The 243,793-nt window shown below is 45.5% G+C and overlaps 6 protein-coding genes across 23 annotated transcripts in view; 3 read left to right on the plus strand and 3 right to left on the minus strand.

The window, feature by feature from the left end:
* ETV5 (ETS variant transcription factor 5) overlaps positions 1-7,443 on the plus strand; it is a 13,736-nt gene extending 6,293 nt beyond the window's left edge. The window contains exons 6-13 of the mRNA XM_056358962.1: positions 126-255; positions 397-654; positions 2,429-2,688; positions 3,428-3,487; positions 3,966-4,034; positions 4,413-4,582; positions 5,391-5,492; positions 5,676-7,443. Of these exons, the coding sequence (XP_056214937.1) occupies positions 126-255; positions 397-654; positions 2,429-2,688; positions 3,428-3,487; positions 3,966-4,034; positions 4,413-4,582; positions 5,391-5,492; positions 5,676-5,897 (1,271 nt within the window). The 3' untranslated portion in view covers positions 5,898-7,443. The remainder of the gene's footprint in view (positions 1-125; positions 256-396; positions 655-2,428; positions 2,689-3,427; positions 3,488-3,965; positions 4,035-4,412; positions 4,583-5,390; positions 5,493-5,675) is intronic.
* Positions 7,444-29,692: 22,249 nt separating this feature from the next.
* On the minus strand, positions 29,693-49,709 carry BOK (BCL2 family apoptosis regulator BOK). 2 transcript variants are annotated; one of them, XM_056358763.1, is made up of 5 exons: positions 49,024-49,701; positions 47,765-48,139; positions 43,697-43,825; positions 35,908-36,071; positions 29,693-30,845 (listed from the first exon to the last, which is right to left on the minus strand). In XM_056358763.1, exons 2-5 carry the CDS (start codon positions 47,985-47,987, stop codon positions 30,720-30,722), a joined length of 642 nt encoding a protein of 213 aa, XP_056214738.1. In that variant the 5' UTR covers positions 47,988-48,139; positions 49,024-49,701; the 3' UTR covers positions 29,693-30,719. The 2 variants fall into 2 exon arrangements, with proteins under 2 accessions (XP_056214738.1, XP_056214739.1); XM_056358764.1 differs by having other exon boundaries at positions 30,703-30,841; positions 49,024-49,709.
* Positions 49,710-65,247: 15,538 nt separating this feature from the next.
* On the plus strand, positions 65,248-86,435 carry STK25 (serine/threonine kinase 25). Of its 3 annotated transcripts, XM_056358589.1 has the most exons (12): positions 65,251-65,565; positions 66,479-66,604; positions 72,860-73,090; positions 74,300-74,356; positions 75,459-75,567; positions 76,731-76,888; positions 77,159-77,344; positions 77,559-77,704; positions 78,590-78,704; positions 78,968-79,039; positions 82,548-82,684; positions 84,282-86,435. In XM_056358589.1, the coding sequence occupies exons 2-12, from the start codon at positions 66,554-66,556 to the stop codon at positions 84,319-84,321; spliced, it is 1,302 nt and encodes a 433-aa protein (XP_056214564.1). In that variant the 5' UTR covers positions 65,251-65,565; positions 66,479-66,553; the 3' UTR covers positions 84,322-86,435. The 3 variants fall into 3 exon arrangements, 2 of the variants coding, with proteins under 2 accessions (XP_056214564.1, XP_056214565.1); XR_008825179.1 differs by lacking the exon at positions 84,282-86,435 and having other exon boundaries at positions 65,248-65,565; positions 78,968-80,357; positions 82,548-82,686; XM_056358590.1 differs by lacking the exons at positions 65,251-65,565; positions 66,479-66,604 and adding an exon at positions 68,805-68,986.
* Positions 86,436-90,997: 4,562 nt separating this feature from the next.
* Positions 90,998-172,307, minus strand: FARP2 (FERM, ARH/RhoGEF and pleckstrin domain protein 2). 11 transcript variants are annotated; one of them, XM_056357875.1, is made up of 28 exons: positions 172,233-172,307; positions 167,672-167,905; positions 149,890-149,994; positions 148,467-148,509; positions 143,550-143,628; positions 141,501-141,598; positions 139,235-139,349; positions 130,913-131,060; positions 129,440-129,535; positions 127,885-128,048; positions 127,676-127,744; positions 126,479-126,536; positions 125,526-125,766; positions 112,031-112,206; positions 106,429-106,518; positions 105,069-105,202; positions 104,249-104,330; positions 102,910-103,147; positions 101,731-101,861; positions 100,849-100,917; positions 100,371-100,460; positions 99,947-99,967; positions 99,578-99,660; positions 97,621-97,739; positions 96,754-96,917; positions 94,316-94,423; positions 93,325-93,476; positions 90,998-92,143 (listed from the first exon to the last, which is right to left on the minus strand). In XM_056357875.1, the coding sequence occupies exons 2-28, from the start codon at positions 167,873-167,875 to the stop codon at positions 92,053-92,055; spliced, it is 3,168 nt and encodes a 1,055-aa protein (XP_056213850.1). In that variant the 5' UTR covers positions 167,876-167,905; positions 172,233-172,307; the 3' UTR covers positions 90,998-92,052. The 11 variants fall into 11 exon arrangements, 10 of the variants coding, with proteins under 10 accessions (XP_056213850.1, XP_056213851.1, XP_056213855.1 ...); XM_056357876.1 differs by lacking the exon at positions 172,233-172,307 and adding an exon at positions 171,716-172,226 and having other exon boundaries at positions 129,446-129,535; XM_056357880.1 differs by lacking the exons at positions 96,754-96,917; positions 172,233-172,307 and adding exons at positions 95,295-95,407; positions 171,716-172,226.
* A 10,775-nt stretch (positions 172,308-183,082) lies between these two features.
* On the minus strand, positions 183,083-203,302 carry SEPTIN2 (septin 2). Of its 3 annotated transcripts, XM_056359200.1 has the most exons (14): positions 203,174-203,199; positions 201,524-201,615; positions 200,591-200,623; positions 199,362-199,482; positions 196,091-196,177; positions 195,097-195,220; positions 192,262-192,396; positions 191,915-192,032; positions 190,534-190,635; positions 190,078-190,223; positions 189,346-189,429; positions 187,480-187,537; positions 186,526-186,638; positions 183,083-186,105 (listed from the first exon to the last, which is right to left on the minus strand). In XM_056359200.1, the coding sequence occupies exons 3-13, from the start codon at positions 200,597-200,599 to the stop codon at positions 186,534-186,536; spliced, it is 1,089 nt and encodes a 362-aa protein (XP_056215175.1). In that variant the 5' UTR covers positions 200,600-200,623; positions 201,524-201,615; positions 203,174-203,199; the 3' UTR covers positions 183,083-186,105; positions 186,526-186,533. The 3 variants fall into 3 exon arrangements, with proteins under 3 accessions (XP_056215175.1, XP_056215173.1, XP_056215176.1); XM_056359198.1 differs by lacking the exon at positions 201,524-201,615 and having other exon boundaries at positions 203,174-203,302; XM_056359201.1 differs by lacking the exons at positions 201,524-201,615; positions 203,174-203,199 and adding an exon at positions 202,650-202,863.
* Positions 203,303-203,417: 115 nt separating this feature from the next.
* On the plus strand, positions 203,418-243,560 carry HDLBP (high density lipoprotein binding protein). 3 transcript variants are annotated; one of them, XM_056359197.1, is made up of 28 exons: positions 203,418-203,436; positions 222,260-222,327; positions 222,870-222,982; positions 223,909-224,063; positions 224,615-224,830; positions 226,484-226,690; positions 227,164-227,379; positions 227,849-228,055; positions 228,270-228,377; positions 228,937-229,041; positions 229,499-229,577; positions 230,247-230,386; positions 230,692-230,796; positions 231,054-231,167; positions 231,498-231,584; positions 231,751-231,882; positions 232,185-232,403; positions 233,224-233,445; positions 233,676-233,894; positions 234,593-234,731; positions 235,448-235,602; positions 236,233-236,337; positions 237,045-237,179; positions 237,769-237,912; positions 238,105-238,290; positions 239,679-239,795; positions 240,265-240,393; positions 241,124-243,560. In XM_056359197.1, exons 3-28 carry the CDS (start codon positions 222,907-222,909, stop codon positions 241,208-241,210), a joined length of 3,804 nt encoding a protein of 1,267 aa, XP_056215172.1. In that variant the 5' UTR covers positions 203,418-203,436; positions 222,260-222,327; positions 222,870-222,906; the 3' UTR covers positions 241,211-243,560. The 3 variants fall into 3 exon arrangements, with proteins under 3 accessions (XP_056215172.1, XP_056215171.1, XP_056215170.1); XM_056359196.1 differs by lacking the exon at positions 203,418-203,436 and adding an exon at positions 203,577-203,745; XM_056359195.1 differs by lacking the exon at positions 203,418-203,436 and adding an exon at positions 218,141-218,294.
* Positions 243,561-243,793: the final 233 nt, after the last annotated feature.

The following is a 243,793-nucleotide window of genomic DNA, read 5'->3' on the forward strand; positions in this document are numbered from 1 at the left end:
GGGTAATTCAGCACCTGATTCCGAAGCCAAGAGCACCCAAGCACACCAAGCTCCCCAGGGGTCAGCACCCCCCCACACACACCTCCTGTGTGGGTGAGCCTGTATGCTCCTCTGTCTTGTTGCAGTGGTCCTGCATGCTCCACCTCCGGCAAAGATCAAGCGGGAGCTGCACAGCCCTTCCTCGGAGCTGTCGTCCTGCAGCCACGAGCAGGCCCTCTGTGCTGGCTATGGGGACAAGTGCCTCTACAACTGCTGGTAGGTAGCATGGGAGTGGCTGCTGCCTTCAGACCCCTTGGGTTGCAGTGTGGGGACTAGTCTTGCTTGTCTGTCGCTCTGCCACACAGAGATGTCCTTGGTAGCGTCACCATCAGCCCCCGGCCCCTTTTCCCTCCACAGTGCCTATGACAGGAAGCCCCCTGCCGGGTTCAAGCCATTAACACCGCCCGCCACGCCAGTGTCTCCTGCGCACCAGGGATCGGCCCTGCCGCCGCCGGCCTCAGCTGTGCAGGCAGCTGCCCATGGGGTGGCGGCGGCCCCTGCCCCGCACCCGCTGCAGGAGCAGAGGCAGCAGACCTTCGCCGTGCCACGGCCGCCTCACCCACCCATGCACATGCCAAAGATGATGTCTGAAAACCAATACCCCACCGAGCACAGGTAAGGCTTCCCCTGCCCAAGCGAGCACTGGTGACTTGCGGGTGTTTATGGAGACTTTCGCCCTCTTGAAATGGATAGGTGGCCTCAGCATGGGGAAGGAGGAGGGATGTCCGTCCCTTTGTCCCCATGCTGCGGTTGCAGACTTTGGGCCAGGCATTGCTGCCTGGGATCCCCTGTAAACCAGTGTGGCAAAATTTCTGCTTCCCACTGAGATCTCATGGCTTTTTCCCCCCATAAGGCGGCTGCCTCCTAATGCGGACCCGTTCTTCCCAGCCCCAGGGACACCAGGCAGAACCTTTGCCTCCACCTTGAGAAAGGCGAGGGAGGCAGAGGCTGCCGCCTGCATCCATCCCTGTGGCAACGGGTGATGGTGCTGAGTCAGGTCTCCTGCTCTTTTCTCTTCCACCTGCTGCAGCTCTGCCATCCAAGCTGAGCCCTGCTGGGCTGGGGAGCTGCAAGCATCCCTGTCCTGCCCCCGAGCACCCTTGGGCTGAGGGTTGCTCCTTGGCTCCTCTGTGCATCACATGACATCCCTGTGATTTTTGGGGCTGTGGAGGGAGAGACCCTGCTCCCTGCTTCCTCTCAAAGTTGTGGTTTCATCTCCCATCACCCCTGTGTCCCTAGAGGCTTTGCCGGTCCTCTCCCTCACCCCAGGCTTGCCCATGTTATCCGTAGGTGGCATGGCACAGGTTGCAGTCGACCTCCAGCTTTGCTTGTGGCCTCCTGGATTCCCTTTGTGGTGACGGCTGCCTGTGTGTCCCCTATGGGCACGGGGCCGGACGTGGCAGCCCAACAAAGCCATACAGCTGGGCCGTGGAATCTCTTGTGATGTGCCCGCAGTGGGCAAGCATCCCTCCCCAGCAAAGCAGGGCACTGCTCCAGGCAACCTTCAAGCTATGTGGGGGGCTGGCCGTGACCCCTTGGGAAGCGCCATGCCAGCGTGGGGCTTGGGTTTCACTCAGGAAGGGCAGAGGGACACGGCTCGGAAATGGAGTAATCCCAGCCCGGCAGCTGGGAGGGCTCCAGTTACAAAGCCAAATGGTGTATGGCTCGCTGAGAGGAGCCAGGTGCGGAGATCAGAGATCGCCTTTCAAGGTGCTGGAGGACGAGGGGATGCGGCAGCACCCCCTCGAGATAGTCCTTTGTCCACTGCCACCAGCAGAGACCATGCTGGGACTCAAGCCGGTGGTGGCAGCACCCCAGAGCCAAAAATAGTGCTCCCTGCCACAGAGTTCAAGGTTTAATCCCAGCTGCACAGGCGGATTAGTGGCCGGCTGGAGCTGCGGAGCAGATTTGGTTTGCGTAAGCGCCTGCCTGGGTGCATCATTCCCCAGGCCCCACAGCTCTGCCCACCACACCGGGGGGAGATTTTACAGGTTTACAGAGATATTACTGTCGTGGGCTGGGGTTTGTATCCTGTTCCCACTCCTATCCAGATATCCCCACTGCAGCACCACGCTGCCATCACCTGAGGTGCACAGCACTTTACCGTGGTGACCCACGTGCTGTCCTGCTTCTCTGGCAGGGGGTCTCCAGTGCTTGGAGGGGGCCAGGGCTCTCTTGCAGCCCACTCGGTCCCCATGGGACAACTCCTCGTGGTGGTCATGCTCCTGAGGAACTGTCCTAGCCTGCTGCGGGTGGGACACAATGCCACCCAAAACCACCCTGGGCTGAGGGCACCGAATGAGCATCAGGGTCCTGGTCTGGGGTGGCAGCATGCTGGCAGGGCTGACCTCACCACCCCTTGCTCATGCTGTGTCCCTCTTCCCTCCAGGTTTCAGAGGCAGCTGTCTGAGCCCTGCCACCCCTTCCCACCACAGTCTGGGGTCCCAGGGGACAGCCGCCCCGTCTACCACCGGCAGCTGTCAGAGCCCCTTGGCCCTGCTGCCCCCTGCCCCCCTCAGGGATTCAAGCAGGAGTACCATGATCCGCTCTATGAGCACGGTGGCCCCGGCCTGCCTGGCCCCCCTGGCCACGGCTTCCAGCCCCCTGTGGGCATCAAGCAGGAGCCCCGGGACTACTGCATTGACTCAGGTGGGTACGAGCTGGGGGGCAGCTGGATGCCCGGGGGCGGTGCGGGTTACATCAGCAGCAGCCGGGGTAGCAGGGCCATCTCTGCCATCTGCAGCTCACAGACAGCGTGGCAGGCACAGGGTTGAGCCTCGGGCAGCAGGTGCCGCATCACCCCAGGGCTTCTGCAGCGCCAGGCTGCTGCTTCTCCTGGTTTCACTGCCCCCCTTCCTTTTTCAAAGCAGGAGGGATAGAGCAGGCATTCACCAGATGCTGCGTGGCGTGGTCTGTGCCATAGCCGCAGGCTGGGGTGCCCTGCAGTACCCGGCGGGTCCCCCTGGAGCCCTGGCCTGGAACCAGCTGTGATTTCTGGCTGCTGGACCCCACCAGCATCACGGAAAAATCCTCTAATCGCCTTAGGACCTAAAAATACCCTGACCTCGGGATGGAGGGTGGCACAGCTGAGCAGATGGCAGGGGAGGCGCAGCGATGCCTCCCTTTCTGGAGGGCCAGAATAACATAGTGAAAACCTGAGCTGACTTACACCTTTCTGCCAGTGCTCATTCCAGTGCTTCTGCCCTCCCAAATTTGTACTGGTTTTCCCCAAAACTTAGGGGGTAGGGGCTGGGGGTGGGTGTGGTAGTTCAGGGGGAGATGCCTGGACTTGGCTGTAGGATGTGCTGAGGGATGGGAAGATGCTGCTGAGTGCTTGTTGGGACCCACAGGATGCATGTCCTTAATGCCACCTTCATGTCCCTCACAGAAGTGCCTAACTGTCAGTCCTCGTACCTGCGAGGGGGTGTCTTCCCCAGCAGCCATGACGGTGAGTGTGCCCCAGCCTCCTCCCGCTCATGGGCATCCCTGGTGTGTCCCATCCCATCCCTCTCTCAGGGTAGGCAGACCCCCCTCGTGGCTGGCAGAGCTGCTGGGCACCCTGAAAACGTCTGTGAGGGCCCACACGCGAGCAGCACCCGCGCTGCTGCTAAAAATAGGGCCTGTGCCATGCAGCCACCGGCCCCCGCGAGTGTGCAGCACTGCGTTGCATAAGCTGGGACAACATGGCCAATGTAGCTGCTGAGAGTTTTGGTTCCCCCATCTCCCCAGGGTGAGAGGGTGCCAGAGCTGCATGGCATTCACCTGGCAAGCCAGTGCAATGCCACTGAGATAGCTGGGGATGAGTCTGCTCATGGCACTGGGGGATGGGGTCCTGGTGCTGGACTGGGCCGAGCCAGGGTTTTTCTGGGGTCTGGCTGGGGTGGTGGAGGGGCCCTGTGCTCACAAAAAATCTTCTTCCTCCCTAGGATTTTCATATGAAAAGGACACACGATTGTATTTTGATGACACATGCGTGGTACCAGAGAGGCTGGAGGGTAAGAATTCACCCCCAGAGGAGGCCTGGGGGGTGACCAGGGCTCATGGAAGGGAGGTCTGGGGCCAGGCTCTGCAGCAGTTGGCTTTTAAGGCCATGCTGTGCTGGCATGCTGCTCTTGAGAGCTGCAGGGCATTGTCCCATGTAGCTGCTTGGCATCACTCTCCAGCCCTGTCCCTGCCACCCACCCTGTGCCTTGCCTGCATGCAGCACCATCCCTACCACCCCTCCACTCTCCAGCCCTGTGGCCTGATTCTGCACGGGGGCGTCCCACACAGGGGTGAACCCAATATTGCCGTCCATGTCCCCTGATGGATGGCACAGCCTGGGAGAGGGGCAGAGCCAGGGCGATTAGTCAGCTGTGTCTCGGTGCGGGCAGGTAAAGTGAAGCAGGAGCCCACCCTGTACCGCGAGGGCCCTCCATACCAGCGGCGTGGATCCTTGCAACTCTGGCAGTTTCTGGTCACCCTCCTGGACGACCCCGCCAATGCCCACTTCATCGCCTGGACTGGCCGGGGCATGGAGTTCAAGCTGATCGAGCCTGAAGAGGTACAGGGGCATCTGGCGTGCTGGGGCTGGGGCTGCAGCCCTGGAGTGGCTGGGGGTGAGCCTGGGGCGCAGGGTGCGGGAAGACCCTTCCCACACAACACAGCAGCTCATGCTCATTTGAAGTGAGACACAGGGGCAGCTTTTGAAGGCAAAAGGGAAAAGCCAGCCACTCATCCACGCTCAGCAGCTGTATAAATTTGCCTTTAATCTCCTCTGCTGCCTCTTGGCACGACACGTGCTTTGCTTCTGGAGGTGTCGGGGGCCACCGGCCTCTGTATGCCTCGGATGTCTTGCTGAGACCTGCTGCTCAGCCGTGGCTGTGTCCCTCCCAGACGGCTCCGATCCTTTGCCCTGGGTCCCTGGTGGCAGCTCTGTGCCGGCGCGGTGCTGTGCCCGAGCCCTGCAGCTCTGCAGGAGGCTGACACAGAGGAAGGAGCTGTTTGGGCAGTAATTGAAAGCAGCTGTAGTGCTGAGCTGCGCATTGTGGGTAATTACCCATAATATCTCTTATGCAGTGCATGGAAATTGTGGTTTTTTGAAGTGTCTTTTTTGGCAGGCTCCCCTAATCAAATGTCTTTTGATTCATCCCCCGGTTTGGCAGCGGCAGCATTGTGGCAGCCAGCGCTTGGAGCTGGAGCTTTGTCACAGCAGGCGGGGAACTGCTCTGGGACTGTGGTGACATTTTCACCTCTGTCTGCTCCAGCCCCCAGAAACAAGCCCCTACCCCATGTTTCAGTTGTGATTTCCCTCAAGGATCCAGGTCCAAGCCCTGGCTGGAGCCTTTATGGTGCTGCCTCTCTCCCCACAGGTAGCACGGCGCTGGGGCATCCAGAAGAACCGACCAGCCATGAACTACGACAAGCTCAGCCGCTCCCTGCGCTACTACTATGAGAAGGGCATCATGCAGAAGGCGAGTGACCCCATTGCCATGGGGAAGGGGAGCCGAGGGTGTCACCATCCTCTGCTGTCACCCCAACATTCTGGGGCACAGGAGGAGTGGGGGCTAGGTCCAGTGTCAGTCACGCTGTGTGTGTTATTCCCTGGGCAGGGGGGAAGGTGCAAGGCACCTCTCATGCCCTCCTCCTCCTCGCAGGTGGCTGGTGAGCGGTACGTCTATAAGTTTGTCTGCGACCCTGATGCCCTCTTTTCCATGGCCTACCCCGACAACCAGCGCCCTTTCCTGAAGACGGAGCCAGACTGCCCGGTGCCCGAGGAGGAGACAGTGCCACTGACGCACTTCGAGGACAGCCCAGCATACCTCCTGGAGATGGATCCCTGCAGCAGCCTTCCCTACGCGGAGGGCTTCGCTTACTGACTCGGCCAGCTGGCAGAGCCACGAGCACTAGCGCATCTATGTTGGGCAAATACGGTTTTCTAAAAAAATACTTGTTGCTGTTCACGAGGAAAAAAAACAAAACAAACCAACAAACCACATGCGCGTGCACACAAATTGGAGGAATCTAAAATGCCCCGTGTGTGCCACTGCTGAATTCCCACCCTTACTGTCCAAGGGCTAGTGCGTAGAACTGTCTGTCGCTGGCACCTCCTGCCAAGCATCAGCATGATGTTTTGGGGTGACGGGAGCTAAAGACGCAGTCTCTGACCTAGGCCCCGTTCCTCGCAAGCACCGCGGGGACTGATGGCTCCAGCAGCGCCCCGGGACTGGGCTGAGCCAGCATGGCTGCCTAGCCAGTTGTCACGACAATCTGCTTTGCATCAAGCACAATCCGCGTAGCTGCCTTGTGTGGTGGAAAGGGCTTTGATTTGCACAGAGGAGGGATGCAGGGGAGCCACCTGGGCCAGCACCCCGGGGCTGATGTGCGCAGCACCCTACCCCAACCCCGAGGAGCCTTCTGCCTTCTTCCTGACCCTCTCCTCCCTGCCCCACTCTCGTGATATAACCTGAAATAATGCTTTCCTAGCCCCTCAAGGTCCTCTCTGTGCCCCTCTTACTCCTCAGCTCTGGCTGTGGGCCATGGGTTGCATTTCAAGGGAGGGGAGACCCTGACACTATCTCCCTCCTTTTTTTTTTCTTTTTTTTTTTTTTTGATGTTTTAGCAGGAGAAAAAAAAAAGTTTCTAAACTGATTTTTGTAGATTTTTTGTATTTTAAGGTAAAGCTATTTTTTGCAGACTGGCTGCTGTTCCCAGAGCCCCTGAGGATGCCCCCCTCCGGCTCTCCTCCTAGCATGCTTGTGGGGGGAGCCCTTGGTGCCTGCAGCTCCCTGGGATGGTTGCTGAAGTATCTGGTCCACTCCATTTCACTGCTTGAGTCCTCTTTCCTGGGGGAGCTGGGGCTGAATACCGGTGCCAGCTCAGCTGCGCTCTCCCCTTGCTTGGCACGGCCTCGGAGCTGGGCTGTAAGGCTGTGGTGGGCAGGGAGGGTGGGGTCCCTCACCCCTCTCCTGGGTACCCTGCTGCACCTCTTACCACTCCTTCACCACTCGTATATCCATATCTGCCTATCCCCCTACTTCCACTGGCTACATGTTTTTGTTGTAAATGCTGTATAGGAATTTTTTTTTTTCTCTTAGTTAGCTTTGGTTGAATCTTTTTTTTTTTTTTTTTGACTGATTAATTCTTTTTTTTGGGGAAGTATGAAGATTAACTCTGGGTAGACTCGGTTGCTTTTGCCATGGTGGCTGCCGTGGCCTGTACCTGTGGGGAGCGTTTGGTTGCGGGAGCCCAGCCCTGGGGACAGGGTTTTAACCATTTGCTCAGTGTGGCAGGTCTACAGTGCAGAAGGGGTTAATCTGAGGACTGATTCGAAATAACCTTTACTCGAGCAGGGCTATGTATCTCCTGCAAAGCTGCATTACATTCTGTACTGTGTACAATAAAGGATCTTGCTTTCTGTTCCTCCCTGGGCCTCTGCTTTGCCTGCGCCAGGGGCCGTGGCCTGGGCTGGGAGGCAGCCATGTGTCCTTTGTAGGAGCTGGGACCAGGTAGGGGTCTGGGTCACCAGGGCAGGGCTGCCCTCTCCCCAGGCTTGGGGCTGTTGCTCCTGCATCTGGATGCTGCTATGGCTTTCACAAAGCCAATCTGGTGAGACGATCCGTTTGAAATGGTGCCATGATTTAATATTGCCTCTTCCCGAGGGTTTCTCAGCTAGCGGATCTGGCTGCCTTTTGTCTGCTTTGCTCTCCCCTGGAAACCCAAGCTCCTGCCATCAAGCAGGGCTAAAGCTGGTGGGGACCCCTCAGTGTTGTCACCCAGAGAGGAAAGCCCCTTCAGGAACACCTGGCAGTAGTCCTCCAGCATTCACTGGCCCCATTTCTAGGCTGGGAAATATCTCCATGGGGCAGCAAGGTCTGCGAAAGACTGAAGGAGGTGGGTATAGGGCAAGGGCTGCTCCACAAGGACTTGACTGCTGAAGGGTCTGTGTTTCCCCTCACAGGCTGCAGAAATTAGAATTGCCTGGTCACGATGGCCTCTATTTTAGTTAGTCAAAGCAGGTTGAGCTGGGTGGCCATGGGCTCCCAGCCCCATCCCTCTGCTGGGTGGTGGCATGATGCTGCTGGAGACACTGGCAGCTCTTCTCTTGCAGGCTGTTTTCACAGCCCAGGCAAACTCCCTCCCTAGACATGACAGTGGAGAGATGGAAGGTTCTTATGTGCTGTGATGCTCTTTATATACTGCACCTCACCTCAACCCACACCTGGCCACCAGCCATGTTGCTAATAGGTCCTTAAGCTGCTCTTCTTTCATCATGCCTGAAGTGTTAGGCTGAGCAGAGAAGCATGGCTATCTCTTATCCTAAGCAGGGCAAAGCAGTCCCCCGAACACTTAGCAAAACCAATTCACCTGGCATGAAGCCTTCTAGGAGTTAAATCAGCTACTCGGCCCCTGAAGACACCTTGCACTCCCTTAGGAGCTCCATGGCACCAAGCCTTGGTGTTTTGGCAAGCAAGTCCCTGACTGGTGCTCGGGTAGGTTCTCCAGTGTGGGCAACCTGTGGCTATCTAGCAGCAGGGAGACACTTGGGTGGGGAGCAGCCCTCACTGTGCTGGGGCCAGGGGCTGCAGCAGGACTGCTGGGCACCACAGCAGCAGCACTGCCCTCACCCTGCACCCACACAGGGCTCTCAGTACAGTGAAACCCCCCAGCCCAGGCACACAGCCATAGCCCATGCCATCCTCCCAACCCCATCCCACTTTTGTTGTCTACAAAGCTTTGTTCTCTGCCTAACGTCACAAAAATCAAGTTAAACAAGAGGGGAGGCAAAAAACCTTGCTAGCAATCTGAGCCCCAGACAGTGCCCAGTTAATCCCACCTCGATGGGGATTTCAGCAGGCTGAGTCCCAGTGCTCAGGACGGAGCACAGGGAAATGGGGCCACCGGCAGCGCTGCCGGCAGGCAGATGGCCTGGGGCGGCAGGACCTCAACTGAGTGGCACAACAAGTGTGTGGGACCAGTTATGGATGGCAAGGATGAGCAGATAAGGCAAAGCCTTTCAAAGCCTCATTGAGCAGTTTGTCACGCCACAACCCAACTGGCCCTGCAAATCCTGCTGTGGGCAGGGCTGGGGGGCCCCAAGAACAGCCCATAGGCTGCTCTTGCTGAAAGGTGAGGATAGGAAAAGAGGCATTTGGTTTTTTTCTATTCCAGCCTGTCAGTGTGGGACAAAAGGGTTTAGACCCCAGAGGGTTTGATACCACACTGGCTTGTAAGTATTCAGGACATCAAGAATTTGCTCTTCATTTGATCGTGCTGCACATCTCACCTCCCTCTGCTGCACACAAGAAGCTTTTGCTCCGTGCAGAGAGGATGGAGCTGCCTTGGGTGCATGGTCCCATTCATACCCCCTCCCGGAGGGTGAGGGACAAGCCACAGCTGCTCAACATCCTGCCCGCAGTCCCCCAGGAACAAGGCCAAGAGCTCCCAGGCAGCCCAGAGACTGGGGTAGCATTTGCCAGGAGTTGGGGAGATGGAAGGGGAAGCAGGTGGAAAAACTTCCCTGCCCCCTGCACACCTCCTGCCTCATCAACTGCTGCTCCAAAGCATGGGGATGAGCCCTCCCTGGCCACACTCTGGCATGCAGTGGGATGGGGAGCCAGGCCAGGGAGCACTGCCGTGGCCGCTGCCACTTCCCTCCAGGACCACAAATGGCCAGGGCCACCACTGCTCCATCCCCAAGACTGGCTACCTTGGTCCCCTCCTTGCACACCCCAGCACTGTCTGCCTTCCTCCCACTCCTCCCCGGCTGCTGGGGAGGATGAAGAATGAGCAGAAAGGATGGGAAGGATAAAGCAGGATTCTGGGGAAGATTCAGCCATCCAGGCCAGGCAAAACCATGGTGCTGGCATTGGCCTCTCCAACCCTCCAGATCACAGCTTCCACCTCCTACTCAGGACATGTGGTAACAAGGCCATTGTTGATTCAGGGTGAACAGAATCTGCGATACTGTGTGAGCAGATAATAAAATGGAAGCTGGTATTAAATGGGGATAGATATTATTTTCCTATTTTCTTCTCTTTATAGTCTGAAAATGTGCACCAAGTTATTCCCTCCCTGGAATAAGAGCTCAGTTTTGCTAGATAGTCCAAAAGCTGTTCAAATGAGAGGTGCATGTTAAAAACCACTGGGAAAAGAGGAGCCCGTAAAAGGGAGAACATCATTACAGCCTTTTACACATCCATAATTCACCGAGTGTGTTTCTACTTTCCCCATCTCAGAAGGATATAGCTGGATTGGAAAATGTTCAAAAAGCAATAGAGATAGCCAAAGGTCTACCATGGCTCTTATAAAAGAGCGTATAAATAGTCTAGCACTTCCGTCTAGGGCTGGATTTGTGGCTCAGGGACTTCAAATTTAATAGTCCGTGATGGAGTTTTCCAGCCCTGACTGGAAGAGCATTTGTGGGAAGAATTACTGCCCACGCAACTTGCTCTTATGGCAGCAGGCAGGACCAGCAAGCCTGGTGCAACTGCCGAGGCCAGAGGTGCTGTGTGGTCAGTGATGGCTCCACACAGGCAGCAAGATGCAGCTCCCTTTGCCCCTCATGGTGGCCTCATACCTGGGCTTTGCAGCTTGTGCATGCAGCTGCTGGCTGCCCTGGCCAGGGAGGTAGGTCACATCACAGCAACTCCTCTCTTCCCTAGCTCTTCAAACACTTGATTTTTTCAGTAAGTGGGTTAATTTGGTTTTTAAATACCTGGAGCAACATGAGTGGCTGCATGTGTGAAGCCAACATCAATATGGGTGAGCTCCAGGGGGAAAAAAAAAAAAAAAAAGCACACATTTGGGCTGGTGAGTAATGAAGTAATGAAAAGGTGAGGCCCACCCACCCAGCAGGTATTGGACTATCACACCAGGCGTGCAGGGCACGAAGCTCCCTTTGCATCAGCCTGGCACCACTTCCTGGATATCCACCTGCTGCTCCTGGCCACCATGGTGTTTTGTGGCCCTGTAGCACAACAGGAAAATCTTTAGCATCCAAAACGTGACTGTGTTTATACCTGCAGGCTGGAGCACTCATGTGGCAGGAAGGCCTTCAGCTCCAGCCTTTGTCCTGGGGCTTTATTCTGCTTTAGGCTGACTTTCATGGGAGGTGTGGGTCCGGATCATTGACTACAAGTCTCCCACTCCTGGGCAGGTTCTAGGTAGAGGGAGACTGCCGCAACCACCTTCTCCTGTGCTCTCATGAAAAAGAAAACAGAGGCTGCACAAATACCTTGGAGTGTCTGAGTCCTCCAGCGCTGAATTTACAGCCACTCACAAGGCAATAATACTGTAATAAGCCACTAAGTGGCTTCTGAAACCATTAGCCAATTGCTGCATTAAATGCTCTCAGTGCCATGGGGGAGGCTCTGTCATTTCTCTGCCCCTTTTCGGAAAGGCAATCGACAAAAAGCTTCCCAGAGGCTCAAGTGGGGAGGAGGAGTGTGCTCCCACCTCGTTGCAGCATGAGCAAGCTGGGGTGAGGGCCCTCCTGCACTGGAGGGCTGGGTGCTCACCCTGCTGGGTGCACAGCCCTCTGGCTAGGATGGGGTCCTAGACGGGGGAGACGCACAGCATGGGCAAACCAGCAAGCAGGAGGTTTTGTTTCAGCTGGCCGTGGAGTCAGGGCAAGGGACCAGAGGAGGAAGCTGCGGACTTTTCTAGCATACAAGTAATCAGTTGTAGCATCTTATTTTGAAGGCTTTTTAGTTTAATATAAATAAAACCATCCTGGACAGAGCAGGCAGCAACTGAGTCCAGAAACCATGGACTCCCACAATACTGGGCCAGCACAGCTGTTAACCTTGCAAGGGATAGCCAACCTAGTCAACTATCTTCCAGCCATAAATGCCGCTAGGAGTCGTGAAGGGGTTCAGTGAAAAAGGGTTTTCAAACAGTGGGGCCAGGCCAACCCTGGCACCAGCCTGGGCAGCAACCTTGGGTCCGGCACCCTGCGAGGGCAGTTCACTGCCTGCGCCCCAACACTTAGGCTTGCAAGGCTGCAAGAGGACATGGGGAGAGTGACCTGACCCCCAGGCCTGCAGCATTCTCTTTTAAAAAATCACCTCTTGTCTTCTTGGCTGTCTTGGACCCAGGAGAGGGCAGCAGCAGCCCAGGCTGCAGCCTCAGCTATCCTTTCTGAAGCTTCTCTTCATCACCTTAGCTGCTCAGAGAAAGCTGAGAAAGAAAAGCAATGTACAGGGGGAGCAAGGAAAAAGCAAAACCCCAGTGGCAGGCTAGCTAGAGGTACTCTCCTGGATCTCAACACTGTCTGCTTTCAAAGTGGAAGTGGAAAGAAAATGGTCTGTCTTTGAAAACAGCCTAGACTGCCAGAGGTTTCCATGGTATCTTTCATTTTTTTGATATCACCGATCACTGTACGGATGCTTTTTACAGCACCAGAAAATAAGGTGGTGATGCTGAGGATATCCCCAATAGACGTGGAAGGTAAGCACAGGCAATGACATGCAGTGCGTGCACTTCACACTGTTGCAGAGATGATAAAGCCCATGAGATCCAGCTCTAGAGCTCTTGAGGCTTCACTTAGAGCACTTCAGGTTAGTGAAACGTGATTGCCAGTGCTTCACAGACATGCCAGCTGCCTTTCCCTTGCTGAGACTTAAAGGGAAGGTTGGAAACAAGAAGTTTCTGCTTCTCCGCCTTGGTACCCTGAACATGGGCTCCCTCCCAGCTCAGTCTAAGGTTCACAACTGAATGCTGTGAAACGCTTACTGCGCATTTTCCCTCACAGCATCACCTATTTAGGTCAGCATCTCCCTGTGCAGCTGTGGCCCTGCCTTTTAGTCCATCCAGAATGGTAGCACCCGCCTGGTTTTACTGAATGAGATCACCAGGATGAGTCATGTAGCTAATGAGTGGGAGGAAGACATCCTTACAGCTACACTGAAATCCTAACCACTGCTTTAAGAACACCTTACTTCCATTTTTGTGTGTGTTGGTCTTCCTTGTGACACATCGGTGACAGCATGTCCCTCTCCTGGCTTGCAGCCTAAGGCTGAGCCTGCAGCCATGTGGCCTTCATTCTCAGTTGGGCTCAACTGATTCTGATGATTTTTTTTTTTTTTAATTTTTTTTTTTAGTTCACACCCTCTGCAATCACAGCAAAGTGCAAAATTGTTGCTTACTAAAGCAGTTCTGAAATGAGTCATGAAAGGAATCTTGTCACTCTGCCAGCCTGCAGCCTGCTTGCTTCTCTAAAGGTAACGACACAGGAGAACAGCTTGCTGCTCTGTTTGGGCTTCAACCTGCCTGCACCTCTGCCTGTTACCTAACCTCCGTTCAGAGCCCGAACAGAGTAACTCCTGTATTATTCCCACCACTTTGGATGATCAGTCCTTTTCACTCCATTTTTGCGTGAAGGCCCCACATGTCTGTAAGCTGGCTCTGATGATGTTGCTTTAATTGTGTGCAGCCAGGAGCTCTTGCATGTCTGTATGGATTGGAGCATGGAGGGTGTTCATCCAGGGGTCTTGTAAAGAGATCCACATGTCCCATTGTGTGTGCACTAGGAAAGCCTCTGTGAGCTACTGAACTTGAAGCTGTCAGGCTGATGAATACAACAGCCCACAATGCTTGTAGGTGTTGTAACACTTTGGTGATGCCTTGCTTTGTACCAGGCTAGCAGCTTGTTTGGGGAGCTACCACTGTGTCCAGAACTCTTGCAAAATGTATCTTTTACTCTTTTATTCAGAAAAAAACATTCAGCCAAACTCAATATTGCCTCTTCAATCCATCACTCTCTCACCAGTAGCACCAGAGCAGAGGAGAGGCTGTGGAAGGAAGAAGCATCAATAACATCTTCACATCCAAAGCCACGTCCACACCAGCTCTTGGGAGACATTACAAAATGCACAGCCAAACTTTTGAACCTGTGAGGGCCACCAGATTTATGCACTAACATAACAGCCCAACTTTCTTTTTCTTCTGAGATGTTGTCTCATGTCCTAAGTCTGCAAAGCCAATGGGAATCATGTATTCTTGGTGCTTGAGAAAAGGCAACCCACAGTATTAGAAACCTTACTGCAATTTGGAGTTTGTTTCCTTACCTTGAAGTTTTGGACTTCTCCTTCCCAGCATGCAAGGTTTTGGTATTCTTAAATCAGTACCAGAGACAGGATTCCAATACAGGTCTTTTGGAAGCTTGTCTCATGTCTCCTGAGAGACCAAGAGCATGTATGAAGCTAGACCTACTTTCCATGGCTGCTTTTAGTTCCTTTTGTAGTCTGGAGTGACACAGACTCAAAAAAGCATTGCTTAGGTGCCTCTTGCTCACGTCCAGGTCACTGTAGGCAGCTCACAGCAAGCTGCAGAACACAGACCCCTGAATTTTCTTTCTTCATTCTTTTCTCTCCTCTGCAAGAGACTTCCCATGCAAACCGTCTGATGGAGCCCCTGGCCTGAACACCGGGCACCTGGCTCTGAGACCCTACAACAAAGCCTTTCCAGGATCTAGAAGTGTGTATTTCTGACACGGGGCAGCCCACGCTCAACTTCTCCTAAGTCTAGAGGTGTGTTTGCAGCAGCTTTTGGATCAGAGCAGGTATGGCTCCGGTGAGATTTTTTGGCTTCATTTTTTTTTTTGGTTTTTTTTTTAAAGCAATAAATTAAACAGATTTCATACACCAGATGAGAGCATTTGTCAAGACCTGGCCTGATAATTTAATTTTTCTTTAAAGTTGCTGATTGTTTGCAGCACGGTTGAAACATGTCCAGGCTGCACACCTGCAGTCAGCAAAGGCTCACTAGCCTAAAAGCATGCCCACATATCTGAGCATTTCACAATGAATTCATACCTTTGTCATGGAAGAGACATCCATGGACAGAATCAGCAAGGTGATCATAATTTGAAACCTGGGGTGTTGGTGAAAAGTAGCACGAGACAAGCAACAGAGGCATGGGAAGGGAGCTGTGAAGTGAAGCTCTGTGGGCACCACATGTACCTTACAGCAGGCCCAAAGCTGCCAGGATGGGATCGCCACCAAGAACGGCATCACCTGGACTATCTTAATGCAAAAACCAGGAGCAAAGTGTCAGAGCATAACCTTGGCTATTGCTTGAGCGAATACAGTCAGTAACAATCTTTGAAAGATCAGTGATTCTTCAGCTGAAATCTGGTGTGCACTGTTGAATGGATTAGCCAAAAGACAGGCTGCGAAGGAGATGCCCTGCATTACTGCGGCGGCTGCTTGTTGTGGCAGAGCTGTCAGCCCAGAATAGGATATTTTTAGCCTAGTTTCCAAAGGCAACAAAGCTCCAGAAACCATGCTCTGTCTGTCAATTCCCCCCTGCAACTTTTGAATGGGGGCTACTTTTAAAGACCCTTTTTTATCTGCTGGGGAGATACAGCTCCAAAACATCAAATAACATGAGCGACTGGGTGGAGGTAGAAACTCCTCCCCTCCCAAAGTCATGGAGATGCTGCCACCTGACTGCCTGGCACTGCCTCCCTCAAATACCCCACATGCTGAAGGAGCCTTATGGATGGATGTTCACCCTGAGTTGGACTCAGGATAGTGCCACCACGATGCAGGATGCCTGGCTTCAGCAGCCGCAGAGCTCACAGGTGGTGATGGACACTCCCCAGCACGGCTGCCATCCTGCACTGCCGCCATGGCTCCTTCCCCTCCTTTGATACAACCAGGTAGCCATGGTTAGGAGGAGACGTCTTTCATGTATGGGCAAAGCCAAACAGGAGGGAATAACTTGGGTATTTGCCCCCAGGGGGGGCCTGCAGAGCTTGCAGCAGCTGCAGGCATCCAAATTCCTCCTTAACAGCACATATTCACTGTGCTCCCCACTCACCTTGCTTCCAATTTCCCAAGCACACAAATTGCTTGCAGAGGCCTCTGTGCCAGGCCTGAGCTGTCAGCCTTTAAGAGACATTGTTTTTGCAGGATGATTATAACTTAGTTCAAATAAGAAACATATTCTTTCCACTTTTCAGCTCTGAAAGTTTCAGTAACGGAAAATTTCACCCAGTTTGCCACATGGCAGTGCCTGAACAAGTCCCTTGGTCAAGCTGTTCTTGGGTCTGTTGTACATTTATCCCATTAACATTGGGCTGGCAGCTGATGGTATGGCGCATCCCTGGTCGAAGGGCAGGTTACAGTGGCCAATGGCACTCGTGTCAGCCCTTGCCAGCAGGTACATCTCATTTGCAAGAAAGAGGCAGATGTAGAAACTGATACTGCATGAGCGAGTCCTGGGCCCAGATTTAGCAGCAGCTGCTCCAAAGTTGCCTCTGTCTCCTTCCACTCAGGACATCGAGATGGAAATGCTAAGAGGAGTGAGACGAAATGTAAAAAGATTCTGGAATAAGCAAATAATAATGATGGAGTAGTGAAGTCAGTGTAAGCTACTATGTTATGGAGGCATCCAGCCCCCATCAACGCATCTAAGCTTTGCCTTTCTTATCAGTGGAGGCCTGTGCAGACTCAGCAGTGCTGTACCACTATAACGTCAATTTTACACATGTGCAACCTATATTAGCCATGGTATGGGTGACCAAAAACCCAGACGTAAGGGCTGGTTGCGGAGTGGTCATCTATTTGAGCCAAAAGCCTTTGTTTTTGAAGGGAAACAAATCTGTTCTGCTATTGCCTACAGAAAGTGACAGATGAAAAAGGCCAGCTTTGCCACTAAAAAAAAAATAAGGCATCGAGAAAAGAGAGTATTTAGGACAGAGTGCAGGCCCAGCTCCAGTGGAAGGCCAGGCTGCCCAAGGAAGTAGGGCTTACAGAGCACCTCAGGCCTGAACATAAACAACTGGGCCTCGCTGCAATCATCAGATCTGCCAAAAAAATGTCTTCTTTTTTTGCATGTTTATGTCTTCCAACCCTGAAAGATTATTCTCCTGCTCCCTAAAGCACTGGTGTATCCAGACATGGTGAATTTTCTTTTAATCCTGCATTCATCACAATACTGTGAATAATCATGTGTTTAAATAATGTCGCATTTCTGCTCTGAAAAGCCCAGGCTAGGCACTGTGGTGGTTTTGCAGCATTACAGCATTTTTTTTAAGAACTCATTAAATGAACACCGCCAGAGAAAAGAAAAAAATATGCACCGAAAGTGTAGATTCATCCACCCGAAACTGGACACAAGTAAGATGGCTATGATGAGAGCACAGTGCCCAGAGAGCAGTCCAGTGCTGTCCGGAGGACTCAGAGCAGAGAGCTCGCCCAGGGAGGGTGGGGGTGGCCAGCAGCAGCTCTCCCGGGGACACCCTCACCTCGCCTGTCCCTGTGCCAGCAGCTTTAGCTGCTCTGTGGGCAGGACACCCGGCCTTGCCTGGGTCAGGTGTCGCTCTCTTCCACCGCAGCCTCCAGGCCCTGCCGCTTCTGCTCTGCAAACAAGTCCTGCCACTTCATACACAACTCCTTGGGATTATTGCTGTCGTTTTGGAAGAAATGGTGCCTCTGGAAAAATGAAAACAGCGACATTCCCTGCGGGTGGCTTTCCTGGAGGACACAGGGGAGCCACACAAGGCCAAGAACAAGCTCTGTCTCCTGGTCTGAGCTGATAGCTACAGGAATGTAGTCACACTTTCATGGGCGCGTAGTTTATTTCTTACCGGTTTGTGTGGAATTGTTAGGTTTGGTGGGCTTTTGACAGGACTTGGGATCTCGCCTTCCCAGGTGAGCACAGCCGTTGCCAAAAACCTCTGGCAGACCTTAAAAAAAAAAAAAGGCAAAAAGTCCAGAACTTCAGAGATTCTCCACCCTTTCTTGCAGTCTCCCATAGTTTATCAGAGGGATTACCTTGTCCTTCCCTCCTGCTCACTGCCCTCACACAGAGATCCCTGAGCCCTGGAAAGCTCTGGGAGCTGCTTGACTTTCCAGGCCATTCGCACGGTGCTCCTGGCCCTAGTGCCACTGGTGGCAGCTGGTCCAGGCTGGCAGCTCTCGTCTTGCCGCCAGCTCTGACCCACGCTGACCGTCCCTGTTCTTTCTTCTTAAGCAACAGCAGCTCGGGGGGTCACAGCAAAGCCCGTCTGGGGGCACTGCAGACACTTCTTGGCCTCAAGCTGTCTGTGCGCCTGAAGAAAGGCCTGGTGAAGAAGGGGTGGCAGAGCCAGCCTGCTAAGATCAGCAGCCCCTGGAGGCTCATCCCTCTCTCTCGGGTGGGTTCAGCGTGCCCTTTCTGGCACTAACCACCTCATGTCCAAAGCCCCACATTTCCAGGGCTGGCTGCGTGCCTTTGCCCAGAGCATTCCGCTCAGTAGCACGCTGATCACAATCAATCCCAATACCACCCGCGGGACACACGAGGTGGGTCTCCTCTCCTGCAAGGACAGGTTCCTATTTCCAGAAATAGTTGGCAAACCAAAGGAACACTCAGTGCGTGGCAGGGATCGCAATCACATAGAGGCGGGAGCCTTGGAGACAGCAGGCGGCGGGTGACATGCACATCGCCTTCCTTGTGCCCTACTCTGCTGTCCTGGGAGCCACACGCACAGAGAGAGCGCTGCATCTTCCCACTGCTGCTGTCAGCTGGCCACAGGTGACCGTGTCTGTGGCAGAGCCAGAGAGGCGCGGGCCTCGGCTCATGAACTCCCCTCTCTGGAGTCCTCCTCCTGTCGCTGGTGTCTTCCTTAGGCAGCCGCTTCTTCCAAGCCGGGTCAGATTTAACATCCCACTAAGCCGCTGTCAACACGCACCACATCTGATTCTGCGGTGCACGGCAGAGCCCAAAACACTGTCCTGGGCCTTGAAAGACAAGTCCTGTGGCAACACAGCACCCCAGGAAGAAATGAATCTGACAACGGAGCTCATTTCAAAACAATCTCACCGACACTTGGGCCAAAGAGCATGGCATCGAGTGAGTAGATCACATTCCCTACCATGCAGCAGCCTCTGGGAAAACGCAACGGTGCAATGGGCTGTTAAAGACTCCACTGAAAGCAATGGGGGCGGAGGGGCGCTTTCAAACATCAGGCTGCACATTTAGCAAAGGCTGCCAGGTTAGTCAACACCAGAGGATCTGCCAGCCCAGCTGACCCTGCCCAATCAAAGCTTTCACGTCCTGCAGAAGGGGATAAAGTTCCTGTAGTGCACCTGCAATATGTGCTTGGGAAAACAGGCTGGGTCATTCCTGCTTCAGGCAAAGGTGACCCCATTTGTGGCATTGCTTTTGCTCAGGGACCTGGGAGCCCTTGGTGGGTGATGCAGGAGGATGGGCAAGTTCCATGTGTGCCTCGAGGGCATTTGGTGTTGGGTGAAAACAGCCAGAGAACGGAGTTGTGTGAGGTTAATGGTTGTCACCATCGTGCTCCTACCAAAAAGGAATTTGGGATGGCCGTGTTTTCGGCGAGCTGTAACATGGCAAGTAAGAGCCGTTCCCTGGGCCCAAGACGTTAACCTGGGTTGAGAAATATTATAATCTGGTCAGTGACAAAGGCAATAGAACGAGGTATGTTTTTTGATTATAGGGTTTTGGTTATTTTCAAATGGAGCAGTTTTAAAAAATATGCTGTTTGGGTTTTTTATGTACCAAAGTGCTGTGGAGAAGGTTTCTCTGGGTTGCACTGTTGGTTTTAAATGAATTGCACTACAAAGCTTCACTAAGGGCCTTCAAGGTCTCTAGTCTCTGGTCACACTGCCAGCTGCCCATCTCCCTGGGGAAGGCAGCCCCAGGTCTTGCTGCTGGTGGCTTCTCTCATGTTTAGACACAGCTGCCCAGGGGTTTGCTGGAAAGGCGTGAGGAAAAGCCCTCCTATGGCTTTCTTAACTGTGCACAGCAGGAGTAAACCTGCCCTCAGGATTCCTCTCCCTTGCTCATCAAATCACCAGGATGAGTCATATCAAGCTTCTTTGGAGCAAGAGCTGCATGTTGCCATAGCCTGTAGCCTGTTCACTCATTTGTCCAACAGCAAGGGTCAGAGGTGGGGTTCCCAAGAGCTCTAGTCTTCCACAGACTGGCCATGCTTCCCCTCCACAGTTATGTTCCAGGGAATTTTACAAAAAGACTAAGGAAGAGTAAGACAAGCATTTCTGGACACATTTTTTTCAGGGCAGCATGGAGTCTTACCTACCGAAGTCATACTGTATCTGGATACCAACTGTAATGGGTTTTATTCCTTTTCCCTAACTATAATGGTGCCTATGCAGAACAGCTTGCGACATCTCAGCTGCTTGTGGCAAGCAGATGTCTGCCATCAGGCCGGCACCAGGAGAGCTGGCTGCCACCGCAACACCATTGCCAGCATCTCTTGGTGGGCAGAGGGCACAGCTGGAGGACCAGCGGCTGGGCTTGAGGTTGTGCTGGCCAAGCGGCAGTGGAGAAAAGCAGGAAGAAAAGATGGAGAGGCATTATGAAAAGCAGACATGAGTCTGTTCTTGCATCTGCTTCACTTTCTCAAGTATCATGTGTGCTGGGAAAGCAGGGTGGCTGCCATCAGAAGGGCACAAACTCCAGATTTAATTGAGGGTTTGAGTTTGTGTGGATAATGTCAGGGTGGTAACTTCCATTCCACGGCTTCAGCTGAGTTCACAAATGCATGCCCAGAAATGTTTGCATCTGCAGAAGCAGCATCTCAATCCTGGAAAGGCAGCCCAAACTCTGCTTCCTCTTGGTGCACAGGTTTTTTGCTGGTTTGTTTTGTTTTTCAAGAGCAGTGATGGTTGCTTCCATTATTTAACGGATTTATTTTTAATGCTTTATAGAACACACATCACCAGGGAACCAGAGCTCTTAATTACAAATGTTTTAGAAGAAAATGACCATCTCGCTGTGGGTGGGTTTACTCATCATCACTACTACTGCCTGGGAGGTGAAGACACAACTGCCTGCTTTCCTGCCTGTGGGCTTTAGGACTGGCTTGGAGAGACTGGAGCTGCAATGTTTAGGTTCCCAGACTACTTTTGAAGACAAACAACATATTTTAGGCAGGTTGAACTGTTATTAAAGGAAGAGAGGAAGGTGTCAGGGTTTTTTTCCAAACACTCTGTTTATGTTCTACCAGGAGTGCCTGGAGAACAGGCACATTTTCAAATGTTGTTCTTAGTCTTCTGCGCACTCTCCATACTCCTGCTCCTGGAAAGTAAGGCCAGGAAGCTGGCACCTGTAAATCCCATCTGTCTGCGTCATGTATATACACATCTGTCAGGGTCCCAGCATTTCCCCAAATGGCACCATTTGCAAAAGGTCTGCAGGGACACAGCCCCCGGCTCTGGCTGTGGGCAGTGGTAAGGGAGGCTGCCCACAACCTCCCCAGGAGAGACTGCTGCTCTATCACACCAGGCTTTTGGGACAGGCAGGTGGCATTGCCCCAGTAAACCTGCCCATTTTAAGTGAGCAGGTTAAACCCTGCAGTGCTCTCTGTGCCCTTCGTGCTCTGTCAAGCCAGGAGTTGTCAGCCAGGCAAAATGAGATGAAAGACTTCTCCCATCACAGGAGGAGCTGCTTGGTTTCATCCCATCCAAAACCAGATACCTATTTGGCTGGTTTAACAGCACAGATGATTATACCCAGAGCACTCACCCCTGGCCAGAGAGCCCTTTGCTTGCCTTTGATTTTGAGGTACTTGGCAGACGCGGTGCATGGTGCTGGGCAGCAGGAAGAGAGAAGAACTGGTTTTTCAGCATCACCCAGAGGCTTAACACAGCTGTGTCCCAGCAGCATGTCCAATCTTCTCAGGAGCTCTGTGCGTCCTCTGCATGACAATAGGTGGTGGAGCAAGCAGGTCCCTCCAAGCACTCAGGGGAGAGAGTTTTCTGCAGAGGGCAGGGACAGTAAATCAGTGTGGAAAAGCCAACACAGACTTAGACTCAGGATTAATCTGAGGCTGTTTCATGCTGTCATTGTACAGGATTGCTGCACCGGTGTCTTGTGCCGTGCTCCCCTGCATTTTATGTCTCGTGTGCTGCAGCGTTGCAGAATCCCGAGTCCTTCACACAGCTGTGGGGCTGCCAGTAGTAATGGGTCAGGGCAGGCCATGCAGAAACTACAGCACCATGAAATAGTTTCAGCATGAGAGTTTAAAGTGTATTTTGTGTTCTTTATAACCTGCTTTTCCCTGCATAGCTAGATCACCACTAGTGATTGAAAAAGCCAGGAAATGCTGCAGAAAACAGCATTTACGTGCAGTCCTGCTCCTCCTGCTGCTCCCGCAGCACTCCACATGCCCACACGGCCTTGGCTGCTTGGGTGCAGGCTGGCATGCTGGCAGTCCTACAGCTACCAGCAACACGATCAGCAATCAGCGCTGCCCCACAGCCCCGCGGAGACACAGGCCGGAGGTCAGCTGCAGCTGGGGGAGGCTGGGGAAAAAAATGCAAGCACAGGAAGACTCTTCCCATTCTCCAGCTGACCACAGCTACCTCCTCGAGACAAGCTGCCCAATATTTCACTCCTTCAAAGCCTGAGGACATCACTGTCTTTGGAGAAGTTGCTGAAGTAAATTGGAGGCACTTTTCTAAATCTTTTAAGTGAAAGATAGCTGGATTAAATTCCACTTTTGATATAATCCTCAAGCCCATCTTCAAGGGAAGTGCAATGCTGCCTCCAGCCCCAGCTGGTGCCTCCACGCTGAATCACTCTGATCCCAAAGTAAATAAAGCTCTTTGAAAAAGGGCAAATGTTTTCTCAGCTGCTCTTCTTCCCTTCAAAAGAGGGGATGATTGAAATTTTTATGTCTGCAGACATAAATATATGCAGTCAACAAGTGCTTCTTACTAAGAAGCTATCTTCACAAGATAACTGGTTTTTGGAAAGTACATTGTGAATCCATGGGACATTCCTGGACCACTCTGCTCTCCTTACAGCTTTTCCTTCTCCTTTCCTTCAGTGTATTACATTTTATGAGCTCCTAAATGGGCTGATTTAAGTCACTGCAAATTAATCTTAGCATTTTGTCAGTTTAGGCTCCTGGTGTCCCCAAGGCTTTGTTTCTGCTCAGCCCTGGAACTGTGTTCACCCTGGGAGGCAGCAAATATAAACGGCCCTTTGACATGAGACATAGCAATGATCCGAAGGGCCAAAGCCCTGAGATGGGTGCCAAGTTGCCTTCTCCCAGCAGCAGCTGCTCAGGGAGCTATTGTGCCTTTACCCATCCCCTGGAGGGCTGTACACTCCTTCTCCAGCTCCACTTCTTAAACTAGAGCTGAAGACTAAATCTAACAGGGCAACCTTTCCACCAAATGATGGCAGGCTAAGGGCAGACTTACAGCATGTGCTAAGCTCAGGACTGAATGCTGTGAAACCCAGCCCAGCCCTCCTCCACTGTGGCAACTTGGTAACTAGAGCTTTCACTCACACAGGTACAGCATTTTCCACCCTAAGAGGGCAAGTTCTTACTGCCCTGAACCCTCACACAGCGCAGACTCGCAGCCTGGCTGCACGGAGGGATGCAGACCATGTTGCCCATTGAGGTCTCTCAATGGACCACAGCGCTCTTCCCTCTCACCCCAGGGCTGAACCTCCCCCGGCTGCTGGCACAACCTCAGGCTCAAGCCCACTCTTGCCAGATGCTCTTACCACAACACCTTATCCTGGTGCTTGGTAGCTTGCAGAGAGCCTGGCTGGTTTTGAAGGCTGCCTTGAAAATGTCACCTAGTACAGAACATCCCCCTGCATCTCCAGCCAGCCCTGAGCTGGTCCCCTTGGAGACCAGGCTGTCCTGTCCAGCTTGGACACTGGCCCACTGTCTGCAGCAGCAATATTACCCTGACTTTTACCTCCCCTTACAGAGTCTTCACAGCACCAGGCATGTAACTATTTCAAGCAGCTCATTGTACCAGATATTAATATGTTTAACATAGAAACATCTCGCTCAGCTTCCCCATGCATCCTCATTCCATCCAGTCATCAAACCCACAGAAAGCCTCAAGGCTGTAAATGCAACATCAAAATAACACAGGGCATTCTACTAATGTTTTATTTATTTATTTTTTAAATTAAACTGCTTAAATTTAAGCAAAGCTGCTGTGCAGTTTTTCCAGACTTCCCACTGACGTGCTGCAGGGTTTGGGAAGCATGTCTCATAATTTCGATCTAGCTAGTTACAGACTCCAGTAGGTTTATTGCTTGTAATAATACACAGCCTTGGCTCAACTTTGTGAATCCATTGCTCTCCCTCAGAGATGAAATGTTACATTGAACATGTAAGTATTTTTAGCAGTGCTGTTCTCCTCCAATTAAGCTATAAAACCCAAGGGCACAGATATTCAAAGCATCTTTTCCCACCGTCAAGTAATCTGCCATTAGCCACAAATTACAGACTTACAGCAGGTATCAGCCCAGTGAGTACCAACGGGAACCAGCGGTGTGTACCCGCACCCTGATGGCAGCAAGCTTCCAGCGGGCAGGAGAGGCTTTGAACACAACACAACCACAACCACAACGCTTTTGGGGTTGTTTGCTCCCTTTCAGATGTCAGTCATGCTTTCTCCTTTTCCACCCTGTATAAATGCATGCTGTCAGGCCTAATACAAGGTAAAACACAGCAGGCAACGGGGCCATCGCTGCGGGTACAATGCTGTTCAGGACAGCACACAACTCTGCCATAGCACCAGATGTTTGGCAAAGGGTTGCCTTCTCTGGCATAGAAAACAACCTGCTGGGTCAGATGGACATGGGGTCAGACACCTTTCTCCAGGAGCTGTGGCAGCAAACCTACACTTCAAGTCTTGGGACAGAAAGCCTGACAACACAGGCAAGGGATTTTGCCAGCAAAAGCTTGCCAGGCTTAAAAACGGCAGTCTGGACATCTCCTGGCTGAGGAACTGAGAGCCAAGTATGTTCTAGCAGCTTACCAGTGATTTAATTTTTCTTTTGAAGTGCCAAGGAGATCAAAATAAAAGGCTGTTTGGTGGTTTTTTTTTTTAAATGCCCTTCTTAGATTACCAGAAAATCCAGGCTTAGTTCTGGTGGGAAACAGGAACAAACTGTCCCTGTGGCAGCCACTGCCCAGTCCCTGACCCAAGCCTCTACATTAGGAGTAAAAAGGTGACACTGTGACGCTGAGAGGGCTTCAACTTCAACTTTTGGGTAGCTTTACATTACTTGGGCAGTGTCACAGAACATCAGGAGAATGGATCCGCGTTGCAGGGAGCTGCTCTGGGAACTCCGGCTCCTGCCTAATGAAAGTCAGGCTAGATAGTGCAAGGGTACCTTGTGGCAGGACAGAAAGCGTTATTGCAGGGTCTGATCCTGCCAAGTGGCCAAGTCCTTTCAGCTCCCATCAGATTAGTGACAATGAAGGTCCTTGGTACTGCCCATAGTCCTCCAAAGTCCAAAGCAGTTGCCCTTCAGTCGACTGAAAGGGATCTCAAGATCAAGCCCAGTGCAAGTCATGTTCCAGCAAGGGATGAGGGTGTTCTGGAAGTAGAAAACACATCTTATCTTGCTTAAACACGGAGCTTAAAAAAAGTATGAGTGAAGGTCATGAGCCAGGGCCAGAACTGGAAGTTTTAAACAACAGGGGATTGATCTCTTCAGTGTTTTTTTTCCTGAGCTTAGCTACACAATTCAGTATTTGACATAAGTGGAGAGAAAACAGTGATGGAGGAGACAAGCTGTAGTGCTCTCTGTTGGTATATGGGCAGAGAAATGAGAAGTTTCTACTGAGCTAAAGCTCTTAAATATGCTTGTAAGGAAGCCGGAAATTCCCTTCCCAACACTTCTTTTTTTTTTTTTTTTTTCTTCTGTGAGAGGGGAAGCTTTTTTTCATATGGCCTTGCCTGGACATGGGCTGCATGTCGTGTGACTGACCCAGGAACACACTATTTCCCACAGACTCTGCTTGAACATGCAATGCACTTCCAGGTTCTGGGAGACGGTGTAAAGTTCAACCAAGGATCACTCTGTTTAGCTGTGCTAGGGGCTTTTAATCCCAGTGGGTCAAAATGTTTAGAGTTAAAGAGGTTACAGGCTTTTCTGAGGGAGTATTAAAACTCCATCTGTCAAATCACTTGCATAGAAGAAATTTATAGAGTCTGCCAGCAGTACATTAAATTACTGTTTTCTTGTCTTGAATTTAGTAGCATGCATTGTTTTCATGTTGCCCTAGGAGAATAATTAATCTGTGGCAAATCCATGCCTATAAAAATTATAACAACACTAGTAAAGAAATTCAAGGAGACACACGTTGATGGGAGCCACATCAAGAAGGCTCTTGGCAAAGCCGTCAGAATGCCTTAGGGGCCTGATCTTTTCAGAAAGCCGTCTAAAGGACATGAAACCTCCTTCATATTCAGCTTAACGGTGTGCAAAAAAACCACTTGCAAGCTTTGCACATTAGAAGGAGAACAAAAAAACCAAACCAAAACAAAAAAAACCTACAGAGCTTTTTCTCAGGTTCTAAACAAGTTTGAAAATGAGGAAGTTTGGTAATGCAGTTTTCCAGGAAACCTCAATGTCACTCCCTGACGCTATTGTTCCATACTTCAGTATATAATACAGATGCAAGTCTGATAAATTAAGGGCCCCACAGATTGTTTTCGTTCCATTTACAGGAGAAAAAGCAGTGCAGGAACACAAGTGACATCTGCTGTGAGACAGACCACTTCAGCTGCTTCAGTTGCTTTGAAGAAGGTGAACCTAATGCCAGTGTTTGACAAGGGAGAGGTGTAAGGCTGACGTTGAAGCAATATCATGTCTAGGACATGATAAGCATTGCTCAAATGCTCGTTATTGAAATACCTGAGCCGAGACAGCTTTCTGCTCCCTACGTTTTTGATAAAGCAGGTATTTCTGTTGACTTGCACCAACAAGTGCTGGGCGGGGGGGTGGGACAATCTTCACTGGAGCAAGTTCTGTGAACAAAGGAGTGCTGAAACTCAGGTTCCTCCAGGCTCAACTCTCTGACCTTGACGTTCCCTGCTGTACTAACACACAGGCCGCTCTCAATCTACAAAATACTCCATATCCACTAAAATACTTAAGATGCCATTTCCTCATCTCCAACCCTTTTTCCCTCCTGTGACTACCTCGGCTTCTCCCACACATCCATCTGGCCCCCACTGCAACACCTTCCTCACATGCCCCCATCCTGTCCCAGTGTGACAGCAAGGCAGGAGGCAGCAAAACTTGGGTGGATTTTATGTGTGCTGAGTGACTGCTGCCTAACAGGGTGAAAGCAGCCACGTTTCCCAGTGCTAAAAGGAGGTCTGTCCCCTGCCATTGTTACCACCACTGTCCTTTAGCAAAAGGGCATGAAATTGGGCAGTGGACTGAAAGGTGACTGGGGACAGGGAGCAAACCCCCTCAAAACAGTTTGTGCATAAGAACATTCAATGTGATCAAAACATCTTGAAAAAATTAAGGCAACTTTCACTACAAGCTATTTTCTCGAGCAGATAATTGGAAACACTAGGGAAAAAATGTGAGATAGCTAGTTTGGGGAGTTTCAGTCTTTGATGCTGGAAGAGGAACAACAGACAGGCTTGCAGTATGAAGCAGCATAATAGTACTAACCTTTGTACTCACATTTTTGGTTTTCTTTAATAGCTCAATAAATTAGAAGCACTCCTAGGAACTTCACCAATCATATAAAAGGAAAATGTTTATTGGGGTGATAAACAATGAACCCTGATGTCTCCCAGCAGGCAGGACTGGCCAAAAGAGAAAAGGGAAAAGAAACATCAGAGAACCACAGAACTGCTGAGATTGTAAAGGATCTCTGGAAGTACTCTGAAAAGCCTAAATATTACAACTGAAACTGAATGCAACACAAATACTTGACTGAATCAGGCCCAAGACTGTTGCTTCCCAAATGCACAGTGGTGTGCACAATTCTGCTGTTTATTTTGGTAGCAGGACTGGTGCTGATATGGTTATTGCAGGGGGAGAGAGAAGGGTAAAATATCAACCTCGTTTAACACTAAGTGCAAGATGGGCAGTAGAATTCTGCTCAGCTCCGGTACACATGTTGCAGGGACTAGCAAATGCAAAAAGAAAGGGAGAGAAGTCTGAAACCTATTTGTGAGGAGCTCCACCACTTCTTCCTTATCAGTAGTTTTCAGACGGAGTCTTTGTCTTCGTGCCTCTGTAACCCCCTCTCCACCCACACACATTCCTTTCCAGCAATGCTGCTTTATTTGGCTTATCATTGTCTTTTTGTTAAATCCACTTAATTGGTGCATTTAACTCTTTATGTTCCTTAATAGCCCCTCTGATATCACTTGTTTACTGAAAAAGCAGTCATAGCCTTAAGCATAACATTTCAAAACAATATCTAGATTGAGAAAAGTCTTGACAGTCCCAGTGTTCAACTGTGCTAGCTCCATTAACTCACATACACTTCATAAACCACTAGGCATGATACGGCAAGCTGGACTTTATGAGCTGCAAACCTGTCCAAGTCAAAGTCTGCACACAACCAGGGTATTTCCAGAAATACAAAGCCTACTTTTTCATAAGCTCCTTTAAAACAACAAAGCTGCATCCCTCTGCAACGAACTATACTGCTTTTACTGCATCTGTTGCAGATCAGAGGGGATCCTCTCTGTGCTGCTCAAAGTGTGATTAGTTTACCATGTATGCCAGATCTATCAGGAATCTAAGGAAGAAAATCCCAAGTGGGAGAGATGCCAGCAAAAAACCCTAACGCCAATATAATTATCTCAGGAAGTAAAAAACCCAAACATATTCCTTTGGCAATTTGGTTTTATTTGGAGAACTGCTGCAAGCTTTACACACACAAAAATGCGCCAAACTCAAGGCACCATCAGCTGCATCTACACTGGGAACTTTCTCAGTGTAATCCCCACCCAACTTTTAATAGTGCAGCCAAAGTCTGCTCAGACACTGCCAAAAGAAGCACACAGCTTCAATACAGAACAGGAGGCTTCTCCTTGGTGAGTCTTTTTGTTGGGGGCCTGGGGGACAGGGGGAGGTTGTCTTTTATGAGTTTTTCTCCACAAGAATTACTGTACTACTGCAAAAGTACTAGTATACTGAGACGTTAAAGCACCTTTCACTGCAGGTGTAATAGTACAGGTAAAGCCGGGCCCAGAACCCACATGTCAAGGCACCAGCAGAAATGCAAAAGGCTAGACCAGTCAAAAGCAGGACTCTGCAAGGGTACAACCACCTACATATCCCTAAAATATCCCTCTGCCAGTGGTTCTGTTGGTCAGAGCACAGCACTACTAACACTAGCAGAAACCTGTCTTACAGATATAACTGGGGAAAAAAAGGCTTTCTTTTATTTATATATTTATATATATATATATTTATAGATATTCTCAAACCTGTTTGTAACTTCTGGATGGAAACAGTAAAGCCCCTTTAAACACAGGACATGAGAGGGAAATCGGGAAAAAAGCCAAAACCAACTGCAAAATCTCATATAATGCCACGTGTTCTTAATCCAGAACAGTGTTCTTGTGTGACACCATGTTCTTGCTCGGAAGCAAGGTACTGAGCAGGGTGTCTCCCATGAGGCTTTGGCAGAGAAGAGGCTCCATGGCCCTCCCCTGCTGAAGGCTGCAGGCCCCACTTTTGCTGGTGAAAGCAGCATCTTTCTGACATGGTAACAACATGGGTTAAATTCCTAGCATGAACCAGGCGAGTTGTAGATTTAACACATTAACATGTTCTACCAGGGGAAAAGCTGAAGTATTTTTAGCATGGCCTGAGTGTTTGTCTCTGCAATGTTCTGGCCTTTTTTGGAATTTTTAACTCTGGAAACAAATACAATACCCTTTGCAATAGTGAAACACCACCTATTGTCTTTTATTGTTTGCCACAAAGACAACTGCGAGTTGTACTTCTGGATACATTAAAGGAGAAACATAAATCAGCTACTTTTGACGCAGCTTTCCCCCTTCACACCAACCACCAGACAGTTCACTTACTGTTTCCTGAATTCCTACCCATGCCCCCCAGCCTTTCCTACTTACATGCTTAACTCTGACAAAATCCCAGTGGAATAAACATTTTTCTTCATTATGAAATTCAGTCCCGAATTGTTGCTTGAAGGCATTGCCCCTCGCTCTCCTGTTTGAAACAGCATGCAAGCGCAGTAAGAGGGGTCAACAAAACACACTTGCAAACTGCATCCCATGCAACTGCTCTCTAGTCCTGCCCCCTCACACAGTCACTCTGTCTGATTTCCATGGTATGTCAGAGAGAGGTATCTGATGTCAGTACATTTGTTTTTGTCACATTAAAAACCCACAGCTGACAATCCCCTCCACCACGCCGGGCTGGGGCAGAGCCCAGCAAGTCAAAAGTTATGTATAAAGGAGGAGATGGAGTTTAAGCACAAATGTAACAAGAAGAATCAATGCGAGTCTGAGGACTGAAAGCAGAATCACATTGAGTGAAGGAAGGACTCTTCCCCTCTATTTTCTATCCCATTTCAAATAATATCCCCTTCCTCCTCCCTTCTGCCTGTCACTAGTATAAGCATGCAACACAGCTGTGAGTAAAAGATGTATGACAGTCCACACTGCACACAGCTGCAATCAGTGTGCTCAGGGACTGGCAATGTCCACGCCACACACACAAGTCACCCAGCAAAACAAGACTCTTGAAAGGATTAATGGCAAGAGGCTCCTGTGGCTGCAAAAAGGAGACTGTGGTCGATCATCTGCTCCCAGCTGAAGGGAGAGGTGAACAAGCCTTTTGTTTGTCCCAGTTCTTCTCTTCCTCCTCTTCAGAGATTGCCATTACCACTGCTTCTGGAGTGGGGGAGGAGATGGGGTAGGAGGGTTGCACTTGGTGACTTGGATTCATCTCTCAGGCAGCAGGACAAAGAAGATAGCCTTGAGGAAGTGACCAAAGCTGCAAACAGCAGCCACGAGCCAGTGGGAGCGAAGGCTGGGGTCAGTATTCACCACACATTTTGTGATGTCTGCCTAATGAGGAGGGAAGAGAGATCATCAGAGAGATGCCTAGAACCACATCAGCCGCCGCAGCAGGCTCTCCCGACCCCACAAGCTGCAGCACTGCCCCACCACTGCTGCAGCACTACTTTGCCACACCATCAAGGCTCAAGAGCTCTGCAAAATACATTTTCTTCATTCTGCATCAACAAGGCAAAGTATCCTCCTTTTCAGCCACCCCTGGGGAAATAATGCTACAAGATTGTCAAGCATTTTCCATATTGAATAGTTGAATAAAAGAAACTTTCTTCCCCTGGACTAGGAAACCTTGGCAATGTCAGCATTCTCATCCTTTTCTGTTAAGCAAGATGCTTCCTAGAGTTTGTCCTGCTTAATATCAGCTCAAGTTGCTTGCACTTTTTGTCTTGCCTTAATGTTTTATTTGGAATTCATTCAAGCAATTTAAATCTAAAGCAATGCAAGCTTTGTTTGTGGAAATACGTATGCTGCCAGAGATGCCTCCCAGACGCGTGGGCCAGATTTAAAGATTGCTTGGGCAGCTGGTTTCAAGTATTAACAAGAATAGAAGCTGGCCTGCAATGTATAAAAAAATAACAACAGTCCAGCAAATTCATGAAGACAAGATCTCGGCTGGCATTGGGAGGAGAAAGTGGAAAATATCTGGAGGATACAGTGAACAGGTCAGAGGTGGAGAGAAAATTGCATCTTCTGGTGGGGGGAAGAAAGTTCTGCCAGCAACATAATTGAGTTTGTGGTAAACCTCAGCCTAGCACAAGGAGATACAGACTGTAGTTCTGTGACAGAGGGTGCACCATTAGCATATCAACTTGATGTGATTTTCAGAAACAGCTTTTGGGTGGCAAATGTGAGCAAGAATTGGGTCACAAGGAAGGCAAGTATTCATCAGCCCCAAAAGCTTTTTCTTTACAAGCTTAGTTCAGCAATCTTCCAAGCTTGTCTTCTGACACAAATCTCACTGCCCAGGCAGAGGGAAGTCAGACTTTCAACCCTGAGATGTTCCTCCTGTAAAATGAGACATAAGAGCTGCTAAATACTCCAATAATCTTTTCCAGTATTGTGTTCAAGACATGGGTGAGCCTCACTTGACCGACCTTGGCAATAATTAGAAGAAAACAAAAGGAGGATTGAAGGGACAAATCCCCATATCTGGTTAGCGAGTACAGCTGCACTAATGAACTCCATCATCACCTACAGACCAAAGGTCTGTTGACAGCAGCCTCAATAGCCTCCCACACAGTTCCAACAGTTCCTCCCTCAGAAGGAAGTCTGAAAGGCTAGCACGCTGAATCACAATGAACTGCTGTTCTCTCAGGAGCATTAGGAGATGCTGAGCCCATGAATAATTGACAAGTAAAGATTGAAGGAGGAATGAATACAGGCACGCAAGGATGGGAAGAAACAGGATGACAGGAGGAAGCTGAATCAGCATATGGAGTGTCCTGAGGCTGAACACCAAGGTATGGAAATGTTGTTGCCTATAGCTACAAAAGCACAAGCAAACGTAGCAAGCAGCCAAGATAGCACGTAACAGAAGATGCTGCAATGTAGTACCTGTGGTACCTTTATTTGTATTATGGAGGAAAGTAAAATGGGTGATGGTTTAGTAAACTCACCCTGTTTGCATTTGAATAAAGCCTGAACTGATCCAGCCTGTCCAATTTTAGGGGCCTGCATGGTGTCATATTTAAAACACAGTTGTGTCGAGCTGTCTTTAGGCCAGAGAAGTCATGATGTGTAGGTACTTGTTTGAACATGTATTCAGATGTTAGGGTAGCTAATCAATAAAAAACCTAAACTCTGAAGGCCTCGTGAAACAGCACAAGGCCCAAAGATACACAACATGTTGATTATAGCTGCAGAGGGTTAACTTCCAGATGAGAAAGTGTGAACTCCTTAAAGCTGTGCTATGCTTTACCAAGGGCAATGACTTCACTGTGGCTAATCAAAGAGGAGCTGCCGACAGAAGCACTCACACATTTGTACTTGCTTGTTTAGATAAACAAAATCATTCTGCTGTTTAACAATTGCCTTAGCGGTTATCATCCAAATAAGCACAACTGATAAGGCACTGGAATTGAAAATTTCAAAGCTACTTAATAAAACAGGTCTTTGAGTCTTATGAGGCACTGATAAACTGTTGCAATGGCAGTTTGATCTTTGCTTGTTAATTATTCAAACAAGTTCAAGTCACATGCTCTTCTTTGTAGCAAATGTATTTAACAGCTGCTAAAAAAAAATCATAAATCTTCTATTCTACTGTAGAGCCACTACTGAGGCTGCAAACTCTCCCCAGGGAGAGAAGATGTCTCAAAGGGTTAAATGTTTCTTGTTTCTTCTAAGAGGTTTGTTTTGGGTTGGGCTTTGGGGGGTAGGGTCTTTCTCCACCCTATGAAGGCATTATGGGAATCTACTGCCAAGTGGAGAATTTCAAATGCCTTTCCAAGGTCTCCACGGTGGCTTTTCCAAAACAGCTCAGAGCATGGTGGTTCCTCTTGGCAGCCTCAACCTGAGCCGATGCGTAAGAGACTGGGGCCATGTGCACAGGGGAAACAAGGACTCCATGCCAAGACAAACCAACAGCCAGCCAAGTCAGGCAGCAGATGGAAAGGTCCCCACTACAGAGCTGTTTCGTCTGGCCCATTTGTGAACAAGGCTGGGAAATTTCACAGTACAGTACCCAGATCGAGAGGAAGAACGTTCAGGGAAGCACAGCACAAGATGCCAATAGGATTTGCAGCCCTTCCCCAGACTCACTTCTAGAGGAAAAATATCTCCTTGTTCCAGCCCAAAATTGCTGATAAGGGTACTGGAGACAGGCTATAATCAGGACAACCCAGCAGCTTTTACTGGCTTCCCTTTCTTAGGGCCAGATCCCAAGAGCAAGCAGCATAGGTTCAGCATCTCCAATAGAAATGTGCTGGCCATCCAAAGAGGGAGGATCCGCAGAAGGAGCTAGCAATGGACAGGACTTATCTCTTCAGCTGCAAAGAACCACTTCTGGTCTGGGAGTGGGTTCTGCGTGTTTGCTATGCAACAAACTTTCCAAAAATATCCGCTTGGAACTATCAAAACACCCTGTTTTGAACTCCAAGAATGCAATACAAAAATTAAACCAAGATGCTAACTTATCAGAACACGCATGTTTTACCAAAACAAAAAAAAAAACAGTTGGAAACTAGCAGGAGGCATGCTCCCATGCAACATTTCAATTTTAATGAAACTGGATTTTTTCCAAAGGAAAAATTGTTTCAGAGAATACATTTCAATCCACTCTACAGGTACCCAATTAAAGTAAGCCTCAGATGATACTGAGCCAGGAATTTCACAGGCAGGAACAGTGCTACTTAAACAGTCGCTTTCCCAGGATGTCCTCTTCACCTACCTCAGCACAATTATTTGTGTGGATGCAAAATTAAATAGATCAGGGCATTCAAATCAAAGGTTACTTTTCAGCCCAACTAAACAGTTCCCTGACTAGCTGGCCTCAAGATCACAGTTTTAGAGAAGGCAGGGATGATTTAAGCTGGCAATGACACTTCATAAATGCAAGAGATCCAAAATCAGAACAATGCTACTTTTCTAGTTGCCCTTCATCAAAAAGGTGCCTTCGCTCCTGGAGAAAACAGGTGACTGAATCAGCTACAGGCGCACCTGGGAAGCCTCAGTACAGAAAAGCAATGCTCAGTTTGGAAAAAGACATTCCCCTCTCCCCAGGTCTGTGCAGGGCAGGGAGCCTAACCATTTCCTGATGGCTCATGAATAAATACTGCCTTTTGGAAAGGAGGGAATGTGCTCCTGTGCCTTAGTCTGGAAAGAGTGCATGCCTTGGGAACAAGATGTCCCATGAGCTCAGTGGTGTCATATGGCAATATTTAGCTCCAGGCAGCATCTGCCAGGCAGTACACCAAAGTGCTTTTGGTTGTATCACTCAAAGGAGTGTCTATATGCTTGCCAGAAAGTCACAGAGATCCTGGTACATACGTGTACCACCCAGCTGCTAACTGCTAACATAGCCAAGCGGTCCTCTCAGTCTTCTGGGAAGGTCACTAGAAAAGTGTCAGCTGACCTAATGCATACAGGTCATCAAGTGCCTCAGTATGAAGTGTTCTGGGAAATACATACATTGTAGATGTGGCGTTGAGGGACATGGGTTAGTGGTGGACTTGGTAGTGTTAGGTTAACAGTTGGACTTGATGATCTTAAGGGTCTTTTCCAGCCTAAATAATCTGTGATTCTGTGTCTGGCTATTCCACAGCACCAAAGCCCTTGCTCTGAACCATCCTCCAGAGAAGTATTTCCCATTGGGTATCGAGAGAACCAAAGAAATCAGATGCTTAAAGCCATATGATATGGAGCACACTCCAACGCAGAGCAGCACTGTGTCTTACCCACAGCCTCAGAACAGGCCAGTGACAGAGCCACAAGCCCTCCTACTGTTGATGGGTGTTATGAGTGCCCTTCAGAGCATGTGTGCTACAATTTGAGCTATATCAGAAGTTATTCCTGGAGCATCATCAGGGTAAGGTCAGGGAATGGCACAAACTAATGGGTTTTAATATCCCTCCAATATTCCTGACGGTGGTAAGTCACCATAAATATAATAAGCTTTGTCTTGGAGAACAGGGGGGGCAGGTGAAAGGTAAATTAAGTTGGCAGGCCTGATTTTTTTCAGTTTCTAGAAAACAGCTGATGCAGAGAATGACCCCTGTTTCAGTCTCACACTATGACCAGCTGGCAGCTCTAGAGATGTTCAGGTCAGGAACAGAATAGGCCCTGGTGGGTCAAGATTGAATTAGTCTTGCACAGTTACACAGGAAGCTGAGGACCAGAATAGCTGCTGTTGTTCAAGAACAGGACCACGAGGCAGTAACAGAGCTAAATGGAGTCTAGCACAAGTGCAAGTAGGACAGTGGTGGCCATAAGGCTGTGGAAGAGAATCTCATTCAATGGTTTTCCGCATAAAGCTGCAGTGGGGGCACTCTCACTTTCATTAACTGGGATGTTTTCTGGTCTGCATATGTTGAAGCAAGCTTCATCAGATATCATCTCTTACCCAGCCTCCTCTTCTTTTCAGCCATGTCACCAAGGTCTTGCGGACAAACTCTCCCAGGCAGTCTACGATGGTGTGAACCATGGCTGGCTGTGCATGCCGTACACAGTCCACTGCCAGCCCAGCTGCCACAGCATAAAGGGACACTACCTTGCCCCATGTTATGCCTATGAAAAGAAGAAAGGTCATTCAGATTTACACACGCACACATAGCTCAGTTCTGAATAATCAAAGGAAACAGCTCTCCTTCATTACATGTGCCCATGCTGCATGTGCGCAGCTCTGAGTTCAGGTGCAGCCACAGTTCTGCATGCTCTCCACCATGGGGGAAAAGAAATACTAGGGGACCAGGACTGGAGAAAATTATCCATCCGGAAAAGCAGAATTAAATGATCTGAGCTGGGCATAGTTTGACCCCCTCTCAGCACTGGGTGCATAGCTTTGGAGAAAGCAGTCCAAAGGCATCATCAGAATAGGGAGGATGTGCACCACTACGTTTTATATTGCCATTAACTCTCAGCCATGCACAAGCTGCACAGAAGGCAATTCAATTCAGAGTTTGAGCAACCTGGGTTTTTTGTCACCAGCACAACTCTTGTATACTCTTTAGACAAAGCATTCCTGTTTTTTCTAGATCAGACTGTTCCAATGTGACATGGAAAGCACACATGAGGTAAGCATCTTCAGTCAGTTCTACCATGACAGAACAGCAAAAAAGGGAGGCAAAGCTACAGGGCCAAGAGGGTTGGCATCCTCCTTGATGTAAGGAGTATGCCTTAATCTCCACCTGAAAACCGGGTAGCTTCATTGGCCACCCTGGCTACAATACTTAACATTGCATATCCTATCCCACTGAAGGCAGTGCAGAGACAGAGTGTAAGTCAGTTATCTAATCTCCCAGAAAACAGCCTTCCTGCTAAGCTGACCTGCCAGTAGTGAAGGTTCTATGGAAGTTGTCCCGGCAGCAGTCATCTTCCTGTTAGTGCTAGTGATAAGCACTCAAGCTTAGTTCTGGGTACCAGCCAGACTCCCTGGGTCTCCCCAGCACTTTGACAACACCACTGAGCATAAATCCTCCATGCTTAAACATTGCAGCCAGTGTCCCTCATTGGGCTTTTATGGGGACCAGTGACTTGGAAATGCAACCCTTCTGCAGCCTACCACAACACAATGGTGCATGGATTTCCTTTGGATCCTCTAGGAAGTTGATTTTCCCCCCTTACTTTATTATCTGGAATAGCGGTATTTGACAAGCATGCCGTGAAGTATTTTACAGTGTTAGGTCTCTATGGAATCTGCCCAAGGTCTCTCCTAAATGTAGCCAGAAGCCAAGTGAAGTTGCAGTATTTAAAAACCACACAAAGCCGTTCTTGCTGGGTTGCAGCAAGAAAGAAAACACGTGAGAGGGGAGACTAGTTCAGTCACCAGATCTAAGGACCAGAAGAGGTTAAACACGCAATCAGAAAAACTGGAAGTGCTCAGCAATCTATCAGCTAAGAAAGCAAACCCTTAAATACTATTTAAACAAAGTGAAGAGTCTCCCTCTTCCCTTCATTGCACTCCCAGATCTCCAGGCACCCTGACCCATCTCTCTGGGATGGAGTTCCAGACTGCTCACACCTGTTCATAGTGCAGCGGAGCTCCTCACATTCCTTTAAAATACGTGCAGGTTCCAAAATCCTTCCACTTAGTGCCTCAAAAGGGACACTCACAGTAACAGTTTTAGGAATTGCTGGCTTTTTTTTTTTTTTTTAAAATAAAAAAATACTAAACTTTAGAGAAACTGTTCATATATCAGTCACAGGAATGGCTTGTTAGACTGAAAAAAATCCATTCAGTGTTCCACTTTTCCATTTTTCACTCATGAGTGATATAAGATCAAAATCTACAGATGATCCCTTTTGTGAGGCTCTGTAGCAACAGTAACATCAGTAGCTCGAGTTTCCTTTGATATCCTGTCCTTCATCAGCACTATGTCCAAAATCAGAGGAATTTATTAATATAGGCAAAACAGCAGTTATTCTTACACTGATTGTATTTTCTGAGTAGGCCCTGTGATGTCCATTCCCCAGAGCTGTCACTCAGGAAGTTCACTGCCTATGCAGTATTCACACTATTTATCTGCCTTTCTTACATTGTGTGTCACCATGACAGCCAGCAGAACGAGGCAGGAAAAGGCTATGAAACCAAATGAGAAAATACTAGACAGAGGGCTTCTCCCGGCAAGAAAGAAGCTGTCCTGTTGCAGGTCAATATGCCTCCACCCAGTGAAAGAGGCTTTAAGGGGTTACCTCTTGCTGATCACAATCTCCTGGACCAGAGCCTCAGCTGGCTTATACCCAGCTTTCATGTAAGTTGGTTTTTACAGTTCTCCATCCCTGAAAAAATGTGGCTCCTTACATCTCAAGTTACATGAACCAAAGTTATCCAAAATTCCAGGGAAGAGTTCACTGGCTTATTGCCAAACTTTTGCTGACAGCAGTCTTTCTTAAGTATCTGAAGCAAGTCCATCAGCTTTGAAATATTTACATGGCAGTAACTAAGACTGACTCAGGGCTGAAGCCACCCTGGTAGAGAAAAACAGCTGCAGTCTAGATCGACTTTGTTTTAAACCCAAGTTTCCCTTTCCAACAGAAGAAAAATTTATCCACAACCTATGAAAAATAAAGGATCAATAAACCCCTGATTTCCCTAATACACAGGAAAGTAGTTTGCTCTCCAGACATGCCAGTCCAGGCAGGGAGGATGGAAAGAAAGCCTTTCAGCTCTGGCTTCCCTGCCAAGGTTGCTGTGTAGTGGTGCTTGCTGCAGGACTCGCATGAGGCGAATGCTTCCCCAGCACAGGACCTCTCCCTTTCACAGGGACAGCAGAAAGAAGGCAAGCTGTTGACAGGTGCTTATCGTGGTGATGGATGTGAAGGGCTCAGCGGTCACTTCCCATTATGCTCCTCTCTACAGAGCATGCCTATAAGGGTCAAATCAATCTTTCAGTCTGCTTTTCCTGCTAGCAGCAGAGCTGGGCCATGGATGTGGGAGAAGAGGAAATATCCTCCTGATTTCTTTGCATGGTAACTCCTGTTGCCACTGCTAGAGGCAGAAGATGGACACAGCTGGCTGGGCTCCTCACCCGAGACAGCAGGTACAGCTGATGCTCTTGTTCACACAAGATGTTGTAGGGGAGGCCTGAAGCAACGGGAGAGCAGACACTCTCTAGACAGCTGCTCTAGACCAAAGCTGGGCCATGCCTGTGGCCAGTACCCCTTCCCCAGAGGGGGTCCAGCAGCTGCCCAACTCCAGGCAGGGCAGGACAGGGGAATAAGCCACAGCAGTCCCTACCTGCACTTTCCTAGGACACCAGCCCCAGTAACTTTTCTCTCTCAAGGACTCCCTCAGCAGGAGCAGAGGAGCACAATCTATTGAGAGGGCAGTGCTTCTGACCCCTGCGATGGCCAGGCCAGGGTCAGGATGACTCTAGCCTGATGCATCCCTAGGCATAAGCTGGAATTGCATCTGGCTAGCGCACATGAGCAGAGAAGACACATCATCTTGCATCAAATTCCTCAGAATGTCTGTCTGCCATCCACATTGGGTGAAACGGGCACTCATCGCTAAGCCAGGCAACCTACTCACAGCTTCCCACTGCACAGACTAGCGTGCACAGGGGCTAACAAGAGGAAATGGGAAACTGGTCCAGAAAGGAGTGACCAAAACACAGAAAGCTCTGAAACTTCTGCTCACAGAGATGAAACAAAAGGACACGGAAAAAGTGAAAAGCTGCTTAGAGTGCTTTTTAAAAAATAAGAAATACAACTTGCAGATTCAAGGCCAGTCATGGAACTGAAGGTATGTAAACACTGGCAAACACAGGGGAAAACAAATTAGCAGGAGAGGACTCAAAAGTGTTCCTGGCGCTTATCAGCTTGGCTGGCCCAGGGGAGAGCTCAAGAAGCTGTACAGAGCTCACATGACTGTACAGTCTCTGAGCACCACACTATCCAAGGTTACTAAAATAAATTTCCCTTTGCTCCACTCAGCATCAAAGCCTAACTTGCAAATCAGACCTGGTTCTCCCAAAGAGAAACATGATCAAGCGCTACATTTCAACAGCTGGCAGAATACAGCCAGTCACAATATAGTTTCCTTTGATGGAGAGAAAAAAGCCAAGAAGGATATGCATAAGGCATGAAGCTCAATTCATAAGGCCTAAGGGATGAGGAAGCAGTGGGATGCATTTCTAACAGCATTTGCTCCTGCAGGGGAAAGTATTTTCACCTGAGAACCCATTAGTCATGCATCCCTGTTCTGCAGGGTTCACTTCGGCCCAAGCACTCTTGGTTAAAAACTGTTGAGAGCCCAAACTGATACAAAACCAAGAAGAAAGCTTTTGGAGACCCCTCATGCCTAGCAGCTCTTACCAACTGGAGGAAACTGTTTCCTTTAGGAAAGGAAAATGCATCTCCCTTTTTTTTTTTTTTTCCCCACCAAATGACCCTTTCCTTCTGAGATTTATTTAAACAGCTAATGTAAATGCCAGCTCAGCCAGGCCCCAATCCAAAGCCTGTTAAAGTCACTGGAAAGTCTCCTGCTGGCTGCAGAGCAGCTTTGGGCCACACACCAGAACCAGTGGTATTGTCACAGAGGTGAGGCTGCTGCAGATCCTTCAACATCCAAAGTAGGTCAGGGCTCTGGGATGCCAGTCTCCACAACTCCACAGAAGGGCTCTCCTCACCCTGAATAACCAACAGGTTGTATGGGAAGAGTGAAGCAAAATACATCTTGAGCCTTGCCGTGCTCTGTGACCTGCTCACTTTCTCCCTATATTTCTCCCTACATAGGGTCAAAACCTGTAAATCTTGCTGTAATTTGGATTCAAGTTGTCCTTGCTACACCACAGAGAAAAGCCAAACCTGAGACAACTGGAACAGACAATGCTCTGAAGTCAAATATGGTACAAGGTATGTACTCATGCACTGGGACCAACAAGGATGCCAGATGTCGTTGGTCTTGCCTTCTTGAGAGCTCCATCTAGGGCCTGTTCTTAGTTAAGACTTGACAGTGTGGCCAGGAAGTGAACGCAGCCAGAGCTACAGTGTGAAGACTCAAAGCCATACCAGTGTGTGAAAGAAGCCCATGTAAAAGATTAAGAAGAAAACCTCTCCAGGGAAATAGGGTCAAAATCCCCCACTCCCTTGCTGGAACGGCATTGCGAGTGACTAGTGGGGCTCCCCAGACTATCTAGGCACTGCAGTGTCAGACTGTAGCTGTTTTCTTAATAAAGTGGATGGTGAAAAACAGGCTGAGATGCTTTAGCCATTGGTAATTGGCATGAAAACTCAGACTGCACTTGAGTCCCTGGTTTCCTTTGCTCAGTAAGAGCCTCTTTCCTTCGCACTATGAAAAAAAAATAGGAATGAATGTCTGGCTGCCACAGCCAGCTCCAATTTACTGGATTTATCATTAAATGCTGAGTCTTGAGACTGCAGTTGGGATCCAGGAATGTTCAAAATCAGCAGACTCCCCCGCCTCTGCCACACAGCAGCCTTCCAGCAAGAGAAATTACAATAAATGAATTGATCAAAGCAATTGAACACATGGCCCCAGCTTCATACTCACAGGTCATCCTGTTAGTTGCTTGGAGGCAGAGCTGAGAAAGCAGGAAAAAAAGGAGCATGCAGAGCACCGGAAAGTTCTGAATCCACCCCATTTGCAGCCAACCAACTGCCAGCCATTTATGCAGCATGGTATCCCCAGATACAGGGCAGCACCAGCAACAGAGCTTGAGCCTGGGCTTCTATCATGTTCCCAAAGTCTCCAGTATCGTCAGCCTTAAAGGGCTGAATCCAGATCCCATTCATACCACACTGAAAACCCGAAGTTTAGAACCAAGAGTTACAATTTCTAGCTTTACTTTCAACAAAAACATTTTAAGCCATCCATGCTTTTCACTTGACTCCTGAGCTGAGAAGCTGGAGAACACCAAAAAAATGCAGGTCTCAATGAATCTGTCAGTATACAATGGTGAGAGCAGGACTCCCAGAAGCCAGCAGGGCTTTCTCCCCAACATCATGCTTATGCAGCATAGCAGCAACAAAGTCTGCTCCACCTGCAGCTATCCACCTTTCTGGCTTAATTCCCTGTGTCACTTCAGCTTTGGAGGTGGGGCCATTCTGATGTAGTCAGCTATAGTCGTCTAAGAAGGTAAACTACTTACCTGCAATGCAAATACCGGAGCCTGCAAACTTGACCATTTTTCTGTAAGTCTTGATGCAAGTAAAGCTCAGCACTAAATGACAAGACAGGGCACCTGCACTTTGAAGACAGCCACACTCAGATATTCCTGCCACACTTGCCCAGCTCTCTTGCTCAGAGAGCCCATATGGTCTCCTCCCAAGCCAGCGCAGTGCAACGGCAATCTGCATTCCAGGTATACTCTGAAGGATGCTGAGGGCTGCAGTGCTAGCCACAGAATCCAGTTCCATCCATCTCCTATCACACTGCATCAATCTCCCTGATCCAGGGAGTAAATCTGCCCTGCTCAATCTGCCAGTAGCCCTACTTGAGGAGTCCTTCTCAGAGATCTGTTTTGTCATCTGTTGTGATCCTGGAGAGGATCTGTGATCTGTACGACAACACACCAAATCTGAAGTCCAGGATGTCAGCACAGGGCTTCTCCAGGGTGTCAGTGGTTCCCGTGCAGTTCATATGCATAAAAAGCACAGCTGATTGTGAAGATAAAAAAAGTTTTGAGTGAGGAACCCTATCTGAAAGAAAAACAGAAACCTGGACTTCTATCCTGTAGCAGCTACTCCCAAAGTAACAAGCATCACTGTCTTCTGCGACACTTCCTACGTCGATGTCACTGGATCCAGCGCTTTCACACTACTATGCCACTAGCAAGTAGTTGTCTGGTTTTTCTCCTTTTTTTTTTTTGTTTTGTTTCCAGTCTCTAACATCTACTGCCCCTTCCACAGACAACACAAGACGTTGCAGAAAATGTATGACTGTGTCACATGTCAGGACTTGCCTCACATAAATCACTACGTAAAATGTTTCTCTTTCCTTGATTCCCACAGACTGCATTCCCAATTGGACAGGGACTGTTTTCAGAGGAGGCTGAGGTTCCCTTGCAGGAACACAGCACAGAGCATATCTTTGCTTTTGACAGTCATCTCTGGGATCAGTCAAACAGAAAGGAACATTCATGTCTAAGCAGTGAGAAAGCTCAAAGCACCTGCTTGTCCGGAACAGCTAGCCTTGAGGGCCAAGACTCTCAGAGTATGAGAAAGGAGAAGCAGCAACTGGAAGCAGCAGGCTCCATGGCAGTTCTGGCTACTGCTATGGGAAAGGAAGCCAGAAAGAGAGGAACTCCCTTGTGATGAGTTGGTTCTGGCTCCTAGCATCAGCAGCATGAGCTGGAACAAGGCAGACTCCCATGTAATGAATCTTCTCCAGTTGCCAATGGTGAGCAAAGGAGCTTGGAATGAGTGACCTCCCTGTGCAATGAGGTAACACCACCTCCTAATGAGGAAGGGCAGGAGATGCCTTCTAGAATGAGTGAGAACCTGCTGGGAGGATATAATAAAACAAGGCATTTCCCTGCCAGAACAACAGAGTATAGAGGAGCTCTCATTAAATCATTAAAGCAGGGCACACTGCCAAACTGCTCACAGCCCTTACAGAAACAAGGCCCCACCTTGCAGGCAATCCCAGAAGCATCCCTTCTCTGAGAGAGGTGGTTCCATCCTGTTCCTTTCTGCCCAGCCCCATCTACATACCTGTCACGGCACAGTACCTGCAGTGAAAATCTGCGCAGCTACTGCCAGGAAGGCATCCATCACCACCGTCTCTGAGTGCAGTGAGATGTTCAATTGGCGGGCAATATTCCGGTAGACGTTGGGGCGAATATATTCCAGCTCATCCCCTGGAAACAAACAGTCAGGAGTCAGCAAACAGAACACCGAGTCCTGCTCTCACTGTGTAGCCATTACAGCTGGAGCCACCCCATGCATCCCTTCAGCCAAAAAGACCTAGCCCCAGGTCCACCTTAGTTTAAAGAGGCAGCAGAGTGCTTCGGGTCATTTAGATGCAACCCCCTGCCCCCTGCATCCTGCTCTCCTAACATCATGTGCCTGGGACTTCTAAAGGGAGTGGGGACAGGTAGTGGCCCTGTATCAGTGGTGTGGCTGCAGTAATCCCCAATATGAATGATGTTTCCAGGCTGGCTGCCTGCCTTTCCTCCAAAACAGGAGACAGGTCTCATAAGCAAAGCCATCTCATTTTTCCTCAGAAGTGAAAAGGAGGCATGTACATCTATGTAAGCTTTTGAGAGATACATCCTTTCTCAACATCCCATCAGACTTGTACAAAAAAGCCTCAGGATGAGAGCGACTCAAGAATGCTGGAGGCTGTTGAAAGCCAAGGATCCACCCAGAGCTGCACAACATTAGTTGAGCAAAGAGATTATCAGCCCAGCTGTTTTAATGCTCACACAGGCACTGAGTGATGCTCTGGAGTTCTTTCTCTCCTCCAGATGGTCAAAGTGATACTCGTTTGCCTGGCTGAGCCCTCAGCAACAAGGTTCCTGACACACACACAGATACGTGCTTTCACCTCCAGGTTGTTTTCTCCCCAGCTGGAAAATGGTTGAAGGTGTTAGGCTAGCTTGAAGACCAAGATGGAAACACCAGGGACAAGGAAAGAACGCCTCCCACAGGTTTGAGCTATGGAGCTTGGGTCACAGCAGTAAAGCTTTTCCTCTGGAGCAAAACCATTTTTGAAGAGCAGAATTAATAAAGCCTAGTTCTCCAATGGATTTATCTCTCTGTAGGGGTTCACAGATATTTAATGAGGGTTGCACAGCTGCTGTAGGAGCACGACATGATGCAAACATTGTATGGGACCAAGGCCCTTTGTGCATTGAGAGTCCTATTTGGTTTAGATTTAGGACACACTGTGTCCTTTTCCTGAACAGGGATGCTCTGAAGCACCCAGGGGAAGAGGTGAGCTGTCACAACAGTTTTACATCCCACTGCAAGACCCAGATGACTTGTCCCAGTCAGAGGGCAACTGATCCTACTGAAAATTTCATTTGTATGAGAGCTAAAAAGGAAGATGCCACCCCAATCAGGAGCTTGTTGCAGAGTCATCAGCTACTGATCTTTAATTCATTTAACTGGAGCTTAGCACAGCACAGGCAAAGCCCTGCTCTACAGAATTCTGCAGACCATCTCTCTACGCCCTTTGTGCGTGTGGGATTGTGGCAAGAGGAAACCCTGCCAACACATGGTCAGCTCTGATAAGAGGAAACCTTACTTGCATTACTCAACAGCTGCTTTCTCCTGCAGGGAGCACACAAGCTTCCGGCTAAATGCAAGGAAATGGGGATAGCCCTGCCTGTGGTTAGCCAAGAGGGAGGCACGGGAAGTTGGGACAGCACTTGGTAGCCTGCCACTGTTACTGCTTTTAACAAGCAGTGCCTGGAGGCCCCAGATGAGATCAGGTTTTGGTTGGAGGCACACATGCTGTTAAAGAGATCCCTGCCCTGCAGCAACGCACAGGGAAACAAGAGGATTCTTGGTGTGGAAGAAAAGCACAGGAAAGCAGTCCTGGGCTCAGGGAGACTCCCTACCCTGGCAGCCTCAGGACCTCTCCTGCAGTACGTTACATTGGTGGCAGTCATCAGTGTCCACATTCAGATGCCTAGATGTGCCCTTTGCAACATTTAGAGCAATTCCCGTGCTTCTCCTTTTTCTTCTAGTAGTCACAGAAGAACAAGCAGGGCAGCAGTGACCGTTCCCACATGCAGCAGCTCAGCGCGACAGTGAAAGGGCACTTGCCTGGGCCTTGGCCAGAGGATAGACAAATTCAGATAAAAGAAACATCCGACACATATGGTAGGTTGGTCTGGGGTGTCTCATTTGGCCATACCATTAGTTTTTACCACCTCTGACTCACTAATTAGCTGCTAAGCCTCACTGAGCTGATGGGCTTTTGCTCCCCAAGACTGCATCTGCCTCTGTCCAGCATCTCTGGTGGCTCATCAGAATTTCTACATGAAGAGGGCTAGGAAATACTCCAACTTCTCATCTCCACAGGTTTGTCAGCACTATCATGGAGCAAAAACTGGTCTGGCTTGTTGCACTGCTTAGAAAGCAACTAAGGACTACCTTTCCTGGCAGGTGGCTGGATACCACTCAGCCTTGTACTGGTTACAGCAGCAAAAGGGAAGAGAAAGGGACAGGCCATGTAGCAGGCAGAGCTCCTGGACAAACAGGATGGAAACAACTCTTCATCTTAATAAGGAAGATTGCTCATCCCTCTTGTTGCATGGGTACCACATGGTGCACTCCAGATTTGCTCAGAGAAGGCACCAAGTTTCTGGGACTATCAGCCAAATCTTTCCATCTGGACACAAATATATAAGAGGAGAGTCACCCAGAAGACTTATCCAATCTGCCACCTGCTTGCTCTTTAACACACTCCTGGCCACCCACAGAAGATCTGGCTGAAAGAAAACAAACCCCAACCCCCAACACAGGCAGAGAAGAAATGGAGGACAAAGAGGCAATTAGACTGACAGAAGAACAAAAGAAACCCCAAGACCAAACAACCACTGGAAACAAACATAGAAGTCAGCATAGGAGAGAAAAGGTGAAAAAGAATGAATGAGAAAAAAAAAAGTCAGTTAAAAGAAACGCAGCTATGCCTTTAAAAGAAATTTGGGATAATATCAAACAAAAGTAGAAAGAAAGGGAAGAGGGTGGGGAAACCAGCCTGGTCCTGATTTTGGTAAGGCCTAACTAAAGGTCACTTCAACAGACTTATTTGAACTTCAGTGTAATTAAGTCAGATGTAAATGCTAGTGGTAGTTTCCAAGTCAGATGTGAACTAATATACCAGCCTGCAGCCAAAGAGGGAAGTTGGAAGCAACTTCCAGGAATGAGGGTGTTGGAATTCCAAAAGACAAACAGCTAGACTTGAGCATGCAGGAGGCTAAAACCTAAAGCAAAAGGCCAGGCAACTGCCAGCATTTAGAGGGTGCTCTGGTACAAGCACAACTCCAGAGCATGTCTTCATGTAGCAGCCTACAGGCATAACCTTCAAATTGCTCTGCGATTTGGCAGTCACCTGGCCATGATGGGGACTGACTAGTTTGGGCACTGAATGGCAGTGTATGCCAGGCAACATCAGCCAACTCTTCCTTGTTCCAACAAAAAGCAAGAAAACTCAATTCTTGCTGAATGGTTAAAGTAGGCAAAGGAAAATTAAACACACTGTCAATACACTGTCACTGAAAACTGGCTTTTATAAAAACTCAATGCACATGACCTAAGCAACTACCCTCAAATTAAACATCCTTGTGGCTCGGTGAGCAACTGACAAAGCCCAAGTCTAGAGATAGCAGTACTCTACTAGACGCCAGCATGGGTTGCATCGCGGCAGCCAAGTCACCTGTGTCTGGAGAAAACACTGCAAGACCTGTTAAAATGCCAAGTTGAGAAAGACTGCTGAAACTCCTGTGAAAACTGTTACACAGCTGGAGTCTTATGCAGGTAAAATTAGTTTGCTGTTGGGCTTTCAGGGACTGCATCATGCTTTTAAGTTGTTGCACGTGCTCAGAAAAAAAGTAGCTCTGCAAAAACACTGTGCTGAGCATTGTTCCAAGTGACTGAGGAAATGCAAGTAAAGGAGCTGTTTAGGGGAGATCAGCAAAACCAAATCTAAATGCCCAAAGCAGAGAAGGAAAAACTCTATATCGTCACATGAAAAGTCCCTTGGCACTCATCTGTTCCAGAAACCTTAGTCTGGTCTGATTTGCTCCACATAGTTTCAGTTCCCACTCATACCTGCAGGGACTTACCTAGTCGCAGCAGTATGGTGGACACCTCGGCCAGCTTACCGCCAGGTACTGGTGCATTGTATTCGGGTTTGCTCCAGCTGACACCTGCTCGAATTAGCCTTGAATTTATGTAGTCTCTGCAGAGAGCCTTGGCTTGGGACACAAGCTCCTTGTCAGTGGGAGACCTGTCAAAAACCTCCATCACCTCTGCAGCAAAGACTGAGGAACGGCGTAGCACTTCCATCCTTGGCTGCTGAACCCACACCTCAGCACACACTTGGAAGGCTGAGCCTGTTCCTTAGATGAAAATCTGCAGGAGCTGTGTAGTAATCCTCTGGTCTCTTGGTCTGTCACAGCTCCAGCAGCTATACTCAAAAGGCCAGTTTTTCATTTTACCTGGTGAATAAAAGCATCTGTAAGTCCTCTATCATTGCAAAGATGTGAAACAAAAGCACAAGTATTATATCTTACAATTATGCTAAAGTCAATAGTACTGTATTTGCAAAACATCTGTCTCTGTGCAGCTTACAGACAAGGGGTAAAGTCTTGTTTTTCAGCTACTCTGACTTCCACTGGCAGTGTGACCCACAGAAGGCAGTTTTGAACTATCAAGGTGTTTCCTCTTTTCCCATTCAGATTCAGCAACCCTAGAATTAGTCCTCAGAGAAACTAGATGGTCAGACCAGGGAAACAACTCATAGAATGTATAGACAATCTCAGCTTGTTTCAATTAAACTGGAAAAAAACCCTGAATTCCAAATACTAGCTACAGTAACCTCAACCAGATGTCAACAGACATCCTAGCTCCGTAGGTCATGGATCTCTCTGAAGAAATGGCACTGTTGAAAGAGCAGGGGTACAGGAGCATTTGAAATGTCTCAATGGAGACAGTTTACCACATTCTCAGTTTAGGTTTTGGTTCTGCCACTCCTTTTCTCTTTTTCTTCCTCCCCCCGCCCCCCCAAGCAACATGCATACTACTTCTTGAGAATCTTCAGCAATAGCAGAGAAAGCAAAACAAAAACCCCCAGATTTTAAAAAAGTTTTCAGGTGTGAATGTCTAAAAAGAAAACTCAAAATTTCTTCAGAGGCACCTGAATTAATCTGTTGATCTGACTTCTTAACCTAGTGGTGCTTTTGAAGTCAGTCAGACCAGTCTTTATTCAGATGTTAGTATATGTATTTTTCAGTCCCCAGTTTTAGACATCTACTTACAATAAGGACTTCAAAACAAAATAAAGCCGGTTATTTTTGTTTGTCCTGAAGAAAAATATATTTACCTCTTACGTTGCACTTTTCCCCCCTCAGTGATTTCTTTTGGGGTTTGATTTCATGTTTCTTTGGAAGATCTGCATCAATGAACACCTGGTTAAGGATTCATAGGATACTGTCACACTTCTCTGGAGAGCACCATCCTCTGGCACGCTCTCCACAGGGCTCTCGCGCGGTGCCTCCTTCCCCAGCTCTGCCAGCCTCACATCCCGACTGCACTCCACCGGGATCCTAGGGGCTTGCTCAGCGGCTTTTAAGGGATCCAGGCGGCAGAGGAAAGCTTCTAGCTTTAGCCTTGTAAGGAAGATGAAATAACCGGGAGGTGGGGTTGCAACGCTTTCTCCTCCCCTTCTCTCTTAAGGAGGTTCTCCGTTGTTCCGCTGTCAGCGCGCAGAGGCTTCATTCAAGGACTCTTCGGGGTGGCGGTAGGAGCGTAACTGCTGGACGAGGTTACCTCATGTACCAGTCAGCGATGAATGCACTGCTGAAACAGGAATAGCTCCTGGTGAATTTCCATGTCGGCTTTTACAGAGTTGATGTTGGCCAGTCATTTTCATATAGTAGCCGAGCTGGAGAACTGCAGGTTGTCATATTTCAGTGGTCAGCTAGTCATACCAATTCCGTGCAAAAAGATGGAGGCGATTAACAGACAGGCACAGCTCGGGGCTAAAGCAAGTGGTGCTTGCATCCTCACCAACTACAAGCAGTCTCGTTAAAAAAAAAAAAAAACAAACAAAAAACCCAAACAAAAAACAAAACCAAAAAAACACCCAGTGGGTTTGTTGATAGGAAATAGTTTTACCAGAATGAAGTGTTCTTCAGGAACATGTCAATTTTGTCCAGTGTGGTGAGAAAACTAACACAAAATTTAAAGAAAACACTTCAATTGGTTCCTACATACTTAGAAATTAATTCCCTATCAACTTCTTGTTGCAACATTATCATATTAACGCCACAATGCTGAATAATACTGTTTCAACTCAACAGACCACATACAAACATTGCCTTTTTGTGTTATGATTTGAAACAAAAGAAGTTTTAGAATTAGACATTTCCTGCAGACAAGACATTCTACCAGCTCAAACACAAATCCCGCCCCCCCCCCCCAACACATAACTATTTGTAGGTTAATGACTGGGTACGTAGCATGTTCAAAATACAGCCCTTCCAAAAGGAGGTCAGAAGCAAGAAGAAACTGTTGCCACCTCTTGCTTGTCACCTGAGAGAAAAGAGAGGCAAGTATACTTCTCTAAGGTGATCACAAAAAAACCCAAGCACAGCCTGCACCACTGTCAGTCTCAAAACTGAGGGATAAAAAAGAACAAGTGAACTGCATGAAAATGCCTTATTATATGATGTGTCAAATGCCCTGGCCAGCATCCAACACACACACATGCACAGGCTTAACACAGAGCATATGTTTTCATCTGCCATTAAATGGATTGCTGGAGACTGCTTTGCTGTGTTGGGAAGAGGGCTGTGGTAAAGTCTCTTCTCCCTCCGGTGACAGATCCTCTTTCTGACCTGTTTGTTTTCTGTGAAAGGAGCAGGGTTAAGGAGAGGTAGGTGTATGCAGCAGTAGTCCACTGTTACCCCAGCATAGCTAGATATGATCATGTTAAGATGACAATAGTGACTGTGCATCTCCAGCACCAGAAGTATTTGCTCAAAGATTCTCTCAGAAATTTGTTTTTATCCACTAGCCTTCCTCAAATTTAAATACAGTCACTATAGACAGAGGACCATCCCATAGAAGCTCCAGAGATCCTGTGCTACTTCCCATCCCTAACTCACCCCTTCTCTGCAGGGTGTGCCTGATGGTCTCTTGGAAAATCATATTTTTGTCTTTCCAACTTTGATGGCTGAAAAATCATTAAAAATTATGTCTTAGCTTCCTGCAGCAGCTGACAGCTTGATAGTCCTGTTTAAACTGTCCCTATTCAGTCAAGCTAAGAAACAAAGATGAATGCTTAAATATCAGTATTGCTTAACTAATAATAATGTTTCCCAGAATTCTGGCAAATATGCAAGTGCCACAGTGCCTCCCAGCTCTCTGCAGGTGCCAAACCCATCCCACGTGTTTCCTGCCCGACTGTCACAGCATACAGCACCCCCTCAACTTCCAACCTACAGCAAAGATACAAAGACTAGAAACATGAAGGCTGTGTATAACAAACTAAACATTGTCTAAAAAACCCCTAAACAGTTCATGGTATTCTACCTATATTATTTATACACTAGAAGTGTAGCTTCACACTGAAAGGCAAGTAAAGTATCACCTCTGTAAGTAAAAATAGATGAAACCAAAGCATAGAGTGCTGTGCTGATGACAAAAGAACAGGGTGTTAAAATCCAAGGAGCTCTCAGTGTAATTTGAGCCCTTTTCCCCATAGTATATTTAGGCTACAACACTAGGAGGCTACATCTATACTGGAAAAACCCTTGTGGCAAAGGAGAATCAGGAAACAGTGCCGAAACAGCTTATATCACCAAAAACCACTGTTCACAGTGTAGCTGTTACTGGCATGACAGTGTTCAGGCTGGAATATCAGGATCCAGACCACAGCTCCTGCCTATCTCTGATGGGGTGAACAAAACAGCTTGGAGCATTTATTTAGTAAAACCAGAGGACCACAGAGATATGACTACATTTATAAGTATGTAAAGTGGAAACAAACCCTGGAGAAACCACATCAGCAAGAACACAGCAACAGTCTAAATGTGGACAGCTTATGCTCCGTATTAAATAGTTTAACCATTAGAGAGGTAAGCCTCTTGGAAGGGCCTTTCAACAGTTGCAGTGGAAGCAAAATAGCTAGCTACATGTGAGCACACTAAGCTTATGAAAGGGCCTGCATGGTATGGTTTCTTGCAATAGTATGAGAATAACCCTGAGTTCCCTATGAGGTCGTTTCCAGCCTTGTGTTCACACAGCCTGGTTTGTCGCAGGTATTGTGGCACCACACAGTGCCAATCCCAATCACTTCACACAGCCTCCAATTCCAGCAGAAACTACATCCTGTAACACATAGATCCAATGTTCTAACACACCTGCAGAGCAAGGACTTAAGAGAAGCACAGGGATGCCAGAGACACACAGTTAATAGCCAAAGAGCCTGGCTTTTAACCCTGCTAGCCCCTGCCTACTACAAAAGGTTCCCCTTCAGCCAGAAGATGCTCTGGCACTGCAACCAGATCAAAGCCTTCTACCAAACCACCCCTGGACCTTATTCTGCATTATCTCACCCAGTTTTAACGTACCGTCTTCCTCCCCACTGCCTCTTCCTGTCTGATTTTTGCAGCAATACTTCAAGTCTGTGTTCGTGAAGTTACCACTTACCCCTGCAAAAACACTACAATGTCAGGTTGCATAGCCATACAGGAGGAACAGGGAGGCTTTTATACAGAAATATTTTATACAGAAATATTCTGCCAGATGCAACAGGAAAACAATACATGGAAGTAGCAGCTTAATGGGACCCAGGCAAAATACTGAGGCTTTTTGAACTTTTCTCTTGTTTCTGAAGGGGTTGATTCAAAGCCTCCTGAAAGCCAAGCAGTTCTTTTTATCAGCTGCATGATGGGATCACCCTGGAGCACCTTTCCTGGAGCAGGTTTTGTAGTGCCAAGTGTCACATGCCAGACCAAAGAAGCTGTGTCGCAGTTAACTTTTATTCCACAGCCTTTAGACAGTTCTCCTTTATGAGAATATGGGTCTAGTGACTTAAACAGAACAAGTTTAGCAAACGATCCATTAGTTTCTGACATAGATTAGCTCTTACAGCCAATGTTTTCTTCTCTTAACCCACTGCCATGCTCACCATCACTACAGACACAGCTTCCTTGTTACATGTGTATGTCTACAAAGGCAGAACAAAGACACGGTGTACTCCAGAACTGATGTACAAATACAGTGAAGGGGAAACTGTAGCATGAATTTAATGTTAGCAGGTAGTGCTATGAGTTGAATCGTAGAACATCTCTACCTGTACTCCTGAATCTTATTCTGGAAATGTTGCCTGAGAAGAATTTAACCAACCATTGCTGCTCAGGTATTAAGCCAGCAGCTGCACACTGTAAAAAAACAGCTTCTAGCTAAATCTAGGACTTTGATGAGGCTTCATCACCAACTTAAGAACCTAACTGAATAGATGTAACTGTTTTGTTGTTTCCTATCCGCTAATTTGCTTTAAAATGACACATTTTACTGAATGGATCATGTCATAGGCCAAGAAGACAGCAGACAAAAAGAAGAAATAAGAGTTTTTAAGTTGTTCAACAGCTACAGCTTTGTTTTGAAACACAGACAAAATATTTACATACTGTACCACCCAAACAGAAAAGGCAGAAAACACCTAATGAGGTCACTGTCCCCAAGAGAGCAAAGAGGACTCTTCCCTTTCAAGCTCTAACCCACAAAGACAGGATAAGCCTTGTATCATTCTAGCGATTGATCACCCACAAGGTTTGGGAATCAGTTCGCACTTACACACCAGATACACATACGTGGACAGGTGCAGACAGGCAGGTGCTTCTGCCTGCAATGATCCCGAAACCTCAAGGGCCTGAAGTGGGTGCAGGCACTTCTGCACTAGTTCAGCGGCATTTATCAGCTCTGATGCATTTATCTGCTGCTTGGAGACATGTGCTGGTGCACGGACGTGTCCTACACAGGCAAATGGATTGCTGGATCTGATAAACACAAGGTAGGACTCTTTACCAGAAGAATACTCTTCCTCAGAAAGGCTCTTCAGTCTTAGCTTCTAGTACTAGGCAGGCCAGCAGCTACGCTTTTAAAAAATCTGTCTTTTCAAGTTGTCAGGCAAGGAAGGTAGATTGATGTCTCTAGCCTGCACAGATCAAATTTGGAGTGCATGATTGCTTCATACACAGTTGATTATATCGTACAGCATCTTGGCCATTAGGACACAGCTCCACCCTGATCGCCAGCAAAGCATTTCTACATACTCAATACACCTCAAGACCTTGTGGAACTCCATGTTGACAAAAATTTTCTTCAAAACTGCTTCAGTTAACAAGGTTTACCCCTCTTACTTGGTGGGGCAGTATAGGACGGGTTTTTTCAGCAGCAGCAGCAACTAAAGCAACCTTCATGTCCAGCAGCTCATACCCATTCCTAAATTGCCTTTCCTAATTGTAATGCTAGAATTTTGTGTTTGCTGGTGCTGTGGACTTGTTCAGGGAGCTGGCTGGTTATTTTTCATCCAGATGTGATAAACCTTCCATCCAAAGCACACATGCAGACAGAGCTGTATTAGTATAACCAAGGTAGCAGAAGGAAACAATTTCAGCTTTGCCATCAAGACAAATGTCCATGAAACTATAGCACTAGTATTGTTTTTGCATATAAAAATGCAGCTCTGGTGATCTGGAGCTTCCTAGTCCACTGTAGAAGACAGAGAAATGCTGACAAAAAGTAAACAGGTCCTTCCGCAAGAGCAAAAATTGCTCAGCGTGTCTGGGTTCCCCAGCACTTTTAAGGTAACAGCTTCATGGCTGCTGATGGAAGACTTAACTAAAAGAGAAAAAAAAAAAAAAAAAAAGATGGCAATTTTTTTTTTACCTGACCGTGAGATATGTAAATCAGATATGTACAATAGCCAGGAAAAAAGAAAATCCTTATTTCTGGCTGCAACATGAGCTTGATCATGTAGGTGTCCATATTTGTTGACTTTGAATTCCATCCTCTTCCTTACTTCAACTGGAAGCCTTTGGGCCACAGTCTTCATATGACTCTGAAAGGCAGCTGGGTGCAGTAGCTACTCTAAATGTTTAGAGATGAGGTGATACAAACACTCACCCCTGCTCAGGGAAGAAGGAAAACCCCACCATCACCATTAGTGGGCCCTTCCCAGGCTCCACAGCACATCCCAGTTATTTTTTCAGGCTCTCAGGAAAGATATGCTACAGGTCTTGGACAGCTCAGCAAGAGCTGGAGTCTAGCACTGTGCATTGGCATGACAACTGCAAAGATCTGGCCAGATGTTAAAAGATACTACCAAAGATGCTCAGAGTGGACCCACTTCAGTCAAAGCAATTCAAGTCAATTTTAGTCATATTTAATCAGAAAGCAGGAAATCTTGTCTGAGGCCACTGATTTCAAATTTGGTGAAAGGGTGAGTCTCAGACTTGCAGGAATTAAGACCTATTTATTTGCATCTGAACACAGCACAATGTTGGTTTTTTTCTCAGCTATAAAGAAGGAAAGTGTTGTGTATGTAAGCAATTTTACAGCTGATACAAATCAGAAATCTGAATGTGTTCAGGGTGTTTTCTACTTAGCAGGCTATTTTACTTCATGTTGTTAGTGTATGCCCCCTTGAACATTCATACAAATGCAATTTAAAAAGTAGAAATAAAATGATGTTTTTATGTGCTAAATTAAACTAGCAAACATGAAGTTGAAAAGGTTTTTAGAATGCAGAAAAGCACCCAAGACAAAAAAAAACCAAACCACTCAACCCACACAACAAGACAGAACATTTCTTATTCAGCTGCTGAACTGAGTCAACTGTTGAAATGAATAAGCAACTTGAGACCAATAGATTTTTCTGGTGAAGAAGTCAAAAATTCAGAGAAGTTGCAATCTCAGAGAAGTCTTCCTTGTTGAGCTAGTTCAGTTTGTGATTTGATTATGAGGACCAGAAAGGTAAGCAAAAAAATAATAAATCTACTACATATTGGGCAAGATGAATTACTTTTCACAAAAAGCCTGACAAACAACTTCAACATAAGCAATGCTGGTTGCTTATATTTTGCAAGACACTCACATATCACTCTGCTGTGCTTTACATCACCTCAGAATTTCAACAGATGCGCACAGCTCTAATATTTTTGTTTTACAGCAAAGGGCTTAAATTGGACTTGATGATCTTAAGTGTCTAAATGATTCTATGAAATAGTTACTTACCTACATGAATAAACTTTAAGTGAAAACTTGCCCTAAAACTTCCCTACAACATTCCAGAAATTTCACCCAAGGAAGACACACATGAACTGGCAATGAGTGCAGTATCCCACAGCTCAAACACCAGCAATACTCTAGCCAGCTTAAATCTGAAGTCTCTCAGCAGCAGGACAGAGGTTAATCAGTGAAACCAGAATTAGGGAAAGTTTTTTCAAAAAACAAAGTAGCAATACATGAAACTACAGTTCTGGGGAAGAGAGGTGTCTCATTCAAGTGACTAGTTTCAGCTGAAGTGTGTAGTAGTTACTTGAGTAGTTGCAAGCAAAGGGGTTAGTGGTTGTAAAGGAGGGAGTCAGTGTTGTTTAGCATCATTCTGTGTGGCAAAGACAGCGAGAAACAACATGTACACAATCAGATCACACATTTAAGAACAGCTGCATTGGAGAGAAGCAAGCAGTGTGAGAAACCCTCCGAGGTAGTGAGCTTTCCACTACCACCAAGACACTGGAACCAGCTAAGTATATCTCCCTTCTACAGCTCTCTGTGAGGAAGACAGGCAGCTGCTGTACTGTCTTGTATGCTTCCTGCCAAATGTCTGTTGCTTAAGAGAAAGCGGTGCCCCTCTAGCAGAAGTTGCAATGTAGATGTACAGCATGAGTCATTTAACAGACATTGCTTCTTGATTTAAAAGAAGTAGATGATGCTCTTCATGAGTTACCAGAGCAAAACAAGCTTCATACAGACCTGCACAGGTTCTATGCCCTGCTTCTCTTGCATACTCACAAAGCATATTTTCCCTTAAGGTCTGATTTCCCATTTCCTGGTAACCACAGGCCAGTTTCTCTGGATAGAAGCCAAAGCAGCACAAGAAAAAGGCCTTGCTGGCACTAACTAACATATAGCTTTTTGTTAGGAGAAATACAATCTTTATAATTTAAGAACATAGAACCATTTGGGTTGGAAAAGGCCTTTGAGATCACCAAGTCCAACTGTTAACCCAGCACTGCCAAATCCATGTCCCTAAGCACTGCATCTACATGTTTTTTTTAAACACCTCCAGGGATGGTGATTCCACCACATCCCTGGGCAGCTTGTTCCAATGCTTAACCACCCTTTCAGTGAAGAAACTTTTCCTAATATCCAATTTAAACCTTCCCTGGTGCAACTTGAAGCCATTCCCTCTTGTTCTGTTGCTTGTCACCTGGGAGAAGAGACCAACCCCACCTGCCTACATCCTCCTTTCAGGTAGTTGTACAGAGCAATAAAGTTCCCCCCCTGAGCCTCCTCTCCTCCAGACTAAACAGCCCCAATTCTCTTAACTGCTCCACATAAGACTTGTGCTCCAGACCCTTCCCCAGCTCTGTTGCCCATCTCTGAACATGCTCCAGCACTTCTATATCCCTCTTGGAATAAGGGATCCAAAACTGAACACAGTATTCGAGGTGCGGCCTCACCAGTGCCGAGTACAGCTGGACGATCACCTCCCTAGTCCTGCTGGCCACACTGTTTCGGAAACAAGCCAGGGTGCTATTGGCCTTCCTGCCCACCTGGGGATACTGCTGGCTCACGTTCAACTGGCTGTCAACCAGCACCCCCAGGTCCTTTTCTGCCGAGCAGCTTTCCAGCCACTCCTCTCCAGGCCAGTAGCTCTGTGTGGGTTGTTGTGACCCAAGTGCAGGACCCAGCACTGAGTTGAACTTCATAGAATTGGTCTCAGCCCATCGGCCCAGCCTGTCCAGATCCCTCTGCAGAGCCTTCCTGCCCTCAAGCGCATCAACACTCCCCCCCACAACTTGGTGGTGTCTGCAAACTTACTGAGGGTGTCATCCAGATCACTGATAAAGATATTAAACAGAACCGGCCCCAATTCTGGGGAACACCACCTGTGACTGGCCACCAGGTGGATGTAATGACCACTGATCACCACTCTTTGGGCTTGGCTGTCCAGCCAGCTTTTTAACTGGTATAGAGTACACACATCCAAGTCACAAGCAGCCAGTTCCCCCAGGAGAATGCTGTGGGAGGTGGCGTCAAAGTCTTTACTAAGGTCCAAACAGACAACATCCACAGCCTTTCCCTCTCCCACAAGGCAGGTCATCTGGTTGTAGAAGGAGATCAGGTTCATCAAGCAGGACCTGCCTTTCATAAAACCATGCTGGCTGTGCCTGATCTTCCAGTTGTCCTGCCCATGCCGTGGGATGGCACTCAGGATGATCTGCTCCATAACCTTCCCCAGCACTGAGGTCAGGCTGACAGGCCTGTAGTTCCCTAGATCCTCCTTCCTGCCCTTCTTGTAGATGGGCATCACACTGGTTAACCTCCAGTCTCCTGAGACCTCCTCAATTAGCCAGGACTGTTGATAAATGATGGGGAGTGGCTGGGCAAGCTCCTCTACGAGCTCCCTCGGTTCCCTTGGGTGGATCCCATCTGGCCCCATAGACCTGTGCATGTCTAAGTGGAGCAGAAGGTCACTAACCATTTCCTCCTGGACTGTGGGGACTTCATTCTTCTCCTCATCCCCGTCTTCCAGCTTAGGGGGCTGAGTACCCAGAGGGTAACAGTTCTTACTATTAAAGACTGAGGCAAAGAAAGCATTAAGTACCTCAACCTTTCCCTCATCTTTCTTGGCAATGTTCCCCTCCCCATCCCCCCCCAATAAAGAATGTAGATTATCCTTGGGTCACATTCTGTGGGCTGCTTTTGTACATGTAGGGGTTTGGCTGCCTTCACTCCTGGCCCTGCCCATGCTGAGCCAGAGCTGCCGCTCAGCTGGGCCTCAACATGTCCCACTCAGGGTGGAGGGGCTGGGGCATCCTCTCTTTCTCCCCTCCTCTGCCCTCACTTCTCGGTTTTGCCATCTCACAGAAAGCCCCCCGTGGTCTCTCGGCACAATCCTCCACTCTGGAGAATGCCTGTGAATTTCTGAAGGAGAACTTCAGTTCTAGAAGCAGCCATGAGATCAGGCCACTGCCATGTGAGACTGATGAAGTGATTTACATAAATTATCACTGAACATTGCAGAAACTCATGTGATAGAGCTGTTAATGGTAGCTGTGGTCCCAACAGCAGAGGCCAAGGAAGTGTTCATTAATAAACAGAAGTTTGATTGCTAGCACTAAGCTCTTTGTCAGAAAGAGGCATAAAACCACAGGTAGCTTTGTACCTTCTTGTTTCACAAGAGGACAGAAAGAGCTTTTCAGAATCTTAATTCAAGAAACTGCGCACTCAAATCAGGTAACTGCATCTTCCCATTTAAAGATGTTCCTGGACAAATATAAGCAAAGAGGAGCTTTTACTTAACAAAACACAGATTGCTAGTTTTCCCTTCCACAAGGCATCTGTGATGCACAGCATAGGAGTTCTTTTCTCTGAAGCACATGCATTCAAGTAACTGGTTTTATTTAGTGTTATATCTTAGTTCAATGGCATGAAAAATGTACTCATAAGAAAAAAAAAATCCATCAGCAAGGAGAATAACAGCTATCAAGTCACCTGTGGAGAGAAAGAAGGGGTTTTTCTCTCCCTAAGACCTTGCACACTGAACTCGGACTCAGGGATCAGCACTACGATGGGTTTGTTTACTCCACTGTTTCACAACACACAAATGAAACCATGAGTTTCCTTTCCAAGGAGTGTCCAAATAGCTCCCACACACTGGAGCTGTCCTCACAAAGCAGGTCAGCTCAGACAATAAAAACTTCAGAAAGACACAGTGGCAGTTTCACGGAGGGAGTCAAAAGCATCTCAGAAGAATTAGTTAGAATTTTTAATTGCAGAGACCTTTGTAAGCACAAGTGTGACCACACTGTGTTTTTATCAGAATTGTAGCTGAGTACTCCTGTTCCTAGTCTGGATATGGGTGAGAAAGTAGGTGTCTGGCAAACCTGCACACACAATAGGCAGGCAATTGAAACAAGCTTCTCTTCTCCAGCAGTTCTGGATAGCACCATCTTTTTCTCATTTTCCTGGATGGATAACTCCAAGTGGATTCAACAATATTTAGCAGCTCCAGTTCAAAAGCAGGTAGGTGACTGAAACACAAAGTCATGCTATCAGTTCCATCAGAGCATATTGTTCTCTGTTTCGAGGAGCATTGACACTAATTTCCATAGGGACTCCGTGGTTCCAGACAGGAGTAGCTCTTAAAGTGCTCAGTGAGTGCCCGGCCCATCCCTCAGATAAACTGTGTGCCAGCACCTATCCTTTATTGCTCAGTGAAACAGGGGTCTACTCACTGACCTGCATACAACTTCCAGGGTAGTCAGAAGAGACTAGCAAGAAAGCAAAAATTTCTTCAGGAATTACATTGGCCACATCCATTCCTGCCTCAGTACAGCACAGAGGCCTGCAAAAGCCCAGGATTCAGCTTCATCATCTTAAACTTACTTCTGTCACTAGACATGAACATGGCTTGGAAGAACAACTACTTCAAGCTCTTTGCTTGGCAGAACCCTAGTTTAATTTAGGCATTAGTTAATGTGGGAAGCAAAGGGATGCTGAGCCAACAGGAGAATCAGCTGCACTCTGAGCTTTACCAGCTGTAAACGTCACTCTTGCTTATTCTACTTTGCCAGCAGAACTGGGAGATAAAGGCTCTGTTTTTTGCTGAACACTCAAGACAGCCTTAAGAACCACAATATCAGCAGAAAGCCCCATGCAGTCAATATTGCAAGATTTGTAGAGATAAAGTGTAAAAGCAGGAATGAGACTACTATAGCTTTAACAGTCTGCTGCAGACTCCATACAAGCAGGGATCTCACAAAGAGTTATCATCAAAGCAAGTGGATTTCTACAGTACCAGCTCAGTCAGATCTATCTTGTAAGGATATGAATTCCTCTTCAAATCCGCCCTTGCATTCCTACAAGGAGCAAGGTTTAAGTACACTACTGCCAAAACAAAACAATCGCTCTATGCTTACCAGTAGCTGTGATGCACCTAGGTAGAGCAGAACTAATTAGCCCTATGCCTCATACCAAAGGGAGGAGCAATTTAGATTTAGAGTGCTCTCTGCTACCCCTTTGCTTTGCTAAATTCAGATAAGATACTCACTGTTGCATTTCAAAACCTTCACCAAAAATAAAGGTGAGTGGGGAGAACACCCCCATTTAAAATTGTCAACTTAGCTTGCAAGCTCAGGCAGAGACTGTTTTGGCAGGAGCTTGAGTAGCATCTGGTATATGGAAGCTCAGTGGCCAAGTTCAGGCACAAACTGTAGACCATAGTGACGAGGAAAACTGCTAGTGAAGTCCAGCTCTTGCTTCTCTCTATAAAAGCGCATTCTTCTCTAGGACTTGAAAGCTCTGCTTTGCACTGGGCAAAAGCATATACCTTGGGAAGGTGACAAAAACTTTCCTTCCGTTCTTGTAGTTACTGCTGAACTGCATAGTGCAGCAATAGTGTGCTTCTGTATCACTGATCTCCAGAAGTACAATACAGAAAACCACTTCAGCCTCTTGGCATACTAGTGGAGCTAGAAATAGCTCCTCTCCAAACAAGCGCTGCAGCACTGAGAGAGTTGTTCTGTTGGACTTTTTACAGCAAAGTTTTAACCCATCTATCCTGCTAAGTAACTCTACCTTCAGGGAAGCATGTAACACTTAATACACCCTCTAAGGCTAACCGCTGGGCTCCAAAGCTCAGCTTACGCCAGAGCTCTCCAGGCTCAAGGTCCCTGAGCCACTGCTGCAAATAACATCCTATAATAACTCCATGGACCAGTACAGAGGAAGCTGCAGTGCCAGACCTGATGTCATCCAGCCACCATACAATCCTGTTGCAGCTGCTTCCATCTCTATGCACAGTCATTGACACCCTCTGTGACACACACTACTCCCCTGTTTTTACCCTCACTGTGCCTGAATTGCTGGTATCTTTCCCAGGGTAGACATGAGGAATTGAACCAGACTTAGCCTTGGCCACACAGCAGGAAACTTCAGAGTTCCAGGGTCAAGATCTAGCCACCAGCCACCACCTCCCCTGCTCCCCAGCCAGCTTCTCCCTTCTCCTTTGCAAGCAAGAGATGTGTGCTTTAACGCTGAGCAAACAGTACTGAGTTACTGGCTTTGAGCACGACTTCACGCACTGGCAGGAAGGGCCGCGGGAGGCAGATGGTGTAACCCATGCAGGAAAGGAACGAGCAGCGACAGAGTAATAGGGATTTGGCAGGCGTAGGTGCTGCTGGGTGCTGCAAGGAGCCTGAAGCTGCGATGCGCTGTTGCCTCCTGGTGGCACCAACAAAGAGCAAAGCAGGCTGGCTTCTAAAACAGCTTACCAGCCCCCAGAGCCACGGGACATCACGGTCAGTCTGGCGAGGGTGCTAGAAGGACTCTCCTGACCCACTGCATGCATGAGAGGAGAACAGGATGGAAAGGCCTGAGCTGCTGCAGGCTGAGCCAGCCCCAGGACTCGGACAACAGCACCAGGCTTGTGTTCTCATCTGAAACACGGACTAGCTGCCGCACACCCCAGGGACTGGAGAACATCTCACTGCAGGGTGTACCATACCGTTCTGTGCAGCAATCTGAGGGATGCCTACATGGCCTCTCTGACAGCAATGTCGCAACCAGTTCTTCAAGAGGTACAGAATAACGTAAATCTGGGTGTTTTGAATAATTCATACAGAAAAACCTATCAGTGCTTGAACCATCCACAGACACTTTTTTGGCAGTTTCACAATGCAGAGCAGGTAAGATATAGAGCAATAGTTTGAGGTCCTTTCCTCATAGTTTGTTTTGGCCATAGTTACAGCTCGACAAGCCTGCAGAGGCACTAGATACTGTCCACTCACCAGCATTCTTTGCTTTATCAGTAGACTAGGCTCCAGGCTGACTCTCCTTTAAAGATACTTTATCACACTTTTTAACATCCCCCCCATTTCTGTCTGACCCAAGTAAGTATGCAACAGGTGGGGATACGGTAATACAACTGCAGCACTCTTACCTTCAAGTGGGGAAGCAATTTTGAGATGTCTCACTGAAAAGTTTGATGTTCTCAAAAGCATCTGGTGAAGGGCAGCAAACAGCAGGAGAGCAGGCTACAAGACCGCTTGTGATTCACTCAACACTTCCTAGGAAAAAATAACAGCTGTATTACTTTAGTGGGCATTTAACGCCACACCAGCCAAGTTTCTTGTAACAACTATTCATGCTTTTCTCTGGACTTCACAGAAACAGAGCCAGGTGTATCAGCTTATTGGGCAGAAGTTGTAAATGCCTGCGTCAGGATTTCTCTATTACGAGAGAATTGGGTTAGCTCAAGCAGCGTTCATGCCACACTGTCAGCAGAGTACGATGGTTTTTTGAAATAATTACTTTTTTAATAGAGAGAGCATTAAGCAATCTTGACCCCCTCATCTCTGAGAAAGGCTGCAGTTCCATGAGCAGGAGCAGAGCTGGCTTTGCAGTTGGGAAAAACTTGACTTGGGAATGGGGACTGCAGAACAGCTTATTTCTAAGCAGCTTTCAGGATTAAGGTGGGGTTTGGGGGCAGAGGCAGTTGTTGAGCAGAAGGCTTGTTTAAATACTTTTTTTTTTTGTCACCAGCTTTTAGCCTAATTTCTTTATTCTGAATGTTTATCACTCTGCTTTAACAAAAAGAACTAGAAAGGGAGAAGAAAAAAAGGAACTAAACCAGCTTATCCCCTTGAAAATAATACAATAGAGAACAAATAACTTTTTGAACGTTAAAAGAAACCCCAACAACATACACAGACGTCTTTGGGTTTTAGCCTTATTTCCCCACAGCGTACAAGCTTGGGCAGCCACACAGCACAGATAGGAAATGCACATGCATACATGCATATGTATTTGACTCTCCTGTGCAGTTTTTGACCAATTTTAATCAGCTTAGGAAAAGGAGTAGGACCTTAGGGTGAGGTTAGCAAGACACGTTTATGCCATATGTTCAGACTGGGTGTGTTAATTAGCATGAACATTTTTGGTGAGACTTTTGCCCTCTTGCCTGATGCCAATGAATGAAACTACATGGGAAAATTATTGAGTCTCCATGACAGGAGGGGCAGACAGCCGAGCTGTGGGGATAAAGTGATTCCTAAGTAACGTACACAGGGAGTCACAACTTAAACCGCTATGGGGCGATTCGTGTGTGTGCAAACAGGCAATGGTTGATCCCTTGGTCCTTGCTGCAGCAGAACTCTATCTCCTTCCTTTCCTACTTCACAAGGAAGCGTTGATTCCTCTGTCTGTTCCTAGATCTCCCAAGTCAAGGAGTTGTACTGGAATAGGGATATTTATGAGACAAAGCAATTGTATTTTGTGGGGCTGCAGTATAAACTCAAAACTCAAGCAATCCAGGTACCTGGCAGGCAAGACCTTTGTTGAAAACCTTCCAGCCCAGATACAGCTCATTTAAATACAAAGATACTATCTCATTACAGGCATGATATTGATACTGGTCCTCTATCTAATTGATGTTTTCCCTCAAGTACCTCTAAGTGCTGGATGGTTTGACCAGAGGCCGGCAGACAGAGGGCTGCTGGCTGCGGCCCAGACCCGTTTGTCCACACAGTGACTTGTCAAGAGCTTGCTCCCCTCGCGACAGCTCTTGACAAAACCAGCACAAATTCATGGTCAGAAGAAATACCTGTTGAGGAACGCTCTGGGCGCTGGTTAAGAAGCTGCGCCCGTTTTGTTAACTGTGGGGAAGAAAGCTGAAGTCTGGTTTTAAACCTGACTGGCAACAGAGGTCGCGAGACTTATTTTTTCCTTTGAAAACGTGATTCAGCCGCTGACAACCCCAGAGAGGCTGCGGGGTTGCCCGGGGCGAAGGGCCACGGAACAGCCCCGTCCGTCGCGCCTCAGCCCGCTCCGCTCCGCCAGCTCCCAGCCCGCCGGCCCGGCGGGGCCTGGCTCCCCGCAGCGGGGCGGGGGCACTGGCAGTCCCTCGGGGGTCCGCGGCTCCTCGCCCTCACGGAGGACCCAGCGGCACTGCGGACCGCGCAAGGGGCAGCCCAGCCGCGGCCCGGGACCCCTAAGGGCCGGTGGCAGGTGCCGCCAGCCTGAGGGGAGGCGCCATGCCGCGCGAAGCAGGGCCGGGAGGACAAAGGCTGCCTCCTCCCGCCCCCGTCCCCACCGCAGGGCGGAACGGGCCGGCCCCGCGCGGCCCCCCGCCGCCGCCCCCGCCTCGCCGGGAAGGCCCAGGCCGGAGCGCCGCTCCGCGGGGCCCCTGGGACGGGTAGTCCCCGCTGCCCGCGCTGCCTGCGCCGTCCGCGCCGACGGACTCTCCGTCCCAGCAGCCCCTGCGCCGTCTCCCTGCCCTCCCCGCCCGCCGCGCCCCCGCCGCTGCCCGCTGCCTGCCGGGCCCGGTAGTGCCGTGAGGCGCCACGGCGGCCGGCCGGCCCGGCGCAGGAACTGCACCTCCCGGCAGGCAGCGCGGCTCCGCGCCCCTGCCCCGCGCCCCCCGCCGCGCCGTGTTGTTGCGCCCGGCGCGGCCCGGCCTGGCCCGGCCCTTCCCACCCCTCTCCCGGCGCCCCTGCCGCCGCGGACGGGCTCGGTGTCCCAGGGCAGCCCGGGGCGACGGCAGCTCTGTGTGCCGGGGCCCGGCATGGCACCGCGCCGCCCTCCGCGCGGGGAGCGTTGGCCGTAGGCGCGGCGGGCTGCCCGGGTAGGTGCGGCGGCGCCCGGGGCCGGGAGGGCGGCCGTGGGCCGTGCCGGATGGGGATCCGCAACGGAGGGGCCCTGGGGGGGCCGGGCGGGGTGGGGGGCTCCGAGGAGGCCGTGATGGGGTGGGGGTTCTCTGGGGGTACTGGGAGGAGGTGGTGGCCCTGAGGCGTGAGATGGGGGCAAGGGTCCCTGAGCGGGGCTGGAGGGCCACCATGACAGGGGAGCACTGAAGGGGTCTGTGGGACGCTGAGGGTGCCGTACTGGGGAGCACTGGGGTAGGGGCCCCTGAGGGGGCTGGGCCCGGGGGCCCTGCTGCGTTGGGGCTCTTCTGTGGTCGGTGGAGAGGGTTGCTTGAGGAGTGCAGGTTCTGGGGGTAGAACTGGGGAGCAGTGGGGGGGGAGTGCCAAGGGATGGCATATGGTTGGTGGTCCCCGAGGGTTAAGGGGTGCACTACGGAGCTGAGCTTTGCAAGTAGGTGAACTGGGGAGAACGGGAGTGGAGGGGTACCCCCAGTGACAGGATTACTAGGGAGCAGTAGTAGGAGAGGGAGGGTATCTGAGGATAACTCTGTGGCTGTGCTCAGGAAGGCGCTGGGACTTGTGATGAAGGGATGGTGCTGTAGGGGCAGCTGTCATACTAGGGAGCGTGCTGAGGTGATGGTGGGGAAAATGGTGCCTGAGGCTTTGTCACTGTATATCATTACAGTGAGGTTCCTTGATACATGTGGAAGGCATGCCTGGAAAGAATTCAGAAATGGGGTTTGCAAGGAGGGGCTGGCATACTTAGGATGGGCTGGTAGGTTCAAGGAGAACTGCAAATCAAAGGGGAAAAAAAAGAGGCAGGTAGCTCTTTTGGGGAATAAGCCAGGCTCTGAGAACCTCAAGGTAGAGCTGTTATATTCTTGCTTGTTGCAGTTGACCAGTGGATGAGAAAGTACCACTTTCCCGCTGTGCTACAACGTCCCAACCTCCCTGGTTTTGCAAAAGCGGATGTCTGAGCATCCTGTAGGCATGGCTCATTTAAGAGAATTTGCCAGCCAGGTAAGTGGCAGTTAAAAATTTGTTTTAAACTCTTGTATCAAGAACAAACGTTGTTATGTTTGCTCTTGAAATGAGTTTAAACAAATCGCTAGAAAATCACTTTTTGCCACTCTCAGTCCCTCTTGCACATGTCGTGGCTTAGTCCTGTCAGCACATTGATTTGTGTCTTCTCCATGGTGGTTTTGGACTGATAGTGTTAGGTTGCTAGCCATATGGAAAGGGAATTCTTCACCCAGTGTGGTGCCTTTCTCTGACGTTAACTTTGCTCTTCTTAGGGAAACAGGAATCATTGGCACTCTTGAGTATTTTTGGGAGGAGAGGTCTATAGAAATGGGAACAGAAAAGCTGTGTGTGCAGGCTGTGCCAGACTTACGTTGCTGAAGGGTTCATAACAGCAGCCTGAGAAGAACAGTGTTTGTAATCTTAATGCATAAGAGGTAGTGATACTTGATACTGAGCATTTAATTCTTCTGAGAGAGAGGTGAGCCTCAGTGGATGTGGTTAAACCCTGTTGCTGTGATGACATTTTCATAAGAGGAATGTGGAAGGATGATGTCATGACTTGGGACTGAAAACTAAACCACAATAGTGTTGGCTTAAGTCTTCTTTCTTCTGAATCTGGTTGTGGGGTGTGTTTGATTATTGGCAGATGTCAATACTGAATGTAGGTCTTGTTAAACCATGATATGTGAGAATTTTTGGTATTTTTCTGTTCTGCTTCTAAGTGTATAACTGTAATACTAAAGGCTTTAGTGGTTTGAGACTATGCTTTCTCCAAGCCTTTTCTGATTTGAAATTGATTTGCAGTGCATCTTAGTTTGCATGCAGTCTTTCACATAAATGGTTTCCCCAAAGTGTGTGTGGAATTAAATGCAAATATAGTGCCTGAGTGAGTCATAGTACAGGGAGAGAAATGAAAGGAATAGGAAAGGATACTGTCTGGTTAGGGCTGAGAACTGAGGCCTGTAGCTACAGAGGAGGTTGCTCTGAGGCTTTTTTGTACATTCGTTCACTAATGAAGCTTATCAGAGTTCCAGTGGTCTCATCTCTGAATTTGTTATGCAAATGTAAGACATTCTCAGATTCTGTCATCCCATGACTCTCTGTCTGGTCCTGGAAATAGGAAAGCAGTCTGTGTTGTCCATTCCTCAGATCTCTTTAGGAATCCTTGATGGGACCTCGTAAGCTATGTAACTGAGCCTTGCTGGAAGGGCAGTAGGAATTGGCCTGAAGTTCTGTTCACTAGTTTAGGGAGTGGTAGGAAGTTCTGTGAAATTTGAGAGACTAAGACTTGGACTGGGATGTCAGAGGCTTGACTTGTCTTTGTTTCCTGGTTCTGTTGCTGATGTGGAGGGTTACCGTAGGCAAATCCCCAGGCTGCTTTACCTCTGTGCATCTGTTCCCCTGCCTCAGCTAGTTGGCTGTCTGTTGTTTCTTGGCTGCCCTTTGCTGTGTACATACAGCACAGTGGGCCTCCAGTCTTTGTTGGGAGCTCTATCTGCTAGATGATGTATTTGCATTACTGTGTTTAAAGCTCTAATCTGAGCTCTGTTTCTAGTATTGTTGTTCCTTATGTGACGTTGAAGAAGCTGTTCAAGTTCTCTGGCTAAGTAATGCCGCACTCCCTTGAAGCAAAGGGATACTAGCTGTGAAGCAAGTTGGGAGCCTCAGAAAAGTTTGTGTATTTCAAAGTGCTGAACACAAACTTTCCTCTTGTCTATACTCCAAAAGTTCAAAACGGTCTCAGGCTCGGCAGCTGAAAAGAGCTGTGCACAAATATCGTGTAGACAGGGAAGCTCTCGGATGTTTCCAGATGCCAAGCTGATTTCCCCAAAGAGAACAAACATAGTGCCTGTTGCCATAGTGCAACGACCAATCTGTTGGTGGCCAGAGGTTAGGGTGTAGCATGCAATGTGGGTGAATGCTGGATGGGAAGTTGGGGAGGAGAGGAGGCAATGAAGGAAGGGTCAGTACCTGAGGTCTGTTAAAACTTCCTCCTTCTGCTGTGTTTGGCAGGGGAAAATGACGTTTGTTTGTTTGGCTGGTTGAAAAGTGCTCTAGTCAGAAGTAACACTAAATGCTGCTGTAGTTCCATGTAAACCTTTGGAGGCTGCCAAACTCCCAAGCAGCTTCAGCTCTTAAAGTATTGTGGCCCTGACAATCTTTTTCTGTTACAGACTTCTGCCATATGTAACAGTGATTGTGATCCTGACCTGCCTCAGACCATGGAACTCTCACTTCCAAAAGGGTTTCAGCACCTCTCAAGTGGTTTATGCAGCAGATGCAAGTCTGACTCTTGCTTGCAATGCTGAATGTGGCTCTTTTGAGAGTGAGATCCAGCTGGACACAGCCCAGAGAGAAGACCTTGAGCTGGTCCAAAGGGTATTTGCTTCTGTTCCTAATATGCAGCTTATCTTTCCGGGTAGTAGCTTTGAAATGAGGGTAGATATTTACCCTTTTTCTCTATTCTCCCCTCAAAGGCTGTGGATATCATGTCTCTGCAGCTGGTGTTACTGCCAGGCTTGCCTCATAATGCACTACATTTCTTAATTCCTGATGTCTGATGGTAAACACCCCCACACCTGTCATGACAGAGCATCCTTCTTTCCTGGGCTGTGAGAACCTGGAGGGCAGAAGAGGAGCACATTACTGACAGATTGTCCTCATCCCGCTCATACTTAATTCCCTCCCCTTCCTGCACGTACAACCAAGATAGCTTTGTGTGCTCTCCCCCCAATGCCTGTTCATGCCTGACTGAGCCGTCTCTGGTGTCTGACTGCTTTCAATGGGGAGAAGCAGCATGAAGCTTTTTGCTCCAGACCTGCTGTGTAATTGACATTCAGTCAAGCAAAAAGGTACGATGAGGTGACCATCCCTAAAAGCTTTGTGCATTGTAGTAGAACAAGGAACAGCAGCTGGCCAGCTGGCTCTTCAGACTCTGGCCTGGTTTTGCAGCCCTGGTGGGTTCTGTGAACGTGGAAGAAAATGGAAAGATCCCAAGGTGGTGAGTGGCTGCAAAACTGACAGGTGCTAATAAGCTTCTTTGGGTTATCTGTGCTCATTTATGCCAGGTGTAAAGGATTTAATCTGGATTTTATTACTTTGTACTAATGATGTTTCTCAGGTGTGTTTGTAGCTGTGCACAGTTCTAGAACATGGATTTGCAGCCAGGGTGATTCTCTGACAAGACACCGAGATCAATTCGTATTTAGAAGGGAACGGATCGTGCTTGTAACACCCCTTATTGCAGTGCTCTGCAGGTACAAATTTACTGGGCTAGAGGAGAGTCAGGCTACACAGAATGTGTTCTGCTTCCCTCTGCCTGCCCCACTTGATCCCCCAAGTGTGGTAGTGTGCTTCTCTTCTGATGGGGCGATGCACTTGCATAGTGCTCTGTTCCTGGCATAGCTGCATTTGTTCTGTCTGGTGAGTGCCAGGGCTCGTATGCCCATCGGTCTGAATGTTTGCTCGTCGGCAGCGAATTACCATGTGGCAGCTCAAACAGGAACTTTTTAATGGGCGAGAGCTTTTGAGCAGATGTCCTGCAGACTAGCATAATTCTGTCTTAGTTTGTCATGGGAATTCAGGATTGCTTCCACAAAGATGCCATCTGGCAATGTCTTCTGTGGTGTCCACCATGGTAGCTCACAGGGTGTTCCACTGGGCAGACCTGCTTGAATTGGTGATGGGCTCGTTTCTTCCTCCCTGTTTACAGAAAGTGAAGAAATTTGTTAGCGGACTCTGGTTCTGCAGCAGGCATCTGGGAGACTGTTAACCATGGCTGGAAGGACTCTCTACCACTTTGTGCCATACTCGCTCACTAGGTTCTGGTTGTTGATGGGTATGGGTTGTGTGATTTGGACAACTCCGTCAGGGGATGCTCTTCCTCAGGCCCTCCACAGAAGACTCATATTCTTGCCCTGTCACCTGAGAGCTCTGAAGCATTTCCAGATCAGTTTTGAAGTGACAGGTACTGGGGAGGTAAATTCACTATCTGCAAAGTTTCCTGTTCCAACCTAATGTGGTGGGCCTGTCTCTTCTGCCCATCAGTGTTGTATCATTTTCCTGAGCCCTTGAGCAAAATCTCCACATGCTTGTCATGAAGGTTTGTCTCCTTCACCGCCCCTACCTGAACTGCTTCGTTCCACAGAAAATGGGATAAACCGACATCAGAGCATGGGAGTTTGTTTACGAAGCTGTCTGTGATTACAGAGCCCGATACATAAAATGGTGGTTGTCCCAAAAGCTGCCTGCAGTAGCTGGTGCTCTTACGTTTGATGTCCTGTTCTTGAAGAATCAGTCCTGATTCTTTGATACGCCATGCCAGGCTGAGGAGAGGAGCAGTAACTCACATCTTGCAATTTCTTTTCTCTTGGAAAAATTACTGACCTGGGAGGGGAGGAAGGTTTTCTTGCAGGGTTGCTTCCTTGCAGGATTCATGTGGATAGCGTTTCCCTTACCAGCTGAGCCAGGTGCTTCTAAGAGATGATCCTCTTTCTCTCCCTTCTCCCTGACGTGTGAGAGTAGCTGATGTGGCAGGTGGCATTGCAGCAGGTGACTGTGCAAGGTGACGTCTGGGCCACGTTGCTGCCCCTTCCTGTGAGTTGGTCAAGAGGTGGAAGCTGCTCCTGGCCTCTTGTGAGCCTGGACTAGCCAGACTGTTCTCTCTGCGCTGCAGTCATCATTCTCATGTTGCCTCCTGGCATTTCTCAAACTCAAATCCTCTTCCTTTCCCCCGCCTCCTTCTCTTCAGTCCCTGTTACATATCTCCAGTTCCTTTTATCTCTGCATATCCCCTCCAGTCTGTTTCCAGTGCATTTGTTCAAAGTACAGCCTGTTTGGGTGTTGCCATGGATGCGCAAGGATATTTGGTTATCCTTCTGTATCTTGGACTGGAATGCACGTGGAAATCCTGTTGAGTAAGCTGACTGTAAAGCTCATTCTGGGCCTGGCTTACTCCATATAGCAAAGCACTGGGCACAGAAGGCAAACAACCTGTAATGACTGGCTGGCTTAATCATTAAGCAGCATCTAGGGCTGCTCAGTGGTCGTCTGCTGCTGGAACCTGGTGTTAGATGGAAAAATGCAGCTGCTCTGTCCTCAGATAAAATCTCTGCCAGCTCAAGGCCTTTGCAAGGGAGCAGTCCCTCTGGGTGACGTGTTGGAGGTGATACAGAGAAGTTCTGGGTGTGGAAAACTTGCTCTAATGGCTTGGATGCTTCCTGTAGATCAGGCCATATTTTACAGATATTTTTTAAAAACTAGACTAATTTTTTTAAAAAGGCAGAAAACCTATTCACAAAGGGCCTGTTAATAGTATGAAGAAGAGCAGGACCTCCTGGTCTGCAGCTGGACAGAATGAAATAGCTGATTTCTTCACTTTCTTGTGTGTACTTGTCCTAATAAAGAATTAACTTTGAAGCTGCTGTTAAAAGAGTCTGTATTTCTCCAGCCAGTGCTATTAGTAGCTTCCCAGTTGATGTGCTTATCTAATGAGGGAAATGCTATTTGCTTTTGTATCTGGGTGTGCCAGCCAGAGGACAGGGTGTTCCAGAAAAGCAGGTCTGCAGATGGAGTGTCCATTCAGCTCTCCTGTCTCCTCTGGTATAGGCAGGTGTCTGGCCTCCTTGCTGCTGACCTAAAAGATGCAAGGCTCCCCCTGTAAATATCTGGAGAGAGCTGGGATGGGTGCTGCCTGGAAATCAGGCTGCAGCAGAGAAGACAGCTAGTGTGAACTGGTATTTATATTATTAGAGTATTTCACCCTCCAAATAAGTAGGGAAAGGTGCAAATTGTATAAATCATTCCAGGCTTTGAGTGCCAGAAAGCAGACTAGGGAAACATCCATGCGAACTTCCTGTGGCCTCTTGCTTGCGCCCATTTTCTCATCCAGATCTTCAAAGGAAGGGCTGGTTCTGGTACACCGTGTCTGTCTTTATCCAAGCATGAACAAGTATTTGCTCATGGAGCTGCTTTGGCGCCAATTTAGTGCCTGCAGTTGAGCAGTCCTGTCCCAAAGGACCCAACACCTTCCGTAGAGATGCTTGCTGGCGTTCTCCTTCTGGGCTTCTTTCCCCTTCCTCCTCCCAGTGACTACAGTCTGAAGGGGCAGAAAGCCCATGTAAAAGGTTTCCTTGGTTTTTCTAATCCTGGATATATTGTATATATATACATAGGGATGTGAGCTGTAGGGGTATACGTGGCACTCTGCAGGCTGCCGTGGGAGTTAATGGACTTTTCCCATCTTTGCTTTAGCACTCCAGGGTGGATCCTGAGGAGCTGTTCACCAAGCTGGAGCGGATTGGCAAAGGATCGTTTGGTGAAGTGTATAAAGGGATTGACAACCGCACCAAGGAGGTGGTTGCTATCAAGATCATTGATCTGGAGGAGGCTGAGGATGAAATTGAGGACATTCAGCAGGAGATTACAGTGCTCAGCCAGTGTGATAGTCCCTACATCACCCGGTACTATGGGTCTTACTTGAAGGTAGGACAAAGCCATGGCAGTTCGCTTGCCAGCAGTTTGGGAATGGCGTGGGCTTCTCGATGGGTGCTGTAGCTGCTGGTGGCGTACAGCACTGGAAAGTGTCCAGTCTGTGAGTGTCAGTGTGGCAGCAGGAACAGCAGTAGCTCTGCCCATTGCATTCATGTGGTCTTAATAGGAGGCTGGGCTTTAAGACACTTGCAAAGCATATGGAAATGAGGTCCTCGGTACAGTGTGGTCCCAAGAGCAGGACGTTTCCCTGGAGAGAAAAATACTCGTTGAAGAGGCTGCCCTCTCCCCCGTTTGGCCATTCTTGAAAGGAAGTTTGTGGAATACTTTTCCAAAGTATCACAGTTTTAAGGTAGTACCACTGAGGGCTTTATGTGTCTGAAAAGAAGAGCAGTTTGAAACTGTATTTGTGTTCTTGTGATCATCATTTGATCAGAAATGATGAAAAGAACAGGAACTGAGTTTTTGGAGGAATGCTGGTACCACTTCCATTGAAAACAGGTTTAGGAATCCCCAGTGGAAACTACTAGTAGTGATGACCAGAAGTGGCCTCTGCATGCCAGCTGCTGGAGGTATATGTAACGTTGGGTCTGTAGCAAACAGTTTCTGGGCTCTTTGGATCCTGATATTCCTTACGTATTTTTCAAAGGCTATAATGCATTTTCTCAGCCTTCTACTGCAAACACCAAGCAAGCTGTAGTTCCATGGATCTGATGCTTACCTCCTACCAGGACCCTGTGAACCTCAGTCTGGAAATCTCTGAGGAGTAAGAGATTGTCTTACTGATTGTACTCTTCAAGCTGGCAGTCCTGTTACTGAGATCAAAGGCTGCAAAGGTCCCCTGTCATTGTCAAGAAGGAGATGTGCTACATCTGTTGGAGTGATGTTAAATGGCTACAGCCTGCAAATATGCTTATCTCTGTGGGCTGTATAGTCTGGTGCCTGTAGGGACACTAAGCTTGCTCAGGTAAAACTGCAGACTGAGAGAAAGAAATGTACTGGAGGCTGGTCCACTGCTGTAATGCTGTGTCAGTGGGAAAGAGGGAGCTGGGAGCAACCTCCTTAGGCCTCTGAGAGCTGCAGTGTGCAGCATCTCTTGGATTGTGTACAGGACTACACATGTGTCTTGCTGCCTCTGGGGTGTTTCACTTTTCTGCCTGCTTTTATTACTGTCTTTACTCTTGATTTGTGCTCTTGTTGCAGGGCACTAAGCTGTGGATAATTATGGAGTACCTAGGAGGAGGTTCAGCCTTGGATTTGGTAAGCTATGGACCATGGAAAGCGCTGGCTGGAGACCTGGTTTGTGAAATGCCTGTAACTGGACACTCACTTGCCACATACCATCTTTTTGACAGCCCTGTGCCTGAAGGGTAGGCAGTGCAGGACAGATGTACTGGTTATGCATATCCCAGAACAGAGGAAATGTTTGCATGAAGCTCAGCATTCAGAGCACTGTTCCAGAGTGTGCTCTGCTGCTTTACAATGGAAGGAGCCAGTGACCTTAAAAGTGACAGCAGCCAATTGATTTGAGCGGTGCAAATCCATACTTCACCTAACACGAGTTCATGGTATTGTTCAGTGCTTGCATGGCATCAAGCTCAGCAGGGACCTGGTCCACAATCAGCGTTGCCAGGTGTTTGATAATACAAATGACATCTAATAAGTTACCCCAGATTTTAAAGGAATACAAATGCAGAATAAACACATGGCCAAAGTTCTGCTGTGCAGTATTCCATCACAGGATTTTGCTTTTCTCCTTAGGACAATATAAAGCCTGTTTTTCCAGAGCAGTAACTAAGGTCATGTAATGAAAACTGCTAAGCCTGCCTGCACTGAACTGACTTGGAGGAAGGGTGCAGGGGTGGGGGCTGTTACCAGCAGAAGTCACGTTAGTGTCAGAACCTCAGTTATTGCACTGAAAAGGCAGGACTTCTTTAGAAGAGAACTGATGAAAAGGAGAAGAGCTTTGATACAATACTGTACAGCCAGAAGGTAGAAGTTGTCTCTGGCTGGTGTAGTGGCTGAAGTTCAGTGTTTGCGTGCTAGTAGAGGGACTTGAACAAGAGAAACTGTTAAGATGTTCTGTTCAGCAATGTATTTCCAGGCCAAAGCAAAAGATGAGCATCCTGCTGTTTCTCTGGGAAGCCTTTAGTAGACTAACAGCAAATCCTCCAAAGATTTTCCTTTTAATGTTGCCAGGTACAAAGTCCAGCACTCTGCTTACAGAATGTGCACCGGGCACACAGTAGGTGCTTCCTGCTGAATGTGACCTTGGCTGAGGTTTCCAAGTAGCAAACTGAGAGGCTGGAAAATCCAAGGCATCAGTCACCCTCCTTTAAGTCATTTTTCTGCCCTTTATCAGCTGAAGCCAGGACCCCTGGAGGAGACTTACATAGCTACTATCCTGAGAGAAATCCTAAAGGGTTTGGATTATCTGCACTCTGAGAGGAAGATCCACAGGGACATCAAAGGTGAGAGTGGAGAGCTTAGCTTCCTGTTAGGTTGCTTCTTTCTGAATTTGATGCTTGTCATTTTATTGCAACTCATGACTTATATGTCTTTAGCGTTTAGAGTACCGGTAAGGATCTGTAGCTCTTCTCTGGCATTTGTAGTCTGGACAGGCAGGGGGCTAAAGCAAAGGAGTCCATGAAAGGCATGCTTAGATGTTAGCTGACTCCGTTATGTCTGGACATTTGCTTTACTGCTGGACTCCAAGGCGTGTGTATGCTTGTTATCATGGTTATAACATACTGCAAAGGTAAGCTGTCCTCATGCAGGGTTCACAGCCCTAGAAAATCAGGGCAGCTTGTGTCAGCTTATCCTGTTACTGATTTTTATAGTCATTGGCTGTATGCAGTGTAGAGAGACCTGGCATCTGCCTCCCGAAGAGCAGTCTCACACTGAGCACAGAGCATCAGAGGACAGCAGGAGGACGAGAGGACAGTGCTGTGGAGATGTGGCCAGTGTTGGATGCTAACTGCTCTGACCCTCTGCAGGAGGGGATGTGAACAAGCAGAGCAGAGAAACCTCATGCAGGGAGATATGTAGAAAAGATTCTGTTGTGTAAGTGAAACTACACATTTCTAGCACTGCAAGCTGTGCAGGACTGTTGGTTGCCAGCAGAGTTGGGAAATACAAGTTTGTAGGTAGGGTGTCACAAGTCCTCCCAGAAAACCCCCGTCCCAAAACATGTGCAATATCACTGTCTTAAGCTGAGTGGGAAGCAGTACAAGACCAGGACTTGTGAGCTCTTTAAAAGGATCTGCTATTTAACCTTTGCTGAGAGCTACTAGGAAAAAAATCAAGACCATTTGAAGTATCCTGGGCCATGTTGTCCTCTTCTTTGTGTGGCAAGGAATCACATCTCGTTGATTGTGTGGCCCTTCACACCTGCTCCTTGCTACTGCCCTAGAAATATCCCCCTTCTGATCCAGCCAAGCTTATGAACTTGGTCCGTGTTAGCTGGCAGAGGTCAGAGCTTGAGAACGGTGTGAGGCTGGGAATGGGAATCTGAGCTGTGGGTTTCCACTGGGCAAAGGAGGATGTCACAGGAGGTCTGTTCTCAGTATTCAGTTCTGTCTGGGCTGGAGATGATTCAGAAACTAGTGGACTTGATGCTTCTTTGTGTGAACAGCTGCCAACGTGCTACTTTCGGAACAAGGAGATGTGAAACTGGCCGACTTTGGGGTGGCTGGACAGTTGACAGACACACAAATCAAGAGAAACACTTTTGTTGGGACACCGTTCTGGATGGCACCAGAGGTCATCAAACAGTCTGCTTATGACTTCAAGGTGAGCTGGGAGCAGGAGGTTTGCTGCCTGGTGCTACTGTATGTGAGATGATGCCAGGGTTAATACAGGGATTGGAAGTGCTGCTTACTGCACAAATGATACTTTCCTGTTATGGTTCAAGGTCTGTTGGAGAAGTTTGTCTGTTACACATGAAACACCCTGTCTGATTTTATGTGATCAGCCCTTCAGCTGTGCTAAAGTTGCACGCTTCCATGTTGCAGAATTGATCCTTGCTGTTCCATGCTGTCACTGTTCTTGCTCTTCTTTCAGGCAGATATCTGGTCCCTTGGAATTACAGCCATTGAACTAGCAAAGGGAGAGCCTCCAAATTCCGATTTGCATCCTATGAGAGTTCTCTTCCTGATCCCCAAAAATAACCCTCCGACACTTGAGGGTCACCACAGCAAGCCCTTCAAGGAGTTTGTGGAAGCCTGCCTCAATAAGGATCCTAGATTTGTGAGTATTGCTGTCCACCTGTGAATTTGGGTGAAGTATTGCAGACGTCAAAGATTTATTTAGCAGGAAGACCTTTTGGTGCAAGGTTTCTGGAGAGAAAGAAGTACTGAGCTTGCCGGATGGACAGGCAAGCCTGGCAGGAGTTGAAGTCGTGCACTTGCATGTTTAGTGTACAGAAATGGTTAGATGTAGCATGCTTTCCTTTTTGCTCTAGAGGCCAACAGCTAAAGAATTGCTAAAGCACAAGTTCATCACACGCTACACCAAGAAAACCTCATTCCTAATGGAGCTGATAGATCGGTTCAAGCGCTGGAAGTCGGAGGGCCATGGAGAAGATTCCAGTTCTGGTGATTCTGATATGTACGTACATGCTCTGCATGGAGGGGTGCCCCTGCCGTACCCTGCATGCCCCAGGGTAGCCTGCAAACAGCTCAGATCCTTTTCCCCACCTGGGCTGGAGATCTTACGGTAGTTCAGGGAGGCCTGTGAGCATCTGCTTGTGGGAGCAGGTGACTGCTGCCTGAAGAAACAGGCTGTTACCTCCTGTTCAGTGGGACCCAGTGCTCTATTCTAGTCTTAACCTGTGGAGCCTCTTTGCTGAGCGTAAGGGATCAGAAGTACTAACAAGATGCACTAACTAACTAGTTTGTGCATAACTAGTAAATCAAGGCTGTGTTTTATGCACATCCAGTTAAATAAAAGAGCTGCAGGCTCTAGGAAGTGTGGCAACAGCTGCATATGTGTGCGTATTCATGGGCAGACAGCTTTGCTACCAGTGTGGAGGATAATGAGGCTGTAATCCTTGGGTGAGGAAAGGGCGCTGTTGCCAGGCAGAGCTTCTCGTCACCTGTTGTGGCCAATGATTTAAGTGATCAGTTACTCTGGGAGTTTGGCTTGTAACACCTAAGTCTGGGCCCTCAAACTGTGCACTTGGATTGTCTTGAAATTCTTCTAAATTTGACTAGCACTTCAAACTGTCTTCAAGCTGGCTAGAGCAGAAAGGTGGTCTTTGGGATTTGAAAACATGATGTAGTACTTTGCTCAGGTCTCTGTAGTGCTGTATATGGGCTGTAGAGACTGAAGTGTTCCTCTTCAGGTTTTTCTCTGGAATAGGGAAATGCCTGGGGCCGTGTGGTGATATGACAATCTGGTGTGGGGGAGCTTTTGCCTGTGGGAGTGCATGGGTAAAACACCTGTTGTATGAAGCTGAAGCTTTTGTCTTGACCTTCCCTTTTTCATTTGCAGTGATGGAGACACAGAGGATGGAGACCAGGGTCCAATCTGGACATTCCCACCAACTATTCGCCCCAACTCCTTGAGCAAGCTGCACAAAGGAATGGCTCTTCATGGTTCTCAGAAGGTACGTTTGCTGTCTGGTCTTTCCAAAGTGGACTGAACTAACCCAAGCTTTTGAGGGTCTTGGGGAAGTTACCAGGCACTCGTGTTCTGTCTAAAATTTGCTTTCATCTGGTATTAAGGGCTAGTGCCACAGAGCTGCCTCTTCCACATGGTCAGGGTACTGCAGTCTGTGGCTTTCCTGAGACCTGGTGAGGGGACTGGCATCAAGGTGGTGTGAATTTACCAAAGGCTTTTTTTATAACTTCTTTTCATGTTGCTTTCTAGCCTACTGAGCCCATCAAGAGGCAGCCACGGTCACAGTGTCTCTCAACGCTTGTTCACCCAGTTTTTGGGGAGGCGAGTACAACCTCTTGGTGTCTGTGGTGATTGGAGATGAAGAGATGCCTGACACGGATAAGTAACTGGGGAAGGATTTGGAGAAGGGAGGCGTGATGAGGTTCCTAGTAGTGTTAAGGGACTATGAAGCATTTGTGCCTCTGTTCAGGGATTTATACCGTATGTTAGGAAAGTGAATATGTCCCTGGAGTGTCCTCTCTGATACGCTTGTGTTCCTGTAAGTACAGCATTACTGTGTTGTCTTCTGGTGAGGACAAGGTAGAGGAGTACCTGTTTCTGATTTGTGTCTTAGGCTTGCTAATGCCTAGGCAGCTTTGGACTCTGATGTCCCTGGCCTCCGTGGTTGAAGTGCGGCTCCTGTTAGGGCAGGCAGGTATTTAAGCTTGCCTGCTGCCATGCATGTTCCCTGCCCTCGTGCTATGTGCTGCTGTCCATGGCAGAGTCACTGAGAGGAATGTGGCTGGATCAGAGCAGGAGCTGGCTTTGCCAGTTACTAGGCCATCTTCTTGGTTTATACATGTCTGCTATTGGTAGCATGCTGAGGCCGAGGAGTTACCTATGGCCTGTGGAAGGCAGACAGAGGAAATGTGTTTGGAAAATCCACCCTGTTTCCCTGCCTTGTGTTCTGGGTGGGGATGTGGGTTTGCAGTAAAAGCTACCATTAATGATGGGATAGTGTCTGTATCAGCAGAGAGTGGAGTTGTCTTTCCAGCTGGTGATTTAAGAAAGGAGAAGAGTATGATAATTATAAGGGGGCTTCAGTTGCTGTTTGCAGCAGGACTGTAGGAAAGGAGGTTCTACTTCAGAAGAAAACATTTATACAGGCACTGCCTGTTGGGGTTCTTTTCTTGGGGTGCTGGGTCACAGAGACCCATTCTCTGGTCCCAGTGACTTGCTCTTTTCTGGATCCTGATTCTGTTCCAGGGGTGGCCCAGCAGAGTGCTGTGCTTTTTGAGGTTTAGTTTCTGGACTTGATCACTTCTCGCAGGTCGAGTGCTATGTGGAAAGAGGGTTTGCTGCAGGGCAGGAAGCAGAGGTCATTCTAAAAAGCAGGCTCTTGAGCACTGCTTCGGAAATTGAGAGTTCAGCTAACTGGACTCTTCTGTACTCTGCTGGGCTCGGCCTCCAGAGGTCGGAGCATGAGGCAGATGGTCTGGGTCTCGTAGGCCTAGACATGAGATAAAAATGAAAAAAAAAAAAGTTGTTTTCTGATGCAGGCAGTCTGTGCAGCATAATCACTGACCTCTGGTTCTCAGTCCTTCCTGTTTAGGAGTCTTCTGCATGAGGGTGTGTTCAGAGCTGTGAGTTCTCCGAACCAGTGAGTGCATCTTCATGCTTCCCTTTACCAGCCTTGCTGCACCGGTTCCAGGTGGAAAGTGGCTTCTTGGACCTTTAATTTCTGCTAGTTTGACTCCTGTGCCCCAGATTTGCTGATGCTCCTTTCCTTTGATTAGACATCCCTGCCATCTCTGCTGATCCCACTCAGCAAACTCATGTGTAGGGAAGGTTCTGGGCAGTCTCTGGAAAAAACTGGCTTCTGCGTGCAGTAGCAGGGGGGTGAAAGAAAACTTGTCTCCAAATAGGAAATCTACTTCACTGCTGGTTCCACCTGCTCTGTTCAGTTCTGGTTTCCTGCCAACAGCAGGTCTTTCTCCTTCTCACCATTGTATTATTGCCTCTTATACCTGCTAGGTTTTGATCACCACTTTCCATAAAAGGGCTGAAGCTGGGCTTTGTGAATGGAAATCTTGCTGAGATGCTGTTCATAGTCTTCTGCGTGTGTATTATTGGATGTTAATACTGAAGATGACCCGTGGTGGGTCATCAACACAGGTGTGGGCAACTGCAGGTCTGAAAACCTGTCTGCCCTTTCTGGGCCAGGGAGGAAAGGTAAGGTATTTGGGCCTGGAGGGCCAAGCAGTAAATAAAGGCCAACCTGTAAGGCTTTGCGCAGTACAGCTCCGTAACCCCCCTGCTAACCTCCAGAAAGCTCTTCTGCAGTGGAAAGTGACAGGGTAACATCACAGGCTGCTGGGCAAACTAAAAGGTCAGGGGCTTGGCATCAAAGGCTGGTGATAAGCTGGCAGTTTACCTGCAGGACAGACCCCATGTTTCATTTTGCTCTGAGGCGGTTAGTCTTTGATCAGGTAGATGTCAAATCAAATCCTTGGCTTTAGCGTCACAACTATTTTTGGCCGAAGAAATCTGTATCCTTGATGTTTAATTGAGTTGCCCTCCGTGCCCCTTGCCACTTCTGAATGAGCAGAGGTGTACGCGAGTTGCTTCCACAGCCGAGGCTTTGTGTTGGTGAGTGATTGCCTTGCTGAAGAGGCAGCAGCTCTTCTTAGCTAGGAACTGTTTCCTGCAAGGGACTTGGAGCACAGGGACGGCTGCAGCTGGTGATTACCATTCACATTGTCCTGCTTTCTGCACCATGGAGAAAAGGCGAACACCAACAACAGGAAAGGCTGATCCTAGAACTGCAGGCAAAGAACTGTGAGGCTTATGTATAGCCCTTTAATCAGCATAGCCTAACAGGAGCTTAATTGACCAGGTCAGCAGTTAGCTGGCAGACATTGCTTGTTCAACAAAAAGGTTTGATATTTGTTCAGCATGGTGCATAACTGTGCATACTAAGGAAGGGGCTGTTGCGTGAGCTGCTTGTGTGAAGGAGGTGGTGAAACACTGCAGAGGATGTGACTGGGTTTTCCAGCGACAGCCTCCTTCAGGCTCAGTGTCGGTGACCTGTCAGGAGTTCCTTCATGACAGAGGTTTAGCTATTTCAAATTAACAGCTGAAATCGTGTGCAAGTAACCTTGTGACTGGTGAGGCCTAGTCGGAGTGCACTAACCGTGATAGATGTGAACTGAGGCTTTTCATCTAGGTCTATGGAGATCTTGGAGTGTGGGCATCATTCCCCTGTACCCCTGGGGAAAGCTGTCTCGGGAAAGAGTGTCGGAGGCCAAGTGGCTCAGGACCCATAGCATGGCCATAATCCGCCTTGGCCTCCCAGTCCGCTAGAAGCAACTCGGACTTTTTTGTGGCTGTTAAAAGTGATGGTGACTAACTCCTGGTGTTACAATATTTTCTGCCTTACCTGTCTACAAACCTTTGTGTGCGTCTGGGAGCTAAGCTGTCATTAGCAGCAAAGTGACTGTACTGGTTTGGGTAGAGCTGGAGTTCTTTGTTCTGTTACTTTATGGGTTTTCAGGGCTGTTGATGCATTTCTAATATAACTGAGTTTGTTTAAGAGTATATCGGGGCCTATTTGTTAAGGACATCAATTGCTGTTATTACGTGGAAGTAAGTCTGAACTCCAGACATTGGACTTCCATCTTCCTAACCTACAAAAAGAGCCCCTTTTTATTTTTTTAAAGAAAGTGGATGCCCTCCTGCACCCTTGTGTAGTCATACTAAAAGGGAAAGGGACTTACTGCGTGTACTGCACTGCTTAAACAGTGCTTTCTGCAGTGAGACAAGGAACTAACACACGGTTTCTGGGTTGCAGCTTAAAGACAAGCACAAGCAGACTGGAGGCAATGTGGGAGCTATGGAGGAGCTGGAGAACGCCTTTAGCTTGGCTGAGGAGTCCTGCCCAGGCATCTCTGACAAACTGATAGCACACATGGTGGAGCGGGTACAAAGGTGAGTATTCTCTAGCATGTGAGCTGGGGTGTGGCTGGCAGTGACCCAAACCATTGTCATACTCCATAGCTATGGGAAAGGTTGGTGCTGACCAGCTGAGACACCCAAAACCTGAATATTGGTGACAGCTGACCTCATAGTCCCAAGGTCTCTTCCTTTATCTGCTTTTATGTAATGGAAGCAGTTCTTCCTGCCTCAGAAGTCCTTTCTCACACCGAACAGGTTTCTGTAGTTCAGATGAATGTTGTAGAGCACAGAAAGATGCTGCTATTCACCTTCATCTTGCATACATATGTATATACATATACATAAGACATCCTGCTGGCCCCATTACCCAGGTAGTGAGGACTATGCAAAATGTCACCAGGAACGCTTCTGGAATAGTGAGAATTTAGAGCGCTTGTGCAGCCAGTCACTCTGCTTGCCCAGCTTCAGGTAGTAGGAAGATGTTTTTCCTGAAGTGAATTACTTATTAAACCAGTGAAGGAGTATAGTCTGTTAGAATTAAGTTCTTCGCTGCTCATCAGGTGCTGCAGACAGCTTGCCTCCACTGCTGGCACCGAGTTCAGTCACATCCATGTATTGCAGGCAAGTGTCAGATCCTGATCACAGGTTTATCAGGCTTTATTTAACATTAATTTGGCTTTTGTCCCTTTCACAGCAGGCTGTCCTAAATCTTGCCCTTTCTTCAGCAGCTGAGAAACTTAACAATTGGCCCCTCACGGGTTAGAAGGCTGGAAGTAAAAGTGTTTTGCTGTACATGTGACCAAAGGAGCCGTTCTGTGCTCTGGTTGCTAATGTAAATACAACCCAAGCTTTACAGTCTTTACACTCTTGAACTTGGGCTTTCTAAGCATTTGTTTCTGATGGGTTAAGCTGCTGTCATTTGTGCCTTATACCTCAAGCATCCCTTGGATGCTGTCAAGCAAAGAACAACCTTGGATAATAAGGACTGAAAATACTGGCTGTCCTTGAGAGCTTCTGTTACTAAGTTGCTCAAACTTTCAAGCAGACATGGTGTGGGTCTGTTTAGATCACTCGCCTAACAATCACTTTACATTGGGAAGAGAACACTTGTCTCTTCTGGCTGGCCTGTAGAAGACACATCACAGAAAGTGTCCTGTGATACCTGCAAAAACTTTAGCCTCTAGTTGAGCAGGAGGTGCTCACAGATGTGTGTTCGATGCCTGCAGTGCAGTTGTTTCAGTATCGTTCACTTCTATCAGCCTAGAAATAGCACTACCGGACAGTGTGTAAGCACAAGATACTGGTTGGTTGGAGGTTTGCAAAACATCAAAGACCCTGTTGGTTTCTTACTGTAAAACACTAGTGCTCAAAATTTCCTCCTAGCCTAAAAGCGAGTCTTAAAAGCCTGAAAAAAGTGCCACCTTGGCTTTTTGTTAATTTGCTTTTTTTTTCCTTCAAGACTTCCTTATCTAGAAAACTGACAGTAGCAATGGGAGTGGGGGCAAATACATGCAGACTCACCTCCTTGTCTGCAGACACACTGGCTGGTGCAGTGCGTGTGGGCCACCTTCCAGGTGAGGGCTTGACATGGACAGTAGTGACCAGCTCCACCCACTGTTCTTTCTTGTAGGTTTTCACACAGTCGGAACCACCTGACCTCTGCTCGCTGACACCTACGTTCCCTGCTGTTGTTGTGAGGGGGGAAGGATTTTTTCCAGCTTCATGAGAACTACATCTCTAATCCAGACCACCATCTGCTATTGGACGTAACGTTGTGTTACGGACTTCAGGACATTTCAGAGCCTTCATATTACACGTGTTTCCATGATAACCCAGGGTGGGGTTTGCAATGCAAGTACAATTTAGACCTTTTGCAGAACCCAAGATGGGTGGTCTAATTGTTTTTACAGTTTTAATCAATGCAGTTTTTAATTGTTTCCCTATGGATGTATCCATTTCGGCTTGGTTTGATTCACAGCTTGTTACTGGTGTAAATGCCTGGCTGCTGGAAAAGAGGGCAATTCTCCTCCACTGAGATGTTTCGAAGGCAAGTCTGCCCTTCCTAAAGAAGTGTGTCAGCAGTAATGTGCGAGTGCAGGTATGTTTGGAAGCTCTCCATGCATTACGACCTCTGGGAAAGTTTGAGCAGCTCTCCAGTTCTTCTGGAGAACTGCTTCAACTCATTCGCAGACTAGTAATGAAAAGCTTTCAAGTAGAGCAGCAGCTGAGCTAATATGCTGCCGCTCTTTCCCAGCTTGTTGTTTCACAGGAGGATGAGTTTGCTGACTGTACTTTTTTTGGCTCTGGGACATCATTTTGTATTAGGCCTTGGTTCACCTAATTCAGGCAAAGAAGAACTTGCCTTGGGTCTCCAGGGGCTGGAAGGCAAATTGGTTACATTTGGTTTGGGAGCTGGTAGAGTTCCTTTCCTTGGTGCTTTCTGCAACTGAAGCAACTAGATGGACAGGTTTGGCGGTCCTAGTCTATAAGCTGAGTGGGCACCTACTGTGTGCGCCCAAATGTTGCAGAAAAAAAAAGGGGATGGGGGTGCTGACAGGGCTGCAGTACAAAAGGCAGACAGATGTTGTGTAGCAGTTCTTGAGGCAAGAAACCTGTCCTTAACAGGAAGGTATAAACTGGATGGCTGGCAGCCACAGTGTCAGTGTGGTGTGGCTGGGGTTTGCAAAGCCACTCTAGGCCTCCATCCCCTTCTTCACAGCTTTCACTTTCTGGCTCTTCTTTCAGTCTGGGATCTAAACTCGCTGAAGCCAGCACTCTGCTCCAATTGACAGACTGCGGTGGTGGTTGCTGGCAGAGAAATTAAAGCATCTACTGCTGCTTAAGGTATTCCAGTGGAGCCATCCCCCAACTAGCTTTGCTTTCTGTGTAATACTAGTTTATAAAGCGAACCTTTAATTCAGGTAAAGGCAGAGATCTTAAATCTATAGTTTAAAGGTCTAGAAAAATAGACTTAGGAAAATAACTTCTGATAGCTGGTTGCTTAGAGATCTGTTCTCTAATTGTAAAGATATATCCATTAAGTCAGCAAGACCTTAGATACCCAGATCTTTCTGTCTGGATGTTTTTGTGTGAATGATCTGGTTCACCCCAAAGCCACTGAGAAAAAAAGCTGTAGCTGTTCAGCATTTTTTTTAAAAGATAGGCCACTTTGTTAGTAACAGGGCTTGATTTTTGGTACTTTGATTCAGACCTGGAGATTGTAAGTGCTGCGCTCAAAGTAGCTCAAAAGGACCATATGTTCCCTCCTCCTGGTGTGCGTTGTTCACTTTAGCTTATGACTATCCTTTACTCTTCCTCTCTGATGGATAAATACAGGCTCAGCAAATACTATGAACTTGTCCAGCAGAGGAGAGGTGCTGCTGTTTGATCTTGCTGTAGATCTGCTGCAGAGTTGTGTTTCTCCGTGGTGCAAGCCACCTCAAAGCCTGCATTTACGGAGAACACAACAAACCCATTTTTCCCGCAGGAAAAGGCGTTAATGTGTAGACAGGAAGCTTACTGAGGTGGAAGGCAGAGACTGCAGTCCAGCAGAAAGGCAGCTGAAGGGCTCCTGCTGCTTTTAAAGTCACTGTTGCTGATGGTAGCAAATCGTGTCAATAAGGTACCTTGTATTATTACTCACATACACTACAGTGTAATGAGTAAACTTTTTAAAGGAAACAATCCCCACAAACCTCATCCAGTATTCAAAGCAACAATGGTTTTAGTTTTTAAAAACGTTGAAAGGGATCTGCCACTTTCAATAAAGTAACGAAACAAATGAGGCTGGTGTAACTTTGTCTTTTTAGGGGAAAAGTATTTGTTCAAGCTGCTTTGCTTTGCCACCACCTTGGTCTTCCCCTGCATCTTTCTGCCTCATGTAGATCTGACAGAGAGCTGTGAGACAGACCTATTTAAGTGCTTTCTGTGTGCAGAGTGAATGCAGCAAACGGCATGTTACATTGGTCCTTCCTGCTGATCAGCACTGGGGTTAAGGGAAGCACACTGCAAAAGTCCAGCTGGGCCCTGGAGAAGGCTTCATTGCAGGTTTTGTTGGAGTCTGTTTATTGCTCGGCAGTATTTAGACTGGGGTTCGGCTGTAAAAGCTGTCAACGGGCTATCTCTGCCTTCGTCCTTCTCCCTTTGCAGCTGTGAGGGTCACTGAGCAGTGGCACGGGCTGCCCAGAGAGGTTGTGGTGGTCTCCAGCCTCGGAGATAATAGGGAGGGGTCCGGGCACAGCCCTGGGCAAGCAGCCCTGCTTAAGCAAGGGGCTTGGACCAGCTGAGCTCCCAAGGCCTCAGCCACGCTGTGAGCACGTGTCTCCATTACAGCATAAACACTCTGGAGACTCCGCTTCAAGCATATTTAAAACCTTGTGTATGATTGTCCTTCCCTTAGCAGAAGGCGTAGAGGTGAAGGTTACAGTTCAGGAACAGTGAAGTTTCTGACTTCCAGAGCCTGCGCTCTTGCATTTTAACTGCAGAGACGCTGTGCAGTGCTGTCTCAGCTATTTTCTCCTTGGAGCCAAAAAGAGAGACTGACAAATGTACTCCTGGCTGTGCTTTTTTGGGAATCTTGTTAAATGCCATGTGCTTGCACTTGCTGCTGCTCAACAGACTGGCACCAGGACAGTGGGGATGGTGCCACCCATGTCATCTGAGGTGGGGAAGTTCCCTGTGGGGACAAGCCGGAAGGTGATGAGGCTGGCAGAGCTAGGCAGGTGGGTGCAGCTAGTGTTGCATGTGGGTGAAAAGAAAGAGGGAGGGGACGTAGCTGGTGTAACGGGAGTGATTCTGGTAACCAGGGGACAATAAGGGAGGAGGCACCAGAACAGCTCCACTGTGTTGCATTAAACACTTGGTAGGAACTACTGCAAAAACTTGTTCTTTTTTCTTAGGCCATGACGCAGGGCTCTGTTACACTGAACGAAGGGCAGCCAGCCAGTCCTGCGGGCAGCAGGGAAGACCAGTAGCGTTTACCAGAAAGAGCGCGCCCTCAGCAAGGTTGTGGATGACACCAAGCTGTCTTGTGTGGTCATTGCACGGGAGGGAAGGGACGCCATCCATGGGGACGTTGACAGGCTGGAGAGGTGGGCCCGTCTGAACCTCATGGAGTCCAACAAGGCCAAGTGCAAGGTCCTGCACAGGGGTCGGGGCAATCCCAAACACAAATACAGGCTGGGTGGAGAATGGATTGGGAGCAGCCCTGAGAAGGGCTGGGGGTGCTGGTGGACAAGCAGCTCAGCATCACCCAGCCGTGTGCATTTGCATCCCCGAAAGCCAGCCGTGCCCTGGGCTGCATCCTCAGCAGCGTGGCCGGCGATTCTCCCCCTCTGCTCCGCTCCGGTGAGACCCCCCTGCAGCGCTGCGTCCAGCCCTGGGGCCCCCAGCACAGGAAGGGCACGGACCTGTTAGAGCAGGGCCAGAGGCTGTGGAGGGGATGAGGAGCCTGGAGCACCTCTCCTGCGGAGACAGGCTGGGAGAGCTGGGGCTGTTCAGCCTGGCGAAGAGGAGGCTGGGGCAGACGTGCTGGCAGCCATCCAGTACCTAAAGGGGCCTGCAAGAAAGCTGGGAGGGACACGCAATGACAGGACAAGGGGGAGCAGTTTGAAGCTGAAAGAGGGGAGATTCAGCGTAGCTATTAGGAAGAAATTCTTTGCTGAGAGGGCGGCGAGGCGCCGGCACAGGCTGCCCCGAGCAGCTGTGGGTGCCCCATCCCTGGCAGCGCCCAGGGCCAGGCTGGACGGGGCTGGGAGCAGCCTGGGCTGCTGGAAGGTGCCTGTGGCAGAGGGGCAGAACTAGGTGATCATTAAGGTCCCTTCCAACCCAAACCATTCCATGATTCTATGATATGAAGCTTTTTTGAAATGGAATGAGACCATGGACTCCATGAGTTCCTCTCTCCCTTAACGTAGATCTTGCTAGCAAGAAACTTAGGAGGAAGAACCAGTTGCACTCTGTTCTTTCCTAGTGCTCTTGTTAAGGAAACTGCTAGTGACGGTAGCAAAGAGAAAAACAAACACTCCTGCAGAGTTCTGATAAAGTAAAACCACTACATAGTATTTCACAGAAGAACTGATATGCCACTGAAATTCTCATCATTTGGAAAGCTCACCAAGGTGGGAGGTAAGCAGTTTTGCCAGGAATAGTGAAGTTTCTGACTTTCACAGCCTGCGCCCTTGCATTTTAACTGCAGAGACATTTGAGATTTGTATTCTCCAGCCAAGAAGGGACTTCTGCTGCCTGCTGTCCTGCTCTGTTTCTGCCAGCTGGTACCCGAGGCTCCTGTTGCAGGGATGGCACCTCAGTCACTGTGACAGCGCAACCATCCTCAAGACAGGGACTACTGAAGCAACTAAAGGATCATCCACTCTCAACTTCTCAAAAATCTTAAGGAAGAACTGTTGCTCTCTGCATCTCCCCTGTAACAGGAGTTTTAACTACTCTTCCGGTACACATCGGTGGCAGGAGGATAAGTAGGGCATAGATGTTCAAACCGTGGATTAGCCATGTACCTACCAGTCAGGTACTCACAGCACTGGGATGTGTCTTTCCACTGTGTTCTTTGATCATTTTTTTAAATGTCAGAAGTTGTTTCCTTGTGTTACAGGCAAAAGCAGTGTTGCCAATGATAAAAGACAGAAAAATAAGCTGGGGGGGTGGGGTGTGGAAGGCCTGCAAAGGAGCACAAAACCCCAGCCTCCGCACCACCGGGTGTGGGCGAGGCTGGCTCAAACAGTTCCTTCCGCCTCCCGTTAATACCCGATACGTGTCAGTCTGATCTTTAACACGTGTTGCTACAGAGACCGACAGCTGATTTGTGGAGGTAACTAAGGCAAAGTGTAGCTGATGTTAAACAAGTATCTCTGTCAAACAGTTAAAAAAATAAAACCACCAGGGCCAAATACCAGGCTATTTCCCCCTTAGGCAGAAAACACTGCACCCTCTCACACAGCGCTTGCAGAAACACGTTTCTCCTGCTCTCCTGTCCTCCTCTTCTGGCAGTCGGCCAGGCCTAGCTTCCGTAATGTGCACGCAAGAGCACACGCACTGCCCTTCAACAACCACACCTTGCTTTTGGGGACCCCAGGGCCTCGGCCCCAAGCCCGCACAGTCCCCAGCATGTGCTGCAGAGGATGGGTACTTTGTCCCCCCTGCATGACTCTGCATTTATCCTTGCTGAATTTCAGGTGGTGTTTGTCAGTCCCTGCCCCTTGCTCCCCAAGCCCGGTGGCACTCAGGCTCCTCAAAGGTGGCTCCACCACCCCCTCCACTTCACTGACGTGGTGCTGGATCTCTGCTGTGGATGGAGCAGAGCTTGATGCTGCAGCAGCCAAGAACCAGTCTTGAAGAACTACTTGAACACTATAAAAATATTTCGATTATTTTCAAATGGCACTAGAAAGCCCTGCTACAGCCGGTGAGTGCAAATAAAGGTTGGAGTTAAGTGCCAAGATCCCCAGCTGCTGACAGACACCCTGCTCCCCGCCTCTGCAGCTTGCTCCTGCAGAGCCTCCCTGCCAAGACCAACAAAGGGCAGCAACTGCACGGGAGAGTTCTTGTGAGAGAGGAAGGCTCCTGCTGAGAGCCTCCAGTGTGCGACCATGACAAAGGAATAGTCGATATCATCCAGGAAAACTACTGAATGCAAAGACTCATTAATCAACAGTGCGAAACCTCTTCTCTCCGTCCAAGGAAAAGCAACGCTTCTGTGCAGCGATGCCCATCTTCCCACGAGCGTGGCCAGTGACAGGGATGGTAGACTCAGAAATAAGAGGCTGAGAAGAGTTTTATACAAAGATGCTATTTACTTTCAACAGTCATATTCAGCTGTGTTATAACATAACTAGTCAATTCACATGTATACACCTACAGTAGTTACTTAAAAAATATGAATACACTAATAAATTAAATACATTAACTTAGATGGGACAATGGTCAGTTAACAGTGGTAGCGAAGGCTGGATCTGCAGTCACTTGTCTTTCTCCACAATGCAAATGCCAAGTGAGCAGTCTGGAAAATCCTTCTGGAACCCCCTCCCCGTCGCCCTCATCCTGCACGTGTTTTGGACCATAACCTGAAACAGCCTTGGAGAATGCACAAGCTGGCCTCTGTACTTCCCACTTCGCACTCCTTCATCCTCACAACACGCAACACCTTCCTTGATCTTTCACTACACCACTTCATTGTTCCTTCTTCTAGTACACAAATACTTTTCTATCTAGTATAAATGCAGAGTCCCTAGAGCCAATCAAAGCCTCGTCCGACAGCATTTTGTGGCACTTAGCTTATTTCAGTCCTTCCATGGAGGCAACCAAAGGAGACAGCTTTACAAAAACAGAACAAACTGCAAACATTTCAGATTTAATATAGTGATTTAATACAGTCCACAGACACTAATGCTCCATCTGGAATCCAGTGACTTTTACACCTTCATGAGAAATGGAAGATGGATCCCACCCCAAATGTAAAAGGTAAGAACAGGGATTTTCAGAAGTTTTTGCATGACAAGCACAAGCAACAGTGACTTTCAGAGAAGCTTGTTCTGCGTTGCTTAAACGCCTTGAAAAGGTCACCCACATCAGAGTGTTTGCCATCCCATGCCTTAGGTAATGCCTGCTACAGGATAAAGAAACTCGGGAGCTGTAATAGGAGACGAGCGATTAACCCTCTCAGCATGCGCCACAGCAGAGTTCAGCGGAAAAACCCACGCGCCCTACCTGTACCGACCCACACCACACTGGAACAGCTTTGCAGAGGTTCAGTCCTCCTGCTTCCCCTGGAAAACTGCTGCTGGGGCGGCTTCCAAAGAGCAGAGTTGCTCTACGAGAGCTGCAGTTTCTGTTCAAAATGAACTGTGTTTAAGCCAATGTATCGGTGGATTCCCTGTTAGTCCGAGACGACTGCCAGCGGGGTGATGTTAACAGCAGCAAGACCACAGCTGTACAGCCAGCCGTGCGCAGCATCAGGGGAAGGGAACTTCTGGGAGCCAGTAAACCCTGGCACCAGCAGCTGCCAGCCAGTTGCACCACTGACGGCTGCTGTTTTTTTTCCCATGTATGCTGACCAGCCAGTCAAAATGCAAAACGAAGGTGGAATTTGCCTTCAGGGCAGGCAAGGGTGTTACTGTACAGGTACTGGAACAATAAACCTTCCACAATGCGTGCACACCGGCGCTCTGCGGTTGTTAGGTTCTCGCTAAGTAGGTTCAACTGGAACAGACCTGCACTTCCATACCATTGGGAATGGATGTGATCCCCATCTGCAACTCCCTCAATCCCACTTTCCATACTGGGTGGAAATGAGCCTCCCAGTTCTTTGCTCTATCAACTCCAGACACTCCTGTTTCCGTCTGCCTCTTTTGTTGATGTTTACAGCAGAGATCCAGCTCTGCCCTGCTTCAGTCTGTGTGACTGTCCTTCTCATCCTTTGGCATCAGCAGGCTCGACCTGGCTGGAGAGCTGGTGGCTCTCTTGATCACCTCCATCCACCTGGCAAGAAAGGACACGAGAAATGCTCAGCCTCTCACTCACAGATGCACAATCTGGCCCTTTGGTTACGAGCTGTACCCCTTTCACCAAACCTCATAAAACTTCTATTTTCTACCTTTCTTTTACAGTTCTTTTAGGAAAATAACTCTTCAAACGAACAGCTTGGGATGTGGCAAAATACACTGCAGAGTGTGGCTGCCTGTCCAGGTAACAGCACTCTGGGCTCAGAGAGCTCTTGTGAAAGCACGCTGTCTTCTCTGGTAAGTATACAGAAAGCATTTACCAAGAAGGACAGGCTGACAAAAATTTTCCCTAGTCAACGGATTGCTTTTCTTACAATACATTATGTAACAGACTTGCTCATATGGAAGAAAGTAAAGCAACAGTGAAAAAAGGAAGACGAATATCCATTGTGAATTAGACATTTTTTCCTTGAAATCACTACATGAGACCAGTGGATTAAAAAGCACAGCTCTGCTGTCTCGGGTAGCTGACAGCTATGTTGCTCACAAGTGTGCGATACTCTCCCAAGGAAGGGGGAAGTACGTGACACCTTCTCAATAAAACCACACTCCAAAACAGCCAATACCGCCCTGCATAGCAGAACACAAAGTGAGGGTTTTCAAAACCTAAAGTAACAGCAGAGTCTTCTAGATGATGCATTTTAAACATGGTTCACTGGACCATGTGTGGAAGGCCCTACCAACACTGCTAAAAATAATTATTGCGAAAGCAGTAAAGTGAAAAGCAGCACTGCACATGTTGCTCTCAGCCTTGTGTTATAACTCCTGCTCCCAGAGGTCGGGGCAGGGGGGCAGTATTCTTCCCAGAACTCTCATTAACCTAGAAATCTGGCTCCCAAGACTAGTGGGGCTGAGCGCCTCACAGCCCTTCTGCCCACACTGCTCCCCAGCTCCCAGGGAGACCCCGACTCCTGAGACACAGCACAGCCTACAGCAGCTGCAGGAGTAACCACCAGCTACGTCCTACCATGAGGACGGTGCTGGCAGAGAAGGGATCCCCACATGTCATCGGTAGGAAGAGGAAAGGAACTTTTTATTACTGAGAATGTGCTGTAAGGACTAGGAGGTAGTCAGGAGGAAAGACCGGGCTCTGGATGATCAACCAGGGAGTTAACTGCATGTTATATACCAAGACAGACAAAGAAAACAGAAAATTACCTCTCAAAGGTGTATTTGCTCTCAGCCCTGAAGAAATACACATGGGACTTGAACTGCAGCTTGAAGACATAATCCTTCTGAATACCGTCTGCCTCCACAGGGGAGCTGACTGCGTAGCCAAGCAGCGGGAGACTGGCCAAGGGATAATCATCCTGGAAGAGCCCAACAGCCCAGCCCTTAGTGCAAGGCATCCCCTCCAGCACAACCCGTCCCACTGCGCACTCGCACTTTTGTACTGTACAGGTACGGTTGTTGCATTTTTGTTTAGGAGAGAACAGAGGAGGAGCAGCCTTTATCTTTTGCAAGGCCTCCAACAGCTGATAATGAAACCTTCCCCCCACTCCTTTCACTGCTTTATTATTATTTTATATATAAATATATAAATTATTATTCACTTGCTGCTATTCCCCTGCCCGTCACTGCCTCCCGGGCTCCCCGCTTCCCGCTCTGCACCCTGTCTCTGGAACTCCAGAGAGACCCCCAGATCCAACACGGGAGCTAAAATATCCCTCCCAAAAGAAATGCGCCCTCAAGGCAAGATGCCCGAGTAAAAAAAAAAAAAGTTTATTGGCTTAGTAAGATGCAAAGGCACAGGTTCCACTGCAGCACAGTGCGTTACCAAGCAGGCGCTGAATGCACCACAGGCAGAGAAACCCCCGATGCCTGCTTAACCCTCCTGAAGCCCAGCGAGGAGCAGGACAGAGACTGACCAGAGGCTGCCAATTCCCTCACCTCCGTAAGTCACTGCGTGAGGAGACGTTTTCCCCCTCGCTCACAGAAAGTCAGTACCATCAACAGACTTGGAAATCCTGATTAAATTCTGCAAGAAGGGCCCATGGCCTTACAGCAACCGGCCTCATTACAAACTACCTCCTCTTCCACTTGTTACCCTCCTTCAAACAGCAGTGAGCTGCACCTGGAGCAGAAACCCGGGGACCTCCAGCTTCCCCCCGACACCCCGGACACGGTCCCCTCAGCTACACTTGCTCACCTGGTGCGTTTTGTAGAAGAACAAGCAGAAGTTGGTGAAGACAACCCACAGTTTCTGCCAGCCATTGCTGTTCTTGAACTTCCTCAGCAAGTATCCAGAGAGCTGGTTCTAGCACAGAATGAAAACTACCATGAAACCACAGGAAAACAACCTTCAGGAAAAGACAACAGCTGCCGCAGATAAAAAGCTGGAAGCTGCCTGCTGTAACCGCCCCTGCGCCTGCTCCCCTGTTGGAAAAGGTTTCCCGGACCTTTCACATGGTGACTGAGTGACTTTGTAGCTTCAGTTCACTAATTCACGACTGTCGTCTTATGAACAAATTAGCGATTCCTCTCCACTAATAGCAAGTTCCCCTTAAGGTTTAAGTGCTTGCTGCATCTCAGTGTGGTGTCTGGCAGCACAGAGGAGGGTGCTGCATCGACTTGTCCCTCCAGCAACCGCTCTCCTTTGCAGCCTAGGTCAGGGGAACAGGGACAGCCACAAGGGTGCCCATCCCTTTAGCCACCCTTATCCACACGCAGAGAAACATCAAGCAGAACACACTGTGTGAAAAAGAAAATAAAGCAGAAGAAGAAACGGAGAGTGCCGGAGTTGTGGACAAGCTACATGTGGCAGCTACACAAAGCCAAGCTCAGCACGGCAGCTGGGCTGCAGGGAAGTTGAACATTCCCAGGCCTTGGGAATCACAGTCACCCAGCGCCTTCGCAGGAGGATAAGGAAACCTACAGCATGGAATGATGGGCAAATGAGTTTTTTAGTTAGAGAAAAAGACAGCAGATTTATGTAGAGAACTGTTTCAGGAAACATAAACAGGAGGAAATCCCGTGTCAACAAGGCAACGTTAAACGCTGCCGCTGGCTGGGGCATCCTGACGCAGCGCACGTGGCTCGCTGAGCAGTTACGAAGAGAGCAGCAGTACATTTTCCTTGGCATCCCACGGCTCCTCCCCACCAGCTCAGAACTTGAGAGGCATTTTTACCTGAATCATGCACAGGTAATCAGACAGGGATAGGCTCTGGTTCCGGTACCAACAAACATGGGTGATTGTGTTGGGCCGTTGGGCCTGGCCCAGCAAATAGCGAGGAGGAAGCTCTGGAGAAACAGCAAGAGAGCAGAAAACTAAGCAGAGAAAAGGGGGAGAGAAAGATAAAAACAGAACATTAGGATAAGAGAAGTGATGCAAGAAAGGCGTCTGTTAAAAGAACATGGATTGTGGAAAAAAAATGATGGCATTAGTCCATGGAACAGAACAAAGCGAGAGGGAGCTGCAAGAACTCACACGTTTAATCCCAGAGCCTGTATCAGGGGTGGTCTCATTATCTGGGTACAGAACAGCGAGATTGTGCCTTTCACAAGGTTATCAGCTGGGAAAGGAAGGCTTGTCCCCTCCAATAGAAAATACTTTCTTTGCCAGCTAAAGTGCCCAACTTCTGGATCCTAAGGCAAGGCCACAGCTATAGGATGTCCTTTACTGAGCTGACTGATACCGTCTCCACATCACGAGAACCTCAGAGCTTCAGTGCCCCAATTGTAACTCCTTCCATTAAACAAAAAGTGCCTTAACCGCAGGGCAGGGAAAGCAGGGAGGTACAAATGGATGCAGCACCCTGCCTCATTGCTCTTTGTCTAGTTAGCGATCTACTTTTTCTCTTCACGGTTTTTAGCGTCCTTCCCACTTCTGGAAGTCTTCCAAGCACGCCAGCCTCCAGGAGGGTGACCTACCCAACTGACCTTGCCAAACTGCCACTTAAAGTGAAAACGTAGCACTGGCACAAGCAGCATTCTGTGTAAGGAGTGCTGAACAGACATCTGTCTTGAAATCTGCAGGATTCAGTACCAAAACGTGCTACCAGTTACCAGTGCTGCCTCCAGCCATGCTGAGTGGAAAGACCCAAGGTAATGGCAGCTCACACAGTGCGTCTACGTCCACCACAACACAACACAATGCCGTAAAATGGCACTTTCTAATGCTTGCTGCTCACCCCTGCCAGTGAGGGAAGGGCAGAGACGCCGTATTCCCACTGAACTTGAAGCACTCTTCTTAATTCTGGGTACAATACAGCAGCTAACCAGGCCTCGCTCATAGCAGAGTCAGAGTCTCTAAAGGAAAATACCACGGGCAGGTAACTTACCCTCCAGCAAGGCTAATGAAACCCAAAGGAATGCCGTAGCCCTAGGATATCCCGGGTTTGCTCTAAAATTTCCCTCCTTCAGTGCCTTTGCCAGAGCAAAGCCCTCTGCAAGGAGAGCAGAGCGTGTGTGTGCAGACACGCAGACATGCACAGAGCGGGGCAAACGCGCAGCAGCCTTTTAATGGCCCACGCTCTCCCACGGACGCAGACGTTGCCAAGGCAAAACGGGAGATGGAGTGGAGGACGAGTGGCGGCCGAGCGAGCCAGGACAGACAGAGTGAGATGAGCGCTGCGCCCTGCGGGTACCTCAACAGCCACACTGTGGTCAGTCATGGAGACGCTTGTGTTGCGGTACCAGCACACGTGCATGGTTGTGTTGGCACGGTGGTGGCTCTGCCTGTCCAAGGAGCTACGAGAAGAGTGTATGTCATCTTCGGACTCCTGTTCTAGAGAGACCTCATCAGAGGATCCTGGGGGAGGAGAATTTGGCAGTGGTTTAAGAAAACTGTGCAATACAAAGAGCAAGAGAAGCAGGGATTCCTGAGAAAAACCGTTTTTTCTTGCAATGGTCCAGTTTTAAAATACGCCAACTTGAATTGTTTGTACAGCTCCTCAAGGGCCACTCTGAGCAGATCATTCTGGCTTTCATTACTCAGCTCTGCTTGGGGCAGCTGACTCAGTACTGTGTAAAACACACAAATAAACAAAAATCCCCACACTTCATCTTCAGTTGATTCTCAGTGAGGAACAGGAAGAAGTGGTCCAAGAAGGGATACTACATGTTTCAGCACATCCGTAACACCACCAGAGACAGGCACAGGAATGCTGGGCTATAAAAGCTGATCTCCAAAGACACTGCATTTCTGGACATGAAAATACACTACATGGTTAAGTTGAGAAAAATCTATGTAAGAGACAAGTAAGAACCTTACAAAATTAGCAATTCTGCAACCGGAACATCTCTGCAGTCTTTAAAGCTACCAGGAATGTCAGTCTAGGAAGTCTACGAAGACAAGCACGTTTCTTTTGATTAAATCAACACAAAACCACAATTAACTGCCTATTATCATATAAGTTATAAAAATACTCCATTTATGTCATCAAATTCACAACAGAAAAATTAGAAGGACGTGAGAACTGATGCTTTTCAAGGAGGCAGGAAACACCACTTACTGTTGGAGCGATTGCATACTGAGTTCTCCAGAAGCATGTCAGATTTCTCAGTAGATTTCTTGGCCATTTCAATTGCCATGTTTAGGTCTTCCATCCACTTCCCCATCTCCAGGCGGGTACTGCAAGACAAACAGTGCAACCAAGAGACCACCCCAACCTGGAGACGTGACGGTGTACAAGTCACTGGCCAATACAAGGAGCAGTCCCTTTCCACTAAATAAAAATAAAAATTCCTCCAAAGTCAGATAAGAAGCTGACCTCATACAGCCTTCACCTCTATTTTCAAGCCTTGAAAACAAGACTAAAATAACCATCAAAAATTTGGGCTTTACAGCAAAGAGTGCCACAGAGTATTTCCCTCTGGAGCTATAAGACTCAGAAGAGGAATCATGTGGTCGAGGCCATCACTATTCTTCATACAGAAAGCTTCAGAACTGATAGGTTATTTCAAACATGAAATCATGTCTTCACTCCAAAAAGCATTTTGGAGATGGGTGGTATGACCATACTGGAAACAATTTTTTCAAAGGATAAAAGGCAACCTGACAGACAGCACATCCTTTAGAAGGGATATAGGATTTACCTTACATCTCAAATCAGTAAAACAGTGTAGGAAGATGAGGACTTCTTTCACTCCACCTGGTTTCCAATCACATGGCTCGCACAATGATTACAGGGAAAGAGCTTTGCAGCTCATAAACGTGTATCTGTATCTTATCAGTATGCAACAGCGAAAGGTTTTCCTTTAGACATAGCCACAGCATTTCTTTTTTACCCCTGGCTACATACCCGGTGTGCGCAATTGTATGAACTGCTATATACAGTCACAGGCTCTTGTGTTTACTTCAGAGGGTCTGTGAGACTTTTTTTTAGTAACCATCTCTTTTTTTCTGAAAGTTTTTAATTCAGACTGAAAATTCCACACACTGTCTAAGCCCAGCAGCAATTTGTTGGTTTGTTTTTTTTTTTTACAGGTAGGGAGATGTAACATAAGAAAAACAACCACCTTTGAGCTATTTCTAAGTTATGACAAGGTAAAAATTATATTTATTTTTCCAAATTTGTGAACTTTCAAGCGCTTTCTGATTCGCAGCTGCTGAGAAACAGTTTATCTTAAAAATAACCAACATTTTCAGATGTTAGGCTGGAATTAAAAAAAAAATTTGCCTGCTGAATACATCTGCATACCAAAAGTACTGGCTGCTGCACCACTACATACCCGACTGATAAATATTTGGTAATGACTGTTTTTCAATAACAGGTTATCAAGCAGTAAAAAAACCCTACAAATTTAAGGTTGAGATTTAGTGCTCCCATCCTGCATTCCTCGCAGCTCCAGCTGCTTTTTAAAGGACCTGCAGAGGGACAAAACCTCCTAAAGCTGATCCCAAGAGAGCAGGTGTAGTAGATATCCTAAGTATATTTCAGATATAAAGTAAAAAAAGCCAAACTGGCTGCATGGGGACAAGTTACGCTGAAAAGGGATTGGTTTTCTCTCCAAGTCAGCCTTTAATTCTTCTCCTCCCTTTCCAGCTTCCTTCATGAAATCCACACAGGAACGCTCCCTTCCTTACATGCATTTGCATGTTCTGGATTTTAATTCTTTTTGGGGTGTCTGAAATATTTGCACACTTAGATAGGACACATTTTGTGTCCTGCTTTATAGCAGTTGTTTAAAGGAAGACACTAGCAATTCAACTAACCAGAAAACAATAAAATGTCGACGTTATTGCTGCTCCTGTGTGTTTAATAACACACCGTTCAGCAGAATAAACTACTCCTTCCCAGAACACAACACTGATAAAGGAGTTGTGAAGTGCCCTGTGTTCATTTTGAAGGCATGCTTTCCAGAGGATGCGTGAAACGCCCGCTCGGGTCTGCCCCAAACAACTGAACAGTGACCCTTTGAAGAAGGTCTCCGTCAAACCTTCAGGCAACTGAGGAAAATAAATGTTACCTTGCTGCCACCACTATGGTTTTTTGTGCTGAATAGATGGTGAAGCAGTGTGGGACAGCCCATTCATTCTCACTCTCCTCCACCTGCAGAAAAAGAAATAGTTTTTTCTCATCACTACTCAAGTGACTGAAAAACACCGAAATTGTCCTCCTTGGCTGATAGAAATTTGAGGCAAATAGGATTACAACCCAGCTGCAGTAAGTGCAGTACAGCTACTCTTTTTTTGAATACCACCTACTTCGAGTCTATTTTGGCTCTATGTGAAAATCTATATTGTGCATTTCTACTGCCGCATCTCTAGCAGCACAGCACCACATCCAACACGGCAAGAAAAGGAGGGTTCTGAGCAGGATTCAGCTTATTACTTACCGGTGGGTCGAGCACTATCAGCTGCAAATCAAACACAGAAAGAACACTCCCATTAGAATAGGGGGGTGGGGAGGCAGGAGGACTGATTATACGCCTAGGTGTGTGCACAGGGGAAAAATGCCAGGACAAACCCCTATTTCCACATTAGCCTCTCACAGCTGCATGAAAATGAACAGTCAAAAGGGTGCACTCCAGCTGTTTTGCTAATGCCATGGAAGGAACAAGCTTATCGCCTGCAGACAAGTCTGTGATACGCAGGCTGGGGCACACGAAGGTCCAGCTCACCGCCAGCAGCACCACAGGCTGATGTCACTGGCCTGGAGACAGGTGGCAGCTTTGGTCCCTGTGCCCTGAAGGAATGCCTCAACCTGTCTTAAGGCAAAATCCTTTCCTTAATGCCGTGATGCAACTTGAAACCACTTACCAACATGCCATGCAGTGGAAGATGTCCATGAATTTTGAACTGATTTGTCCCTGTAACCCCTTTGCTTGTGTAGAGTAACATATCTGAGAACTAAAAGAGACAGAAAGAATACAATCAATATTCTAAAGACAGCAGGCAAGTATTTTTTGACATCTTGTTAAAAATCTGTTGCTTAAAGGCCACTGTAGACGCATAAAAAAACACAACTGCTCAATCAGTCTGAGGAAAGTCACTTTCCCTAAAACCACTTGTTCGTTTACTTACAGCAAAGGCAATTAAGTTCCAAAATTCTATTTAAAAGCTATGTGCCATTACAGATATAAGCCGAACTGTCACAGTTACGCTCTCTCAAAAAATCCCTCAGAGTGAATTTTCAGTTAGGATTGCTGATTTTCATCACAAGCGCATGACGACACACTTTCACAACAGCTTTACCTTGAAGACTTTGGATTTATGAAAAAACAGAAGCAACACCCACCAGAAAGAACATCCGCTGCTGTAAACCCTTCTTAGTGAGCTTGTACAAGCAGCCTTCCCGGATAAACTCCTGCAGTGGAAAATAAGAAGTTAGACAAAGCTTGATCTTTCCCAAACAGAGAGTTTTAATGTGGGTTTTTTTCGTCCCAGAGTACAGAGATGCTGATTGGTTCCCAGCAATAATCACCAACAGTTTGTTAAACGCCAGATGACACCTCTCCTTTTGTTTTGTACATGAATCAGCTCCTTGATGCAGCCAGCATTTAAATCAATGAAGCAAGAGAAGGAAAAGGAGCAAGAGTTCCTGTTGGACACCAGCAGTTCACCTGTTACACTTACATCCCACCGCAGTGGTTGCCATAGCATCCCAAAAGCATACGTGATGCTCCTGTATTAATGCTCAGTACATCTATCAAAAACAAAAACAAAAAACCAAGGAGGAACTAAATAAAACTCCTGGAAAAACAGAGTCACTGATACCAGTTCCGCCCAAGGATGTGGTTCTCGCCATCGCAACGTTCTCCATGCAGGCTCAGTCCACAGAGGCTGCATCAGACAGACACAAGGAGACCTGGCAGTGGATTTCCCATCAAGTACATGACACCACTTCCCACTCAAACACAGAGCACCGTACCCCAGCGTACCCAGTATCTGTTGTACTGGAAACATGAAACTGTAGCCACAACCTAAGCAGAAGCATTTTTTATGTATTCCCTAGGACATCACCAAGACCTCCATGGGACCTGCTATGAAGACAACTACACAAAGTCTTTACAGCTGTTCTGTAAAACAAGAGAGGCATTGATGGCAAATACATGGTTCAAAGGCACTTCTTCGGCAATAAAAACAATGAACATCCTAAAAACTAAGCAAAGGTACTTACCCTATCAGGCGCTGTAAGATTGTCTATACCAATCAAGTCATGCTGCAGCTCTGTCAGCTTCTGGAAATTCTCCAGGCGGATGAGACTCTGCTGCAGCTGAGATGTCATTTCTGTGACTTCCTTCAGCGCATCTGTAAGGGAAACGGCAGCGAGGGGTCAGAACAGAGCAGACAAACCCAGGCCGCCAATTTTATCCATGGAAAATTGAATCCCAGATTTAGAATAGGACAAAATACTTCCGCTGGAAGGGACCTACAATGATCATCCAGCCCAACTGCCAACTTCAAGTGTATTTCATAGCTACCTAGGAGCAAAACGGAGACTAGCACGCAACTTCAGAGTGCTTCCCACGCTTCTGGAGATTACTGTGTGTCTCAGATTTTGTGCATATAAGAAGTATTTACCGTGTAGCCAAAAGTAAATTAAAAAAGGAAATCCAACTATTTCTGCCAAAGATTACTTTATAAACAAATGGAATTTACTGCGCAAGCTTTTGACACTACAAAGCAATTGGGTTTTGTCACATTTTTTACTTACAGATGAAACAAAGTTTCTAAAACTCCTACTTTTTTCCCTGCTAAAAAAGGGGACAAGAAAAGGACTAATTTCCAGCTTTGGTTGAAACACAAAGAACCATCAAAATTACCATGAGAAAAACACTTTCTGGAATGCCAGAAAAAGCATTCCCTCTATGTAAAGAGAACAGTCCACATCTAAGTTATCTTTTGTGGTTTTCCAAACAGGCAGTTAAGGCAATTTTCTATCTATTGCAAAAAGCTTTGGAGTCCCGCTCTAGAGCACAGCAGGAGAGTAGTGAAACCCGGTACTGAAAACTTTAAAGATAAACAAAGTTAATTTTAAAATGCAAGCTGAAGTGTTTTTTTTTTTATTAATCTGCTTCTTGCCTGTTTTCTGCTGTTTTACTTGGTATATTCTGGGTTTTATTCAGGATATTTAAATTGCAGTATTCACCAAACAGCTGTGTTTTCAGCAATCTAAATCAAAGTTGCTGTCTATTTCACAGAGCTGCAGGCAAGAGTCAGAGAGGTCCTAAATGGAGAAAAAGTGTTTACACTGAATTTGTAGATGTATCACTTGTCCCCCCCCAGGGTACAGGCAAAACTTTGTACATGGGAAGGGGTTTCTGCCTAGCACATATACAGCTGAGTGCTTGCTCACTCCGGCAATCTGCAAAGTCCCGGTGCTCTGCTGTGTAGTGCTTGCAAAGTCTCGCCAGGATCAACTTGTAGTGCATCAGTCTCTGGATTGGTTTGAGCAGGAACGTGTTGAGGGGCAGGTAGCAAACCTTCTGCAGCTCAAAATCCTTATATACCGTTTCTAGCTTCTTTAGGCGCTTAGTTGCTTTCTCCAGTTCAGTCAAGACCTCATCATGCTTCTGCAGATAACTGGTAAACTCCTATTGAGTCGTACAAAAAAAATTACTTGGATCAAAGGAAAACCATTTTTAATAGATTTCACAGCGAGTAAGAAAAAACTTTTGTTTCTGACCATGATTATACCAGCCAAGACTGCATATGCCATCATAAATGCTGACAAAAAGAGCACTAACAATGGCTTCGTGTGGAAAAAAAAAAGAAAACAGTATTAAAAATAAAAATATTTGTTTGGTTGTCCTCTGTTCACAATTCACTGCAGCTGTGCTTCCATGGGCCTCCGATGGGAGCAGCCAGCAGCACCACCCATTAACACTTGGCCATTCTAAGATTATTCTTGTCGATTACTGACTTTGTATTTCATAGCTACCTAGGAGCAAAATGGAGATTAGCACGCAACTTCAGAGTGCTTCCCATGCTTCTGGGGATTACTGCGTGTCTCAGATTTTGTGCACATAAGACAGGTCACTTCTGCCTGAGAGCGCTGTCTCATCTTATCTGTTAAAGAAACTGCCAGGCAGCTCCCAGTCAGGGTCAAAATAAGTGTTTGTGCAGCACTATGCCTATGCCTGCTGGGAATATCAAATGCAGAGAGCACTGCGAGTCAGAATAGCAGCCACATGCTTCTGCACTCCCATTCAAGTCACTGGTTTTAACAGAATAATTACTCCACTACTACAGCACAAGCGTAACTGTCCCATGAAGGTGCTCTACTCCAAATACAGGTGACTTCATTTCAGAAGAAACTACTCAGCAATTAAAAAACATTTATATTTTGGAATTAATCAACCTTATAAAACAGTGTCTATAGGGGAGAGCTCTGAGTTGTGCAAATACAGGAGAAACTGTGAAGCTAATTAGATTTCTCTTTGTCTTCTGATGAATAACCAATAAACAAACAACCTTTTCTCAAGGTAAATGTAGCTGGTTAAATAAGCAACAGTGGTATAAAGCTTTGCTGTAAACATTTTATTATGTTTTCTTTTTAATTTATTTATCAACAATAATTGTTTGCAAATCACTTCAAGTTTAGCAGAAATACTAAACCTTGAACTCTCATCCCTGGAAAAAGGAAAAAATGACTCAACAATCCTGACATTCCACTATTTTAATCCTGTATCTACCTTTAGAGTACGCATATTCCTGAGCATGACATCTCCAATGCGCTGATAATCTCCTTTCACATGAGCATTGGTTTTTCCTTCCCTGCAACACACGTAAGGAGATGAAATAAGAAGGCGCGGTACATGGGAGAGAAAGAAATCTCAATTTGCTCCCCCCACCTTCCCCTTATACTTCAAGACGTAATCTTTAAGAAACACTTCCCAGGCATCTATGTATTTTAAGGACAGCTTTAGGAAAATTAAGTGAAGCAGTACTAACGTTAAGGCCTCCTCTATCCATTTTTAGCCACCTGACATTCCCATTTCACTGTTTGGGTTGAAAACTTGGTACGCTAAGTATGGAAGCTGCATACAAGACCATAAAGCCATGCTTAGACAACTGAGAGAGGAACAGAAATGAATTCGTGTGAGAATCCGTTTAGGACTTTAACATCTCACACTTCTGAATAAATTTCATAACGTGATCCCACCTGAATTTATGAATTTGGTTTTGTTCATACTTCCATTTATGTTAAACACCTCCTTTTGAATGGTAATTATATGCTATTACATCACACCTCAGGTCAGGAGAAAGTAATAAAAAGGTTAGAAGACTAAAAACATACTCTGCAATATAAATTGTGCTGCAAGAACTTAACTCTGACCTTAATTACAAAGAAGTGTTTCCTAGGTTTTCACCTGGAGATTCATTAATTGGAGATTAATAAATAAAATTCATTAAATAATAGCATTTAAAGTTGTTGAGAAACACACACATCATCTTTTTGACCTTGTGTTCCTTCTCTTTCCTAAGGCTAGAGATGCAATACCGGACACTTACCAGAGCGACAGCCTTTGCTCAATCTCTTTCAGAAAGCCTCGATGAAACTCATAAATTGGGTCTATGTTAGAGAAAAGTAATGTCATCAGGCCCTCTGGCATAGCGTTCTCCTTGATGACTGCGCTGCGAAACCACTGCCAGAAAAATCATAAATGATGATAAATGTCTCTAAGAAATCAATCATTAGCATAAAAATTTCTGCTCCTGCAGTGATGGGGGAGGAGAAAGTGTGTGCACAGGGCAACAGCAGGAAGGAAGAAGAAATATCTGGGAAAGATGAATTTTTTTTCCTTGCCAAACGTTACAAATGTGAGGCTTATCATTGGTTCTGGGCACAAGCACATTTCTTAACGCAACGATGAGATGGTTGGTAACTGCTCTAAATCACCGTCAGTTACCAAGCGGCTGCCACAGCCGATGTTACACCACTGCTTTCACTTCAGTGCAGATACAACTGCTCTTTCATAAAACCTGGAGCCCTGTGCAAGTTATTCAGTGGCTGGAGACACCTTCACGTGTCACATACTGCACTTTTGTATGGCTTTCTGTTCCCCACTTTCTGGCAGGGATGTGAATGTTATAAAAATCCTCTGAGGTGCTAGACGTTCCCCCATCTTTAGAAGAAGTTCTGGGAAGCCTGTAGGAGGAATTTGAGTGAGATGGTGCTCACTGAGCTTGCAGAGAATACCTCCACTGAAGACATATGGCATTAAGGGACTCAAAGTTCTCTTTGATGAAATTAAAACAATATCTTATAGAAACACAACAGTCACAGTGTTTAAACCTGGAGTAAATGAACAAAAAGCTCTTAAAGAAAAAGAGCTGGAAACTCAAGCTGTCCTCCAAACAACAACTCGCTCTTGACTACTCTGGCTGAAAGAAGGGGAAAGAAAAAGAAGCAATAAAAATAAGACAAAACTCCTCAAACTCCTACAGATGGATGGATCCTTTGTAATTGCCATCTGCTCTCACGATCTGAAGGCACAAAGATAAAAGCCTCCCAAGAACTACTGCAGAGATGATGACTGGATTATAAGCAGTGACTATCATTGAAGCTGAATGTAAAAAAAGTTTTAGGTTGTACCAGTCCACAATTTTCAGAGCAAAAGTTTGCTTCAGACATCAAAATGACATGTGATGTAGCTGTTGGAGCTACTGACAGCAGTCCAGAGAATGTATGTGCCCTCCCACACGAGGGCCTACGTAAGAAGGAAGGTAACAGCTACATGGATCATGGATTATGCTTTATCATAGGACTTCCTTCTTCTGCTTCCTGGAAGAAATTCCAAGTTTTTCTACATTAACAATTACAAATCTGCCAAGAAAAGGAAAAGCATTAAAGGAAGTTAAAAGCCCATACCACTGTAATCACTTCCAGGTCCTTTAAATACGTCCGTTCTGTAGCAAGAATCTCCTTTGCTATGAAGTATGCCTTGTCAGTTGGATAGCGCTGAAAGAATACACAGTAATTAGTAAGTAATAAAATATTAATGCTCTGCTTGAGCACAAGCTCAAACCTGACAATTTCCCCTTGCTGTATGCAAATGGAGCAGCTGATTACTAACAGGGCAACTCTGTATTCAGTACTGTATTCTCAAATACTGACTTTACTATAGAATACTATATTTCAAAATTATTTAAAAAATAACGTCAATTATATGTTGGTTATATAAACTTCCATTTCAAGATCAAGGGCATACCTTACAAAAATATGGAAATGGTTATTCCATGTTTTCTAGGTTTTAAATACTTCTCTAATTAAATGAAGTATAGAAGATTGACAATACAGCCCTTTTTCAAAACTATTCTATTTCCATTTACAGCTTTTTACTCAAATCCTTTGAGGACCATATTAATTAGTTAAAAACCCACAAAAATCAAACTACATCAGTTCCTGGCTGCATGGTTGCTCCAGGGCTGCTATTTAAAGAAAAGCAAAGACAGAATAAGGAAGCACAAAGGAATGAAATGGTGACGAGGTTTTCTGCAGCTGCAGTGAACCAACATCACGAGTTAAAAACACACATTATTAATAATCAGATAAGTAATATTAAAGAAATAATCACATTCCAAGCTAAGATGCTGCTTTGTCTCCTTAGTTCACTATGCCGTGCCGCAGCTTTGTGCTAAATTCTTGTCTGGTGAGAAACGACAGTAAACTCAAACGAGTTACATCAAAATTTAGCCTCTATCTCTGACCCACCTCAGGGTAATCCAGCTTTGAAAATTGTTCCTCCTTTTTCCCTGTATGTACCAACTTAATAAAAAATTCCCTTTTGAGAGATGCTTTGAGATGCCCTCCAGCACTGTCAGTACAGCTACTCAGTGCTTCTAAATCCGCTATCTCAGTATTGCTCATGGAAAAGAAGTCTTCCTGGTTGCTCAGTAATATATCTGTTGAGTCCATCTTGGCCAAACAGAATCCCTGGAGGCGTGTATCCCCAAATAATTAATTTTGAGAAACTGTCTAGCCTCTTTCCAGGTTTTTTTTATGCTCATTACTGTAGCCCCACACATCAGTCCCCTCCCTAGAGGAACCAGCGGACATACTTTGACATCCTTCCCACAGCAGGGTGGCTGGAACTACATGATCTTTAAAGGTCCCTTCAAAACCAAACCATTCTGTGATTCTATACTTTATTCACTCTATAGCCATGCTCTTAACTTTAACGTACCTGTCTCGGGTACATTGTGTCAGGGAAAATCCTACCTAATCTTGGCTCCAGGGTTTTTTTTATTTTTTTCTTGGGCTATTTACCCGACTGTAGCATCACACACCCTGAAAACGCTGTTGAACCTCAGTGGGCATCCTTCTCAACCAGCCTCCTCCCAAAGGGTAAGACATCATTTTTCTGCCCTCCCTGAAGACCAAGGTGACACAGCTCTTTCATCTCGCTTACCAGCTTCCTCTAGTAGCACTTGCATATCCTGAAACACCCTTTATAGACTGATGGAACAACACACGCTAGCTTGATTTTAACTTCAGGTGTTTCTTACGTGACATGAGAATTAGTGCTAACAGGTTATGTTTTTGTGTAATACAGTTTTGCGTACGTCTCCTCCCAGGCTCTGCACAGGATAATACAGCACATAATGCCCTTAAGGCACTAAATTCTATAGATCCCAAGGCAAAGCAAAGCTGGGTTATGGAATCAACCACAGGCTGCAACAACAGGAGATCACAGGGAACCTCACCTCTGCAGCCATGGCGGAAATGACCCTGCTGCAAGCTCTGCACACGCGCGTCTCCATTGGCTTCACTCCTCTCCTCAGCACTGCCTCTCCATTCTGGGGACTCCCCAGCAGCCTCCCAGCTCACCTGGACCCACCACCACCTCACATCTGTTTAAGCAGTTGCTTAAATAGTTACCCTTAAGCAATGTATATTGCCTAGTATACTCGCGAGAACTCTGAAAGGACCCTGCCTGCTGCCAGTTCACATCTTGTGCTTCGATCCTCACTCGACCGCTTTTTCTTCACTCTCAAAAACGCTTTTCTGGATTGTTTCTTCCTTAAAAACTTACAGAGCATGAAAGCGTGCAAACGCATGCCATACCCACCACCTCGCACTTTTCGTCGCCTGCACAAATTACCTTTTTCATCACCTTTGAGCACTTCTGCAGGTTTTTGCTTTGTTGTCCAGGTGACTGTGTGCTAGCCTTGAGGCACAGAAGACGCTTTTCATCTCCCAAGCATCCCCTCCTTCCCTCCTCCCTCCCCACTGCATCATCACTTTCTGTTTACTCTCTGAAGTTCCTGCTGATTTCCAGATTGCTCCCTGCTGAAATTTAGTGCCCTACATTTTCTTTGTTTCGGTTTTCCACCCAAGGGTTCAGTCCTAACTGAATCCTCTGTGCTAAATCCTGGCAGCAGCTGCTAGGCAGACCCTGTATCAGAACTGAAAAGCAGTATAGCTGGCACAGTACAAAAGGGGCCCTGACAAACACCTCCATTACTGGTCAGGCACTGCAAGAGCAAAGAAAATTATTTATGCCTGAAAAAAATAAACAGAGAACTCTCCTGAGGAGGCAGGCTGCTTCCAAAGTCCAAAATAATGTTCCTACAACCACAGCAGGCATCAAGGCAAATATCCCCACTTGGAAAAACTAGTATTTCCACTGTATTGTGTACACATATTCCCACCTGGAAAACTTCAAACACTCACTAAATTTAGAGTGGCATCTTTGCTCATGGTGAGACTTCCGCATGTTCCCTGAGCAGCTGAGAGTCCGGACTCTCCAGAGATCTACAGATCATCAACTGAGATGAAACAAGAGTGAGTAAGCATGCAGCTGCTGACACCAAGTACCACCAAAAGATGTGGTGAAGACGGCAAACAGCGTGGGCCTGTGACCTTCTCGCCTGAAGATCCTGACAGAGGTAAGACAACCAGAACATTGGATGGGCCAAGCAGGAGTAAAGAGCACACAAAGTGGTTTCTTCTTTGAGGCTGTACAGAAAACTATAGATCACATTGTGGCTACTGACTCCGCAAGGAACTGAATTTGGACGATGGAGCCTTCCTTTCATGATAATGGAAGGTCCTGGATCCTTCTTAAGTACCAAAGAGTCAACAAACCTGGCTGCTTGCTCACCCTCTGCAAGCAGGCAAGGTGAGGGGAGCAAAGTAGCTTGCAGAAAAATGGTCACTGAAGTCTGTTAGGTGGACTTCGCTATCTTACTGGGAGAAATGAAGTGTTCTGTGGAGCGCAGTTTGTCAGATAGCATATACCATGCCCCTACAAAGGCAAAGTCTAGTAATTACGTTACCCATATCTGAAAAGTAGTGAAAGAATGCATGTACCAACGTATGTATATGCAAACACACACATTTCTTTCTTCTGAGTGCATCTAAATGCTTGGAGTCATTGCTTAAAAAAAGAGGAGCTGGCTGGACTAGAAGATTTCAAGAGGTCCTTTCCAACCTCAACGATTGTGTGGTTGCAGATTATTATTATTGCTAGCAACCACTGTGAAACCCTGGTACCGTGGTGCAGTGTGCATAAAAAAGAAAATGTGAATCACACGCTGACATCTGGCCATCTCTGTAATTTTGAAAAACCAGGGGCACGCGAAGCCACTGCTTACCAACGCACACAGTCAGATGTTGGTATGAAGCAGTACGTCAGCTTTGCCACACAGACCAGAGGAGGCTTGCTGCACAGAGTATGTAAGACTCTGGAGAAGCTCCTGGGAGACTCTGGTCAGAATTTCTGGGCTACCACCACTTATTTCACCTTTCAGAAAGGCTCTGCAGCATTCCAGTGTGCAAGAGGATACGGACACAGATGATACGCTGGGGCACAGAGGCCTTGCTCAGTGGTGCTGAAGCACAGAGTGAAGAGTTGAAGCTCATGTCTCAAGGACTGAAGGTGAGGTGTCCTCCAAAACAAGAACGTTTTGTAATTAGGATTACCTGAGAAAGCAAGGGTGAATCCTGAGCTCTACACGGGGGTGAGGAAAACTGCACATCACATTGGGGAGTTCCCAGTTAAAGCAACCAGTGCTTACCAGTGGAAAGAAAGGAAAGCAGCCTCAGCTAAGGATGAGTACCTGGACATAAGCACACCTTGAATACACAGCGTTGTTCCTCCTTTGAGACTTGTTGCACCCACAGAAGTCAGGGGCATTTTTGCTCACCTCTTTTCAGAAAGCAAAGCCTCAAGCTTCCACAAGGCCAGGGCATCATCTACCTCTCGCCAGAGTCAGCCACGGAGAGGGCAGCTCCAACGACACTGCCAGCTCTCTGCTGAACAACCCTGTGACTGACTGGGTGTAAGAGGATCCACTGTGATGCCTGCAGCCGAGAAAGCTGGAGTTGAGCTCAGGTTCTCTATGCCCAAGACGAACATCTCAGGACAGCTCTAAACATCCTGTTACGATTAGAAAGAATAGCTTGGAGGACCATCATATGGTGAGATGGACCAAGGAGGCCATGGTGAGACTGCATGGGAAGTAAGGAACCTAGGAAGAACATACCTTATATATTAACAAATGTTAGCTCTGGGCTATTCTCTATGCTGGTAAATAGAATTATTTTAGAATATATTTTTATTAGTGACACACAGCACTTTGCACAGACAGCACAGCCATCTGAGCTGACACAGGTTAAACGTGACAGCATTCAGCAAAGACAAGGCCAGGCTCACTGCCACCACGTGACACAGGTTTTTATTACTGAATGAGCAACCGATTTCCAGAACTGACAGCCACCTCCCCCACCAGCCTGTCAGCGTACTGCCCTGGTGAGAATCACCTTGAACAACTCACTGGCACCAGAGCATCCTTTCAATAGTCAGCAAAAAGACAAGGGGGTTTCACATTCTAATGTAGCAGTTACAGCCCAAAATGCGCCAAGTGCACTGCTGCCGTTTACATCAATACTGTTTCCCCCAAACAGCTCATTTCAGGAATCCATGACTCTTAGAATACCTCAAATTGAAAGAGACCCACAAGGATCATCGAGTTCAACTCCCTGCTGCTTGCAGAACTACCTAAACCCAAGCCATATGACTAAAAGCGTCATCCAGACACTCCTTGAACTCTTGACAGGCTTGGTGCTGTGACCGCCTCCCTGGGGAGCCTGCTCCAGTGACCTGCCGCTCCGTGAAGGACCCTCTCCTTTGTCCCACCTGAACTGATTTCCACTCTGGAGTACAAAAGGCAGACTCCAAGCACAGCTCCCTGCCACTGGGTCTCTCAGCAGCTGCTCCTGCTGAAACAGCGGGAGGTGGTCCCAGCAGCAGATGCCAATTAGACCCTTATTGCCAAGAGGGCAGCAGGAACTCCTGCCACAACAGCAAGATACACAGACACAACCAAATCTTCAGCACTGGAACTTTTAACACTAACCACCAAACACATCTGTTCTACCATGAAATATAATGCAATCAACATTTGGCAAGCACAGCTCCTGAAACCATTGCTTTTCTTGTGACATAAATTCCCAGTCGTGTCATTACCTTACGTTTCATTTCATCATCCTCTTCTATCCTAGCACCACCAGCATCACTAAGGACAGGACTCAGAAGAGACGGACCGTGGCTGGCTGCGTTCAAGTTCACCTGAAATGCTGGGTTCAAGCCCAGGGGACACTTCAGCATGATGGAAGAGAGCTGAGGATGGTCCACTCGGAGGCCTGGGTGGGAAGAAAATAAGACCATGGAGTGGAAAAGGAGAGAAAATGGTTTCAAAGATAGCGCATCTAAGATGATTACCCACTGTTACTGTAAACCACAACTGCAATCTCACATTATTAAAAAAAGGCAAAAGTGAAAAAATGCTTATACATCCAACGACAGTATCTCAAATTAATATCCAAAGTGCATGTCTCAAAACAAAGTTAGCATTCCCTGCAACCCAGCTGTTACGTGACACCTTTAAAATTGCATTTAAGGAAAAGGATAAATTGTTTAGTGTCTAGGAAAAAGTGCTCAAATCCCACTGTATTTTGTCAAGCAGGGTTCACAACACAGAATTATACTGCAGTAACAAGAATATAGCTTTTAATTTTTCCTTTTCAAAGTAACAATTACTTTTCACCCCAGGGAAAAGCTAAGACAAATGATTCTGCTACTCTCCACTCCAGAAGATAAAGCTCGTTAAAAATACATTCAGAAATCAGGGAATCTCCAAAATTGTACCAAAGGGAGTGAAAACCACATTGCCGTACAAAAAGGGAGCATGCAAGAGAGTCCATTCCTGGCTCTTCTAAGTATATGCATAGAATAACCTACCTATCTCAAAGGAAAACAGTTTTGTAGCACTGAGTATTAATGGGATGGACAAAATCCTCTTGCACTGCAAACCTGTCTGAAGCAGGAGTAACATGTACTGCTTTGCTTTAGATTACTGTCAATATTTTTTATATATATATATATATATATATTTTCTTACTTGTTGACCCTTTAGAGATTTCTGATACGTAAGGCGCCACTACAGTGAGTTTAAGCCTATGAACAGGAGCTGTTCCCCTCTCTTCTGCAGACTCCTTAGAAACTCCTTAGTGTGCAGCCACCCCTCGGTGTTCAGTGAAAACAACTGTTCAAAATCAGCTTTTGGGGACCAAACAAAGGCAACAGACACTCCAACTACTCACATGACGCCCTACCAAACCTCACTTTTTTTTTTTCCTGATCTTCCCTATGATAAACAGACGAGCTCTGTCAGAGCACCTGCACGGGTACCAAGCACTTCAGTATCTAGGGCTGCCAGGGCACTGCTCCGACACCCAGCCATGCTCCCAGCCCTCCCCAGCACGGCTCGGGTGTGCTACCAGCAGAGAGCAAGGGCTAAAGCGCCTGACCAAAGGCAAACAAAAAGCAACCGAAGCCGAAACCGCCAACTCATCAGTTCCCAGACCACTTAAAAATCATCCCAAAAGACTTAAAAAAAAAAAAACAAACTAAAAAAATCAGCCCCTGTGGATATCCAGTATCCCTTAACACTGACACAGGGCACGCTTTCTGGAGGAGGAGGAGTTCGGGGCTTCTCGATTCCCTCCTGGCAGGAGCGCCTGCTCTGGCTGGGGAAGCAGAACCACAAGGCGCGGGTGACAATGGCGAGGCAGCCCAGGCTGTTCCACAGTGACAAATGCAGGAAGCTGAACAGTGCTGCACTGTCACCTGGAAGAGATTCGGACCATCGGGGCTGCGGAGTTAACTATTAATACACTAGTCGAGCACAGTCATTCTGGAGCATTTCTGTTTCTGGCTTAGCATTTTCTTCATTCCTGCTGCTTTTAACATTAGCACAGGAAAGCTACGTCAGGCATTTGTTTCACCTATACAGGGACAGGAGTTGATTGGAAGCCTGCTTTTACATGTCAGGGCTGCTGGAACAACAGCTTAAACAAATAAGCTACAAACTTACAGGGGTGAGGAGCTTCTTTAAATTCTTGGAATTTAACATGATGTAGCAACATGTTCCAGACTTTGTAACTTGAATCACTTCTGGACAGACTGAATGTTCAGATACAAGGAGAGCAAAAGGGATCTAACTTGCTACAAACTCCACCGCCTGCCTATTACAGTCCAGTTGTTCTAGTTTCATCACCTCCAAGAAGAGAAGCTGGCCATTAAATTAATTTCAAAGACTTGTACATTTGTACCTGACAGCAAGAGTCCTGCTGCCCAAAGCCAGAGCGATTTTATGAAAACAAGAGGCACATTCAGCTCCTTGAGAAGCCTGAAACAAGCAGCAGAACCCAAGACACGGAAGCGCAGGGCTTCCCTCTCCCCACGCCTGGCAGGGGGGAACCTCCAGACTCCCCGCTCCGGGGTCGGAGCACCCTTCCCCTGCACAGCTGTCGCGACAGGACACCCTGCAGCTGCAGTTTGTCTTGCCAGGATGAAAGCAGTAAAGAATTCAGGAAGGAGCCCTTACAGCAGCAACTTGTAATAGGTTGTCAACCTAAATAGCAAATTCTGCAGAGGGACTTTCTGAGGTTAATGTGACTTCTGAAATTTGTCTTTTCTAGAAAGGACTATAAAATGACACGGAGCTGCTCAGGTTAGCTTTTTTGCTAACATTTAACTGTTTGATATAAACCCAATATGATGGCATATCTTGACAGATGACATTACAAGCATGTACTTAAATTTTCATTCTCATAATCCAACAGTATTTCTCCACTAGAGCAGCAAGGGCGGAGCTCCCAGTCAAGCAAGTAAGATGTATGACGATTCTCTATTCTCCTGGGGAAGGATGGTAAAGGAAGAATCCATGCAACAGCTGGAGCAGCTGTTGCTGCTTCCAACAGCTGTTCAGTGCAGAAAACTCCTAAACAGGTAGAAATATTGGTGTGAAGATCAAAATGCATGAATGATTTCTTCTGATGTGAAACCCTGGTGCGCTGAGGTCTTCCCTGCCCCGCAGGCAGCATCCTCTTCCAGGCATATTAAAAGGGACCATTCTTTGAGAGGGGCATTCCCATGTTTCAGCATTCTGCAGGAAGTGGAAATTTGTTCTCTATGTGTAAGTCACTACACAAACATTCTGAACTGGGAAGCCTTGCTGTAAGCAGGAGTCAGAGTTTCCATGCAGCAACGTGGGTACTCAACGATGTAAACCAGACATGACTGCACTCTGTACACAATAAATTCCTGCTTTACTATCACAAATGCACTTAACTCAATGCAACATCAAAAAATGTGTCAGTTCGGTGTAATATTCCACATAAAGATCTTTAAGAATACTAATACTACTCAGTTAATCACACTATGTAGTTATAACCATGCATCCTTAAGCAAACAAAACCACAGTTTCATAAAAAGACTGGCATACACATAACGGGGAAAAAATAAGTTTAACAGTAGAACATTGCAAAAGCACTGTAGTTTGCACGAACACTGGACTTCAGTGAGGATGCTAGTCTTATCTTTCACAGCTACTGCATAATATTGTGAAACACTTTTATTATTTATTATGCTGCCTCTTCTTTTGTCCAGGTGCAAAAATGCAAAAGCCTCTATCTGATATATAAAACTATGACTTAATTCAAATGTTTGTCCACTCTATTTTTTACTGAGTGTATTTTTACTTCAGTGTATTCAGATGTGAACGTTCGTACTCAAATTGAAAAAGACATCTGTTCAGAATACTACACAAAATCGGTCATGAGAAGTTCATTACGGAATTACAGAACAGCCTTTAAGCCAGCTGCTGTAACCATGACCTTACCTTGTATTTTCTTCAAGAGTACTTGAATCCCATCCCTCTCACTGACATTATCATGGTTAACATACAATTGTTTTCTTTTTTCCCCCCTCGATACACCTGTTTAGCACCCAATATCCAAAATCCATTCTTATTTGCCTTGCTAATAGAAATACAGCGGAGATCATCTCTAACCTGTTAGGCATTTCACAGGGAACACGTTTCTTTAACCCTTGCAAACTTCAGAGATGCGGGTAGCAAAGGAAAATTTCAGAAAACTATCACCTGAGGTCAATCAACAATGCCAGAAAAAGCAAGGAAGAAAACACACAGCAGCCAGGTTTTAAATCTGACTTGTCATTTACTATATTAGCGTAAACCATTTTTGCCCCACAGCAGGGGGAGGAGGAGGAGACATGCCAGACAGATGAAACCACCTTCCCGATCAAGCTTTGAGAGTAAAAAGAAACTGATACATGAAAAATTACGACTATTTTCTGCAAAAAGGAATAAAAATGAGTACAAGGAGAACCACCTACTAGATTACTTTTTTAATCATAACACTGATTTTTATGTGAATCTTCAGAGGCCTCTAAATTTCTGTTGTCTGAAACCACTCATGTGATACCTTCACTCTAATAAACTACTAGATGTCCATACATATATTAAGACCTTTGTGTGTGTGTGGTTATAAACCAAGGTAAATTGAACCATACTCATAAAACAGTTAAGGAAGAAGATACTTCATGCCTTTGAACTCTCACAAAAGGGAAGGGGGAGGGGGGACTTAAAATTGTGCATTTGAGTGTCAATTGCAGCTTTAATTTTAAAAGCTGTCTGGGAACTGACATGCTAAACCCAAACTCATTTTCCTGTGTGCCTTCAGACGCATGTCAGCTGACATTTCAGAAAAAAACACTGCCTTTCCCCCACCATCCCCTTGCCAGTACTGTATACCTTTAGAAGTGCAAAGCAAAATCCTGTTTCTTTTGCAAAAATTCTGGTCTGCAGGAAACATTCAGCTCCAGCAGGAACAGGTCCAGGTCCGAGGCAGAATATGGACTAAAAAAAAATAAATCACTGCGGCAATGGTGACGCTAACTGAAGAGATGAGAGTCTCATTTTCAGATCTGAAATATCAAATCTAGGACCTGTCACACATTACTAAGATCACTGGCTATCTGTTGTTTCAGAAAAAAAGAGAAGCTTACAGCTCTGTGGGCTTTCCTCTCAGATTAATATAATTTTTAAATGGTAAAAGCTCCCACTAAGGGGCTACAGCAGTTTATCAGAATACAGGTTTTGCTAATTATATTAATATGGACTTCATTTGCTTTACACTGAAACAACAGGTGTAATAAGATAATAAGCTTTTGGCATCACTTCTCAGTTATTTTTTTCAGAGGATATTTCCACTCTTCAATCTAAATTCAACCTCTACACAGAAAGCCAGATATTAAGTGCAAAGCTTCACAAAAATAAAACGCAAGTACTGGTTCTGTAAGCTTTATGCTTGAATGCTTAAAGCCAAAGACAGACAACAAAAATAGTATCCTGATAACGATAATAAGCATTATTGGATGTACCAAAAGCTATGTGAGATTCAACCGTTAGCAATTTGACTCCTTATTAGAAGGGAGCGCCTCTTGCATTTCCTGGTTGATTCCCTTTAAAGAGCAACTTTATTATTATTACTACTACTTCCAACAGATGAGATTCTTCTCATTCTAAAGCCCTGCAGCAGCTGACCAAAAGATGACAGGAGCCTGCTCAGAGCCCCTTCCTGCACAGTGCCCTGCTGAACCCATCGCATGCATAGACCAAATTATTATTTCTAGAGTGAAAATGTTCTGCAGGCTAACGCACACCTGAAATCCTGATTATCCCTTATCTTCCTTGTTTCAAAATATCACAACTAAAACATTTTCTCCTGCCAATCTTCCATTTCAAATAATGACAGATAGTTAAGAGACAGAGAATCTCGGGGAAAAAAATACTTATCTAAGAACCTGAAGCAATTATCTAAGAGACTTCAAATTCAAAGATCTCTTATATCCTCAAATGAGTACAGATCACATTAAAGCATGTTTATAGCACTTAGCACACGCCCCAGTGAAGCCCTATGTACCTGTGCAGTTAACACCCACACGTGATACTGTAGGAGAGTCCTAAGCTTTGGTCCTGGTTTTAGTTACATCCAGGATCTGACACTGTCATCCTTCTTTTGCAGTCTTCCTTGCCTTATAAAGGCTATGCTATTTGCAGGCAAAAATAGTATGTATCTGTTGTTATAGACTGCAGATTGTAAACTTTTATACTGTCATGGCATTAAACAGAAATCTCTTTATGCTGCATTGACAGCTTTGATCTGTCTGTGCTCAAACTACGGCTTTACACAAACCACTCTTCAGCACTGTTGAAACGAATGGGCAGGGTGTTTCAATGTAAACCGCTTATTTATTTACATCAGGTACGTATTTTCCTGAAGTCTATATAAAATTGGTTTAACTTTGTAACAAAACCAATTAAAGTCAATCAAATTCAACCCCTGTAATAAAGAGATAAAACATGCTATGTTCTAAAATCTCTTGATATTCAAAAGTCAGTCAATACTGCCCAATAATTCCTCCTTACTGCAAAGCGAAGTTTTTTGGAGCGGGTGCTTTCATTGTTTTATAACTCAACAAACATAAGATGGAGAAAATTGTTTTAAAAAAGTCAATTCAAACTAGCCCAGAAACTTGTTGTTTACTTATGCAGGTACTACTGACTTTTTTTAAGCAAATGTTTACATGATTCAAAGGATTTACCCATTAATTTCTCACAGACTCCTGAAGGAGAACTTTCAACCTAGAAAACATGCAATTGCCTCCATACCCTGTATCTTCAACAAAGGACGGGCTTCTAACAAAAACAAATATACAGGAGCGAGTTCGAGGGACATACCCAATTTAAAAAAAAAGTCTCCACAAGAAACGTAATTCCTAGCCCCATTTGCATGCCAAGCATAAGATACAAAAACCCCCACACCATCACATCCCAGTACTTGCCCCAGCTGTGCTCTACTTTCAACAAAAGGGTACAGGAAGAAATCTGCCTGGAGAAATCCAGTAATAAAACTCTAAGATGCCTTGGCTAGGAGAACAAATATTTATTCTATTTCAAACACAAGGGTAATGAAAAATAAAGCTAAAAAGCCCACGTTGTCATTTAGATCAAAGTTTTCCTTATTTTATTGCATAAACAATTAAAATTATGAAAACAGTACAAATCTGTATGTTCATAACCGGCAATCTGAACAGAAACAAAGATATTAAAAATCCCAACATAAAATTTGATAAAACATTCACTGTATAAAAGATAAAGTTCAAGAGATCAATTAAGAAAATCCAGCCCTCTGTTTACTTAACATAATTTTTTCCTGAAAAAAAGTAGCACCTATTTAACTGGGGAGACACCCTAACCAAGGCACGCACACCCCTGTATGTATTGATAAATGGGCGTTTTGTGTTTCTTACCGCTCCGCAGGGCTGTTGCAAGGTGCACTCTCGGCTACCGTCTGAGCCTTGTGTGTTCAAGCAACAGCAGAATATTGTGACTTCACAAAATTTACAGCAACACCTTCCCACAACCCAGGTTCAACTAACCATGCTCCAAATTTGAAACCTGCAAAGCTACAGCTCACCTGGTGGACTAATCCTACAACAGCCCATGAGCAGATAATAAATTAAGTGGATTATATGATGTTTGGAACTGTGAAGTCTCCCCGTATTCATATAGAGAACGTATATGTATACCCATACATATACACACAGAATTTGTGACAAGTATGATGTAAGATTACTAAAAACTAAAGGAACATAATCAAAATTGTATCGTATGCTCATTCATTCAATCAATACCAGATAATTATGCCTTAGGGCTTTTTGTAAAATGACAATAATGGGAATGACTTACCGACAGGTTTGCACCAAAAAGCATAAAATTATAATGACTTTTATTAGTGTCTCCATTAAATCTTACCTTTATCAAGACCTACAACTAAACAAAAACTATCACCACCAACCCCCCCCAAAAAAAACCACCACCACCAAACCAAAACCAAGCCACCAACCAAAAAAAAAAAAAAAAAAAAAATCTCTTAAAATCACCTATGACCACAACACAAATATAAGGAGATTAATACTTGATATTATCCAGCAACTCCGATATTCACTGGAAATTAAAGTGAAAGTTGAGAGCAGATCAATATAGCGCCCTATTCCATCTTAAGACAAAATATGGTAAGTCTTGGGAAATATACAGCACATATTACTTTAATAATGAGTGAGTACTTTAAAATTACAGAGTCTATACTCAATAGATAACACAGGCTAGTAAAGTCTACCAAAGTTTAACTGGGTGGTGGATAGGTCAGAGAATATTCTATGACCCATGTTTTGTGCAAATTAAAACTTCCGCTAACTGCAATACACAAAGATCAAAAATGTTCCATTGTAGTGCTTTACATTTAATAAATGTGTTTAAGCAAAAAAAAGTTTTAAGTATACACAGAGGACTACAGGTGCAGATTAAATTGCCCACTCAAGACACACATTTCTTAGTGTCTTTTAGTCGCACTGCAACATGCAAGTTAAGTACCACAAGAGAGCTAAAGCCATCAGCCTAACTCATTCTGAAAAGTGACTAATATTGACATGCTTTCTATGGCTGCATGTATTTGCTAAAATAAGAAAACAGAGAATCTGAAGGATGGAGAACAGCCCTAAGTCACCGAGGAGCAGGAACAATGGCTCTGGCACGCTCCCTTTGCTGAGCTGTCACTGCAACAGCTGATGGACGGACATACAGTCTGGCGCAGGAGAACAAGCCTGGAAACCCCAGTGGTTCTCCATACTGGAAAAACTCAGCACTAAAGTGTGTTTGTCAACTAGAAATGTAAGTACCTATACATGCCTGCCCCCCCCCCCCCCCCCCCCCCCCAGTCTCCCTCAGATGGGGGGCAGAAAGCAAATGTGAAAGAACGTACCTGCAGAAATGAGAGTTTCGGGGGGAGGAGAGGACAATCACTCACTTGGCACAATTAAGTGAAGGCATGCACCTAGGCTTTCATCTGCTCCTAGCACAGCTCCTCCTCAAATGCTCTCTTCTCAAGGCGAGCATGCACAGGACACTCAACAAAGACCTTCTGATTTTTCCTATGTAACCTCCCCACTTGTTGATGCCATGCAACTCCCACAGCAGTTTTCACTGCTCGGGCTCTGCCAGGGTCCCAGCTCTCTCTATTAGGTGGCTGGCACCAACTCCACACCTGCCAGTGTACTACTTGCCTTCTTGAAAAGAAAACTTGTGTGCTCAGGAAAAAAAAAAAAACCAGAAATCAGTACCAGGAACTAAGTTTTAATAATATCAACATGGCAAAAAGAAAACAAAGCAAACCACAAGAAGTAACACTGAAAGCTTAGCAGCATCGCTGCCACTTGGGACATTAACCACACTGCACGACGTTCACCAGTTCCCTTACACTAGCCAAAGACAAACAATAGGGACAAAGAACAGAAAGTCCTTCCTTTTCTCACCTTCTGCTGCCACCTGAGAAGACAGCTGGAGAGAAAAGGATGCCTGGCATGGCTCCGCTGCACTAAAATAACTCACAACTGGTCATTGCAAAGCACTGAGCCACCCTGTTCCCTTGAAGGCAGGCTGTTCTCTCTCCATCTCTACTTGAAAGTGAATCTGAACTTATCCCTCTGGAAGAAATTAGGAAGAACCTTTTCCCACAGCTGTCTTGCTATAATAAAACCTCTACTTAGGAAGTAAATTTTCCTCTCTTTTGTGCCTATCCGGGAAACAAGTAAAACAACAGAGCTAAGCCTGCAACTATATCCTCAGAAGCTGTACAGCTTTGAAAATCAGAAAGGCCCAGGAAGAAACCACAACGGCTATATGCTATCAGTTAGCAACAGCAAGGGTCTAACTCGCAGGCAGCAGCACTGAATGCTCACACAGCCTGCAGGTACGCCTCGGCGTGCAGTCCAAGCACGGGATACTGGCTTGTGTTGACCAGCATCGCCTTTGCACAAACATCCCAAAAGCAGGTATAGAGAGCGGTCAGATGGCATGAAAGATCACTGATGCTGGTGACATCTGGAACTAAAACCTTCATCTGAACAGCTCCAAACCCAGGTCAAAGCTCCCCTCACCCCATCCTCGCCTGTGGATCCAGGTTGTTCTAAGCTAAATGACCAAGATGCTAGCCACTCCCATTCCCTTAGAAAACAAAAGGGGCATTACATTAAGAACCTTACTACTTTTCCAAAAAAAAAAAAAAAAAATCCCTGAGATTTAAAATTGCCAATAAAAGATCTGCACAGTTGCAAAACACAAGAAAAACACCGAAGATACCCTTCCAAATTAACTGCAGTGCAAGCAAATATATTGGCAGGCCTTCTCTCAGGACTGCCAAGTTGTTTAATTGAAAATACAGGAAGCTTTTTCCTAAGATCTCTTGAAAACCTAGAGAATTTAATTGGATTTATTCCCATATTAAGCAGTTCTAACACATTTAGAGAGAATGCCTACAACTGAGGCACAGAGCATGAAATGGAGGCAAACACAGTTATATGTAAACAGCTAAATCCTGATTCTTTTAAAAAAAAAAAAATCAAAGAAATTAACAGCCTTTCTCTAAATCTTTATCTACATTTTGTCCCTGACTACCACCTGTAAGAGACTTTGCAGACAGTTCCATCTTTTTTGTTTTTCTTTTTCAAGTTACATAATGTAGTTAGTTGTGGGAAGGAAATCGGACAAACCACCTAAAAACATACTTAAAGGCACCAGCTGGGGACACAACTGAAGACCTCCTCCAAGGGCCTATTTAGAAATGTCACATTACCCATCCATGACATCATCTCCACAGGTATGAATAAGGTCACACAATGAGCCAGAGCACACATTCAACAGAAGGGAAAAATAAAAACCAACCCCAAACAAAACTGTATAGCACTTGCAAACAAAAAAAGAGCAATCATACTGCTGCACGTTCCTATAGGTCCAAACTAACACTTTGTTATAAATGTGCTTTCATTTTCTGTGCCACTGACAAAGGCAACAGGTTTCTCATGGAACAACAGTGATTCCACTCAAACACAGTAACCACAACACAAAAGCAAGTGCTGGAAATAATCATACCTTGGCAAAAACTCAGCTGGAAGAAATGGGTGACTAAAGGAGGTTTCATCTCCTTGTGTTCTACCATACATTGAGAAGAAATCCCTGGAAGTTTTAGTTATCAGAACTTTAAGAAATAGCAGTATTTTTTAAACGTTTGAATAAAGAATGAAGGTCTTTTAATGATGTAACAAGACCACATTTAAGAAAATTGATATAATAACATCAAGCATGAAGTTCTGCTTGTAACTGTAAGCTGCTTATTTTGGAGGCGTCAATTGTATTAGCACCCTCTCTGCAAAGGACTGAAAACCGGGCCACAGGGAACCCCAAAACCAGATGGTTGAAGGAGATGATGCCTTCCATCACAAGGTTTTGGTCAGGTATTAACACACCTCACATTCTTGCTTGCACGAAGTAGAATACTTAAAAAAAATGCTATTACGAGCTGAAGCTCAGAATCCGACCCCCTCAATCCATCAGACCGGCAGACAGGAAGGATGTTTCATAACTTTTACTGTTTCACCTCAATAAATGTTGCTAAATTATATGTGATCAGTTCAGTAACTGTCTTTTCAATTTACGCTTTCAAACTTACAGATCAAGCCTCACATCAATGTCACCTAAAAAAAAGATTTATAAAAGCCTATGGTATTCACTCCTCCTAACATCTCAATTTCTCAGAAAGACTACGGTATTTTTCTGAACATAGCCCATATTTTCAAGAAAAATTTAAAGCCATCACTGGGTTTACCACTACCTGTCTTCCACAGAAAAAGAACACTTTTATGAATTCATTTGTAAGCATTTTTATGCAGAGTGATTAAAGAAAAAGGTGAGACAAAATGTAATGGAGATTAAGTGCTTTTGTAGTCTACGCGTATCTCTGCAAACTGCTGTGAAGCAAAGGGTACTTGTTTGTTGCTGGACTGCTGAAAGCACTTTGAAGTTAGAAAATACAATGATTGTCTTCACAAGAAGTTTTGGTGACTGCTATTTTGATTGTGTACACATCCCCCATTTTAAACTACCACGCAGGCTATTCTTCGAAGTATACCACAGATGCGTTGCATAGGTTGACATTGTAAAACCTTCCTTCATAGTTGAAGATTGTCCATTTTTTTGATTGTTGAAAAAACCCACCAACAAAATGAGGACTCTTCCTGCAGGGCAGGAAAACAGCTGATTTACTGGATGCAGCTGCTTGTTAGCAAGCATGTGCAAAAGTGACTGTTGCATTTGGGTGTTGACTGAACAGCATACTGTATCAGGCTCTTAGAGACACATTACAGCCGAAGAAATCCTTCAATATACTGTAATTTGTGATGTCTGCATGAGCCAGCTGATGATAATTCCTCTGAAAGCAGTGGTTTTCCCTAAATGCAGTATTTTGCAGTTGTAGTCTATTATAACACATCCTGGATGCAGCGTGATGCACATAATGCAGCACCAAAGCTAGGATGCTTTGAAGGAAACTGAAGAGGTACATGAAAAATTTTTTTTTAAAAATCAACTACATTATGTAATTTAAAATCCAGCCAATGTATTAGGGTTTTCTTGCTAAAAGTGACTGATATCACACCCTTTTGGCTTCTAAGCCTGAACAGCAGAGCGAACCACCACAAAAATCATGAATCAATCAGTTGACATGTGACTTCTCTGTCCAGTCTTCCTGTGTGAGATTTTTTAAATTATTCTGAAAGTCAAAAGCAACATTATCACCGGTGGCTTGAGCAAAAGGGTTACTAAAGAAAAGGTTTACATCCAGTGGTGCAGCCGTTTCAGAGTCCCAGGAGTCTGTGTCTGTGCTGCTGGAGTCTTCCGTGGTGGTAGGTGGGTAACTCAGCTGTTCCAGCTGGTCAATAATGTCTGTGAACTGAAAGGCTGAGCTGGACTCAGAGCGGACTGAGTAGGCAGGGAAGTTCACCATGGAACTGGCCTCTGAATGGTTCGCGGAGCTGTATGTGTGCAGGGAGGACGTACCGTTCAGTGGCAAATTATTGAGGGAGCTGCTCTCAGAGCGGTTGTTGATGAGTGAACTCGTTTCAGAAGGGCTCAGGAGGCTTTGCATTCTGCTTGCTTGGGCCTTCACCTCAAACAGCTCCGAGGTATCAGATGGTCTCTCATTGCCATTGAAATCACTCCCTTCTTCAAATTCAAATTCATCTTCCATATTCATATCTACTGCTTCAGTTGAGTACCTGTCAGGACTTGACTGAGAAGAGACTGTATTTTGCTGAAGGGCATCTGTAGTTAAGCCAGGAGACTCTGACACGTGCTTAGAAAAATCAGAGCCCTTTAACTCTAAACCACTGTACACATAGGAAAATGCCTCAGAGCCCCCAGCAAAAAAGGAAATTTCTGCTGGGTCATCGTCAATAAATTCCTCTGAAACCTGTAACTGTGAATTTGCCAATGTGAAAAGAGGGGCACCCCGACTGCCGTACTGATGCTCTCGTTCAGCAACAAAACCACCTGTGGTAAAGTCATCCTCATCATTGTCATTTTTATAAACAGCAACCCTGCACTCCTTACTCCTCCTCTCTACATCTAGATCTAGACTGCAACCACTCTCAACAACAGGACAAGCAGGGGTACAGTTTCCTGCAACACTACCAAACCCAACACCTTGGAGCATGGGAGATCCAGGCTGCTGCATCAGTTTCCTCCCTGCTTCTTCTGCTGGCACTGCAGTGTTTTTTTCTGGATTCCTTGTGTATGGCGCTCGGGGGTCCACAGAGGAAGGGCTGGTTTCTGCAAAGATGGGCAGGATGGGAGTAGGAATGGCCGATGCGTGAACTGAGTGGAAGGGGGCAGCTGCTGAGGCAGGAGACCCTGGGGTTCTCAAGCCCTCAGTGAATGGGACACTCTAAGAGAAAAAAAAAAGTAAAAACACAAGAGATAAAAAGATTTTTATAATACATAAAAACAAATGCAATATCTAGTTCCTGATGCAGAAGGAATAGGTGCTTCAAAAGACCTCACTTAACAGTAAATAAAACACTGTATACATAAATCGATCCAGCAGCCCCAGTCAGAGGCAAGATCTTTTTTGTTGATTTCTGGTAACTGGACAGAAAACTAAATCCATGTATTTTATAGCTTCTGCTGAAAAGGCATCCCCAATGGAAAGTAACACAAAACAATGACAGTGAAATCCTGTGATGCTTCCTTAACCTCCCACACAAAGCAAGTGTATTCAGTGAAACACTTGTTTCTTGCCACTGATTGTAGGAGGCATATATACAATAAACTCAGGACTTCCACAGAAAGCAGTCAGATAGCATCTGAAGACAAACTAATACTCTGAAATAGTAACATACTAGAAAGTACGACATTTTCTTTTCAGTTTGGCTGAACTCTGAAAAGGAAAATACTACTCACTTTACACTCCATTGGCTACAACTATCAAAACTGATAGCAGGCACAGAAAGAATTAAAAATGTGCATCAGGTACAAAGGTCAAACAGTGAAAGCAATACCGGACAAACAGTTGACTTGGATCACCTTTCTTTCACTGTCATCTCAGAAAGCTGTTTGTCAGCCTCCCTGACTGCGATAGAGGGGGCCGCAGAACTGACCTGCTTTGGCATGTCTGTGTTCGAAGCACGAGTGGACGCTCTGACCTTGCTGTGCCTCCTGCAGAACAGAGAGCATTCTGTGAGGATCCAAGACACGAATCAGACTTCTCCCTTCCCCATTCAGCTATTTCCATTCTAGTAGCCAGCAGAAACATCTCAAGCTGTATTTTATCGTGTTTTGCTAATAACTAGTTCAAGATTTAAAGTCACAAGAGTTGTAAATTAAACAACAGAGAGGTAAGAAATGTACAGAAAACAGAATAAAACAAGATCCAGCTGATTCATACCACTGAAGTATTCAAGAGCAACTTGGGGCAGAAGACTAGACTAAATAGCACGCCTAGTTTAACTTCTTCCTTTGTCATCAATATAAACATCTACAAACAAATGGCCTCAAAAACAGAATGAGTTAATCTGTAACAATTTTAAGAACAACTTACAGTTCAGTCAACCGTGTAATTTATGGCATATAAAATTCTACATGTTACTCCCAAAAAGCCTCCTGCATCACACTTGTGGCTAGACTCATTCTATGTCAATGATTTACTAGAAAAATCAATCTTCCATATAGAAAAGGAGCTCAACTGGAGTCCAAAACATGAAAAAATAGTAGTTTAACGCAAACTTTTTTATTGTTATTTTTTTAGCATTCCTATTAAATTTCTATAATCTTTCAGATTAAAGACTATGAGGCATTTCCCACACAAAGACAGGATGGCTTTGTAGTCAAGTAAGTGACAATTTTATAATGAAAGCGCACATCGTTAATTTATTTATATGTTTAGAAGTAGACGAGTATTTAAGGTCACAGTTTCAAACCTGCAGATCCCAAGTTCGATGATGTGCTCTGCCACTGGCTACTTACATAGCTTAGTGACATAAGGACAAGTCCTCACCTAGTATCAGTGAATCTTCAAAACATATGAACTTTACGATGGCCAAGTCTCACACTGTCCACGGACATTAAAATGCAACACTGAAACTTTCCTAATCTTCTTAAATCATCACAAAATTATAAATTTTTTAGACTTAGTTCCGCTACCTTAGATTTCAGGTAGACCTTAGTAACTGAGAAGTCAACAAGTGACCACACCCTCCAGGTATCATGTATTTTAAATAAATACGCTGAAATTTAGGAAATAAGGGCACCGTGAAAGTCTCAACTACATTTCACCTTACAAAATTATTTGAACTTACCTTTCATATGGTGTTTTCTTCATCCCACTGTCCTTAATATAATCCACTAGTTGCTTCTGTGTTCGTCCACTGCGAAGCCACAAAAGTATGAAAGTTATAAAACGCAGTGGATGAGACTTACAGATGGAACGACTTTAGAATACTTTTTCCTTTTGATCTCATTTTCTAAGATATGAGGAATTCAAAAAACCTGTTATGTTTCTCCCCACCTGTATCTGAATGATGACCCTCTGGTGAAGAACACTGCTTTAGCCTTCGGCTTTGGCTGATCAAAGAGCCTAAAGAACGTGTGATATTCAACACAGATTTTCCAGAAGTTTTTACACTCATCCCTACTTCCCAAAAGAAACTCCAACGTATCTTGATACGGACCCTGGGAACAAAACACAGAAGTTAAGCAGCACATAAAACAGCCATGAAGGAGAAAAGGAAAGTACAAATAGGTGCCAACAAAAAGGCTGACCCCAGTGAGATGCAGTATTTTGCTGTCACTTCTCATATGTCTTAAAGCAATGGAAGCGATTCTGAACGCAGTTTAAATCACTTAATACCTTTCAAAAATATTTGCTTACCTTGACATTGTAAAAATGTTTTTTCTAAATGGCTTTAGAAACACGCTTAATATAATCCATTTTAAGAAATATGCATCACAAAGTTAGTAACTTGAAAGGAAATAAAAATATTTAAGTGAAACAGTAGTAATTTTAAAAGACTTTCTCCTTAGAAGTTCTGATGCTTGTCTTACTTCCTGAGATTTAGGCTCTGCATCTAATACATCTATAAACTGTACTCTAATACGCTGTCTATCTCACAGTGATCACATGAAATTTCTGAGGGTCTCTGTGAGACACATTACTACACATGCAGACAGTGTGTCCTGCTTCGGGTTTCCATGATACACGTAACTAATATTATGTCCAAACATTTCCCCACTCTCCTTTTAAACCAACCCTACGTTGAATGTAACCTAGTCAGCCAGTGTGGAAGCAACAACTTTGATGACATCTGCAATCAAAAACATCTACTGTAGAACAGCCATGCACGAAAAATAACACTTCTGCTGTACAGACATACAGAAAAGATAAGGCTGTAGCAAGAGTAAACAAGTAAAATTAAGCTCCAACAATATAATCTCAGCCACCTATTCTTTCCTGAGGGGTATCAGGTTATTCTCATTTGAATCCAGGGACTCTACCAGATTTTTTTTACTCAAGCAGCACATATTCAACAGGTTCCTGGAGGGAACAGTCACATAAAGCAATTACTGTTTGTATCAGCAGTGTACTGTAGTGTTATTTTAAGGAGCTACAGCCAAAAGCACTTCCTAGCATGCTTTTACCTAAACAACAGAGATTTATTATGAACTAAGTTACCTTAGTTCATTCTGGCGGTAATAGATCAGAGAGTTCATAACAGTGCTAACCTCCATTTATATCCAAGGGAATTATTAAATGTAACTTTATTCAGAGTAAAAGTACTGAGAAAGGATGTACCAAATTCTTGGGGTTTTTCTTTTTTTTGGTATCTTAGATTTACATGTGTGTACGCCTAAGTCAAGGGTAACCTCAGGCTGTTACACAAAACCTAAAAATCTAGACAACAGACAAGGGGTGAGAAAGGAAAGATTTTTACTTGAGTAATGAAGGCAAGCCTACCATACTGAAGCTGATTTACAGAATTACAAGCTCTAGAATTTTTCATAATAAAATTAAGTATACGTATTTTTTTCAACATTGACCAGCCTACTGTTACAGTAAAACTTACACAGACCTCTGGGTGGAGTTTAATAAGGAATCTTTTCCTCTTGAAGCTTAGCTTACGGACCTTTGACCAGTTGAAGGTATTGATTTTCGTATTACCCTGAATTAAAATGGTAACAGTTAAAAGTTGGCAAAAGTTTCAGAAGTAAGAGCAGCAAGCAAAATTCTGTTGCGCGTGTATAGACATATGCATGTGCACACACACCATCCCTCCAACCCATTCTGCTGGATTTTTATTTCTGGTGACAATATTCCCTTAAACAGCTTTAACTTTCAGTAGAAGGATAGCTAGAAGCGTGCAACGTCTGTCTGTCTCTGCGCAGACACTACAAAAAAGGAATGGAAAATCTAGAAAACCAGATGGGAAAGGAATAGTGTCAACCCTATCGATATGAAGAATACTTTGCAGTAAAACAAGACAAGGGTTTAATTTTATTTAACATGCTTTCTTTTTTCTCTGGACAGAACTCTAGACACACTCCTCCATGATGATTTTTCTAACTAGTCAGTACAGTATACTCAGGAGTAATTGCCACACGCATGAAGAAACCTGCCAAGCTCTTCTTGCTCACAAGCCTGCTTACTTGACTAAAACCAGGATAAAACCAGGCTCTGCCTTCCCCCCAGTGGCCCACATCAGACCTCCCCTCCCCATACCACTGACTCCCGAAGCCTCAGGGAAGGACCTCACCAGCACTCACTACCACAGCAATTCTCCTGTTACCCCCTATAAGCAACAGGAGACAAAAAAATGGTACTTCAAGAGAAAGACCCAAATGAGCTGAAATGATGGAAACCTCAGGAGCTGAGAGGCTACTGAGGACAACTGAGAACTGCAGGACTGCAGTGGCCCATGCATCTCCAAAAAAGCTGCCCCAGCGTAAGAAAAGGACAGGTAACACACAAAATGAATGGCAAATAAGTGCCTAAATGGAAATATTTCAGTAGGTTGGCTGCCTGTGTGTTTTGTGGGGGAGGAAAACAATATGATCACATTCAAAAACAGAACTCTGATCATCAAGTTGCTTATTTAATACGATAAAAGTAGTAATTCTAATTGGTCCAATCACTCCAATGAAACAGCACTTCTATACGCTAAGAGAAGCATTACCCCAGCAAAAATATACTGTAACATCAGAACAAGGGAAACTGAACAAAAATTCCAGGATTCCAGATCTATTCCAGGACTGTATCAAATGAATTGATGATTTTCTCTGAACACGTACATAACTTTCAAGCAGAGAACAAAAACTCTTCTACTTTCCTGTCACTGTTGGTTTTGATGCTCTTCTCTCTGCACCAACAAGGACAAACTGCACCAAACAGTATTTTGGAGGTTTAAGCGACACTCCCTTGACCATAAAAACGTGCTAAATTTTAAAAGCAGAGACACCTGAAGTTAATGTCAGAGACTTACTCCCAGCATGTGCTAATGGAAAGACAGGCACATGTACCCAGCCTGCCCTACCCACCTTACCTGGAATACCAGCACACCCATGTGTGAAACAGCTAGATTAATTTTGGTGCCCTCACGGTCAGATGCAAGGTGAAATCTGATGCCATACATCTCCAGTTTCCGAGCAATTTCAAGCACTTGAAAGTCTGATTCAGCAGGAGTTTGACCCCTATAATGAGGAAGAAATTTAAGGAAAATCTGATTCTACAATATTGCCAACGTGGCTAATACATGTAAGTCTGAACTCTGGCACTAAATAAGAAATTGCTATCTTACCCAGCCGGGCAGTTTCACTCCAGATTAAGTATTACACTGAAACTTTTGTAATAGGAGCAACATGCAATGGCAGATGACCAACCTAAAACGCATTCCATAGACAAAGGCACTGAAATAAATGGTAACTAGTTCAGAGCTATTTCAGTTCAGAAACAATGAAGTTGAATAAACTTGAATTCAGTCCACAGAGCTCCTTGTTCTGCTTGCTGGTATACACGTTAGTAAGAGCGAGAGAGGAAAGAGCTGCACAGCCAGCACAACAGAAGCAAAGTAAATATTGCAACAGAATAACCCATTCCAGGTAGGGCTTTGGGGCTACATCAGAATTCTTAACGCTAGTACTGTTGGGTGCAACGCATTCCCTTAGTCTTTGGCTTTATTATTTCCTCCCTGCCAGGAGATCTGGAGAAGAATTTTAAAAATTAGGTATCATTTTCTGTTGAAACGACTTTGAAAACAGGAGGAAGGTGTACACACATGGAGCACCTCCTTTCTGAGTGTGCATAAAATCCGAGCAAGCAATACAGAAACTGTTACAGACTCTGGCATGCACCAGTCACAGATTCAGCCTTCATTTAATTCACCAGAAGTCTGCAAGTTTGCTCAAGTCAAACAATTGACATTTTGTTTTCCTGCATGACAAAACAGTCCTGAATCATCTGTCTGTCTTTTTTGTTGTTGTTGTTTTGTTTTTTGGGTTTTTTTTTTTTGTTTTTTCCCCTTCCCCCTCATTTTTCTCCACGAGAGGGAGTTTAGCAGATTAAAGTGCATTTGTCAGCTGGCTCTCAGGAACAGGAGGGGTGACCATGGACTGTGCATCTGGTTCAGATGGCAGCGCCAGTGCAGAGACGACAGCAAGCCCATGGAGCAGGAGATGTACAGTGCCTGAAACACCTCTTGCCCAGGACACAGAAGGCGGTCATGCCACCAAAACACGTGAGGTCCAAGACCCCAAAATATGGACCAACCCAAAATATATAATTTCACAAGCCTTGAGATGATCTAGTGAAACACTGGTACTTGTATTGACAAGACCTTTTTCCTACAAGTCAAAACTGTCTCTAACGGTCTGGGGTCCTGACATAGGGTTTACGACACTTCAAGAACAAGCAAATGCTGCTGTGGAAATGAAGAATTTCTTGCTTCTCAACATGCCACAATTAGACTACAAAGTAAAAAAGTCCTTGTTACAAGCACAAGCCTGTCACCTAAGGTAGTCTCTGAACTAAAAACATACTGCAAGACAACACTACCACCCAATTTTAGACATAAATACAGTCCAAGAGAACTAGCTAAGGCAGGAGACCCTTCTGTGCTAACTCCGCAGAAACAAAAGCAGCACAGGAGGTGCCAGCGCACTGGGACCAGTGACACTGCTTCAGTCACAGCTGTATAAAGGGACCCCTTGTCTCCATATGAAAATGACTAGAAATAAAAAACATTCCTTCCAAGCAAGCACAGCACAAGCCACCTATGCTACTGCATTGATTGGATTCTTCTCACAATGTGCAAGTTCACTAGAATAAACGTAACGGTACAAGGAAGACACAGGGGATAAAAACTGATTATTACTCTATTTACAACCAACTAGTGCTGAAACCAGGTTAGATTCCTGCACACACAAAGAGAAATTTTTAAAATCCTGTTTTCCAAGAAATGGCCTGCCTTGCATAAATCTGTATTTAATTTCATTAAAACAGACGATAAACTATTTGTAGCATGATTCATTTTCATGTATAGTAGTGCCAATCACATCAGTATTAAATAAATGGTCCTGCTATCCTGACTTGCCTTTCTAGGCATGCTCCTTAAAAATACCTCCTTCTACCTACCTATAGTCATGTTTTAGATTAAACAACCTTCTTTTAGATTTCTTTTTATTTAGATTTCTTTTAAATACAAATTGAGAATATAATTTACCAGAAATGGGGATGACAACAGTAATATTAACTGCATGTAGGAATTTTCTCTACAATTGAGAGTGTAATAATGAAATTTATTTCATATGTTAACATTTTAAAAATTGAAGTTGTTAGAAGAAACAATGCTTCTTTGATTCTTAGTAAAATGCTCCTTAGGCTAACACAAACACAAAAATGCACTCAAAGTAAGCCTGAATACACATATATTTGACAACAGGATTTCAACAGTATTCTATTACCTTATTCTGGAGATGAAAAAAAAAAAAAATCTTTAACATTACAACTGGAAATTCAAAATTTATTTTGCCAACTGAAGAAAAGCAGGGATTCAGTGAAGTTACTAACTTCACAACTTCAGTCCATATTCAAATGTCAGTACGATATGACTGTGTACATATAAAGGTAATATAGAAAGGGAATACATAAAAGAAACGCCAAACTACATAGTCTTGTAGCTGCATGTCGACCAGTGTTACCACCACATGTACTAGTTATGTCTAAGAGCTTAAACTAGTAAAGCAGATTTCTTCTCCCCTACTGAAATGAGTAATGAGGGAATATAAGTGGTTTTATACCGGCTTTAAGTATTACTGGCATTTCTTTCATAGATTCCTTAACTACATCAAAATAGCTAAACTCCCATAGTTCCTGTTTATTATACAAGACAAAAAGGTAGATCATAAATATTAATTTTGGCCACAGCTTCCTGAGTTACACTCTGAAAGCACTGTGTATAACTCTCACCCACACTAATTCCTGCTATAATTCTTCTGAACAGAGCAACATTAAGAATGAAAGTGGTGCTTTGTCATTTAAAGAGGGTGCTGAGGATGCTAAGGCTGCCGGAGGCTGGGAAGGGGGTTTGGAAGAGAAGGGAAACAAAGATTAGGATAAAATGGCAACTAAAAAGTTGGAGCTGTGTAGTACTAAAAATTCTTCATGAACAGTTCAGTGTAACTGATGCAGAACCACTGACAGTTATTTTATGTTCCATTAGACGTGATCCAAAGCACAGCACATCTCAGTGAATAAAAAATCCCAAGAGTTTTAAGAGTGCTCTCATGCATACAACCTGCCTGCAGCTACCAAGGAAGGAGGAGGCCTTGAACGAGGAAAGCCAGGAGCGATGCCCGGCAGCTCACGCTGCACCACAAACAGTTACAAACAAGAAGCAAGTTTCAAAGTAATTATCCTCAAGATGTTTGCTGCAGACTAAGCTGCACAGACCAGCCTGAAAACAATCTGGTCTAATTTTGTTCATCCATTAAGCAGATAAATCTACTTAATCTTCCCCAGGTCAATGGACAACAGACTATCTAATACACGTATTTTCCAGCAAAAACTGCTGTCAACACAGTATGTTTTAGTGTAAAGGTTCCGTACATACATACATCTAGGCAAATACTGGTAGTGTATTACAATATTCACGTGGCAATCGGGGCAATCTATTCAAAATAAATGCTGTTAAATGCTGGGTGATTTACAGAGCATTTAAAACCAGTGACTAAAATAGAATCTTAAACATGAAGTGTCAAAACGCTGCATATGTAGATATTATTAAAAACAATCTATATATTTAAACAATATTGTAGCAAGCTATATTTTTTGCTAATTTACAAACAATTTGAAGAATTTAAATCATGGACAACTAGGCTAACAAGCTGTGAAAGAACATGAGGCATAACAGTAAACATAAATATAGATCTATCAAACCTTCCATTTCCTTCCTGATTTATGTACACACAAAAAAACCCAAAGCCATCTGAATGCAAGCAAATTATGCTACGTTTAATTCTGGACTACATTCACCCCGCAGCAAGTACTCTATTCATTCTACTTTCAGGAAGGCAGTAAGCATTGCATGTTAAGTGCCCGGGGTGCCAGCATTTAACTGCACCGCCACCAATACATGATCTTCAAAATAATTTTTTTTTATATAAACTATAAAAATAAAGTCAGTAGAGTTAATCCTGGCTCTTGCTGAAGCAACTAAGTAATATAATATACCAAAAATGCAACTCATCCTGTTTATTGTTACTACGCTTGCAAAGTTAAATACAAAACCTGTATTTCTATATCTGTGGAAGTAAAAGGAAGTATTTTTAAAACAGAATGAAAAAAAACGGATATTTAATAGAAAATTTTTCAATTCCCACCTTTCTGAATATAATATTCTCAACATATTTTCTCTTCTTTTGATACAGAATGGAACTGGGCACACAGATTCTGTTTTATTCAGCTTGATGTTCTTCTACCACTTCTAATAGCTACCGTGAAGCAATAAAAATGTATAAAAAATAAAAATCAAACAACAACTTTCTAACGTGAGGAGACACTCTACATCATTCAAAGAGACTGAGCACTCTCTGCAAAGGCAGACACATTGTCCTGCTCCCCCAACTCACGCACGGTGCCAGAACGCGTCCTGCTGCAAGTCCAGCCTGAGAAAGACAAATCGATGCTCCCGCCTTGATATGACACAGAATCCCCCTGTAAACTGGTACACAAGTAAGTGTGTCAAAGACAAAGCAAGGGCTGAGAAGAAGGAAAACAGAGGCAGAAAGAAGATGATGCAGTAACAACCTGGAGATGAGCCATCCTGCTAGGAATGGGTTTCTTTTCGTAGAAGCTATGTTTAACATGAGAAGTCCCTGTCAAAAGCAATCAGTGGAAGACAGAATCAGTCTGCTGAAGGTAAGTGGGGGAATAATAAGGTCAAGCAAAGGAAATAAAAAATAAGAATACCCCCCCCCAAAAAAAAAAATATTTACACACAAGGATGCTAAGAGAGAAGTATTTTGTCTGTTTAACCGCACTGTGCACTCGCCAGGAAGCAGACAAACGCCCAAGGTCCATGCTCCTGCTTGCTTCTTCTAACAGAAATGAGGAAAAATGTGTCTACGCTCTGAGAAAGCACAGGACATTCACAACTACTAAAAATGGAAAAGGGTGGCCTGGGTAAGGGAAGAGAGAAGAGACGTGTAAGGAAGTTACAGCTATTTTTAGGACTGCAGTGCTTCCAAAGTTACATGTCTCTAGCAAAAATTTTTCCAAAGGCACAGGGGGATTTAAAACATGCATCCAAGGTACTCGGGTATTGCCAACGTTTGATCCTAACTTTTTCTAATCACATGCCTCAGCTTTTAATCTTAACATGGTTTCAATGTACACATCTAAAACACGGCCTTAAAATAAGATTTGCAATCATTTTAATAATATGGCTATATTAGATGCAATCCTCATTAAACTAATGAAAAGTAGACATATGAAGAAAGGAATATTTTCCCATTAACCATCCTCTGACTTCTTCCAGACAGGCAAAAATACAAGCTTTCCTTACTGTAAAGTACAATTAGAAGTAACTTGTTTGAAAAAAGCCCAAACCTGATTAATAAAATTATGTCATAGAGGAGGGACCACGGTCACCTTCCAGCAGCCCAGGCTGCTCCCAGCCCCGTCCAGCCTGGCCCTGGGCGCTGCCAGGGATGGGGCACCCACAGCTGCTCGGGGCAGCCTGTGCCGGCGCCTCGCCGCCCTCTCAGCAAAGAATTTCTTCCTAATAGCTACGCTGAATCTCCCCTCTTTCAGCTTCAAACTGCTCCCCCTTGTCCTGTCATTGCGTGTCCCTCCCAGCTTTCTTGCAGGCCCCTTTAGGTACTGGATGGCTGCCAGCACGTCTGCCCCAGCCTCCTCTTCGCCAGGCTGAACAGCCCCAGCTCTCCCAGCCTGTCTCCGCAGGAGAGGTGCTCCAGGCTCCTCATCCCCTCCACAGCCTCTGGCCCTGCTCTAACAGGTCCGTGCCCTTCCTGTGCTGGGGGCCCCAGGGCTGGACGCAGCGCTGCAGGGGGGTCTCACCAGAGCGGAGCAGAGGGGGAGAATCGCCGGCCACGCTGCTGAGGATGCAGCCCAGGGCACGGCTGGCTTTCGGGGATGCAAATGCACACGGCTGGGTGATGCTGAGCTGCTTGTCCACCAGCACCCCCAGCCCTTCTCAGGGCTGCTCCCAATCCATTCTCCACCCAGCCTGTATTTGTGTTTGGGATTGCCCCGACCCCTGTGCAGGACCTTGCACTTGGCCTTGTTGGACTCCATGAGGTTCAGACGGGCCCACCTCTCCAGCCTGTCAACGTCCCCATGGATGGCATCCCTTCCCTCCAGCATGTCAACTGCACCATGCAGTCCCTGACTCCCCCAGAAGGCAGTCACAACCTTTCTATCAAGCAAGGTAAACCAAGAAAACTCCCCACAAGCAGAAGCAACTTAGTCAGATCCATGCACGTGATTAACAAAGGGCTGTTCTGTGCATGGTCTGGATGTTCTTATCCCAGATCTAAGAAATCACACATTTCATAACAAATTTGAAAGCCACCAGCCTATACTGTGTGATGTCATCAAAAACCTATCATGAAGCCATTCGTAGCTTTAGACTCCACAGCATCTTGCAGCAGTAAGTTTCACAAAGTCATTACAAGCTGTAAGAAAAGGATGTTGTTCCTCCTCTTTTAATTTGCTTTGAAGTTACTGCCTGTTTGCTTCAGCATTTTTCTTTTGACATGAGAACAATAATGAAATATTTCTGTGCAATTAACGGTTTCTCTCTTCCAGCTACCTTCTACCAAGGTGAAGAATCCCAGCATACATTTTAATTTACTTCGAAGTTACTTCAAAATACTTAAACAACATCTAGTCTGTTCCTTCATCACTTCCATGTGCACCTCAAAGGTTCAAAAGCAGAAAAAAAGTAACAAACGTCTGATTTCATCAAGAATCGACAAAGCTGAACTTCCATCATACCAATAATTTCAACTGAAAATGAGTGATCATAAAAAGCAAACAGTTAATTATTGAAATTCTCAGGAACTGATTTTGCAGTAATACAGGACATGTCTTCGCCTGAAACACAGATGCTGCTCTGAAAAAAATCCTTGTTCTGTCTTAAAAGTTAATCAGCAACAATTCCTGAGTTTACCCACATAGAGCAAAAGGAAAATTTGTGTTTCTAATACAGTATTTGACTTAAAGCAAAACCATGAACAACAAACTGTACACGTGGATATTCTCAACTAATAGAAGCACTTCAGATTGCTAAATCCTGATATGCAGGGTCGCAAAAACTACAGGAAAAGACCTGTTGGGTGAAATCCAGCCCCTTATCACCATTTTATCGAACACCTCTTGCTTTAACCTGTCAACTCTGAGAACTGCACAAGTTAGGAGCATTATGGCAGGTAACACTCTGGAATCTCTCAGTGATATTAACATTGTGTGCTTCAAAGCCTAAATGAATGATACCGTGGCAAACATATAATGTCCAATGCAAACCCTGATCTTCCAAGTTGTATTTTGGTCACAACAAAGCCTCCCTGTAGGCTAACTTCTCCTTCACAAGCACCATGTCAACTGCCTGCTCCAAATCTTCTTCCTTACCAAAATATTTTACACTGCACACACCAAGTAGATCTTCACATTTTAAGACCAGCCAGATTAGACTGTAAAACACACGACCTTACTGTACATAGAACATGCATGGTGGGAGAAGTGGGCATTTCAAACAACGAAACATTAATTTCTGCAGTTCCTGACTGTGTGTTGGAATTAATTTTATATTTGTAGCAAATAGTTTATTTGTCCCTTAATAAATGTTACATATTTCAAATATACTCCACCTGCAAAATAGGGTATTGCATAACTTCTGATGGAAGTTCTGTCTTCCCCTCTCCCTCCATCCTTCTCCATCTCCTTTACGCTTAATGAACACAGAATGAGTACAATGCAATTGATTTCTAGTTATTTAGACAAAAGCAAGACTTAAGCATTTTATGGCAAGCTGAACTTAAACTTTATGTAGACTGGAAATTCTGTAGAATGATTTTGCCTAAAGCCATTATTACAAGCTCATGATAGCTCTCTTTGGTACGTTATTAAAGGTACGCTGAAAAAAAATTACTGGAGAAAAACTACTGCCCAACAACTCTGCGCTAACTATGTAACTATTGTTCCATCCAACTTTTCTTGCTAGATGTAAATGGCATTTAACTCATACAATCTTACATCATCCTACCACGTAGTGTGCTCAACCTCCACCAAGCAGGTCCACCTGCTCCCCAGGAGTATACATTAGTGGCATACATTAATCCTCACTTACACATGCTTCCTGTGGAACTCCAGAATCTTCCCTTCAATTCTTTCCTGGTTTGGCAAATACTGGTTTGTTTTAAGGTGTTCTCGATCCTCTGATTCATCGAAATCCCCTATTTCAGCTATTACAGAAAACAAAACAATGTAAGAAGAAACAATGAAAGAAAATACATGGTAAGGAATTACAGAGACTCCAAGAGCCCGAATGTATTTTCCTTTTAAGTGCTTCAAATTTGTGCATTATGCTTTGTATCCAGCTTTATTTCACAAAACACTCACATTTACCCCAGAGAGACTTCCTGGGAATTACAGTATTATTTGAACATCGTTTGGAAAATTTAGACTTCTTTACAGTCAAAGATGTGAGACTTATAGAAGACGACCCATGAGGTGTCTAAATATTTCTTCCTTACAGATACCTCATACCAAACCAGCATATTTCAATTTAATTTTTTCTAAATATAAGTAAGAGTTATAGACAAGCCTCTACTTGGGAAGATGGCAAACTACATGTTAGGAATTGTCCAAAAATAAGTACCTAGCAAAAAGAGAAGGCAGCATTACGTGCCTATATATCCCCAGAGCACCTACATCTTGAGTTTCAGTCTCCCCTTCAAATATCCACGCCTTTCAGAAATGACATGGTGGATTTAGGAAGAGATTTATAAGAGAAAAAAGCATGCATCAGAAGTGCAAAGCAGCTTCCATCTAGTAAGACATGAAACAACCAGAAGCCTTTGGCTTGGAAAAGAAAATCATGAGGCAGGCAGAAGATATGACAAACATATATAAAAATCACAAATTGAAGAAATAAATTTTTAAAAAGTTATTTATTTTTTCTGATAATAAAATAGGAAGTTACATATTACATTAAAATGCAAATGTTTTAAAAAGACAAAAGGACATACATTTTCCTACAAACCTCCCAAAAACTAAGCTGTGACGCTCACTTTCATGGAAGGATGCCAAAAATATAAGCAAATTCAGAAGGCAGACAAATACATGGAAGCAAAGTTCATCAAGGGCAACTACATAAAGAAATGCAGAGTCAATCTTTGACTTAGAAAGGCCACATGCAAAGATTACTGGATTGGTGCAGCAAAGGAAGCGATGCCATATGCTTGCTCTGGGGGCTTCCCTACAGCATCTGCTATCAACTGCTGTCAGAGAGAGTGGACTAAGTGAACTAATAATCTCATCCAAGGCAGCTGTTCTTAAAAAACACACAGCAATATCCTGTTTGAAATCAAGCCAGCCTATGAAACAAGAAAAAAAACATTGAAAGGCACTTTTGTAAAATAATTTATGTTAAAAATAATCATATTCTTTCTCACTTCTGATTTTCTAGTAGAGTAGAAGCAAGCTAAGCAAGGCCAGATGCTGAGATTTGCTTGCCAGCTCCACACTGGAAAGTCATGAGCACATCTTAATTGTGTCACTCACTGATGGTACACACACGTTGCTCTTCCGATAAAATCACCACTAACTAATATTATTATTTTACAATGCAGAATTATATAACTAATAACTATTCAGCGGTGCACATGTGAAGAGGTATTATTTAATAGCTTTTGTTTCAAGTCAGCAAGGGGGCACAAAATCCTGTTTCTGCAGCTCAGGTTGCAGATTTGTAACCACTGTATCACTTGGCTGCTGCTCGAGCTGATTTAGTGTCTGAACCTATTCAAAGTTTTCAACCTGCTCACCCTACAGGCCACGTTTTTAGGTCTTTAGGTGCGTACAGAGCGAGCGAGCAGCAACATGGAGAGCATCCAAATCAATTGCTTCCCATTTCCATTTTCATTCCAAGCAAGGAGAAAAGCTGCTGACAACCCTACTGTTGAAATTGTTCCGGCACATAATTCTAGTTTTATTTCAGCCCTGTCTCTGCACACTTATCTCCCCCCCAGCCACAGGGAAAGTGAGAAACAAAGCCAAGGAAGCACCGAGGCAGATGGAAGCAGCTGCCTGGAAGATGATGAGCACTAGTGACCTGGTTTGCAGAGCCAGGGAAAACAGACAGCACGCAAGGGGTTGGGTTTCGTAGCCTCCATGAAGCCAAAGTTATCTTGTACACAAGCACCAGCTGTTCCTCACCACAGCTAGCCCTGATGATAATCCCAGTGTTCAAAACCAATGGGGTTTACTGCATGTAGGGAAGGAAATACCACGAGACAGAAAATGCTTTTAGTTACCAAAAGCTACTGTATGCTATTTTGACTTGGGTTAGCAATGGCAACATCACCCAGCGTCACCACAGTTGGGATACTCACATTGCAGAAGGTGTGAGACCAGAAGAGCGGCCGTATTGTCGCTGCAGGTCAGTCGCTCCTCTGCCAAATCTCTCTTGATTTGCAACGCAAACAGGTACCTGAGAGAGAGTTGTAAGTACTAGAGTTACAAGTAACCACCTCGACACATGAGAGAACAATAAAATGACTGAGCAGGATTTTATAAAACCAGCATCTCCTAATTCTTCTTCTCTCAAAAAACAAGGTAACACAGAAGCCTGATTTGACCATCCTTGGCAGCCAAACCAAATAACCCGTGACTAATCTAGTGCAATTTATCAGCATCAATACACACACAGGAACAAGGAAGCAAAAGGAAAATCACACTTTTAACAAGTCTGATTCGTGAAGTAACAGCAGATGTAATTTTTAGCTAGAAAGAATCTTAATGAACACTTCCAAGTGATTTTATTTACTAGAAAAATGATGGAAGAACATCACCGTTTCTATTATCTTGTTAGGAAAAACAATGAGCATTTCTTCTAGCACTCAATTAATTTACTCAGTGGTTATATTTTCCAGGATTACAATGTTAGCAGCCTACAAAGACAGTACGAGGTTAAATACCATCTTCTTATACTTCTAAACTCTTAACTAAAGTATTTTCCAATCAGCTGCTAAAGAGGAATAGATTTCTGTTTAACAGTTTTGTATAAGTAACAAGCTGCCTGCGAAACATAGAAGGATAGAAGAAAAACATGGCAGGCTTGAAAGTATGCTGATAAGGACCAATTTTGTAACCTAAACCAATTTTAATGTATTTTTATGAATGGAATGCTGGCAAGTCTTTTGTGCTTTTTACTTGAAAAAGGTGCAATAAGGACTCAAATAAATAGGCAGCAACTCATTACTATAAACCTCTAAACTGACAGACTGATCAATATTCTTTAGCAAATTATACCCTGAAAGAGAACAGTAATTTTTTTGTAAGAAGAATTAATTTTAAAACATTATGTATGACATTCTTGATGCAAAAAGATAACAAAAAGGTATACATTTTGAATGTGGGGTTTTTTTTTTAGTTTTGAAGTACCGTAAGTATGTACTAAAGACTTCTATAAAGGATGTTCTGTTTTCTGCATACCTCAGCTATCTTGGTTTCTTCAATACACTCACAATAAAGTCTATAAATCATTAGTAGCATTACGAAATACCTAGATGCTCTAAGCAAAGACCAGAATCCCATAATAAATACTCCATAAATAGACAAAAATATGGTTCGTGCTCCAAAAAGCTGTATTTCTAATTAAATTCTTACAAGAAACAGCAGTTAACATAAGAAAATGGGGAGCAAAGGAAATATTTATATTGTATTTATGATTACAACGGACAATCGCATTGCATTACAGCAGTTATCATGCTGGTTTGCTCTAAAATCAGTCTGAAGGATAAAGAACCTCTGTTGATCTCTAAAAGGAATTACAACTAAAAGCAGCAAATCTGGGAAAAGCACTAAATTAGCTCTTCAAACACTGAAGTCCTGGATAATGCCCTTATTAGAGGCACAGGCTTCAAACCACGTTCCCAGATGCTGGCAAGCAGAGAGGTCTGCTTCATTTACCAAAGTTAAATTTAAAGCAAAGACTGCTTTAGCAATCAGCAAAAGAGACCCATGATGAGCTGATGAAAAACAGTATGTGTGCTGAACAGTACTGTGTGTTTGCTAGCTGTAGAATACTTACAAGTGTAGACATTAGAAGTTTAAATTATAAAGTAATTTTTTAAAACATGTACTGATTATTTTCTGTAGGTACTGTTTAAGAATTTTAGCATTTCCTCTATAGCCCGTCTCTTTTGATACTGTAATGTTTGGCAAGCCCTAACCTGCACTGTTTTCTGTTTTGAAAAATATTTTTTCCAGTAACATTCATCTGCCAACATGTGTCTGCTGAAACTATGACAGTGATGGAAAGTGCTTTCACTCACTTTCAATGTAAGTTTTGTTTGGAAACAGATGCAACATCCTCCTACTCTTACCTTCCTATTATTTCACTAGGTAATGCAAATAAAATTCTTCAAAAAATACTTTACCTAGTATATTCCTCCTGCAGCTGACCCGGGTCTGGAGGGAAAAACTTCACAGCTAGACGAAGCATTGTAGTCTTTGGTCCTGCAAGAAAAACTAGTTATTTCACAAGAAATTCTTGTTCTTCATAAGTGCATGCATATTATGTTTTCTAACATGCAGAGAAATATAACACGCATGAAGTTGAGCCAGTTTTCAGCTTGCCAGCTAACTATAGGAGACCTACGGGGTATCAACAGTCCATGTCAACGGAGATACAGCAGGTAGTTCCTCTGAAAACTACCTACTCTGCTTCTGAGGCGAGTCTGCAGTCTGAATGCTGCAAAGATAGTTTCATGCAACACGAAAGCTGTAATACACCAAAGCAACTACCTTACGTCAAAACTACAGAAGCATCACAGATGACCTAGTGAGAGGCTCTCAGAAGGGGAAGAGGGTGGAGACACACCCCACAGGCTCTCCCAGCACCAAGCACTACCATCACCAGAGGTGCTGACAAACTGAACCAACGAGTCTGGCCAGACCCAGATGGCTCCCATAGAGATAAAAGCATGTTTGCAGCCTGCTCCCAGCACGCCCATTAATACCCATTTCTTACCATTTTTTAACACTGTTTTGTCAATCTCAACAAGGAGAAAACTTACTTAATGTTTACATCTAAACAGAATCCTAAATAACTATTTGGAACAGTCCGTAACCCTCTGTGTAACATTTTACAACAAGAAAACCCAACTGCGACTGGACTGCGTTAACAGTTTCAGCACCACAACCCAGCCCACTGACCCGCTGCCTCTATGCCCACAATCCCTTGTTTCACTGGTATTTTCGGAGGAATATTCCAGGGCACCACAATCCCTTACCGTGCCACAGCTGGGCACCACCGTTCTGCCGCATCCATCTGTGCTGGCTGACCAGCAGACAGAGCGCTGGCCAGCCCTTGCTAAGAGAAGCTTGCTAGGCACCCAGCTCACGTTCGGAGGCATCCCCCGGGGCCCGAGGATTGCCGGGCATCCACCGCAGCGCCACTGACAGCATCTCCACTCGACTGCAACAGACTGAGGCCCGTCCCCCAGCATGCACCTTCCCACAAGGAGCAAGGACAGCTCCCCTGGAGCATGTGGAACCAGAGAAAGGCAGGACAAACGGGGGAAAGATAGACCCCCACTAAAAGGCAGAGGAGGACCTAGGAAGGGAAAAACTACCACCCCTCTTCTTTCTAGACTTTTTCTCTTCTGGGCACTATGAGCAGGATACCCGTGCATTTCATGACTGGACTGAACCTCGAAGCCAGCTCTACTTACACGTGACCTCCAGAGGTGCCTTCCAGCCCCATCCACCCTGGGAGCCCGCATGCCACTGCTGTTTCAAAGCAATCTTAGCCAAATTTTAAAAAATAAATAAATAAGCAAATTTATTTGAGCACATTGGTAAGCAACAAGCCAGTCTGCTTTATCTTAAGTACCAAGATCTCTCAAAGCTTGACAATGTCCAATTTAACCTCATCAGCCTCAGAGTACACCAATTCCTTCTGCCTGGAATACCCAACTCCCACACACCAAACATTCCTCCACACTCTCACCCTCTTGTTTGCTAATGGGAGAATAACAAACTGCTTTGTGCCAAGTAGCTGGGAGAACTAACTCTCAGACTATCGCAGCTGTCAGAAGGGCAGCTCCCAGCCTTCAATCCCAGAATTACCAAAGCTTTGGTGAACAAAAAAACCCTAAAATCTGCACCCTAATTACAGTACAGTATCTAGAAATTAAAGGAGGCTGGAAATAACACCCTATAACAATACACAAAGCTCACATTTGGCAGAGACTTAAACCTTACTAAGGATTTTATAGCTCTTGAGACATACCAAGGGAGGAAAATAGTTTTAATGATCCCAGTCAAACACTAGGACCTTACATCAAATTTCTGAAGATCCTCAGACTTTGGAAGACATTCACAAGGTTAAGAACCAGCACGTTACTCACACCAATCAACTGGAAAGTATTGCTGCAAGAGCAATTCTGGCAGTGTTTTGAGCATCGCTTACATTGAGTGACAATAAATAATAAAAATAAAACCATAATACTGCATATTTGCTTCTGTAGCACAACTCTTTTTTAAAAAAATCTTGCCTTTAATCTATACATAAATCCCATTCTAATTAGAAAAAGAAACACTGGGCCAGTCTTAACCAAGATGCAAAATTTATTGTAGCAAGTCTAATCTGAACAAAACCAACAACAAAATCAGAAAAAACTACCCATGCAGGTATGGCGAATGCAGCACTATATAAAACTGGCAACACCTCAGAGAAGGTACCCAAATGCCAACCTGATATTGTGAGCCCGTTACAAAGTCAGAAATTTGGATCTAAACTCCTTGCCTTCTGGAGTGGTTCAGTGGTAAAACTGACTGCATTTATTTGAAATTAATCAAAAATAAAATCTTTATCACACAACACAAAGTTCTATACATCTCAGAATAGGTCACTAACCAAAATTAATTTGAATTAATGTTAATAATCTAGATTTTTGGGTTTAGAAGGTATGTCAAAAACTCAGAACTGCACGCTTATTGACTACACAGCAATCATCATCAACATAAGCTAACAGATTTGAGCTATATTACCTTAAAGCACATGATAAAATCTAGCATTCTCCTACTGCTGGACTAAAAGGTACAAGGTTAACTCCAAAATCATTAAATTATTAAAAAACCAAACCAAACAAACAAAAAACCCAACCCCAAACAAACAAAAAAAAAGAACCTAAATAAAACTTCTCAAAGTGAGAACACTGGAAAAGATCATCCCTCCATGCCAAGTTCAGGCATTTCATGCACATGAGCAGACTCCACAGATCTCTTTCTTACAGAACTTCACTTTCCCTTGGGAAACAGCCAGCAGCCACAGGCAGAGCAGGGCTGAGCAGAGGCACGCAGAAGGAGCAGGCCACCTGTGGGTGCACCAGCTGCTCTCAGCTGCCCCCAGGGAGCCAGGCAGAGGGGCACCAGGGAAGGGCAGCCCCAGCATGGCCAGGGCGTGTAGAGGCTGAAGCCCCAGCAGATGTGGCTAGCCTTGCACAGCTGTATTGTCAGATGTGTCTTCCCATTACCGTAGCTTAAGTTGCTTACTTCTGGAATGTACACATTATCAAGCAGTTAATTTTCCTCTTAAGGCTTTGTATTCAGCAGTACTGTCAAAGGAGTTCTTCGGAAGATGCTCTTTACAATCATATGTTAGTTAACCGATTCAATGAAAGAACAGCTTAAATTACTATACATGCAATTAATGTTTAAATTGTAAACATTTTCAAGACTTTCTACAGTCTTGTCTCATTTCAATTTTAAAAACAGCAGAAAGCCAGGAAGGGATTCAACTAACTTAGAAAGAATAAAAAGAGCTCTCACCCAAGTTATCAGAACTTTACAAATTTAAAATTTATTTCAGAGCTTGAACATGTGCCGGACAACTGACTGGTATCTCCTACAGATTAAGATTAAAAAAAATTTTAAAAGAAATCTTTCAGTGTCACTGCCACAAGAGTGGTAGACCACCAAGCAGCAGAGCAGCCGTAAATGTTAGCACATCCCCATGGTTTTAGACCATTTTAGAACAATATATGTACCATCAGAGAAAACATGGCCATCAGCCTATGGCCTAAAGCCAAGCTTCCCCAATTTATGTTGTATAGAAGAGGATACTGAACGACTCAGCAAGCGGCATTGCAGATGTGTGGTCCACCACATCTTCTGGCTAAGACTTAATTCCTTCCAGCTAGGAACATTGGAAAAAGAGTATATAAAAAGATGGCACTCCAACAAATTATTTTTGGAGGGGAAAACAGAGAGTGAACATATTATACACCCTCCTAAGGAAAACTTCTTTTATATCTGGTTTGGTTCTTCTGCTTAAAATACAATGGTGGTAAAAGATAAAATCATGACCTTAAAGTTTAAAAAAATATAGCTGGAATTGGTGATTTCTTATTTTCTGGCAATCAGTTTTAGGCAGAAGAATAACTAAAAACTACGTCTCAATACTAAATTTCAACTTTTTTAATTAAGATTTTGAAAGGAGTAGGAATCCACCACTCCTTCCTGATGTTGTTCATTCACAAAGCCTTTACAATCAGAAAGAAAACAAGCAAACAGTTTAGCCCCATTCTAGAGGAAAAAGAAAAGGTTTATATAATCTTTCAACACCAGAACTAGCATATTGTATTCAATTATGTTTAGCTTTTGGAGTGTATCTCACATTATACAGAGTAGCATAAAGCAAAGGTAGCACCACTATTGCAGTATCTTCCCAGTCAAAGAGCAAGAACAGATTTTTCACAGCTGAAGCAAAGGGGACTCCAAAGCTGCCGCCACCCACCAGGCGGGTGACTCCTACCTCTGCTCTCTTACCAAAGCTGCTCCTGAGCACATTGGAAGAGTTTTTGAGAATGACATGGGAATACCCACCCCACTGAAACTGCCTGCATGTCAGCAAGCTCCGAGTGCAGCTCTTTGCAGCCTTTCTGAAAGGCATATCAGCTCTCAGACAGGATTTCACGACTGCACATGCTACCTCCTCCCATGCAACGGGTACAACAAGCCAGAATATTCCTTTTTCTTTCCACCATAAGACAACACAACTTACAAAAGCTCACAAAAGGTTTATGTTTCACTTAAACATAACACCAGTTGATCCAATCTATCTAGATATTTATCACAGAGAAAGAATCCTATCTTCAGTAAGTTTCCACTCCACCTACCACCTACTACATATTAAAAACATCAGATTTACATGCCCAAACAGGAACTATCACCCCTACTAACTACAATTTTCAGGGAAGTATAACCAGTAAATCAAGTAGTAATTGTGAAAGCAACCCACATAAAGCAGATGCAAATTAAGGAAAACTTCCTTTTTTAAAACTACTTACTCCGTACTTGTTTAATAACAGGTTTCATAGGTTCCAGCCAAATCTGAAATTAGAGAAAAAAAAATTACCAACTGACATTTATATTTGAATACAATATGAAAACATCAAAAGTAAATTCAAATAAAGCAGTAATTTATGAGTATGCATTTCTTCTTTACTGCAGTAATGCAGCAATTCCTTTGCTTTAAAAAAACATACTTATCTATTTGAATTGACATTTACCATGCATCAATAGAAAAACCACTGATCTGTGCTTAAAGCTCATCTGGACAGAAGAGCCAAGTAAGCAAAAGCAAACCACCACTGGCAAGATGACAGAAATGCCAAAACACACATCTGTAGACAGGAGCCAGGCTACAGATTTACAGAAGGTCTGGAGAACACGACAAGGTCCAGCTTGTTTTCCCTTCCATGCTTTGTCCATCTCTCTTACCTACCTGCTTAGGGATTTTAAATCTGTATTTTCCCACAAATTTTCCTCTTTTGAAAAGCACATTTTTGAAGAAAAACTATCCTTGTTCTAGTAAAAGGAGTATCCACAAAACTAATACAAAGTATTCTGATGCTCAGCTTCGCCCCCCACCCCCCCCAAACAAAAAAATTGTAACAAGACAATTATGTTTGGTCCTTACTAGTTACTTCTCCGTCTGAGAGCCAGCCGAGGAGCTACACAACCTTATTAGATGCAGAAACATTTTAAGATACTTTGCAGAAAAAAACAGAAGCTAAACAAGCTTTACTGTATCTCCTTGGCTCAAGCGCAGTGTGTACGAGTGCTATTAGCATTCTCTATGCTTTCAGTCATATTTTCTGTGTGTGAGACCTAAAAATAGACTAAGTAATAGGAAAAAAATTAGAACAGTTTTGGGAGCATTTTCTACTTTAGAAGCCACACTGTCCTCTTTGCAAGGTACAGGGTTAAGCAACTTGTACAGAGTGCCAGCATTCATCTAGCTCACTGATTTAAAAAGTTTGCAGCTCTATATGCCTGCTGACTTATGTTTAATTAGAAAGAGATCATAAAGACTCTATAGGGAAATTAACTGAAGACTGAATAAACTGAAGATAAATACAAATACTACCAAAATTACACATTGTAATATGACTTCAGAAGTATTCAACAGACTACACTGAGTTGATGTTTCTCCTTTCAAAGGGAACAAGGATTTTATTTATATCCCTGAAAATGGGAACATCAGCAACGACTCAACTGCTTTACCCATTCTTTTGAGATTTAACAAGAAGTAGAATCTGCCTCCTCCCTCTGCTTTACTAGCTGTTGTTCCAGTGAGCGAAGCAGATTTACAAGAATCAAAAAGAATCTTAACAGGAGACCCCAGCAGACTTTGAAACTTTTGACACTTGAGCAACTGCATTCACTCAACCTTTTAATTATACCAATTTGTCAGGGAACTGTACATACCCAATATGATTGGATGTTCTGGAACTCGATCCCAAAGTAGTCCGATTCAATCAAATTCAGATGCTTGTAAACTTCTGTCAATAATGTTTGGCCATAATATTTTGACTGAGGAGATGATGAAAAAAATACAGTGAGATTGATATGAATAAGTTTACAGCAAATTAAAGAAAAGTTATGGCGTTCTAGAAACTGTAGAAAAATACCTTAAAGATTTTTCACATTATTCTTGTCACTATAACAAGTAAATACCCAATATACAGGCACGGCTCCATACAAACAATTCAGAGAAGCAGAGGAGCTCAAGCTGGAAGGAGCCACAGGAGGTCATCTACGTCCAACCTCCGGCTCAAAGCAGGGTCAGCTATGAGACCAGACTAGATCAGCTGCAAACTACTTGCAGCTCCTTCAATAAACTAGCACTATTTGTTTGTGTAGCCGGACATTGTTGCTCTCCCCCAGCTGCAGTGACCTGAAGCAGGGGCTGCCACCCCCACCCACCGTGTTTGGACACACGCCCCCTCGCTCACACCGACGCCAGGGACTACACAGCCACCCACGACATTCACACCAGCAAGACCTGAAAACGTGTGCAGCTACTCTAAGCAAGCCCACGACAGCTGAGGAAGGCTGGCGCAGGGTGGTTTGTACCCGAAGAGGATTCAGCCCTGACCTAGGAAGCCCTGGCTGATGGGGCAGGAAAGCGAGCGCTGTGCAAGCAGGACTCAGGGACTGGCTGCCAGGGGTGACACCAACTGAGCAGCAACTGCTCATCACAGCACGTGCAAGGCCTTTGCTGACAGAACTAGAACTCGTCTTCTACAAAGGAACATCTTTGAAAAATCTTAACCCTAACTTTTTTCTTACAACAGTGTTCAAGAAAACCAAAGGTGATAGTATTTATTCTGTTAATTAAGAAATAAACAGGAAGGCTACAGTTCCCTGCTAAAGAAATCAGCAGGAACCCAAACACCCTCATCTCACACCATGTTTTCTGGGTAGTCATTTGCAATGAATCCCTGCCTCAAGAAACCCACTCACCACCCCTTTTCACCGTCAAGTTAGGGGCAAAACCACAAAAAAACCCAGCAAAAAGCAGCTACGGTAATTCAGGAAAAAAACGGGACACTTTCACAGCACACCCAAACCAACTACTCTTCAGTCTGCTTATTAAAACATACCAGCTTGCTCTCAGCATGTATTACTGCATGACTGTAGCAGCCACCACAAGAAAAAAAGCATTAATGAACCCGCGCATTAGTCCATCCGGATCACACAGAACAGAATCCAAAGGGCTTTTGCATCCCTCAGTACCTGTTCCAGCAACATACAAAAGCTATCAGGGTGCAGAGGAGGTAGCATAGCTCCTGGGATTCACGTTCTACCTCAGACCATGGAAGTAATCCTGCAACTGCAGCAACAGGGTCCGGCATCACTCTGGTCGGCCAGGTTATACAGCAGAACACACCTCAGGTATTCATGCCACCGAGGTCTTGTTTATTTGGAAAAGTCACAAGTACTGGAAGACTCTGCAGGCACACAGTTCTGTAATTGACTCTTTAAACTCAGAACAGTGTATCTTTTAAAAGTATTAGGCATTATAATAAATTAGTAATAGAATTAGAATTATTTAATAAATTGCAAATTAAAATATCTAACAGAAAGAACGGGCCACTTTACATTAAAAACAGCTAAAAAAGATGGTCCAAGTCAGGGAAATTGTTTCACATTACTGAGATGCGTAAAAATTCAAGAGTACTTGCTTCTTAGAGGAAAAAGAGATTAAGGGTTGATGTTATAAAGAGCTGTGTGCAATTTAGCTAAATACCTCTGTACCACTTTAAAAAAGCGAAGACAAAACAAGTACACAGCTCTGTCTGTACTGCAGACTGAAATAGCTTTGGTAATTGCACTGACATGAATGGAGCCAACTGAATCCAACACTATAACTCAGGAAAAAAGTACAGAAACAGAAGAGCAACACGAGTTCGGCTTGTCCTTCTCATTCACACTTTCACAAGTCACAGTTATCTATAAGGGCAACCACAGGTGTGAGGCACAGGTCACACAAATTCACCTAGCACAAACACCATTCATTCAAAAAGTTTCTTGGTATCATGCTGGATCAGGCCAGTGACGCTGAAACTCCCAAATAGAACTGTGAATCAGGAGAAATTATCCCGCTCATCACTTCAGTGGACAATGAAATAAGGAATGACACAGGTAAAGTAAGGCACATCTTCAGTAAAGAACATTCTTGCTCTTCTGCCTACAGACACATTTCCCAGGCATGTTACAGACTGCTTGCCGCAGGTCACACATGCTGCTGGCGAAATGCATTTTAAAAATTCAATTTTTAACTTTCAAATTAAATATATTTCTTGCACTTCTGAATAGATCTTAAAATAGTAACAGAAGATGTCCTTAAATATAGTAGGATTTTTTTTAAAGTGTACAGATACACATTTATTATTGTTCACTACTGTTCACAGGTACCACAGATCTGAGAAAGGAATACTTTTCAGCCAGCAATACTTAACAGAGATGCAGCGATACCCTGATCAACCTCATACACTTCCATCTGCAGAAGACAGCACACACCAGCCTACCTTTTCACAAATCTAGGAGTCTCTAGAAGCCATTGACCTGGAGATGTCTTGTGACTCTCCAAGTCTCTTAATTTCTCATTTGTGAAATAAGCAGTAATCCTGGTTCTGACCACCTTCTGTTAGAAGTGATAAACTTGGATTAACTTGTAAAAGATCTAACAGTTGGACAAGTTTTACAATCAGACTGTGTGCTGTGTTAAGGAAACTGTGTCCTGTCCATGGCTAATTATACACAGGTGTTAAAATTATCCTGATCACTCTGTAATACCATGCATGGGAGAAACCTGTGTACTCAAACCGAATTACATGTCTGTGGCTCCACCAAGCTCCATGCCCAATGACAGTCCAGCTGCCTTCATTCCTCCCCAAAGGGCACCCTGTATGCCATACATACCCCTGGGATCTCTCTACTTCCAGTGTTGAGCCTGCGCTCCCGTCACGAGAAACTAGACACGAAGAAATTAAGATGGTTGCAGCTGGGAGCACTTTGCAACTGATAAAGGTGCCATCTAAATGTTGAAAGTGCAAAATTATTTTGCCTGGGCTATCAACTATAATTTTGGGCGTCATTTGTAATAACAAGTTAAGAAAAACCTCATTCTAAGCTGAGTATCATTTCATAGTACTTCCTTCAAAGCATAAAGCAACGATAACAATGCCACATTTTAAAAAGAACAGTAACCATTTTATTTTATGTTATTTTAAAAATAGGTTACAAAAGCTTGAGACAGAACAATCTTCCATTATTAAGTCTCAAATGCTGTGGGAAAATTCTTCTTACAGCTATTTAGTTCCTCAAATTGTTTATTACATTTATAGCCACCCATTCCAAAAAGCTTAACATTTTGAAGTTGACAAAAATGAAAGTTATATAGTGGGAAGCTCCATGCCATTTTTCAATCTGCATAAAAGCAGCACAAAGAAAAATCTTTTAAGTAATTAAGTAATTACTGTAATTTTGACATCAGGGCAAGAAGCTGCATGAACACATTTCAGAAAGGTCCTGTTTTCAATACAAATTCGCAACACTGCATATTTCCCATTCCAGACTTCTCAATTACTCTTTATATTCTGCCAAGACGACGACTACTGGCATTACTGAATTATTCCACATAAAAAAGAAAAAAAAAAAAGGTAAAAAAATTAAATAGGCAGCTAACAAAAGCTTTCCCAGTGACCCTAGGGAGGGTCAAAATTACAGCTGTAGCTGGACTACAGACTATTTTAACAAGTCATCATTAGAAGACTGTTCAATACAATAGATTTTTTCAAATCTATTTGTATATTCAGATCAAGCTCGAAAAGATCCCTCAGAGCTATGCAAGCAGGGTATCCTGATGGGCAGTGACACTGCAGAGGGCCCTGCACTGGCAAAACACCTGCACAGCAATCCCCTGCCCACATGCAGGAGTAACACCTTCAGACCACACTCAGTCCTAAGCCAAAATCAGACAGGAATAGAAATTAATAGGAACAAGCATTTTAAGCTGAAGTTTCTTGACTGAAGGAGGTATATGTATTTTTTTCTCCATCAGAAAAGTAAACATATTCAATATTAGCAATTTTTAGGACAGAAAAGTAAAATATAAATGATTTTTTTAAAGTCGGAACAATAGTTATCTTTGTTTTATCATCACAACTGTCATTTCCTATTTTCTCAAATATCACTACCTACACAGCAGATCCTCCCTCCCTCCCTCCCTCTGTCATAACGTCTTAGCTTAGGAAGACAGACAAACTAAGAATGCATAGCCTATGACTTTCAGTAGACTGTAGTTCAGTATTATCAAAACCAATTCTGCCTCTGAAACTCCCAAACATGTCTTCCAGAACATCTTAACTTTTTGCTTCCACGTATTTTAACTTAAGTACCAAAAGAACCTAGTATTTTCATAATGTATTCCCATATTCCAAAAGGGCATTCCAAAATGCCCTTGCTCAAACTTTCCAAAAATGAAATCCACTTTTGGCAGCAGTTAAGCTGGAGGGCAGAAGGGGGGGGGGGGGGGGGGGGGGGGGGCGGGAATCAGTCCAAAAGCCACGAGTTTGGAAAAAGCAAAGGTATAGAATGGAAACTCTTGTGCAGCAAGAGCCAGAGGAGCCACCAGTCCCCAACTTCAGCAAACACAAAATCCAGGGTCAGCTGGTGTTACAGAATTCTGCAGCTGCTGGGAGACCAAAACCTGCAGTAAACAGGGTATTGGCATGAGAAGTTTTATTTGACATCATCACTGACAAGTGGCCAACATGAAGCAGCCTGTGAGTGGCCAAAGAGAAGCACTGGCATGGAAAGTAAACTGAACTGATTTAAATAAAGACCTCTTCACCATTCACAGATAACTTTTTTCTTCTTCTGGTGCACTTTAGTGGTCTTCCTAATGAAAAAGTAATTTCTCAGCTTTTGGCAAATTAAAAAAAAAAAAAAAAAAAAAAAGACAACTGGCAACTAAACATGGTAATTACACCAGACTTGCTATTTCCTTTCTTAACCAGAAATATACAAACATTTCAGAGTTTACAGTTCTGTTTATCTACAGCCCTTTTGTAATGTTAGATCTCTGTCCAAAAGACATAAAAAAGACCTTCAAAACTCCCCATTAATAACTACTATTAATGCCATGTATAAACAAAAACTGCATTTAAAAATACAAGGTGTACATTTAAATCACATTTATTAGAAGGAAATACTACAGGATGGCAAGGAGCACCATTCATTAACTTTTTGTTTTAATGGCTAAAACAAGATGACCTTATGGTTCTATACCTAGTTTTTAATCCACAGACTGGAAAAGTAAGAAATAACTCTCATCTTTTTCAGGACTTTACTAGTTTCTTCAATTTTGATTGGAACAAGTAACTCAAATGAAAACAGTCCCAGCCTCCCCACAAAAATGGGTACCTAGGAAGAACAGATTATCAAACCCTGGTTTCACATGCTCAGTCAAATGCTGCTTAAATACTATTTCATTTTATTATCTGAACATTTAACAATGAACTTTAGCTTCAATTATTTCAATTTTTCTTTAAATACTTCATGAAGAAAACTGTATTTTAAATACAGGTATTTGTTTTATTCACTCATATACTGACAGGTCCCAATTTCAAGTTGTTTTACTAAGAAAATGCCAAAAAGAGTTCACAATGCATTTAACAACTTACAGAGCATCAAACAGCCTGTGACGTCAGGGGATTTGACTCTCTTGTACAAGGTCCTCCCTGCTGCTTCACTCTGCTGTGGTCCCTACCTGCCACTTACTGCAGACAGCAATCCTATTTCTTCCAGAACTGGGTCAAGAGCTACAGGAGCCAACCCAGCATGCACATAAGGTTTGTGAAACTTCTTCCCATTTTCTACTCCAGTCGGTGATATGAAGTTGTTTTTTTTTAAAAAAAAAAAAAAATAAATAAAAAATTCCCCGACACACACACACAAGCGAGCATAGTCCAGCTGCCAGCATGCCAGGGGTCCCCCACTGGCAGTGGCAGCCTTTCTACCCAGCGCTGGGGGAACCCCAGCTCCCCCAAAGGAAGCTAAACCCACCCCCAGACCTTGTCTCCCGTGCCCGCAGCCTGCCCCTCACTGTGCCCGCAGGGCAGTCCCAGCTGCTGGGATGCACCACCGTCAGAGCAACACCCCCACATCTGCCCCCAGCCACCTGACTTCATGGTCACAGACTGAACTCCGGGAATACACCGCCAGCCTGAAAATTGCTTCATAACTACTTCACAAATTCAGTCAGCATATGTTTACACCTTGAAAATTTGCTTTCTTTTTTTTTTAATATTGTTTCACAGTATTTTCACATGGTGCTGAAATCCAATTTACTCAAACATGGAAGTTGCGAAACCAAATAAAAATGTCTAAGCCATTTTAATTTACTTTATTACATTATTATGCATATTGGATATAACTGTTTTGTTTAAAAAATATTCTAAGACTCCCCTCCCAAGATTTTTTGTCCTAAGATTTCAGTGGTTGGTTTTGTTGCGTTTTAGGGGGGGTTTAAAGAGGGTTTTTGCTCTTAGTTTTTTTTTTTTAAAAAAGATAATCCACAGCCAGACAAATTATTCAGAAATGTAAGCCTCTGACTCGTTCAATTAAGGTTAGCTTTAAAACCTGTGATCATTTAAAGGTTCCAGCAGCATTAAAGCACTTCACTGCCAAATGAACCAGCCCTACCCAACAAACATGCTTTTCCAGAGTGGTTAGACTTGATGGATGCCCGGAAGTAGGAAAACAATAATTTGTTGACATGGGAAAAGATCCCCAACAGGGAGGGAATTATGCGAATGAGATTGGGAAATGTATACTTAGGTAGACAACATGTAGAGACAAAAACGGTCCCAAGTTCTGAACATGCTCTCATATCGAAATACCTGAAGCACTCAAAACACATTGCGCTCAGAGAAAAAACAAACGGCACCACAGTTAAGCATTCAATCAACACGTGGTCCCCAAGTGCCACATACAAAGAGCACATGGAAGAGCCACATTAAAAACACTGGGTGTTGAGCAGAAATTCTGTCGCTTTCATCGCCTAGAGAGAAAAATACAAACGTGAACCTCCCTGTTCCTCTGCTTCACACACTGCTCTAGACTACCTGGGGAAGAGGTAAAGTCACCGAAATTAAAACCTGGACCACATCATTGGAAAGAGTCTCACAGGATGCTACCACCTGACTATTAGACATGACAGTTAATGCTTGCTAATAATTAAACATTCAGACAACAGCAGCAACAGTATCAGAGAAAGCAGCTGCTTTAGGGTGGGTGATCCCATGCAGCGGCAAAGATCACGCCAGTAGGAATGCCAGAAAATTGTGCTAATGGTGACACTGGGCTTCTTTTACAGCATGCACTACTTCAATTAATCTGCAAAGGGCCAGAGCCACATGACACTGACAGTCTTTCTCAAACATCGAGTGCACACTCAAAAGGGTTCAGCCTCATCAGCATGCTACATTAAATATCTGCACTATTTCACGCCTTTAAACAACCAGGTAGCTGAAATAACCAAGGTCGGATACAAATGCCTACTTATAAAAATGGCTTTCTGTCAAAATAGGCTATATGCCATTACTAACCATTCTCGAGAAAAGCCTTCTACTTGAAGAAAGCAAGGTTCAAAACAGAATGTCTAAGCACCTATTTTGTTCATGCAAGCCGTACAACGGTGTAATAAAGCTAAGAAACTTGAAGTTAGGAGACTGATGGTATCATTTTTTTCTCCCTGAACTTTCCCATGCACTTGTGTAAACCACTGAACCTTCCTTACACCTACTCCCTCTAACGTGCCTGGCCACCACCTATTTGGACTGTAGGTATTCTAGGAACTTGCACAGCATCATTACACATACATATATGCATATAAATAAAAATCTACATTTTTAAGTCTTTTTAAATACAGACAATACTTTGTATCCCTTTGTTCATAAAAAAGGTTACTAAAATTACAAGTCTTTCTCCATTAATTATGCTTTTGCCTCAAAACCATCATCCATGCCCACATCAACCAGATTTGATCTGGTCTTTCCCTGCAACGTCTTACGGCACTTCAGGTTGGCACACTGCTTTGAGGAAGCCTGCCCAAAGGAAACGAGTTTAAAAGATCAAAGAAATAAGACTGTCATGAAAGATTCTTTATACAGATTAGGTATTTTTACAGGAAAAGCCAAAACTTTGTTTTGTGCAAAACTGGAATTGTACCAGCTGCCTTAACATCACTCCCCACTGTACTTTGAGCAGAGGTTAATTACCATGGTGATAGGTTAATAAATACCTACAGGTCAGATTAGATAAGGCCAAAGCTTTGTTAACTTCCCCCTTGGCAGCACAAGTCTTTCCTACATCTCTGGTTTCAAGGCACAGTGATGCCTGTCCTTCATGATTTCAGTTGAAGACACATCGGACAGCTCTAACAGTCTCTACAAAGCCCTCTTTCCTTTTTTTTAAATCAATATAGGTATTTTAGCATTTTAATTTTAGTGTTTTGTGCCCAGGCTCCACCAGGTGCTGTGCCCAAGCCTTCTGCTAGGGGCAGTCAGAGAAGAGCAGCACCTCAGATAGCAGAGATGTGAAACATCAGCCTGGATCTCAGTGCTGGGAAAGCAAGCTTAAAACTGAGCTCCCGTTGCTTCTGATCACCCGGGGAAACATCACCTCTCAAGGCTGGCCTGAGCAGTGAGGAGGCATTAGTAGTTAAAATACTTCATTCCTCTGCCGTGAGGCTGGGCAGAAATTACTTCTTAGGTAACGTTTTCAAACCTGCTTTCACCATCACAAATGCTCTAAAATACAGAAGCATGTGTACAAAACCCAAGCATGGTGCTACAAACACATCAAAAAGGCATCACAAGTCCTACCCCAAGTGACAAGAGATTACGAAAGAGCAATATACTCCAATTTAGATAGCTTGACTTGCGTTTCACCTCCCTGTTTTGTACCTGTGGGTTTCAAACATGCAGCTCAGGTCGGGGCAGCAGCACATTAAGGAGCTTTTCAAAGACTTCCAGGAGTGTCTCTGAACTCATGATATAGACTACTTGGCAGCTCAATTCTCTTTGATTTTTTTCTCCCTTTTCTTTTAAAATGCTTATTTTTATTAATGAACGACTGTTCCGTCAGATTGAGGGGTCTTCCCCCGCTCCACATCCAACATCACAGTCTTGAAAAGCAGATCTTTTACACAAGGTATTGTCACCACAGCACAGCTTTTTAAATATTCAGTTTACATGGTCTCCCTCTTACACAAGTAGGCAACATTGCACTGCCAGAAATGCGTTTTGCTGCAAGGAGAAACAGATGACACAGGTATGCTTTTGCAATCCTGTTTATTTACATACATGTTCACAAGGCTGTGCTTCTCTGAATTCTGCTGGGTACCAAGAGACACCATTCCTTGCTCAACATCAAGTCCCTTTTTTCGGTAGGCACTAACCCAAAATTTCTCTGAACTGCTTCGTAGCAGGCTGTATTTCTGTAGCTGTCTTTAGCTGGCTGTGGGTTGTTTGGGGTTCTTTTTTTTCACTTTCAGGCTCTCTCTTCTTAGAATACAGCATTTCTTACAGTTATTTTCATAGAATGGCATAAGACTGACCTGATTTCAGCTGATTGTCACTATCGTTTGTCACTAGGTTACGAAAAAAAGCAATTAACACCTGCATGCTGCAGAAGTGTTTAAGAAACTAACAGTATTTCCTTGCTTTACTAGTCATGACAGCACATTATTGGAATTAGTAAGGAACCTAACAGGTAACAGCTTCTTCTTTACAAGGTTGTGTACCAGTTACTTTGGAAGGCATCTGAAAGGAATTAAGTACAAGAATTGTACGGCTGCATGTATGCCAAGACCATTATGTTATGCATTGGTTTACTTTATCAGATCTCATCCAGACAGAACAATTTCAGGCAGAACATTCTCAGTGTGCTTACAATAACTTAAAGAGAGGTTAAAAAGGGTTCGGCTTTATACCAACTCAGTGTTAGGCTACGCAAACGTGGCTCTCTTCCTCAGTTCGCTCTTCTGAACCCGTACAAGAGTTTTTCATCTATGTACTTCACATGCTGAAGGCACTATAGTACATCACAGCTATACAAACAGTTACGAACTCAATCCATTACATCCCTATTTCAAAGCCTGTGCTAACACCTGATCACCATTCTACTAAATGGTTTCTGTGTTTTAAATTACAATATGTGCATATAATACACTTTTCATACAGGAATATTCAGACGTTTCTCCTTTGCTGCAGCGTGACTCAATTTTCTTTTCACATAATGGGACACCTAAAGTCGAGAAAACTTTAAAGTAGTAAATGGTTTTTATAATACAATTTAAGTTCACATCTTCTCTTAAAAAAACAACAAAAAAACCACCAAAAAACAAAAAACCAAAACAACATACCAACAAAAAACACAAACACCAAAGGTCCATGAATAAAATGGCTGCCATTTTACCTTTCCCCACCCAATACCGCATTCCTACATAGCATCAAAAAGGGCAACTCCCCAAACACAAAATAACAGGTCTAAAAAAAATATACAGTAGAATTAAACAGTACACAAATTGCAAAGCTTCAATTACTTTTTTTTAAAACCCTATAATAACTTCAAATTTTAAATAGTGAATTACTAACTTTCTCTTCTGAGGTCAGACTAAAATAAGTCCTAAGGCAGCTTATTTGCCATATTTAGGAGAGTCAAACCGGAGCAATGACAAACATCTGGCTATGATTCTTTCTGGAATTTTGATTATTTCTTCCCAGTCAGGGAAGAAAAACACAAGCTAACTAATACTTGATTCCTTCAGCATAGCGCTTAATAGGATTCAGAAGCAGCCTGTCCCCCTACTTCCCACATATTTAAGCTGTTAATACTTTTACAACACAGAGGGGAAAAAGCAGTTGAAGAGAGAGCGAGGGAGAGGCGGGAGAGCAGCTCATGCCAGAGCCTGGCTCTGCCAAAGAGGTGGCAGCAGGCTGCCTGGTCCTGCCGGAGAATCTGTAATGCCGCTAACACTGGCGACGTGCTCGGGGTTTGCCATGGCCTGCAGTAAGGATGGCCTCTCTGAAAAATCAGAGTAAATGTTTTGCAGTGCCCACTACGCTCTCCATTTTTAACAGATGTGTATTTCTTACTTAAAACTGCTCAATAATAGCATTTTAAGCTACATAATTTCAGCTTGAGCCCCAACAAAGTTCTTACAGGTACTAACACTACCATAAGAAGTTACAGATAAGCAGCATTTTCCAGTATGCATGAGCCAAAAACACTCTCCAAACTGCAGGAAGTCACGACACACGTACAAGCTGTCAGATTGCTTCTTCGGCTGTCCCGAAATCCCTCCTGCGCTCCTAGCCCAGCTCCTGATTTCAGGACCCTTGACTACAGTGACTCATGGTCACAGGCTCTAATGGCTGGTCGGAAACAATGAGCACCTGAAGAGGTGCCATTTTCATGACACCTTTTCAATTACAGATGCCTGCAAACTGCACAGAAACCAGAACAACTAAACATAGTTACTCTATTCTATTCTAAGCATAAGGATCTAAAGTAATTTTGCAATTTTAATAACGCAATTTGTAAATTTAAATAAACCAAGGAAGAGTCATAAAGGTTGCCAGCAAAGACAGTACCAATATTGGACTGAGTAATCATCAATTAACTGTTTTCAACTTAGGACAGATTAAGTCACTTAAATTTTGTAGTAATATAATAGTAAGTGTTACAGGATACATCAGTAAAGTCCAAAATAGACACGAGCATGGAGAGGACGATACCTAATAAGGGAGGAGGGGAGAAAGCGTAATCTTTTTTTGACTAGCCTTTTCTGACAAACAGCAGTGGAGTCAAGCACTTCCCTCCCAGGCAGCCCACCAGTGCTAGAGGGAGAGGGACACACTGCAAAGTGCCACAGGGATGAGGAACATGCTCTGTCTTTCACGTCCTTGGTAAGAAAATGAGAACAGATACAGCAACCTTCAAGAAAGTAAGTCATGCACAAGGGAACAGGTCTGGTAGAAATACAGAAAACATGAAAAATCCCAACAAAACGAAGCATTTTCCTAAGGCCCAGCTTCACACTCCAAGGCACCAGAACATCTGCACTCGCCTAACCCACAAAGCCTTAAACAATACTTCAGAGCATGGTAAGACTGCAAGACAAAACTGAAATCCCAGCACAAGAAACACAAGTTAGCTCAAATCTAAGGCAAATGCAAACCAACAAAGCTAACTCGTACTATTAACGCGTGCATAATACCAAGACTTATGTTTTATTGAGACACAAGTTACTTCATTTTTTTTAAAAAAAACCACAAAACTCATAGACTTGTGTACTCAAAGCAACCCAACAAACAATAGCATGAAAGAGAATATTCTAGTTTTAAGTTTTTGCACTGAGTAGAGCAGGCAGGCAGACCCACCTGGTTTTGCTGAGCACTAACTGTGCTATTATTTTATGATGGCTATAACAGTTCTACATAATTCATTCTCCTGTAGGTAAAAATAGATAAAAGTTCAACTATAACATAACACCTAAGTATTTCACACTCTCAAATTATATTTTATGTTCAAACAGAAGGAGAAGAGGAAGTACACACAACTGAAGAAGTGTCAAGTTCTCCCCAGACAGAGTCTGATAAACCTGAAGCATGAGAATCTAAACTTCTCTTTCTGGGGCACTTTCTCAGAGCATAGAGCATAATTCATGTAAGAAAGTAAGCACACCTTTCCTACATAAGAAACAACATACGGACCAAATATTAAACATCACATTATGGCAGCAATTCCATTAAACGTCTTACAAGCTAGTGCAAAGAGAAATCGGGGTCAGAGAGGCAGACCTTACAGTCTGCTTGCCTACAGACCCCCAAAAAAGTATTGCATCGGAGAAAGCAGCTGGAGGATGCGACAAGTCTGACCCCTTTCTTATTGACTAAACCATGATTTCACTTACTGGGATTTTAAGACAGCACCAGACTCTCACCTACTCAGTATCACTCTTCTTCCAACTAAGTCATGCAAAAAGACCCCTTGTTTCCTCTAACCCAGGCACTCATGCTGTACTCCATGTCTTTGACAGCCCATATGTTTGTTGCTGTAACATGCTCCGCTTCCAACTCTACCACAAATGAACGCAAAAGCTTTCAGTAAGTGTAAATCAAAACTTCCTATACCCTAAATTCCTATAGCTTAAGTTATCCTTTCTTGCAGCACCTTTTATTGTCTTCCATAACCAGCACCAGACAAGCACAATTTCTCCAAATGGTCTTTTTGGCAAATTAAACCCAGCCTAGGCCCTTCCACTTAACAGTCTGCAATATTTTTACGCTGATCAAAGGCCTCCATGCTTAACCTCTTAAGAAAATCAGGAAAGCTGGCAGAACTTCTATTGTAAAACCCTGATTACTTTTAAGTGTGCCCACTGTTTGAATTAAATTGAATTTTCCAATCATTCAGCTAGTAGTCTGCAAAACCACCCATTTGGACAGACTTAGCTTGGAGGGAATAGGACAGATACTCCGTGATATGGCACATGCAAGATTTGAACTGACTAAACAAGCTGCCTATAAAAAGGGAAACCCCACATCTCATTAAAATAATTAATATTCCAGCCTAGCTTTGGATGGATATGTTTCATTCTCTTTTCTGTTTTGGGAGGAAAAGGAGAAACCATAAACACCCAATTTTCAATTTTTTAAATCCTAGAAAACATTTGAGCATTACTCTATCCCCTAACACTCAAAATAGATTCCCTGGAGAAGAGCTCTGCCCCAGCATACTTTAAAGAACAGCTCACTCTTACTGATTAACGCGATTCATAGTTAGAAAGGAAACTTACAGTACAAATGGTGAGAGCGGACAGAGACAGTGGATTTTAGACTAAAGGCAGTGGAATGTCACCATAATGACCTTTTAACACACTGTTCTAAATACTACAATAACATGAAGGAAAGGTTGTCCTTTCCTATTGTGTTCTTGTCCCATCTGTTATGCCACTTTGTCAGTCCTTTTCTTGCTCTTTGGCAAATTAAAAAACTCAAGTGATGGGGAAGAGCTATCAAATGGGAGTATCCACCAACACCTGCTGGGAGACAAGCAAGTGTTTTAAATGCATCTTGGAGAAAGGAGGGGATAACGAGGAAAAGCTGCATGGATTATATCATCATTGCAGCAACTCTGTTTATCCCATACAGTTAAAATTGCTGATGTGGCTCATTTTAGACAGCATCAGAAGCAAGGCAGTAAACAGGGCTCCTGCATCAGCTTCTCTACCATGCTGCACAGAGAAGACCCCTCTCCAGAAGCTGACCACTGTGCCTAGTCAGTCTCTTCCACCAACACACCACTTTTCTCAGTAAAAGGGTATTTACCATAGTTCCTAACAGAAAGAAGGGAAAATTATCTGAATAGAGGAAAAAAAAAACCCCAAACACTTTTGCCATAAGCGACATCTCCAGAAGACAGTGCCAACAGCACCTATGAGAAAGGCTTCAGTGTCCCACTACACTGTAGAATTATTACTGACCTGAATCAATACACACAAGCCCTACGAAACACATAATGACACCACCACCTCATTTCCACACCCAGTGGAAAAAAAATAATGCAAAAGCAAAGAGGAGTGGGCAAGCAGCACTACAATCAGAGCCTCAATCCCTCTAGGACAGCTGCTTAATCACTAATTTCTCCCATTGTGTTTTAAAAAAACCCAAGAACATCTGTGCTAGCCCACACCTATTCAGTAAATGTGGCTGACTCTTCCTAATTCTCTCCCACAATCCCCAAGTGAAAAATTTCAATTTTCCATCACAAACAGCAGTCAGCAGTTACTGCTATCCCAGCAGTCCACCGAACTTAGGAGGCAGAGGGTTACAATTTAATACCTCATCCCTGTTTGCTATCATTTGCTACCTCTTTAGACAAAAATGAAAGGCAATGTAGGCAGTGTATTGGCATTAGCAACATCAGAGTTGCTGACTATGGACCGTTTTGTGCTCGATGCTGTGCAAATGAACAAAGGATGACCCCTTCTCACCGCTTACAACACCAGGCAAAAGTTTCCAAGTTGTTCAGTTCCGAATGACCTTGTAAAGAAGAACAGTATGATATTAACTATGGCCTCAGCATGCTAGATGCCCAAATTCAGGTGTTTCCGTGGATGTCACAACCCAAGAGAGCTTTCCAGGTAAAAAGAGAAAACTAAGATAGCTCCTGATTAAGGGAACCTCTATTGTGATGGGAAAAAAACCACCTACAATGGTACTGCACTGTGGCCCACTTAGGGGATGGAGCCGAGTACCTTCTTGCAGGAGACTACAGACAGGGCCCTGAAGGACCTTGAAAGCGGAGGTAAGCAACCTACATTTGAAGCTACAAAGAGAGGGAGCCAGTGAAGTGAAACAAAAAATGGTCAGGCAGTAGCAGCTGCTAGGAACAACTGAGTGGGTTGATACTCACTGCAACATGCAAAACAGGTACATACAGAGCAGGACTAGAGAGGCTGAAGCCGACAAGGTGACTGCAACAACAAAGGTGTGAAATGAGGTGGTCCTGGGATGGGATCAGTTTTAGCTGTTTAGTTAAATAGTACCACCCTAGAGATTGCAAGCACGCCTGCACAGGGTGGCCTGCTAAAGGAAGTGAAGGAATCAGAGGCGAATATAAACCACATTATTGGTCAGACAGGGGAGACTGGAGTATGACTCACAGCAGCCAAAAAACTAGCATGAGGAATTTATGTTTTATACATGCGAAGCTTGATGTTGACACATAAATATGAAAACCAAGTTTCACCAGGCAAAGGCTGATTTTATTTAGAGCTGAGAGACAATCCAGAGTTTAGACATCGTGAAGAACAAGCCACAGCTGAATTTACATTCAATGGTAAGACTTAACAACAAAGTCCTATAGGGCAAGACAAGGGGTTAAGGACGGAACTAAACTGGACCTGCAATGGAAGCCAGAGAGCAATGAAGATAACTGGGAGGATCTATAGCCCAGACTGTTCCAGCACATGAAGGAGAACCAGGTCAAGACAGTTTCAAAAAACAAGGTATTGTGGAAGTAGTGAACCATACCGAGCACAGGCAAGAACTAAGGGGAACCAAGGGAAGGTGCTCAGAGGTTAGAGAACAGCAGAGATGCTAGCACAGAGCTCCAGGACAGGACCGCAGGGCCACCTGAGCATCAGCAAGTCTGAAGGCTGAAAAGGTTTCTGAGGCAAGTGTAGACAAAGCATTTTCCTTCAGCAGTAGATCAAAGACAATAAAATAGGCTTTGACTGTGTCAGAAAGAGCCAGATAAGAGTTATAAAGATGAAGAGGGTAAGGTTACTGAGGAAACTGGAAGATTTGCATGAGAAGAGCAGGCAGAGTTGGTACAGATATGACAAGGAAGAGAAGGAAAACATCTATGCTTTAGGCTATACAGGAGATTTCCAGTCATTAACTTCATGTAATAAAGCAGAGACCAGGAGTTAGAAATTCTTTCTTGATTTTAACAGTTTACAGTAGACTTGCATCAATTTTGAAAATTATAGAGTTGGGGCAGTTGCTTAGCGCTTTTTCTTCTTTTTTAAAATCAAATCACAAAAGCACCAATGTCTACACCAACTTGAAAAAAAAACCAAACAAAAAAAAAATCACACATCAAAAGAATCAAAGTCATCAGATGTGGGTTGTATGCAGTAAATGAGGGGTGGATGGGTTTGCTGTACCCTCTGTGTCCTCAGGTGGGAGGATATAGGCACAGCCTCACACTGAACCAAAAAAAAAATTTTACAAAATTAGATTTCATGTTTGAGTGTTGAACAGCTGGACAGCAATCTATAGAAGACATCCCCAAAAGCCACTATTTCTTCAAAGCTCCATATCTTTTTTACTCTACTTGGAAAAACCTGTTTACATCTGTGCAACAAACTAAGGCTACAAGTGCTAATTTAAAGTCAGTCTGATACTAACGCAGAATATCTGATAGCTGAATATCTTCACCAGAACAAGTCTGTTTTGTAACAACAGATCTTTAGCCAAGCTAAAACTAAAATCTGAGGTTAATGCTGAGAATGAAACAAGAATCTGAAGAACAAAAATATTTTTTTGTTTAAAAACAGAACCACCGCAATATGAGCACAGTTTGTATTTCTTAAGGCTGATTTCCCCAATAGCCCAGCAAGTAGAGTTTTAATAGAAATTTTCAGAAACATCACTACTCCTCTGGTGCCTTCCTCCCAAAGTGAGGCAACAAGCAAAAACTTTAAACAGGAGCTAGTTCAGTTGAAGAGGAGTGAAGAAGCCATTAAAATAATTAATAAAAAATAGTAACTAAAAGAAAGCTCCTCTGCTGTCCCAGCTGCCAAATCAACAAAGCTGCAAGTGGCTCAGGAAGCAAGAACACTTTGGCAGAAGACAGTTGGTGTTCCCCCAAAGCAAATAACAGTTAAAGCTGCTTGTTACAGTATGTGCTTGTATTTAAAGGCTGTTAAAAACACAAAACATCTGTTATACTTAAAAGATTTTAAAACAACAAGATGTGCTACTTATTTAACTACTTCTAAGTAGGTAAAATCCCTACAGGAATCTTTATTCAAATATCGCCTCTGTACAGTAGCACATCCTATGAGCTTTACATTATTGGAGGCTAAGTGTACTTGATAGCAGGTTTAAACCTCTCTTACCTCAATGTCAAGTACTTCCACCGTGTTGTCCAACATCTTTATTTTGATCGGTAGGTCCCGCTCGTGCATTTTGGCAGGAGATGATGCCACTGCAGTAGAGAGGTTCTGTCCCGGCTCCAAGGTACTCACTCCCGCATTTTTCTGGACACCCAAACGAGAGCCAGGAGTCTGCAAGACTCTGTACGTTCCTTCTATCTCTCCCATCTTTCAGCACTGAGCAGGGTCTAAAGAAACCTGGAAGAAAATAGAAGGTTACCGCCTGAAAGTTTTCCACTGACACCCCATATGAAAATAATACCCACTAAAGCACAATCACACGCCAAGTCCTTATTTAATGCTCTTCCTCCCGCTATTAAAACCAATGAAAAAGTTGATGAAACTCAGGTCAAAAATCCAGCTACTGGGAAGAAAAATAAGTGGAGGAAAAAAAACCCACCCTAAAAAACACAACTATCCCAAAACATGGCTAGGAAACAGGATACTCAAACCTGTGCCCTCTACCCACTATCATATTGACATTTTAATTTCCAATTAATTTTTCTGCCAATTTAGCTCACTAACCAAGGACACCACAAGCAGCACGAGTGCTGCTGACAGCACAAGAAAAGCCGCAGGCAGCGAAGGGTCAGGCAGGACTCTGCCTCTCACTGGTACCTAGCCATCCTGTTGACTTTGCTACAACATCGGACCACACCCCAAGATAACAGGAACAATTAACTTTCTTCATCCCCCAAAATGACGACTCATGCAAAACTGTAACTATGCCAACCAATGCTGGCTGCTCAGAGCCTTCATAATGCAGATTTCTGCAGCAGATAACAGTTCTTCACCTTATTAGCAAACCCACACTGTACCCAGATTAAGTCAGTGGACAAAAATCTCAATTACAGAAATCTACACTAGTTCAAGTAGGCTGACTCTTGTATCTTGATCCTTACTTTCATGGTTCAGTGGCAGTCGTTGAAAAGCAAATGTTTTAATTTGACACAGGGGAAAAAGACTTGCATGCCTCCCCAGCCCTCCGCGCCACAGGAACAGTGGCAATATTTGCACAGGGATTGCAGCAGGGTCGACATGAATGTGAGGCACGTGTGCTCAGGATGCAATGTGCCCAACAAAGCCACTGGCATAAAGTATTTGGCAACAGCGTGCAAGGCACTCAGCAGAAATACATGCAGAAACATACAGGCTCCTCAGTGCTTTCGGTTGCATTTCCTACATATCACACTCCATGTGAACTACCAAAAGTACGGGGATACTGATACTGGGACAGCCTTGGCATGGCCACCACACTACAAAAAATTCAATGAAGTGTTAGATTACTGTTTCATAATAAACGTGTTTTGTCTAAAAAGGAGTGAGGCAGATCATGAAAACATTCCTTTGTCCCTCTACGCTTTGAGTAGGCAGGCAGTCCGCACTGTGAATCTAAGTGGAGCCAACCACACATGTAGTCAAAAATTAGGGGCGGGGGGGGCGCGGGGTAGGTATTAATCTTTGTACCCACTGAGACTGGTCAAACATCTTCCTGGCTTGCAGAACAGTGGATTTCAGCTTTATGGGTTTTTTTCTTTTTATACTTGCAGACACCTGTACAGATAAACTTGTCACAGGAGAGGAGGCAGCTGCCTCCTTCCTAATTACACTACAAGGCTTGTTTGGCTTAGGTGTCTCTCAGAGCCCTTGTGAGTGCTGCAGAGCCATGATGGAGCTCAAGACCACTGCAGAGACACCTCCAGTTTCCCAACTGACAACACACAAAACGAGAAAGTGTGAGAAGGATGATCACAACCTTAGAAGTGTGTGTACGCTGCCCAGTGCCTAACCTACCAGTTTTAAGGTAACAAATTAGCAGAAATTTTCTTTCTTAGACTGTTTTGCGCACATCTTTTCACTGAACTTCCCAGTTTGCGTGGCCATGCAGCAAAGGAGAAAAACTTTTAAAATCACTGCAACAGCAAAAATCAGCAGGGCCAGCTGCCCAGGTTACACCTCTAACTGCTAATCTGAAGAGAAACCATAGCTCTGTGTCATCTATACCGCCTTGATACTGTGTCCTTGTAACTTAACCACATGGTAAAATTTTGCTACTACCATTCAGATGGAACTGAAGCTGCTCAGAATCAGTTACACTTTTCACAAGGCTATTTATTACACAACTGCTCTTACAATTAGTACTCCATGAACACACTCATCCCATTCTGAATAAAGAGCTACTAGAAGGGACAGACGCTGCAGTTACTCAAAAGGAAAAAGACATGAGCAGTGACAGCCAAGGTAGCACACGGAGCAGCCTCATGGCAGAGAGGCTTTGGCAGCCTCGCCTCTAGCAGAAGCCAGCGAGTTCCCAAAGGCAAGGCAGGCAGGCCAGCCAACTCCAGGCTAAACGAGGAGATCTTGGGTATTTCTACTAGCTTTAGATACCAGCAAGGAGAGACCAAAGTCACATCAAACAGAAACTGCAGATGTCAAAGTCCTTCCTTACAGGTCTAAACAGGAAGAGTGAACCCAGGGGGGCTAAGGACGCTTTCCTAAAAATACTTACCACTAGACTAGTCTCCAGCCAGCATATACTGATATTTTAAAGGTCTAACAAGCACCTAGGCAGAAAACACAACATGCAGAAGCAATCCATGTTTCCCTAGAAAAGCAGGGCCCTGCCCGCTGTACTGCAGTTGAAAGCATTTCTCCACGCCACATCCAATTCCTCTCCGGTGCACACTATTAAAGCCATTACAATTATTAAAAATTCCCAAATAGCCCGACCTGCTCCAATTGCCTCAAAAACCAGAAGTGTGAGAAGTACTAACCAAGCCAATCACTATTTCCAGTTTCACCACCAATCATAGAAACGCATCATGTTTTACGTAAGCTGACTATAAATGACATTTTTTAACAAAAACAGTTGTGCCATGACTGAGGAAGTATTTCAGTTAAAGGGGCTGACTAAATGGAACGTGGAGGAAAACGAAAGAGTGAAGCCTGGCAGGCTGCAAGCACCAGGAAGAGAGGCTCTGCGGGCAAAGCAGAGAAAGTGTCCAACAGCACCGAAAGCCTCCCATGCCAGGCAAGCTGAACAAGGTCTCATTTACCCTCTCATGAATGCAAAACTATAATGCAATGTTACCACAATATAAGCAGTTCTAAGGAAAAAATCTTCCTTGCATTCACCCACCCAAAACTTTTTTGCACTAAGTGTTTATCCTGATAATTTCCTATAAATCGGGACCAGGCACCAAAGCTAAATGAGCTTCCTGAAGAACAGTAACAGAACGACCATCGCTCTCAGCCCCAACTGAAGGAGCAAATGGTACAAAAATTTACAAACTTTAAGTAGCTATGTACTTTTTATTGCCTTTTTGAAATAACTTCGAAATCACAATGAATTTTATCTTCTACTTGGATGCAATAAACTTATTTTTCAGAAGCAAACCAGTAGTTTTCAGCTAGCAGCAAACCTGGAAAGGCAGCTTCCACCTGAGGGTATGCCCGCTCAAGATACCACGGGCTTTCAAAGGAACTCCTCCGACTACAGTGTCTGTTGGTCAGTCACAAAGTCACCACGATGCTCCATCCCCTGCCTGTGCAGAAGGCTGGTCTGAAGTAACACCAGTCTCCCAGCTCCCCGGTGTGAGCAGGTTGATCCGTGCCTCCCATAGGAAGGGATCCCCACCACCTGCACTCAGTGGGAGCCTGCACAGAGCAGCGAGGGAGCGGTCTCAGCAGGAGCTCTCAAACCAGGTCCCTTCAATCCACCAGAAGCAAACTTTACTCTTATTTTTCACCAGGCAGTAACACCCCATTAGCATCACTACACCAAAATGGCACCAACCGACACATCAGGAATCCCACAACTACAACGAAGGGGGATGAAGCGACGATAAGCGTCCAGCCGCAGCCAGAGCCGCCCCCGCCGGGCCCCCGCTCCCCTTACAAACGCCGACCCCGCCGGCAGCACAAGGGGGGGCTCGGGGCTCCCTGCCGCTTGCCTGGATGGAGGATGAAGGACCGCAGCGGATGAGCGCGGCTTCAGGAGCGCTTTACCTGCCAACAGGGAGCGAGGGCGATGCAGCAGCAGCCCCTCGCAGCCTCGGCGAGCTCCGGGCGTCCCTCGCAGGGGCAGGGGCCGGGCCGGCCGCAAGTGCCCAGACGCTCCCCGCCCGAGGAGGCAGCCGCCCCGGCCAGGCCCTCGGCAGCGCGCCGAGCAGGAGCTCCGCAGCCCCCCGCCAGCCACAGCCCGCCGCGTCCTCAGGGCGGCAAGAGCGGGGACCGCGCCCCCCCCAGGGGCGGGGGGAAGGCCCCTGCCCCGGCCGGGCTCCTACGCGAAAGCCTCCGCCCGGGGCCGCAGCGCCCGACAGCGGCCGCGGGCGGCGGAAGCGCCAGACGCGCAGGCGGGCCGAGCCGCGCCGGGCCCCGCCGCGCCGCCGGGCCTGGGTCACCGCCGGCCGGCAGCCCCGCTCCAAGGCCCGCCCGGGGGCTGGGGACCCCCCTCAGCGCCCGGCCTGCAGGGCCGGCTGTCGGGGCGGCCCGGAGCCGCGGGCCCCGCCGCGCCTCACCTCACCTCACCGCCGAGGGCCAGCGCGCCGCGCGCCGCCGCACGAGCCCCGGCCCCGCGCCGCCACCGCCCCGCCCCGCGCCGCCATTGGCTGTCCGGGGCTGGGGGGCGGGGACTCGGGGGCCGGGAGCGGGGCCGCCGCGGAGTCCCCGTGCCTGGGGGAGCGCGGGGGTCCTGGGCCCGCCGGGAGACGGAGGCGCGGCGGGGGCGACCGGCCCCTTCGCCCGAACATACCGTCCCCGGTCCCGCGCCGCCCGCAGGGCTGCCGTGGCCCGCTCCTCCCTGCGGCACCGGCCGGGCAGCTCCGCCGGACTTTCGGGGTTATTAAAAATAAAAAAGTCAACCCCCGGCACATTTTTCCAGCATGAACAGGGCGCTCGGGGTTGGAAGCTTCAAAGGAATATTTACGTCAAATCCCTCGCTGACCGAGCTGAAGGGCAGGTAGCTCACAGAGCGGCTGTCCGTTGCCCCCACCCCAACACAGGAACACAAGATCCCCCAGCCGCACGCTCGGGGCACCCCGCGCCAGAGGCACGCTGGGCTGGGGGCTAACGGGGGGGGGGGCTAACCACATTTGCAGGGGAGAACGCTGCTGAGGAAGGTACCATTCCATTAACCTGCCACTGAGATACAGGCAACAAATCTCACATTTTGCTTTGAATAACGAACATTTCAGGTCTTCGTTCAGTTAAGTCTCTCTGGTACGTACAGACAACTGGTAGGAAGAGTCAGGGCACTACGGGATGGGAGAGGGGGCACGGACGCTCCACCCGCACGCTGAGATCCAGCACGGAGGCAAGGTGCTGCCAATGGCCAAACAGGCTGAAGACCACCCAAACATCCCCAACCAGTAAGCCTGTCCCTCAGTAACACAAAGAGCCAAACACTGTAGGAACTTCAGCCTGCGAGGAGCAGAGCTCTGCCCGTACGGAGTATTGCACCCCCCAGATTCCCAGCCTGTCCAGAAGTAGCCGCCAAGGCTGGCTGACAAGAAAGGGGCCAGGACAGCTCTTCCCAAAAGGGTCCAGCCCTGGACAAACACCACCAGTCACGGCGAGGGACAACATCGCACTAGAGCCTGCTATTCAGGATAAGAGGCAACAGAAATGAGAGAAATACTTGGATTTCTCCAGGAAAGGATTGGAGGCCGATAGCACAAGAAATGCAAAGAGCCACCTTGTTTCTGAGAACTTTTTCACAACAATTTGAAAACCAAAGTATTAGCAGAGCATATGACTTTTATATTAACAAAACACATAAATAATGTAGAATAGCCCTTTCAACTGGGAGCAGCTTCATCACTCTCACCCACAGAAAGAAGCAACTCACAAATTCAATGAGTAATTCCTGACTAGCAACATTCTCATCTCTTAAAAAGAAAAAAAGACACAAAGTTTTAAAAATGTCCCATTATTTCTTCTCCTTAAGAAGTGAAATCGAGCTGAAGAATCTCATGTCTACAAAAAATCAGGAAAGTTGCAGAAGAATACGCATCATTTTAGATAACTCCATTCGTAATACAGTTGTGATTCAAACAAACTGAAGTGCTTTCATTACTGAAATGGATGTTTCAGTATCCTGTTTTGCCTACCATTTGCATTGCACTTCCATAGGCAATGAAAATGGAACAGTTGATTTTATTTGCAGCTTAAGTGCTAATAAGGTTTAACATCCTTTAAAGTGCAGACACTTCAGAGTAATCTTCATTTCAATCACTTGCTTTAACATCTAAAAAGAGCACAAAAATTTTCTTGTGCAAAAAAGCAGCTGTTGCTAGGTTGGAAAACAAATCTGATGTGATCACTTTAAAAGCAACATATGATAACAATCAGAGAAAGGAAGCAATAATTACAGATATAGTAAAGTTTTTAGAAGTGTCAACACCCTGCTGTTTACGCTTTGCCGCATATTGCTGACTTTTATTGCTCACACAAAATGCATGTAATTTACTGCACTGAAACAATCCGGTAATGAAAAGGCACTGAAGGTTCTGCATGTTTAAGTGTCCACATACCCAGTACCTCTGTTCCACCTTCAGTTCCACCAGAAGCAGGAGAAGGGACAAGAAGGGACAACACTGCACTTTTACAAGCTAGAAGATGACAGCTCTGCCCTCTGCGCTCACCGAATCATCTGGCAGAGGACAGCTCAAGAACAGATGATGCGATTCCCCCAACCAGCCAGAGCACAAATCAGAAGTGCCTTACTGAGCTGAGCCTCTGTCCTACACACTCAAGCATTTGCACAAACGCTCAGCAGCTGAAACACACGGAACATCCTTGAGACGTGGTGTGCGGTGAATCTGAGAGAATGGATGGTTATCTGACCCATCACACACAGACTCAGAACGTCCTTCACAGCTGTCCACAAAGACCTCTGAATTTCCTTGGCTCCCATGAAGGCAAACCTTCTGACCATCCAGGCAGCATGGTTGAATCGTTTGCAGGAGGAGGAAGTTCAGAGAACAAAGCTAGAAGAATAATGTTGTTAGACATGAAAGTCAGCTGTTGCTTTTGAAAGGATGCAGCGTCAGGACAAAGTACAATTTTATCCTTGTGAGATAAAATCTGATAATGAGGTATAACTCATCCACTCAACTAATACTACAGATAACTGACACCATGTTCTCCTCTTGGCCCGAATGGGACAATTAGGATTACGCTTTTACTACACTACAATGTCATGTCCTTCTTTAACCACCCCCTGAATGAGGGTGGAAGAAAGTTCTTTGGAAAAGGCTTGCCCAACCAAGAAAAACAGCAGCTGGAAAAGCTTCTTCCTGTTCAAATTCTTCATCTTGGCAAAGAGAAACTCTGCAGTCTGAAAAATTATACCTATTGCTATAATTTTTAATTTTGTTAGCACATATTTTCCAAATACATACCGCAAAGTTCTGTTTCTTAGAGGTCTCCTACCTCATAATAACAAGGCAAAAAATTCAAAAAACTTACTTCTCCCCTCCTGTCTATAGCAGAAGATAGGTATAGCTGAGAATGGAAAGATAACAACCATTTAAGCAGTGTTTTATATCATGTACACCACACTTCCCCGCTTTAATTGGGCTGCACATCACCAATTCACTTCTCTAGTGTGTTATACTGGGACTCTATAATGACAACATGCGTAGGCATGCCCAGGCCAAAGATTTGGAGATGGACTGGTATGGATTTCATTGCAAGTAGGCCGACCGAAACACCAGAATCTGGGGTGGGGAGCGGCAGCTCACAGAGCTGTGAATACCACAGTTCACTGCCACGGTCCTACTTTGGTTCCAGCTGGTGCAGTGCCTTGTACTACAATTCTCCCATCAATTACTACCTAGAGATATTCAGCAATTTGCCATACACCTTGTTAACCTAACCCTAGCATCAGGGGGAATTGCAAGGGCTGGCAGCTTTCTCCACAGGATGATCACTCTTCTTTCCCATCACCTTCGAGGACCTGGTGTCACAGTACCAGCCATAGAACACCTCAGAGGTCCACCAAGGGAAAAAATTACCATTTCCACAAGTGTGTTCACATCTTCGTTGGCTGTCATGACAATTAGTGACTACCCTGGTCGTATTCCTGATCTGAAAGTGTTTCATCTCGGAAGAGATCAGTCAGGTTCCTTGTAGTTTGCGATGGTCTGTGTGGCAGAACCAAGCAGGAGGCTTATTGCCTTGTCTCACTGACCCATTCTCTGGATTGCCTTCCACATTGACTCAGACATCTCATGGAGACTGGTCTGCATGGATTGCCAAATCATTCCTCAACCTGCCTCATCAGTGATAAACAAGTTGTCTACCTAACAGCTCAGAATTGCATCAGACCACTTCTCAAACAGGAAACCCAAGCCAATTTCAGCAATCACAGCCAGGTGTAGTTCAGTACTCACAGCCCACTTTCACCCCAGATGGCAGGAAAATATGAAAAAGAGTGAAATCATAGAATTTAACCAATACTGTTGTAAGCAAAGGGCAAAAGACTCAAGCCCATGTGCACAGGAATGTCTGGATAACCAGAGATTTGATCCCCATGATCAGCAGGAGGAATGAATAACACAGACATAGCTGTACATACCACTTTCCAGAATCACTCGCTTACACCAGACTCCTTACTGATAACATTGACCTGGAGGCACAGGAGAAACACCGTTCTGCAACAGTAATAAATAAAGATACTTCAAAAACTGGCACAATATGCCTTGTTCTGCTGGCAGAGATATGTCAAAGGCACTCACCATTAGCAACATCTTGCTAAACCAACTAGAAAAACTAGTTTCCATGCTATGGGAATTTGTAGACTCCATGCGTGGGGGGTTCCACTTCCAATCTTAACTACCTCTGCCTCCCCCACCCCAACTGTCCTACAGCACCTCTCACAGGGCTTCCTCTTTGGGCTTTTCAAGTTACTCCCCTCTGGGGCATTTTTCAGGAGCCCTCCTACACGGACTGTACCCACCAGTTACACCGTCCTTTGCAAAGTGCGGAGTCCACCAACCTCAGACCGCGACTTAGAATTAAACATTCAGCATTAACCGACTCTTTAGAACAGGCGCGAGCACTTACATAGAGGGAAAAATTCTGCGAGTTTGCTAGCAGAAAAAAAATCGCAACCCTTTTTTGCAGTCACCTAATTTGACTTTCATAATCGCACATGTATTTTAAGTTCGCCCTCATGGTGAAAGTGGCAATTAAACAAATCAAGCACGGCACATGTCCGTACCTGTGCGCGCACACACGCACGGGCTCTGCCACCTCCTCCCGCGCGGCCGGGGCCGGGCCCGAGCACGTCCCTGCCTGCGCCTGCGCCTGCGCCCCCCGCCCCCCCCGGCCGCGCGCTGCGCACCGGCCCAGCGCCACCCGCCGCCGCCCGGTCGCTGTTGGCGCCGCGCGGGGACGTGAGCGCCCCGGAGCTGCTCTGCCTGCGCTGGGACCCGGCCCGCGGCCGCTCGGCGCCGTTGGGTCTCTGACTAAACAATAAGCGGCTGTGAAACAACGTTTTCTCCAACTGTGCAATGTATTTCTCGTTGTTGCCCAGCACACCTGCACAGTGAGGTTAACCAAGCACAGCTGAAGGAGCAAAGCCTAAAAACCCCAAACCCCATAAAACCGGGAGTGTCAGAAAACCCCCACCCCCACCCGCGTTTTTTCTTTTGGTTTCTACACCACCAGGCCGGTGCGTGTTACCGTTCAGTCCAGCCGCAGCCTGTGCGGTGCTTCCAGGATCATCAAAAACTGCTCGGGGCGGGGGGGGGGGGGCGGGGGGGGGGAAGGAAACAACGGACCACGACACCACCAAACAGAAACCACAGCTCCCCAACGCTGAAATTCTTAACGAGAAAAACCGACCACCTCTTTTTCACATATCAATCAGCTTTAGTCGACACAACTACATAAAAACCCAGTTAATAAGAATACATTTCAATAAAAAGTATCTTGAATATAAAGGAGAGAAAAGCCTAGTCCTGTTTCATAGACAGGATACTTCAGAACAAAAGGGAAAATTAAGAATTACTATTTTTAGCTCTTTTGTGATTAGTGTTAGTAGATCTGTGATCTACAAACCCTATTCACAGATATGCGTGGCAATTATTTTACTGCTAAATAAACCTGATGACATTTTCAGTACGAGTGACTAACGGTGCTACCTTAAGTTACTTCCCAAACTGCAGCAACCAGAAGGCAGGCTGCCGTCCAACACCCAGCTGTGCATTCCCCACTCTGCCCCCAAACCAAACAGATTGTTCCAGCTGTTTCTGCTGGGAAACAGAGCGCGCAGCTCCTCTGGAGCTGCTGGGCACAGGCACTGCTGTTCCTGCCACGCTTTTCTGACTGTGCTCCAAAACAGGTAACAGTAGGCAGCCGGAGACTATTTGCTGGGCCTGAAAGGAAGATTAAAACCAGTTTTCTTGCTCTGGGTACAAACGTCCCAAAGAGAGTCCTAGTCAGCAAGCTAACTGCTTCACTGGAATACCACTGGAGAGCCAAACCGTACGTTCTTTTCAGGGGAAAGAGCTCTGAGCATGGAGCAAGTACCACCACAGGAACAGCCTGACCTAGGTTTTAGGCTTTCTCTTATGGAAAAGCTTCTTAAAAGTAAAAATGAATCAAAAACATTGAAACAATGGGGGAATTGCAAACTGTGAGGCGCAGGAGTGGGCATGTTCTAAACAAAGCATTTTACTGTTAGTGCCTTTCCTTTTTCTTAATAAATACGCTGTTGAAGCAGCACAGTATCTGTTTTAATGAGTGTTTTGCATTAGCACTCAGGGTGTGTGTATTTACGCATTCTATGGAATATGTTGAGTTATCTTCGCATAACTTGGGAGCTCCTGTTTCCTACACGGGAATTTTCCCATGAATTTTTGGCTTCTGCTTATGAAAATTAGCCGATTCCTTCCCTTTGCCTCACCAGCCTCAATTTGTTTCTCAATAAAAAAATGGGACAACTGCCGGTCTAAAGCACTTTAAGCACAATACCTCAACACAGTGGTGTTGCTACTGGCACGCCTTACAGCTCAAAGATCTGTGACTTCTTGCCATACCTTCCTCTATTCGACTTCTGTGATTGAGCAGAGATCTGTATCTGACAGTGCAGACCCCTCTTGGAATACAGCTGCACCCTAAATGTGACGTGCCAAGCACCGGTTACATCACCACAGAAGCTATGTGCAAAGCAGAGGATCCAAGGAGGGCTGAGACTAGAGCATAAACAATTAGCTGCATCGGTCCCACAAAACCATTTATACCAGGTTTCAAGCAAAGCAAGCAGGAGTAAGGGCCAGGCTTGGCAGCGTTAGCAGCTTTCCTGTTCTTTTTCTGTCAAGGAGTTCAGTCTTTCCCACAGCAATCAAAGCACTGCACTTCTTGCTTTGCGGGACCCAACAGGCTGTCTGCAGGGCCGCCTCTGCTCTAGGCAGAGGTAGTTTCTGAAGTGTGTTGTTCTTTGTCTGAGATAGTAGGACACCTCCTCTGTCTTGCTAGATTTATGGGCTCTCATACCCGTGGGTGGAAGGGAACTTCATTTGCCTGCTGCATTTCAAGCACCGAAACCAAACTTGCAAACGTAAGAGCTACACCAGAAGATCTTGCCTTACGAAATGCTGTAGAAACTCCCCAGCACACCTGAAACTTCAATACACCCTCCCACAGCCATGAGCCAGAGCCAGGCAATCCTATCGTGTCTGGCCTGCCCCGTCAACAAAGCTGGCCACCAAACCCCTCCTTCGCCAAACCTTTCCTTCCTCCTCACACTCCTTCCATTCCCCGTTTCTGGACTTGACCCAGAATTGCACCAAATCTGACTCCGTGACACTTTCTCTCCCCCGGTTACTGTAACAACAGGCCCATTTCAGCATCATTAAAATCTTCATATAAAAGGACAGGAGCGGCTAATGGCACCTCCCATTTTCTGGATGGTGGAGAGATTCTTTAGAGCACTGTGCCCTGTAACAGCCCGCCTGCACGCTCTGGCAGCAGGTGCCACGCAGGAGACAGCTAGCCCAGCAGCACAGGGCTACAGTACCAAAGGCTGCCGCAGTGCAGGGAAGGTACCTGCCTCGCTGCTCAGCCAGGCCGTTCCCATCTGAAGGAACAGGACACGCTGCAGCCCGGAGCCACGATCCAGCATGTCCGAAGAGGTGACAGATACAGTGGGAATGGGGCTGTAAGACAAGTCATTAGCAGAACTGTTCATTTTAACTCTAAGAAACGCACTGTGAAATTGTTAGGTGTGGGAAAAGCTCTGCACCAAGTTAACTATAAAGCATTTTACTTACCCAAAAGAAACTTTTCTTTCCACTGCAGGAATCCTTTAAGAGTTTCTTTCTGGCTTTCTCTTACCGCCCATCAGCAGGAGCCCAGTGTTAAGCTCTTTGTGCACCATTCCATACACATTCCATACACAATGATGGGAAAACAGCAAATATGGAAGATCATATACTTTCATGGAGTTCTTTGTACTGAATTCCAGTACGTTGTCTTCCTGAGCAAGTTTCAGTTCTTGCCAGAGCCTTTATGGATTATATTTGTGCACATTCCCTAGACTGTCAGTAATTAACAACCTTGTTTGCCCTCTATTTCATATACTTCCATAAAGCATGCAGCATTTCAGGATCAACTAAGAAAAATGCAGGAAAAATAATGTTTTAAGTTTTTCTTTACACGGAGGTCAAGAAACAGGAGTTAGAAGGTATTTTGTTCACCTGGGGTTTTTTAACCACTAACTGTGTGAAACAAGCTAGCAAAATCCTGATGGAAATCTTCCTTCAGGGCACAGAAGCAAGATAAACCAGCAAGAATGCCAAAGAGCAGTCAACAAAATGGACAGATATGGCATGCCTAGCCACGTTCATACTAGACACTCACAAAGATCCATGCGGTATTTGTCTGGTCCACCTCATGGTAAAACAGGACTGTGTGGTGCAGGACAGTGACCTGACAGCAAGACACTTCCCTGCACCCATGCTGTCTACTCAGATACAAACGACAGAGGGCTCGGCAGACATAGAGGTTACAAGTCGAAAGCCTGAACTTCATTCCTTTCAGTCTTGTGAGGGTATTCTAGCAGATTTCAGCTTTTTAGAATATAAAGCTATAAAAAACTCCATCCCTTTTTGCACTGGGCCTTTTAATACTGCTGCTCAGGATAGTAAACTGACAGTGCATTATTAAGAGAAACGTGGGGTATAGTCCTTTTCAGTAAAATTTGTTAACGAAATACTAAACGTTCTTTTCTCCTAGTATCAAGGGATAGCTCTCTTCTCAGCCACTGACACTGAGGTCATTAGAGCGTATATGAAGAAAGCGAGAGAGGTACGACTAATTCATCTACAGGTGTCAACGAAAGCCTAGGAGCAAGGGGGATAAATTTGATCTCCAGCCCAGCCATCCTAATATTTAGCACGGGCTGAAACAGGTACAGAAGAGGCTCTAAATGATCTCCTTCCTCATTGCTTGCTGAAAAGCGGCCAGGGAGTGAGCTCCAAGTACTCTCTTCAGAAAACAGAACACTTCTATAGACAACCCACTGTTACTCTTAACTAGGACAAGCGGAACCTACCAGAATGTTACCCCAAAGGTAAGGATAAAATATGAGAAAAATGCTGGGAACTTGCAGAATACCAAATGGAAGAAGCAAAGAAAGGGAAGGAATCTAAAGACACAAGAAAAAAACCCCAACCCTACGGAACAGCACAAGAGATGATCAGAAGACAATAAATCCTAAGTATATTGAAGAATGGTAGGAGTGGGGGAAAAGGACCGGAAAAGAAATATTCATACAAATGCAGGCATAAACTGGGTAAGAAATTAATTCAAAGAAAAAGGTTAAAAAATACACACATACATGGTTATACAGAAAATCTGCACTGAAATATATTCACCTGTATTATGCTACTGCATGTAAAAAACAGTTTATCTGCATAGCCATGTACTAACAATGCACTGCAATTCCTCCAAAATAATGCGACAGCCTGAGTTTATTAAGCAGATTTAAAGTAACATAAAACTTGTTCCAGCCTGTGAGCACATAAGCAACATGCTGCCCCAAAAAACTTTAGTGCAACATTCCTTCTAGCCCCGTCAATGGCAAAACAACATACAAAAGGACATTTTCAATGTAGATAGTTAGGTTTATAACTAATAATATTTATACTAAACAACCATAATATTTTAGGTTTTTTTTCCAAGCCCAACCTTTCCTTATTCTTCCTACATATGAGTGTATAATAAAAAGGTTTGAGACTACTGACACTAATTCACACTTCTGAATAGAAAGCTCACAATATATTAACCTAGTTTTGTGAGCTGTTTTACATGTCGGTTTTGATATGGTATTTCAGTCCCTGTCCACAATTACCATTGTTCTTGTTTATGCTCACAGAACAATTCTAGAACATTTTTTTATAGTACATTTTCCAGTAATTATTTCATTGTGCAACTGTTAGTGCAATTCTTTTTAAGCACTCCTTTCCAGAATCAGATTTGAATTCCATGAAATTAGTTATAGTCTTCTACACCTGACAGAAAGGATGCCACTCGGGAAAAAAAAAAACAGTCAGTACAAAATTTGCTTTCAAAAAGCAGGACTGATATACTCAGGATGCTTCCTTGCTTCTTCTCTCACTATAGCCTAAAACTGAAGCTTCCCTTAATATACCGGTTCCGCACTAAATACTTAAGATAAATGAAACATAAACATACTTTAAAACCATGTGCAAGTTTTACCCCTGTGGAGTGGTCTGACTGCAGAATGTGCACCGCAGCAATGCCAAGCGATCTGACACAGCAACCTGAAGTGAGCTGTCCAGACCAGGGCACATGCAAAGGCGACACATTCCAAACCTGGAGTACTGCTGTAAAATCCTCTGGTATTACCAGCTCAAGAATCCAAAACCAAGGACACAGCCTAGTGCTCTTAACCTGTAACCGCCACAGGGGTCGCTGAAGTCGTTTCACAGGAAGATGAACACTAAATCATTTTGGAATATCTAGAACAAAGATCAAACAACCTTTCACTCTCTCCATAGATGAAGCACAATTAACTGGAGAAAACAACAACCTTTAACACTTAAAGTACAACAAGTAGCTTCATTCTATGCTACCACAATAATTAAGGGCATGCAAGTTTGGTGAGAGCTGTTAAAAAAGCAAGATCCCATAGGTAGGACTCTGGCAGCTCTGGGAACACCCACAGGGAAATGCACTGTACCGATACACTTTGAGCATACAATAATGACCCTTTTATGCAGGTTCATCAATGTGTTCTCTTTCAACCACACCTGCATTTCTCCTTTATATTTAAAACATATCACCACAAACAAATTAACATTGCAAGTGTTTATTATAATAAAGAATCATAACAAAAAAAGGTTTCTTTTAGCATTTTTTATTCATAATTTTGGCTAATGGCAGTACATAAAACAGAATATAACAGATTTTTGTACCAAGAGCAAGTAATTTTTACTACCAACTATAAAACTCTGCAAATTCAAAAGTATTTTGACTCTTAAAATAAAAACCATTACGATGCTGTAACAGAAAAAGAATTGTGGCCAGTTCAGCAAACCACCAAACAACATCTACCTTTTGTCTGCAAGTTTTTCTTCTACCCAAGTCTGTCATCTACCAGTAGCTGAGTTGGTCTGAAACAGGACCTGAGACAGGTAGTCTTGCTTTTCATGTCTTAACATGCAACCATTTATTGCAAGACCATCACAAGAAAAGCAAAGGGGAAACAGACCTTCAGAGACATCAGGCACACTACAAATGACTGTCTCAAAGATCTGGGAAGAAGAAGCAATTAGCTGTCTTAAGTATTTCAGTTAAAACAGCAAGTGCCATAAACTTGCTTTTTCCTGTTAAAAAACAAAACAGCAAATGAAAATATCTCTCCTGTCAGAATTTATAGATCAAAAATTATTTGCCTAAGAATCAAATAGAATACTTCATCCTGACCAAATATTTTAATAGATACATGACATTTCAAAGAATAAGACATTGCTTAAAATAATTCCACAGGTAGTGACCAAACAGCACTAAATGCAGGGACAATCTACTTTTGTTCCCATGTTAGAAAATACAGGAAAAAAAAAATATCGAACCAACATACACTGAAAGAGTTACATGTACAACCAGTCCCCCCTTGCATACATTTTAGATTTCACAGTTTTTCTTCAAGTATGGGTTCATGGTACTATTGCAGCTTACCATACCCTACCAAGCTTATAGGTGAAAACATAAATGTCCCAGAGTCGCTCTCCTTGGCAAAGCAGACAGCATCTGAAGCACGCTGTGTTCAAAACATTTAACCGAGAGCTACCAGACAGAGCTTAAAAGTAGATAAATGCTGCATTAACAGAAAAATAAAACCCACAACCACATTTGTGGTAACTGAAGAACAGCATGGGACTTCACAGAGTATTCAATTAACTTCAGTTTATAGTAAATTCTTTTGGTAAATTTAAGACACTGATTCACAAAAATATATCAAAAGTTTTAGAAATAAATAAGGTGTTGCGGAGTGTTTTCTGACAATCCTGCCACATTACTTTGTTTCTACACTTTCTTTTGGAAAAGCAGGACAAGAACTTAGAAGTGCATGTTTTTCCATCTAAGTTTTATATGTAAATATTTGACAGAATGGGACTTAACACTTCTGTCCATCTCAACATACAAAAAGGTTCTCACTTTCACTTTTTGTCAAGGTTACAGAAGGTCAAATATGTTGTGCAAAACTTTGACAGTAACTGCTTTTGAGAAAAAACCTGGAGCTTCCTGGCAAAGGCTAAGATGCAGGATTTTACTTCACATTTTTAAAAAGAGTCAAATTAAAACAATTCATAAACAGTAGTTTCAGGCAGGTAAAAATTTCAGTTGCTTAGCAGGTTTATATTTAATCTAGCCACTTACGTACCACTAGAATTATACGTTAGCTGTAGAAATCCTATTAGTTGTTTCAAAGAAACATTTAAAAAAATAATTATAAAAGTCACAGCTGCACCTGAGCTAAAAGAAGAGAAAGAAGCTGCAATTCTATTTATTTATTATCCATTCAGACAACAACATTTTGTGACTGATCAGATTAGGAAAGCTGATTGCTGGCTTTATCAGAAGTGGTAGAAAAACCAAGCACTGTGTATTACTGCTTACCCTATCAGCTACCACCTATGTAGCTGTATGCTATAGCTGTTATTACATACTACAAATACAGTACCAGACATGATATGTAGGAGAAGTGCAGCCAAGCTAAAAAAACAGTCTCTTTTACTATCAGTGTTAAGGAAAGTGACCTTGGCCTAAGAAAAAACCCCCAAAACCCAGAAAGCGTAACTTACCAGAGTCACTTCTGAAGTAATACTGCTAACTCCATCTTGGAGCAAAACCTTAAAATACAGTTTGCATTGATCCTGTCAGGCACAGATCACTTTAAAAAGAGAGAAGTGCGCTAGTATTTATTTTAAACTACAATTAACAGTTTGCAATGCCCTAAAAACAGTATGAAAATACTCATTAGTAATTATAGAATTTCTTATACATTTGGATATAGGAAACACCCATGCACAGAAAACTACTTTTTGGGGTTTACCTCATGTAATAATACCAGCATCATTCAAGTTTATTTGGCTGCAGTAATCCCAGAAAATAGCAGGACTGATTTGTGCAGACCTACAAGAAACTCTTTAAAAGCATCTGCAATAGAGTAAGAAATTTTAGGCCAACAATAAAGACTAAATGTCTCTCGAGATTAAATCTGAAGGAAATAATGCCTGTCATATAAAATACAGTATGCCTCTTAAAGAGGCAATTCCTCTTAGTTCTTTTGTTAAGACACAAGGCATGCTTGAATTTTGATACTTGCAGAGGCCAAGGATATCATCTGCATTGAGCAGAGACAGGAAAAGGGCTGATGGTCTCACAGACACACGCCTGTAAACACCACAAGAAACATAAAATAAAATGTGCAGGCATCCTTAGTGAGGCGAGTATTATATGTCATTGAACAAAGTATCACTGACAGCTGATTATTTCTAAATGTAATACAAAGTTAAAAGCAGGGACCTAATAAACCATATTAAAAAAAGAATTACTATCTAATGCCATATCAAGACTAAAAAAGTTTCAACATCTATTTTGTATCCCTAATACAATGGGAAATAAAAAATAAACTCAGTATAAGAATTGCTAAACAAAACCAAAGTCAAATATGTGTAATATATAAAATACCAAATGATTACATGTTACAAAATACCTATCACAAGGGTTACCACAACACATTCCCATGTTAAAGTCTAAAGCAAACCAAGTCACATGTTGAGTAAATGGCATCCTTTCTGGTGTAACACCACCATAATTCAACTCCAGAAGGTCTCCCTTAAGTAAAGGTATGAAGTAATCTAAAAACAAGACAGAAAGGTACAATTTTAAGATCAGCTATCTTCTTAAAGTTAGAAGCCCAAAAGAACTGCATACATTTAAAAGTCACAATGAAACAATGACTTCATCACAGGTTTGAGAATCACCTGTTTTTACACAATTTCAAAGACTTCTTCCATGCACATATTGTATTGACTTTCCGAAAATTTGAAAATATATAGATAGATATAAATATATATATATGCACATACACACACAACCACACCAATGTTTAGTTTGGCTCCAAGCCATTTCACTTCAAAACCAACAGTTAAACCTTAAAAAACAAGACTGAAACATATGCAATCCCATCTCATAAACATTTTTCCAAAACTTAATACCAACCACAGTAACAAGTAGTTACAGGAAAAACCCTTTAAGTGGCTATCTCAACATCATACCAAGGACTTTATACATGGTGTCCATGAACTGCGCTGCTATCTCCTTCTCCACTTTGCATCTGCATCTGCATCTGCGCCTGCATTCTCGCAATCATCTCCTGCATGCGACGAAGCTGGAAAAGTAACACATAAGAATACTGTAACAATGAAAACTTAAACCTATGAAATGTTTTCGCTGAACTGCATTCTTGGAACGTGCTAAATTCCATGCTAATGGAGTTCCACAATTTACAATCTTAAAAGTATCTGGTTTTATTTGAAACCAGCCACCTATTAATCTCATTACAAGAACCTGTTCCTTGTACAGCATATTGCCATTCATCCTGCCGCCTATGATTATGTAAGCCCCTTAACTATATCCTTCCCCTGTCATCTGCTTCCCAGCAAAAGCATGAACCTCATCTCCCTTTGCACAGGACCTAGTTCAGATCCCCACTTCAGCTTTTCTGCCCACTTTTTGCTATTCGCTGTACTGTATTCACTACTTTCCCTAGTCCTTTTTGGGTTAGTGGGACAATAAAAACGGTGTTAGAGGATTTATTATAGTGGCAGAACAAGAATTTCTGTTTCATTCTTTATTCCTGACAATTCCTACCATTGTTTCCTCCTTTGCTGCAGAGCCAGACTTTTTCCCAATCTGCATTGCTAACTTTAGAACCTTTACTCATGTGAGGATGGCTCTCCTTCCCCACACAATGTGTACTGCATCTATCACTAATCAGTACAATGAAAGCAGGCATTTTAGCAGATTCTGTTTGTTCCAATAAATCAGTAACCTGAGACTCCTCTACACCTCTTTGCATTCTCTTGTTACTGTACCTTGAATAATGTTGTATCAGTAAATTCTGTCTTTTCCTTTACAAATTACCAAGACCATATAAATCATTTGACCAAAAGTAGCGATAAGAATAAAAATTTCCACATCGCAAAGAGTACAGAGCTCTGTCATCTTACTTCAGCTTCTTTTTCAAGCAGAATCTGGTCTTTATTGACTTCTTCATCTTCTATTTTCCTAAAATGAGATTAACATTGTTCAATGACATGCATACATTCCTGGTTTTGAACTTCCACAGAATGCTTTGTTGACAAAATCAAGGCTCTTGGAACATGTCAGGGTTTCATAATAGAAACAAAATTCATGGAAACATGTTCCCCACAGAAAAATATAAGAAAAACATGAATTGCAGCTAATACAGTCACCTTTTTTCAAGTCCAGATTTCTTTTGTATAACATGTTAAAGTACAGTACAAACATCGATTACTCCTTTCAAAATTAAGCAAATGCTTTTGACCAGTATCTCAAACTCTTGCTTAATCGAGACATGCCAGTTTTCTGAGAAACCAAACGGAATATTTTTACGTACTATATTTTCAAGATTACCTACCACTTTGCTAATAGATTTCTCCTATCCCATGTTGCAATGAGCTATCAGATCTCATCACACAAGTGCCATCAAAAGTGAAAAGTAAACAAAGTAACACTTGTTAAAAGGTTAACAGAGAAATACATTGTCAAAAAATCCTATGTGCCCAAAAGCCTCTAAGAACATCAGTGAACAGTCAACAAGCACTAATTGCCAAGCACTGCCAGTGGGGTAAGGGCAAGTCTGAAAAATTCACACGCGAACTACCCTCACCTCTAGTAAACTTAACCACATTCTAGGACCTCTTCAGAAATGTGAAAACAAGAATGTATGGGCCACTTTGCTAGACAAGATACAAAGCCATGTTTTAGTTTCACAAAGAAATACACCCCAACTTAACCGCAACTTACTCTCAAGGGTTCTTAGCAGAGGTAACTTTAAAACCTCCAAAAACTGGGGAACATTATTTTAACTCTGGATGACCTTAGGTTACATTACTTCTAAGACCTTTGTACATACCTGTTGGATAACAGGCATGAGAACCTGGCAATTTTTTTTTTTTTTTTCTTAGCTTGAACTTCAGGAAACGGGATTTAGAAGTCAGGGGAGAAGAGCCTGCCCTCTTGCCTGAAAGGAAAACTGGACTTGTAGGCCAGTGCTACAGGCAGAGATAAAACTCCTTTTCCTGAAAACTGACTAGGCATGTGACAAAACCTATGTCAACAGCATGATGGGAAAAGCTTTGCAAAATACATCAAACCCACTGAAAAGTGCAATTATGAAACCCTCTAGTGGCTGAAGTAAGAGAAGCAACTGAAAAATCTCAACCAGGAAACACCTATTTTCAATAAGAACTCACAAACTCAACTTTACAAACCCTGCTGTTTTAGTTAAAAATGGGGTGTTCTGCCTGTCTCTTACCAGGAAAGCTGTGCCCTACCCACCACAGCTCAAAACAGGGTTGAAAGACATTATCCTGTGACTGCTATGCAAAGAAAATTATTTACGTATACCATGTTTAATAAAGCATGGCAGAAGGACTCAAATTTCTCTTTTTAAAGATGCAGTCCAAATACCCCAGCAGTTACTTCTGAAAAACCCACCCTTTTTTCCACCTACCAGCACTGACTTAACTTGCAGAATTTTTAAGACAATGTAAATCATAGACATCTGCCCTACTTGCTTACCTCAAACAATCCAATCCAACTGCACTCAAGTGTTAAAACACAGCAGAGATCTAACTATGTCCTTTTAGTGCCACAACTGTCTCTTCAGACTTACATAATACTTTTTCTTACACCCAGTGTAAGCTGGTCAACTGAACTTGGTGCCGACTGGAGCTACAGAGCTGTCCATGATCTATCAAATCCTAGCAATGAAATGGTAGGAGAGGCAGAGAAAGAGACCAAAAAGTAAATGCAGAAGAAGAAACAGCATGTAACCATAAGATGACAACCTGCCACCTCGTTTGAGCCTCTCAGAGCGGAAGTTCTCATAGTGAAGGTCCTGGGTCACCTCCTGAAGATCCTGCATATGGGTGCTGGAGGAAGAAAAGTAATTAAAAGATAAACATAACTGTGTTACATTAGCTTGCTCAACGAACTCTCATTCAGCACTGTATTGGGTCAATCTGTTCAGCATGTACACCCATTTAACATACTAATTTTAAAGCTAATTTAAGTTAAATTGGTGCAATAAAAGACACAGAGAGAGACCACCTCAGACCCTGAGGCAGCCCTGACATAAGCTGTCCTCCTGGGTGAGGCTTTTCAGGAAGCAATGTAGGAGAAGCAAAGCCTGAAAAAAAATCAACTACTGGACTTGTGAAATCTACTCCTTTGCAGATATCTACATATCAATACATTTAAATAAGCACAAGGTGTGAAGCAACCTGTTTTATGTTCCTGGGGATCTAAACAGCAATACAACGCTAACTGCCCAAAGAATTAGACAAAACATTATTTTAACAGAATCACTGAGTATTTCAGATTGGAAAGAACTTTATGGAGCCTATATGGTCCAATTCCTGCCTAGGCCAGCTAGGTTGAGGCTGCTCATGGCCTTCACCGGACAAATTCTTAATGTCTCCAAGGATTCCACAACCACTCCAAACCCCCAATATGGTGTTTGGATATCTTCCTGGTCATTGTTTTTTAAACTATAATTTAACTGGGATTTTCTAACTTACATTAACATGGTCCTCAGCTTCAGGAAGTCATTATGTTCCGGATTCTCCACTTCAACTACACCCCATGGGTAGAGTCGACCTCTAACTTTTTTACCCTTGGCTTCTATGAGTTGATTAGATCCCACTACACAAAATGGAATGCTGGCCTGAAAGCCGAAAATTCAAAAATTACTCATAATGAACCAGAACAAACAACTCCAAGAACTACTCCTGTTCTGCTCAGCACTGCATATTACGGTATTAAGTTTGTAATGCTTTTAATTTGAAGGTGTAAAAAACCCCAAAGTAATAGTTACTACCATCTTCCAGATAGGGAAGCCTGGGCACACAGAGACAGTGACGCATTCAAGGACTCATCACAGGTCACAGTATGTATCTTGTTCTAAAGACATCTGAGCAGTCCAGGAAGATATACTATATATTATCCACATATGCAACCTGTGAAGCCAGTCATACCTTCAGGAGTCTGGTCTGCTCTTTAAAATCTTCATCCTCATCTGATTCAGCATCAGGCAGGTGATAAATCTTGATGCCATGTTCTTCTATTTCGTCCAGAATCTGAGATTTATAATATAAGAAATTGAGATAATATACATGTAAATTCAGTACTTTTAACTCTTAAGATAAAATTGCTTAACCAGTTATGCACAGTCTCTTCAGAAATTTGCACCTATCTCCCTGACCCAAATTACTCAGCAAATATTTGTTTTTAAACACCATATTTCCTCATGATAGTCAACAACCACTTGCCACTGACTTTCAGACAAACAAGTGTTCAAACGAGTACCGTCCTTCGGGGATTATACATAAGAAATTGTGCTTTTTTAAACCTTTACAATTGTTTGTTTGGTTTTTTTTAATTATAAAGCATTGTCTCAAAAGTTCTAATAGCTTGGAATGGCCTAAGACTTCTCGCTCTTGCCTCTGAATTGGGAGTGTTTAAAAACCTAACTGAGCTACAGACACAACAAATACTTTTTTCTGCCTTTATCACTGCTAAGAACGGCATCTGCAGCTGGAATCCATTTGTCATAAACCTAAATTTTGCTCCTTAAAAAAAATTTTTAAATCTTTATTTCTGCAGAATTCTAGCACAAGACATATATCAAACTAAAGTATACTTCTCTATTTTTATTGCAAGTTGGGGGAGAGAACTATAAGGATTTTTAGAATAACTGAAAAATTCCTAAATAAACTTTCAATCCAGTCTTAGCTGTTATATTTAAGTATGCCTTCTGACCAGTTAATTCTAACACTTTTTCCTAAATTTCATAGATGTTATTAACTCAGGATGGTTTGTTGCATTTTTCCCCCCTTGGCAAATACAGCATCAAGACTGAATGCGTCAAGGGGTCTTGCTTATGGAAAAAAGAACTGGAATGTATTAGTAGAGGGTAACGTAAAGGAAGAAAACATACCCCAAAATCAGAAAAACCTCTGAAAATCCTGTTTTTCAATCATGAGAATTCTGACTGAGTAAAAAAACACATGCACATTATAGACACAGATGCTGTCTCTGCTTTAGGACTTTACTAAACAGGTAAGGGAGCAATTAGCATTAGCAAATGCATTTAAATATTCTTCCAAAGTTCCAAAATTAACTCATAATTGTAACGATAGCAAATCTGCCATTTCGTAGGCATCATTTTAGGGGCAATTTTTCTCAGTTCAATACATAAGAAAAGAATCTACAAGATATCAAACTACATATTAAAAGATGTTACACTGTGCATGACATTAGGACTGAATAAATATGAATGAGAACACCCCTCTCTTGAGTGACCATGCTGCTATAACCAAACAACAACATCCTTCTGCAAGCTAGAAAAATACTTACCCTTTTCTTCAGTCTTTCTCTCTCTTTCAGGGAAAGCGTATCAGCTTTTGCAATCACTGGTACTATATTTACTTTGTTGTGTATGGCCTTCATAAACTCAACATCCAGAGGCTTAAGGCTAAAATCAAAATATGGAAAAAGTTTAATTTGTTTTTAATCTAAATTACCAATTTATTTTCGCACCACTGAACTCTTTTTACACAGAACGAACACACCCAATTAATTCCAGCAATTCTAGTACTTCTTTAAATAATGGCAATCTGATTTTGAAAATGTAAGTCAACAGGCACAAACCAACTCCCCAGAATAAAATAATTTAAAAAATAAAATGACAGAGAAACACCTACCCATGACCAAATGGTGAAATGAAATAGAAGCAGCAATGAACCCGGTTATCTATGATATGCCTTCTGTTCAAACCACTCTCATCATGCAGATATCGCTCAAACTGCTCATCAATGTAAGAGATTATGGTCTTAAAACTGTAAAACAAACATGGATTCAAGAAATCATGCTCATTCCCCAATGGTCAGTAATTTTAGCGATGTTTCAAAGGTAGTATAAAACACCAAGACATCCTGCTGCTGAACCAATCTGCTGATAGACAAAAATTAATGTACTGATGCTGTAAGAGTAGAAGAGCGCATATCTTAAAATTTTAATTGAATTCTAGAATAACAAACTACTATGCGCATTTTTGTTATATATCTTAAGATAAAATGCACATATATATATAACAAACATCTTAACTTCTACAGCAAATTTCTCTCAGGTTAGTATTTATCTTTTGACTAGTATTAAATCACACATGTTGAAAGTAATCTAAGCTTCTTGTTCCAAATTGATTTAAAAATCAAGAATGGTTTGGGTTGGAAGGGACCTTTAAAGATCATCTAGTCCAACCCTCCTGCCATGGACAGGGACATCTTTCAGCAGGTCAGGTTGCTCAAAGACCCATCCAACGTGACTGTGAACACTTCCAGTGATGGGGCACATCCACAGCTTCTCTGGGAAACCTGTTCCAGTGCCTCACCACCATCAATGCAAAAAACTTCTTCCTTATGTCCAACCTAAATCTATCCTCTGTTTAAAACCATGGCCCCTTGGCTCTGTTACTACTACAGGCCCTGGTAATAAATCTCTCCCCGCCTCTCCTATATGCCCCTTTAATATATTGAAAGGCCTTATTAAGGTCTCCCCATAGCCTTCTCTTCTCTAGGCTGAAGAACTCCAGCTCCCACAGTTTTTCTTCACTGCTGTTACAGCCTTCGGATCATTTTTGTGGCCCTCCTCGAGTCCCACTCTAACAGGTCCATGTCTGCCTTGTGCTGGGGGCCCCAAAGAGGGATGCAGGTCTCACAGGAGCAGCGTAGAAGGGGAAAATCACCACCTTTGACCTGCTGGGCCACGCTGCTTTTGATGCAGCCCAGGATATAAATGGCTTTCAGGGATGCAAACGCACATTGCTGGCTCGTATCCAATTTTTCATCCACCAGTAAACCTCAAATTCTTCTCAGCAGGGCTGCCCTCAAACCATTCATCTCCTAGTCTGTACTGATGTTGAGGATTTCCCCAACCCATGTGCAGGACCTTACACCTGGCCTTCAACTTCAGGAGGTTTGCATGGGCACACCCCTCAAACCTATCAAGGTCCCTCTGGATGACTTCTCTTCCCTCTAGCGATTCAACTGCACCGCTCAGCTTGGCGTCATCTGCAAACTCGCTAAAGGTGGATTCAATCCCACTACGTCAGTGATGAATATGTTAAACAGTACTGGTGCCAGTACAGACCCTTGAGAGGCACCACTCATTACTGGTTTCGACTTAGACTTTAAGCCATTGACTGTAGCTCTTTGGATGCGGCCATTCAGTCAATTCCTTATCCGTCCAACAGTCTGTCCCTCAAACCTGTATCTCTCCAATTCAGAGGCAAGAATGTTATGGTGGACCATATGAAAGGCCTTACAGAATTCCAGGTAGATGACATCAGTAGCTTTTCCTTTATCCACTCCATCATAGAAGGCCACCAGATTAGCCAGGCACAATCTGCCCTTGGTGGAGCCATCTTGGCAGGGTCCAATCATCTCCCTGCCTTCCATATGTTTCAATATACCTTCCTAGAGAATCTGTTCTATGATCTTAGAGGCTGACTGGCTGGTAGCTCCCAGGGTCCTCTGTTTTAACCCTCTTTAAAAATGGGTGTGATGTTTCCCTTTCTCCAGTCTCTGAGGACTTTGCCTGACTGCCATGACTTTTGAAATATGATGGAGAGCGGCCTGGCAACTTTATCTACTGCAGATAACCTGATGAGATGGGACACATCTTGTTGGGCCCCCCATGGACATATAAAGTCCCTTACCAAGTTCAACTTCCTCAGGTGCCCTTGTACCTGATCTTCATTTATTATGGGAGGGACTTCTTTCCCCAGCCCCTACCCTGAGGTTCAGGGGCTTGAGAGATGTGGGAAGAGGGATTACCTTTTAGAACTGATCACCATTGATCTCAAGATTATTTCTCAGTACTTATTAAAATGTAAATTTCTAAAAAAACCCAAACAATCAAACCCAAAGATGATGAAAATGCACTTAAAAATGAAGCACAGAATCTAAGAATGCTCAGATGAATGTGGACAACATCTAAAGGTGGATATTTCACTTGCACTAAAGACTAGATTAATTACTTTCTCATGAACTTCCTGTGTCCCAGTGGTTCCATTGCTTTCTGACTATAAAAAAAAAATAATCAAGGTCACCATTCACTTAAAACTACTTCAAACTTGAAAAAATTAACTTGGAGGTGGGGTGGGGGGTGGAAATCTGTGCCACAAAATTTACTTCAAGTCATGTGGAAATTATTGATGCCTCTTTACATGTGTTTGAATTAACTCATAACTCTTAAATTAAGCTTCCTCAAACTTAGAAAACATGACCATCTCTCCAAAATTCAGCACTTCACATAACTCACCAAAAAAGGTAAGATAATGATTTAACACTATAATCATTTTTAATCACCTTTGGAATGGAAGCGTTTAAAAGAGACACTTATGACTTGGGACAGCCTACTTTGAACTGCGTATCATTAATATAGCCCCACTTCAGTTATTTATTACCACCTCCCCCCAGACAAATGTGAAATGGATGTCAGTTTTCATACATGGATCGATACGTGTTCTGTGTACATACCAGTCTCGACAATTGATAGCATCCCCATATCCTGGTGTATCTACAACTGTCAGACGTAGTTTCACACCCCTCTCTTCAATTTCAACTGTTGAGGCTTCAATCTGCACAGTGCGTTCAATCTTCTCTAAAAGACAATAAACTTGATCTTTCAGAATGGAATTCATAAGACTACATCATTCTGAGTTCAAAAAATTAATTGGCAGATATAACCATAGAAATATTATTCTACAGATTACCTTCTAAGGCCTGATAACAGCAAGATTCACTACTTAATTCTTCAGGTTTTGTTAGATGATTATATGAGATTTAATACTGTTCTTAAATATAATGTACAAACTAAGGCAAAGGGACTGAGAAAAAATCTGTAGGTAATCAGCAGTTTGGAGAACAATACTAAACTACACGCGATCGACTTTTTTCTTAAGGTTGAAAGTGATAAGTAATCATCAGCTAACAATTAAAGTCATTCAACAAGCAGCAAAAAGCGAAAAACCCAGCATCTTCCCCTATTTTCTTACAATATTCTCTTTCATTGTATTATTGTATGCCTTGGTTAACTGAATAAAAAAGGGATAAGGGGCTGAAGAAGAAAAGGAGGCAAAGTTCCTTTTCACTAAACACCAACCCAAAGCAAAGGAATCAAGTCGCAAGTCCAAGCAGGCACAAACAATGCATATGTTTATAATTGCAATAGATTCAAAATTAAAGAAAGTTTCTGATTGTTTTAGCTGATTGTACCTTACTGTGACACGGTGCCATTTTGTATAGCAATAGAAGGGATCAACTTCTAGGTGCCTGAGGCCTAAACAACAAAGACCCAAAATGCATCCCCGGGTACAAAGGGAACCAATTCTATCAAACAGTTCAAGTATCAGGAAACACATTAGAAATTATTACACCTAGAAATCACTACTGGCTGTTACTAAAATCCAAAGATAAAAGCATTCAACTCCAAAAATCAAGAACAGAGAAACTAGAACAAAGGTGTTCTTACCAGCAGCTCCTGGAATTATCCTTTCTGGGTAGAGATCCGTCAAGAAGAGGCTGTTTATTAGTGTAGATTTTCCCAATCCAGATTCACCTGCGGTTCAATATAAAGATAAATTCAACATATTAACATAAATAATTTCAACTCTATCCAGTTGACAGTATCATCTGACATTTTTTAATGATAATAAAAATTCATGCTCAATTCTTCTAATTTAAAAATTTACAGCTTATAATTGTGTATGAGAAAAGTTTGCACAAAAAAGTTGAATAATAATTTTTACATCTCAGCTTTATAATACACTTTCTCAGAGCTTTCGCCGATGATTTGTAATTAAAACTGGTAGTCAAGTGGAGTTCCAATCAATTTGGACTTAAAAATTTACCATTTCACATCTCCTGATTTTTTAAGGCGTGCTTTCCTGCTGTCATGCCAGAATGTGAAAGATCACACAGTGAGAAGCTAGATCCTGCCTAGGCTGTATCATCAATTTAAGCAACAAAAAAGGCATTGCTGAACTTCTGCACAGGCAGCCCTCATAACGTGTGATCTATTTCTGCTTTTTATGCTAATATGGCGAACAAGAACTCAAGGGAAGAGGAATATGACGCTGCCACTGAGTACACACACAAGGCAATTTCAGCAATTTTTTCAGTGACAAAACAGGGGATTACCAAATTGTACCATAAATGTATTTTTGTTTAAGAGCTACTGACTGAGCCATGAGGAAAGTTCAAAAGCCAACTAATTAGCTAGAGATCAAGAACTTAATCAGAACAAATGTTCACAGCATAAAAAAGATGAAGTACTCAATACTTGGATTCACTGAACAAGTCCTTTTTTAGAAATCTCGTTTTATTTCAGGTGTTGATAGAATTAATTAAAAAAATTAGACATTAAAAATTATGGCCTGCATGATCCCTTTGAGTAACAGAGACTATTCTGCAATAGCAATCTCACAAAAATATCTGAAGAAAAAAAAAAAAGAAAAGAGATGGAATTATCTTTCAAATAAAGATTTGACTAGAAGCTGCCAGTTTTTAATGCCTTCTAGAACTCGTCACTCAAGATCAGATTTAACAGTGCAACCCTCACCAGTGAAAGACAGATGCAGCCAGAGTAACTCAACAGTCACATGGCATCATTTCAGCCAAACATGGAAAAGCATCATTTTAACCAGTAGCACATTCCATACATTGTCTGGGTAAATTACATGTAAAACAAATCAGTTTTCATAGTCGATGTCAAGGATTATACTGGCCACAGCAGTTAAAAGTTCAGTGACTCTTAAGTGAAATAATTATTTAGATGAAGTCATAGCTTAATAATGACAATGAACATAAAATTGTTAAGAAATACAAGTGGTTAGGATTTCTTTGGAAGCAACACAACCAAGCAGCCAAATTGCTACAAACCCAGCTCATATTTTCACAAACCACAATAAACAACATCAGAAAAAAACAATGCAAAGAAGAAAAATCATTGATTAGGACTCTGTCAGTGCAGACAGCTTTCAAAGAAACAGTCTCCTGCTCTAAAATTAAGAAGCATGGCAACTCAATAATATTTTAATACGGGCATTGTGATATAGCCCACAAGAAAACATACTTAAATCCCATGCATATTTCAAGAGAAAGAATTCACATTCCAAACTGTTGAAATAATCAACAATTTAAAGCACACTTATTTTATCTTATATTGACTGCCTCCCGCAGTGATTGACAGCATATCTGAAAATTTGGAGTAGTATTTTCAATGAAATTACTTTTCTCCAAGTTCTCTTCCTGTAGTTTTCATTTATCCTTTAGAATACCAGCAGGCAACAACTGTAAATTTTACTCTGACACATAGGTGGGGTCAATTGCCTTTCTGTTACTCTGACACCATGTCATGTCCCCCTCTATTTTCTATTTTACAAAAGCCTAGAAACAACACTTCGGTCTATAGAATCTTACATAGCTTTCTGTCAGAACTGTTTCACACAGCACTATTTGCAATTAATCACAAAGATGTTTCTGCAGCACAGAAAGTACATCTTTTGTTTCTCAGAACTGTTCAGATTTTTAGGATCAATGAACACTAAGTTCTGAAGCGTTACAGCAGATACCATAATTCAAAACACCTGCTTAGTCTGGCTTTACCCTTAGATTTTATAAGATGTCCATTACGGTATTACCCTAAGCAAATCCAATGAAAGATAAACAACTATGATAAAATTCTAGAAACACAAAACCAGGGACCAATTCTGTCCAACACTGAACTACAAAAGACAGAAACAGAATAAAGCAAAGCTAGGGCTGTCACTTGGCAAAACTAATGAAAGGTTTGTGGATAGACTCTTCTGTAACTATGGGACTCCAAAACAATTAAGAACTTAAACACCTCTTATCATGTACTGCCTCACCCCTCCTGCTCATTCCCGCTGTGATCTCTCTCAGACAAATCTAACACACAAATGGGATTTACTTCTTGTGATGGCAGGTAATAAAAAACCTAATTCTATTAGGATACTTTTTGCAAAAGCCTATTTTAAAAGCAAGAATTACAGAGTTCAAAAGTTACAGCTCCCAAGCAGTATAACCAGGAGAGATATATAAGACACCCAAGCCTAATTTGGAAAAAATAACACCATCTTCTCAGAGGATCAAGGTATTTCTGCAGGCATACTACATTTTTCTTTCTGTTCCAGATACCAACACAAATTCTCAATGAAATATAAAATAGAATTAAACTTTAAAACTGCTAACAGAAAATCAAGATCAATTTAAAAAGTAACAACTCACATTAAAACCAAATAAGCCAATTCTTATTATTCTCTTATAACAGCATTTAGAAGGAGTGGGCAGATCAGAGTTCAGACTCTTTTGAACCACAGAAGCATAAACAACATTTTTAAATAAAATAGTCTCCTTAATACTATTCTCTTAATGAAAACATGCAAGCAAACAAAGATTGTATTCAAATGCAAAACCAGTTTCAAACTATATTTTAAATGGAATACTTGAATCCTGTAAGACAGAAGGTAAGGAAGTAATGATCACTGGAGTGCACAACAGAATTTCTTCACTCACAAACTTATTAATGTATTCAAACACGGTTTTGTAGTGTGGAAAACAAGTGAATTACTAAACTATAAAAGAAAGTTCAATACTACAGTACAGAAGAGCTTTCTGATGCAAGCTCAAGCCTTAAAATAGTGGAAGTAACATTCACTTTAATTCCAATTTCCCTGTGAGCAAGTACTAATTCCGAGAAAGACTATAAAATGTTTCCTTACCAACCACCATAAGAGTAAATTCAAACCCTTTTTTCACAGACTTCCGGTGAACCTGATTGGGAAGGTTTGCAAATCCAACATAGCCAGGGGTTTCTGGATTGGTAAACTGAGCAGGCTGTTGCTAAAAATAAAATAAAGTAAGGCAATAATAAGCATCCACTCAAACATACTTGTCTGTATAACTGTTTTCCTCAGTTATTGCCAATGGTTTGAAGCTGCATGTCACACAGAGAGAAAACTACACCAGTGTTCCTACTGCTCAACAGTTTCACAATTAATTACAAAACTGCATTCACCTATAGTTTAAAAAAGTTTCATTTATTCAGCTATCCAGACAAGATCACCTTAAATTAAAAAAAAGAAACAAAATCCCAAACATTTGTTTATCAAAGTATGATACTTTTTAAAGAGTGTCTTCACACATATTTTAAATTAAAAAGCTTGTGTCCAATGTTTATGGACTTAAATAAAAAGGTGACCATTTCTAATTTGCTTTTAGCACATCCAAATGAAAATCCTGATCGACTAGTGAAGTGATAGCTATCTGCTGGAAGTCCTCTTTAGAGATCTCTTTTAAAAGGGGAAGAAGGGGAGTTTACACAATAATGTTTCAAACATCCACTGCTACAAACACTGCAGAGAAATCTTTGCATCTATTAGTTTCCCTCCTTAAACACACTACTTAAGTACCTTTTATCATTCATTTCACTCCAGTAAGCTAATACGCTTTTTTTACCCATTATATCAAATGCAGGGGACCAAGAATTAGATGAATTCCAGCATGACAGAAATACTTTAAAAGTTGCCACACTGTTTACGGAGGATTTTACCAGAAGATCAGTTGACGCTAACAGTAAATGAAGAAATTAAATCTAAGAACATCCACTTCCTAAATGATTCCCACCCAAAATACAGTAGCAAAATGGAAATTTCAATGAAAATGCACCAGAGAGCTTACAGGCAACTTCACAACCAAGATTAAATCCTTTCAAGAGTATTAGTTAACTGCAGAGGTTTGTATTTGTAGGAAACTACTTTAATATATACTTTACATCACTTATCCTTCAATCTCACGTCTTCTAAATGTGAATTCTCTCTTATTTATGACCCATAAATTTAGGACACACATCACCATCAAGCACAATGCAAGTTACATGTTCTGCCCTTGCAGATTAATATTTAAAAACAAGTATCTGTTTTACATTGGAAGACACAAATGTTACTCCTACCTTGGACATTTTTATGGAAGGTCAGGAACAAATCTGGAAAAAGAATAAAGTTTGTCAGTTTATTAAAAATTGTATGAGGACAAAAAAACCCACAAAACAATAAAATATCCACTGTTGCCCACTAAATCAAAGAAGAAGCATCCTTGACTGGATGTCCAGATTTTGAAATGGTGTCAATTGCTTACAGAGTACAAGTATTTGACTCTTTGGTACTAAAGAGGGGCAGAATTTTCAGCAACCACTGTTCCTATTAACGTCATCAGGCAATAAATTCATGCAACGTGAATGTGGGGTGCTAAAGGCACCAGATGTATGACAAACCATTTTGAAGCCTAAAAAAGAAAACTTCACATCCTTTCCGGAAACTAACCAAACCAAACACACTGCCTAAAGACATCTTACTATTTACAGGAAACAGTTTTTTCAAAGCTAAAATAAACCCAACAACTAATGTATTATTTTGTTTCTTTTTAAGCCTCCTTCCCCTCAAATTTCCTTTCATGCTTGAGTGTTCTGTACAGAGCTGACAGCTTCAGAATTAAACATTTTTTCCTCCTCTTTGGTCTGGATCTTTGAAAACTCAGTCATTTTAACTTCTGTTGCCAAGATAAGATTTTCACATGCAGCCGCATCACTTTGAAATACAAAGCAGACAGGCAAAAAAATAAAAAAAAAATCATCTCTCGTCTAACACCTTTATGCAAAAAAGTGTCTCGACAAAGACCTGCCAACACTTCTATCACATTAACTTGCATGAGTTCAAGAGATCATATAATTCACTACGGCAACATAAAAATGTCAGCATATACTGTACCTTCAAGTGATGAGTGCTCCAAGTCCCCTTTCCTAGTCCTTCCCCTGGCTTGCCCTCTAACCCCAAACGTGTTTGTTCCCACTCACAAAGCCCACAGACCATAGCCACCTCTCACCTACCTGGCTCACTCACACGTTCATTCCACAGATTTGAAATTATCATTGTCTGCTTCTTTCCATCTTCCAAGCAGATTTTTTGTCATCCAGTTCAGCTTCATGTGAAATGACACCAAATTACTTCAATGTACAGCACCCTTAAGTCTGTCCCTCCCATCAAAAAACCACCCTGAAATCAAAGCAAACTGCCCAGTGTCAGAAGGACAGGAGCCCAACATTTTTGTGCTAGGCAGAAGGCAAAGTTGTTTTCAAATTGGTGATGATTTCTGGCAGCTATGGCATTTGCTTCTCAAAGCTACTCTATATGTAAATATATACCAGTGTGACCTCATTAGGTTTGTTAAGATGCAACTTTTCAGCTCACCACGATTACTTCACTGTTAACAGGTACCAAGCTGCCTGCCTGCCCCTGCCCCTCCCCCCACGATAAGGATGAGGTCAGTTCTGAGGAAGGCTTTTTGATGGGAGGACCAGACTGAAGGCTCTAAACTGAAGCAATTTGGTGTCGTTTCACATGAAGCTGAACCTGCTGACAGAAATCTGGCATCCTGATTACACACATGGAATAAAAACTGGCTAACATGCTTCTCAAGTGAGATTTCATGCTAAAAATAAAATCCAGTATCTGCAATGCCTTTCAGTCAATAAGCTAGTCTATGACCTATGAAGTACTCAACTACTGAAGAGGTTATCGGTGTGACTTTTATCATCATGTAAGACTGCTCTGACAGCAACTCTTCCTTCCAAGAATGTTTCCTGCTGGGTGATGTCATTGATCCCTGCTTAACCATTCTCCATGGGAGATTTTCAATGCCAAACAAAACTATCTTCTGCTAGAACAGAGAAGAACATTCTTTCAATGCATGAGGCTTGTCTGTCACCCAACTTTTCTCAGAGGCAGGCTAACAGCAGATGAAAGTTTCTCACAGCCAGCAAGAAACAGCGGAAAGCTATTTATGCAGATGGCAGCAGTTACATTATGCTTTAATACATGGACCGAGCACAGAAATATTTCATGAAAGATCTTTCCCAGAGCATTCCCCTCAAGCTGAGCACTCCCACACAGGCAGGATCACAGTTTCCGAGCAGTCCCGATTTTCCTCTGAAGCTGGTCGATCACGTTTCTTACCCTCCGGTTTCAACAACCCGGCTGGGGCTTTCAACAACAGCGTCTTCTGGAGCGTTGCGTGCAAACGGCGCAGCAGAGACTGCCTCACCCGCTCGGCAGGAAGGAACCGCACGCCCAGGCCCGCCGGGGGGTACCTCAGGCGGCTCAGGCGACAAGGCCCCGCGCCGGGCGGAGGCGGGCAGGGCGCTGCCGACCCACTCCGACACCCCCAAGCAGCTGGCGGCTCTACAGCCGGCGCCGTCCATCGCCGCCCCGCCCCGCAGCTCCCATCGACCGCTTCCTCCTCGCCAGCACCCCTCCCGGCCGCCCCGCCGCCCTCCCTCAGGTCCGCCCTCCCTCAGCCCCGGCCTGCCGAGCGCGGCCGGCGGGAGCGCCCAGAGGGGCTTCCCGGAGAGTTCCCGGAGAGCCGGGGAAGGGGCTGTCCCGCCCCGCCCCTCCAGACGGGGGCCGCGCAGGCGGACCCTCGAGCCCCGCCGAGAGAGAGCAGCGCCGCTCGCCGCCCCCCTCCCGTGGCGCCTCCTCACCTGCGCCTCACGCAGCCAGCGACCCCGACCACCGCTCCCACGCGCGCGCTGGGCCGGCGGGAAGAGGCGGTGCCGCCCCGCCCCAGGCCCCGCCCCTGCCCCGGGGCGGAGCGAGAGGCGCGGCGCCAGCTCCTGCGCACATGCACCGCCCATAGCAACCGACCGGCAAAGGGCACGTGGGGGCGGGACCTCTTCGTTACCAAGATGGCGGCAGGCTCCTCGGTCTCGTACCCAGCATAGGCTTCGCTGCGGGCCTACTAGAGGTAAAGCCGGTCCCGGCACCCGGTAGCGCCTGCCGCCATCTTGGTAAAGAAGAGAGATGTGCGTGACCTACCAACATACGGGTGGTCCCGCCCCCACGTGCCCTTTGTCGGTCGGTTGCTATGGGAACGGGCCGGGCGCATGCGTGCCGGAACTCCGCCCCGTTCCCCTAGCAACCGGCCGACAAAGGGCACATAGGGGAGGGACCACCCGTATGTTGGTAGGTCACGCACATCTCTCTTCTTTACCAAGATGGCGGCAGGCCCCTCGGCCTCGTACCCAGCATAGGCTTTGCTGCGGGCCTACTAGAGGTAAAACCGGTCCCGGGGCACCCGGTGGCGCCGGCCGCGCGGGGCGGGCGGCGGGGGTTGGGCGTATAGCCTCAGCTATAGCGGGAGGAGGGCGCGGGTCTGCCTCTGCGGCCGGGCGGGTTGCGCTGCCTCGAACAAGACAGCGGCAGCAGAGAGACGGGCTCCGCGGGCGGCACGTCCAGCGAGCGCCCGGCTCCGCTCTATGGTCTCGGCCTGTCCCGTTGGCGCGGTGTGGCCCACGTGCCGCTGGGGCGACCCTCCGCAGCGAGCGGGGGTGCGGGGGCTGCGCGGAGGCGCTCGCCCCACCGGCCTCTTGCACCCGCCCCACCCGGCGGCCACCCCCGCCGCTCCCCCAGGCAGTGGCCGCCCCGCGCTGCGCCGGCGACGTGGAGCGCTCCGGCGGCACCCAGGGCGCGGACAAAAGCCCTGAGTCATTTCGCGCTTCCCCTCCCTGCGGCGGCCGCCCCGCGGGCCGGTGGGGAAGACGGGGCCGCCCCCGAGGGGACGGGGCTGCGGGGGGAGGTCGCCCCGTGTCCCCAGGCCCGGCCCGCTGCGGGCTCTGCAGAGTTGGAGCCTGAGCGTGGCTTGGCGCGGCGGGGGGGCCCGGGGCCGAGGCTCCGCTCCGGGCCGCTCCGGAGAGGGGGTTCTGCGGGGGTTCTGCCTCACCTGTGGCCTCTCGCCCTCAGTGGGACGGGGGGGAAATTCTGCCCCTTTACTCAATTGCGCTCTAGTCCCTTAGCGTGGCTTGATTGCAGCTTCGATAGCAGCCTGATCCAGCAATCGGGCAGGACAGACGAGGGCTGAGCGCCAGGCGCTGGTGATCCTTGGGCCCAGCCTGGCTATAGCTGAAGCGGCCTGGCCGGGAGAAGCAGCACTTCCTATGCGGGCCTTCCCCAAGGAGCAGGGAAGCGTTCCCGACTGGCACGGGTAATTCCTTCCGCTGGCAGGGGAGAAGCAAGAGAGAGGCTCATGCTGGGAATGTCAGGAATGGCAAGAGCAGTTTGCTCGGAACTGATGAGGTGAGCCAGGGTCCTTGAATTCGCAGCTCTAGGTGAGAATTTGATTAAAATTCACGACTCTGGGGCTGGGAAGTGACAATTAGAGACACTCAGTCCCAAGGAGGTTGAAGGAGTCACTTCTTTCCTGATACTGTTGTGTAAGGACAGAGAACATTCTGCATACTGCTCTGTGCTATATTGCTTTATCGCGTGTTTTCTCTTTAGTGAGACGGGTGTAGCTTCTGCCTGATGATTTAGTCTCAGGTTTGCCTACTGTTGCTGTCCAAATGCTACACAATAGTTCTGTTAGAAGACAATTTAACAGATGGTATAACAGTTACCCCCTCCCCCAAATCAGACTGGAAGGTGGTGTTTCATGTATTGTTTCATAGGTGGATTGGATATCCCTTCGTCTGGTAGAGGAATATGCATCAGAGGCAAGGCAGGAAAGGAAGCAGTAACAAAATGTGTAGCTGTGTGTCTGTTAAAGTTCTGCATCTCCAGTCCTTTGCCTGTTCAGGTTTAAGCTGCTAGAAAAAGAGAATCCTCTAGTTTGTATGTGGATTTTCATGCAGCATGGCCCAAATCATAGACAGGGCCACCCATGTACTCAAGCCACAAAAAAAACCCCAACCTTTTCCTTCCAAAAAAGTCCACAGTAGTATAGTTTTTCACAGATCAGAATGACAGGCAGAGGAAAAGCTCTCTGCTAGATGTGGAGGTAACAATATCTGGAGGCCTGTAAATACAGTCTGGAACAGAGGCAGTGTAACCACCTAGCCTGAGCTTTGCCATTGCGGCAAGATACTGTAAGCCTAGATCATTCTCAAAAGACAGTTTTTCTGAGTGGCTTCTAAGAAGCAGTTAAAAGATTGCTCTGTGTTTGTCCGATATAAATTGTTCTGGTATTTCACTCTAATAGTATGACACATACTCCTGTCTCCTCCTTTGTTGCAAGTTAAGTGATTTTTTGCTGTCATCTTTTCTTCCTCTCCTAATTCTGCCTGAAAAGGTGAAAAAATTACAACACTACTACTTACGTATTAAAGGCTGTTATGTTCCCTGCTTTTTCATTGGCCTTGCTTATCTAGACTGGGATGATCAAGGAAGAGATTTCTCCTTGATCTGGAATTGGATCATTATGTTGTGTAGCATAATGCTAACAATAGTAACTTTTTCTTTGATGGGATAAGGGCAGTTGTTCTTAGTCAAGTAGCTAGTCTTTTTTTTTTTTTTCCAATGCCCATTAAGCTGCTTCTGAAGACAGTATGGTCTATTAGAAGAGAGATCTGTAACCCTGGATTTTACAGCTGTTATCAGAGTGGAGAGCCATCCCAGATAAGCCCTCCTGCGAGGGTTTACACCTTTTCAGAGAAAATCAGGATGTGTTATTGGTTACACTATTTCAGCTGATACTGGCATATAGAAGCATCTTAAGCTGATAGAAGTGTAGTTAGGATTGTGCTACTGCGAGGATTCAGGTAATTCACCCAGGTCGCTACCAGTCAGGTGGTTAGAGCAGTCAGCAGCTGCACTGAGACCAGTCTAACATGTTCAAACTGAATGCGAGTGTATGGTTGAAAAAGTTCGTTCACCGTGGCTGGGAGGGTATCTGACAATTTGATCTGTGGGTTTCTGCGAAATACCAGCTTTATGTGAAAGCATTGTTTCTCTTAAAAAGTACTCAACAAAGGTTCAAATTTGTTTTGTGTTCAAGAATTCTACAGAAGGAAATCCTCAGGCCTATACTGTGCAGAGCTTATAAAATGAACCTTAAAGCTAAATAGCAAGACTCTGGCAAGTGTCTGCATGGCTGTTTTGAAGCTGACAAGCAGTAAAGGCAGGATCTGGAAGCTGCCTTTGCACTTTCCTTGCGGCCAGAGAGAAGTTGCAGATCAGTTGGTCTCATGCTTATCAGGAGTAGGCACCCAAGCATGGCCTGAGAAGACACTGTAACAAGAAATACAAGCCTTTTAGCCCCTGTGGATCAGGCACAAGAATAGCCTTCTTTCTGGAGCATTACCCTTATAGAAATGCTGTTATAACCTTGACAAAGACATGCGCTGCTGCAGAAGTTGCAACAGGGGTTTTCTAAAGTGGGCTGGGAAAGGCATGTTCACCTGGGATGTAAGGAGCCTAACTTGTCCAAGAGCATGTCACTGAGAGGCCCAGAGCCTGTAAAACTTTTGCAACATGGGTCTGTGCAAGAAGTAGGGAGGTGTTCTTTGTATTAAAATATGAAAACAGATAAAGAAGAGATAGGTAAAACCCAGCTGCAGGATTAGGCCTCTGTTCCTAATTATCCTAACCTTGAGAGAAGAAATTGTTAGGCTGTATGATGTAGTATAGTGGGGTTCAGGTCGTTTTTTGTTTGGCTGATTGTTTTTCTGGGGCTTTGGTCTAGAAGCAGTTCCAGCAGAGTCTGTTACCGGGAGGCTGTGGTATTTACTGTGGGCTGTGAGACTGTATTTGGAGTGGAAGGGAAGGTCATGCTCAGTAGAGCCAGTTGTGGGAGGGATTACAGAGGAGCTTGAGACACCAGGAGCTGGTCTCTGGGCCCCAGGTGCTCATGCTAGGTTGGTAATTAATGTAAGAGTCTAGTCGCCTGAGTTTGGGGCTTGTTTCCAGAGCTTTTTTCATTTTAGAAATTCCTAGGTTTAGAAGAATAATTTTGGGTTACAGGCTTACCCTGGATGTGGAATTATACCTGAGAGAATTCAGCATGTGGCTTTATATTTAGCTGTCTTTTAACTTTAAAAGAAAGACTGTTTATGTCCGAAAAATCTCCTATTTAAATCTTGTGATTTACTTTACCGTCTTAAACAGGAAAGTCCTGCATGCCTAATAATTCTAGTGACCTTTTTCCCCATCCGCCTTCTGTGAACTCGTGTTGCCCCATAGCTCTCATGGTGTGACTGCCATGGAAGAGAATCGGGGAGTCAGGCTGGGAAAAGATGTGCCAATAACCAAGGAGGAAAAGTTCTATCCAAAACAAGGGGAAGAAGCCTCTTCATTTATAATATTTTATGTTTATAGGCAACTTCGGGTTGTGGAAGATTTATGTGTTTAAGGTTTTAATTCTAACAAGGAAAAGTGGTCAGGCTGTGATGAGTGTTCTTAGTCTATTTTGTTTCATAAGAAACTTAAGTATGTTGAAGCTGAAGCGGTTCTTTTCCCCTTCATTTAGATGATCTTTGGTGTTTCTACCCATACAAGCTCTGGTATTTTCCCAGCAGTCTCACATAAATATGAGTATCCTTTCTAGCAGCTACCATAATATACATACTTTTCTTTGAACTTGCTGCTGTTATACATCACTTGTCTCTCATGACAGGTTCAATTTTGTTGAATCTTGCATCTGGTAGATCTTTCGAGCCTTGAAGATATCTACTAATATTTTGCAAATTATTACTAGATTATTAGCATGTAAATAATTTAGGTACATTTATACCTCGCAGTGCTAATTTCTTGACTTCAGCCACTTCAAAAAAACATTTGGTTGGTTTAATCTAGGTGTACTGCAACTTTTTGTGTCTGTGTGTTCCTGCATTGTGGGGAGGGCTGAATAGGTAGCTGCTTTGGCAAAGAAGGCAGGGGATGTGTGTTTATGTATGTGTTTGTGTGTATGAAAGCCAGTTGGTTTTCTGCTTACTACTATAAGTAAAGCAAAATGGTAGTGGTATTGGGAGGTGGGGGGTGTCAGAGAAAAGTTTGTCATTACACTTAAGGTCCTAGCAATGCTCTTGCCTCAGTGAAGTCCCTTTAATTGCGCTTTTGGCAATTGTTGGACTTGGGAAGAAACCTCTGGCCCCGGCAGGAGCAGCACGTGGCCCCGGTGCCAGGAGCAGGCTGCGGAGCCGCCAGGGCAGTCTCAGTCCAACGGCCGTGCATGGGGCGGGCTGATCTTGGCCACAGCTGCCCGTACCACGGGGCTGGCTCTGTTGCTGAGGCAGCGACAGAAGCATGTCACACTTTTGTGAGGAGCAGGGGTTGAAGCAAGGAGTTATGTCCAGCTGTAGTCACAAAAGAGGTGTTTGCAAAGCAGCAGGCAGAAACAACAAGGAGAAACCTGAGAGAAAAGATGGACCTCAAAAGGCTTGGTTAGAAGAAATCAGGATGAGTTTAACTTCAATGGAAAAACAGCACTGGAAGAAGGGAAGTGATTGGTTCAGTTGCTGTAAGGCACCAAGAAATGATGATTCACAGGAAAAGTTTTGTCTTTGAGAGAATTGAATAGTGCAGTAATATTCACGTGACCTCCCTTAATGACACTGTTTAATTTAATTATAAAGTAAAATGGATTTACCTGTTGACACAAAATGGCAGCAGTACCAGATTCTCTCACACTTATCAGCACGGTGTCTGGAACTGTTTTCCTGCAACAGTTTGGTTGTCTTTACTGAAGATTTTTCACTGATGAGAAAGAACCATTTGGGAAAAGTTTGGGGATGGAATGGATAGATATATTTATTAGTGGAAGCAAAGAAGGAAACACCCAAACAAAAAAACCACAGGAAAGTCAACAAACAGAACACCGTAAGTGACTGGCATGCAAACATATGTCACAAATTGAGGCGATTCTGGTAAAAGCATCTACGCATATAACATGTGTGTGCACCATACCTTTTACCTGCACAGGAAATACCTGTGCATTGAAATTTCTGGAAGCATGTACTGATATCACAACAGTTGATACTTGTGTTCTGTAGCTATGCATTTAGCAACATCCCAGCTATTAACTAGCTTTTAAGGAGGAAATACTTGGAATCCTGTCATGTTTTGACTATTGCTATTCAGCTTGGAGGTGACAGGACGCAGCCTTCTCCTTGTGTTATTAAGCTGATAATTGCTTGTCAAGGTCTCTGTCAGAGCCCGTGAAAGTGCTGCCTGGCATGTATGCAGACCAGGTGATAAAGGTGCATATCAGGACTCTGGTTTTAAAGGAAGGTTACTGGTGTAATATCTCACAGTAAATATCATGAGGCAGGTATGGCTAGCTTTCACAAAGCTAAACTGGCATATTTTTCAGCAGAGATTGGATAACTAGAATAATCTCATCGCATCATTGAAATGTCAGGCTTGGTTTAGGGTATTGGCATGCAGCATGGGCATCACTCCCCTGTCTGCTTTCCCGCACCCCTGCTATGTTTGGTTGACTGGTATTTCAAATGTTTTGCAGTGGGTTGTCTGAAAAATCAGCAAAGGCCTTTTTTTGGAGGAACGCTGAACACCTGGACAGCTGCTGCTCAATTTCAGGTGGTGATACCTGCAGTAGTGCCACTTGCTGGTTCTCCTGCTGTTGTTTCTGCTGCTGTGTTTCTGTCTGTCTCTGCATTTCTGGCACTGAGAATTAAACAGGATATTTCACAAAATAAACTGGATATTTGCCAAAGATGAGCAACGAACAAAGCCTAGGCCATGCTGTGTGGCACGAACAGGGACATCGGGCATGGGATGGGTACATGGGTCAAGTTAGGAAAAAGGAAGAGAGTAAGGGTCAGAGTTAATGCAAGGAAGGTTTCCCTGCCGGCAGGGACAGAGGCAAAGCCAATAGAAAGCCCCAGTGGGGTGAGAGGCCAGGAGCGATGAAAATGGGCTTGTTGCTGCATGCCCCAGCTGCAGCCTGGGGTGAGGAGCTTGCGGGGTGGGGGTGGGGGTGTGTGCCTGTCTCCAGCAGGCACTGGAGAGCTGGTGGGCTGTCTGGCCGACCTCCCCTGCACTTCCCAGAGAGGGGAGCGGGACTCTGCCCTGGGCAAACCAGCCCTGGCTGTTCCCGTTGCACAGTAGAAAGTAAGTTTGTTGTTATCTCTGTTCAAGTGATAAAGCTGAAGGTAAACCTGCATTGGAGCAGCTGAAAGGAAAGCTGAGAAGAACTCACAGAGCAGGCACAGTGAGAGTACGGCTGGGGATATGTTATGGCTGGCCTGCTATTGCGTATGCTTTTGTTTTCAAAGTGAATGCTTCAGCAATCGGTATAGCCTGCTGGGATTTAGGGGCATGGTCTTACAAGGGCCCTTGAGATCTCTGGAGAATAGCAAGTTGTAGATATTTGAGTGTTGCTTAAAAGTAGAGCTGGTTAAATAGCATTGAGGAAACTTAAAAGTAACATTCTACACCTGCTGCTTTTTCACAAAATTAAAATACTGAGTTAATGGCTCTGTTGATGGCAGCAGAGTTGTGGGTGAAAATGAGAGCAAGCAGTGAGTATTCAGAGAAGATTAGAAGTTCTTGGAAGTTTTAAGAATGTTAACCCATTTATTTTATTTGAAAACTCGGATTGCTCAGGGCACTGTTCTGTTAATCCAAAAGGCAGTAACAATGTGTGGGTGGAGGATGTATGGCATAAGGTGTCAAAGCAAAAAAATTTTTTCTAGAATGGCACATGTACCCTTCTAGTTCAGCCCAAAGATGACCAGGGTGGGACTGGAAATTATTTGGTTATGAAAAGAGGTTTTAAACATAAAATAATATTATTTGTAACAATTAGTGGACATAGTTTTACTCTGGTTTCTCGCTCTCTCACTTTTCTTTTATAGCAGGCTTAGAGTGGCCTTGCAGATTTGGAAGAGAAGACTGTCTGGTTTTTTCACTGTCAGTTTAGATCACCGTGATGTAATTCTGTCTAACACATGAAGAGCTGTTTGCTTGGCCTAGTAGAGATTAGGAATTAGTGCTTGTCAGTGGATATGTTGAGCCCCTGTTGCATGTGCTATGAATAGGACAAAGGGAAGGCTGCGCTTAAATAGCAAGGGGCCTATCATCACTTTTTAAAAGTGGCAGTTGGAATCAGATATTTACTTTAAAGCCTTTTCAGAGGAATTGTTGCCAAACTGAAGATTCTTTTTTTCGACTTGGAATTGGTCCTCTCCAAACAAAGCACTAGCCTCCCTGCAAGTTAAATTATTTTATTCTTTGAGGTTTTTGTTTGTCACAATAATGGTTATTTTTCTGGGTCATATTTTCAAACTGCTTATTGTAACTGAAAGATAGAAATGAAGAAAAAAAATTACAAAATTGGACAGTGTTGTGAAGCCATGCAGCTTGGGGAACTGGAACTCTGAGGAAAACATACCAGAGCACATAAAAAGTTTATAAAAATGGAGCTGCAGCATTCTTAAGTCTTTGTTATCCAGTAAACATTAGTAACTGAGGAATCCTTAAAATCTTTCACAGGAGCTGTGAACAACCTTGTTTAGGTTTTTCTCTACAATACCTAGAATTAAAGTAGCTAAGCAAGATTTTTTTAAAAAAAGACTAAACCAAATGTTTGTTTACAGTTTCCATGCTTAAGTTGCAAATTGTTCCCTGTCCCCCTGAAAAATGTCATTTGGGGTGTCTCATTTAGTTTGCCACTTTTATCTTTTTTTTTTTTCATTTGCTGTATACATTTACCTAATTGAATCTCTGTGAAGAGATGTAGTTGTCATTTTTACAAACTGCTGCAAGCAGCAATTCTGCCCTATAAAACATCAGCTTAAAGAGTACCTGTAAGAGGGTCTTAGGGAGCACGGCGACAGGTTCAAGCTAAGGGATGTGGTCAGCTTTGAATTTTTGAAATATATGACAGTTAATACAAAAAAGGGGTAAGTTTAGGACTTGCAAGTCCCTTGCTTTTCCAAGCTGTGGGATGTGTAGTACATGAGAGCTTCTGGCAACATCTCTTTAAAGAGAGAGACGGAGAGAAAATTGCCACGTGTTCATTTTATATTGCAGTGTCCAAGGGAGAAGGGAGCAAGAGATGCTGAAGACATAAACAAAAGAACTCCAACCCAGTAGCCAAAGGAGGGTGAAATGAAAGTTCTTTTTGAAGAACAGAAAGCAAACTGTGTGTGTGTTCTGCAGTGTCTCTGCAGTCCTCACTTCTTGGGTAACTGTGATATTAACAGACTTTGCTCTCAGCTAATTATTTGTGGAAGGTGGTTTTTTTCCCTTCTGCAGTGCAGGTTGAACAGAGAGCAGTGCTGCAGCAGCACTCTGAAAGCACCAGTGTGTGATGAGCACACAGTATGGCAGATACTTAAATTAAAAAGCAAGTTGAGATTGGCATGAAGAGCCAAAATTGAAACTAAAGGTTCTGACTGCAAGTAAGAAACCTTTTTCACTGTTAGGATAGTCAGGTATTGGAATAGGTTGCCCAGGAAGTTTGTGCAGTTTTAAGGTTTTCAAGTTAATACTTGGACTTCACGATCTCAAAGGTCTTTTCCAGCCTAAACAATTCTATGATTCTGAAACCTGACTGAAGAAAGCCCTGAATGCCCTGGTCTGACCCTGCTTCAAGCAGGATGTTGGACTAGAGATACCAGAGTCTGAGACCTCCAGCCTGTTGTCAGATGTTCTGAATTTCTGTGATTGCTTTCACTTGTGCTACTCTGTGCTATTGCCACTTTCCAGGCAATATATCAGGAGTCTTAGTTTCCAAATCTCTCTTCCCATTCTTGGGTCAGGTTAGTGTTTTCCATGACTGTGAAACTGTAAGGCAACACAGGAACAAAGTGAAATAAAGTAACTTCCTCTATTTAAAAAGTATTCCTCTTAAAATTGGCTCCCCCAGGGCCAAGTACCTGAAATTTGCATCTACTTTGACAACCTTTTCAATTCCTAAATTTGCCTATAACCATCTCAGAAATACAGGTGGGAAATTCATCTCAGTTGTTCTTGGTCTGAATGTATTACTTCTGTTTTCATCTCATTCCATTTTATCTATTCCATTTTATCTTGGTTATTTGCAATCCTAACTTCTCCTGAAAGCCAAATAATCAGATTTCTCTCCCAGTGTAAGTGGAAGGATGGACTCTGACCCGTGGCTTCCTTTTGCTTTGCTTTTGGATTGATTTTATTAAACTGTCCATTGACTTTCTTCCTCATCTCTGAAACAGCATTTGTTTTGCCAAAGCACCTGGCATCCAAGAATCACAGCTTTCTGAACAACCTGAAATGAAATGATGAGTCCACAGAGTAAATAAAGATGGCTGTGTGTGCATAGCCGGGACAACTGAGAGAATTTTACTGGTCAATTCGCCAAATCGGCAGCAAAACTAAGAGTAGAGCTTAAGTTTCTTGACTAATTTGTCTGCATTAACCACTACATCTTGCTTTCTTGTGGTGTCCCTGTGTGAAATGTGTATCTACCCCTTACACTAGCAGCTTCTCCTTTCTCTGCAGAGGGCTTGAAGCTACTTGTTTACGCTACGACGCTGCACCAGTAAGTTTCTGCTGTTGTTCCTACCTATTTTGCTTGCCCCTTTTTATAGAGCACCCTGAGATCGTCTAGCAAGAGCAGCATACATATTTTTTGCTAGCTGATGATTGCATAATTTTATTGTCAGGGTGCCCAGGAAATAAGTCAGTCTTTTAAACAAGCATTTTGGCTTGAGAGTCCTGCTGAGGTTAGTCACCTGCTTTCAGTGTCTGGTCAGCTCTTCTGCTTGTGCAAGAGAATCGCCCTCAATAAACAATGTAAGTTTACCAGGAGAAAGGCAAGTGGTGTTGCACTCCCCTGGGACCTCTTATTTACACCACCTAGGTCCCATGTGAGACAAACACATGCAGCCGCTCAGCTTCCTTCCACCTCCCCCCCTTCTTTCACAACATGACTAAATGGTTGGCATTGAGATTAGTATATAGGCTTGGGTAGACTTTTTTTCTTTCTACCAGCAGTTCTCTAGTTGAGCATTTACAGCGGGCTTCTGAAGATGGTGGAGTTGCATGAAGTACAGCCAAGGGACAGTATTTAGCCTATGGAATCATTTTTTCCCAGAACTGATGTGTGAATGGGGAAGAGAGGTGCCCGACTTGCACATCCCTGGAAGTTTTCTTCCTCATGGTGAATAAAGAAAATCTGGCCTCAAAGTAACTGAGACATAAGCAACGTGGACTCATGTTCAGTCATTTTTCATGATGGAACTATTTTCATTCTCTTAGCAGAAGGATCTGTATGATTTGACCCTTAACTTCAATTTAATAGAGGTTTTCCTGTAGAAATAAAAACATTTTATTGGAAGATCCCGTGGCAAGCCACAGCAATAGCTTTAGAGCTGAGAGGCATATATTGCTTGCTTTGGCTGAGAACCTCACCACTCTCCAGCATGAGTGCCCTGCCTCCTGAATCCTCTTCCACTTCTTTTCCTAGTGTGATGCAAAGTATTTCCCCACCCTTTTTCTCTTTATACCACTGGTGAGGGATGTGCCGAAATGGATACTTTCATGGGTAGTTCTTTGGTGGTGGTGACTTCAGTGTGTGAGATAAGGGTGCTTGTTTGTACAGTTTCAGAAACCTGGAGTTACATTTAACAGGAAATGAAGTCACAGCACACGCTTTTTGGAGCATGGTTGGGTTGCTTTCCAAATAAGGCTTGCAGTTTCTGGCAGGAAAAATACGGATCTCTTATAACAGTAGAAAATAAGAATGGTCTAGAAGAAACCCTTTGCAGAATTCTACCTCAGCTGAGGGTGAATGTGCCAGGAAAGACTAACCTTTTTGTGGTCTTTGCTCCAGTGATTTAAGGAGCTGAAAGTTTCTTCTCCTTTCCCCAGGAGTCCTGCAGTGGCGTGATTATGGAAAGCTTCTTAACTCCTTTGCTTTCACACTGGTGAACACATGTTCCAAAACACCAAACCCCAAACCTGTTCTGTTTGTTTTATCTCTGTGTGTGTTTCATATTTTTGCTGGTCCCATTTCTGTGCCCTCCCGCAGACTGCTGATAAGAGCTGCCAATTTGATAAGCCATGGAAACTATGCAGTACCCAGTCTTTCACCCTTTCTGTTGCACACTTGTGCTCTTCTTGGGAGCCTTCCTATTCAGTTGTTCTTGCAAGTTGTGAAGCCAGGCTCTGACATAATGCTGCCAAAATATTGGGATGCTAGAGGGAGGAGGGGCAGGTTAGTGTTTGTCCAGGGGTTGGATACCTTCTTCTGTTTCCTTTCCCCTTAGCTACCAAAAGTTCCTACGCCTGGCTTACAGAGGAACCATTTTACACTCATCTCCATGACCAGCATATTTTGTTGTTGTTAATGTGAGATTGCACTTGTGAGCAGGTAGACATAACCAGGCACTTAGAAGCCCCTGCAGGCCTCTCTCTGCCTGTATCCCATTGCCTTATTGAAGAAGAGGGACGGGGTGAGACGCAGATGTTTGATGTTGTGCTGGCAGGATGAGCAGCAGGTTGAAACAGGCCTCCTAACACCCTCTAAATGTGCTTTTGTCCATGTGTGGGACACTTCTGTACTTGATGAATGCAGGAGGAAACGTGAACTCTTCCCCTGTGGAAGATCTTCCTCTAAGGAGAACAGCCTGCGACAGGTTTCCTTCAGCAGAAATCATTTGAGGGTGGCATGCAGTGAGATGCTCTAGGCCTTCCAGTTAACTTCTGGGCCTGGCAGGCTTCCCTCCCACCACTTGCAGCTACAAATAATGGAAGAGCTACAGAAACAGACGGGGAAGATTCCTCTTAAACAGTCCTGGAGAGGAAGCCATGATAAAAGCCAGAAATCCATCATGTCCTGGCAACCTCGGTGACTGCAGCAGCACTACGCAGGCTGAGCAGGAGAGGGGCATATGGTTGTCTCATAGGCAGAAGGTGGCATGTCCCCCCAGAGGGTCCCTGCTGAACCAGGTGAGGAGATGGAGCTTAGGGAGAAGGATGTTGGTGTTTTGGTAAGATATTCCTCCGGTTCCCCGGCACAAGGGATCGCAGTACTTATGTCAGAGTTAATTGGACGCAACAAAGTTAGAGCGTTGAAAGGAGGCTGCTTGCTTTGCACTGGGGAGATAAACACAAGGGAAGGAAAGCTCCAGAAAAGCCTTGTGCATCTTGAGTGAAGTTCAGAGCATTTGTCTCAAAGTCCTGAATTGCACCACCCCTCCACACTCCCTGCTGCTGCCTGGAAGCAAAATTGTCCAAACTCTGGAGGTGCTGTTGTTTGCCCCAGTCCCTGAAGCTCTGCTTTTGCATGGGCTGCCTCTGTCTCCATAGGCATCAGCCTGCTCGTGTGTCGTATGGGGTGCTGCTGGCATCCACAGCCCAGTTTTTGTTGGAGGAGCCTGAGCCAGCTCTTGGACCATATATGACGTGGCAGCAGTAGTTGCTGCCTTTCTGTGCAGCAGCCCCGTGCTTGGAGCAGTGTCCCTGCATCCTTGCAGAGACCGGCCAGACTTTGTGAGGAGAGGCCGGGTGGGGGCGGAGATGGATCATTGTGGTGCCTGGGCAGGGTGTCAACTCTTCGCGACTGTTCTCCTCCTCCCTTTGACTGACTTCCCGATCTCACCCACAAGTGTATTTTTATTTCCAGTGATAAATTGTTTGTGTCAAAAAGTTCAAGTGCTTTAATGATGTCGTTCCAGCTGCAGGATTAAAAGGAAAACTGGAGAAATCTCCTATTCTTGGTTCAATAAGTAATCATAATTTTACTTCAGGCTAAATACCATCTATGTTTCCATAAATACAGCACATGAATATTTCTAAAAATTACTATGTGTAATCAAAAGCAGTTATTCCAAAGACCTCGAATTTCTGTGGTCAGAGCTCCACAAAGCAGGTTCTTGCGTTTCGTTTGCCAGGGCCTGGGAGAGAGCAAGGTGTGAATGAGAAAACCAGTCACTAAGTGCAAGTTATGAATGATGAGGAAAATTAATCCTGTGTAGGAAAATGGGCAGAGACTGAGCTAATGCAAAAATCAGTGCAAATTCCAAGTATTTTTACACTGATGCGACTCCCCCCCTCAGTTCCTTGAGCGTGCAAGGCTAATAATTAAAAACATCTATATTGCACAAACTTTAATAAACATCCCCTCAGCAGGAAGGGAGGGTATGGTGCTTGCTGGCTCGCCTTTCCCCTCCTTCACTTTTCCCCATTTCCAAATTAGAGATTGGAATAAGAGGAGCTCTTGGGGGAGGCGGGGGTGTGATTTTTTTGTTGGTTTTGTTTTAATGTAGCTGTTACCTTGCCCCTTCTCCTGTCTGCAGCCTCAGCAGAGGGTGACCGCAGCTGTGACACCGGCTGCAGGAGGAGAACGAGCCGCCCGGGGCCGGGTTCCGGCTGTGGGACGAGACAGTGGCGGCGGGGCCGCCGCTCCCCGGGCCTGCCGGGCTTCTGGGGCTGATGGAGCTCTCGGGCGCCGCTCACGCTCGCCCACCCTGCGCGGCGCCAGTGGTTCTGGGCTCCGGGAGCGGCGGGGGACCGGCCCCTGCCGGGCGGGCGGCGCTTTCTGCCCGTCGGTGCGTTGCTGAAGGGAGGGGGCCGGGGCTTTCCCGCCGGTGTCAGCGCGGGGCGGGGAGCGGGCGGCGGCTGGGCCCCGGGGCCGCGCAGCGCTGGTGCGAGCCGCCCGCCGCCAAGCTCCGTGGGCCGGGCCGCTGCGGGCAGGCGGCGGGGCGCCCCCGGTGGCGCGGGGCACGCGTGGCGGGCCGGCCCCGCCGGGAAGGGGCATGTCCCGCTGACGTGCGGGCCGGGGATTGGCAGCGGCCCGGCCTATATAGGTGCTGGGGCGGGCGCCGCGCCGCTCTCCCAGGAGCGCTCCGGTTCTCCAGCAGAGCGGGCGAGCGGGCACCGGCCGGAGTGAGTCACGGGAGGGGGGGGCGGCCCCTCCGCCGCGGCGCCGACGTGGAGGCTGGCGGGGGGTGGGGGGGAGGGCGGCCCGTCGCGGCGCGGCCTCGCTTCCTCCCTCTGGGCACCGACGTGTTGGCGCCACCGGGAAACTCCGGGCCAACTTCCCGCCGGCCGGCCGGGCAAAGTCCGTCGGGAGCCGCTCGGGGCAGCCGGCGGCGCGGCCTCGGCCGGTACCGGCAGCAGCTGTCGGGCAGCGCTTGCTTGCGGCGCCGTCCCGTAGCCGCGCTGCTGGGCCCTGCGCCTGCGTGGGGAGGGGGCGGCCCGGCCCGGGACGCGGCGTGGCTCCTCTCGCCGGGCGGAGAGGGGTAGCGGCACGGGGCAGGGCGGCCCGGCCGCTCGGAGGGTTTGCGCCCGACACGAGCCAAAACGGCCGGCGCGGGCGTTTGTCCGGCACCCGATCATCCCTCGCAGCGCCGCAGGCGGGGCAGCCTGCCCCCGGGTGGCGGCGGCCGGGCGGCCCGCTCCCGTCGTGGCTAGAGGGGGCTAGCGCCTCGGCCCTGCTCCCTGGGCCCCCGGGAACGTGCTTACGCGGACGCGGGGGGACCCAGTCCGTGCCTGCCCAGCCCCGCGCCCGCCTCGCTGCCGGCGCGGAGCCGTGCTCGGGGGCTGTCACCTGGACCCCCGCGGGAGCATCTTCCCTCCGCTTAGCCTGATGCGGCCGCCCCCGGCCTGCACCCCGGAGGGCCGCGCCGGGCCGGGGCTGCCACTGCCCCGCGGCTGCCGCCGGCCCCGGTGCCACCCGGGGGATGCGTCGGTGCGCGCCCCCTCCCCCCCGCCCCGGCTCGGCCCGCGCGGGGGGCGCGGGTGACAGCGGGGCCCGGCCGAGCTCTTTAAGGGCGCCGCCCCGCCCCGCCGCCCCGCCCCCGGTGCCGGCAAGTGCTGAGGTGGCGCTGGCGGCGCCGCCCGGCCTGGCCTGGCCTGGCCTGGCCCGTGGAGGCCGGTGCTCCCTCGCCCCGCCTCGCCTCGGCCTGGTGTCCTGGGCCAGGCCCTAGCGGGCCGCGGGCGCTGCCGCACGCCGGAGGCGCTCCCCGAGGCTGCTGCCCCTGGAGTGCGCGGCCCCCCTGCCCCGGGCCCGGTGGGAGATAGCGGCAGAGCTCGGCACAGCCCGGGAGCTGGCGGGTCGTGGCGGTAGTGGGCGAGTAAACGCAGGGCTCGGCCCGGTGTGCGTCTGGCTGCGTGCGGGGCACCGGCCGCTTCGGGAGCCGGTGCAGAGGGACGGGCTCGGCCCTGCCCCGTTGCCGCCTGCGCCACCCCGGCCACGGGGCCCGGGCCCTCGGGCTCCGGGAGAGCCCAGTCTTCAGAAAGCAAGTGTGGCCCCTGGCCTGCCGAGGGGTCGCCTGCACTGCACAAGGGCCTGGCGGCAGAAGGCGGCTGCCACAGCCAGCCCAGCCCTGCTGCTGCCTGCCATCCTAGCTGCGTCTGGCTGCAGCTGACTCGATTAGCAAAATGCTAATATTTTTATTATATATAGTTTAGATAACACACAACTGACGCTTCTGTCCACAAGTACTGATTGTGTTGGCAATGTAACTCATGACTCTGCTTTAGTTTCTCTTTGTACAAATATTTCCCGTGTGGTTAGGTCTGGCCCTTGCTGGAGGTTATTTTTAGGATGATTTCGTTCTCTTTAAGCGCGCCCCAGACTTCTGAAACTTCTTGTGGCACACAAAACCAGCACTATATACGGTGTATAAACTAGGCAGTTTAAAACCTGTTGACCCAGTCAGCCACACGCTGGCATGACGTAGCTGTAACCTTAGTTTCAAAACCTAAAGTGGGAAGTTGGGGACGTGTAGGCTCCAGATGTGATGCCTGGGCTGCTGGTTTTGATGTTACATTTGAAATGCCGTTCCGATGGCCACCTCCGATTTTGGCCAGAGATGAATCCCTGAGGCCTACAATAAATATACCAGATGTTTGAGGTTACTGGAGATGAAGAGCATTTGTTTTTAGCTTGCTGTATGGGTGATGAAGCAGAAATTCATTTGCTGCCCTTAGATTTCTCTTTGAATGTCTAGCTGTTCTCCGAGGTGGAGGCTACAGGGAAGAAAGATCTCTGCAGCAGGTGTGAACACAGTGAAACCAGCAGCTGTGCCTTGAGGTTGTGGCACTCTGGCAGGAGCTATATTGGGTGTCACTCGCTGACTTGTCATCCTTACCCTCCTCCTCTAAGGAGCAGAGCACATGCAAGATGAGCCAGGTGGTGCTTTCCTCAGAAATGAGAGTTATGAGCACATCCATGCATGCTGTTAGCAAGGCTTTAGCCAGACTTCATCAGCTGCTTGCAATGTCTAGGATGCTTCTTGCTCCTGCCCTCGTTCCTGTCTGCAGCTTGCCGTGAGGTGGTGGCACCTCAGTAGTGACCCAGTGGGCTGGAGGAGCCAAGACTGAGTCTGCAGGCCTTGCTGGAATACCCTGGGGCAGGTGCGTTACTGTGCTTTCCTTGGTTCTGCGTTGCACCTTGGGGTAACCACCACTAGTGAGGAGAACTCGGGTACTTCTCTGAGATCAGATTCTGAGCCACCCTTTCCTATATACCAGCAAATGTCTTGCAGAGCCTCTTGATGCTGCAGCAGCTGTGCTTCAAACAGCATGGTGGGCTGGCTGGCCGGCCCGGTAGCTGCTACTTCATTGTGGCAGATCATTACAGGATTAATTGCAGCATTAGCTCTGTTGCTTCGATAGCGCAGGTGGTGTTACCTTGTGCCTGATAAGAGACATGTTGAAGTGGGGGAAAATACTCCACCCTTCACTGAGGTGGAGATCAGGCCTGTGTGGCCCTGTTGCATTACCGCTGTCCTTGTTCTTCCCTCCATTCCTTCTGCTGCTGTCACCTTCCTGTACTGTGACACAATGTAAGCGTGATGTAGGACACCACATCAATGATGCTGTGGTTTTGGGAGCCTTTTCTGGCGCACTTGGAGGTCAGAAATGGCAACTGTCAGTTTACTGAAAAGTGTCCGAGTTTACTGTTCAGAAGAAGGTCTGAGCAGCACTTGCAGGGTTCGTGCGGGAGAGGGCTGCTGGTCACATGAGCTGTCAGAAGCACTGACTGGATTTTAGAAGAGTGCGAGACCTGCCAGAGCATGTGTAACTGCTGGGGGGGACTCCAGGTGTGGGGAAGTGTTGTACATCTGGAAGAGTGTATACTGTACCAGCTTTTACATATTTAGTTATATTCCTAAGTACTTTTTCAGTTGATCTGCAGATCCGGATACAGGAGATTTAAAGCTCCCACCAACAGCGATGTTTTTTTCCTGGTTCCATCTTGTTGTATGCATTTAAAATTGCCCATGTAAACCACCATGGGCTTTGTTCTTCTGACTTGCAGACTTAGGTCTGGAGACAGTTCAGTGTCTGGTGCATGATCTTACTACAATAAAAAATGAAGAGGTGGACTGACCAGCAGCTGTGTGTGGATAGCCCTAGTGTTTGCCTTAGTTTGTGAGGATGTCTGTGTTGATTCACCCAAGCTCCACTAAACTACATTCCTAACTTCTGACTGATGCCAGTGTTGCTGGCAGGTTTTCAGGTTGTTAGTCTCCTCTGACTAGATGTTGATGCTCTTGCTTGCAACCCTGAAATTTCATGTCTGTCTTGCACATCTGTTATTAATTGACTGTATTTTTGCCTGATACTGGATGGCTGCTCTTGTCGCTGGTGTGATGAAAGAGTAGCTACTCCAGGCTTCCTGCTGGTGAGGTTGAAATAGATAGTGGTGGTGTTGCCTGTAGCTCTAGTAAAACATGACAGGTAAAGTGTGGTGAGATATGACTCAGTGTGAGAATGTTTTGGATAGGGTGCAAGTTGGAAACACAGTATAGGTGGTACTCTTTTGAAAGGTACAGTAAGAGGGGTGTCATGTTTTCCTGTTGTCTTGGAGCAGTCACTTTTTTTTTTTCTTTCCTATAAAGCAAAAGCTGGCAGGCTGACAAACGGGCAGCTTACAGGACGGACTCTCTGGCTACTGACCATTTAGCTGGTAAGTTCTTATTTTGGGAGAGTCAAAGATCTTGCTGTTGCTGAGCTTGCTTGTCACAGGGGCTTTCTGAGTGTATCCCTAAGTCAGTGGGAGTTCAGGCACCTAAATAAGTTTTTCAGGAAGAGGCAGCATCCTGGGCCCTTTTTTGTTTTCTCTCCAGGGTTACACAATGGTCTTGCACTGACTGCGTGTACCTTCGGATACTAGTCTTAAAATTGCACACCATTAATAATTGATAGATTAATTAGAGTATGCTTTAACAGCTTCTGGTGTCCCCCTTTCCAACAGCCACCTTAGCCTGCACATCCTCTGCCTTCTTAATGAGGAGCTTCGGTTTTGATGCCCACTGTGCTATGAGGAAAAATCCCCCTGAGTTTCTGTGTGGTTCAGCAAGAGAACAGGGCAGCAGACTGGCACTGTAGGTGCTTTTCAAGAGGCCAACTGGAAAAGTGCTCAGTAAACACATAATTTGTCTTCCTGGAGTGACTTGTGTGCATCTTGAGTGGTGCTGGTAATAGTGTTGCCTCCTCTGTCTCTTCCAGTGGCATACCCGGATTGTGTGTGGGTGGGAAGTCGACGATGAGCTCCGTGGCAGTTTTGACCCAGGAGAGCTTTGCCGAACACCGCAGTGGCCTGACTCAGCAGCAGGTGAAAGGTGAGGAGACACAGTTGGGTTCCTGTGATGTGCAGGCAAGGTTCCTTGCTGTTAGCCAAGCTCGCTCCATGCCTCCGGCTCCCCCTAAGTGTCCAGGCACGGCGTTCGCCATTCCTAGACTGGTGGCCTGCCAGACACTGGCTTTCCACCAACAGGAGCACATCGGTGGTGCTGCACAGTGCAGGGCCAGGCGGAGGCAAGCGTCAGATCTTCACAGAGCTCTGGCTAGCGATGCTGTCAGCCATGGGGCAGGGCATGTGCAAGCATGGGTCATTGGGCTGCAAGAGAGCCTCGTGGGATCAGTGTGCTGGATTGTCACTTCCTCCTTTGCTCAGCCAGGTGCTGGGGAAAGTCAGTATAACTGTATTAACTGACTCACTGATGGGTCTCGGCACCCATTCTCCAGCTGCGAGCTGGCCCGCTTGGCACAGCCCAGTGCACAGCTGAGTCGAACATAAGGTACAGGCTTTCCCTGGACTCCGCCCCAACTAGAGTGCTTCTGCTTCTCTCTGCCTTCTTCCTGGGCATATGTCTGTCTTGTCCCCTTCTGACCTACAGCCTTGCTCTGTTCCTTTTGATTTCTTTCTGCTCGGCCTGTTCTCCCCTGATTAAGCTCCTCTCAACAAAGTTGGCGATAATGTGCTGTGTTTGCTGCCACCATTCACTTGCACGTTTGCTTCCTGCATCCATAGTGCCAGCTCAGACAAGGCTGGTTGTTCATGGCACCTACTGCAATCTGTGCTGTGCTGGGGTCAGTTGTGCTCCAGACTTGGCTGCTCCACAAGCATAACTGTAATAGGATTAATAGTAGTGGACAAGTCATTTGTTGTCCTTTGTTAATGATGTCTAAATAGAGTTGCACTGCCTACGAATAGGGGCATTTCTGTGGGGAGAGCATCTCAATTGCCTTGTTTGCTTCACCCCAGTAACAGCTTTAAACTCTGAAGAAGAGAATGATCCTCCAACCTACAAGGAAGCCTTCCCTCCGCTCCCTGAAAAAGCCCCATGTTTGGAAGCTGCCCAGGAACCTGCTGGGCCCTGGAGCAAAATCCGACCAATAAAGGCTTCTGTCATCACTCAGGTTGGTGGAAGTGGGTGTCTTATATCCCTCCTTTTCATCCCTCCCCAAAGTAGGTAAAGTGAAGCTTTCCCTGGAGTATGAAATCCCTTAGCGTGTCAGATTAACTGCGTCTTTGCTGTACTTTGCCCTGGGGCACAAGGAAGACTGCAGCTGAATGCTAGGACTGCTCTGCAGGGGAGGGATGTGTTGAAAAACTGTCCAGAAAAAGCTCTGCATCCCTGTTGCACAGATAGCTGGAACAGGCCTGAAGGGAGGACTGCAAAATGCAAGGAGTGAGTGCTAATCCCTTAGAGTATTCCCCCGCCCCCCCACCCCAGCACGTTCTTTAGGAAGGCACTCAGTTTGGGACAGACTACCTGCTGCAGTGCCCTCGTACTTTCCTTAGTTGCAGCTGGTGTCTCCACTGGAAAGGCTGATGGGTCACATGAATCTGGGAACTTAGTACGCCAGTGAAGTCCTCCTGTATGGCAATAAGAGAGGGAGGCACTGACAATCAAAAGCACACTGACACCTTGCTGTGCCCTGCTTTTGTCTGTCCCGTGGCTGAGCAGGTGTTCCATGTGCCGCTGGAGGAGAGGAAATACAAGGACATGAATCAGTTTGGAGAAGGCGAGCAGGCCAAGATCTGCCTTGACATCATGCAGAAGACAGGAGCTCACCTGGAGCTGTCTCTCGCGAAGGACCAGGGCCTTTCGATCATGGTCTCTGGCAAGCTGGAAGCAGTCATGAAGGCTCGGAAGGAGATTGTCGCTCGACTGCAGACTCAGGTGAGGGCATCTAACTGTTTCTGCCTTCATCTTTGCTCTTCCCCAAGACTCGCAAATGCTTTGAGGCCCTTGGGCATGTGTGCTTGTAAGCCAAAGAGGTACGTTATTACATGACTAATTCAGCTTTGCCATATATTTTCAAAGCACACAATTGGCAGTTTGGAATGGAAATGAGGCTTAAAATAGGGTTCCAAGGTAATTACAGGCCGTGGTGTTGCATGAAGCGTGGAGTCTGCAATCTCTGGAACACTTGAATTGCAAACAGTGGCTTTGTACTGAGGTGCTGGTGCTGGAGGGGGTGCAGGAGCCTCACACACAAAGCTAGTAGTGTGTGAGAACGGGACTGTGCTTTTCCTGAAGTCCTTCAGAGGAGAATGTGGAAGGCTGGGAGAAAGAAAAGTAGAGAAAAGGAAGTCCTGCCACAAGCCGAAAGCTTCGGGTCACGGTTCTGCATTGTGTAACTCAAGCCACACTGGTAAGGAGCCACAAACCTGTTGTTTAAGTTGCTTCAGTCCTCTAGGTTTTGACCTCTTACCTTAAGATTCTTGAGCTCATAATCAAGGTGGTAGCTCTTGTTAGGATGTATCGCAGCCAGGTGTTACAGTGTGTTTTAAAGTATAATGTCAAAGGTAGTTAATGCGATGTTAATACCATGTCTGCTTAGTGCTGTTCAGCCCCTGTGTCATACCCTGCCAGAGGAAAGAGAAAGGAACAAAACTACATAATGTGCATCTGAAAAAACAGTTCAGGTCATACCACCACAGATCCATGAGCCACTGTTCTTAAATATACCTCCTACTGCCCTGGTCCCAGGTCTGGAAGGTGTGTCTGTATTCCAGCTTCTCTGAGGCTTGGCTGGCTCCAGTACAGGTACACAGAGCTGAAAAGTCACACCAAGTGATCTTTTATTTTTTCTATTGTAGCTTAATTTGTAATTGTCTGATTGCTGTTAGTAGTTACATAATCACAGGAATCAAGAGCACGATAGCAGTCGTCAGCTACCAGACCTGTAAAAACTCAGTGAGAAGGGAAGAAGTCAGGAACCCCTTTTATAGACCAGCCCTTTAATAGTAGATTGAGAGAAGCTCTTGGGACCCCTTTTCCATGTGGGGCCTTCTAGAAGCAGTCCCAGGAGCAGCATGTGCTACACTGAAGACACCTTACCACTAAGTAGCGGTAAGCATCTTCTAGCTGCCTGCCTCCTGGAGTAGGTTTCTGGTGTTGAATTTCTGTTTCCTAGGAGTCATACTGCATGTCTTGTTCTCTGTAGCCTTGGCAGCAGATGTCAGAGTTCAGATAAACTCCACCTGTGAGCTGTCATCTCAGTTGTTGTCTGGTGTACTGATGCAGTGTCTTACACTGGAGGAGAGGCACCTCCTCATCTGTATCTAAAGGCCTTTGCTAATTCAGAGTGCTACTCCTGCGCAAACAGAAGGGTTTTGAGGGAAAGGTGGGGTTTATACCCCTGGTATATAGGCACTGTAGATCAACTGGTACAATGTCAGCCCTCAAACAAAATGTGCTGGGAAGGCGTTGTGTTTGCTCCTCAGTAGTACCACTGAGCAGCATCTAACTTGCTTTCCCTGGCTCTGTTCCTGTGGATCTGCCAGTGCAGGCAAGGCTTTTCACAGATGCTTGGTTCTCGTGTTGCAGGCTTCAGCGACAGTTGCCATCCCCAAGGAGCACCACCGTTTTGTCATTGGAAAGAATGGTGAGAAGCTGCAGGACCTGGAGCTCAAAACTGCAACTAAAATCCAGATCCCCCGCCCAGATGACCCCAGCAACCAGATCAAGATCACCGGCACTAAAGAAGGGATTGAGAAGGCCCGGCACGAGATCCTGCTTATCTCTGCTGAGCAGGTACCTCAGTACAGTGATCTCTCTCATGGCATTAGCTGGTCAGCTATTTTGCTTCCCCATGGTATAGTCGAAGTTTGTAGCCACCGTGGCTACAGTCAGTGGCTAATGTTAGTCTGAATGGAGACTTATACTGTGCCACTGGCTGTATGAGCACCGCTGCCAGGTCCTGCAACTTCTTGTGCTGCGTTTTGTCCATCTCTGAAGTCAAAACAAGCATTTGATAGTTGAAGTGAAGTGTCTTAGGTGCCAGCTGAGATAAGGCAGGAGATCACAGGGGTGAGTATTGTAAATAAGGAGCAGCAGCAGCAACCGTATTTGTAGATTGAAAGAGGTGGAGATCTACAAGCCCGCAAACTGAGAAGGTTGCTTGGGCCAGAGTGTCAGGCAGGACAGCCCTGGGAACTTAGCTGTGTCTGGCAGAGACTGTAATATAGAGGGCAGTTCCCACCAAGGTCTGTTGTGGGCTCTTCCAGGATAAGCGTGCCGTGGAGCGGCTGGACGTGGAGAAAGTGTACCACCCTTTCATTGCTGGCCCTTACAACAAGCTGGTGAGTGAGCTCATGCAGGACACAGGGACGCGCATCAACATTCCTCCACCCAGCGTCAACAAGACAGAGATAGTCTTCACAGGAGAAAAGGAGCAGCTAGCCCAGGCTGTGGCTCGAGTTAAGAAGATCTATGAGGAGAAGGTACGGATGGTCCATAAAGCTTCCCACCTTCCCCTGGCACCTGCTCCTAGGCACTCTTCCCTTCTTGTTCTACTTTTGTGCATCCCTCTGTTGCATCTGGCTCAGCAGCCCTTGCAGTACATGACCCCGAATCTTACCATTTCCTCACTCAGCAGAGCGGGAGCTGGGCTGATACTATCAGGGAGGTGACAGATTTCTCACTTTTCTGTATCGTGGGACTTAGCAGGCCACCAAGAGCTCCCCTGGCTCTTGTTCACACCGGTGCTACTAAGGAAGGATAGAAGTGTGACGTCTACAGTGGTGGCCAGCTGACAGTATCAAAGTTGCTACATAAGTAGAAGTTGCTGAAGAGTGAATGTCACTCCAGTTTATTTCCCACAGCCAACGTTGCTGTGAATATCCTTGTTGTGGGTTGTTGGGCTGTTTTTCCTTGTGGAAAATATATTTCCTTTCCTGTTTTTCCCTATAGAAAAAGAAGACTACTACCATTGCAGTGGAGGTGAAGAAGTCCCAGCACAAGTATGTCATCGGCCCCAAGGGGAATTCCCTGCAGGAGATCTTGGAGAAGACTGGAGTCTCTGTCGAGATCCCACCCACTGACAGTAGCTCGGAGACGGTGATACTGCGAGGCGAGCCTGAAAAACTTGGGCAAGCATTGACTGAAGTCTATGCAAAGGTACTGACAAGATGGGCTAGGCCTCCTTTGAAGGTCCCATGAAGATACATTTGTGAGCACTGACAGGTGTAGCGGGGGTGGTCTCTCTTGGGCCATTAGAGGTGCAGCTTAGAAGTCAATACCGGAGGTGCAGCATGGGAATTGGAACAGAATTGTTGTGAAGGCCTCTCCCAGTTTGTCCATCAAACAGCTGCTCTGTTTTTCTGTCTCTCAGGCCAACAGTTTTACCGTCTCCTCGGTCTCTGCCCCCTCTTGGCTTCATCGTTTCATTATTGGAAAGAAAGGACAGAACCTGGCCAAAATAACTCAGCAGATGCCAAAGGTATGGATGAGCTGGTTAGCTTAGCACCCCCGGCGTAGAAAAAGGTTTAGTCCAGATCACTCGTCACGGAAGAGAGAGGTGTCTTCTAGCGTGGGTAAACCCAGGGGGAAATGACACAGATCTTTGCTGTTCAAGGGAACCCTCTCTTTTACTGCTGCAAACACTGCTCATCCTATGTTATTGTCATGGTTGAGCCCTTCCAAGGAAGCTTTATGTGGTGCTGTTTTGAGAACTGATGTAGTAGGATACCTGGAAATGCCGACTGCAACAAGGCTTCTCCCTGGTGAGTTAGATGGTATCTAGATAAAGGCTAGATGAGTAACTTCTCCAAAGCCCTTGCAGACTCCGGGACAGCACCAGAGCCTTGGGCTCTAGGCACTGCCATATGGCCAAAATTGTTAAGTTACTGACTTCTAAAACTGCGGGAATTTTGTTTGTACTTTTTGGGAAGGAGCGCATCTCTTAGTGGCAGGGATCGATGGTGTAGGCCTGACCAACAGCATTGGCCTGGCTTCGATCTTGGAAAATTCTTAAGAGATTCATTGTCTTTCATCTCAAGGTTCACATTGAATTCACTGAAGGAGAGGATAAAATCACTTTGGAAGGACCTACAGAGGATGTGAATGTGGCTCAGGAACAGATTGAAGTCATGGTCAAGGATCTGGTGAGTTGGTATTATTAGTTCCAGTAAGAAACTGGGGGAAGAAGGGGCAACAGAGCAGAGATGATCAGGTGTTTATCACATCCATATGATGTCTTGACATGCTTAATAGAACTTGCAGAAGACAAATTGTGTGGCAGGTGGATGAGACCCCTTGGTTATGAAACTCATCCATAGCATTCTTAAAAAATGAGCAGCTGGTCTTAAATTTTTTGATACAGAGAAGGAAGGATTCTCCTTGTTATAGCTGGAGAGGCATATAAATCAGTCTTTTAAATGTTTCATGAGCATAATGCTCTCTTCTCAAACCAGAGGAATGCTTGTGCTCTGCTTAATAGCAGGAGAAGTGCTTGTAGCTGACTGCTGGTGAGTCAGTGCCGATACTGGCAGTAGGCAGTTACTTAGGGCACGAGACAGAAGCCGTGGCCTACCCTACCTGGCCCTATACAATTCTTTTTAGATCAACCGGATGGATTACGCAGAAATCAACGTTGACCACAAATTCCACCGACACCTCATTGGCAAGAATGGAGCTAACAGTAAGTGGAGTGCCTTTCTAGTCCTTCCCATGCTCAGACTCTCCATGTTTAGTAGATCGTATCGGGGGCTGTGTAGCTCACCCAGTGTGCTGTCTCCATCACATTTCCTCTGCTTTTCTGGAGTGGTGGTGGTACAAGGAGATAAATGGGCAGTGAGGCCTTGCAATGGCTTTAATGTGTGAAAGTATCTTGGGAGCTTGAACAGTAGCGGAATTACTTTGATGTGTCCTGGAGGAAATGTTTTGAATTTTTTTTTGTTATAATTATTTTGAAGTTGCTCTGTGTGGATTACATTTTAGCAGCCAGTTGTGGGTGGTGGAAATCTGCTTGGTGAGCTTCTCCCCAGAAAAGAATTTGGGATAGAAATGAATGATTATCTTCTGCTCTAAATGTGATACTGTTTGGGGAAGAAACATGCCTCGCTCTGACAAGTGAACAATTGGCTCTGTAGATGCCACAGTATTTACTTGTACAGGTTCTTGTGTGGCACAGATCTGCTCTCGCTGAACTCCAGGGTGAAGAGGCAATTTCCCCTGTCTCAACCCTACCCCACAGCCCTCCTCAGAGGCAGGTTTACTTCTTAAACAGCCTCTGAGCAGTGATAATCAAGGTGCCTTGCTTCCAAGTCTTTGCCTGGCAGACTGCGTCATCACAGTCCTTGCCTTGAAGTTAACAGGATTAAGGACCTGTACAAGGTGTCTGTGCGCATTCCCCCGGACAATGAGAAGAGCAACCTGATCAGAATTGAAGGAGACCCACAGGGGGTCCAACAGGCCAAGAAAGAGCTGCTGGAACTCGCTTCCCGTATGGTAAGTGAGTAGGATGTGATGTTTGGGAGACTGCAGGGTTTGGGCTCTCGTGTTCCCTTGTAACCTTCTGGTGCGAGTGTGCGCCCCTTGCCCACCGAGCACTTGGGTCTCATGACAAGTGCAAGTTCCTCTTCGCAAACGTCTTCCTCTGTTCCCTTGGGTAGCCCTTCTCTGTCAACCTAGAGTGAATGTTGTCTAGAGAAAAGAGGGACAGTGCTGGCAAGTAAACTGTCAGGCAGCAAACTGGTAATTAAAAGTATATGGCTCTCCTGCTGAACACTCAGTGTGAGCTCTGTTCTCATCAGGAAAATGAACGCACCAAGGACCTAATCATTGAGCAGAAATTCCACCGGACCATCATTGGACAGAAGGGTGAGCGGATCCGGGAAATCCGGGAGAAATTCCCAGAGGTAAGGCTTTTTAGGAATCCAGAGGGGTTCTTTCCTACATGGTTAGTAGGCCTGTCGTCACTGAAGTCGTAACTTTAGTGGCTCTGTAGCTCAGAGAAGTGTCTGAGAAGATAGTTCTTTTAGCTAGAGGCCGCTAACACCGTTACCCTTTTCTGAATGGGAAAAGGGAATGTGTAGGATCCCCCCAACCTTTGCATGTGTCTGACACAAGGGTTCTTGCATTTGCTTGAGTTGACTATAAATGACCACTCCTGCAGGTTATCATCAACTTCCCAGACCCTGCACACAAGAGTGACATCGTCCAACTGAGAGGTCCCAAAAATGAGGTGGAGAAGTGCACCAAGTACATGCAAAAGATGGTGGCAGACCTGGTAAGGAGGTCTTCTGTCTGCTGTTCCCTCCTACGTGCCTGGATAACCCTGGGGCAAAGCAGAGCTCTACTGGCTTGGGTAGAGCTAAAACACCTCAAGAGGGAGGGAGCTGTTGACACTGTTTTGGCTGAATAGAGGCAGGGGGGTAGTACCTGTTATTGAAGGCTATAGGGGAACGTACTTGCCTTTGTTTATTCTTGCAAGTCTCTCGTATAGAGAACTTCCTTGGGTCTAAGCCTGTTGTCAGAAGCTTGTTTATCAGAGTTCCTGAGATCAGGCCTCACTTCCACGACAGCATAAACTTCAGTTCTCTCTTCCTTTCTCCCTTAGGTTGAAAACAGCTTTTCTATTTCTGTCCCCATCTTCAAACAGTTCCACAAGAACATCATAGGGAAAGGAGGTGCCAACATCAAGAAGGTGAGATATTTTTCCTATCTCAAGTGCTTATGATGATCACTGCCTGCAGCAAAATCCCACTGGATGCTCTCTCCTGCTCATTGGTGATGTCAAATATAGCCTGCAAGGGCTTTTTTCTGACATGGGACACTTCTGAGATGATTTTTTTTTTTTTCCTTTGTGGCAGATTCGTGAAGAAAGCAACACCAAAATTGATCTCCCAGCAGAGAACAGCAACTCGGAGACAATTGTTATCACAGGCAAGAGGGCAAACTGTGAGGCTGCTCGCCACAGGATTCTTGCCATCCAGAAGGAGCTGGTAAGTGAAGCAACTGGCCTTTTGCGGTTGAGGGACCAAAAAATGTTGCTAGAAGACAGAGATACAGACGTGGTTGTATTGGGTGAGGGCAGGGAGGAGACAAATGTGTCAGTCTGTTTTTGACTCATAAACCTAAGTTTGTGGCTGATCCTGTCAGGAGTAGCCAGTCTAAAACCCCTCTGGTCAGGCATTTCTTCCAGATCTATAAAGCTCCTAGCAAGGTGGGAGTTAGAGGGTAAGCAGAGTGGGTGCAAACACATTTCTGCAGCTTGACTCAAGAGGCTGGTACTGTCCTGTCTTAGGCCAACATCACAGAGGTGGAGGTCTCTATTCCTTCCAAACTGCACAATTCCCTCATTGGTGCCAAAGGCCGCTTCATCCGTTCCATCATGGAGGAGTGTGGTGGAGTCCACATCCACTTCCCCACCGAGGGCTCTGGCAGTGACACCGTGACCATCAGGGGCCCAGCACAGGATGTGGAGAAAGCCAAGAAACAGCTGCTGCATCTGGCAGAGGAGAAGGTGAGACTTGTCTCATAGGGGAAGGAGCAGATTGTTTGGGCTAGCTGTTTTTTTGGGGGTGTTGAAGTGTTTCCCCCTGCCTCTGGCAGGGGACAACCTAATCCTCTTTCAAGGGATTTGAGTACAGTTTGGATGATGAAAAAACTATGCTTCCATCCTTGTGAAAATTAGTTCTTCCCCCATGTGTAGAACTGGCTGTAATGCTTCTCTGCCCAGGCTGGAGACATACTCAAAGAGTTAAGGCTCCCTGCTCCTGTGGTGTGAATGCTGTTGGGTATCCACAGTTCTCCAAAACAGCCTACTCTGCATGTCTCCTTTACTTTTTTCTTGATCTCTGAATTCCAGCTCCAGTTCTTCCATTTCACTGCATATATCCAGGTTTGAGAACGTTGGGTGACCAAACCTTGCCCTGAGTTGTGACTGATTGGTTATTTTAACAGCGAGAAAAAACCCTTTCTAATATCAGCATGTCAACATGTTCTCCTGATCAGTTGGTTGCCTCTGCTGCCTGGCTTGCAGCAGTTGGTTAGCAAATGGTTATGCTGCCTTGTGTGAGTGTCAGACCCTTCTATTTTCGGCTCATATTCTCACCATTTGTGCTGCATGTAGAGTTGTCTTTTCAGCCCTGAGAACATCTTTTGGGTAACATTTTTAATTTAAGACATTGTAAACCTTTTTGACTTTGACAGCGCGCTGCATCTACTTTGTTCTTGCAGTGCTGTGTATGTGGGTGCAGATAACATAACTCCATGCTTACTATGGATGCTGATCTGTACTTTCTACATATTGACATGTTTCATGGGTATCTGACTCCTTTCAGCAAACAAAGAGTTACACTGTGGACCTTCGTGCAAAGCCAGAGTACCACAAATTCCTTATTGGTAAGGGTGGTGGCAACATCCGTAAGGTGCGTGACAACACTGGGGCCCGCATCATCTTCCCAACCTCTGAGGACAAAGATCAGGAGCTGATTACTATCATGGGAACGGAGGAGGCTGTCAAAGAGGCACAGAAGGAGTTGGAGGCCCTCATCAAGAACCTGGTATGAACTATTTTTTCTACTTCCTTGCCTATCATGGTAGCAAGATGTAACGAGTCAGTATGAAAGACCTGCTTGTCCTAAAACCATCTGCTGCCCTTCATGGTAGCTCAGGAAGATCCTCCTTGCTGTTACTTGTTGGGGTAAGGTTGTAAACTGATTGTGGTTGAGTGCAGCAAACTTGTGCTTATCACCAGGACAGGCAGGATTGACTGGCTGTCATCTGTTGGCAGGATAACGTGGTTGAAGACTCCATGGTGGTTGACCCCAAGCACCACCGCCACTTTGTCATCCGGAGAGGGCAAGTTCTGCGTGAGATTGCAGATGAGTATGGTGGTGTGATGGTCAGCTTCCCACGCTCTGGCACCCAGAGCGACAAAGTCACTCTCAAGGGAGCCAAGGACTGTGTGGAGGCAGCCAAGAAACGCATTCAGGAGATCATCGAGGACCTGGTACGTTGCAGGAAAAGTCTCTTCTATACTTAGTTGATTCAGCAGTGCCCTCCTTGAATCTGCTGTACAGCCAAGCGTCATGTGAACAAGTCTCACAGTAGTTCTGGGATTTGAAGCTTGGCTATCAACATACAGGGTCTGCAGATGTTAGATCCCAGCCTGACGAATGGCAGCTGACTCCAGAATGGCAATACTGTATGAATGAATTGCCTCCTCTGACCGTCATCTTAGTTTTTAGGAGCGGAAACAGGAGACCCTTCCTTGATGTACTTCTAGGTATTAAAAGACTGAAGCCTTCTTGTGGCCTTTGGTAGTGGTTGCTCTCTGGGGTTTCCTGTGCTGTTAGTATTGACTTTTGGAAGCAGCCAGCTGTTAAACCTGTTCTCTTCCCTTCCTTCCTTCTTTTATCTTTTTCCTTTCTTCTAATGCTTCCTCCCCTTCAGGGCAATAGAGAGCTTGAGCTGTGGTCTCAGAAGCCTTTAATATCATGGGCTGGAGGCAGCCTTCATTAAGAAATCCTCTGCTAACTTTTCTGAGAGAAGAAAGAATCTAGGAAACTTTCAGTTCTTCCCCGGCCAGCAGCTGTTATCTTTTCTAACTCCTCTCTATGTCAGTTACGGATTTCACCATGCACGAGCATCCTGTTCTCTGGTGTGAAAGAGGCTGTGTCACAGTAAAACAACTCTCCTTTCTCATAGGAAGCTCAAGTGACAATCGAGTGCACCATCCCACAAAAGTTCCACCGCTCCATTATGGGCCCCAAAGGATCCCGGATCCAGCAGATCACCCGGGACTATGGTGTGCAGATCAAGTTCCCTGACAGGGAGGAGAACCCAGGTATACCTGTGGATGCATGTTTGCATGGCATTTGGGGTAGTGCAGCCTACATTCCGTATCAGTGGAGATGTTATGAGTAAAATTGATGTAGAACTGATCCCAGGTGTTCCCTGCAGCGTCCTTGAATCTGGGCTTAGCATCAGCCTTGCCCTCTTGGAACGAGGGAATAATTTTGTGACGTAAAACTGCAGGCCTAGGCGTTCTGAATGTGCTCTCACCACACAGTGCAGGGAGTATGAGGACCTACTCTGGCAAAAAAGGTTTACCAAGGTCTCTCTGAGCTCTCATGCGTTTGTTGCTGGGTGTACTGAACCCAGCTGCTCATAAACCTGCTGCATACTGCAGCCGAGCACCAGCCAGCCTGCTGTGACATCCAGTGCTGTGCTGTTGAGCTTCTGTGTTGGAGAGGAAACTGCCAGCCTCACTAACAGCCTCTGCTTCCACAGTGCAGCTGCAGGTCCTTCCTGTGCAGGCAGAGGCATTATCAGCGCTGTGCAGAGAGATGTGGAGCAGACATCTCAGTGGATGTCCTTGTTCTGCTCATTCCAGGCCAAGCCATGGCAAGCTGCCTGTGCTAGGAGTGACCTCCTCCATAGCAGGCAGTAGTGTCTGACCATCTGTGTCAAAGCCCAGGCTAGGCCTAAGGATCTAGAGGGGAAGATAATTAGCAAGGAGTGGGCTCTGTGCGTTTAACATGAGACTTCCCATGTTTCCAGCCCCTGTTGCAGAAGCAGTTGTACAGGAGAATGGTGAGGAAGGTGGGGAAGGCAAGGATGTGAAGGATGCAGATCCCAGCTCTCCAAAGAAGTGTGATATCATCATCATCTCTGGCCGCAGGGAGAAGTGCGAGGCAGCAAAGGAGGCGCTGCAGGTATGTGGCTTTCTAAGCCCCTTAGCCCTGTAATGTAGTGATGCCCTGATGCGAGAAGCTCACTGCAGGCTTTACTGGTGGTAATAAAAGCTACTCAGTCAAGATTGCAATCCAGGTGATCACTGATGCTAACTGTAGAGTTGGTGTGTACTGCTCAAGGGAAACCCTCTGCTCCGTGATTTAGACTGGCAGCTTGAATCATAGCGCCTGACCTCGCAATTGCTAGAGCTTGTAGGCAGCCCCAAGTTATGTGCCATAAAAGCATGACATGCTTGTTTCATGGAGCACAGCTGGAAAGAGGAGTCTGGTTGGGGCCGAATCATTCTAACTTTAGCAGACCTTGCCATGCTTCTTTAGTGATGTTTCCCATGTCTCTGCTAGATGGAAGCCAAGGATGTGCAAACGGCCTGTCCCCAGAGGCAGGTTTTAAGATAGCTTGTTTGGAAAAAATGCTTTAACACCCAACAAGTCATCTTGGTGTTCGCAGCTGTGTTCTCTTTTCCTGTAGAGTTTGTATCCTGACTACAAAGGAATGTACCTCAGTTCAGCAACACGTTCTTTTGGGCAAGTATATGGCAAGCTGACAGACACTAGAAAGACTTCTGGTAAACTTTGCTCCCTCCCCTGCAGGCTCTGGTTCCTGTCACCATTGAGGTGGAAGTTCCCTTTGATCTTCACCGTTACATCATTGGTCAGAAAGGAAGTGGGATTCGCAAAATGATGGATGAGTTTGAAGTAAGTTGTGGCCCTTCCTCCCATCTCCTCTGTCCTGGAGAATCTAAGCGATCATGTCTGTGGCGGTGGCAGTCAGGTGGGACATACTCAGGACTGTTGTGGCTTGGCCATGAAATATACAGGCTCTGTAGGAAGAAAATGATTCAGTCCCTGGCTCCAGGACTCAATAGGTTTCACGCTGAAGCTGTATGGCTGGTGTTGATGCATTGAGTGTTGCATGACCAGTGTGAGAACAGTTTTCCTCCTAGGCCATGGGAAACATCTCTGCTGTGCCTGCTACCTGTTTGGGAGAATTCCCCAGAAGCCCACAGAGACTCTTGGGGCTGACACAGGTTGGCTGCAGACAGCGCTACTGAACACGTATTTGTTTCCTAGCCTCTCCAGGCTGACAGACACTGGTGGGGGGCTGAAGCCCTGCAGCACTGCAATCTGATAATGGCTGAAGAAACAGGTTTCTATTAAAAAACCGTCTAGTCCTGGGCAACTGACTCTAGGTGGCCCTGCTTGAGCAGGGGGGTTGGACCAGATGACCTCCAGAGGTCCCTGCCAGCCTCAGCCATTCTGCGAGTCTGTGGTTTAGGCTGTCTGGATGGGAGCTGGTCTTGGCAGCAGGAGAGATCAGCGAGATGCCAACCTGCAGTGACAGGCATCACAAGTGATACAAAACGAGTAGTGATACAAAATGATAATTGCTACTTGTCACTCAGGTGAACATCCAGGTCCCTGCTCCTGAGCTGCAGTCAGATATCATCACCATCACTGGGCTGGCCACCAACCTGGACCGTGCCAAGGCCGGGCTGATGGAAAGAGTGAAGGAGCTGCAGGCTGAACAAGAGGATCGGGTAAGGCCTGTGCCTGTCCTCCTTCCTTCCAGCCAATCAAGGCTTTAGCCTCTGGGTGTTCCTTTCAGAAGTTGCAGACTCCTTGAGCCCTTCACTTTTTAAGAGCACCCTTAGTTGCTCTGTGGGTATGGGGTGCTCATAAGTGCGTTACCCAAATGTCAGTCATTTAACATGAACTGACAGGAGGATTTTGAGATTCTGCGTAGGTAACTTTGGACTGTCCAGGGCTCTGTCACACCTTCATGTACCTTTGAGACACTGCAGGGTGGGAACCTCGTTGTGCTGGGAGTCTCTTTGTACCTGTTCTCATTGAATTCTTATCATAGCTCTGAATAAACAGGTGAGGAATGAGTTGGATGGTTGTTTGCTACTTGTAGTTTCCCACCCAACTTGGCGAAAGCACAAGGCCCTAGCAAATGGATACCTTGGGTACTTCTCTGTAGCCGTGTACACTCAAGCATGGCCCTGCAGAATCTGTTCCTTGCAGCTCAGAAGCCAGAAGGAGATGCTGGCACTTTAGATCGACATCACTGGACTAGCTGTGGTTTGTTCCCTGCTGTTGTATCTCACTCTGCTTCTCCTGTTCTAGGCCTTGCGAAGCTTCAAGCTGACAGTCACTGTGGATCCCAAGTATCATCCTAAAATCATTGGGCGGAAGGGAGCAGTGATCACCCAGATACGCACAGAGCATGAGGTCAACATCCAGTTCCCCGACAAGGATGATGAAAGCCAGGTGAGAGGTCAAGAGAGGGTGCAAGGAGGGATGCTGTTTGTCTCTAAGCATAGGAAGCACAACATGTTCTCTGGGGCTCCAAACTCCCTACGCTGCTTTTGGATAAGGTGGAGGGTATGAGGGAGTAGCAGGGAGGAGGCTTGCTCAGCTGCTTATGAGCCTGGTCTCTTCACACATTTGCCTGTGCCCCAGGCCCAAGACCAGATCACCATCACTGGCTATGAGAAGAATGCCGAGGCTGCCCGGGATGCCATCATGAAGATCGTTGGTGAGCTGGAGCAGATGGTCTCTGAGGATGTGACTCTGGACCATCGTGTTCACGCACGCATCATTGGTGCACGTGGTAAAGCCATCCGCAAGATCATGGATGAGTTCAAGGTGAGCAGTGGAGCAATGCAGCACAGGTTGGGCAGGGCCCGGATGGCCACTGGTGCCACTTGCTCACTGCACTAAGAGCTTAGTAGCAGCTTGGCACTAGGGGCTGAATTCAGGAGTGTGAGGCTCACATCTTGTGGTCCTCCTGTCTTTTGCTTTTTGAGCACCTCCAGTTCTGTCTCCACAAGCTTATGAGCAGAATCCCGGGGCTAGGGCATTCCGGTATGCCCTGGGCAGCTGGGCTATCTGAAGGTGGAGTATCCCCACATGACCTCAGCTGCGAGTCACCCTTCTTCTGGGAGCTCGGCAGGGAGGAGGCCGAGCTCTTCCTGTCCTGCTGGAACACAGCTGGAAGAGGAACCTGAAAATGCTTCCTTGATGCTCTGGGGTAGCCCTGCAAACAGCTCTGAGCTCTGTCCCTCTGTGCAGCCCTTTTAGTGGGTTTCTTGCAGACAGGGTCCCAGATAGCCTTCAAAGGGAGAAGGCGGTTATATCAGTTACTCTGTTACTGGAAGCGGACAGCCAGGCCTGTTGCTGGGGGGGCTCTGCAAGGAAACTTTTCAGACCCCCCAGCTTGAGTTTCACTCGAGGAAGTCATCTGGATTTCTTTGTCTCTCTAGGCCACTGTTGATTCCCTTGACTTTGGGAATCTTGAGTCACTCTCAGGGCTCCAGATGTGGCAAAGTCAGTTGACTATGGGAGGGCCAGGGACCTTTGCTCCTGACAGCGTGTGGCAGTAGCGGCGTGCTTTACTGCAGTGGCAGTAGTGAATGTGAATCCAGAGTGATGAAGCTTTGGAGACTTGCATCTTGGCTGGGCTCCGTTACTGAAACAAGCTGTTTGGCTCCCAAATGAGCAGCCTTTGGTTGTGGCCCTGTCTTACGTGGCTTCCCTGCACCCATCTGGAAAGCAAGCTGTGAGAGAGTTCTGTGGGTATCTACAGGGTACACCAAGCCAGCTCCATAAAATGATTGTCAGCTGGGATTACTCTCTCTGTGGAGGAGACAGCTTACCGTGCTTCATGCTAGTGGCTTGATGGTGAAAATGCAGCAGTGTGAGGACACTGCCTGGAAATGCAGGCCTGTCGTGTCTCTGCTGCAAGTGCTGCACAGAGAGCAGTGGGCCTCTGGGCAATCGGCACAGCAGAGGCTGCTGGAAGAAGACGGGTCGTTACTCCAAGCTCGGTTCTGTCTCCCTTCGCAGGGGGAACCAGACAAGCTTTGGGGCCAGGTATATGTCATTGCACCCCCCAGCATCTGAACTATGGAGGTCCTAAACAGACTTGGGGCAGTGAACAGATCAGGGCCTTCCTCTTCTGTGATTCTAATGATGAGGGTGTGGGGAGTCTGTGGCTTTTCAAATCAAGTCCCATCCTGTTCCTTGTGTTGCAGGTGGATATTCGCTTTCCCCAGAGTGGAGCTCCTGACCCCAACTGTGTGACTGTAACAGGACTCCCTGAGAACGTGGAAGAAGCTATCGATCACATCCTAAACTTGGAGGAGGAATATGTAAGTGTTCAGCTAGTCTGTGCAGGGGCTTAGCAGGATTTCCTCCGCCAGAGAGCTGAATGTCTGAACTATCTCCATGTGGTATTTTCTACCACTGTGTCTGAGACCTTGAGCCCTGCGCAGGTGGCAGTCAGCCCTTATCTGCAACTGTCCCTCAGACCAGCTGGGTGCAGAGCCTCTGGCTTTGCTCCGCAAAGCAGTGCAAGAACTGACCCCAGTGTCCAGGAGAGGACAATGAAGGAGAATGCTGGGACACCACCAGGATGTGCACATGCTTGCCTTCCTGCAGCTTGTATCATTTAGGAGTTGGTGGCTGTTAGACTAGTGCAGAAGCACTGTGTTCTGTCATCGGAGAACAGGCTGGTGACCTTGGATGGGTTGCAGCGCGGCAAGATGGCAGGGGGGAGGCGTGTTGTACCAGTTTGAGGAACTGTCAAGATTCCCCCCTAACTAGGCTGTGTCACTGCAGCTTGCAGATGTGGTGGACAACGAGGCAATGCAGGTGTACATGAAGCCCTCTTCACATGAAGAGTCCAAGGCCCCATCCAAGGGCTTTGTGGTGAGAGATGCCCCTTGGGCCACTGTCAACAATGAGAAGGTGAGTGCTACTGCTGCTGCAGGCCTCAGAGCACGGGGCGTGTGGCACCCTCTGCCAGGGACTCTGAGGTCTGGCCCTCCTGTGTGGGCTAGGGAGACAGCACTCTCCCTTCCTTGATGGCAGAGAAGGTAGTGAAGGGCCCTCCTGCTCTTCATGGCCCATGCGAGCTGAGAGCAGGCCTGGGCTCTGCCTCTCCAGCTTCCAAAGCACTGCTGTCTCTTCCTTCCAAACGTCTTGCCCACACTGACTGCTCTCCCAGTATGGAGCGGTGGGGGTGTGGGGGGACCCTTACCAGAAAGTGCCCTGCCAGGTCTTGTTGTGTTTAGGAGTAGGGAATGTACCCTGGGACTTCTGACTCTGCTGCTGCAGCACAGAACTGGCTCAGTGTTGCTGGGAGCAGTGAGCTGGCACGCGCGGCGGCTCCATCCTCGGCTGCCCCGGCACTGCTGCAGGACTGGCCTCACCCCACTCCAGTGCCTGAGTTACTGAGGCTGGACCTTGGGAGCCCTTCCTCTGCCTGCCGTTTGCTCCTGTCTGCACCCTCCTAAATGTCACCTCTAGGTGGCCTGACTGTCCGCTCTGGGCAGTCCTAAAGACGTAACGATCCTTTTTGGCCCTCACCCATTGTCACTGCTCACTGGACATCAGGAATGCTGCTTAGCTCAGGGGTGCACCGTGCAGGTTTGCAGCAGGGCGGGAGCTTAACTTGTTCCCTTTTTGTTTGCTCTAGGCCCCTGATATGAGCAGTTCTGAAGACTTCCCCAGCTTTGGGGCTCAAGTGGCCCCCAAGACTCTTCCCTGGGGACCCAAACGATAATGACCTGGAAGCAGAAACTCCTCCAGCCTGCTGACCTGACACTAACCTGCCACAAATACTTCCTGTCTGAAATCTGACCCAGCGGCTGGAGCACAAGTCAATTGCCCCAAGAGGTCTCCTAATGGTGTCTGGAGTGCTAGACCCCATCCTGCTCCCCTCAGCTATCACCATGGCTAGGACTCACCCTCATCTCTTGATGGATATTCTTTCCTCCTTTGGAACAAGACTTCCACTCAGATTCAAACACTAAATGTGTGTGGTTTTGTTAGAAACTTCATAATTGACTCAAAGTGGCTAAGATTTGCAGCTTCCCAAGCGCTAGCAGAGCAATCTGCTCTCTTGAGCATGTCTTACTAGGCATTCTCGCCTTCATTAGGAGACCTCCTTTACTGTGGCTAGGAATCTACTTCCTGTCTCATGACCTCAGGAAATAAATTTCCTTGACTTTCTAAAGCCAAAACGTTTGCCCTCTTTCCTTTGTGTTTATCCCAGGCCTTACCTTACCTTTGTAGAGTGCAATCAACTTTTTTCCTTTTAACTGCCAAATATTCATTTAATGCTGATATCTGACTGTGGGGAGAGCTTAAAATAATCTAAAAGGTCAGAAACTTGCTTTCAAGGAACAAAACCTTCAATAGACTGTAGAGGCAGCAGAGATGGAAGGGACCAGAAAAACACATGGCTACCCTGGTCAGGTAAAACACCTTTGAGTGCAGCGTGTAGTGAGTGCACCCTTGCGCCCCTCCAAGCACAGTCCCAGCCTGCACACTTGACGAGTCTTCCAGTGCGTGATGACAGACCCCACTCCTAGTTCCCCACGTTCCCTCCCTTCACCCTTCCCAACAGCCAACAGCGTGAGCAGGCAGGCAAGCCAGCACATGACAGTATTTACTGGATGGGACAGATTTGGGTTGGCCAAGGTTGCTGCATGGCCCAGGAGAAGCTGTAGTCCTCTGCTAGCACTGCGGCACCTAGGCATGAGCGGTAGGGACACCTGTTACTGTTGCCTTCTTTCTACCTCAAAAGTCAGTACGATGGTGGCCTCTCGGCGTGAGTGGGCAAGCAGCTGTTCCAGCTCTTGCCCTGGCATCCAGAGCAGAAGCGTGCAGGAGAAGCAAGAGGAGCCTTTTGTTTCCAAGTGGCCGTGGGAGCTCCGCCGGAGGGAAGCCGAGCGCAGTGAGTGAGGCAGGCTGTGAGTCGGGACTGTAGGACTGCGTGCTGAGCTAGAACGGGGCTGGGCCCCAAGGCCGTAGGCGCAGCCTTGCCACAGCCCTTGGCTGCAGAGGCGGTGAGCCAGGGTTCTGCTCTGAGGGTGCTGCAGGGGCTGGCAGCGTGGTGCATTGAGCCCTCCCCGAGGCCTCCATCGTGTGGGCGGTAGAGGGTGATCCGTGCTCTGTACTGTGGGCTGCTTGCACCTAGGTCGTGCCGCGGCTTCCTCGAAGGGGGCTGCGTCCGGGCTCCTCCAGCCAGTAAGAGGAAAACCACATCTTATTGGAGGGAGTCAGGGAGCGTAGGGTCTGTTCCCTTCTTCGCCTGCCTCAGTCCTGCAGAGGCTGCAGTGTGAGCCGTTCCTCAGTCTCTGCTGCTTCAGCTCTTGGGCCAGCAGGAGTCCCTGGCCTCTCTTCTCTAGGGCTGCTTACGCAGCAAAGGCCCCAAACTCTGGCAAGCTGAGCCCAGCATTCTTGCCTTGCCCGCTGTCTGGCAGGCCTGGTGTGCCAGCGCTTCTCCTTCCCACGCCAGCTCTTCTTGGAAGAGGCTGCTATGCCGAACCAAAACCTCGCAGTGCTCTCCTTTAGTCTGAGAAACGAGTGAAGCTGACCACGACCCGTTGCAGGGCACCTGGCTGCCCTCAGAGGACAGGGTGGCCTTGCCTCCAGGGTGGGGGGCAGGGTGGGTCAGACAGAACTAGGGTGACACCCTCTCATCCGCATCTGTCAGAAAATGGTTATTACCCCTGTAGCTTAGGTCTGTCCTACGTCACCAAGCCTGTCGCCCCCTCTTCCTCTTTATGCCCCCCTGCCCCCCGTGCCCTCGCCAGTTGCACAGCTAGGCTTGAGTTACATTCGGGGCACCACCGTCTGGGCTCGTGCCCCCCAGCCCAACCCTCCACTCTAAAGAAGGTCATGAAGTGATTGTACCTAGTACTGTCGCGCCACCGCCCTCCTTCCGCAGCAGACTGTGGCATGTGTCCATTTCCTCTCTTTGACGTCTTCCATATTGTACGTTTCCATAGCAATGATCCCTTGGCCTTAACTTTGGAATTTGGAGACTATATGCAAACATGTAAAAAGGCTCATGAGTATGGATGACACTGGAATTTTATAAATTCTAAAATAAAACCTGAAACAGCTTGGAGCGTCATGAATATTATTTATACTGGTGTGTTGATATCCAAGGCAGCCCTTGCTCAACTGGGTTTAGTAAAGTCTGAGGAGTTGCAGCTTGTGTGCTCTGCTGCGGCAGCGCACTTGCTCAGGCGGGACTTGTGCAGCATGTGGCTGGGCCGAGGGCGGAGGTGAGAGCAGCGCTGGGCAGTGGGACAGCTGTGCCCTCCTCGTGGGGAGGCACCGACCTGCTTAACCC

This window comes from Falco biarmicus, chromosome 13 (genome assembly GCF_023638135.1).
Source record: "Falco biarmicus isolate bFalBia1 chromosome 13, bFalBia1.pri, whole genome shotgun sequence".
NCBI lineage: Eukaryota > Metazoa > Chordata > Aves > Falconiformes > Falconidae > Falco > Falco biarmicus.

Excerpts from the sequence above, each read along its gene's own strand:
- SEPTIN2 (XM_056359198.1), bottom strand. Across the intron at positions 196,178-199,361 it reads ATTTACTCTTATGGTGGTTG|GTGAATCTGGATTGGGAAAA; the intron begins GTAAGGAAACAT and ends ATTGAACCGCAG. Across the intron at positions 190,636-191,914 it reads GAGAAAGACTGAAGAAAAGG|ATTCTGGACGAAATAGAAGA; the intron begins GTAAGTATTTTT and ends TATAAATCTCAG.
- FARP2 (XM_056357875.1), bottom strand. The coding sequence starts at position 167,875 with ATGGGAGAGATAGAAGGAACGTACAGAGTCTTGCAGACTCCTGGCTCT. Across the intron at positions 112,207-125,525 it reads TGGATCTCCCATGCTCCAAG|GCCTCCGAGTGGACCATCCT; the intron begins GTGTTGGGTTTG and ends CTTCCCACCCAG. Across the intron at positions 101,862-102,909 it reads GGACTTTGCAGATTGCCGGA|ATGCGCTGAAGGAAGTCACA; the intron begins GTGAGCAAGCAC and ends TTTCCCTTACAG.
- STK25 (XM_056358589.1), top strand. The coding sequence starts at position 66,554 with ATGTCTGAGCATCCTGTAGGCATGGCTCATTTAAGAGAATTTGCCAGC. Across the intron at positions 66,605-72,859 it reads TAAGAGAATTTGCCAGCCAG|CACTCCAGGGTGGATCCTGA; the intron begins GTAAGTGGCAGT and ends TCTTTGCTTTAG. Across the intron at positions 78,705-78,967 it reads CTCTTCATGGTTCTCAGAAG|CCTACTGAGCCCATCAAGAG; the intron begins GTACGTTTGCTG and ends GTTGCTTTCTAG.
- BOK (XM_056358763.1), bottom strand. The coding sequence starts at position 47,987 with ATGGAAGTGCTACGCCGTTCCTCAGTCTTTGCTGCAGAGGTGATGGAG. Across the intron at positions 43,826-47,764 it reads CACCATACTGCTGCGACTAG|GGGATGAGCTGGAATATATT; the intron begins GTAAGTCCCTGC and ends GTTTGTTTCCAG. Across the intron at positions 36,072-43,696 it reads TGCGCAGATTTTCACTGCAG|GCATAACATGGGGCAAGGTA; the intron begins GTACTGTGCCGT and ends TTCTTTTCATAG.
- HDLBP (XM_056359197.1), top strand. The coding sequence starts at position 222,907 with ATGAGCTCCGTGGCAGTTTTGACCCAGGAGAGCTTTGCCGAACACCGC. Across the intron at positions 236,338-237,044 it reads AAATGATGGATGAGTTTGAA|GTGAACATCCAGGTCCCTGC; the intron begins GTAAGTTGTGGC and ends CTTGTCACTCAG. Across the intron at positions 237,180-237,768 it reads AGGCTGAACAAGAGGATCGG|GCCTTGCGAAGCTTCAAGCT; the intron begins GTAAGGCCTGTG and ends CTCCTGTTCTAG.